Raw genomic sequence first — 225,360 nt, forward strand, 5'->3', positions numbered from 1 at the left:
AATACATATGCATTACAAATGTATTTGGCTTATAAAAAGATATCCTTTTAGGCCATGCTATAGCTAGAATTTTCTAAAAAAGGAAAAAATATACACAAGCATATTCCAGAAAAGCTTAATGCAGCACAGAGACAAAGCATGGGTTGGCTTCAATGGTGCACTTTCTGGGACTAGGCTCTCACTTCAAAACCCACTGAATTTTATCCATTTTGAGTTTGAACTGTCAGCTTAGGAGAAGCCTAGCAACAGTAACCTTGTGAATAGACCAGTTCCTTTGAAAATCTTTACCAGCCATGTTCTTAAGCTTAAAAGCAGCGCTTGCACTGGGAAATGAGACAGGACCCCATAAGCATAAAGCATCGGTTGGGGAACAGTTGCTTGGCTGAAGCGGGTGATCAGGATCTCTCTGTGACAGCAGCTGCAGTAGCAGGACAGTTGCAGCTGTGAGGGAATGAATTTCAACAGGCTAGTCTGCTGCTCTCTCTGCTACTATGTGGGGAAAACCTGGTTAGCATAACCAAGAAGTGACAGAGAGGAACTTAAACAGCAGACACTGGTGTACGACCAAAGGCTTGTTCTTCCAAAGTCCAGAAGGGGTCTCGCTGCACACAGCCGATAAAAGGAATGCTGCCTAAGTACTGGGGAAAATTCCCGAGATCAAGAGAAGTCTTAGAAGATGAGTGCCATTTTGCCTGTTATCTAAAAAAGGAATTTTTAGCGCTAGAAACAATTCAGTTTCAGTTCTGTCAAGAACAAGCTGTATAGGAAGGGGGCAAAAAAAAAAAAAAGCCAAAAAAAAGAAAAAGCAGGGGCATATATTGGAGCTGGCCACTGCTCAGCAGTATAGATTCTTGCTTGCTTTCTTAGAGATGACTGTTCTAAGTAGGCTTTTGCACATTTTTGCATGCAATTGACTTTTCTCTTCATGATTATGCCATGAAGCTGTATCTGAGCAGCAGCAGCAACGTGAAATACTTGCTTGACAAGAAAAGGTATTGTTCTTTTCAAACATCTATACTCTTTTGAACAAGTTAGTTCACATAGGTCTGTAAGACTCATAGTTTTGCTCTCTTCTTTCACCACTAGAAAAAAGAAATATAAGCTGTGTTTGAGCCCTTTTTAAAGGATCGACTTAAGCGTCGCTTCTGTCCCTATTTAGCACTGAGTATCTGTCACCACTGAACTGGGATGGCTTATTCAGTCCTGGCTGAATACTGAACTTTTACAGTTAATGAGTTCTTGTAACTCTTAATTTCAGAGGGTGTGTAATGTTTCCTTTAGGAGCTGGTGAGCCTTAGAAGATTCATTTTCTCTCTCATTCCCTACAGGTAAGTGCTGCTGGCTGTTTCCAGGCCAATGGTTCAATAGTCTAACAGTTGCTCAGGATGTTCAAAACTATGTTAAAAGCTCAACACAGTGGCTGCATTGAAAGATGGAGCAGATGGTACGACATGCGATGAGACTCAAATTGCTGTACCATCAAATACCAAGTACACAAACACCTACAAGGAGCAGCCTCTGATGTGCCTGGGGCAAGGGAATTTGCATTCCCTTTTGAAGTACCAGTCCCAGGCTCCTGCACCTGCTGCCAGGCTACTGTGCCCAGGAGGCAGCCTCCTCCTGCATACCAATCACACTAGCATGTGCTGCCTCTCCTCCATAAAAAAAAAGGTCCCACAAGACAACACACACAGCACACAGTCTAGATGGAGGCTGCTTAATGCTATTTCTGCTTTTATTTACAAAGGCTTCATTCAAACTGCATAAATAACAAATGCATTCCTAAGCCAGGCCAGTAGTCAAACTATGTTACAGTGCAGGAGGGAAGAAGAGAAGTTACTTCCACAGGTAGCTGACCCTTTTTTCCACTTTCTGGCTTCCCCTAGAAATGAAAATGTAGAAAAAAAAAAACGGGGTAATGATAGCAAATATTTTGTCACAGAAACGATTTTCATTTAGGTACCGCCTTCATTTATGTACCTTATGATCATACTATGGTATTCCCAAAAGAAGTGGAGGAGGAAAACATGATGTTCCCCAGCATTTTACAGCATTTTACTTAAGGTCCTGCCTAGAAGCCTTAACAAGGGAGCCATCAAGAGAGGAGGGTTGGAAAGAATTCAGCTGATGAAGGCTGCAAGTTAAAGTCTGTAAACCGCAGAAGCAATCCTCTGAAAGATGGATTTTCTCCTTTGAAAGATTTAGCATCATTTGTCTCCCTCACTTTAACATACTGAATGGGAGAAGAGAGGAATCCTCTTCCACCATCGGGGCTCCTAGTACTTTCATAGCTGAGGTTCATGGAATATCAAATTCAGTGATTTCCAACACCTTGTACCAGCAAACAGGTAGTAGTAGTAAAGGACAAGTATCCCTTTTGACCAAAGGTACTTCAACATGTTCTTACAGAATTCAGAAATTAAATACTTGCCTGAAAAGGGACTGACAGAGCATATACTTAAACACCAGCCTACCTGAAAACTCAGAGATGCAGTGCAACAAATATCTTTATTCTTATTTCTTTTCTTTTTAAAATAACAGTGGCAGGGTAATTGCAAATACCTTTCTTTGCCATGTGCTTTTGCTTTGTGATTTTGCATCCAGGGTGATCTACAGCTACTTCCCCCCTACCCCCATCAGGTTCTTCCTAGAATAGAGTGGCTAAGTATTCAGAGCTACTACAAACTTACTAGATGTTTAACATACTGAACTATTTCACAGTCATAATGCTAATCCATAACATAAATGCAAAAGGGAGACTGCTTTGTTCACAGCTGTAGTTGAGAAGAAGCCTTATCTTTTTTTTTCCTTTTTGGCATCTTGCAATTTCAGTCAGGCTGGATTGTGTTCTCTCCATTGTTACCCTTTCAAAAAAAAGCAATCATAGAAATGACTTAATAAAAACATACCTTCATATTTTAACATAGTTTGTACATCAGTTTCTCAAAGACCATTCTAGAAAAGTCAGCTTGTTCAACCTAATATAAGAAGAAAGTCAAGTATGGAAAATTAGAGTAACAAAACAGTATAGTAAAAATAAGAACATCTGTAGCATGTAGTGGTTAGTTGTAAACAGCTGAAAGAAAGAAAACAACTCCCTACAAGACGTAGAATAGTCCAGGCTACATCGCTACTGTATTTTTCTAGCAGATGTGTTTTCTACCACAGTCTTATTTTTATTACTATATATTTTTAAAATAACTTAGAATAATAATGAGTTTGCCTGCCAGCAGCCAACTCATAAACATAATGGAAAAAGAAAAAAAAAAAGCCACCATTACAGTGGTGGGGAGAAAGTCCCCAGCAGCCTATTGTTGTGTCCAGTCCTTTCCCTTCTTAGCAATCCTGATTCAGGCAAAAGTCCTGGCTATGTTCAGCTTATTCGGAATGGAAGTTCTTTGATGCAGACTTGAGTTTTAGCAAAAGGAATGGTGATTTTTTTTCTCCTCTGCAACCTAGTATCAACCTGCAGAGTCCTAGTAGCAGCAAGCTCCAACAAAAGGAACAGGAAAATATTCTGTCCAGGTGTGAAATGATTCATAGGCGGCATTCTGAGCTCTTCAAAGGATTCTGTCAGCACTGTCCTCAATCAATACTTAAACCGAGTGGCCTGTGATTTAATCTCATTTGTCAGATGCGAGAAGCTGCTTGTTTGTCCTGTTTGTTGACTTGTTTCATCTTTGCTGACACGGTATCTTGACTGACTGCACAGTTCTCAATACTCTGAATGCCACTCGGTGCACAAAAAAAAAAATAAACCAAGCCATGCCCCTTAATAATCCACATAACATAGCAACAGCAGAAACAGCAGCCATCTCATATATTAGACTCTGCCTAGAAGCGTTGACCTGAAAGAGAGAAAAATAAATAAGTAGAGACAATTTTTAGAATGATGCAAATCTTTTCAGATAGGTTCAGAGGGCCTCAGATAAGGATCCTGCGAAACAGAGGTTAGTGTTATTACAGATTTGCAAGCCCAAAGTCTTTCTCTCTCCATCTTGCCTCTGCGTGTTACGAGGAGTGGCTGTATACTGATGTGAAGAGCTCTCCTTTTCCCTCCCCTCCCCAAATGAACTGGGACTAGTCAGATGGAATTGTTACATCTCCCATGATACCCTAGGAAGAAGCAACATGGCCTAAATAGAGAGCAAAGCTCAAAAAATCCCTAAGGTTGTAGTATGCTTGTATGGTTGTCTCTCTGATATTGCAGAGCGGATCAGAACAGTTGGGATATTATGTCCACAGGTGCCTTTAGGTGTTAATGTACCAGCTGCCTGAGCTGAGAATAACTGACTATTGGTCTTGTGTGGCATCCCTGGGATATCAATATTTTGAAGAATACAGTGGAAGTGCGGTTCAGGGGTGAAAATACAGACTATCCATACACCTATATATTTACCCTCTTTGTCTCCATTTATGTGCCTGATTAGTTTTTCCTGCTGCCATGAATTCACTTTTTTTGTACGTTAACTGGCAAAGCAGCAGCTAAAAGGCTATCCTGCTGACTAATATATTTTTCATCATTAACAAAATGAAAGTAGTGACTAGGCTGTGTTCAGCCAGCAGTGGAAGAAGAGTCAAGAGTGGGATTTGCTTAAATTTGTTTTTCCCAGCTGAAACTCTGATTTGTGTTACCCTGTTTCATGAATAGGTTTGCCCTAGAATGCTCTTTGTGCAAAACCCATCCTTGCCTGAAAAGATACATGCAAAAAGGGATGCAATATCTCAGGAAATGTCTGCCTGAAAACTGGAGTGCTCTGTAGTAGTTGTGAGGAAACGGAGACTTCTTTGAAGTTTAGAAAGTGTTTTTCTGATACTGAATGACAGAAGAAATTAATCTCCTACCCCCTGAGGGAGAGGAGGGTTGAAAGGGTTTAAGATCAAGAAGAATCGGCTGTGCTCATTTTTCCAAGAGTCTAGGAGCAAAGGGGAAATTTACACTGATGCTGTGCCCCATCTGTTGAAGCATGTAGCATGCCATTTGGTTTTAACTGTCTGATGCTGGCTCTATATCCTATTCTCTTTATTTATTGATGCGAACAACCTTTGACACAAACCTCAGTGTCTTCCATCTGTCCTTTTCAATGTGATTCTCAGGACTTTCGCTCTCATAGGAAGCCAAGTAAAGTGCTGCAATCAGAAACAAATACAGTATGTTTAGGCCTACCGGCATTTTAAAATTTGCTCTCCCTGTACAGTGGACTGAAGTTTAATGAAGCAGGCCTATATTATCCATCCCTCAGATTAGGGCTCCAGAATCCCGTTCAGAAGTATAGCATTGCTTATAACTACATCCAGACAACGTTAACAAAAAGTACGTGAGAACAAAGAATACCCAAGGGGCAAAAACAGCTAGTCAAAAACTAAGAAGCATGAGAGCGGAAGAAAACCCTCTCAAAGGGAAAAAATGAGCCCAGGGCCATGGTGCTGGCGCTTTGTAAGCAAAGAGCTAAGCCCCAATTTTCTCTTTCTAGCAACACCCTTTAGTGTAAAGCATCCTGCAAGTCCATGTAACTTCAGGTGCACTTCCACACTTCAGAAGATATTTATGGTAACTACATGCTCGTAAAGTTTCTTCATTCCATTTCAGGGAAAAAAAAAAAAAAAAAAAAGAACAGAGTCACTTTTCACAGACCATATGCACACTGAACGAAAGATCTTATTCTCTCCCTTATTTGTAAGGGAGGAGCATTTTGTAATTTCCCAGCCAGAGATGTCCCATGATGAAGTCTTTCTTTATTGGTAAAGAAGTAGCAATAACTTAACATAGATAGAGACTGAGAAACACCAAGTGATACCTGACCTACAGGAAGTCCCAAGCTCCTTACCATCATCACTGAAGACTGAGACAGTAAGCAAGTACTGCAGAATCTTGCGATCCCTTTCAAATGGGCACTCCACTTGCTTCCACGTCATAAATTCACTCACTTGTTTCGCCAACTCCCAAAATTTCTGTCAGATTAGAATAGGAAACAAAAGAAAGGCTATGTAGCAGACAACCGATTTACCAGAACATTAAAAAAAAGAAAAAGCAGGGGGAGAGAGAAAGAGATCAAGGTTTCCGGTCCAAGGCTTGGATCTTCCACAGTTTTTAATCTGGAACTGAATGTGACCGACTGAAGAAATCTGCTTCTAATGTCTGTGTTTCTGTGTCAAACTGGAATGACTTCCCATTCCTCCACCCTCGTAAAATTGTTGTTATTTATGAACATAAATAGATCATCATCTGTACTCAGTTTTCTTTTCAAAGAGCTGATAACACTACTATACCCCACTTCTAAATTTGGCGATGCTGGTATTTGTTTTGCACATTGAGACGTTTAATAATTCTCACTTCAAAAGTCTCTAGATATTTCATGCTGACATTTCTAAATCCAGATGTTCCATTTTAGTTGACTAATCTGAAATGCTCAGTTTTCTTGATGGAAATTTATGCCAAAAATAAACATTCCCCTTGTAGTGGGTTGATACCATTTCTAGGTAAAAATCTTTCAGTTAAACATTTCATTTAACATGCCTCAAGTATACTTGGATTTCTGGAGAAAAAGGACATTCCAGGTCGTTACAAAAAGTAACTTCAGAAACAGGCTACGGAGGCTGATTACAACAAGTGAAAATTACTGTTATTTTGTGCGAGTGATCCAGGCTTCTTTAAAAGTGAAAGTACCTGAAAACAAATCATTGGGTAATCCATACCGTCAGATAACTAGCAGGAAATCAGAGGTAGAGGAAGGCACTCGGAACTCCTGCTCTGATGCCGTATCACACATTTCTTCAGAGAGAATCTGTGACTTACATGCACGAAAATAGCGCCTATATGTTATGACAAAGGACGAACTCACCTTTTACATTTTGAATTCAAGGAAAAGCCCCAAAATATTAATGGGTGTGATTTTTTTTTTTTTTTTTAGCTAAGTCAACATCTGAAGTGAAACATTGAGCACTGTGAAAAAGTTTGAGTTTTTTGCACTAAGTAACTGTCAATATTGCAACAGTTTCTATAAACATTCCAACTTAACAAAACTGTATTTTCCTGTGAGAAATAACAGATACACTCAAATTACGGTCTAATTTTGCTCTTTCAGAATCCAGTGGAAGCTCAGTCATGATCTGCCCTTAAGTCTTCTCTTCAAGGAGATGAGGATATGTATAATACCCAACTCTCAGTGCCACAGTGGTATACTTACTTCAAAATTGACATGACCGTTCGGAAGACGACTGGCACAGCCCTCATTGAGGAAGTAAATATCTTTGATCAAGAGGCTGAAGAAGGGTATCACGATCTAAGGAAAGAGCAAGATTATTCTCAGTTTGATATCAAATCAAAATGCAATGCTCTACAGAGAAAAAATACTAGGAAGTCACATGGTACAAAAGCTACGAAAAACACTGTGAAGGACTACGATCTGTATGATCTCTTTCTCCTTTCTTTCCCCGAATAAAAATGTGGCATTCACTACATTTTATAATAGATAACGTTTGTCTGTAAAGAAAGTCCTCTCTCACGTGGCAAGCTAGTCCCAATAGCTTCATTTCCAGCTTTGTGCTGAACTGCTTCCATACCCTGAACTCTTCTTGGTAATGTCACTCTCTCAGGGTCACAGTTACAACCTCTGTTATCACACCACTACTTGTCAATTATGGGTATGAGGAGTGCTTACAAGGGCAATCTGCCTAACTTGTTTCATTTCTCTGTCATGTCCCTGACACGTTTTGACTTTTCCTCACCCTTCCTTGCAGATTCCAGAGCGCACAACTTGGAGGTGCCTACTTCTTGCTTGTGCTTTATCAGCAGCTACAGAGATGTTAACGGCTGAGCTAAAATGCTGTGGAGAGCTGCAGAAATCATGACCAAAGATAAAGCCCAAAGGCAAGATGACAGCAAGGTGTGCTGTCATCTGCTGGGCTCCTCCTGGAGTCTCCAAGTACATTAATTCCCTTCAAACTGCACTTGTTTCCACCCTTCCCCACGATGCACGTGCCTTCAGAGCTAGCCTCGCCTCAAACTCTGTTCTGCTTCTCAGCACTGCAGGTTCCCAAGTTCAGGTAGCACTGGCTGCATGTGGCAGACCAGAGCGGGAAGCTGAGGGAACAGAAGCATACCACATTGTAATCACAGCAGGCAAAGCAATGCTGTGAAGAGGCAAGGCATCAGCCTCCTTAAAATAAGAGGAGAACTGGAACCAGATAAACACAAAGTCTTCTGATTTTTGTGACCTAATTTCAGTAGGGGCTCAGTAAATAGACCATCATGGAAAATATTTGTTGGAATGGTTATTCATACAAAAATGAAGACAGGAAAATGTGGGATCAATTCAACTCAGACAGGAGAACTTTCACCCAACAAGAGGCGATGCTCTGTTGTCTCCCTGAAAGTCTTTGTTAATCCCCACTTGTGCCCAAGATTCCTGTAGAGTACCTCCAAGAGCACACATCTCCCTCTTGACAGAGATTTGTTTCGTAGATGAGGGGAGATGTACGTTAAAGAACAGCATGGAAAATGTGGGACTAGCGGGCCACTACAGTAAATGGCTTTTGAACTACAATTCCCTGAGCTCATGCGAGAAATTGAACCTTGGCATTGACTGACTCAAAATGAAACATTTCCTGCAAACTGATCAAATCGAAGCATTTGTCTTTGGAGAATGCTGAAACATTCCAACAGTCTTAAAGTGATTGTTTTTTAATATTCATCTTACAAAAATTTTCATAGTCGCACATCCTTTTTGCAACTGAGTTTAAAAACAAAATGCAGTGCATCACCATTTCTATGGAAGACTTTACTGCACCATTTGAATACAGAGAAGTCCTTTGGGGTTTTAAAACTCACTTTTCTCTAAAAAGAATTAAGCATTATATATTTAAACTTCTGCAAACAGATCCTTAGGACTCAGAAAAATCCAGTATTTTATTTTCATGCGCACAGCACCAGTATAAACAAGCAGACTTGCCTACAGATTACCCTCATTCTGCCTGGTAGTTTAAATTGTTCTATAAGCACCAGAATCAGCTTCTTAAACATAGCATAAAGTGCAAATATTACAAGTTGATGAGCTGCTGCTTCTAAATGGATGGAAGCTAGCAAGCTATTTGGCTCCTCTCCACAAGAACTACAACTGAGATTCTGCATTAACGTGTGACCGAATCCAAATTACTTCTCAAAAGCTGGTTTATTTTGAAGAGGTAAATAAAGATACAACCTCCGTTGATGTGTAATTCACAAACCTCTGTTGATGTGTAATTCACAGCGACTCTTGAAATTAGCAAGGGGAGTCTTAACACACTGTATTACACTAAGATCCGATTCATCTTCACCTTTTCCAATAAGAAACTCCAGGAGACTATATTTAAAGCTCATCTAGCAAAGACTGTACAGAAGGGAACTCTACAGAACTGGAAAGCTCTGTCTAGGTTTGAGTTTGTATTCCCTATCTCAGGTTGAGATGGCAAGCGTAAATGCCAGTTTAGACACTCCACAAACGCTTGGGGTTCGCCAAAGGCTGAATCAAATACTGGTATTGGGGGAACCTTTACAGAGTAATGCCCTCCCAACAGGAAGGGATTTCTCTTCTTCCTGTGGTTTAATCCTGTAGATATTAACAAATAAGGAATGATGCTTTCCTGTGTTCTTTCATGACTGGCATTAGTCTAAAATGAAAATGCACAGGTCTTGTTCCGCCACTAGTAACCTTAGTCCTGGCTGTTCTTCAAGACTCCTGTTGGTTCCAGTTTTATTCGTGCCAGCTGTTCTGGCCAGCTGCTTCACACTAGCGAAGCGACTGCTGTAGGGCATAAGGAACTAGGGATGTTGGTGATGCTTCAAAGAGGTCCCCTCTTTCGCATCACACGGGCCACACTGCAGCATCAGGACCTGTTTTAGCAATTCTGTTGCTCCGGATGAGACTATTCACGGAATCATGCATTTCAGAGTGAACGGGGTAGCACACGTGACGTAAATGATGATGACTGGTACTAAGGAAAGATTCAGTTTTCTGACTAGCAGATCCTAGACCCAAGACCAGGTGAGAATTACATTCCGCTCTTCTCTTTAGACAACCCCTTCATTCAAAATTGTCAGTGTCTAGTAATTTGCTGCCCTTTTCACAGTCTTTCTGCCACAGAGAAACTCACAAAATCAATCCTTCTGAAAGGCGGAGGAAAAGGAAGTTTAAAAAGCAACAGCAGTTCTGCCTGCCAGTTGAAGACTTAGGATTAGCAACTTGGGCTTTATTCAAGTTTTAGAATTTATTTTCTGAGTACATTTTAAAGCTTTTCCATCCCAAACTGTTTAAAAAAAAAGCACTTAAAAATGAGAGATGTCCATTGTCCCTCTTTGAAGCCATTCTTCCTGTATTCAGTATACTCTCTAGGATGCTTATCAAGATTTTTCCTTCTTATCCTGCCTATGTCAACAAGAATCTGTCCCTCCTTTGCAAATTCCACATGCAAGTAACATCATCCATAAAAGAATGCACAGAGCCAGAAATGCCCACAAATAACCTTCAGCCACTGAAGAGCTACACTCTTCCCCAGAATTAGCCACCTCTGAACTAACTTTCATTACCCACAGTTAGGCCAGCTGGTCTCCCCTCCCTTTGGGCATAAAAGCACTAGAACGTACACTCCCAGGTTCCCTCTTCTTCCTCGTCTTCCACGTTAATACTGTGAATGGACGAGGTACTGAAGGGAAGAAAGTCAACTCGGGCGCTTTATGCAGTGAATACGCACAAAAGTAGCGTGGATGTGCGATGACAGTCATGAACTCCTCTGAACATAATACCAAGTTACAGAAGAGCATAAACTCAAATAATTTACTATGCTATCCGACCAGAGCTCCTCAGCTCCCACTTACAAGTAGCGGCTATAAGGATGATAAATGACTCTAGCGACAGCTTTTCAATCCTTGGCTTTTCCATCTGTATTACTGACAAAGAAGCCAAATGCTTTTGGTGATGCTTTGGGAGATGAAATTCCCTGTCAGGGAGGAACTGAACTGAGGCAATCTATGTTATTTAAATCATCAAAGCAATCATTTAATATTTGCAGTTTGCGCTCAGTACCAAATTGGACTGGATTTCAACTGGCAGCCTAAGATGAAGGATCCTTTTCACTGAGCCACCTAGTTTGCTGAAATGTTCTATTTACTTTCTTGCTAGTTTACAGGTAATAGTTAGATGTTCTGAGTAAAGAGAGATTCAATTTTGAGGTTTATGATGATGATGATTATTATTATTTAAAGGCCCCCCGGTTACAGTTCCTGAGAATCAGAAATTTGAGACAAAAGCTTACCATGCAACTTAAGTGCATTTCATTTCTGCCCATGTGCCATCTGTAAACATACCTTCTCTCTGTTGCTATGAGCTGTCAAGGACCTTTGAGCAGCACCACGCAGAGCAGTTCGGTAATTATAAAAATTACTAGAAGGGTCCATCTGATGCTACAGGCAAGAAGAAACGTAAATTACAAACTTCAGAGAGCCAGCGTCACCACCCACTCACAGCACTTTTCACTTGAGCAACTATTTTAAAAACCAGGAGGTCTGCTGAACTGTGCCATAAATACAGCCTTTCAGAGAGCAGTGGCATCTGTTCTTTTGATCAGAAGAGAAACTTAAATAAACGTTCACTCAGCACAACCAAGGATCCAATACAAGTCTGGACAGGAAAGCAAAGGCAGGCTTAATGGACCTTCTTCTTTCTCTCCCCTCAAAGAAGTTATCTCTTTTGAAAGCCAAAACCCTAAAGTCAGACATACAATGGGTCTTAGCACTAGTATTCTGCTCCTCCTATGCATGCAGATTTCTCAGAGCTGATTCAGCTGCAATGGCAGGCTAAAATTAGACAGCTAAAGCTGTTAGTGCCTCCAGCTATCCCCCCTCAGTGCTCCAACACCGACTGCTGCACCTCCGTGGCTAGGATAACTGTATGGCTCACGAAGCAAGTCCTTAACCAGCAAAATTCAGCCTGCATAATAAGTTCAAATGGAACGGGGCTGTAATCAAAAGACCTGCTCCCTGAGCTTTGCAGCCAGCCCTAACACAAAGGCAGCTATCTCCCACCCAAGGGTGGGGGCAGAAAGGGCAAGGTGGCTGCAGCTCTCCAGTTTTAATCAGTTGTCATAACACAAATCAAAGCTCCTTATGACGTTAATAAGCATTCCATGCTTGCATCATAAACAACGCAGCAGATCTTCTCTATATTACTAACAAATAGCCTGAATTAACTGACTGCCATTTAGAACAGAATAATTAACTTATTGCTAAAGAATCTGTAAGGTAAATCACAAATTCATGTACTGCTGCACCTACATAATCTTTGACAAAGATTTGAGCTACCTGAAAGTAACTGGCAATCATTTAATTCCAGAAAAATCTCTCTGAACAGACAAAGCAGCTGCCTTATAAGCTTAACGGATCTTTCAAAAGCAAAACTGCATTAGGTCAGTCCATACCATCTCTCTCAACTACATCTACCTTTCAAGAGGTTACTTACACTTATTTAAAATTCTTCTTCCGTTAAAAATAACAATTAATTCAATTTCCTTCTCCCAAATCAAATAAACCTAAGTCAGCTGAAAGACTCTTCTTATTAAACCTTCTGGAACTTCCATTAGGAACACATACATACAGCGCTAAACACGTCTCAGTGAAGCCAAACTTGTACTTTAGAACCAAAAGTGACACACTATTCACAGCCATGTGCCCACACTGGTGGCCAAATTGGCCAAACTTACCTCAAGAATATCAAATTTGGCTGTCTTCACTTTTGCCCAAGTTTTCTTTAATCGAGAGACAGGACTCATGTTCATGCCAGCTTGATTTAAGAGGGAGAAATTGAAGGTTTAAAAGTCTTTAAAGTAACTAAGGCTTGTAAGCATTTCTAAAGCCAAGGAGTTGTTAAAAATATCACATATTTTCAGTAGAGCTATTCAGAAGTCAGACTTTTCATTTGCTTGAAATTCCACTTTCAAAAAGAAATTTTGGAAACATAAAAATCAACATTTCTTACAGAATGAAAGCTCTAAAAAAATGCTTTGACACAATTTCACGTGGTTTCGATAGACATGAATTATACGTAAGAAAGCGCAAACGATTCATCTCAGTATCTATCGTCTCTTACAAATTTCACTGAAAACGAAACATACCCATGAAACTTTCCCATTTCAAAAGGAAGATACATCCCAGCGTTTTTGTATTAGATATAAAAAATGGTGTGGAATTTTTAAACCACTAGGACATTTACGGTGCAGCAGGAATAATGGAATGCATCAATTCTCTATTGCAGAGAAAGTTTCTATTCCAATGTAGGATTAAAGTTTATTTTAAAAAGTGGGGATTTAGATTTCTGAAGAGTTACAGTAAAAACTTACTTTTTACTGCAATTTAAACTACATCAAAAAAATCTTTTCGTACGTATGTAATACTAAAAGATTTAGCAATCCACCATTTCCTCTCCCAACTTCACATTGCTGACTGTACTAAGCAGTAAACAGACTTCTCTATAAAGCATTGCAATTCCTCTACTCAGATTTAAACAGGGTCAAAATTTCTCAGGCCATATACTTACAAATAATAGCCATTAAGGAGTTAAAGTTGCCAATGTTAAAGCATTCCCGGGCCACGTCAATGAAATATTCAATCACTCTTGCTCTGTGTTTCTTCTTCACAGGCTGCAAGAGATGCCATTGTAATGTCACTTTCAGGAGGAAACAGAGCTCTGACAGATCCCCAAAAGAAACAACACGTATGTCAAAACGTATCCCATCCTTACACTGTGATTTACAAATAGATCAAACCACACAATTGTGTCCAAAAACCCTTAGGACAGAAAAGACAAGCTAGAGGCAAGTAGAGGGCAAGAATGAGAGGTAAAGATGCTCTGCAAAGAAGGGCAGGAGGAAAGGAAGAGCAGAGAAAGTAGTCAACAAACAAGGAGAGATGCCTCCATTCAGGGTGGACAACGGGAGATTAGGAAGGGCCAGACAGATGCATTCTTATGCCAGGGAGGGCTACGCAGCAGATGATCGCCACCTCATCACACGAACAGGGCTGAGGCATGAATATGATACTGAAAACAGGGAACATATTTCCTCTTCAGCCCTGTGCCCATTACATCCACACAGGAAAGAGTGCAGAGCTGAGAATGAAAAGGCAAAAGTGCACAGTGAAGGGGACAGCAAAGCTGAAGAGGTTCCACAGCTTTGACAACTAGACAAAACAAAAAGTTTTAGCAGAAAAAGTCTTTGCTCACCATACAGATTTCTGTTGCAACCAAGTAACTGAGCCTGTTAAACCATTCTACATAGGCTTCTAGATTACGGGTCTTCTTTTGATCTCCGTAGCAGGTCTGCAGGCGTATGAAAAATTGCAATTATCAATGTAATCTTCATTTTGTCTCTCCCTGAGAGACATCCTTGGCCTTTACCTTGCCATCCCCAGACACCGTTAACACTGTTAATCAGGGTTAACTCAACTACCCCAAGTGACAAAAAGGTGAGAAGGAAAGCAAGAGTGACAGCATCTGGGCATGCATCACTTCCTCCTGAGATGCCAGCTCAGTAAAGCACTCAAGCAGGCATACAGAATCCAGCAACCGCTGCAAGCCCTGCTGGGATGCTTTGAGGAACAGGGATAGACTAATGCAAATAATCATAGCTAAGTACCTGCTTAAGTGCTTCCTTGAACACGAGCATTGTTTTAGTCCTGACTTCTGCCCTGCCCAGTACTAGCAACAACGTTATACCCTCTGCAGGTGCAAAAGTGCAACCCAGGCCTGTCCACTCCTTTGGCACATTAAAATTCAGTTGCTTATACCAAATTCAGATATTGCATCCTAACTTTGGTACATCAGATCAACAGTTTTGATTAGCAGCTCCTTTTCCTGCCCTATGTTTTAGTGCCTTGGAATGATTCCTATACTACATCTCAGGGTTGCCTGAAAAAAGGCACACAGAAGTTTTAGCAGTCTCTACATATAAAACCATTTCGAGATCCCATCTGACTGAACTACAAATTATAAACGTGAGTCATTCTATTCTGTTTGCCAGTTTTAGGGCGGATAGTAATTCCAGTGTTCACTGCCTGATTTTGGCACAGTTAATTTAAAGAGCGTGAGTCATCTTGAATACAACCCACTCAAAGAGGTAACAGCTCCAACAGTTACTTAAAAACATTGCATCTTTGCCCTTCATCTCACTGAGCTGGAGTTCACTGCCCAGTTTTTGTAATGTGTGCTCTACCTGCAAATTGCCCCACTCAGTTTGCTTGTAAAGACTAAAAGAAAGAATAGATGTTGAAAATGAGTGATGCAAAAGCCAAACTTATAACTTGCTTTTTGAAGCTACAGACCACATAAGTGGCCAGGAGAAATCATTCCCAGGATTAGGTTCTCCTGTAGTTTAAATCAGGAAAAATAACAAGACGCCTTGTCAAATTGACTAAGTCAATTCGATGCCGCTGCAAGCTCAGAACACATGCTAAGCTTTGGAGCTTCTGGAGTTGTCCTCCAGTAAGAAGAAGCATCACAAAAAGCCCAAGGTTTTTAAGAAGTATTAGAGCACTTTACTTTCAAACTCATTTCTACTGATCCTCATTTATTGTTGGAATTCCCTGCTCACAGGTCACCTAAGCTCTAGGATGCTAAATGCTACATTTCAGAGCTGCTCCAGCTTCCGCTCCAATTACCTTGTCATTATCCAAAGGATCCTTTTGTACAAATGCCTGGACAAATTCTTCTGGTCCAATATAATTGAGTCTCTCCTAAATAAAGGACACAAGCAATCAAGTCACATTCTACGCTAGTCTACATTTCAAGAAGAGGAGAAGGACGAAATGGTATTTGAAAAATAAAAACTCACAAGCTCTATGTGCGTTAGCTGCTGAGCTAATGTGTAGGGATCATTGCAGACTGTGATTATGTCCCTCTGTATGGACTGGGGCTTGGTCTTTAGGACCGTGAGTCGATCTGTAGATGTTGCATTGATTTTTGCCAGTACTTCTTCATACTGGCTAACAGTGGCAAGCTTCCGAATCAGGTTCTGGAGGAGTTGCTGTACATTCTTCCGATACATCTGTCATGACATGAAGCAATCAGAAGACATTCCCAAAACATGAGAGGATAGTATTAAAGTCTGAATGACACTGAAATAGACTGATCTAGATAAACATTTGTTGTCAACACTCTACTATGTGAGCCACACGTAGTGTAAGATATGAAGGTGAGATACCCTCTACGACGTGAGTTTTTAATACTGACATTTAATGAAATCAAAAGGAATCCAAATGAGCATTTAAACACTGATCGCCTCAGGGCTTCAACAGTGTCCTGATTAGCCCAAGTTACAACTAGCAAACACTTAAGATCTACCATATGAGAAATGAAGTACTCTGTCTCCTACTGCTTAAGACAGCAAGAAAGAATAAGACATGGTCATTCAACGGTGAAAATAGGACCTACTTCTCTCTAGAGTCAATCAAGATTAGTTTCACTTAAGTCTGTTGTATTACACTTTACAGTAAATTTGAGATAAAGGAGAAGAGAATAAAGCCATCTCACTTTCCTTCACCCTGCAAGGCCTTTCTGCGTGGCCATTTAAATTAACAGGAATGAGATTTCAGTAAGAGCAGGACTGTACTCTTAAGCAGGCGGATCTCTGTCTACCCTATATACTTAACAGACCTGAAGGGAGTTACTTTTGCAAATACCATCCTGGAGCCATTAATGAAAAACCTCAACAGTTGAAAAGCTGACCATCCAAAACCTATCAGCATACAATATAGGGTTATCAGTCCAAGGGATGCATGCTTCCTGTTTTCTAATGAATTTGTCATTCACTCCGCAGCTGCCATTTACATGGATTTCCAAATTTACCCAAACCCAACAGCACTCCTTTGGGTCAAATTCATTCTTGAAGTCAGTGGTCTTCAACGAAAGCTGAATTCGGCTTGTTGCTTAGTAAATAATCGCTTTCTGCTTAGAAGAATTTTGATTTTGCAGACAAACACAGACAACAAAATTTTTTTAGGAGGAGGGAGATACCCGAGAAAGTGAGAGTGCCTGGGAGAGGATCTCAGGCTTTCAAAGATAAGGATCGACATTTTCCTCAGGAAGACACAGAAGTATTACTTAAAGTTCATATCTAGTATATCTGCAGATTCATACACAGGTATACGGTGATACAAACAAAAACATGCTCTGTTGACACGTTCCCTTCTAAATTATTCGAAATTTCATGCAACAGAACTTTATGAAGCGTTTTCTTGCCTAGCTCGTACTCAGCCGAGATCGACAAAGCATCTAACGTACTTGAGGGGAGTTCTGGCTAATCACAGAAACCGTGTAACAATCAATGGATTAATCTTCAAAGCAAAAAGCCCTTGCCTGAATTTGTGGTTCATGTCAACTCAGAACTGAAAACAAAACTGAGGAGAAAAGGAGTGCAGATACCAAGCTGAACCAACTAACACTGGCCATTCTGCTCCTGTAGCTGCAAACCCCCAGAGAAAACGAAAGTTAGCACAGATGTTCCCAAATCAAAATAGGGAAATCAGGGAAATTAGCTCCCATGTTAAATAGGAGCAGTTCAACATAACAAATATCTCTGTATTCACGGATGAGGCAAGATCTCTTAGCACAAAGCCAGAATGAAATGCAAGTTTCCTGTCACACATCACAGATGTACCTGAGTCCACAAAAGCACCATCCCTCTGTTCTTTGGAGACTTGGTCACTTCTTGAGCAAACAGGCACTGATATCAAAGCATTCTGTGTGAGGATAACTACTTACTCTGCTTTGTTCCCATAATAAGATATTTATTGGTGGACCATTACTTATATTATCTTATGCACTTTTATGATGTCTCTCATATATATATATATATATTTTTTTTTTTTTAATAACACACCAATGAACTCGGAGAATATGTCTTTTATCAATTACATATTAATTTGATTGTAATAAGGCCATCAGTGAGTCTAAACAGATGGTCTCCCTGTAGATTAGGCTTACCCTTTCTCAGTTATTCATCACCAGACTCATTTCTGATTCTGTATTCACATCACACATACGCACCCCTTTAGTTTTATATAAATAGCATGATCATACAGAATCAAAGGCATCTCAGACTCTTAGACTGCAGCACCCTGTTCTCAAAACTCCACTTACTTGAACTCTGGAAAACTGCACACACCTCTTTCCTGATATTTACACAAGTTTGTTTTTCAGTTTATTAGAATGCCTTTTGACCTGGTTGTCTATTAGGTCCTCTACCTGTGCAGCACCCTGGACTGTAAAAACAAGATCTACATATTACCCTTAGATCTTTCTCAGATCTGCTATTCTCTCTTTTTAAAAAAAAATTTAACAGGCACTTTAAGTATGCCTCTCTATTTCTCTACCATACCTAGGCAGTTTTGTAGAAGAAACCTCTGAGGATTGGACAGCATGGGAGAAATTAACAGGACACTTTTTAGTTGACGGTCACCCCTTTGTGTCTGTGCTGTATGGACAGTGACTGGAAGTCATTACTACCTACTAGATACTGAACAGCATATTTTAATGAGTTTCCACAATCAATCCCACTACAGGATATGACAGCCAAAAAAAAAAAAAAAAGAGAGAGAGAGACAGAGAGAGATCAGTGTAATGTTGGGATGCATATGAAAAGACATCATGACACAGAGCATGGCTTTTGTGTGACTCTGCATACACTGATCAACTGTTTCACAGAAGAGGAGACTGGCAAATACTTACAGGGAACTAATCAGAAAACGGGAGGCAATGGACAACATGTAAAGATTCAAAAGACATACCTTGAAATACAGGTCAGTTAAGTGATAGAAGGGACCAGAACAATCTAGAAATATCTCATGAGCATAACCTCTGGGGAAACAGGGAGGGAAGAAGTATAAGGAACGGAATGAAAATGAGAGATTTGGGCGAGGGGGTTAGAAATCAAGGCTCAAAGGCTCAACATCCCAAAGACCAGGTTTTGATGGGTTTATCTGCTAAATTGATGAACGCTCTTTACTGGACTCTGACTGATAGCTCTTAACAGCAGTGGAGCACAATCACTCTGAAAGCGCAATAGAAGCTACAAATAAAAGGGCCACAGTGAGTAAGAATAGGAAAATTTGTGCTTTTGTATCCTTCAAGGCAATGACTCACACAAATAAATCCAAGCAATCTGCAGAAAAGTGAGGTCAAGGAAGTTGCCATTTGCTGTTCTAGCGGTTCACCAGCCAGTAACACAAATAATTTTACTGTGGCACTTGCTTTCCCTTTGTTTTCCTAAAGGAAACTTCAAAGTCACTTGGAGGTCTAGCATGGGAGCTACAGCTCGGAAAGATCTGTAATTCCCTGCTAGAGTGAAGCGGCCCCCTGCAGCTCATTTTCCACTAGTTTGTCTATCTTCTACCTTTCCCCTCAATAGATGATAGATTCACTGTTTAGGCTGTATTGTCAGAAACGTCACTGTAGACGATCTTTCCTGGCTGTCATTTCACCCTACTTTTTCTTCCATCAGCCCAACTTTTTCCCGCTCTTAACAATTCCCCTGCTCTTTTCTTGTGCCAGTGGGTATTTTTCAAGTGGATGCGAGTCCTCAGTTCTCCATAAACTGAACTTTAGTTCCTTATCTTCCTATTAAAAGAGAGCCCAGTAACAAAGCAGCATTGTGAGAGCAGGGCAAAGGAAAGGTGCATCCTGGCACCCCCATTGTGAAGGCAAACTTTTTGTCTGTAAAGGGGTGCCCACAGTCAAGAGAGCTCCCTGTAGCTCTCCTTCAGCAATTCCAAGTTTGCCCATTAAATTTGGTATTGTTTTGGTTTATATCCCGTGCCACATCTCACTCCCTTCTCCCCTCTTCTTCTGTTCCTCCCCCCCTTTCCTAGAAATGTATTTCAGCTTCCAAATTCAATTTAGGTTTGTTCTCTTCCACCCTTGTTTACAGTCTCTTAAGGTCTTTTCATGCCCCAGCAGCATTCTCGACTCCTCCCCGCTAAGCTTACCTATTAAAACTTGTTCACGTGCTGTTTGCTGCCTCACCTACATCATTATTCAAAGGCTTATATAAGGAACATCAACCTCTCAGGAACACTAGCTAACATTAAGCCATTTAGCAATTGCTCTTTGCATTGATAGTTCTTCCAAAAGTCACTCCAGCATCTTCTGTAATCTGAGTATGCTAGCTACACATGATCTGCTTGTTGAAATCTTTCAGTTGCCTGTTCACCATGTTAATATAAGCCTTGGTTTTTGGTTGAATTCTCAGTACTTACATAAGGTAGGCAACAATTAGGCATCAGAATATTTCTTAAGACCTCCATGAAACGTGATTTCTATTTGAGAACTGGGACTTGGAAAGATTAAGCCATTCTTTATGTGCTCCCTTCAGAGGAAGAACACAACAGACATCCTCTGAGCTCACTATGAGTGCTTTAAGCTCAAGATAATTCTTCCTGGTCCAGTCTTCCTTTAGAAATGTTTTTCTCAAACCTGCTATGACTCTTCCATAGACTATACAGATAAGAGGCCTGATTTTAACAAACCTTGCTGACACAAATCAAAGCAGTTATCAATACAGATAAGCATTTCTCAGATATGCAATGCTTTCCACTGTCATATCCAGCTTCTTCTAAACAAAAAATCACTACACTGAAAAACATAAGCATCTACAAAGTGGCATTTGTCTGCACAACATGCAATTATTTTATGGGTTTAGAGACAGGGTAAACCCTGTGCTTTCAAGAGGACCTGTTTATGCTATATGTCTTTTTCCTAAGTCTAAGTACTGGACAGAAATTTTTGCTACAAGCACCTTCTTAGTAAGCTAGCTTAATCCCCCAGAGCTGTACCACACTATGAACAACAACAAGCCTGCACTATCAAAGCATTACAGTAATGGCTTTTTATCCAGTAACACTGTGCACAGACAACTGACCTCATCACCAATGGCTATTCGTTGTGCCAACTCCTTTAAATTCCTCATCATTCTTTCGTCTCGGAAATCGTAAGGAAATGTCTCTGTCCATTCAGTCAACAGTTGTAGGATTTTAGGTGCAATTTTTCGTATCCGGTTCTATTTAAAAAATAGGAAGGAGGAACGTTACACGGAGCAGCAACGCAGCATATATTTAACCCAAAGGAAATCTAATTCCCTCCTGTAGGATACTGTGGAGCATAAGGGTATGAAGGTCAGTTAAACTTTTAAACTCAGTTTAATTCTGCACTGGATTACAGGCCACAGTCAATACCCACTGAAGCCAACGAAAGGACTATCATTGGCTTAACGGGGCTAGAAATCAGGCCCCAGGTAATTTGACAATCTTAGAATTATACGCATGTTTTGCCCTTTGTTATCCGGAGCATCACAACGCAAGATATCCGAGTATTTCCATAATCTATGGCTAACTACCAACCACAAAAGCGATACACTTCAGTTCTGTCGATATCGTCTCACTACAGCGAAAAATGAGCGGAATTAGTCACCTATCTTAATTTTATTTACGTTTTTTTTCTCCTGGGGTGGAAGATGTATCTAAACGTCCACATCTTGCTCCCTTTTATTCTAAACGTTACACGAACGAGGTAAAAAAGGCCCTTTCATGCAAAGCTTCCAGCTGTCTAAGCCACTCTGCAAAGACTGAAGCTGACTTATCTCAGCCTACAAGGTAAGTCAGCGTAATTCATATTCATCTGCTTAAGTCAGGCTCAGGTCTTTCCAGCATTTGGCCTTATGCATCAAGACATTTGGATACCCTAAAACACAAGCAACCACTGCAGGGTGAAGGTAGGATATGCTGTTAATAGAAAACACTTTTGTTATTGGCCCTACTCTTAGGACTTTGGTAAAACAAACTGTACGCAGTAGCAACAGCCATCATGCAGGAGGATAGGCTGAGCGTCGTGGAAATGTCCCGCAGATGTCAGTGACGGAAGGGTCAAATTCCAGTTGCTCATATCAGGTTTTCAATCTGTTTAATGCTGCTGAGGACTTTCTTGAGTAGAAATATTTTTCTCTGGGCAGGGTAGAGACATTTGAATGGAAGAGGAGGAGTCCCTCAGAGTGAAAGATCTTACCTTGTCCAGGCCAGGTTCGCTTAGTCTCTGCTGCTCAATGCACAGATGGCAAACTTTGGCCATCAGCTCGGAAGGATGCATGAACAGGCGTGAACTGAGAAGGAAGGTGAAGATATACGTCCTCTGCAAACAAGAACAAGACAGAGAAAGGGATAAATCCCTACCAGTTTCATATTCTCTCAAGACGTATTTCTGACAAATCAGCTCCTAATACTTTATAATCCACAGAACAAAACTGTTCATTTGGCTGTGCAAAGTGCTAATATTACAGCAGTGAGCATTTAATTGTAACACTTGTCATAGCTCCAGAATCAGCGCTACATATTCGTGCTTGAGCCAAGTTATGCAAGATTAAACCAAAACAAGGCAGGGCAGGGCAGGGCAGGTTCAGTTCTCCTTTTGCACACAGTGTTCCAACAAGCTCAGTACCTGAAATTACTCAGAATACAATTTCAACTCATCCTCCCTCGCTCTGTAGTAAACCGTTTTGCAAGAGCAATTACCAGATTACATAACTCTTCCTAGCCCAACAATGGAATATAATTCATGCTACAAGCCCAAGCTAATTATAATATCAATACAGAAACTTGTCTGCTTCCACATTTCTAGTTAAAGTAAACAGGCTTCCGAAGACAAAAGAAAAAAAGATGGCCCAATCCCAGTTTGCCAGGTTGTTGGACTGTCTTGACTTCATCATGCACTCCCCACCTTCTCTGTGCTGTATTTGCCCGTCTGACTTCAGTAAACCACACACTGTGATCTCTTACTTCCTTTGAGAAGCCCCAAATGCTGTTCATCTCTCATAGTATATTGCCTGTCTCCTGGGGGAAAGGGGAGGGAAATGCACGGAGTTTAAATTTAGAGAATAACAATTAGTAACTAATTCTAGAGGTACGAGAAGAGGCTCCTTAATCTGCAATAAGCTTCCATGAATTAAGATTTTAACTCATTGTCAGATGGCTATTCAAAAAACCCATCTGCTCCACTCCCCACTTGATTGCTAGTAATCAAGTATCTGTGGCACCCCCAAAAAAAGAGTCTACAACATTACAGTTCCAACAACTTGAAATAAATCGTCATGTTTGACCAATCAGTGTATAAGCAGCGACAAATTTGAATTTTTTGTGTAAGCACTAACAGATAATAAATAGCTTAAGAACAGTCCTGGGGTGCTGTTAAGTCTGATACGAATGAAAAATGATCCTGCCTTGGAATTGTGAATTGATTTAAGACAAGAACAGAAGCTGCACATAAGCAGAGTTATTTCTTCAGCTGAAGCCTTTCAACAGATAGTGGTGTAGTTTCATCAACCCTCAATCAACCCCTTTCCCCAGGCTCCTTGGTATCATTCTTCTTTTCTGATAAAAACATAAAACATCTCAATATGCAAATGCCTCTAGGCAGGCCAAGAATTCCCAGATGACAAACGCCCCATTCTCGTGCCCAGCTTCCGGCCGAGATTCTGCTGATTCCCAGCTCCGTGGTGCCAATTCAACATTTCAGTTGCTAACGGCAAGATATACGTGGACCTGAGATGCAACTGGGAGAAAACATGTATTAAAACGCAGTTATCTTTAAACTAAATACACCCACCAAGTTATGCTGGCGGTGCTTTCTCCTCAGCCTGCCTTCCGAGGCCCTTCCATTCTTGACAGATTTTTAATGGTCAGTGGTGCAATGCATCACACAGTGAGCCACGCTAGGTACTTACTCTGTAAATGAATCACCAAGGCTGTGCACATAACAGCAGCAGTAATAAAGGATTAGACTGCTTAAGTCAGTTGAGTACTGCAGGCTGAACTCACATGGAGCCCATCTGTTTATACTGCATCGCTGCCGATCAGTCACTTGAACCCCTTTCCTAGCAATTTGATGTGACGCACTCCGTTTTAGCTGCACATCTGAGCATTTCCCTTTATGAGGTGCATCAGGCCTAGCCATCTAGTTTGCGAGGCGTATAGACTTACGTCAGGATAGTAATCTACGTTGGGTACTAAGTGCTGAATCAGAGCTTCCAGAGACCCCGACAGGAGGTTGTTGTCATGGTAAGAGAGTCCTCCGCAGTTGTCCTCTTTTGACTGATACAAGTTCCTGTTGTATCCACTGCTGTCAAACATAGCTGCAAAGGGAGGTGTCTGTGGCATCCTTTCCTGAGGAAACACACGCACACACACAAGAGAAGAGAGATGGCATGATTGTCAGAAGGTGTAACATAAGAGACATTCTAAACTCAAGAGATGTTACCACAGCACCACACGAGAAAAATCAGTCTCCTGCCCTGGGTTGCTTGCACATAGCAGTGAAGACTGTATCATCTTTTAACCTATGCGGATTTCTCAGGAAAGGGCTCTGATCACTGACTGTCTATTGCAATTGCTAGGCACGTCTTTTGCCTCTTGGTGCTTTTTGTTAAATTACGTATAAGAGGATTGAGGTTAAGAGCGAGGAAGTGTGCAAGAACCTTGGCAGAGGTTTTGGGAACTCAAACTTTCAGAAAAGCTTTTGAGGATGTAGCTTAACATTCATTGACGAGTTTGGGCACAATCCTGACAGTAGCTACATGAGAGCAAGACTCTGACATGGAGCTGTTTTCAAGTTGTCACGGCCAGATGCAGCCCCAATCAATGTGAGGGTTAGAAGGTAAAATAAAACCCTGAAGAAAGGTCACGTGTGGTGACGGTGTCCTTGTGTGACAGGAGAGCCATGTAACTGCAGTCGAAAGCTCCTTTTCCCCTACCCTACCCAGGTAAATCACATCTGGGTTTTCCCAATAACACTGTGACAGGTATGACCCAAGCTAAAATTTCACACTTGATGGCATCTATCTTCACCTGTTCTCTGAGCGGCTCCACGTTTTAAAGCCTGCCCAATGGGATTACCAATCAAAGATGCAAGCAGAGCTGGAGCTCTGCTAAACCCTTCCTCTAAATTTTGGGAGAAGGTGAAAAAAACAGCCCTGTGTTTTCCAGCTTCACGTTTACTTAGTATTAAAGAAAAAAATAAAGGAATTACTCATCAATCAGCATCTCGGGGCCTGTAGAATAAAAACACCTTACCAAGGGAAATCTTAGACCAGTCAATGATGTGGGCTGTTCAGTCATCCAAGTTAGCGGGTGGGCGGAGAGGGGGCAATGACCACCCAAGAGCTCTTTTGGCGATGCAGTATGTGAAAAGACCAGAAGATAATGTCTCTGATGAGTTAGGAGGCGAGTTATACTCCCCTTCTCTCTCCGCTGCCTTTTGGTAGTAGCAATTCTTGTCAGCCTGTTAAAGAACCTAGGTTTTACAGCCTTTACCGCAAGCTAGTTTTGTGTCTAATTTTAACCACAAACGTGCTTTTTTTTTTTTCTTTATTCCACTACAGGAGTTACTGACCGTGAGCACTAATGAGGCAGTCGCATTCAGGGAGCATAAAGATCAAATGAAAAAGAAATTGCGCACTGCTTCCACTCCTCTCCAGAATTAGGAGGTAAGGGAGATCAATTTGTGAAGATAACTTCCACAGGCTACTGTGCCTGCGTTGACAGAGCATGTGCGTGTGCCTGAGAAAAGCTTTAATGCCTCTGAGCCATCATTGTAAGTGCAGATGCTTGCTTTTCTCTCCGTTGTATCTAATCCTATTTGGAAAAAGGCTCTTTAAAACCGCAGTCCTTGGCGAACACCAGTCTGTGAAGGTGCACGATTTTGAGAACAACTAGTAACGTGACAGCCTCGAGATAAGTAGCATGCCGCCATCTGCGTGCTCTGCAACTCACAACAAAGCACTTTTCAGAGTGAGCTCAGTCGAGACTAGAAGCTATTAAGTTATTAGCTGGATTCCTGGGGACCTAAAACACTTCATTTAGAGCCAAAGACTCACTGCTGCTGGCAGCATGTCTGGACAATGGAGGCATTCAAACCAGCACAGGACTAAGGGATTCAGAAAGTAAACAATAAGAGAAAGCCAAACTCTGTTGCAAAGATAGAGAGGGACAGTGAACAGAGCCTCCCGGCCTACATGACCTGCACTAATCTGCTTTTCGAGATGCCAAAAGACATTTGCATCAAAATGGGAAAGAGTGAGGAGTCTCCATGCCTGAAAAGTCACATTAGTCACTCTGTGCAGCTGTTCAACCAGGGATTGAACTCCTTCCAGCCCAATGAATTGGGAGGAGAGGAGAGAAGAAAAAAATAAACACACGTGCCACAGCGTAAGAGCACAAGGTGCAGGACTGAACAAAACCAGGTTCCAGGAGAAGAGATGCTGGGCAGGCGAGATGCAACACAACCACTGGCATGCCATGCAACGACAAAGCCTCCTGACAGAGAAAGACTCTGCCTTCCAGACTCTTCACAAGGCTAGTAAAGTTCAAGAAACAAAGTATTAATAAGGAGCAGACAGGGCACTTCTGCAACATTTCCTGGGCCTTCATATGGTGCAAAGGTCACTATGTCTTAATTGCAAAAACAGATTGGAACAAATCCAAAATATTTTAAAGCCCACTGGCGTTGAAATACGTTCTGTTTGTACCAAAACTCAGAAGCCATTTTGGCTACTGTAATGAACTTTCCTCAGCCAGAAGGCAAGTAGTAATGGATATTTTGCAAACGCTGCCACTCACCAAACATTTGTAGCCCTGTGGCCTCCAAAGTAATACTCCAAAAGGAAAGCGAGAAAGACTAGTTTGCTTCTGCAAAGCCACTTGACATCAGTTCTGGCACTGTAAAACAACAAAGAGAGGAGCTGGCTTGAATCTAGATCTCTTATTAATCAAATAGGCCCAATTCAGGGTGAGACTGGAACTTGCAGAGGTCTTACCCAAGCTGACCAACAATCATTGGTTTTAACTTCACATAACCCTCAAAACCCAAAGCAGAGTTAGGTAGTATCTCCCATCATCAAAGTTTGAGGTGATGCAGTGTTTGGGGAAAAACCTCTAGTTTTACGCATCACTAAAATTTAGACTACTAGTGCAGTAAGAACTGAAACAGGTGTGAATCACAGAATGGGTTTCTCCATCTTCTTTCACACGTGCACATTATATGTTACTGTCTCTGTAAAATATGAAGTTTTTACAAAAGGTCTGTAGTCCAGAAATTCTAATTGCTAACTCCCAAAAGGAATGAGATCTCTTCAAGGTCCGCAATTCCCTAGGTCTTAGCACAGCAAACTACCCCCAGAACTGCTCATGTCTTTTTTGAACCAGAACTAAATTTAAGATAGAGAGCCTCATGGTGCCTGAATCAAGAGGGAAGAAAAAAAAAATCAGATCATTCATAGATACAGATTCATAACAATATAATATAACAACAAAATTCAGGTCCTGAAAAGTACTGGTTCATTTGTTTGCTGTCTATTTATGGAAATCACTTGACAGAGACAGTTCAGATATGCTTCAGCGAGACATCAAGCTATACCAGGTAAGAGATGTGCTGTGTGATGCACATTCAAAGAGGATTTCACTCACAAGTAAGTGAGACACAGAACATATTGCCCATGTGATGAAAAGGGCTGATATCAAAGTGTGAGGGAGATAAATAAAGCACAGCCAACAGGATGATTCATATAACACACGTGCTTTTCCAGCAGGGTTCCTCTATCACCTTGACCTCTCTTTTGCTGTATTTCATAAGGAGGCGGAGATAAAAAGCAGCATACTTTGTTCTAATTAGCTCAGGAGCTAATAAATACACGACATCCAGCTCTGCCTTCAAAATAACTTCAGTGAAGTTGAAATGCAGGTCATGGAGCAGAATTTGGTCCACACAGTCTTGAAACATAGAGCAGAGATATCATAGGACCTACAACTATTGATACACCACAGCAATACAACATTCTGAAAAGCAGGAAGTAGAAAAACTGAGACAGGAAAAATGATCCGGGTGAAAAATATTCTGAGAGTTAAAAAACTGGAACTTTTACAATGGGCTCTGGAAACATTTGGCCATGAAGAAAATGCAAGACACTTATTTCCTCCCTCCCCCTTTTTTTTTTTCTTTTTCTTCCTTAAGGAGAAGAGTGGGATTTTTTTGGTTGAAGGGTTGACTTGAAGGAAAGAACACTGAAATCATTTCCTGGCTCTACTACTGATATTTTCTGTGACTGAGAGCAGTTAATAACTCTCCGTTGTGGAAAGAGGAATAAAACATTTTTTCTGTATTTAGTCTCATTATGGAGAATGTGGTGTCTCGGGCATTCAGGTCCACGTTCTGACTTTGAATAGCATCTCGTAAGAAAGAAGTTACAATCTAGCTAGTAACCGTCATGTAAACAGAATGCCAGAGCCAGAGATGATGCGCTCAAAACCCCACCATTTCCTGCAGTATTTGAGTTTCAGTTTGGCAAAACTTAAAGGAATTAGATAAAACTTCCATTCTGCTGAACCCTCATCCAAACCTCAACACTCAGCAACAGGAGAGAACCGGTTTTCTACTCGCAACAGTAGAAGGCTGCATCGGTTTGTTCTCTTTTCACTTACATTTAAGAGCTCAGTCTGCACATCAGACCTATAAAACAAACCCAACAACATGGGTAGCTTGTCTCCTTTATAGAGGTGCCCACTGAGGGATTCAGTAGTAACCACGAAAGGCACCTTTAAAGCCATTACCAAGTTTTTTCATCTTTTCTGACATGTACGGGTTGTTCCCATAACGGACAGGGGAGCTCCTTCAGCCAGGGGAATAGCGACTGAATTTGTTACGAATCCCAAAACACAACTCCTCATAGAAGATACAAACCTGAAGTCTGTGATCATATCCCCTCAGAGTTACTTCACTATGTATGTCAGAAACCCTGAATCACATTTGGAGAACACTTCCCCCTCCCCGGTACGCATGTTTTAGCCGTTCTTAGGGGAGGCTGTTGTAAAACCCAAGTATAGAAAAGCAAAAGACTGCTGGGGAAACGGTAACGGATCTTAACAGTTTGTGCCAAGCCGGGAAAGGGTGAACAAGTCAGAAGGAGCCTTGGCTGTAACATGCAGAAAGGAAGTAAGGACGAGGCGCTTACCAGCAAAGCCCAGCCTTATCTTAAGTGTTTCTGAGGTGTTTATGAAAAGTGTAGAGCATTTTACATCATGATGCAGGCTACCCAGAACAAAAGCATACCAGACACTGAGACCAGCCTTTGCATTCCATCCAGCTGGGAGTGCTAGCTTTGTTTACAAAGCATTTGTTTTTTGTGCTGAAAGGTGAAGCGAAATTCTTCAGATTTCTTATCTTCATAGTAGCTTGATCTGTAAACTCCCAAATCAGTGCTTCATATGTCTTACTTGCAGAAACTAAGATCACGGAACTATCACAGCTTAAGTTTTCCTACCTGCAATTCTTCGGCGATGTAACTTCACTTGCCATATAATTCTGACAGTACGGCTTCAGCATCGATTTTCATTCACAGTTCCTTCCATTATATCATCTTTCCTAGAAACACTTTAGAAAATACTTCTTACTACCTGTCTTTTGTAAGAGGCAGGGGACTACAAATAGTATTTCATACTTGCCCAGGAGCTGGAAAGGGAAGTGACGTGAGCTTTTTCTTGGCTGAAATGGACATCAAGATATGAATAACTTGGAAACAGCCCACCACATAGTAATAAGAGGGCTAAAACTATCTGTGTGTAATACTGCTAGACAGCGACATAGCTGTAGAAGCACATCTCGCACTCAGCAGAGAAAAGTGAGTCTCCATCTGTGGCAGGGCAAGCAAAGATCTGAGGCAAACACAAGTCAGACAGAGCCTTGAGCCGTTTCTTCGTTTTCGCCAAAGCAGCAGAGGATGAACAATTTTGCACAATTCTCAATAAATTACCCAGGCAACAACAGACTGCAAAGGAAAAAGAAAAACCCTAGTAAGCAAAAAACAGATCAAGACTGAATTTCAATGAAAGACTTCTTCCTTGTGAACGTGGAAAGAAACTCTTTCTTCATTCTTGGTATAACTAGATCCAGCTGAAGACAGGGGAAGGTCAGATGCACCACTGCTGACAGCTCACTCACATATGAGAACTTTAGCACAGTAATTAAGCAGATCCTGAATCACGCAGAACTCTGTTTAAATTCCTTGGATGCTGAACTGCAAGAGCAGGTGGACATGTGTGCATATGTGTGAGCGCTAGGAAAAGCGCAAGGGGTTTTAAGAATGCCCTGAACTTCTCTGAGTCCGCCAGGATGGGAAAAAAAGGGGAAAACGCACAGAAGTTCTTGATAGCAATGTGCCTTGTCCCTACGCAGCCTGCCTAAGCGCCAAGAAAAAAACCTCTTTCTACCCTTCCCCCACCTTCTTCCATGGGGCAGGGAGATCAAAGCGAGTCTAATGACACCGAGGATGGCTGTGTCCCAGCAGCACTGCAATGCCACACAAGCAGGCATCATGGCAAAAATCCCAATTGGAGGAAAATCACCAAGGCCAAGAGGGCACGGCATATGTTCCTTCCAATCAAAACAAAGGAAGCAATCTGTCTGCGTTGCTGGGCGCTCAAACGCAGCAGCCTTGAAACAGAGAACATGAAAACAAGACCACATGCGTAACAGGCAAATTAGATTCCTCAATACATACGTATCTTACGGTCACAACGCGGCTGAGGTTATATCTGCAAAGTAAAACCAACGAGGAAAGAACTACAAACGCAAAAGACAATGCAAGGAGCAGATATTGCTGATAAAGAGTAAAGATTTAACAAATCTTTTCAGTTGAAGGTACGTTTTTTAATTTATTGACAATTTCTTCATCTTGACAATGTCCCATTAATTTAGTACTTATTGTTCAATTTTAACTCACAGGTAGAGCTGTTCTCCTGGAACTTGGTTTGTGTTACCTTGTAAATCTCTGATAATCCAACAATGGTGTTTTTTCCCAGTTTTAGAGAAGCGGTTTAGAACATGAGCCATCCAAGATAAGTATTTGTTATCAGTGACATGACGGATTAGCACAGTGGTAATTATATGTCACAGGCCTCCAAAGACACTGGAAAAGTTCAGCCCGTTGCACGTTCCACAGTGACTCCTGTAAAGCTTGAGTGATTTACAGAATGAATTAAATGGAAAAACACGCACAAAGGCCTCAGACCAGCCAAAGCATGCAATGAAATACGATCCGTCTTAAACAGCAGACAAGTGAAGCTGCTCTTTCCTCTCAGGATTTAAGAGAAGACAGCCAGACTGAAAGCAAGACAGTTTCAGAAGACAACTGATACTGGGACTGTGTTAAGAAGTAACTTTTTTTAAACTCCTAGGATGCATTTTCCTTTAGAAAAATTAATAAATGGGCTTTCCTCTAACCACCTTATTTAAAACAAAATTAATGCTCAAGCTGAGTACAAGCTCCTCAGTCCTAAATGTTACATTTAATTCAAAATCAAACATCACTGGAAAAAACATCGTTTATCGCCTGGCCCAACACAAAGCATCAAGAAATCAGCTGGAACTGCTGATAGCAAAATTCAGAGCTTTGAAATAAGATGACAAGAATATTAAATGCAGAGAAAACATAAGCACACTACTAAAACTTTACGCTTTCTCTAACTTACTGAAGCAGGGTGGAGTTTTTAGAATACCACTGCATTCCCCTAATTGCACCGAGAAAAGTACAATGCCGCAACCAGAAAACACGGCGTAGAGAAAAGCGTGCACATTCACCCCACCTCTTCAGCTGCAGACTGCCTCAGCTGGGGCTCCCATCCACCAGCACAGCACAGAGCTTGAAAGTCCACAGAAGGTTACTGCCTGGCCTCCTCCTCCGGTGCGGGGACCGCTGAGCTGCTCATCAGTCAGCTGATAAACTGCTGCAGTTTGCAGTCAGGAGCTTTAAGGCAAACCAAAAGCAGTGATGATTTACTTCAAAACATCACACTGTAAACTGAGTGATTCAGCAGCTGATTCACGGTGGCTCAGCTGCCCAGGAGCGGGGAGTGGGGTGGGGTGGGGTGGACAGCTGGGAGCTGCAATGTCATCCATGCTATGCCATCCTCGCTAGTGAATCAGAGCCCTGACTATCGTTTCCGTAGCACACTTCATACCTCCTGCGTGCTTCAAGCTCGGCCTTTGGTCCATTTTCCATACAAGTGAAGAAATGGAAAATTGATATGGTCAATGGAAGTGGGAGCAGGCTGCCCTACATTACCACCACAAGAGTACCAGTGACCCCAGCACAGCATCAGATTCCTGCTAACCCTAGGGGATGTGAGCCATTTTATGTGACAAGGATGTAAACCTCTGTAATCCTAACCCGCTCACCTCAGGTGACTGAGGCCAAAAGATAAGTTTTCTCTACCTTGCCCGTTCACTATCTAAGAGTGGGTCTGAATGAGTTAACAGTGATAGCCAGCTTCAGAGAGATCTCTTCACATACGCATCCACGGTCAACAGAAAAAGCATCATCACATGCTTAGACCTGGCAGCTAAAAGAGCTTGGTTCTACTTCTGACTCTGCTATGAGCTTCTCACGTGGCTTTAGTCAAGTCACTCAGTTCCTCATTACTGCATTCCTCTCCTTGACAGTACAAAGAGGCATTAGTGTGTGGTTGTTTCCTTTCATTAAGTTCCAAGAAGCTTTTTCAAAAGGGGTAAAGAAGGTATATATCACTATATTAATGCCAGAAGCACAGCAGTAGCCTTAAGCACGAAGCTCTCTTGACATGGTTCCCTCTTCAACCTCATCAAAGCGAGACACCTTTTGAATTCAAAAGCTGTTGCTCTTTGCAGACATTCATACTTTGTCCTTTGGTAATACCTGCAATATGCTTAAGGAGAGCACCATTCCCTTTTATAATCATAATGGACAGCCAGGTTACAATTTGCAACAGCAAGCTACAGTAGTTGTTAATTTTATTTAACTGGTTCTATCTAAAACCTCATTACCAAACTTCTCTTTTCCATTTAGACGATTCAGAAAAACACTGGTTTGAGGCAAAAGGTTCACATAACCCCTGTTTTTGACTTTAGGACTAACTTACATTGCCATCAATGGTACAGCCTAGAACAGCGTTTTCACCGTCTGTGTCAGTAAAACAGCTACTTGAAAGCAATCCGCATTGCGAGTTTTTTCAGTAGAAATATTTCTGGTTAAAGCAAAACAAGAAAGTATATATGAAGAGCACGCAAAAATGTGTTTAGGCTGAAGGTAAATGAGGACAGTCCAATTTGACAGTAAAGAAAGCACATACAGTTCTCTGTCCAGATCAGTAGTTCTTGCATAACATCTATTTATACCTGGGCTGAATTATCAGCTAGTGGCTTCTAGACAAGAGTCAGGCTAGAGGTACGATGGACCTGTAAAACAACTGGCTCCCTTCAGCTAGACTGGCTTCTTGGGAAATCCCAAGGAGAACAGTCTACCTACGCTGACTTAAAAGACCTTTTTCCCTACTCTAGGCAGGGCCACAGCAGAAATCTCTTCCACCGACACACTGCATCTGCTGGTTTCGGTCAGCTTTACGACCTGGCAGCAGTTCCCATGCTCAACAGAAGGTGGACCGGACCCTCGGGTGCCACAATCAATAGGTCGAAGTCTTCTCACCTTTCAAACCATTACATCTGTTAAGTCAACACGCAGCAGGTATGGTATTTAACAAACACATACCAGCTTAGGTTGTAAAAGGATCATCATAAACACAGGTAGCCAAATCTCTGCATGGTGTTTAAGGGGAGGATCAACTCACAGCCCTGATGGACAGGTACTGTCAGGTCAGCATACTGCTCTGGCATAGAAAGCATCTGGCTTGTCCCAATGAAAGCAATTATCTTAGAAAATATCCCACTCCCCAGTATGACTCAAGCGTATTTATCCTCTGCCTTATTAGTTACGAATCTGAATGTCTCGGTACGCTGGCCAATGCAGACTCATAGCTTCCCAGGCTCCTCTCCTTAGTAGCCTATAATCTGGTATTTCTGGCCCTATTTTCAGAAGTGACAAGATATAAGCAGAATACATGACCTCATGGGAGGGGCAGGTAACCTGCGAAACGTTTTAGTCTAGGAAGACGACGCATTTTAATGACTCAAAAGCAAAACAGTCAGAATATGTGAGTCTGAGTCATGCAGTGCTACTCTGGAGCTACCTAGGAAGACAAAGCGCTGTATTACTTCCATGATCCTGCCCATTTTCTAATTAAAAATGCAGGCACACTGAGAGCCATCCTTGTATGTTCCTCACTGCAATAAATTAGTTTTTCTAATGCTACTTCTCATAGCAACTATAACAAAGGAGAAAATAACAGTAGCTTTTGGCTACAGGTAGCCAAAAGCCTCCTGTTTGTTAATTATCTAACACCCCCACTGCGGCTGCAAAATGCATTCTGGAACTGTTGTTTGCAAGCTGATTTTCCAGCAAAGCGCTCATTAGATGATGTGGCTCTGTCCCACAAACCACGCCAAGGAAAAGGCTTTTGTCAGTGCTGGCATGGTACTCTTGCACACCTGCTAACATTTTGAGAAACATACTCAAGTAGGAGCACCTGACCTGAAGTTTTGCCTCCTTACTTCATTCACACACAAATGGTTACCCTATTCCAACTGACAGCTTTTTTCTGTATCGCCCAGCTATCTACTGAAGGGCAGAACAGCGGTCAAATAACTGAAGAAAAGGAAGACGCACTGAGCTGTAACAAAAACAAAAGTGATGTTTTGTTTAGGGAGATTACATAAAGTCATAAGGAAATAAAGTGTTTGGAGCATCTCTATTTCTGCCTTCAGGAGCTGAGGAGTGACCTCTAGAGAATATGCTTTAAAATAAATCTCCTGGGACAGCTACCCTGCTCAAGCTGGAGCTTTGATACTCATCTCCCCAAATGGGAGAGAAGGAACTGCTCCTTGCAGTTAATGCAAGGAGCTCTACAGAAACAACAGGGACAGTTGCAAAGAACACCACACCCAAGTCAGAGATGCACAAGAATTAAGCGAGTACCACAAGCTCTCCTGTTCTCGAGTCTTTTGACAAGAACTCCCACCAGTTTTCTAGGCATAGTAACACTCTGTTAAAATCAGCACTAGCTCAAACACTGTTCCAGCTTCCCAACGTAAGATGACTGCTACCTTACATAGAAAGAAAAGTTGCTAAGCCTTCTGATTTAGAAAGCAAAGCTCTAGCAGGTAAACCATACAACGCTTTCTATACCTCCTCTCCGCTTTGCGACACCTAGCGCTTGATATTCAGAAACGCATTCCTGATACCAAGAGCCTGCAGCGTTCAGTGTTTTTGGCCGCAAACATCAATTAACCCACTCACAGCTGATCATTTCAAACAGAGATGCTTGACAGTACCTGTCCTAATGAGTTTTAAGTATTTGGCTCTAGAGCATACTTTCTAAACACAACATCCATGCCCAAGTAGCCAGGTGTGCAAATGTTGCTAGAAAAGATCCCACCTACAGTGCTGTCAGCTGCAGTACTGTGAGAGCACCAGACCCCCTACAGTAACGTAACATAACCTGCCAATACGACCAGCATACAGCTTCTTCCTACCTTCACTGCAAGACAAACCTCTTTTTTTTTTTTTTAATTACTCCATGATACACAAACAAACTCCTATGTTTGCTTTTTTCTTCTTCTTCAGGTACGTTCCTTCGCTAATGGGACTCGAATCTTAAACTGTGCTCGTTATTTTGAAACGCTGCAACAGTAACTCATCCTCCAGATCACAAAACAGGTATGATATCTTACCGCATTTCCAGGGGAGCATTTAGATAACTCATAAAACTGAAGCACAGGTAAACACACTGTGCCTCCCTACAAAAGCTCAGCAGAAAGAGGCTGTTAAGAACATAAACAAACAAGGATTTGTTGTACAACGTAAAAACATTCTCATCGGGTGCGTGGTGGTGCTGTTGCTGCTAGCTTAAGCCAAGATAAACCAGCACTTTCTTGTCTCTTTTACAAAAGCTTAAGAAAACCCAGAGCAGCTTGTTTCAGTCTTGCCTGTTTAAAGGAGCGATATCCCCATTCACTGGTTCAAAACCACAGCTAGGTCTTAGCTGTTAGTGCTCTCCAGCAGAGCTCACCAGCTATCTGCCTGTCCCAAGTATACTTAGCATTCATTTTTTAGCTGATTTGCAGATTCTCTCCAAGACACCTCATTTAGAAGCTATAGGATAAGGTTGAGAAAGCAAGAATTTCCACACCACCCCCAAAATCACTGGTCTCCGGGTCAGGAATGAAGCTTTTGAAATAGAGACACAGAATAGAAAGACAGCCTTGCTTGCCAGGGTCCCCATTTCCCACAGATGAGCTGGTATCTCAGACCACTCAGGCTTTAATCTCATTCAGAACAACCCTCCCAGCACTCCTTCCTTAGATGGACAGCTGCCTAGGGTACAGAATAACTCTTTGTTCATTGCTCTGTTTTGATTTCCCAGGCCATTCTCCTCCTTTGAGAGTAGCCAGCCCTCTTCCCCTCTCACAGGGGAATTCCTCTTAAAGAGTTTTCTTCACCCCTCAGTGCTATATTTAGCTTTACACGCATGCAGACGGGGAAACGTTGCTTGTTGTCGTGACTGCCTTGGTTTCCAGTCTGGCCTAGGCCCAGCATACTAGACATACCTGACAAGCAACGTGTCAGTGTCGGGCCATTTAACAACCCTTGCTCTCCCTCTGACCCTGAATTGCGATCTCCCCCACTCCCACCCTGCTTAGGGCACAGACCTGAAGTTTTACCTCAGTCATACATAGCAGATACCCAGAAAAAGAAAAGCCCAATTTTGGCTGCACCACACAGACACCTGTCCTGCCCACACACTCGATTTACACAGCCCTACAGTAACAACGTGCCTAATTCATGCTTTTTCATCACTCCCACCCAAAACAGCATACATCAGTTGAGTAGATAGATTTTTAGGAAAACAGGGAAAGCACCTCAAGGCATTATATATCCAAAGGAGAATAAAAAGGATTATGTCCAAGGAAGGATTTAGCTTCGGGACCCCCTTCCATTTTAACACAGGGAAGGGCGCCGAGAGAGGAGCCAACCTCCCACTGCCAAGTGCTTTTTCTGCCGGGTTAGCGTCTCTGCCCTCCCCGGTATCCCCGATCCCCCGGAAGCGAGCAGCTCAAACTACGCAGAATTCGGCAACTAATAAAACTAAAACGAGAAGAAAAAAAGGTCAAGAGAAAAGAAACCACGCGGCCGAGAGGAGGCAGATGGAGGGACCCCCCCCCCCCGCCCCGGCCCGTACCTGGAGGTGCCCGCAGGCGCTCCCAGCAGCAGCTCACCCTCCGCGCACCGGTCCCAGACGCTGCCTATTGCCCGCAGACGCGCATCGCCCCCGGCGCGGCGCGGCGCGGCGCGGCGCGGCTCGGCTCGCCCACTGCCGCCGCGCCGGGACTCCCGGGGCGGCGGGCGGAGCGCCGGGACGCGCCGCTCCCCGCCCCGGCCCGCCCCCGGACCCGGCCCGCCGCCCCTCCGCTCCGCTCGGCCGCGGCGCTGAGCGCTGCAGGGCTGCAGCCCCGGCTCCGCGAAAGGCGCAGCGGCACGGCGGCAGCCTGCCTAAGCGGGCTCCCCGGGCACAGAGTTTCAGCGTGCGTCTGAGGCGCGGCGGGATTTTGTAAGCGTTAATTTCAAACCTGAAAGTGAACAGCGGGGAGATAAGCTCAAGGGAGTGACCGTACGGGTTCAGAGCACAGAGCCGGTCTGCCCTGCCTCTCACCTCTACCGGTGGTTTTAAGTGAGTGCTTAGGGAAGAGCAAGAACAGAAGCATGTATGATACTTCCTCTGACTACTCTCTCAACTTGCATTTTCAGCACCAGAGATTTCCTGAGCCTGTTGCTGTCTGTTTAGTAACCCCCAACAGATCTCTCTTCCAAGTACTTAACCACTTCCCCCCTTCAGTCCATCCACAAAATTCTCAGGCAAAGACTTTCCCAGCTCTATTGCAGCTCCACAGAGAACCACTGTCTTCTACTTATTTGGAACCTAGCGCCTACTAGCTTCATCTCATATCCCCAGCTCTTGTACTGAGAGAGAAAGCGAACATTTTGTTCCTGCGCACCCTCCCCCGAGCATTTAGCCTTTTCTAGATTTCTTCCACAGTGTCCTAATTCACCTCTTTTCCAGGCTGAAGAGCCAGGCTTGACTCTTCCAGGCGTGACTCCGTCAGTCCACGCACAGGATCCAGATGTCTGATAATCCCTGTCATCCTTCTTTGTCCTTTTGCAGTACTTCTAAATCTTTTCAGAGGTGAGGGAAGCTGAACTGCACAGAGTAGTCAAGGTGCATTCAAACCACGGATTCAGGCAGTAGTACACCAACTTCCTCTGTTCTCAGTCCCCATCTAGTAATTCCTCATCAATATTTGCTTTGCCTTTTTGACTGCTACTGGCACTGAGCTGGAACCATCTATCAAGCATGGCCCCAATCTTCCAAACGAGCAGCAAAAGTCAGATTAGAGCCCGTCACGTGAAGCTAGCTACATGTATCAGATGTTTCAGTAATCGAAGAAAAACTCTTCTGAATAGGTAAATGCTTGCAAGACAGGCCTCTGGCAACTATTTCCTCACACAGCCATGAAAGGAGTACATAAACCCAAGTTACTTTGGCCAGGTTGATTTTGGGGACAGTCACACAGCCCTGCCTCTCTGCATTTCAATTCTCTAAATTAAGTTTTTAAAAGGAAATACTTTAAAGGCTCTTTTTGAAGCAATTCAGCAGGCAAGATAACCAACTAGTAAAGGGATCCCAGTGATAAGACCTTTTGCCCACGCAATTCCTTTTTTGGAATTAGGATTTCAATAAACGTGTGTGTGATCTCACTGACGATTCAAGAAGTGGCTTCCAAGTCATCAACAAAGATTCTGAATTCTCATAAAAGCCTGGTCTTCCCCTTTGCACAGTATCAGCAAAGTATAATGACAGGACGTTGGAATGCTATTTCTGAAAGAACATGACACAATGCCAAGTCAGAGGTCACAGCCTTTACGCATGTATTTCAGTCCTTTCCCACTTTGATGAATTATGTCAGAGGACGGTGCTACCTGTTTTCCACAGGCTCTGCTCAGTGACATTTCTAGCTCCATTTCCTGGCTGTAACAGATTTTCCAATTCAATAAACTACTTAAGAACTAACTCTGCATATCGAACCTTGCTTAAGTTTTGCTCCCCCCTCAAATCTCTTCACAAGATAGTTCCTGCTGTCTTCACCTAGACTTCACCTAGCTAGGAAGGATTTCCCCTTTCCCCTTTTGCCCCTCACCCCTTATATATGAACACAAACATTCATTTTTTCCTCACCTCACCTCCTGTATTTTCAGACATGATCTTGTACTTGCAGCAGAAATACTTTACCGAAGTAACTGCACGTACGGACACATAATCCTGGTTGATCTTGGTCCCAGCTGACAAGAGCAAAGCCAGAACGTGGGCTTCCTGGCAGAGAAGACTGCCCACGAGGAGAAACGGGGTGGTACAGTCAACAACACACCGCATATGAATCAGCAGTACTGCACTACTGCGAGCCTGGCAAATGCTACAGCTCACTGGGCTGTAGTGACAGAATTATCACGTTAAGCAATTGAGGTAATTTGAGTGCTGTGCTTGGCATCGCTCAGGACTCATTTTGAGTAGTGCAAGCAGTTATGAATAACTTGGCAAGAGTTCAGAGAAGATCAAAAATTGTAAGGAAGTAACAGAAATACAGTTATGAGTCAACATTTCAAAAGCAGGACGTGCCCAATCTGGACACCTCAGATGCTTTGCTTATTTATTCTTCCCATTTTATTATGGTAGTGGTCACAACAGCAACATCGATGAAGGGAGTTAAGCACAAACAAAAACTAAAACTAAAAAAAAAACACAGATGGGGAGTGATTAATCCAATTAGATTGATGCTCACTAAATAGATTCTATGCAGGTAATGTTATCAGAAAATGCAGACCTGGGTCCCATAGTTGGATTTGCTGGCATAAGAAACAGCATCTAGGCTGAGCTCTAACACAGCACCCTCCACTGCGGTAGAGATAGAGACTAGTGAATTGAATTGCAAATGTATTTTACAGTTTTCACATTCAGACGAATGCTTCACTTCAGAACCAAGTTGTGTTTTAGGAGAGGAAAGATTCTTTCATCTAGTAGACCCTGGAAAACTCTGGGCCAATATATGCCGACAAAATTACAGTTCAAGCTAATTGTAACAAGGCTCCTGGGCTTACAAACCAATTCCAGAAAAAGCAGAGTGAAACGCAAACACCAACTGCCGAAGAAACAGGGGTCTAACTCCCAAAATTTCAATACTGACACACAGTGGATAATTTTGGGTTCTTTTTTTTTTTTTTTTTTAAGATAGTTTGGGTTACTTTTTTTTTGACGATGAGTACCTGAGCCCATAAGCTTTGTATTAGCATATTCATATTATCCAGTCTTTCTCTAAAACGCAGGGATTAGAAGTTAAAGAGAATGAAAGCAAGGTTAAGGATTTCATGTCATCATATCACTTGAGGAAATGAGGCTTTAGAAAAATCAGCAAACTTGGGAATACTGACAACGGACGATTAGAGTTGCTAATTCTATGCAGTTTCTGTTGTGGACTGACTTCCGTTGTGTGGTTGAAAAATCTCTCTACGGATAACACAACCCACTCCCCCTTCCCTGTTTTAAATTTCAACCACTTTTGTCTTACCTATGAGGAATTTGGGTGACACTAAAGCAGGTTTTAAGGATATACATTTTTAAGTTCAAAGAAAAGTTGTCTACAACTCTGTTCACAAGAAGGGAGGTCAGTTCTGAATCTAGTACAAGAGCTAGTGTGAGCTTTAGACCCTAGCTTGACAAGACTGTAAACTAGTAATATTACTAGCCTTTTTCTCCCCTTCTACTTTTAACAGCAAACCTGTTACCTTTATCCTTCCAAGTCCCCAACTACTCATATACCTATTTCCCTCATTACACTGCAGACAATTCTAGCACTGAATTTATACATCCAGCACGTAAGACCTTAAGATCTTTCACTCAATACAAGCCCAGTCAATAGTGTTGCACAGAAACATTTGGCTGGTCCTTCCCGAAGGTAATCATTAACTCAGCTTTGAATTTAGCACCTCCAAGAGGAGCCAAGAACATGGATCTGTTTCATGCTTTCCCTGCTGCTCTTTGCTTGAAAATAGATTTTATCTATATTAGAAAATACCTACTGGCACTGCACTACTCATAGGAGATAACCTGATAATTCATATTCCAAGTGAGTATACGTACACAGTTGATGCTGCATTTGCGCTAATTATTATACAGCGACATACTGGGTTTATCCTGACCCCGCACAGCACTGTTTGTGCTAAGAGCTACAGGCAAACTCTTACAACTTCCAAGTGATAAACTAGAAACCACTTGCCTCAGTTTACCCAGCGATCTTCTACTGGTTAGAGCGCAAAGGTACTGCTAGCAAAACAGTTAAGTGATGCTGAATTATAAGCATTAAGGCAGAATATTCTCTTTTCTTTCAGCAAGTGACTATCTGGACAGTTCTCTGCTAAAGTAATGGGAAACGATCAGCTCAACTAGCTCGTACCTAGCTGCTGTAACTCCGTAGGAACCATCAAAAAAGAAGAATTGAGAGGAAATGATGGATAATTTTTTTTACTGAGTATTTGCTAACGTGTAAATATACAAATTCCTACTCCGTGGTTCATAGCACTTCACTGCCTAAAGCAGGAAGACATCAGGTTTCATTTAAGTCCCACGTTTATTCACATTGAACCTTAACTAGGACCACATTAAAAACAGATTACAAATCATTTAAGAGCTATTAATGCTGCCAAAACTAACCTGTGGTTTTAAACAAGGGGAAGGTCAAAGCAAATGAAAAGTAGCACTTAACTCTCCGTAGAGAAGGCATGTTGAATAGAGCGCGCATAATATATATCTGGCATTTCAGAAAGTACTCAGAAGAATCCCATACACAAAGAATATTCTTGACACAGATGCATGAGAGTGTGAAGTCAAACGTGTCATCCATTCAAAAATAAGGCTTTAATCTGGCAATATTAGCACACCTATTTAACTTTGTACATAGAACTCTTACTGAAATCATTGAGACAGCTGCACAAGTGAAAGCACTGGCAGAATCAAACATCAAAACTCTCAGATTCTTTTGGTTTTCAAAGAATTGCTTCAAATTCAATTTACAACGTAAACAGTTAGACTGGGGGCTCAGCCCAGCAGATCAGTTAAACATGGCCTTAGCTTCAAGCTTGAAATTAAGCACATGCCTCAGTGATTTGCCAAAGGCGGATCCAAGCACACTTTTAAATGTGCATCAGATAGAGCGGTTTAACACTGCAATTGTAGTTGTGCGTGGGATTAAGAGATGTGCAAGTACTCAGACCACTATACTGGTGAGCAGATAGTGCTTCCTGTAATTAAGATGCAGCATTTTTTGTAATAAGACTTCGGTTTTTGCTCTTATCAACTCTGTCAAGATATGAACAATTTGAGCTAAAATTGTCGAGGGCAGATGCCCAAGTACAGGCTGATTGCAAATTTCAGCTAAAAGTGTTCATTCTTTCCTGAAAAAGATGGTGGATAAAAATCCATTATTTGGCTTTTGTTCCTGTGTTTATTACAGCTTTTTCATTTGCTACCGTTACCTTTCAAAGGAAGGTCATCTGTCACAAAGCCTTGGACAGCGACTTGAATTTTGGAAGAACACATTCACTGTAGTTTGCTTTTATGTTTTTATGCAAGTACTGCCCAAATTCATTTCTGAAAGCCCTCTGTTTACTCTACAAGCATATAGGAGTATTTAGCAGCACAAATCCTTAAGATGTTCTCAGGACTGACAATGATCCAGTTCCAGGCTTCAGGGGCTGAGCTGGACTTTCACCAACGTAACCACCCTAAGCCTCCGTACCACTGGGCGTCAGAGCTGAGAAGATGGAGACGGTGGTCTTGTGCTCTCCATGCTAGCACCAAGACAACGTGAAAGAGGGGGAAAAAGATCAACTGAGATGTGAAGGGATCAAATACTACTTGCTGGGCAGAAACCAAATGGGACAAGGAAACTGAGTGTTGGCATAATACAGTTAAGGAGAAACCTCACAGAAGAAAACAAAATTGCAGCTGTTTTTTCTCTAGAGTCTGTCTCCAATGGATCTCAATGCTCATTGAATAGGAGACAACCTACTCAAACATATAAACTTATCTAGCAGGCAAACGAGTAGCGAGTAGCGCATGTACCTCCTGAAGCCCAGCCCATACGCTAATACTTCAGAGGCTACAAAGCAACTGGAATAAAGTAAGAGGGATCCAACTCCTTTTTTTTTTTTTTTTTTTTTAAAAACCTCAGAGCTCGCATGGGTATTCTGTCGTTTAGGTGCGTCACAACAAGATGCCTAACAACGAAGATCAAGTCTTGAAAACCATTCACCTTTGAGCCTAACTGCTGCCCTGGGTGGGGACCAGAGGGGAAAGATCCACATCCGTGAGCAGTGTTATTTTCTCTCCCAAATGACAAGGAAAGCATATCTGAGCTATGGCTCATATAACCTGAGGCTTTCTCATGTGAGGTATCACATAGTCCTGCTCTCTTTTCTGGGAAACCTCTGTGTGAGGCAAACAGTGAAGATGACAGCACCAAATGGCTTGTCACAACACAATTCCAGCCTAAGGAGAACAACCAGCTTCACACACTCTTTCATCATATCTAACTCTTGATCATCTTGACCTTTCCCCAGGAAGGCCAGCACGAGCGTGAGGTATCTGTGAATAAAACCAGATAAGGCTGAAATTATGTGGGAGAAGGAGCCTCAGCTCTCAAGGACATGCAGCAACTCCTTCATTTAAGACAGCTTATAGACCGCTTCTTGAGAGTCTTACTGAATCCTTGCATATTAAAGCCGAGTGCAGCCACTCACCATGATGAAAGATGCCAGGATTTGGCCTATATATTTATACGTTACTATAAGTTGTTATAAATTATAAATGCATAGCATATGCAACAAGGAAACAGCCCTCTGTGCCTTTCCACGTGAACATAACTGACAGAAGTGTTAAAGATGCTTTACAAAGTTTGAAATAAACCAAAGGAGTACAGCTCAATGCATAAGTTTCACTTGTTCCTTATAACCCTCGCACGCAGGCAGATAAAGCGGGTAAAGCTGATATCAATCCAGTATTAAGAGGAAAAGGTCTTCATTCATTGCAAACACTTGCATTCTTGATGACCTCTGCTCAACTGAACTCAAATGAATAAATTCTACAGAGTGGGATAATTAAATTTCCTATTTATTTATATAAAACTTCCCCAAAGTGTCTGATTAATAACTACCTGCAAATTTGACAAATATTCAGCCTTGTCTTAAAGATGCAAAAACTGAGGCATTTTCAAAGGTGCAAAATGTAGTAAGTGAACATCTAACACCAGGAATAGAACTGAATCCCGAGTCACAAGTCGCCTTTGACTGCCAGAACCCGCTGTACTGGGAGGTATTCCTAACTGTAAAGCAGGCTACTCAGAATAAATAAAATACCTTGCACAAGTATTTTTTTAACCTGTGGACAAAAGCTCTATATTTAGGACCTTGTCTGATGGCGTACGCGTGAAGTGGAAATACAGGGGAAACTGGAATACTGCCAAATGTGAGCTGACTTCTGCTGCTACTGGGTAACTGCAGATGGTTCAGACTGAGGCAGTGCCATGTGCCTTCAGCTTTAAAAACCCCAAGCCCCTCCTTTAGTAGTGTTCCAAAGCTGGATGTTGGGATCCTTATTTCTGTTTAGTTACTGATTTATGGTTGCTATTGCTGGAGGCTTCCCCCGCCCCCAGCATAAAGAAACATTTACAACCCCACCTTCTCTTACCTCCCCTCCTCCCCCTTTCTTCTTTCAGCCTGACATGCTCTCAAATGCTACCTGCCAGACTGCAGCAATCACCCTGAGAATGGTAAGTAATTTCCTTATTGACAGCCTCCCATTTACTCTGACATCTGCCAGCACTCCCTGACACTTGAATAAGCATTAAGACATTAACAGTCTGGCACAGGTTTAAGGTTTGAATAATAATGTTCTGTAGATCCACCATGCGCACACACCCACAGACACAGGCAGCCAAGAAGAGGCTTGTGCACTAAACTTGGCCATCCTCGGGGCCCGGAGAGGGCTGCAGTAGGGGTTGTGGCAGCGACAGATTTATCTGCCTGGATGAACTGCCGTCTTTTGTCATTCCAGACAATGAGGCCTGATCCATAACCAGTAAAGCACTGCACGTCTTTCCATTTACTGCACTAGGACTGGGATCTGGGCTATGAAAAACAGACTCTCTCGTTTCGGGAATAACAGGGAAGAGCAAACAGAAACAAAGGAAGTTTTCAGAAAACAAACAAACAAACAAACAAGCCTTCCCCTCCCAAAGCCACAACCAACCCCTTTTTCTGAATTATGCAACATACTTAAACCCTCCCTGGACTGCTGAACTGGAATAGGAGAGCTTTATTGTACTACAAGTATCATAGACAAAATATTCTCAATTTTAAAGGATTATCAAAATGAGAAAGTCATCTGATTATGTTTGATTGAAGTAATCGGTTATACTAACACACGGTTTATTTCTCTCGTAAGCGTGCTTAGCATGTAGCCACTCCTGGATTCCGATACGATGGATGATATATTAGCTTAAAAGATATTCTCTTCTATTGCTTCCAACCATACCAACCACGTCAGACTATTTCAGAGAGGAAATTCGTCCTTTTAACCTGCAGCAGTGATGGCTCTTAGACAAACCTCAAAGCTAGTAAAAAGGCTTCTGCACCAGACGACTTGCCTCGCAGATGTTTAACAAACTTGACAGCGCCCTCTAAAAGTCTTTGGATAGAGTTCAGTCATCTCTACCCACAACCAGTACACAAAGGATTCAAAGGCTTCATAAACCACAACTTTTGTTTTTAAGTATGGATAAAACATGCACATGTATTTCTCCACGCTTCCTGTTCTGTGAAGGCAGCTGGGATATTTTCCCCCATCATGTGCTGCCAGATGGGCTTACAGTTCAGCAGAAAAGACAGGGTAAATGAAGAGAAGTCCCGAAACCCAAGAAAAAAGTGCTTTCAATACATGTAAGGTGGTAATTTAATTGCAGCCCAACAAGGAAAAAGAAAGATTTATTATGTCTGAGAGTAGTTTAATGGCCTATATGAAAGGAATTTGGAGACCTCTGTCTAGTTCCAGGGAAGGCATCCACAGTTTCAAAACTATCATCGCTATCTCCACCAGCTGCATGCAGAATAGCGTTCCTGTTCTGCAAGTATGTTACTGGCAGAAAATGCTGAGAACCCATCCCAAACCAGAACGCAAATTCAAAATTGCACCCAAAATGCGAACCTCCATGAACAATCCCAGACATTTCAGATTGAAATTTCCATTCACAGTGTTTTAAAAAGCTTACTTTCAATTTCAAATGTTTACATCATTTTAAACCTTATTCAGTATAAATTAACCGACATGTGAAAACAAAGCTCAGCTTCAATAAAAGACTGACATTTTTTACATTTAGAAATACTTAAGGAGATATGTGAACAATTTCAAATCTTTTTCCGCTGTTTTTTTTTTCTGGGAGGAGCGTTTTAGTTGTGTGTATGTGTGTGTGTGTGTGTTTTTTTTTTTTTTTCTCCAAAAATAGCTGCCTTTTTTCTTAACAGTTTTGGGTTTTGCAAGTTTGATCAAGAGGGAAAAAAGCATCACAGGAAAATTTCCTACCCTCTCCACTTAATTGAAAGGTTGCCTGCTGAGCACCCAGCTGTCCCCTGCCAGCTTCCAGTGGAGAGGAGCTTTGCAAACCTCTACACAGAGAAATCCTTCTTGAAGCCCTCTCCCCCCCGGAAACACACACACGCACATAACAGAGCGGCTGCTACACCCAAAGCTAGGAAGACACCTGGCTCTTAGCCATCAACCCCTTTTTTAGGGTGATGTACGTCTCCCAGAACGTCTGGAACAAACATTGCCGAGTTCACAGGCTGCAGGAGATATCAGCCACCACACAGGACGCTCAAGGGAAAAAAACAAACCAAACCAAACTATTCTCCAGCTACAGGTACCAGCCCTGGCTATGCATCTGTGCGGGGAGGTATGCATCTCTTCCGCCCAAATCTGCTAAGACTTTCCTTTCCTGGAAAATTGCTAAGGTAGAAAGGATAGAAGCTGATAGCGTTGTCTTTTCTCCTGTTGCTCTCTGCACCTGTAAAGACTGGCCGTTTATTCAGTAGTTTTAACGGGCGGAAAATGAACTCAGCAACATCACAAATGAAATGGCATAGGATTAGTAGCTTACACTGACATGATTTGACTTTTCATTGCTGCATTCTATTAAGTAATACTTGTTTAAAAACTGTTTTAAATGTTACTTTATCCAACAGAAATCCATTCAAAACAGCCTTTTAACAGAACAAATAGCGCATGCTTAAACACTTGTCTAAATACAGTTTTGCAGGCATGTATTTACACTCGTGATAGGCTGCAACTCTTGTCTGCCATGTCACTTCACTAGCTTTCAATGGCAGTTTGCCTTTTTTTTTTGCCTCTTATACTACAATAAAGAGAAAAGACACTCTGCCAGAAACCAGCGTTCAGATTCTGCAAACTGTTATGCACATACTCGACATTAATAGGAGCTGACCCAAGAGAGAAATTAATGTAAATTAATCATTTACACACTTCAGACTGAGCATGAGCACAGGTATGTAGGACAGAGACCTACAGGAAGGACGTTTACACTGAAGAGTATAATTTCTCCCTTGTATTTACAGAAGTGTCCAAATATTATTGCTTTATTGTCATCGTATACTTAGGACAGCTATAGTACTTTATCAGAGCGTGACCGCAACCATGTAAGATGTTTCTCGTCACCTTTCGCTTTCATGTTGGGATGAACACCGCTGTGTGCGAGGCAGTTAGGAGAGATGCATCAGGAGACTAATTTAAAAAAGACAGATGGAGGCTTACGTTCTAATTTTGTTGTTTTAATGAACTCCCACCTCTTCCTTGCACCTAAGCAATGACACAGCCAGTGTGAGAATTCAAAACCACCACAGCGGTTAAGAGCAAAAGCGCTTATAAAAGAATCTGAAAACAAGTCTCTGGAAATAAGTAGTGCCACAGTTTCCGTTCTTCTGGGTTACTGGGGGAAGGTTTGTACTCACCTTTCATACTGCAGCAACAATCAGAATTATCTTCTCATTTTTCAGTAGTTCAGGTCATTTAGCCAACTCCAAAGATATTATCACAAATCTTAGTGTTAGATACCTTCCTCCCTTACATCAAAAGAAATTTTCTAAGTTTAGAAAAAAAAAAAACCCTCAGTTTTCCTTCTTTGTTTGGTTTTACATGAGTTTAATGGCAATTAAGAGCAGCTTATATATATGACCTAAGCGTATTTCTAAGCCTAAAAACCTAGAAGGCAAATAAACGTAATCCCATTTTTATATTATGGTTTTTCAGCTAATCTCTCATTTGTTTGGGAGAAAGAAGAGGTAGAGAGGGAGGCTGGACATACCATCTGTGGCTCTCCTGTATGTCTCACAGTTTACGTAGTCTTTGTTTTCAGGCACAAGAAAGCGTAGATGACAAATACAGCACGCATCTACTCTGGCTTCCCTCGGAGCATGCAGGAAAAATATTTTGTGAAAATTAAAACAATAATTTCTTTTTTACTTCTCAATGTGAATAAAATATTGTCACAAAATAACTTTCCTTTAGCCTTCCAACAGAGAATTTGGATAAAATATCATTTACTACCCATTAGTCAACTAGCTGGTATAAATCAGCACAGTTCTATGTATTTCTCAGGAATCCGTATACATTATTGTACTGTCTTAGGGTCTGGCTTGTACCTTCCATTCTCCAGCACAGGGGACAATTTGGCTCTCAAAGTACAGCTTGCTGAGGATAATCTATGTAAAAAGACTACATCCTACAAAGTTAATAATCGTTGTTTGAGAACAGGATTAGTTTAACAGAAGGCTTAGGCACAACTCACTATGCCAAAGGAGCAGGTGGCATTATGCATAGCCATGCCTAAGTTTCTGCCTCTACTGGTGAACACAAATATTTTTTGTGAACACAAATATTTATTGTGATCACAGCCAAAAGAATCTTTGCTTTTGCTGAACAGTCAAGCACTGGCTCTGACTTCCAAGATCTCCTTCACTTCCCTTATCTGCTTGTGGACAGGGACATATGGGCCTTGTTTCACGTTACTCACTCACACAGATCAGAGGTTACCCTTGTAATCGTTCTGACTTCCGCAGCACAAAGCTCTACGAACCATGTCATAAGAAATTCCTTTTATGTATTATGCACTGGGAGAGGGAAGGAGGGAAGACACTTGAATAAGCGAGGGCAGACTGGGCAAAAAAGCTGAACAACAAAAGCAGGAACAAAACTTCAGGCTGCAGAAGGTAATGGGGGGGGGGGGTTGCGGTTCCTAAGAGAAAAATCAGAGAACTTTATGTTCTTTTTTCACTAAACCATTTGATTACCATGTAAGCGCTATACAGCTGCGCTGTTGTCAAATTGGAAGAACGCTAGCAAGGAACAGTGTAAAATTCATAGGATTGTAAGGCTGCTAGAAGTACCTAAGTACCTTTGGGTCACTCACATATAAAGATCCCAAGCCTGCAACTGGGTGCCTTCAAAAGCAAAGGCAGGTGGATCGCACACTGTTTTTCTAGAGTAAACGTCAGATTGGCGGATTCCAGTTTTAGAAAAACCATAGGCTCTCTCCACCCCTCAAAACAGGATACAAATCAGAGCTGCTGAAATACAAAATTGATAGGTGCATGTCTGTCAAGAAAGACGGACAAAGGAAGAAACTGCTCTGTGAAACCTTGGAGACAACACTGCCAATGGGTATCGACAGCTCTAAGGAACTGAAAGTAAGGAGCAAAGCGGTCTTCTCCTGGTTCCACCACTGTTGTTTCCCACAGCTGTACATGCATCATTTCCTCTCTGTGGCTCTGCTTCTCTTTAAGTGTTCATCTATAGGGTAAGCTCTTCAGTGCAGAAAGGAAAGCTTGGGTGTCTGTGCGCTTGCACAACACAAGAACAGGACAGAAGTACAGGCACATGGTTGCAGAATGAGCTGAAAAATGTAGCCTAGAAAATCAGGATGACAGATTCACATGTGAGAGAATATTTGATTTTCCTGAGCAGCGCTCACTTGAAATCTTTGGACAAATGCAGAACTATAAGTAACGTACCCTTGGCTAAGCCCTCAACTGAAGCCGAGTCACTGCACTGTGCAACACCTTGCAGTACTGCAAGTGCAGATCATTTTGTTCATTGCCTCAGTTTTCACCCAGTAATCAAGTACTGCAGGCATTTTACTCTCTTGCGTGTGGCTTAAAAAGATAACATATCTTCATCTATGCTGATTTCTACGCAACTCTGACTCTAACATGATTTTCCCAATTTATGAACCGGAACGTTTCAATTTAGTCCATTAATTTCCAGTGTGTTAAAAACGTGTCAATGTTTAGCATAACTCACACAAATGTTAACCAGCTGCGTCACACATCTGAGGCACTGTCCTAGACATTTAATGCTTGTTCAATCAAGAAAGATTTTGAAGGCTTCCAATGCCTCAATTCTATTTAGCCTCAAGGAGCTGGTCAGTGAAACTCACCTGCTCCTGATCCGACTCTAGCACGAAAGCTGAAGTGCAGTTTCCGCAAATCAACTCCTCCTAGGGAAACATCTGGAGTGTGTGTGTGTGCGCGCACGCGCGCACGTGCGGGGGGGAACTAATATTTAACTAACCACAGCACATGCCTGAAGAAAAGAAACTTCAAGCAAGGCTTTCAGAAGGCCTCTGAAGCACATAAAAGGAAAGTGCAAGTTCTCAGCCAAAGTAAAAGCTCCAGCTCTCCCCCGAGTCCCTGACCTGCCTTTCTGATGCTCCAACCCTTCATGACTCACCAGCTCTTCTGGCATCTAAACATTCTTTATGGTGAAGGCATACGCCATAGCCACATCTCTGTAGCATCAGCTGGAAATTACAGCAAGGAACCAATACTTAAAAGTGAAGAACTTAATGGAGCAAATACGGAGGCTTTATTATAAAAAGAAAGCATCTTAGAAGGCAGCAACATTCCTACCATCCTGCTGTACAGAATTAAGTTTCATGAAGGAAACAGGAAAGGAAACTGTTAACCAAAAATGTCGTCTTCTCCATCCTGTGTGGGGAAAAAAAAAGGCCTTACGTTCCTCCAGACCTTTGTATCTACCCGTAAAGTAGCTGAGATCATGGCCCAACATCTTATGTGCTGCCCAAGGACCTGGGCCATGCCAGGCCTTACTAGCCATGTGTGACAGTATAATTCTAAACTACCAAAGCTGAAATGGCAAAAATTAACCCCCCTTTTTCACTGTGGACGAAGTGAAGCACAAAGACTTGGCCAAGATCACACAAGAAGGAATTAAACTCAAACATCATACCAGCAACCCTGCTTTTACATTCAGGGACTTTCTGGAAAGAACAGCTGCAAAACGTTAAGGTCACTGCTCACTGTTTTGGCATGAAAGCCATATATTTCAGTTGCTTAAGCATCATGACCCAACCTGGCATGAGAACCTTACATCCTGAAACCAAAAACAAAAGGGAACCTCAAGATTTAGCTGATCTCTGGAAAGGTGCATTTTGGGAAGCTGATGCTCTCCTAACCGAGATTCACTGTGAACTTGGGGGCAGAGGGGTACCTGAAGCAACCCAACACACCTCCTTCGTTACCTAGATAAAGCACACTGGAGACGAACTCCACCCCCCCCCCCCCGCCACAGGCCTTGAATACAACGCCAGTCTTTTTATCCACACACATTATCAATTGGGTATTTTCCAACTCAGCTGCCACAAGCCATCTAAGCTCCGTCTCAAATGCATTTATACATTTTAAAAACAGAGATCAGTATTACAAAACAAAAAGATACAAAAAATTTATTTCCTTCTAATGCTTGAGGTGTGTTCCCTTGTGCTGAAACCAAAAGCTGAACAAATCTAAATTGCTGGTGTGCGCCCCTGACATAGACGTGATGTTTTGTTTCTCTTGACCTATCTGAAGGCAGTTCCACTTCAGGATTTCATTTCTCTCTTCACATCGCTGAGACACTGGCTCTAATACCCACCAGGGGTGATTTTGTCAGTGCACAATTCAGATCCGGATGTCACGGCCTAGCATGGGTTCAGAGAGAGGGCCTCCATCTGGGCTTGGCTTCCTAGCTTTACATTTCTTCCAAGAAAGGTGCAGCGTCAGGAAGCACGCGCTTCAGTTCACAGTTGGCTTTAGAGATGTTGAGTTAGTCCCTGGCAGACTGGACGGACCTCAATTGTCAGTAAGAGGGGTCAGAAAGCTGGGAAAAGGTAGGAAGCTTGAATAACATGGGGCCTATACGTGTCTGTATTTTGGCTCAGAAAGTGAGTACTAAATATCCTGATTGTATTTGTGTTATTTATTATATGCACACCGGAACTACTGCTGTTTGTGGCCCTTGAAATGCGCCAGTCGTAAATGTGACAACCCCTCAGAGTTCAAGACAGAAAGGGACAGGAAAGCAGTTTTATTTACTAACTCTAGATAGGAGAATATTACCAATTCTAGTGGGAGGGATTAGGAAAGTCGGTTGAGAGTGATACCGTGAGAAAGGCTCATAATGGTGTATTTCAAGGTCACACCTGAAAAGATTAACAAGACAAATCAAGCTCTTATCATTCTGAGCATTACAGAAGGGAGATGTAGGACCCCAAGGGCACTAATAGGCCTTAATGGCCCTGACCAGCCTCACCTGGGGCCATTTAGGAAATAATCATTGCAGCAGCACAGATCATTGCAGGATAAACTTCTGATCTATTAGCCCAGGAAGGGTGAACTCTTGGGGACATTCATTTTTAGAGGCCATTTTAGAGAAGCCACAGATGGAAAGAAGTCTGAGAGCTCAGAAGATAGAACCACTACTAAGAAGAGACTCAACTGATGCTATAACTGAGTCCTGGGGGATGAAAGGAAATTCCCTCCCCCTCTCCCTTCCTTAGTTCTTCTATGTGCTAGCATTGCTTTGAGTGAAAGAGAAGCTGCAAATGCAAAAATATCTACAAGTAGAAGAGCCTTTTGCTGTAGGTGCCCACAGCTTTAAATGGCGACCAATGCTGCAACAAATCACTTATCTGCAGAGTTGGTGATATGAAAATTACTTCAGAGAGCCAATATGTGAACCGCAACCATTAATGTGGCTGCCAGAAAGCCTTTGATAAAAATTCATGACTCCAACAGCTGGGCCTAGCTACCATGAGACTTCTTGTGTGTTCTTCTACAGAAAGCAGAAAAACCAAAACATAGTCCATATTTCATCAGAAGAGTCGTGCTTAATTTAACTGAACTGAACAAGGCAAGGCTCCCATCGCCACCTGTTATAGAGCTGGCTTTTCTGTCCCCTATGGCTCAGAAGCAACATTCCTGTCTGCCCTACTCACCTCAGAATCAGGCAGCACTGGGCTTTAAACATGACCATCAGACTCAGCAAAAGCAACCTAGAAAGCCTTGGGGATTTTGTTTCATTTGTCAAGAGCAACAAGACCCTTGAAGAGGCACAGGTACTAGTATCGAGGTCCCTAAAACTGCTGACAATTTTTACTCAATAGTAAGCACAAGTGTTTACTAGGGAAAACAAAAATCCTATCATGTGCTAGTACATAAATGGTGCTTTTCTCTTCAAGGCCTCACACACTTTTTTTTAATAAGACCCCTTTGAAGTTGGCAAATAGCTGTTTTCATCCCCCATTTAAAGCAGACCAGTGTGAAGCAAAAGGACATCATTTCCCCAGTTGCCATACTCGGACAATGGATAATTGGTGATAAAGTTTAGTTCAATTGGGCCCAGACCCAGCACAACATTAACCAGCCCACCTCTGCAAATACTCTCTGGAAATAGCAACTATTATTTTTTATGAATACAGTCATAAACTAATCCATAGGGGGAATGAGCTCCACTGCCCCCACATCATTCTCAAGGGTGGAAGCTCCTGGTTGTAGCAGCAGTCTTTGAGGGTGCCTGCTTGCTTACTGAGAGACATATTGCTCAGCTAAGACACCTCTCAGCTGAGCTGTCCGAACTAGATACCCTTCGAGGAAACCTCTAGCAGTGAATCATTCAAACATTTTAAAGCTCTAGCCTTCTAGCTCGGAGGCCAACTTGCTAATCACAAGGCCACCCTCCCTTCCAGTGACAAACAGGAGGGGGGTCACAGACCTAAAAACCGCTGAACAAGACAGCCTCACTAAGGACAGGGACCATGAGTTTTTATAACACCACCTGAAAATGGGTAACTTACTACCCACAGAAGGCAGACAAAGTTCCAAGCAGTTTTCTCTCTACTTGACACGTGTGCCCATCGAGCCTGACATTTCCAAATCTGGCTTGTGTCCAGTACGTGAGTTTTATCACACTACCCTAGATATAAAAGGATTCTCTCAACATGCTTCTCTCTCCCTCCTTCCCTCATCATCACATGTTATTAATGTACATCTGTGGCTTAGCTACCAGTGCACTTCTGAAAAGTCTCTTTCCTGGTATTCAGTATTTTATTGGAAAGCGCAATTGAGGCAGAAAGGAGAAATGAGGCAACAGTAAGAGGGCTCCTCTTAAATTCATTAGCAGGCAGGCTAAAAAATTTGCTTAGATCAGAAGGGGGTTTCCAAGCTGTGAACTGCCTTCTGCTCTGAAAGCTGCGTTACTAGAGCAAAGCAGGTCTGAAAGACCAGAACAGTTTTGTTTGCTCTCCCACACTGCTCTCTTCCCTCCATGGTTCTCCTATGTCTTCTAAATAGGTGAGATCTGTAACCCATGGAGAACAATTTACTCCCGTTTATGCCAGCATTAAAATTCAAATAGACGCTTTCAGAAAAGGCTTGCTATAACTATGAGATTTCTTTCCCCTTCTCTAGTTTGTGACACTGCTACAACAGTGCCTGTTACTTTTAATACTGAGACACTGAAAAATAGCGGTGGAAGTTTCCCATCTCTCAAAGCGCTTTCAACTGACATAATGCTCTAATTTAAAGAACTTACCGTGCTGGGATTTAGAAAATAACACAGGAAAGGAAAACATCCTTTTAAATGACATTTTATTGCTTCTTACATCTAGAAGAGCTACGCTGATGAGAAGCAGCATAATATTAATGATTATTTTATTGATGGCACAGTGTTTTTTACTTTTAAGACATTGTCATTCAGCTACTGGTTCAGGTGCAAGAAAAATCTTGTTATTCTCCAGAAAATACAGACCTACGTGTAGTGGGCTTCCTATGGAGTCACTTTCATTGAAACGTGACAGCTTGTGCAATGCTCGTTTTAAAAAAATAATCTGCTTGCTGGTATTCTTTCCAAAGATTTCTTTAATTGATTTTATTTGTAAACATTTTCATTTTCAGTAAATTTTTTTGGTGAAAAAGGTAATAAGGGCAACAAAATTTAAAGTTACATTGATGTTTCTGAGTTTTCAAGTCATGCAGAAAATGAAAAAAGAGACTATTTAAATTGTTCAAGTAGAAGTGAAGCAACTTCAAAAGCTGTAATCTCTTCCTATGTGCTACTTTTAACTAGCTCTAAATGAAGGTTACCACTCTGTGACATCTGCAACTATAGAAGGACAGGAATAGGGCTCCTAAAATGAAGCATTCCTTGGGATATATTTGTCGTTAACATCTATTAAAAACAAAATTGGCTGCCATTTCACCGAGTCTTAACAAAGTGATTTAGTTGGTGTTTGTTTGAGAAAGCTCCACGATAAAACGCAAGTCTCGAGCCTTTCCTGCTTCATGCCTTGCAAAATCGTCACTGCCTTTCCATCTTCAAGTATAAAATCCATTATAATCAAGCCATTCTTCACGTATAAGAAATTGGGGAATGTGAGTTCTGAGGTTACAACAGAAATCTAGATTGCCTTATAAAACGACAGGGTAAGCCGCAGCATAACACTGCGCCCCCTTCACGGGGTGCTGCCCCCCTCTCTGAGGCGCAGGAAGGGAACGCTGGAGTTCCTGGCTAACATTCGACCACTGAATCGGAAAGACGATTTCTCTGCTTCTAATGGGTAAACCTCTCTAGCCATTTCCTCAGACCATGTTCAGCCCCACAGGCATAATGAGAAAGGAAAAGGAAGGAAAAGCAACAATAGGAAGGAGCTGAAAGCTGACTAAAAGTCAGGGAGTTACAATCTGCCACAAACAACTGGTTGCCTTTTCCATAGTAAAAGGCTCAGCAGCCTGCAAAACACCTTGGGAAAGGCTTCTCGCTAAGGGATTGTATAAAGGCTTCAGAGCAGATAGAGGGAGCTCCTAGAGAAATGGAGTTGAATTCCCATTTCCGAGGGATGAGGGTCTTTGTGAAAGACATGCTGGGTCTCCCAAAGCAACAGCTGAATCCGCTCAATATTTGAGCTAGTTGCTTCTCTTACACTTTGCTGTGACATGTGGATACAATCAGCATCCTGATCCCTTCTGCATATCACATGTTTCCTTTGCTCGAGTTTTACCACCCCACCACACACTTCCTTTGAAAGCCTCCCTCTCTCTTCATCACTGACATCCTTCAGTTAAGTAATTCCTTAAACTCTGTCTGCGTACTGGGCACAAAGGGAAAGTTTTCTTACTGCAACCCAAATCCAGACTTAACAGCACACTCCCTCTGCCGCTATGACGCCGCAACATCGGCACCCAGGATGCAAGACGTGGTGGGGCTTAACAGCTCTAAGTCCTGTCCTTTATACTTCACAGAACTGCAGCCTTTACATGCAGTCCCAGGCACAAATCCTGTAGTTGAGCTAATGCTAGTTTCTTCAGCAGTGCCAAAGGGGCTTGCCCATGCGGACATGCAGGAGATAGAACACCACCTGGCAGATGAACCTGCTTTGGTAGTAATAACTGCCAGAGACGTGGGCTTTGAGGGGCTCTTCTGCTTAGTCTCAATACCTTCAGCCCTGCTTGGGGTAGGAAATGGCAAACTGCTTTGCTAGTGACAATGCACAAACGTCAAAACTGACCTACGTCAACTGTGCTTTCCCTGCGCTACCAGCTCAGTTTCTCAAGTCTTCAGGCAATGATTGTTTCCAAACGACCCTGGTACCATCCAGGGCCAGCTGCCTTCACCACAAATAACTGTCACTGCTATTCAAAGCAGAAAGGGGAAGTGATGAAATAACACACGGATTACAAAATACGTTTGCCATATAGAAAACAATGGAAAAAACTGCTAGGTGGGGCATAAGCAACTTTCAAATTTCCACCGGGCAAGGAAATACCTCCAAACCTCAACTCCTTCTGCTGGCTTTAAGCAAGCTGTATCTGCCAAAACACACGTTGTCATATTAGACTTAGGTACACTCAGAAACCTTAGTTCTATTTCGGCAGTCTCCCTGTGCGCCTTCTATCACTGGGCTCACCCTGACAGGGGAGGTGCATCTAAGAGCAGCCCAGGCCACTGCTGTGGCAGATGCATGGCTCCCTGGGAATTATGTCGCATGCTTTAGGAAGGTCTCTTCCAGCTAGAGCCGAGGCTTCTTTTAATGCATCCGCAAGTAACATATGGGCTTCAAAGGAAATTCAGTAGGGTCTGCAGACTTCACTCCTGTAGCCATGTCCGATTAGACACTGGGAGGAAACACATCTGTGTCAACTCACAAGTTCCCTTTGTTTTGTGAAGCCTTCAAGTCCTGACTGTAACTACCTCAGAGCAGGCTACACCCCCCATTTTGAAGTCTATCTAGGGCACGCCTGGCAAGATGAAACAAGGCCACCAGGAAGCTCCCGAAACAGAATAGTACTGCTATTGATGGGACAGCAGAGTTGTGATGGGCTGAGGAATTGCCTCTTCTCATGGCTAGTGAGAAATGAATTTTAATGCAATTGCCTTAAGAGACTATTTAAAAAAGCACAGGAGCCAGTCAGAAAAACAGAGGAACCAGATGGAAAAATGAGTACAAAAAGAGCTTCTCTTTTTCTCTCAAGACGCTTACCTCCCTCTCTAGGACTCTGAGGTATAATAAGATTTCCAGAAATGTAAAGAGTAAAATCAGGAGTTAACTGCTTTGCATAGATCCAAAACTGTCCAGTGCTGTTTAGGATTCAAGTACACGTGTCTAAACAGCCTGTTCTCACCCTCTTTACTTCCCACTTCATTTGTCAGAGCTCAACTACGACAGCTAACTGAGACTGAGTAAAAGTGCACCAAAAAAAAAAGTGGAAAAGTGCCTGAGGAGGCTTGAGAAATCTTGGCAGTGATCTATGAGCTGACAGCAGTTGGATTTAGATCCTCACCTTCCAAGGGACGGATTCAAACTGGGAAAATGCACCCAAGAGAACGAAACTCAGACCTCCAGACTGTCCGACCTGCCAGATCCAGCTGGCTTACAGGCATACAAATTTAGTGATCAAATCCAATTAACCCTGTCTAGAAAGTGTATTCTTAGTTCTCATTCCTGCCATGCTTAGTGGTTTCCTAGCAGATCTGCACAGCAGGCAGTCTTCCTGGTACAAATACTAATCCAAAGGCAGGTACCTCTTTTCCCAGAGATGAGATACTTGTTTTTCTTGCCTCCAAGCACAGACCACTGAACAGACTGTAAATAATGCCAAGCTTATTAGAAAATTAAATTAAATCAAAACTAAGTGGTCTAAAATCCCAACCAAACTAAGTTACCTAACTCCAAAAATCACATTCTGCATCGTTACCACAGGAGTATTTTTGTCTTTTTCCCATCAATTCCATTCTGAAATTCATTGCATTAGCACTACTACTACAGAGCTTTTCTATTTACCCAGCCTTGTGCTGTCCATATTTTCCTCCTGGAGTAGAGACCCCTGTCACTTCAGGGGTCATCAGGTTTACTGGAGTGAGTTCCAGGTGCAGAAGTCCTGGAATGCAATCCTCACCAGGAAACTATTCCTCATTTTACACCATCTGTGTTGTACTCAAGTGTTTGGAATAACCACAGAAGAGACACTGAAAAAGATCTATTATATACAAGACTATTAGAATACCTATGTAAGACTAGCGAAAGACCTTTGTGCCTCTGTAGCTCATGTCACCAGTTACAAACTGGGGATAAAACATTTCACAGTTCATTTACCCTAATGAGTTAAGACATGACAAGAACTTCCCAGGAAAAAAACTGATGGCAAACAGAGCCAAGGTGGGCCTGTTTTCTTGTGTTTTGGAGATGTCATGCCATCTCGTCTGCCTAGATTTAGCTGAAGTGGCTGGAACAGCTGTTCAATATTCCAGTACGCAACACAGGACCATATTGACTTCTAACACGGGTTCTTCAAAAGTAATCACCGCTGGCCCATCTTCGTGACAACACAGTCAACGAAAGCCTAACTATAGTAAGGCTAACTAGTTGCTCTCCAAAGTATGAAGCACACCTTATCCATACCCTCTCAAAAACAATCTAAACTGTTATAAAGTCCCCACTGACCTGGCCCTCAGCCATTCAAGCATATGCTTAAGCTAAAGCAACTGACCTGCAATAAGACTGCTCCCGAAAAGCTTGAAAAAGGTTTGGGACAGGAAAAAAAAAGTTTTCAGCCAAATCGAACCTCTGATCTCGTATGGCCATGCACTGCACAAATTATAGTATAATCAAGGGCCACAGCAGGAGCAGGACCAAATGACAGGGAGAGGATGAGAGTGTTGTTTTACAGAAGAGTATTACCTATTATCAAACTGCGGCCTTCGCAAAAGGAAAATAACCCTTTCTTCAACTTTTAAGTATCATGTAATCCATTCCTGTAAATTTTAGGGCATTCTGGAATTTTTTCAGGTTGAATTCCTTTTTCCATCTGGCTGTAAAGTGAAGTAATAGTGCTAAGGGTACCAACCTCCCTACCACTGCAAGGCATGACTGAATATACAGAGAATGGACTTGCTAGCTGTGTAATATGCCTTCCAGAATATTTGTCCTTCACACGCCTTTCAGATTTAAATATATATATTTGGCACCTTATATCAGTGTGAAAATTTAGTCACACAAAATGACAGCAGTGCACACATGAAGAACATGAGATACTAATGTTATGAACACCATATCCATTTGCCTTCAGGGCTCCGATGGAGAATCTTAGACCCTGGTTCTCTGGAGCAAAAAGGATTCATTTTTGATAATACAAGTTCTAAACTTGCATTCAGACAAGTTAGGGTCGCGTGTTTCTGAGTAAATTGCCCATTGTCCCAAGCTTAAATGGACTGAAGAGAGACATTTACCTCTAAGCCTGCTGGGGAGACACGAGCTGGACTGATCACGGTTAAGGATTGCAGGACAAACAAACAGACTTCAACAATGGTAAAACACCGTCTGTTAACTTTGGGGAAGATGCTGACTGCCAGAGAGAGAGAGAGAGAGAGAGAGAGAGAGAGAGAGAGAGGTCATGCGGTATGGCTTGTCTTTCCTTACTCATTGTGCTGGGGAATGTTGTGGACAACTCGGACCCACATACATTGGCAAGAAGTTAAGCTCTAAGAGAAAAGGTAGAGCTGGTTCCTTGAAACAGAGATCAGACCTCACTGTCTCACAGCGTGGAAGTTCATAAAACCCAACCAACACCACTAAGGAGCCATAATTAAAAGGCTATGTGTCAAATAACAGGTTATCAGGATTCACAGAAGATACATGTCTCAGAGGCAAGAAAACAACATGTTTCGGATAACGCTACGTTCCAAACGTATACGTGTAAGGGGCTATTCAGAGACAAAAATATAAACATGCAACCCGAAAGCATCTCTTTGTCCTTCAACACAGCATTAGCTCAAGTCATTCACACCACTAACCTCTCTAGAGTTAGCCCTGCTGGCAGGGTACTCGCTTGGCAAAACAACTACTGAGCAAACTACATTCCCAGGGCACAGATATCCTGAGACACAGCAATGAACAGCCTCCAACTTCAGCCATCAGGAGACCTACTAATTCTGTGTGGATCGAGCAAAGGGTTTTTGTTTGTTTGTGTTTTGCACGGCAAGAGCGGAAATAGAGGCCACACTCAAGCCAGCACTGCAGTAGGGACAAACCCTACACCAGCACATAATTCAGTTCCACAAGATCAATTACACTGCCTTGGAAGTGTCAGGCTGCCCAGTCATTTCACAGCATCCATCACTTCTTCCAGCCTGTGCCCCACTTAGCTGCCCAGCTGTGAGTCACAGCAATGACTTGAACACATGCAAAGGGGAAAAAAGGTTACTATCAGCTTTCACTGTAAATAGGTACGTAGAAATAAAAAAAAACAAAAAACCTCATGTCACTCAAACTCTGCTTTCAGTTCTGTCACTGAAAGGGAGAAAGATATTACAAATTTAGGATGGTGTTAATCGAAAGCTTCCCCCCCCCCTCCCTTTTATGATCATTTTGCATAAATAAGAAGCTGGTCAATCTATCAAGTAGTCTGGGGACATCTGAGAGGTTTGAGAGGCTAGTTTCAGGAAGTCACTGAAAAAGACTGGCATAGGAAAAATATATATTCTTTTCCTTTTCTTCCAGTAAAGTCTGGCATTCAGACTTTGTTTTGTGCCTTCCATCTCACCTAACTCACCTCGTTTCATAACCACCAGATATCATCAGCTGCGATAGCTCAGAGTTGAACATTATTTTAGAATCAAACAACTGGAAACGTTTTGTCAATTATTCACAACTCTGACACTTGGAAATGCAAACAGAAGGCAGCCAGCTGGTTTAATATGATAGCCTTCGCATTTCTGAGCACTACCTGATTTATAATTCTTCACACAAACTCTCAGAATATCCCTTACTAATTCTCTGTAATGAGATTTTAACAGTCCTCTCCAAACATACCTGGAGTTGGCAGGCGTTTCTGCAGTGGATGAAATTAGGGAGAATATTCCAAAACTATCAGTGTTCCCACATAAACTTGCCCCCATGCCTCTTGCGAAACACTGTCGCTAGCTTTTAGGGAACAAAGTCATGACATGAACTTTTCCCTTTGCTTTCCACAGAAATGCTAAAAGCTTACCAGAAAGTTCAAGTATGTTTTAAGTTTTTTTTTCTTTTCTTTTTTTTTTTTTTAAATGACCTAAAGCTGTATTTCAACCAATCGCCAGACTGCTCAGGGCAATGGCTCTGCAGTATGCGTACCTGGGCGGTGGGATGGCGGTGTACCAGCAAGGGAGAGAGCCTGCACGCTTTGCTTGTTATTCTACAGTAACGCTTGTGGACACAAGGTGTTAACAAGGTCACCACTAGCCTCCAAATTTGGGAAATTTTGGAGACCACAACTTAGACACAACAGGCAAGCCTAGCAGTATGTATCCTTTACAGGAAAAATAAGTTCGCAAACCCCTAGAAATACCAAAAGCTAAACCAAGCACACAGAACAAACATGAGCCGGCTTTGTCAAACAAATCCTGAACCTGAGATCCTTCTTTTTTATTTACGCTTCCTTCAGAGCGCTCAGGATCAAATTACTGAAGGCAATCCATTTGCATAGGTATGCTCTGAATACATATGTAAAGAGCCTGAATAATTGAGATATCTCATACAAGGGAAATGATATACTTCGCTGTGAGGCATTTGACAAATAAAATGGAGAGTTTCTCAGGAACAACAAGGCCTTTTTGCAAGGGCACGGAGGTATGCGGAGTGCTGAAGAGCCACAGTAATGCCTGCAGCAAAGCCTTTTGGCATAGGTTTGCCAGAGGAAACAGATTTGATACACTGAGTAGCTTCTAATTTCTCTGAATACATTCTTGAAACACTGCAACCTCTGTTCAGCGGGGTACAACTCATCCTTGACCCAAAAGACATGAGAGATCCCAACCTGGTTGCTGAGTGGCTGAGAGTGGAAGCTGAAACAGCTTTTTCCCTAGTGCAAGTTACTGCCCTTTTGTGCAAGATAGCTGGCGTAACCGTGGTGGTGGGAGAGCAAAGCTGAAGTTCAGTCCATTTCCAGGGGGTGCCAGGAGAGAGCAGTCAGGATCCAGCACAGAAAACTGGGAAAAAGCACCCACCACCTTGGCTGGTACCTGTGCAGACGTGTACAGGCTTGTTCATCGTGTAACTGGGAGAGCTACTGTAGTAGAAGAGTTGAGGGATATATACATACATAGGCACATATGTGCGTATACGTATATTAGTTCTACACAACATCCATTAAATCAAAAAGTTTCTTCCCTCAACACTACTATTCATCAGACCTCTGCAAAGCTGGGAAGAACTGTGTCACCAACAAAATGCATGCGAGTGATAAACAGACTGTGCAGCCGTATGTCAAAGGATAAAACCTGCAGTAGCCAGGAGGAAAAAATGAGAAAGGCAACCACTGAGCCTATTTTCCCCTTTAACTGAAGTTCCCAAAACAGAGTTAAAGGGGAAGAAATTTCTGCTTCTCCAAAACAATACTTGGTTTTTTTGGAAGCTGACGTCTTGGACAAACTGGGTCAGCAAAGGAAAATCTTTATCAGGATAAAACATCTACTGGGAAAAAAAAAGCTCCCCTTTTATTATTCTAGCCAAATGATATGAATGGCAGAACTGAGGCTGGGAGAGATGGACGTAATACAATACGTATATTGTAATGAAGTTTTCTGAGAAAGACTCCTAAGATTGAGTAGATGATACAACAGTCTAGGTTTGCTAACAAACTGTAAACAGTTACTGCACATCTGATTTTCTCTGCCAAAAAACTTGGTAAAATATTTAGCAGATTTGAATACGTACTCAAAACCTATCACCATAAAAAACTTGGCTAGGGCACAGAAGACTTGCTCTGACAGAGACTTGGCATGCAGAGCCCTATTACTAACGGTGGCGACAGGGAAGCAGAAAGGAGTCTATCTGGCATTTCAGAAAGAGTCCACCCTCGAGTTTTGGAGGCCAGTAATTTGAAAGCCAATTGCTTTTGCTTGTCAACTGAGCATATTCTATCAGGCCTTCAGAGGGGGATGATCTACATGGAGACCTGCACCACCAACACGGCAGCCACACAATATACCTCCACTTAAAGTTGCTAACTGAAACGCAACTTGATTTCGCTTCCCTGATGATGGCTTCCAGACAAGAACTGTTTGCCTGCCCAGCCAAGTAGAAGAACAGTGTTAAACTGCAGAGCATGCTGAGAGCAGAGCGTTACATATCATTTGTTTCCTTTTGTGGTCCCAGTCAGACTAAACTTCTGCCTGGAAAGGATTTCAGTGGCCAAAGGCATGTGTCCCCCACCCCCTGCGATTTTGGAACAGATGTTTTTGGTTAGGTGATCTACTATGGAGAACACAAAGCCATTTTGACACTCAGTAGTACTGAGTGCTACTGGTAGCTGAAGTACTGCTACTACTATTACAGCAACAAACGTAAAACTTTGTTTAAAAGTCCGCATGCTTTTAAGGATACAAAGCAAAGAGGAGCTTGCTTCATCTCTGAATCAAACCTCCTTTCCCCAGTCTACTGCATTGGGGTAAGGAAGGTTCCTAGATCATGGGAAAACTGAAATGCTGATCTGAAGCCTTCGATCCCGTTTCATAAGTCCGCCCTAAATTACACAGGAAGAGGGAGCAATGTTTCCATGTTATTTACCGAAAACGATATGACTTGCAACATAAAAATACAAGCGGTAAGCTGCTAAAATGATTTTCATCTACACAGACAAGAATCCTTTTAAGAAATTCATTGACCTGGTTCTGTTCCATTTCTGCAGGTCAGTGCCAGGCACTGACTTCCAGCCAGCCTCCGTGGCTTTACTGCGTTCTTAACACAAAGAGAGAGTCTTCTCTAGGCTGTCATTCAGCCATGGCAGAAGCTCCTTCCTACCTCCTCTAAAATTAATTATCCTGCTTCAAACCTCTCCTCTGCAGTGACGGGTAGAGAAAATTCAGCAACGTTCGGGGGCCGCCTCTCCTGTCTACTGTAGTAACCGGTATTTTTTGCGCTGACTTACGATGCTTACTTGCCAGAGGGTATCAGTTTACTGGGTATTGATTCAGATCCTAAGTTGCCTAGGACAAGAGCTGTCGTCTTGTTATCATGCTTAGTAGAGTACAAACATATAATATCATGGACCATGACACTGACAAATGCAAAAACAGTCTGATTAGCAATAGTAACAACATGAGCTCTATGTAGGGAAGTATGAAGCACTATAAGAAATTCCCAAAGCAGCGAGGGTTTTCAAGGCTGGCAACATAAGCACTATCGACATTCACAACACAAATAGAAATATTTATTCTTACAGCACACTTGTGAAGAAAAGAAACGCCACTCTGGGCCTGAGCTAGATGAGAAACGAAGACTCCCGTGTGGCTCACGTGCTGCCTTTATTTAGCACAGCAGCTAGAACTTTCTAAAAAAGATTTAGTCTAGTTAGGCATTCCTTATACCACAGGCAATTCCATCCTGGCAAAGACAGAATCTAAATTGCTTCTGACAGATCGCCTCTGCTATTGAACTTTCATTGGCTGATTTGTTCTGTGTTTTTACTACAACGCATGCAAACAGCACTGATTTTTTGTTTTACAAGACGGTGAAGTTACAGTTTTACCCCATGTTAAGCAAAGACCTCTTAAGCTGTTGAACTACTGCTTAAATACTTCCTAGATCCTCGAGTGCCCTGTTCACTACGCTGAAGTGCTGCTGCCTGGGCAATGGAGTCATCGTGCATCTTCCTAGCGGAAGACCACCACTGTTTGCCGTATCGATTCTCTTAGGTTTTTCAAAGAAACCCCTTCTGATCGGGCGTCGCTGGTAACTACCGTCACAAGAGGTTGCTCATACTCTCGAATTCTGCAGACACTCAAAAGGCCTCTCCCTTGCTCAAGGACTGCCCAGGCTTAAGAAACAGAGGCAATACTACACTCCACCTAAGCAGCACACTTGGGTCTCCCTTGGTAACTTCATGATGTTGCAGGGCAAGCCAGGAGGCAGCTCAACCAAAGGCAGAGCAGTAGATGCTAACTCGTATGTGGAGCTTGAAGAGCAGAGAAGGATCTTAATTTAGCTTTGCCTAGCTAATACTTCACTACTTAGAGTAACCACTGTAATCTACTGTGCCATTAGGCTCTGATCCTTGAGAATATTCACCTGCCGCATACTCACTGGCTTAAGCATGAACCATCTCCAAGCTGCTATACCTTAAGCTCTAAGTCAAGACCTTGAGGATGAGAGCGCATCATCCTTGTTCCCCTAATCCACAGGGCACAAGCTTGGTCAGGGGCAGGATTTATACCAATCCTAGTATCAACATATGAGTAAGAGAACACTGAAGACATTCCTTACACTGAAAAAACTGCGATTAAATTCATGAAATAACTTAACTGACAAGATTTTCAGCCAAAGAAGGTGTAATGAATTTCACAGGCAATAGGGCTGGAAAGGTTTTCAGGAGATCATGATGTCCATCCTAACCATCAGAATTTGACAACTGAACTTTAGGATACGTATAACTTGAATGAAATCTCTCAGAAGAGCTCAGAGTAAAATAAAGTCAAAGAGCCAATGCAGCAGATCAAAGCACAACAGTCACCTATAGCAGCTGCTTCCAAAAACAAAGAAAAAAAATCACTTCATCTTCCAGCTAAACAAAACTGAATTCTGTCCTCCAGCTGTTAGGCCAAGTCTTCAGCTAGTATAAAGACAATGAACTTTCTGGAAGTCAATGGAAAGGTGCACTGCTTTCTGTAAGAATATGCATAAATCAAAGTATGACTGCATGCATTCCTGTCCCCGAGTTCACATAATGCAAAAACAAAACAAAACATACACAAGCTCCCTGAGAAACGAAACTGCTATTTCCTACAGCGCTCATACTTCTCTTTCAGCATTCCCAAGCTGAAAGTGTACTTTTTTGTGCACTTTCTCATGCCTTTTTCCAAGTTTACACACGAAAACCTTCTAAAAATCTCAAATGCTAGCTCTGCTAAGAGATGACAGTGGGCAAGCATCGGTTTGCAGGTGTTTGTTTTTTTTTTTTTTTTTGGCTCGCTCACCTTCTTTAATCTGAAAAAAGCAGATACTAGAAATCTTTGTTTTCCAAATGCTTATTTTGGGCAAATACAAGTTTAAATTCAATACAAGGACTCATCAAACCAACTCTATCCTGACTAATGTTTCTGGTCATCTGCAAAGAAAAAAAAACAGTTACATGGTTCCCAGTGCTGGCATACACAAGCTGCAACACAAAGTAGTAAGGACTCCCCATTACATACAATGCTACGGATGCTCTATCTGTAATAGAACAAGGTGCTACATTTAAAGGGGACTCGAGGACAGATCTGTGGACTTAAAAGGACATCCCCTCCAAAAAAGATTGTGAGGAGGTCCCTTACCCCAAGATAACTATCAGCCGAAACATATGATCACCATTGTGTTTGACCGCATTCAAGCGCCAGAAGTGAACTGCACGAATTAATCCTGACTAGATGTTTTTATCCAGTCTGACAGCCAATACAAAGTTTGATATGAAACATACAGGTCAAGTCAAGAGACATAACATGCTGTTTCTCTGTTCTCAGGAGTGAAGGACTGCAGTGAAAGGCAGGAGAGACATTTGATCCCTTTGCTGAATCAGAAAGTTCTTAACAAGCCACCTACATACAGAAAGTGGTATACGATTTTTCAAGAGGAATAGCTGCACTGACCAAGAGATGTTACAGTATCACCTGTCAGCAGTAAACAAGGTCGGGGAAAAAGGCATGAAAGTGAACGGGACCTATGGAAGACTTCCAAAAGACAGAAGACCTATAAAGCAGATGGGTTGCACCAGTAAAGAGTTTTCTCTTAAAACAATCTAAGGACTTCAGAGAGGCCATCAGACTCCAGGGATGGGGTCCAGAAAGCATCTACAAAAGTCAGCTGAACACAGCACAGAGACATTTTAGTTGTAACCCCAGTAGAAGCAGAAAACAACTGGGGGGGTGGGGGATTTTTTCCCCAGTGGGCCATGTATTTTGCATGCTGTAAGTTAAGACCTTTATTTGTATTTTTACCTTAATGTAGTTTGAGTCAAGATTCATTGCAAGGTTCACTGGTAGCATCACCACATTCCCTACTCAGAGCTAAGGCCTTGAACTACTCCGAGACCTGGGCTGGCAGGACAGCTCCTCAGTGCAGCCATTCTGAATAGCTGGGGAGGGAGGGGATGCGGCATCATGACAACTGCACAGACCTGGCGGCTAGCTACGATTGCTGGGGACAGGCTGGAAAAGTGCTTCCAGAGGCCAATAATCAGCAGGAGAGATCTCTAGCATGTAACATCATCTTTGGGGTATGCTCCAATCCCGAGGCCCAAAGACGCATTTGGCAGTATAGTCTGCTGTCTGGAGAGCGCCTCTGGAGCAAAATGTCTCCTTGGCTGTGATTCAGTACAAGTTGGGCTGTTCCTGCCTGTCTGCAGGATTTCAGATTTCAAAACATCAGGTGACATCCCTACCTATAGCAGGAGATTAACTTAAAATTCGAACCCCGAGCACACTGGCAGACTTCTGGAAGTTCTCACAGAGATCCAGGCCAAGACCAGAGATCCCCTGGGACCTATTTCTGTAACGGAACAAACTGGAACTCAAAATCTCAGCACCTGTTAAAACACTGTCCACTCCAGCTCTGGGGATGAACTGTCCCCCTTCTCTAGTCATTTCAACATGTCAGGTGCAGTGTGTTCTGAAACCTTGTTACAACCAAATTTAGCGGAAAAAGCCCATTTCGACTGCAAGCCCATTAAATGCTCTACTCCAATGTCGTCTTTTGCAACGTGTTTACTTAGCTCTCCAAGTATCCAATGCCCAACAGTAACCCCTGGCTAATAATAAAACTGACTGATATAGTCAGTACACTGAAGTTTACTGACAAGAAGCTGGAACAGTTTGACACTGTGGAAAAATACAAACCACGCGTCAGCTGTGCCAGTACTTCTGGCTTTAGAACCGCTTGCTGCCGTTATCTTTCCCTCAGCAATCACTGGCGATATTACAAATGCAATTTGTCAGAAAGATCCCAGCTCCTTTTATCCCTTACAGAATTATTTAAAGGCCCATTAGGCTTCAGATCACCAAGTCAGAATTTACAGAGACCTTTCAGACAGAATGACATATGCTAGAAGTCAATTTAAATGGCGTTACCAAAATCTGAAGAGTTAAAAGCCTATCCTGACATTTAATAGTTTTTAAAGCACTCAGGAGACTTGGAAGCTCATTCTGAGTGTGTCGTTAAATACCATCGTTTCTGGAGCTGGCAAACAGTTTCGTAAGCTCAGTCCTCCAGAGTTTTAATTCTGGTCACTTTGCCGCTATTTACTGTAAACCAACCCTCCTTAATGAAAAGTTCTTAGCCAGGTCAATAGATGTAGAGTAACAGCTGTATCACAATAAAGGACCAAATCACCTGCCCCCAAACCTTCTCTCAATAGGTCTAGCCCCAAAATTACTGGGATACCAATCTGTGCTGTGCCATCAGAAGCTCAGAGAGGCTGGGCTGTCCAGGACCCTGGAGTGACAGCGTCAGGGCCACCCAGGGACGTCCCCAGGGCAGCCCCAAAGAGCAGCATGTTTCTCCAGGCCAGCAATGCGCCACTGCTGAGGCAAAGGCTGCAACCTAACAGTCACAACAGTCTGGATGCTTACAAGGTGTACAATAAAAGAACACGGCAAACGAGGGGGAACTTTGACAGCAAAACAGGCATGCTTGCATCTAAGCCAGTCACGTACGCTGTTAGCGCTGGTCTTACTGCTGTTCACATCAAAACTATTTATGCCAGTCTGAGGATGTGGAGTTGGCACTTGCTGATAGTGAGAGGTGTCAGTATCTATGAGAATCAGACCCCTTCAGTTTTGTTTTTTTTTTTTTTGGAAGGTGTTTGCAGAACATACTGTCCCAGGTAAATGCCAAGCTATCTGTCACAGCAGTAAGAAACACTACTTTGCATTAAAAGTAATTTTTAAATACTAAATACTAAAGTAAAAGTGATATACAGAATGATATTTTAGAATGAGAACTTAAAAAGAAGCTAGAGGCTCTGCCTCTGCCTGTTTCTTTTCGTAACACAGCCTGGAGCTATGCCATCGACTTCAGAGGAGCTGAAACTGGATTCTTTGGAAATCCCCTCAAAATCACAGGAATAAGCTTGTAAAAATTATGGGAGGGGGATTTCCACAGAGACAATGAGGGCAGTACCCTGCCTCCAGAAAGGCCCACAAATGGACAAAACGAAAATCCAGAAACTTCCTTCTGCTCAATTCACATGCTCTTCATTGCAATCTTGTGCCACAGACCTCTGGTTCCTGGTAATTTAAGAGCTCCGTTTCTTTTATCAGACTGTTTTGCAGATGTCTACCTCACGCTGTAAATACACAATAGCACACAAGTATAATCATTGTAGTAGCCCATCCCCTCCTCCCCCCAAACTAACAAACCATTCAAACCGAAACCCTTCTTGGCTGGGGGCTTGTGGGGGCTTCATAATCCTAATGCCGGGATAATTTTGACACCATCCTAACTTGACCTAAAAACACACACAAAGAACATATGCGAGTAACCCAAAAAGCTTGCCCAGCTAGCTGACCTAGCATCGATCCTAATTCATCTCTTGTTTCACTCCTAAATCATGGTTTGATGTTTGCCAGCACTCCAAAGGGCAAGGTCATTATCAAAGATTAGCAACACCCCAGGTAGCGCTGGGCTTGTGAGAGAGCAACATCTGCCAATGCTTGGGCAACTACCACATCCCCTCTATCGACAGTCCTGGCGCAATGAAGCCTGGCCACTTTCGCCCTTTCAAAGGGACCGCGCAAAGGGCTTTTTCCAGGTGGGTGCTCAAGGAGCTCATGAGCGCGTTTCTCAAGCAGCTCAATTTCTGTTGGCTACACCACACCTGAAGATACGTAAGATACCAGTAAAGCAAGCAGTGCTGTTGTGGATGAGATGGTATTTGAGAGAGTATGCTAACGTTTCACTGTTTCTGAATTGAAAAGGGGAAAGGGCTCGTTCTCATCTGGTATTAAAACCTGCAGAAGTAGGGTAAGGAGAGCTGGAACAGTGCTTCTGTTACAACTCACTGCTGTAAAGACTCGCAAGAGTAACACTAAGTCCTTCACCCCCAAAAACCCTGCTCAAAATCTGTGTTAACTGGAAAACATAAGAAAGGGCACTAGCTTTATAATTCCTAGCACAGGACAATGGGATGGTAACAAGGACTGAGAGAATAATCATTTTCTCTCGCTCAACAGAATCACCCCTATCAACAGTCACTTTTGACATCAAGACAACTTAAGTTTTCCTGTTCTCTCTTAGAATTTAAGGCAAGTTCATCATAACTGAAGTCAAGTGGCATCTACATATGCATGACCCATGCAGTAACTGAGCCTTATCTGTCTGCAGTAAATTCACAGGAAAGAAATTAGGGCTCAAAATGTAACTAGTGCTAATACAATCTTATTTGAGATCTCTCCTGAAAATTTGAGAATTTTTTCACGTTTTACTTGACTGTTTTTGTTTTTGAGGCAGCTGATCCTATGGGATCTCATCATGTTCTTCCCCCATCCTACAGGAACAGATGCATCAGTAGCACCCTGCTGATGGGATGGAATGAAGCAACTTCTCTGAAGGGTCCTAGTTTTAGGCTACATTTTGGTCCAAGATGGATCTAGACAGCACCCTAGGAAGGATGGTCCTGCAATGACCAATCCACTTGGGAAATCAGAGCACTTAGAGTCAGTTCTCAGCAACCTTTGGGAAGCTACTTAACCCCACTATCTTAGTTCTGATAGATGAAAGAGGAAAAGTAATATGCAGATTCACCCATCCTTTGTCTCATCTGGTCTACTGAAAACACTATTTTGTTGAAGCACACTGTCTTCCCCTCCATCTTGGAATAGCTGTGACCACGACGGGAGTGCTCTGGGCCAGGTGCTCCCACTACAGAAATTCTCAATAACCACCCTGAGTCTATGAAGGACATAGAAGTAAAGAAAGAAGTAAAGCGTATCTAGAAGAGCACAAGGCTACTACTGAGAACAACAAAGAACTTGGAGAGATATCAAACCGAGAAAAAAGAAACATGTAAACTGAACATCAGAAAACTACTACTAATTTGCAAGGGGTCAGCAGCTCAGGTACCTTTTGCTCTTTGAAAAGATCTGGCCTGCAGAGAGCAGGTTGCTAGGTTCCTGCCTTTTCAGGTCAGTTTTCTTAGGTGGAAGAACAGCAACAGCATCGTTACTGATCTGATGGATAAAATACAGCCTGCCAAGCTGAACAAACTCCATCCTTCCTGTTCATTTCCATTTAGACTCCCCTTTGTGCCCAGCAGTCGGAATCCCTCTCATGTGCAGTTCAAGTTTCCAATTTGCATTCCATAAACGGTACCCTCTTTCACCGTTCCTTCTTCTATTACAGTAAGCTAAGCTGTGATCAATCTGTTATGTGAGCTCTCACACACCCCCCGACTCCACATAGAGCACCCCCGGACTTGTTCCATTTTTCAGGCTGCAGAGCCATCAAGTTGAGGAACTTGACTTGCAGCACATGGCAGTAATGCTTTTGCAGCAAGCAAGCCATTCCCACCAAGTGGATGCTTGGTTACCAGATGCTGTGTAGCAGAGAATAAACTCCCTCCTGCTCTCCACAAAATCTTCAGGTTGTCACTAAAATAAGGTGAAAGTGGCCCCACTGGCATCCAGGAGAATTTTATTACCACTTTCCAAAGGATTCACCTAGACTTTTTGTTTGAAGAAAAAAAGAGAGCTGAAACACAGCATGACATGTAAAGTCTCCCTCCCTCTCAGCGTGGGCCTGGAAACTCGAGGAAGGATCGCCTTTGAAGTCATAAATCGGCTCTCTACTCTCAACTGCTCCACTCCCAGGCAGCACAACGTTCCCATAAAAACATTATCTGTACAAAAGCTGACCACAGCCCAGAGGGATGCTTTGGGTATGCCATTTAGTTACAGCAAGGTCATTTCATATCCTAAATGATAGACAATATGCACTTTTGGGGTAGCTTTAACTGTATGAGCTTCACCCCATACATTGCCAAAGATAAAGCAGTACAACTTGACAGCATGAACCCAATTCAAACACACAGTGTTTTTCCCACTTGGATTTTAGGTGAATAAACTTACGCCAATATAAGATACATATATCTTCCTACATAAATCCACCCTCAAAAGTGTAGAGAAATAGCCGCGGGGAAAAGACAATTGCAGAAGTCATTAACCTCCTGGAGAAATTATAGGGAGAGCAAACCTGCTTACTGTTTGACAACCAGGCACGCTTTTACCTAGGAAGATTGCTGTTCATCTACTAAGTGGCATTAGCATAGATTTCTCACAGATGTATCTGGCAGGAATACCTAGATCAGAAAACAAGAGCTTTTAAACTTGCAGATAATGCGACACAAGCTTTTGAAGGGATCCCACGGGACAAAGAATGAACCGTCTCCCCTCCATTACGCTCCTGATCTCGTCTCTTGTCCCTTCCACCTAGACATGAGATGCTGTCAAAGCTTTCAAATCATTCAGTCTGCTCTGCAGCCACGCCCAAGTGTCACAGACACAATCACAGGGAAGCTGTGCAAAGCACACAGGACAGCGACCTTGAAAACTTCTGCTACATAAGGTCATTCTTACCAGTCATCCAGCCCTCACGCTGCCAGCCAGCAAGAGTAACCGCTAGGGAAAAGGGATTCCACCTCCCCGACCGTTCATTTTCCTTGGGTACTGATGATCCACATGTTGTGAGCTATCTCTTTCCAACAGGACATTCATTCCCTTTAGGAAGGGAACTTACTGGGTGTTCTGAGGAAGAGGAAGCATCTGCCATACAACACCTTTCCTTTTTATCACAAGGCAATTAACAACCACTTGCCCAGTTCTCTGCGACCAGCGCATGCTTCCTATTTTTCCTGCAGTAGTTTCTTACTAGCTTCTTCACTTGTGTTTCCAGAGCTTTCAGCGTCAGACAGGGTGGGAGCACTTTCCTGCCAAGAACTTGGACAGGGAGAGAGGGGAGGAAAGCAAAACCTGCAGCTGTAATAATAAAAGCATAGATCGATGTCTCCTCTGAACCATTGTGTTCCGTTATTCAATGCGGAAGATGAAGGAACTTCACAAGGTTGGCTGTTCACAGTTTGCTCAGTTTTTTTTCAAGACTATAGGCAACTTGTACACAAAGTGGGCCAAAATCATTCGTAAAGTAAAAAGACAAGTCCCCTGACTTGAAGGTAAGTTTTGCAGCCACTTATTCCAAAGGGAGTACTTGACTACTGTTTTCCCCATGTCCTGAAGTGCCTCAGCTGGTGATAGACTGTCTTAGGCCACGCCAACAATTTAACCATTTCTGACACAAGATACTAACAGCAACCTGAAACAAAAATGTTAAATCCAGTTGAGACCCATTCAGGACATTGCAAGTGGTTCAAGCTATAGGAAAAGTTACCCTCTCTTACTTCACACTGGCTTTTTTGATCTAAAGCCACTGCATGACAGATGATTCTCATTAAAGAAAGGCAAAGTAACAGCAGTATTTATTATCTCTTTTACCTAGGCACGTTCCTAAAACATTTAGGAGACCTCAGAGGAACCCTCTGAACAGGTCTTACTGGTGAGGAAACCAAGGCACAAACAAGCCTAAGTCATCAACTCCCAGCTCTTAAATCCTCTCCCCTTTCTTTTGTGCAACGTTTTCCTTCACATAGCAGCATATATTCCTCACTGCCAGGTCTGCTCCCAACCTTGCACCCAAACCTGCTCTCCCCACCACTCTCATTATTTGTTGGCACAAACCGCCTCCAGGCCAACCTTCCCAAACAAACTCCGTGCCCTATCCGACTCGGGCCTCTTGTCAGATATTCCCCATCTCCCCTGCGCTCCCAGAAGCGGCAGTGCTTACCTTCTGCTTTCCACCAGGTCCTATGCCTCCCGCAAGGGAGACGAAGGCCAGATGAAATTTTCCTGGCGCTTGTTGCATCTTCTGCCTCCACCTTCAGCTTCCTGCTGAGGTTACCTTCTGTAACCCCCCAACCACTCCTCCCTTTCTCCTTCCCCAGCAACATGACCAACATTGATACATGCTAAGGGACACTCACATGTCTTTGTTAGGCCTTGGGAGCTAAGGGTGACACACCGATTGAAGATCTGGCCTTGCACAGTTTGATCTTGTACAGCACAGACAAGCTCTTAAGTTTGCCCAAGGAAACTAGAATCATTTCAGGTGACGCAAGTCGTACTGCACAAACCTGGTGCACGTGTGTAAAACTGTTCAAGCCACCTTCACATAAAGCTCACTTCAGTATTCATCTAGTTTAAACTGTACCAGTGCATACAGTGTTTTGGGAAGGAGAGCACCTCTACACCGGATTAACAGGTTTCAATATGAATCCATCCGTGGATTTCCCAAAAAAACCAACTCCTAACTCAAGCCTCTAATCTCAAAGCCGGAATCAGCTAAACCTGGCCCAGAGCCAAGCAATCTGCTCCGACTTGAAGGATTAAGTCAGGAACAAGTCAACTTGCAACTAAGCCTTCAGGTCCATAAAGCCAAATTTTTTACACACATTCATTGTTACTCACTGTGTCATTTCTGTTCTGTTCTTCCAGCCTGCACAGCCAGGTGACAATCCATCTCCGCAACCGGGATATTTAAGGAAATAGTCAAGTTCATTTTTGCTCCCAAAAGGAATGCACTTGGTAGATCCCTTGCCCATCACAGCACTTCATTTCTCCTTTTCTTCTCTCACTGCTTTTAAGTTGAATTCTAGCAGGGGCTCTGCTCTGTCTAATAAGCAACATGGGCTGAGAAGAGTATCACACGAGAAGTTTCATCCCTTGCCATTCCCACAGCTTACAACTGCTGCTCATTAGCCAGGCTTAAGAAGTCAAACAGCAGACATATTTCACATAAAACAAGTGTAAGAAAAGGACCATTACATCCCCTGTTTATTTTGGGACCTACAAAGCAGATAGAGATGAGAGAAGGGGGGAGTTGATATTGCTGTTAGTTAACTATTCTCTAGCAACCCACTATGCTGCAGTGCTGCCATCGCTATTGTGCTATTTCATCTCACCTCGACTTCCTATTTAGGAGGAAACAGAGAAAGCAGATTCCACGCTTCTGCCGTGCGGTTAATGGTCTCTCCCTCGACTTCCTTGCTGCTGCCCACGCTTTTCCTTGTATGCACAAGCATCCTTCCTCCCTGTGCAGCCCTCCTCCTGGAACCCGGCGTGTGAGGAAGGGAGCCCGGTCCAGCGGCACACTGAGAGGACAGAGGCAAGCCCGGGTGGCCGTGGAGATTCTTTACCTTGCACCGTAACTGGAGACTCATTTCACAAAACATGAGGCCCTTCACTCCACTACCTTCTTCCTCCCGTTAACATACCTTTGACGAGTTGGCTTTCTGCCAATCTTGTAGCGCTACTCACTGTTTTTCCCATGTTATATCCACTTTAAAAAAAAAAAAACCACAGAAATACCATGAGATAGGTTTTGTTTACATAGGTGACTAGATTGAATCATTCCATACATTAAACTCTTACTAATGAATTGGCTTATTTTAGACAAAGGAAGTTGCCAGCTCTTGCCAAAAGCAACTGCCCCATCTTACACCAGCAGTGAGGTTGGTCTGCACCACAGTCTCTTTCTAAAATGAGGTTTGATCACTTGCTGAGATTCAGAGGAGGACATGACCTATTTTGATTCTTTGAAACCATTCTTTCAAACCAGCACCACAGGAGGTAAAACAGAAATAAGGCAAGACTTATAGTTATGGCTCTCAACAAAAAAGCAGATGGCAGTCACACTCCTTTGTGTAGCCTTATGGAAGAAGTTTCTTACAGACAAGAAATTCTTTAAGCAGCCAACTCCCAGAAGACTTCAGGGGCTGCTTGATGTCAAAACATCTATAAAAAAGCTGGTCTGTAACCTCCCTGCACTTTCCACACCTGTATCTGTCTAGACTGTTCTGCTTTGCTTATTTAGACTTAAGCAGAGAACGCTTTCTTGCTCTGTTTGTACCTTCAGTGGTAAGAGCAGCAGGGCACTGGCTTCCCTCAGGATGTCTAGGCACATCTGTAAGGCAAACCACCACTAGCAATTAGTCTGAATTGCTTTCACTTCTGCCAACTATGTTGCAAACTGATGTAACAAAGCCCAAAACTTCTGAATTGATTTGAACCTGTTTTCATACAGAAAGAGTCTTAGTAAACTGTATTTATACGCCACCCATTATGTGATGTTAATACATACTCTTTTCTCATCCTTTAGCTATGCTGAACAAACCTAAGTGCCATGGTGCTCTCGCACCAAGTATTTGTATTACGCTAGCACAGCATGCCAGCACAGCCACTTCAAATAAGCAGTGGTGATAAACGGCAGGTATTATGCACAGGGCCCTTTCCTCTGTTCACCAATACCTTTCAGAATAGCAATCCTGATCTGCTTAAGTTGCTCAGTAATGTTCAAAAATTTATTAGTGAATACATTTTCAAATGCCCATCTTTTCTGTGCAGGCACATCCTCAAGTCATGCTACACCACTCTACCCTCAAAGTAACAAGGCCAGGATTCCCAGAAGCAAGGTCAGTGTTCAAAAGAAAGGAAAAACACACAAACGAACAAAAAATTAAGGGCTTTTCAAGCTTGCTACATAGGGTTCCAGTGCAGCTGCAGAGGCAACAATTCTCTCCAAGCAACAAACTCTAGCCACAAATGGCCAACATGGTTCCTACCGCCAGCAGAAAACCATGTTCTCTGGAACATGTCCCCTATTTGACCAGCTAACAGTGGTCTTTCAACTACCCATCCCAACATCAGTATCGGCTTTTAATCCCTTCTCAGCCTACAGAGGCCTGCACATTAGAGCCTAGCAGAACAGAAGCAGCGCCTAAGGAGTGAATACACATCCTCTTCAGCCATTCCCACTACAAAAGCAGCCGACAGATGGCTTGTGTGTCAAACTCAAATTTGAAGAACAGTGAAATTGTGACAAAAAGGAAAACCATACACAATACTAGCTTCTTTCCAGTAAATTATACAAAGCTTAAAATGAAGCCAGAAAGAACCACCACCATAGCTTTAGCTCAGTGTGCATTTCCCAGTCCTAGCAACAGAAAATAAGGACAACTTCTTGAAAGCAAGAAGAAAACATGTCATTTTCTTAGGGGATAATTAGCACAAAGGACTAAGCTAGTGCACTGTATATCAGTGCAAGTTACTGAAATATATGGTGAAATACAGGGGAATTAAAACAGCTTGGCTTTAACCTTTGTGTCTTTCTTTGCATTAGAAAGGGTCACTCAACCAGCATGGGGGTGTAGCCAATATACCTGATAGTTCATTACCGTGACCTTCACTGCTGGCAGTACTTTCCGGATCTAGAACCTCAAAAAAAAGAGTCAGTCTATTTTGGCAACAAAATGTCACCAAAAAGAATGGTAGACTTCAAATCACACAGTGTTCATGCAGCAATCACTACATTTGGATCACATGGATAGTTTCTGTGCAACCAGTGGGTAAGGAATGCATCCAATTTTTAACCCCAAACAGATTTAGTGTAAGCACAGCTCTAGCAGCAACACATAAAGACCTTAAAGTCATACCTCTGCCTGGTCATACCTAAAAAATATATTTGGGTTCATACCCAGCATTACTTCCCCCCACTCCAACAATAAGACCTAACCAAAATGAGCTTTACCTGTAAAGTCTAGATCCCCATTAAAAAAAAAAAAACACTCCCCACACGTATGGCTTGTTTTTGTTCATGTTTTGCTATGAGCAACTCGAGCATCTTGAACCCGACTTTTCACCTCCCTATTAATTCAGAAAATTGAACCCATTAGCTTTAGGGACACTGCTGAGAGAGGCAGACACTTTCTGCTGCTGTGGCCAGCGCAAGGTCTGTGCTTGCTTCTTAGCAGAGCAATTTCCAAGGCCTAGGAACAAGACTCATCTCGATGTGGACCTGTGGCTGAAGAAGGATGAAAAGCTAGGTCTGGGTCTAGACAGAGAAACAGAGGCAGCAAAGCTACATGGATTTCTGCAAAGCCATGGAAATGCTTAGCTTCTCTCTTCTTTTTCCTGCATTAGTTTTACAAGCATCCTGGACCGCACTGACATTGCTAATTTACAGTCACAGGAGAATAAGGCTGCAGCGTTTGTAATGCAGGGGCTCACTCCTGCCTGCTCTCCGACTGTCTACATGAAGACAGAAAGCTGAAAACGCTGCTCTTCAAGGCTCCAGCTCTTCTTCTCTGGCAAAAGTCTGGAGAAAGATCCAACACTTCAGTTCCCACTGAAGGGCAAGCAGATTGGCCCCTGCACACCAGAAAGCAATAAGCTGTGTATGGGGTCCTGGCAGTTCCTTTGTGTGAAATGGCTTTCTTCCAAGTACAAAACCTCAGTCATGCACTTATCTACCTTAATTATCTTTCCCATTATCTGCTAATAGGTGAAAACACAAAAAGGCTAAGACACATATCACCAGTGCTGTACGAGTAACAGAAGTTCAGTTGCGTTTCACCTTACTTCAGAGTAATCACAAGCATCCATTAATGAAAAGGCCATTTTAATCTTCTTGTTAATGAAAAAAGATCTTTACAGCCCCTGACAAGCAGGCAGATCCTAAAACGGCTCTCCATACTAAATATACTGACTGCGTAGTGTTCGTTTGTGGGCAGCGCATATTGACACAGTACCAGTCACACACAAATCCTGACTGCCTACTGTTGGAGGCTAGTGCTCAAGGACTATGCAGAGACCACAGCCAGAAAGGGAAAGGAGAGGAGGGCCTGACATTGTAGGATACCTGTTAGGTCCTGGAACATGAAGTGCAGTGTGCACACTGTTTTGAATTTAGCTCTCTGAAGAAAACAGCACACACTGTGGAAAGAGCAGATGAGGTCTGTTATGCAGAGCCAATGCATCTCAACCCTGGCCCACAGTACCTCGGGGATGAACTTTAAGCAGCACAAACACGCTGTACTTCCTCCCTCCTCCCCCCAGGATTCGAGAAGGCCTCAGCTCCAGGAAAGGGAGGCCAATGAAGCAGCCCTCCTAACTTGCATCATCTGTGCTGTGTGGAAAGGGGTCAGCAGCATGGATGTTACACAGCAACAAGGAGGAACTGCCTGGGCACAGGTGCTGCCTGCCTAACTGCTGCACCTGCACAGGCAGGAGAAGCAACATATCTGCACCCATACACACTACTTCTGCATCACCTTCAGGATTTGGCAATAGAAAAGTAAGAGCAAGTCTCACAATGCTGAGGCATTTCCAAAGTTGGTAGATAGTAGACAGAGATAAGATGTCCTTGACCACTCAACTTTACCACCTCCACTTGCTAGACTAGTCTTTCACATAAATTTATGCAGCTTAAACCTGGGTGGGTCCCTTGCTCTTTCATTCTGACTCCTTTTACTTTAGACTGCCAGCATTGATTTGAAATAATTTTAAGAGGCATCCTGACATTTTCTGACAGGCTGTTTGGAAGTTGCGACTGCGAAAGAGTTCGGTGAAGAGGCCAACAAGGAAGCTGCCAGGCACCTATGCCTTTGGAAACGAAGAGGCAGAAGTTGACTAGATATCTGGAAAGCGGGAAGGTCGGGAAGCTAAGAGACACCTCTGTATCCTTCCACTACTACCATACAGAGCTGAATAAGCCATCCATGCCCAGAATTTGGCATAGACTAAAGAAATGCATGAGCCATGAGAACTCGGGTCCTGTAACTTCTCAAGCTCTTTGATTTGCACAGAGAGAGTCTGCATTGTAGCTCTGAGACATTGCAAACTTTCCTCCCTCTCCTGAACAGTTACTCATCTTTTCTGTGTGAGCAGTCCCATTTAAAAAAAAAAAAACAATGGGAACTTGCACAGAGTGACTAAACTCACAAGACCGACAACGCTTAATTGGTACTCATACTGTACACCTCTGCTTACTTTTGCAACGTAAGGTATCCGGGGCAGCATCCTCAAGGTAAACATGTAATTTAGCGCCCACAGCAAAAGCTAAGAACCAAAAAATATTCACCTTATCCCAGGCACTGCGATTTGGACAAATAACTAACATCATTCCTGCTCTACAGAACTACTTCAAGGATTAGACAGTGCTTGGATAATTATTTTTTTTAAATAGTCCCAAAACTGTGTTGCATTGCATGCATAAAGAAAAGCGGATAAAATGACATACTCTGTTCACATAACACCATAAAAAGTGAATAACCTGCTACAATTCAAAACCCAAGAGGAAAATCAGTGAAGACATAAATCACTTCTGTCTTCCCCAGAACAGCCACCTCAGCATCTTCCGTGACATTAATTGTATTTTGGTTCAAAACGTTCAGTAAAAATTCAATAAACAAAATATAAATAAATAGTAACAGACGATCACATTTGTCCCCTTCTAACTCAAATCCATCTATACAACACTTCACCTATTATTTCGGTAATTATGTTTTAAAGGATAGCACATGAAGGAAGATAATTTAAAAGTGAAGTAAAAAGTAAGCATCTGAAAACTGAGTACACATCCACTTAGCTGAAGCATTTTTTTTCCCATGCCTTAAACATTTGCTCTGTAACTTGAAAACGTGCCTGCATTTAAAAGTCCGTAAAATTCAGAACGCGCGTGTGTGTGTGTGTGTGTGTGAGCATATGCGTCCTTAGCCTTTCCTAGTCACTATGCGTTCTCACCATCTTTTTGAAGAGAAATCATTGTGTTGTCGCCTCCTTAAACCTAACCCTCTTTTTGATGTTTCAAGGTGAGCACTCAACGCTTGAAACAAGGAGAAGATCAGATCATTTCTAAATACCTTGGCCATTTAATTTTAGGTCTATCCTTTTGCTGTCTTCAAGGTTTTTGAGCTTCAAAAGCAGTTTACAGAAGAAAGGACCTTCAAAGATAGGTTCTTCTCACTTTAGCCTTAGTATAGCTGTTTACGCCTGAGCCAAGAGGCTGCAAAATGCTACGCAAACGCATGCACTTTGCCTAGAGAAAACCACCATCCCAGACAAAGCAAGAAGAGAATCAGGTCTCTGATTCACTGAGTAAGCTTTGAAAAACTGATTGCCAGCCCAGCACCACCTCTATTAGGCTATTTCTTTTGAACTGACCCAAACACAGACCATGTTCACTCCCAACATCACACGTGGTCATCTCAAGCCCAAAGACAATAGCCACCATTTCCAGCTTATATTTGGCCCCAGAATATCATGTTGAAAACCCAAGTGAATTTTCCATCAGAACATAAGGTATGCAAATGATACAATATCATCAGCAAGCTAAATTACTAATTGTTTGAGAAAACCGCTCCTGAACAGGTTATGTTTATTTCTCAAAGACAGGGTTCGCTAAGTTGTATGTCCTGTATATGTTGATTTAAGTCAAATTCACATGCTAAGAGCATAAAATAGGCTTTTAAAAATTAAAAGAGAACTCTCCTCAGAAATTAATGGTTAATCTGGATGAACTTCCATCCTCAACAGTTGGCTCCGAGATTTACAAAGCAACCTCAGAGGGCTTAGACACCAACAAAATAGAGCTCTTTTAGATGCATAGCTTCCTGACTGACAGTCTTGCTGAGCACCATACCTTGTAAAGAAAGCAGTGCTTTGAAACAGGAAAAACAAACTCTGACATCAGACAGGAAAAATTCTGAAGAGTTAAGAGGCAAAACTGAGGATTCCTAAGACTGTTTTGCTGCTGAAACCAAGTAGAATTCGTCCCACCTAAACACAGACATATGTAGTATGAATGCTGGAGCTGATTTCCCCCTGCTAGTCCCTGGAGAGAAACAGGCACTTCTGAGGCGTGAGTCCCGTGCTTTGAAGGTGGCCTTCTAAAATAGATCAGACCGACTGCATCTTAAAAGCGCCTCTCCCCCTCCACCCAACACAAAGGCCATCTAGACACTACTTAAGGTATAGACCACTTCATTGTAGCCACATAACACAGGTAAAGGGAATGATGAAGGTCTGATTTCCTGCCAAGTCGCACCAGTATAAATCAGGAATAACTGAAGTCACTCATTAATGGAGGAGTGCATTCAGCTCCCTGACACTACTTTGAAAAGCTCATCTCTGATGTTCATGTAACTTAGATTAAAAAACAAGGAAAAGGAAGCTTCCTATCCAGTTTCATAAAGCTGTACTCCAAAAACAAATTCCTTTTCTTAAGGAGACTAAATCCAGGTTTCCAAACAATGCTTTCCTTCTCTAAATTCTCTTTTTCATTTATCCTCTGCCAGGCACTCCCATTCTGCTTATCTGGTTGTTTCTCATCAGCCACTTGCACCCTCCCTTGCGCTAGTCCCAGCACTGGTACTGTAGTTTCCAACATGCATTTCCTAATTTCTGTCCGTTCCCTCTCCTCCGTCTGCTCTCTGGAGAGAGCAGACCCAAATCTCACCTGCTCTGGATTTTTACTGTCAGAGATAACCCACTGAACAGGCAGATGGAACGACATTCATATCCGGAACACATACAGTGAGCTGATGCTAAAAACCCTACAGCATTTAATGCCAGATTTCAGTAGAAAAAGAGGTTCCCTTGTCTCTGCTGCATCTTCTGTATCCTGGCACTGGTGCCCCAGCACAGACTGGTTTATATTTGTAGCTGTGCCAGGGAAAAGGCACAGATTTGCACTCCTACTGAGCAAGCAGCAGTACTACTGCAGGAGGAACAGCCATTAGTTTTGATCAGCAGTTACCGAGAAGACCATACCCTCCAATGTACCTGCAGTAAGTGTAACCCATCTGCTCAGCCTCTTTGCCCACAATGGCTTTGTTTGTATGCTGCATTTTTCCACCCAGTTCATATCCCCATAACATTCACAATTCAGAACAGCTTCAACAGGTATACTTGAGACCATCACCCATGGGAGCGGTTTTGCTTCTCGGAAACATAAATCAAGAGCCAGAGTACAACTCTGGTGGCAAAGACGTTATTTAGCGAAGTGTTGGCTTTAGCTTTCTTTTTGGTAGGTGCAGAAACATGAGTGTTTTGTGTCCCTCCCTCTTAAGTAACAGTTTAAGTGAAATCAAACGGGGGGGGGGGGGGGGGGGGAGGGAAGGCATTTAACACATTTCTCACAGGGCCCTCTGGGTGTAACGCAGCAAACCCATGCCACAGAGGAGTACACAGAGGGGTATCAGTGTAACGACTTCAAAACATTTACATCCCACATTCCCTCCCAGGAGTCAGGAGTATATACTTCACCATAAAGGGACAACTGAAGCAGGGAACATAGCATAAATAACACCTCTTCACATGACTTCAGCAATAGCAACCTTCTTCACTATTAAACCAGTAACTGAATTCAGGCAGTACCACTGCACCCAGCATATCCTAAGAAAAACAGGTTTCAAGAGTCCATTGCGTTCTAACCCTGTAAGGCAGGAATATGCTTATTGTTCATTATCACCAGGAGATGAGATATATTTAGAGTCCTTGGGTAAACAAAACTAGAGATGGGAAAATTATTCTTGCAGCAGCGGTTGCCAGCACATTTTGTGCCCTTTGAAGGGCTCAGTTTCTGACTTGTATCAACTCCAGATGATCCGTTTTTCAACACCGCTCTCCATAAACACTGGAAAGTACAGCCACTCACTGCACAGAGCACGCAAAAAGCAGGCCAAGGCAGCTTCACCATTACCCATGTAAAATATCAGCATCCGTGACAGCAGAGGGCCTGAAGTTTCCTGCTAGCATGCACACACACACGTGCACCTGTGCGTGCGCGCACACGCTCCTACTGTGAAATCCAGGCTCCTTCAGTGCACTTGCCAATGAGTCAAAAAACCACGAATAAGGCTTGTCAAAGGCAGCTACGTGCTTACTAGCTCCAGCCTCTGTTACACATAACATAAGCAGCAAGCCATGCTCCCACAGAAGACCAATGCCCAATTTTATTGTTTTCGGTAACTTCAGTGAGAACGTAAATAAATCCCCAAACATGTATAACGGATACCCTCTACGTTTTCCTCATACCGGGCAACACATCTGGAAGAATGCTAAAAACTCAGAAACCTTAAGAGGGATGCTCAGAAAACATACGCTGGTTCGGATCTGAGCCTTTCCAGGGATGTTGGGACTTCCAGAATCAGTTTTACATCCTTCACCAGAACATATACACTCACAGGGAATAACCATGACAGCTTAGAAAACAAAAACAAGAAAAACCCCACACCCTTAAAACAGATGGACTCTTCATTCTGGTCAACTGTGGGCCACCAAGCCCCCTTCCCGAGACTCACTCTGCAGCCAACAAGCGTCCCCAACACGAGGGGACACAGAAGGTTATGGAGCCACCGCAGCCAGAATCTGCCACAGCAGGGGTGCTTCAGGCCAAGAGAATTCTGTGTATTTTGGAGCATTTGAAGTTGCTCATAGAAGCAACTGGCTTTTCAAAACACTGAAAGCCAAACAAATGCAGACATTTGCATTGGCTTGTTTTGATTGAAATCCAAAGGTGTTACCAGTTTCAGGCCTTCTAAAGACACAGACACTTGTCCCTTTGAGTTCTGATGGAGCAAATCATTTTCATTTATCTACAGTCCCAGCAGCCCAAAATACGTGGCTTAGGATCTAAGTAGTGGTTATAAAGCTAGTTAGATAGCTATCAGTACCATCAAAACAGGCTACTGCTTCAGACCCTCTTGAACCTTGGACAGAGTACTGAGCTGAAGCTGACAAGCTTCGTCTTCTGTACAAACTGCGTGAGCTGGTGCCCAAGTGATAAACACACCACAAGAGACTCTGCTTCGGTTTGAGGAAGCGATAGTGCAGAGAAACTTGTTTCTTTCAACCTGTTTCCAAAAAGCAGCTAAACCTTCCTGAAACAAGGTCCTAAAATCCTGTAAACTGAGTATGTTTAACTCATTTTTGAAGAGAAGAGATTTCTCTTGCTTTCTCCTTTCCCTCCCACCACAAAGTAAACAAAGTTATCAATTGCATTAGGAACTGATATTCTTGGGGGGGGGGGGGGAAGTCAGGTATATCTCCACATTCTAGTTCCTCACAACTAGGATGAAAATCAGAAAAGTAGATCCTTAGCCATGGATTTGGCAGGAGGATAAACAAAATCCTGTGATTTTCATTAAACAAGGTCTTGTTATAGGCTGATGGATTACAGAAAGTTTGCTTTAAAATAATAATCATGCTTGAAATCACTGGGTAACTTCAGGCTAATTAAAACACCCATTTAAGAACATTTGTTTGTTTTTTCTAAACTGTTTACATTCAGGGCAAGAATTATTTCCTGTATCAGCTGGTTAACAGGAGTACGAGCATCACACTGAGCACAAACAACAAGATTCAAAGCTGCTCTTCAAAACAGCACCACCTTTGTCCTTTGCCCAAAGCTTTCCGGGCATCATAGCAAGCTGCAACACCACAAAACTATTGTAACTAACAGACACAACTAACCTTATTAACAGCTCACAAAAGCCAAGAAGTTAAAGGCATTCGTTACGATGAAATAGAACAAGAGCAGCAATATCACTGTTGTCTCAGAACTCTGAAGGAAATACAAATGACTTGAGCTGTTTCGGGAAAGATGCCACAAACTCTGGCATAGATTAAAAATCACAAAGCTACAAATTTTGTAGGAAGTCGCACTCACTTCTATAAACGGAGAAACGCAATACTTCCATACCGCTGCTTGAAATATAACCTGAAACATACCCAATCGCAAAGTAAAATACAAGGTAAATGACAAGACATCGCAACTTTGGATACACGTCACTGAGCCAAATGACATCTCCGAACATATTTGAGGATAAAGTATAGTTTTAAGACATGGTGAGACTCCCACTGATCGCAGTAATTGTCCCTTCAGATTAGAGGCTACATAGCAGTTGACCCTTAGAGAAGGGCTCCTCTGTAGAAATAAAGCAGAAAAGCGACACTGAAGGTATAGTTAAGGAGGGAGCCATTATCTTCCAGAATAAATGTAGCACCTAAGGCAAAGGGCATCTAAATCCAGGTGAGCACACAGGGCAGCTTCAAAGGGAGGCCTGAAGCAGCTGCCAGGGAGGAACATGGGGGAGGAGGCAGCACGCTCAGACCTGGACCTGAGCAGCTGGTTTGCTAACACCCAAGGCAAGCGACACCACTGCCACAAGGCAGGCTCAAGAGAGGCTACCTTCGTGGCCTCAAGGAATGCACTTAAAGCTCAGTGCAACACAACGCGACCCAGCCCGTGATAAATGGAGTTGCAACATATCAAGTCTCCCATGAGGGAAATTTGCTCGCTTTGATTTCATACAGCTCCAGTTTTCACCAGTTCATTTCACAGCAAAAAATTCATCTCGGGGGGGGGGGGGGGGGGGGGGAGTAGCAGGAAAAAAAGTCCATCATGGACTTATACTAACAAACTGATTCAGGCCATCCCAGATTGCTGGAAATGTATGTCAGGCCAGAAGCATCACTACGTGACTGCTCTGTTTCTCGCTGTCTTCCGTAAGCACTGCTACCAGCCATTATCAGAAAAAGCAAAATGGACCTGGTGCGCCCCGGGTCTAACTCACCAAGAGAGTACTCAGTACTGTTCTTTCTTGGGATGCGTTGCACTTGCATTACAACAACAGTCACGTGCACTGGTTACTTAGAAATGATTTTCTTCGTAAAGAACAAAGTGAAGTCCAACAGGCTAACATGGCTAATGAAGAGCCATGTGCTAGGTGACATAAGGAAATACAAAAAGTTTGCTCAAAAGAGGAAAAAATGCTCACCAAGAGCTAGCTACAAAGCATAGCATGCTTTTATATAGCTAAGACTATAACTTGACTCCTCAGAGCTAAAACTCATGCTAAGCTTTGAAGTCAGTAGCAGTCAAAATATTTATGAGTCAGAGGGGATTGTCCTTCAGAGCCACACTTGTTTGTTCACACTGGAACTGAGCAAAGTAAGTACAACAAAAATCAATGACTAAGCAAAACTCAGCTGGGTTTGAATTCCTAACCTCAACCCTGGTCAAGACCACGTCCCCTTCCTTTAACTTCTTACCTACATGCTGAAACTATAAGCTCCTCAGGTCAGGCATACGGCCTTCCCTTGGGACTATCCTACCACTGTATAAGTAACAACGTGCACTGAAGTCAAGCATGTGCTGCATGATCTATGGTCTCAAAGTTTCCATCGATTACACTGGAGTAAAAGTCCTACATCTGCTTCTAAATGTGATCCTACTTGAAGGAAGTGACCAAACTCAGCCTCTCTGAAGTACCTGCATGTTTTTGCAAAGGCCAGCTCTCTCAAATGTCAGGCTGGTTTCACCTTCTGAAAAACAGAAGATCCAAGGGTAAACTACAAGTGCTGGCCTCAGCCTGGATCCAATTCTACAGTTTCTATTTGGATTTTTCTTCATTTCATATATTTTTACCACAAAGCATGGAATACTTGAGGAAAATTCAGTTTCACATGAACCTAGTATCTAAGTAAAACAGATGGCTCAGATCTTTTGTTAGCATAGCAAAATACCGTGTTGCTATGAAAGCCAATGAAATTAAGCCCATCTCCACCAGAAATAGTTTTTCTGTAACTGCAGCTAACATTTTTAGTATTATTACTAAGCACGCCTCCATATTCTCTACTTCAGGGCTGTCCTCTGGGTTGCAGCGCGGGGAAGAGCCGTCTAAACTACAGGACTCTAACATTTGTTTTTTTCTCCTATCAGCAAGTGGCTGAGGAAACACAGAAGGTCATAGAGAGCGCAGAACCCAGGCACTTTCCGTTCCTTGCCACGCAGCAGCCTTGCCGCTGGCGTATTACATCAGAATGCTCCTGGTACTCTGAAAATATGGTGATGAGGTGGGGGAACTGATACTGTCTGGAATAAGCAGACAGCAGGGGTGGAACAGCCATAAGCCGTGAAGGGGTAACAGGGACAACTCAGAGCTAATGATGGCACATCCAAACACAGCAAAGAGCTAAACAGATGCCCGTTAACAAAGCAGCTGCAACTCTCTAGCTAGCCCTGGAGAGTTAAAAAGCCATGCCCCAATGGGGCCTGGAACAGAAAAGAAAGCTTGGCCTGGTGATTGGGAAGACACTGTAAACATTTCTACGGTGGGACACATCAGCTCAGTAGAAAGAACACAGTCCTGTGGGATGGGAACTCCTTATACCCACAATAGCAATGACAGGACAAGAAATACAAAAGCGAGAGGCAACAGGGGCTCAGGGGACAACAGACACTCCCCTAGGTTGGTTGGCTCTTCAAATCAGCACCTGCGCTGACAGTGAGGAAGCGCTCCCATCCCACCCTTTCCAACTAGGGTCAACAGCTCCAAGGGGCAGGCCAAAGGAAGGGAGAGGAAAGTGGCAAGCTGAATGGAAGAAAAGCAAGGCAGGATAGCATGGCACTGAGTCATTCAGCTGTCAAAAGCCATCCCACTGTTTCCACTGTCACACGTGACAGTCAGCCTCTTTGGACTGGAATGCTTGTACAATATAGCTGCTCATAGGACCTCTCCCAGCCCTCCCGGGCAGGCAGGGCACACTCACACATGACGATTGCACTCCAGCTATTTCTCTGCAGAGAGCACTGCGCTCTCACTTAAATCTGTCATCCTTAACCCAACCTCTTTAATGTCCAGGTTTGTTAAGACCTTCAGAGGCACAGTGGCCCCATCTAAACATATCCTTCTAATTCTCCATTTGGGGTTCTTGATTAATTGGTAGCTGCTCGAGTGTTTCACATGCTGGATTTAGTGATTCATGAATATTCTGTCATTTTGCTGTAGCACTTGCAGGAAAAAGATTTATAGTTCCTTATAGCAGTCAGTCTCAGAATAAATCAATAATATTCTTGTGACCAGCAGTGTTTGGGACCGCTAAAGTAAATTACACCCAGCTTACCAATACAATTTCTTAAGGAGACCTGAGTTCTGCAGCTGTTCTGTAACACAAAAGAAAAACCTTTACCCTCCCCACTTCCTTATCCTGCTGCCATTGCTTCAACTTCCTCTTCTTTTTCCTGATCTCATTAAACCAGACAGTTTTTCATCACTGGGGTGCACTGCTTTTATTTTAAGGCCATTTTGTGGAGTAGACATGACTGTATTTGGGCTGGCAATAACCCAACATGCTTGTGGCACTGCCACCAGGGTTCTGCTTTCACTTCTCTGGGGCAGAATCATCACCTGACTTTGCTCAAGTCTGTGCTCCCAAATACTCCATGTAATTAAGAATTAACTAAATTTATCCTTTTCTTCAAAGTTAAATCAGAAAGAGCAAGAAGGCTTCTTAATTTGCACTGCTGCAATTTTCAATCTGTTGATCAATCTCTTGAAATGGAATAAGCAACACAGTCTGCTTGGCTTGATCTCAGATCTTGAAAAGCTCCGTTTACAGCAGTGCTGGAAGTCCCAAGGTTTCGAATGTACCATCAAGACACAGGTTTGATAGGAGAGCAGACGGTTTCAGGAACTTCAGTTTTGTTTGTTTTTGTTTGTTTTCAAAAAAAAAAACACTGTCTGGTGTGACAAGTAATTGCAGCTTGTGCAGAACTGCAGTCAGAGCTACATCTCCCTACTTCTCCCGATTTCCACGGTATTTCAAGTTATGAAGGAAAACTGAACACACTTAACCTGATCTTGGAAAAATAACTCACTCCAAAGACTCCACTGTTATATTTATGTACTGCAAATGGCTCTGTCAGTCATACCTGACTATTAGCATGATTCCCTTCAGAAAACAGACTGTGGATAAATGAACACTACTGTTCATGCACACAAGCTTTCCACCAGTCCTCCCTCCCAGCCCTACAGCATCCTAGCTATGCACTTTCATTGTTTTCTTGCATTGCCCATTTCTGTGCCCAGGTGTCTTTACAGTAACTAATATACTTTTGCTGTCTCTCTTCTCTGTACTCCAGTCTACGCTGCATACGCTGTGTGATAAATTCATCCAAACAGGCAAATGACAGCCCAGAGTACTTCAAAGACATCTTGAATGCAAAAATTGGCTGATATCCTGTGTGTGCTGGGAAACAAGCATTTCAATTAATCTGACTCCACGGCAGCTAAGATGCATTTAATTATTGACTTGCTACATTACATAAGAACATAGACTCTTCATTCAGCCCCACAGACCAAGACACAACACAAATCAAGAGGAAACCAAAGTTCCAAAGAGCCAAGAGACACAAACACAACCTCATCCCTAGCTTTGAGATGCAAAATGGCTTAAGCCCCTGAGGGATGCAGTGACCGTCTCTAGCTGCTGGTTTTTCTCAATTGTGGCTTTGCAGAAACAAACTGTCCCTCAAGACAAGCTGTCCTGCCATGTATTAATATTAAAAAACAAATAACTAAGCAGTAAAAACATGATCGTCTACGAATTTGTTTGAGGCTGCGTTCCTATGTGGATTCTTGGACGTCTAATAAAAGGAGATCTCATATTATAACCTTTCCAAAACACTCGGAAGGAGCAGCAAAGACTAAGAGCAGCAATCACCAGTACTGCTGCTTCATACCTTAGTGTGCCAGTACTATTGTTCACCTTAAAACACGTCAAGTTCGCGTGACATAGGGTAATTCAGAAAACACCAAAGGAACTTCAGTTGAGCAATCAGGAAGAAGTCCTTCAGGAATATTAAGTGCTATAGGTAACATCGCTCTCTTGAAAGATCACTATCCTTAGAGATTTGTGGGGACATGCTTATTACACCAAACATTTCATAGTTCTCTGATGGGTGAAATTGCCAGATATCACTCTCATAACCAGAGCCAGAAATCCTGGTGGAGGCAGGCACCAGGACCTGCAAACTCCACTTGCGTCTCTCACTGAAACAGCATCATCAGCTTGACCTTTCACGACCTCCTTCACACACAGTGTTCAACACATCCCAGTGCCAGAATCAACATGCGTGGGGCAGGGTGAGGACTGCTGCAGTCAGCGATGCCAGAGAAGAGCTACTGGAAGACACCTCCCCACCCATCTGACAAGCTGGAGGATAACTTGCACCACACTGTGCTACCAAGCTAATGCACCCATTGCCAGAGATGGGTGGTGCTTTTGGAATGGAGCAGCTGGGTCTTAACGCCACAGTCCAGGGGAGTTCATCAATGGCAACAGAGTTAAGCCAATGCCAAGATGGATTCAGTATGAATAATCACCCACAAACCATCTTTGTGGCCCCTCTTTAATTCTCTTGCCATCAAAACCCGTGTTTCCACATTTAATCCCACAACGTAGCTCACATACTACTCACAAGATGTTCAGTATTTTCTGAACATCTGTAGACTTTCTAATGCCAACAGTGCACAGAGCATGGGTGTAACCACAGGAAAAGCAATTACAGGCAGAGGAAGTAATCATACTGCATATACTCCCTGCAATTTTATGCATACAGATAAGATCAAATAGATAGCATTAAGCTAGAAAATATGCCCCCCCACCCCACGGATAGAACTAATACCAGAATTGCAGAGTCCAAGCCATGAATCAACATGCATGGATCACAGATCCTAATTTTAGGTAGCACATGGAATAAATGAAAACTGAGGAGTAGATGTAGATGCTTATGAACTGGTTAATGGCTATCTCCTTTCAGTACAGACTCCGTATCAGTCATTCTGAGACAAAAGCAGGTCTGCAGTGTTGCAACTATCTCTCTTGAAACGGCCGTTGATTGTTCTCCTAGGAGCTGCGCCACATGTTGGAGAAGTCTAAGTGAAAGACCTTAACCAGTAAAAGAGCAGCCCCTCAGAGCATTGGCTAAACCACTCCATAAACTCTTCTTTAAAGCCTGTCAGTACCAGGACACATTACCATTTTGCTGTCAATTTAATTTCATTAGGCTAAATCCTGAGCCACTGCAAAGTACAACTGCATTGACCTCAAAGGCAGCTGACAAGCTGTTGTCATCTGAGCATCTATCCCAAGACATTTCGTTTTATTTTTTGCAGCAAAGGCGCATACACTGAGTGATGAATATATTGCTTTGTACTCCTAGCAGGGAATTTCAACAGCCGTGCAGGTATGAAGTCTGGGTAAAAGCACTGATTGAATGCTTAATACATAACGTACCTTACTCTTGAATTATGAGGAGAGCACCAACCAATATTTTTCTGGGGCAGTGGCTCTAGATAAGTCCCTTTTCACTATTGCTGAATCACTTACCTTTGAACACACAAAGCTTCACTGCGCTCTGTTTATAGGAATGCTTTCTCTGAATAGTGTGGCGAGTGACCAACGCGAGAGCGTTGTAAACCCACAAAGCAGTGAACAAAGCTCTTCAAAGCATATTCAGCCCACCGTATGTCAGTCAAACCTGTCTCCTGCTGTTCATTAAAGGCCAGATACTAAGACCTGCTGAGCACCTTCTGTTGAGTTTAGCACAAGATTTGGATTTTGGTCAGCTTTCAATATTTAGCTCTGAGCTGAACTGTTTTCAAATCCTCATTAGCACAGGAACTTTCTATCTTTCATATCAGCAATGCTTTTCATAAGGATAAGCACAGAGATACTAACACAAGCATTTGTACAAGCACTTCCTGCTGAAAAACGGAGTTGTGCCAGAAAGTGACTTCTCTGAGGGAAGTGATCTATTCAAGTAGACTTGACCATTTGGAAAATCACACAGGGTTTTCAGCGAGCAAAGGTCAGTGTTGGAGTTTGCGCCTACCCGAGTCAACCACTGTTTCATGGAAAGCTCACGCTATCTCCTGTGGACCCTGTTTCCTGCACGGAGGACCTGTAACTGCACAGTGTCTCCCAGCTTTACTGCTACGGGGCATCACTGAAGAGTGCAGTAGGTGTTACTCTATAAACTGAACGTACTAAGTGCTTTATAATCAGCTCCTTTATTCCAGCATGAGATAGTCTGTAGGGCTACTGCTTTTTCTAAGCTAAAAGGGGAAGAACATAGATTATATCTCACAGGTTAATTATAGGTAATGCTTCTAAGTATTTTTGCCCCTGTGAGACAGATTGGATAAATCAAGGGTAACAGGCCACAGTTCCGTAGAACAGCATTCATGCATAACCAGGCTACTAACGGACTCCAGTTCCTACTCCCAAGAGCATTTCTGAACACTGTCTCTTAATTACCATGTTAAAATTGTACTAAACACACCTAAACAATGACCCAGGCTAAGATATGAGAGTTCACCTTCAGATTACTGGTCCACAGTAGTCAACAGGAGCCTTCCCACTGACCGCAATGGGATTTGGATGACCAGAAGTATCCCACGTGAACCTGGAGAACGAAGGAAACCAACTAACAGCAAGTAACATGCAGACTTTCTTCTATTCTTTTATAACCACAAACATTACACCGTCTGGCATAGAATGTATGTCACTTAAAGATGATCATCCATGTGCTTTGTCATCATTTGCATTTTGCCATTGACATTTGTGAAGGGTGGAAGGAGGAAGAACTGATGACTGTGCAGTGCGACACACAGGCCGACGTTCACAACTACAGTTATACTCTCTGGTACAACGCTATTGTTTCTCTTATTAGAGAACTCTGCTCCCCTCCCACTAATGGTAGATACTGCTCCCTCTGAAATCAATGGCCAAGTTCCCTTCTTTTCTGTTATACTGGGGACTATCATCAGATGCTGACTCATACCAGAAATACTTGCCATTCCAGCCTCAACTACTGTTACACAGGTGATTAGTGGCTTCCAGCAAAGTCATTAAGCCTGTCTAAAAACCAAGAAAAATCAACAGAATCTGGGCCATTCATTCATATCTGGTGCTAGCTTTAAGTCTCTGCATCTAGGGTTTCCGTTATGTTCATTTCCAATCAGGTATGCCAGATGCCTCTAACAACATGAGTGGGCCTTTCAGAAAGTAAGCTTCACAAAAATTGCAAGTATTATTTAACAGAAAATACCATACAATTCAAACAAACTGATCTTTAAAAAAAACAAAACCGCAAAACAATCCCCCAAAACCATTCTCAACGGAAATGAGACCAAGCAAAGCCCGCCAGGTACTACTTACAACCTCAAATCTAGATCCTGACTTTGTAGACTCAAACTATTCTAGCAAACCTAAACTGGGATTTTAGAGCTGTGGGTCAAATCATGATTTTTGAATAGGATTTTGGATAGGATTTTGTCTATGACTAGAGAGAGGAGGGGAAAAAAATCCCCCCATACCTACAAGCAACATTTGGGAATTCAGGTTGTTTCACTTCCCCAGCCTGAAGTCCAAGCCCCCACAGAAGAGCCGACAGATGCAAACCCCAACATACTGAAGCCATTCTTCAATCCTGGACAAAAAATAAGTCACACACGCCAAAAAAGTTTCCTCCAGAACAAAAGTCCCATGAGAAAGAAAAAAAAAAAATACTTGGAACTACTTCAAAATTGTGTTCAGGTAACACTGAAGTGTATTAAAAATAGTAACACTAAAATCAAATTTTAATATGCAAAACTACAACGCAATGAACTACATCAGCATTACCCAGCTGAGATCACAGCTTGCCAGACGAGAGCACTTAGGAAAGGCTTTACAGAGCAATGTTCTAGCATTTAAAGAATAGCCACATGAGCTCCCACTTACTCTCCGCTGTTCCATATTTTCCTACTATTGTGATTTTTACTGCATAAGGTAGTAGCTGCCATAAAAGACCCTTCACCTAAACCAGTGGTTTCCATTGAATCAGCAAACTGGAGCCAAAAGGAAAAGGCTATATTTTGAGATGAATGACAAGGTGCAAGAAACCCTCTTCCCAAACTTTGGGCAACTCCAGGCTCAGCCAGCTGCGATCGATGTTGAGCTAAGGCTGAGGGGAGCTCATCAGACTCAGCACTGGCAGAACAAGAGCGAGCAACTTCGTCTGAGACAGGAATAGGACAAGGAGCCAGCCAGAAGTCTGGAAAAAGAGCAACCAGCTATAGGATAGGGACTGGTACCAAGTAGACTTTTCATTCCCTCCTGGGGATTGTGGTGTACGTATACAGGATAGGAGAGACAGAATTGATCTTGGAGTGAGGCATGATGGAAAAGAGGGGACAGAGAAGAGCAGGGGTCCAAGAAAAGAACGAGTGCTAGATCCACTATTGAAGACAAAACAGAAGGACAGTCTCAGATCTGAAGACCTCTCAATCTAGAAATCAGACAATATGCCAAAGTGAAAAAAGAAAGTAACAGACAAGGAAAGGAGGCCAAGACAATTGGAAGAAAGTCTCTTTAGGAAAAGGGAAAAAAGGCACATTTAAGTTTCAGCAACTAGCAAAAAGCAGCAGGAAGATAAAATTGCCAAGGGAGACCCTAAACGGCAGCTGTCCCTTCCCACAGCCCGAGGGCAAGACAGCATGGGGTGGACAAAGCCAGCATCAAAAAACTCGTGCTTCCACCCTGACTGCAACCTCAGTCCCATCCAAAACAGAGTATTCTCTCTGACCCTGTTGTTACACACATCTCCTTCAGAGTCATCCCTCTTTTTGACTGCAGATACACACAGGACTTGACCTCTCTCCTGAGGGCCCCTGGGAACAGGAAAGCAAGGCCAGGCAGCACGCTCGAGGAAGCGGAACAGCTCCCCTCCTCTTTTATCTTATTAGGAGGGAGGTGCTGTGGAACCAATTCCGCCTCCACCCTTCAACTACTCAGCCTTAACTGTACAACGCACACACTGCCATGTGTTGCACAGCCCATAAACTAACTCATAGTTCCCAAATTTATTTTTGCAAAAACCCCGGGGGGGGGAGGGGGAGAAGGAAAAGCTTCAGCGGCAGCCAACTACGACAGAGGGAACTTGAGCCTCTTTCCAGATGACCCACCCCACCCACTCCTACTCACTCACATTTAAGCAGCAGTATATCAATTACAGCACAAATTAGCTGTCAGAGTAGGTCAGCAGATTAAGCAATGAGATGCAGCCCAGCCCTTAAAGCTGTGAGAGACAGAAACAGAGAAAAAGAGCATCTGGGAAGGCAGCTGCCCTCTAACCCCCGTGCCTGATGAAGGGCCACCTTCCTGCCTGGGACCTACCAGGAAGTTGAGCCCCACTGAGCTGTGGCCTACAGACATCATTGGGGTGCGGTAAGGACACAGACGTGTTCAAGTCACCAGGAAAACAGCCGCCTCAGCTTTATTCAGTGAAAAAAAATTCAAGTTCTCTGTTGGTGGACTCCTGGACTCAACTTAGAGTCACCGTCAAGCTGAAGGAATGGATGCTTTTAACTCTTCATTCTGGTTACTGCATCTAGACACAGTTCTATTTTACACTTAAATTTATATTCAAATACTTCTGTCACAATGGTAATTATAAAGTGTTAATTTCCTCTTTAATGGTTAAAAAAGAATCTACGAAGTTAAGTTCTGCATGCCACACCAAAATCAACTAAAAAGGGTGTGAGATGGTTTAACTGGTTTAGTTAAGATATTTTAACTTTATAACAAACGCTTGCATTGCCTTCACTTGGCCTGTATCATAACTGACATTTCTACAGCATACGTCAACATGGCTGAACTTGAACCGTTCCCAAACTTCTGAGGATAACTGTCTTGAATATTATGCTAAACTTTGGTGGACGAAGACACACTTGAAGTAAAAAAACAAAATCCAATGACAAGGTATTTTTCCCATGTTTATACTTGAAGTTACTATTAAAGTGGTAACAGATTAACATCAGTGCAATGTTCTCACCTGACAAACACTCACGTATGCCAAAAAATATGCCTGAGTTACAAAAATACATCTTTGACACAGAATGCTATGTCACAGGACGCTTGACTTGCAGTAGATTTGAAACTATTATGTTGCTCTAAGTCCCTTTAAGTTTGGGGATTTGGCTGAAAGGATTTGTTCAGATCAAACCAAACAAAAAGGATGAATGGCCATTGAAAAAACGCTGAAGGGGAAAAAAAAACCTTTGGTGTTGTTTGGAAGACAGCAACCTAAAATCATATTAGAAAACCTCAGTTTCTGAATTCAATTCCCCAAATTCCTGGGGAGCCTAGAAGTTGAAGACTAAACTGGAGAAAGTTTATCATAGTCATAGATCTCCAAAACTTGCACAAAAGCATGAGCGCATCCTTGAACACATTACACGCAGGCTTTTATGTGCATCCTCAGAGAAAGGTGGGAGTAGAATTGGGACTTAGACCAGTATTCAACCAAGGAAACGTAAATTTAGCAGCCCTTCAGTCATTGATTCCTTCCTGTTGTAACCTCTGCTCCTGGTCTCTGACACACTCAGAAACAATCAAGTAGAGACATAGCTTAAGAAGCAGTCTCATAAACAGGAGCAGGAAACCTTCTACCCAGTCAATAAATGGAGCTCCTATGGAAAAGTTTCAGAAAATTGTTCAGCTCAGAGCATCCAGGAGCACTGAGGTATATTCATGTCGCTTGACTGTATTCCATTCACAATTTCACTTTTATTCCACAACACATAATCTGCAACACTGGCATTAGCCCCGCATGTGTCAAAGAGCATGCATTTCCTCCCCACCTCTCAATAAAACAATGAAGGCGCATGTGGCAACACGTGGTTACTTCAGTGTATACCATTCACTTGGGCAAGACTGCTAGCACCATGCACCCAGGAGTCTGGAACGTGGCACAGAAGACACATCGACAGAGGAAAAGGAGATGAGATTGTCAGTCATGTCTTTTCCAACCACTGTAAAGGAGCAGAAGAAAGCTAAAACAGAAAGGAAGACAGAGCAAAGGTGTGAGGCTGTTTGGTGAAAGGGCCTGGGAAATAACACAGATAGGAAAAACAGCAATCTGAGCAAAAAGACAGAAAAAACATGAAAAGTCACTTGAGAAACGCACAGGGTCCAATTCTGACAAGCTCTGACTTGTGTTCCTTCTCGGGCAGCCCATCTATTTCAAGAACAGCTTTGCTTTTTTTTTTTTTTTTTTTCCCTCAGCAGGAGCCATCGCAAGCCAGAGGCACAAGTCCAAAGTATGAAATTCCCTATCTGCATTTGTACACCAATAAGGTTTGGGTGAATTTGAATTTTGATCGCTGTCTCAAGCCTACATGCCCAACTTCCGTGGGACAATTTACCACAGAGGAAGGAGCACTTTCCCAAACAAGTGTCTTTGACTCTGCTTACTAAGTATACCAAAGGAAATCTACTTACCAATAGTCCTTATGCAATTTCCAGCTGTTGAATTCTAACCGTCCTTGTTCCTGATCGGACAAATCATTCTCCCCCTCTTCTTGTAAGACCTCAGTCTCATCAGGTTATAAAAAAAATCCTTGGCAACATCCTGCTAATTCTTAGCTGAACCCAAAAAACTAAGCCTATGACTCAAAATCATGTGCACGTATCTCCGTCTGGATAACACCTGATTATTCTGTACTTGAGAATTCTCCACTTCCAGGAAACTGCTTGCACTAGATATCCCCATGAACCCTCAACTCAGCGTAGGACACAATCCCACAGAACTCCATTCAGAAATATAATTCATTCACCAACCTTGTGAGAACCTCCCCCCTCCCTTCCCAAATTCCAATATTCTCTTTATCAATACTTTGCTTTTTACACCTTGAGATGTTCAGGTGAAATTCAAGGCACAGGCAATGTGCCTTTTCACCTTAAAAAAAAGGTGAAAGTCACACAGAAAATAAAACAGCAAATAGTGTCTTAGCAGCCATGACCGTCTCTGAGAACTGCAAGGTTCAGACACTTGAAATAGCCTATTAAGAAGTTGCTCTCCTGAAAAGACTGGTATTTACACAGCCTATTAGTTGAAGGGATCGGAGCGCCAGGCAGTTTCCTTTGATGTAAAGGACAGCTGCCAGATGCAGTGCACTTCTAAAAAACAAATCACTGATCTGTTGACCTCTGGCGACCTTCTGAAGTTGCCTGTTTTGTTAAAAAATGTCATTGCAGACACGGAGTACCATGGCTGAGTGACTTATATTTTTAGCAGGAACTCTCACACTAGGAGACTATTGGCCATGAAAGGAAAAAATATACCATTTCACTTGTCAGGAGTTACCGAGGCTAAAACAAGAGAAGTAATACTACAGTAGAGTAGCAGATGATAGACTTATTTGAGCAACAGGGGCTCTTCTGCTTTCAACACGTAATTACACATTTCATGGCACTGGTCATAATGATAGGTTAAGAGAACTGAATCTTCTGAGCGATTATTTCTTCAAGTACTTCACGCAGCCATGCGGCGTTGTCCTACCTTTCTTCTCCCTCTTCCAGAAGTTTCTGTAACTAAAATGCTAAAATTTGGGATTAGTGGATTTCTTAGTTGCATTAAAGAGGTTATGCACGCAGTCAAGCATCAGAGATCTGATCCAAAGGCAATGCATTGACTTCAGTGGGTTTGTTAACTTTAGGTAACAAGTGCCAGAAAGCAGACAGGCCAGACTGTGCTCTCACAGTCCTGCCAAGCAAACACCAAGTACTACACCTCAATACAGAACTAAGTGATCAAAGGAGTACATCGGTACAGCTTTATAGAAACATTTTTTAGAAGGAAGTTGCCAAAATTATGCTGCAACACTATAAACTCATTATCATATTTGGGGAGTGGGAATTGTATCCAAAGCAGGTTCGGATCGTTTAATTATTTTTTATTTGTAAATGGGAAATGCTGATCATGAAGTAAACTCAGCAACTTGAAATGAACCAAAGAGAAGCAGAAGTATATTTAGAGGCTAATCCTGCACACAAACCCAGCTGACTGGGTTCTTCCATCACTGCCTGTAGCCTTTAAATCACTAGGGTTTTTTTCCCCAATCCTAAGAGATTACCCATGCAGATTTTCAGCTCTGGGGCCTGAAAGAGAAAACTGGAATGTGAGACAGAACAGATCTACAAAATCACGTGTGTTACAGTGGGACTGTTCATTGCCTCTTCAAAAACAAGAGAGAGAAGGCATCGAATGAAACCATCAGGACTCAAGTTGAAAAGCAACAGCAGAAGACAATACATCTGTGGAATGCACTGCCAAGCAACACCATGGGTCCTAAGAGCTGACATAGCTTGAAAGGGCACTGAACAAGCTGGTGGGGGAGAAATTCACCCCCAGCTGAGGAAAAACCATTAATTAAAAGTAGTTGGAAGACAAGGAAGTAGTTCAGGTACATCTCACCTAAGCACGCCCGGTTCTTACTACTCTCTAGGTATTTACATATGGCCACCCACTGGAGACAGGTTAGATCAGACCCACCTTGGGTCCACTCTCATAGTTGCTGTTATATTCTTAACACGCCTGTGAAGAGAAAAATCATCTTGAAAAGACACTACTTCTGGCTTTGACCTATAATCCGTACACATAGCATGCGTTCTTATCATAGCTGTTATTGCCTGGACATGCTGTTCTTTCCTACACCTCCTGACAGCCAGCAAAGATGCATATAAAACAAAAGATGGTTTTGGGGCTTAAGCAAACACTCTGAATTATTCACAGAAAAAAGGGCTGTGGCAAGGCTTGCCACGTCACCACGCAGACTTGTGGTGACTTTAAATAAGGGAAAAGGCGCATTTACATGTTGGTGAGTAACGTGGTTTTCAAACATCATAAAGCCAAACTTCAGTGCACATTTTCCTACTGTTCCTGAGCACACAGAGATATCAACTTGAAAGGCAATTTTCACAGCTCATGAATTCCCTGGTGGGCAGGCTTCAGCAGCCCCACCATCAGGACAGCTGTTATTTTGCTCACACGGAAAGCATGTAGGTGTGCAATAGCTTTGCTACCAAAAACCGTTCAGAAAGGAGCTAGTGAAAGGAACAAGATTCAATTTCTTTTCACAGTCTACACACAAGACAGGGAAAACAAACCAATTTTACTGCCATAAAAGCAGCACATACAGTTTGGAAGCAGTTTGCCTCGAGTTTGTGTACAATAGGCCTGCTAGTAAAGTGTCAAATGAAATCACCCCAAAAACCTATCTACATGTAAACACATACTCAAAAAATCTAGAAGGGGGGGAGAGGAGAAGGGAGGGGATCAGACCAACTGAGGAATAAGATTTCCATGAATGTAAGACGGAAGGACATTGAACCTCGGAGTACCACAGCACTCAAACCCTCCCCTAAAAATCTGCTGCATTCACATGAATCTAGCAAGTCAATTGGACATTTCAAAGTAAGAACAGTAGCCTGAGCATTGACATAAAAGTTTATGAACAGTACCGTTCTTCAAGTTAGGTTCTCCTCCCCTTCCTGGGAACTAAAACTGCTATGGAAAAAGATAACATCTAAAGTGCCAAGATGGCCCTAATTCCAGCCGCCTTTGCTGATGCAGCTACATGCTAGAAGACAGCTCATAAGCTTATCCAGAATGCAAAGAGTGGAAACCTGAATTGCATCAGTATACCTCTGAGAGCAAAACTTCAATATTTTGCTTTGAAACTTTGCAATTGAAAACTAATCCTGGCAGTAACTGATGTATCAGCTCAGACAAACGTAGGAGGAAAAGATTACCAATTACAGTAACAGCTCCAGCTGGACAGCTATAAGATCTGGTAAACAGCAGCTGAAATCAAAGTGAGAATTTAGAGTTAATGAACTGGGCTGGATCTGGAGCTGATGTCCTGCTCCACCTACTTCCATTAGATGGTGATCTGGTGCAGTACCCCTTTCTAACCGAAGGGCCAGAAACGTCTTTTCCTTTCTCTTATTAGGAAAAAAATATATATATATATTTTAAATCAATTTCAAGTTCAAATGGTAATGTTACACATACAACAATTATCACTCTTTAGCAGCAGGCATTTACTTCCCTGCTCAGAGCTGAGTTAGCTGTTAACCTGCCAGAGAACGTGCCACCCTTGCTTGGCTTTGACCTTAAAAGCCTGTGTCTGAAGGGGGTTGGAGGAGAAATCAAACTGCCCTTCTCAAGAGCCCTTCCTCAACCCCTTGCGAGCTCTGGGGCATTTGCAGGTTAACCAGAGCTGCACCAGCAATCGCAATCGGCAGCTGCTCCAAGGAAGCACAACAGACAATGAGAACACCACAGGACCAGTAACACAGCAAAAGAAAAAGACAATTTCCAAGCAAGCTGGGACTGCTCTTTAACTAATCTGCCCTTAGGGTGGGGAGATGCATCAGGAGGGCAAGATAAATCAGCAAACACCTGCCACTTAGTTTGAGAGATCAGAAAGCCTCATTTAGACATCAAAGTTGACTGTCTCTCTAGGTATCCGCCAATTTAATAAAGTCAGGACTTGAATGGTGGCCCAGGACCCTGCTGAAGTCTGACTGAAGACATTGCTTAGTAACGGCCACCTGAGAACACCTATCAAAGGGATTCTTTTGTTGTAACCCATGTCTTGTTTCACCTGGTCAAATTCATCTCAGGAGCAAGACCATTCCTGAATTTTCCCAATCATGAGCTCCTACATGTCCAGGATACAGACCATGATTTTTCAGATGCCCCCTTAAAAGACTGTAGGAGGTCGAGTCAACAGAGGGGAAATACACTTGGAAAGGAAGGCTGCCCAAGAGAGTTCAAGGATTCATGCCAAACCCAGGGCCTGAGGAAACGAGCCACAGCAAAATGGGTGAGTGGGAGACATGAGCCGGGGTCAGGCTAAGCAGCAGGAAAAAACCACTGTAGAAGGGCCTGGATGGTGACACATGCTGGGGTCAGAGATCAAACAGATGCGCACAGAGCTAGGCTGGGAGGGAAAAGAGCTGCGAGAGCAGGGCAGAGCAAGGCAGGGCTAGACAGCAAGGGGTCAGGGCAAAAAGCTCTAACAGCTCTTCCTCCATATCAGCCCTACAGCAGGAAGGGCCAGCATTCAGTGTTCCACCCCCGCCGCCCCCCCCCACCTCAATAGCCTCTCTCCGTGAAGAGGGACACAGCAAAAGCCTCCAGACGAGAGAGTAAATTCACGCTACTTGTCATATTCCTATTTTACTTTTCACACTCCTTACATGCTGCACTTGACCATTTTTCCTTTCCCTCCCCAGCCAGCTGCCTCTCTCCCTGACTTCCCCCACCTCCAGTTAGATCAGCTTAAACAAACCCAAAAGAGAGCCAACAATAACACTCCCCCCCCCCCCCCAAGCCCTCTGACTAAGAGGCTGGACAGAGAAGCCAGGATTCTGTATTACCACAAGTGTGCTGTGAAGTCACACAGAAGGGAGGGGGGCAGCTATTTATTCTTTGGGGGCAGGGAGCAATTTCACTGTTTGCAAAAACAAAACTAGTAGCTCATATAACAAAACACCCTACAGTTGTGGTGCTCTGTAGTTCAGTCGTACCTTCCAGGAATTCCACTTCCTGAGCAGTTCAGCAACAACTTCTCGCATTACAACAGAGCATCACGGATGAGTTGCAGACATTTTAGAAGAGCTGTTATTATGAATCAAAAGCAGTAGAGGATGAGAGCCAATTTGCCATTAAAGAATTGGCTGGAACTTCCCAACCAGCAAAGCAAGACAGGAAGTCAGATACCAACACAGACTTTTGTTGCCCACACAGTGTTTTTTTCCTACTGATTTAGAAGTATTCTGCTAGTGGCAATAGAAGAAAAATAATGTCACCCACTACAGAAGTTACTTATGTTGTTCCTCCAGAAATAGGCCCAAGCCACAATCCTACCCTGTACATGGCACCATATACCAAAAAAGAAACAAAGAACTGCCAAAATAAGTTTATCTTTAAATGACTGAAGTACCTACTATATAGATGGTATTATACTGTCACTACTAGTAGGAACCATCCAAAAATAATAGTCAATTGCAAAATTCAGAATTTCTTCCTCCTTTCCCTTAAGCTCAGCCATGCTCAGATCTCAGCTTGTTTACATGCTGCTGCTCTGAAGGAACATTTTAATAATACGCTCTTCACCCTTCTGCATTCAGAAACTAAAGCTTTTCTTGCAGCAACTTAGAGCATTGTCACAGCCACTAGGGCAGCACATCAGGCTATTTCAGATGAAGTAGTAGGATTTGTCATCTTTACATAAGACTGATGATTCTTCTAATCTGATGACCCTGTCCCTCTTATCAGGTGCTTCAGAGACATAACCTGTCCAAGTTGAGAATGCACATCTGGATTCCTAAGAGTGACCTCTTGGTTGCCAGAAGCCTGAACACATACAACCTTCATTCATTTGTATCCCATCTAATCCTTTTGAACTGGGGCGAGTCTCCTTAACTGTATAAATAATCAATCCTTTTAAACGTCTACTATGCAGTAAACATATGTTTTCATTGAACTGTCAACATTAAAACTTGGCTCCTCTTCCTGTTGCTCACAATAAAGCAAACCACATCAGTGTTCAAATTCTTATTTCCAGCATGCGCTATCCGGCACTGGTTTGCATTTAATCTAATCTGCTATGACTCTCCAAATGTTTGCAGCTCTGTGAGGTCCTGCCAATGCACTGCAAACTCTTCTCCAGCTTTGGCTAATTAAGTTGTATGCCACTCGCAAACTTTGCCCCCTTGCTGTCGACCGCTTGTGAATTCATCAATGCATTAGCAAAAGAAAAACAGTTGTTTAACTTCTGATACCAATTGTGACTGCTTATGTCAAAGAAAAGATGCTTTGAATTCAGATTTGCTCCCCAGAACACGGAGTAGAGAAACAGGAAATCCATAACACGCAGAAAGGCAAACTGGACATGTGAAAAAGCATTGCTTACAAGCAGGATATCAATAACCAGTCAGAACTGTCTTCTCTCACTCAAAAGAGCAGAGAGCAGACTCCTATCCCAGAACATACCAGGCAATAAAGAAAAAATTATTTAAGTGATTAAGTGTTCCATTTTCAAGTAGCTTTAGCACTATACTTCTCTTACCTTACATTTAGAAAAAACCTCAAAACATATCCCTTTTGTCCAATAAAAAAAATTGTCAAATCCGAGCTAGGGATCTCACACCACTCCCACAGGAAGTGCTCCAGACTTCGTAACTGACATCAACCAATATATCGGTGTCAGTGCTTTCAGAGCCAGACTTTCTCAATATAAGCAGTCAGAATCGTGTGTTCTTTGCCTATTCCTTACTACTCACCCAGCAATAGCTCTCCAGAGCACTTCCTTTCAAAACATTAGTTGTCCATCCTCCAGCATAAACCAGTGAGACAAAGTCACTTGAGTTCTTTGGATTTGTGTCATCAATGCAATATACACAGACCCATGCAGCATATGGAAAAAGGGAGCAGAAGCCTCATCTCAACAGTAGCAGCTTTTGTGTGTTTCTTTTTGGCTAGAAAGATAACACCACAGAAGGCAATGGACTTGAGAAGAGAGCTTGAGTTAAGACTAGGTAAAAGCTCAGCCAGAGTAAAAGCTTCACGAAGAGGACTTCCGGTGCGGTGATGTTTTCAGAAGTGACATTCACAGATATTTGCACAAATACCATTTCAAAGAATAAACCCACAAACTTCACATAACATTACCTTGACTTGACAGGGCTACCCCTCTTTTCTCAGATATTTTAGTACATCCTGGTGTAAGCAATGGTAGCTGTTTTGGCTTGGTAAAAGCCCCAGACGACAAGTGTAAAGGAGCGTGACTTGAAAGCAGTAAACAGTCATCTTGCAAAACCTTACATGAGGCCTCAGGAATCCGAGTATGTTATTCTGAGAGCCATTTAACGTTGGTATTTTCAGTATGCGTGCAGTTATCTACCACTGCAATTACTTGGCTGCTTTCTGTTTTGCACAGAAAACCAGAAAGTTCAGTTGCTTTGAGAAGACAGAGCCTGGCCGTCCCTGGCCCATACTCAGCACCAGAGTCTCAGGGAGGCTCTTGTCTACGAAAATTCCTTACTGCTACCAGCGATACTTATATTGCACTGCAGTTGAGTGCTGTCATTCCTCTCTTGAGGAAGGGAGGAAACGGTCACAAACTCCCCTACAGAGGCCTTTAGAGATGACTAGGGATATCAAGAACAGCAAGCTGTAATCAACAACATTGGATCCTCGACATCCTGGCAAAGGGACTGACTGTCCAACACACAACCCAGCTCTGAGCACGCCCACCTCAGATGTAGTCCAGCTATGCATGTCCAGTCCTAACATCTGATGGCTCCCACTGAAGGCTACACAGATGGGCTGTGCAATTAGCAGTTAGCATAGATCCTGTTCTGAAGACAAAGGCATTGCATACATTACAAAGCCTATCTAGGAAACTAATCAACCTGAAGAATGCAGCAGTAACAATAAACCTGTTTCATAATCGGATTCTACTGGTTTGACCTTCCATACTAGACACTCAAGTACTTATTAAAAATGTTCACAAATATTCTACTGTACTATCCTGTGCCAAAACTTAAAAAGTTTTGCAGTAACCCTAACCATGGCTTTACAACAGCACAGCCAAAAGAATATATTCTATTTTCATGCACTTAAACTTGGTACTTCCATCATCATATTTCCAGTCCTCTTTAGTGCTGCTGGAAAAGAGGCAGGTCTGCTACCCAGAGTAGTGTGACCACTGCGTGCCCTTCCCTTACAGGCTGCACCTGCCTGCAGTCCTCCTCCACGTCAGGCTCTAACGGGCCGTCCTGTACCTGGTCACCATGAACCAAAACCAACTCGGCTAAAATTCCCCAGGTTCTTCATGTCTGTACCACACAAAGACAAAAAGCAAACAAAAAACCCACCACACAAAGCACTCCAACCTTCAAGGCATGCGGAATATCTACCAGATAACAGGACCCCCCGTAAGTGACCAGTCTGGCAGTGACTACAACTAGGGACCTGTGGAACAAAATCATAGAAAACATACCTGAAAACTTAAGTTACTACAGTTCCTTTGTGGCCTCCTAATCCAGTTGTACATCTTCCTCATTCTTTGAGACAGCAGGAGTAACTACTGTACTTCAGCAAAGTATGTTCCTTTTCCATCCACTCCAATGCTATCGTCTAAACATCACGCATGTTTCCACAAAACACGCAATTGCCATTATGATTGTTTCTTCATGTTAGATTTTACTTTTAAGTAGTCTTTCTTGCCTATCTGCTTGTAGAACCCTTACAGAGGATGCTCTCTAACCATTTTTTTTCCTTCCTTCTGTGGACATATATTTTTTTTCTGCAGTGGTTTTGATAGAAGTTATCCAGAAATGAAAACAGGTACCCTGCTGTACAGAGCTACATACAATATTTAGGCTGGTCGCCAATACCTCTTCCAAATCTGATTCAGTCAGGATGCACATATAAACTTTAAGGGCACGATAAAAAGTCTGGTGATGAGTTGGCCATGGTCAAATTACCATGCTGGATGCCATTTCACAAGTCCACGCTTGTCAACATCTCTCTGCTTCTGCTAGGTTAGCCAAGCTACACCGAAATAATCACAGGCTTGGCTCCCAAGTCTGGTTAAGAAAACAAAATCCACCAAGTTTGACAGCAACATTTTAAAGAGCTCCAGCCCATTCAAAAACCAAGCACTATTCCCATATCTGTTACAGTATGTACTTGCTGTGCAGTCAATGAGATGAGGGTCTTGATTTTTTGATGCCTTCATTCTCAAACTTCTATGACCCCCCCCTCCCCAACCCAGTTTTCCAGTATACCATATGTCCCTTAGAAAGGATTTCTTTCTGTCACACAGGATAAATGACATGTGACAAAACAAATCCTGTGAGCAATAAGGTTCATACACAATGCACACACAAACACAGGTAACAATTTCAGTAAGACACACTATTTTTTCCTCCTAAATTAGAGAACCTCACCCATAAGACTTATGACAACAGCACACCACCCTTGCTAGCTAAAACAAATCCTAACGTACACTCATCAGACTTTCAAAAGGTTTAAGTAGAATTTTCTTCAGCACAGGAAAGACATTCAAAAATACGCTTTTAAATCATGTAAATGCTTGCCCTGTGAAAAGATTGCTGTAGAAGTCCATCTAACATATCACTCCTCCGTTAGCATACTGCACATGGGTAACAGACAGCAAAAAGCAGATGTTTTTCTATTATGATCCTTCCAGGCACATCACAGCCAAAAACTTTTCCAGTGAGTCATATTTTCGCAAACATCACATTCCTTGTGTTGTGTTTGGGAATAAAGTCAAAACACTGATGACCCCTGGCAGACTTCTGTCCCTCCCACCCACGCCCTTTCAGCAGTCCAGGGAGATGAAGCTAATCCAGGAGCCAGATGTAGAATGTAAAAGCTCCTCTGCAGAGGAGAACTGTTGATCTACATGTCACACAGCTGTGCTTCATGCCTCACCTTCCGCTTACAACACAAGCCTTAACATTCCTGCAAAGGTAAAGATCCTCTCCTCCATCTCCACTTTCCTGCTGTGAAACGGCAAAATAATTCATATCTGCAGGCCTGAAGGTAATTAAAGGCATCTAGGACACTCTTCTTATGCACTGCTATGTAATTACTGGAACTACTTTGATCTGGTGAGGAGCAGCTTCACCGAAAGTGGAGATCTCGATTCGCTGTCTGACTGCAGTGAGCCTCACATCCACTGAAGTGCCCCAGCATACTGGACCAAGATCCCTTCTAGTTTTAATATTTTACTTCCAGTGACAGCCAGCAAGGCTGTTACAGAGGAAAGCAAGAGTTTAAAACTACTTAGAGAATCATCTGTCCACAAGCATGCTTTGCTCAAAACTAAAGCCTTGAAATTCACAGAAACTGCATCCTGCCTCAAATTAACTGCTTATGTATAATACTCGGTACATTAATACTGGGTAGCCATCTCATCCATTAATATCACAGCAATTGATGAATCCTGCCTGTGACAGCTAAGTTGAGTATCGTCTGGGAACGAGTTTTGCATATTTTTCATCTACTTGAGACGAGAAGTCAGAACCCTGAAAGTTAACCACACTTGCCCAGGCAGTAGTATTGGAACCTGAACAGGGTTAATCACATGTTTTCAATTCAAAAAGTGTCTTGTACTGATTTAAAATATAAGTTAACCACTTTTTGACTGAGACTGTTTATTGTCTGCAATATTTTCCTAAGGATTTTTTCAAAAAAGGTCAGGTTCGGAGATTTTCTGCAACTTCCCCTTTCCATGAAGAGTTACAGTTTAGACTTGAAAGATGATTATAACAAACTTAGCTCATGGAACTAATTCAACCAGACATAACTGAGCTTTCCTAAGTGTGGATGCAGAGCACTTATTTCCTGTTATCCATCTGGAATAGGCCTCTCGATTTTTAAGAGAGCCTCATCAGAATTCCTGCTCACTTCAAAGAAATTAGTGAGAAGAAATAAGAGTGAGGTTTATAGAGACCTCAGGATCTGATATTGTAATTCCTCCAAAAGGAAGAAAAATTATTCCTATACAATTCTTTAAAAGTACCTTCATAACAGCAACTGAACTTGAAAGCACAGTAACTTAGCTGATGCTCAGCTGCTAATATGCTGGGGGGGGGGGGGGGGGCAGGCAGGGAAAGGAAAATGAAGTGAAATTGTTCCTTGCTCCCCCAGGAAGATGAAACCCATCTCTTTCCATTCCAGAAAATTTAGAGTCAGTGCTTCCAGCTGGGGGGGGGGAGGACAACCTCTTGCCAGAAAAATGACAGAAGCAGAGTGTGGGAACATCTCCTCCTGCGCTGTACAGGATTGTTATTTACAGTACGTTTTGGAGTTCTTAGTCCAGTCCAGGTTCAAATGACTCAGAGCACTGAGGCTTCCACTATTTTCCTTATGGATTTATTCCACACTTCCACTTTTCCTTGTTACAGGTTTATATCCTGCCACATGCACATCTTGCCTTTCTCAATTTCATCTCCATTTTAACACTTGACACAGCAAGTTCACCAGCTCAACCATTTGCTGTTCCTGCTCTTTGAGGACCATTCCACATGCTCCCCTACCCATGTACGTTATTTGTTTTACTTTCTCCTCATCAATTTTTAAGCTCTTTCCAGTCTTCTTAATCTTATGGAGGATATGAAGTGAGTATCAGAAAGGGCCAGCAACCTGCTACTATGTGCATCAGCTCTTCTGCATACCTCCTTGGTAATTTTGAAAAGCATGCTTCTTCTGATTCCCTTCATTGTTTCCCTTGGGGGTTTTGGTACTCTGTTGTTTACAGAACACTTTCAGCTTTGATGTGATAACTCACTAGAAGCACTGCTGCATTTCTTGCATTAGTTGGACTCTTTTTTTTTTTTTAGCCTTACAGAAGTTTTCTAGTAAGCTGAAATTGTACAAGTGCAGTTGCCCCCAGAATATAACAGGGCAGAAAGCTGTTCAGCAGGTGCTCAGCACTCACAGAATATGCCCCTTCAGCCACTGCCAGGAATAACATAGGAGTTGTCCTGGGGCAGACCAAAGCTCTCTAGGCCTGTATTTCATCTCCAGCAATGGTCATAACCCAAAGCCTAGAGAACAGGAAGACTGAGGCAAACCTATTTGACACTCCCTCCCGTACACTCCCAGCTTCCAATATCTGGAGCGCAGAGTTGCACAGGGTTTGATGTAGCTTCTGTGTATTCAGGAACACTCAATGGATCTTTTTGGTGAACTTGTCCAGTCACCCTCTCCCGGAACTTCAGTAATACTTCAGTAACCAAACAGAGAAGGAAAGCAAGCCAGAAAACTTCTACCAGAAAAGCACTAGACAGCACTCAGCTGGATATTTTCAACCCCTTTTTATCGTAGGCGCTCATCGCTAACAACTGCTTATCCCTCCATACCTCTCAGTTCACCACAGCTGTATGTCTCAGATTCCACCTCAACGCAACAAGGCTCATATGGCCAGCTGTGGTGGGGAAAGCTCCGGGGAACATCAGCCATCTCCTGTGGTCAAGGTGTCCCATCCAGCCCAGGAGCTCCGACTCAGCTCTGCGCCCTCCCAGAGACAGGTAAAAAACCTAAAACTGAAGCTTACTAACAAACAAGCTCTGCGCTCCACCGGGACAAAAAAGGCACTGCGAAACCTTGAGAAATTTGCGCAAGCTTGTTCCCTTAACTTTAGGGTCTGAAGTCAGGTAAGTCCCATTTGAAAAACGCATCAAATAAAGGAAGTGTGATCTGTGTGAAGGTTTAGGAAGCTATGTTGATTTTCGTCCCAATGAGAAATTCAGCAACGAACACTGAAGTCACCCAAAACAAGGCTCTGTTACAAGTGATATCAGACAACTAACTTGGGAGGAATACATTCACTCACCACCATATTTAGTAGCATCAGCCTCTTATTCATCCCACCAGCTGAATTAATTTGTCTTGCATTTCTCTATCAGGAGCTTTTTTAGATCTCCACTAGCCATAGAAGTGCAACAGCTATGGACTAGAATATACCAAATCAATAGGAGACAGGGGCTCTCACACCCCGTCTCTTCTCCTTCAAACCAGCCTTAGTACATAGCCCTATATCCACCACACGCGTAAAGGCGTTAGAGAACATTCCTTGTTCACTTATGCTATTTCCTCATTCACGAGATGAAAAGTCACCAACTGGATGAGGTAGCACTCAGTGACTAGAAGCTTGAAGGTAGGAAAAGATGATCTAGGAGAAAAATACATGAGCTTATCATCTAACTGAGAGCTTTTGCTTTTCTCCATTGGCCAGCAGCATAGTTAGATGCAGAGCCGGGTTTTTTTTTCAAGTGACCCACCAACATGGACACAGTTTAAAGCTGCTCGGCTCCTACTAAGGCTACACAATGAACATTTGAATTCCCACAGGACACAGCCTACTGTAACGTCTTTTGAAAATACGGCCTTAGCTTTTGACGCAAGAGCTCTGATACGTCTCCCAGAGCTTTTCATACAAGCTAGCTCTCAGGAAAGGAATATGACCAAGCACCCTGGCTTAGAATTAGTCAGAGGAATTGTGAAGGTCTCAGTGCTGTATATCTTGTGCAGTATTTTTCAAAACCTCCTAACATTGTGGAATATACTGCACTTAGTGTCAAGGCAGGCATCGACTGCCCTTTCACGGAACACATCCACTTTTAGGGAAGTTCCAAAAAGCGTAGCAGGTTTTAGAGCAGGTTCCTTTCAGGCCTTCCATATGCAGAAAAACAGGACACAGTTAACAGGAAAGCTCCAGTACCTTCCTCAGAAACAAGCCAGGAACAACAATGGTCCTTCATTGGAGAGGCACAAATTTACAGTGAAGAGGCATCTCTTAATCCATTTATGTAACGAAAATAAGTTGTGTTAACCTAGGAAACCAAAGCTAAGTGTGGAGACATGCTAAACCACAAAAGGATCTGGTGAAAACCGTTTCCTCCTCCCCTCCAACCAATAATGCCATTGCTAGCATCTACATACAGGCCATCTACAGCAATTTAAAAGGCCATTTGGTTTGATACATCTTGCCTTGGGGACTTGGAATTCACAGTACAGCCCTAAAAAGGAATATACTAAAGAGACGCCATGAAGATCCTTATTTATCAGCTCTCTGGTTTCCAAGTCAGCTTGGCCCACTTTCCACATCAAAAGGCAGAAATACAATCCAGTACTCAGGAGTGCAAACTCCAACTGATTTTGGAAGCAGAGTACAGCCTGGTTCCTTCCCATTCCTGTATCAATTTTCCACATATTTAACACTCCCTTTCTGCCATTTAAACAACATGGACAAACTTCTTCCTCCATCCCTCCCCTTCTATCCTTGCATCATCTAACTAGCATAGGGCTACATATGAATTAGTTTAGACTTGGGAACGGGCCAGTAAGCCCACGACCTAAAGTGGATTCAAGCAGAACTTGAAAATTCATTTTTAGCATGCACTTGCCCTCAATGCTGTACCTTCAATGTTACTGTGAAGTGGGTTCAGGTCTGACGACACGCTACAATCACAGATCCACTTTTCAAACCTAACTTTAGAGCTATGCCACACAGCCAAGAAACCAGAAAGGGATTCAAGGAGGCAAGACGACGCTTAATCCCAGGTAGTTTCCAAGCAAAGACAATGACACAGCTCCGCATAATCAGGACTTCCATTTGGAAATATATTCACAAAAATCAGATTGGGTACATATCAAAGCAAGCCATGAGTTAAGCTTCTCTGAAGCAAGGAAAAGAGGGATGTGAAAGCAGATGGCTTCAAAACGGGACGTATCCCAACTCAAATGCAGTAAAAAAAAAATCAAAACACTTAACACTGCCATTAAAGAAATACAGTAGTCAACTTGCCACTGCCATACCCCACTTTTACACTGGTGTAATATCCTCTGACAGTGAATTAAGTTGCTGTAAAGCTACTAACCCAAACCAGACTTCAGCAGAACGTCAATAAAACAAGTAACTGAGGTGCACTATGACATGTTGATATTTTTGCGCCCACAAACTAGTCCTTTTCTTTTAAGGAGGTACCATGTCTTTTAATGGATACCATCCATTCACTTTTTGGTATATGGCAATGCAGTAATTTTAACCAGGTCTGCCCTATCCTTGAGGATACATTAGCTAAGACTGAACTGTTTCACTTGGATTATTTGACTAGTTTCGGTCCAAATCATTTCTCTAGGCAAGTCAAGTCTAATATTTCCTTGGCTCTTCTACATAATGAAGTTCTCAGCTACACTTCTCCAGTGCTGACAGCATCAAATACAGATTAGCATTCGGGGACAGATGCAATAAGTTCCAGAAATAAAACAGTCATCGTTTCTCATCAGCTAGAAAGACAAGAGGTGGGCTGCTGGAATATGTGAAAGCACAAAGCTGCAACCTTTTTCCTTTCCTTGTTTTCCTGTTTTTTTCCAGATATATCAGAACAGGACCTTTTTTCCCTGTTCATGCTCTTTTTGCAGTTGCAGTTCATGCCTGCTCCATGCTCTTTTTGCAGTTGTCCTGACCACAGAATCACTGGGTGTTTAACAGCAATCTGTTCTGCACATTATGCATAGTCAAAGTATATTTGCACCTGCTCAAGCCAGATGGGCTGTTAACTGTTTAACCTTTCCATTACTGCTGTACAACAGGTGGCATCCTGTTAAAATTTCAGTAGCTGAAAAACACTCTCTCAACATACCCTAGGGCAAATTGGAAACACATCCAGTGAAGTCTGCAGTTACCAAGTCTTACAGACAAAGCATCTGAAGCGCCTCTCTCATCTTGCAGTGCTATTCCTACCACAGATTCCAAGCGACAAGAGAGAAACAGCCTTTTCCCTCCACTAGACTATCAGAATTGGGCAGTAAGCGTTCTGGGAGAGAAAAAAGAAAAGCCTTTTCGCATGTGCCTTCCACAGGATCAGTGGGATGCTACTGTATCTGACCTGAATCTGAATTCAGAACTAAAATAAAAGCCCCAAATGCAATGGCAAACGACCTTAATAAGGCTTGGAAGCACAGGGGCCTTCATATGAGCGACTTGGAGGCACTAAATTCCAAGTAAAAGGGCAGAAAGTCCAAGGACAGACACTGGCCATGGGGAACAGGGGCAGAAAAGCTGGCCCAGAGTCATCTCGCCGCAGAACGGTGAGCTGAAAAGCAGCTGCCCCATTTGACAGGCTGGGAAGCTTACCATGCAGCTCCCGCAGTCAAGCTGCACGTCTCCTGCCAGAACTCCACACTGAAAATACATATCCTTTCTATAGAAAGGAAGCACCAATTTCAGGAAGAACCTGATTATGTTCTTCATTTGTTGTTCTGATGCTATCAGCATCACATATCAGAGAACAAGCTGTTATACTTTAGATAGGTCTTCTCCCTACATCTCCCAAAGAGCACTTCTGCAGAAATTTATGCAAAAGATGACAAGCAAGTGCCAGCTGGTTGAATTCAGTTACCCATTTCCTCAGGAAGACAACCAGGAGCTGCTTTCACTGCCCTTATCGCACAGTGCAGTGGCTTATTCCAGGAGTCACCCCACCAACACCTGTCCAGGACAAGCCAGAGAAGCACCTTCTGTCCCTCAGGATTCAAATAGTACCTGAGGGAGGCACAAGCCCAAATAAAGCCCAGACTATTTAGCTGGGTCCTAACAATGAGCTCCTTTGTCTGGTCTCCTGCAACTCCCTGTAGCAAAACTGGCAACACTGTTTTCAACCATGTGGCAACCCCATCTCTTCACTTCCCAGCTCAGTTTTTGTCCACACAGACTCACTTCATGTTTCTGAACAGGTTCAGCACTGGAGTCTGATTTTTCACCTTACAGGACTCTATGCTGAGGTTCATCTGAAGAAGTCATTAAGACCTCAGTACGCACACTTGCCAGAAGCTTCAAAAGTAAGCCTAGGGTAAAGCCCAGGTCATGGAGATGAAACCATCTTCTCTCTCCAGGCTTTCAGAGGTGCTTTACTTCAAGCTCTACACCTCCACTATGTCAACAGCATTTTGAGGACTGACAGCTTCATGCTCCCTTCCTTCATAAAGGCTCTGGTCCAAGAAGCTCTGGTCCAAGCAGCTCAGGCTTAAATTAAAATCACATCAAGAGTGCCACTGAGACTAGTAAGAAAACACAGCCTACAGACTTCAGCACTTAGCACCAAAACAATTTTAACCACAAGAGAGACAGAAATCAGAGCGCCTCAAGCTTTTAGTCTTTAGCATTATATCATATTACAAACTTTCCCGTTTCTCAATCCTTTCTTCCTAAGCTGGAGCCAAAAAGCACATATAGGCTTGCCCAAAAAATGGCAAAATTCAACTTGTCCAGGGCTTTCCCGTGTCTTGGGCCATTTCACATCATCTTCCCTTTTGTTTATTTGATATTCTGACATCTAAAGCCCAGCCCCACTTCCTTAACGGAAAAAGTAGGAAACCAACGCCCTGGTGCCAGCAGCAGTAACTCCCTCCACAGCAAAATATCCACGTCAAGTCAACTATAAATGTTTTCTCATGTTTTTCAGAGAAGCATTAGCCCATGACATAAGTAACCAATTACTGTTTCCTGGCACAGCATGTCACCTGCTTATCCTGACAACTTGCACCATATAAATCTACAGTGCATACTAAAAAGGATCTGATGATTGAAACAGGATTTCCAAATCTGAGCTCACCAGCATAAAGAATTAAACACTCCACAAAGTTTGTACAGTGATCATTAAAATGGTATGGATTTTTTTTTTAAAGTACTCTAGAAGTACAAGATTCCTATTCCACTCTTGAACCTGCAGGATTTTCAAGCAAGCTGAAATAACCACACGGACAGCTGCAGTTCTTACAACACTACTAAGTAGTCTGATTTGGTCAACACCGTTTAGGAGGGGGCTGTTGTATGTTGAACTTCTCAGCTTTAGGCTCTTATTAAATAAGCAAGCTACTCAGGTCAACGTCTCCATTGAAAAAACACTACCCAAGATAATTCTTGTCCTATTTTCAATGCTCTAATGAGCGTTAATAGAAGCAGGGCTTCAGCAAAAATTGCGGTGGAAAGGACTCCTGCCCTAAGCAGCCTTCCAGAGGAATACCAAATGATAGCAAATATATCTGAGCTTTTCCATCATCTGCTGCTGGCATCAAAAACCAGGCCAAGACCATCAATAAGAAAGACCACTACCTGCTGAAGCCTGCATGAACATTGAGAAGATGCACAGGTGTAGGGAAATAACCCAGAGCCCTCTTCAGCAGTAAGAACAAGGTGCAGCACTGCAACAGACAGCTCAGACCACCAGATAACTGTTTCTAACATTCTTGGTTCTTGTTTCAGGAACTCACATAAGCACGTGCTTAATCCTAACAGGGCTGTCTGTATGCTTCCAGGTCAGCAAGAACCTAAAGCACTGAGCTTTGCACAGTCAGAATTCCCACCACCACCAAAACAGTGATGTGATCAGGCTCCACGGTTAGATTTTTCTTCAACTGTATTAAGACTAACTTTGCATTTCTGCACCTTTTCACTCGAGTGGAGAAATACCAGATCTTTTTGGAACAAGGTAAGCAAGCTCTCCATGCACCCACCTCTTCACACAAGCTGCTTTATTACATATATTCATCTTGCCTGAATGTGGAAACACAGCTTGATGCCTAACCTGGATCAAGTGTTTTGGTACAATGGTTCTGTTACCTGAAACACTGCCTAGCTGAGCCCTCAGGAGCTAATCAGTGACACATTGCTGTCTACCATCCCAGAGACAAAACTCAAAGGAGACAAGTTAGAATGGGGAAAAACTAGACACACAGATGACAACTACAGGCAGAGAACAGAACAGTATAAGCCCCTTCAAGAACTGAATACGTGGCCCCATTCCTGCTCATCAACAGGCAGGCTGCAGAACAGGGTTAGTCGAAGAAAACAGCGCATGCCTACATGCCTCCTGCAAGCCCTTCCCAGCCAAGCTAAGATCCTGGCATCTCTCATTACACAGAGCAGCAGCTCGCTCCACAGATGCTCCCACTGCCTTGCAAATGATAGGGTTTACATTCAAGTCTGAGAGCAATGAGCCCTCTATACTACACATCTGTATTTTCACAGAGCACTTGGTTCAAAACAAGCATGCCAATTCAAAACTCTCTTTCCAGCAACAGCCACCACCACACAAGAAAGTGAACACGCTCTGTATACATCTTGGAATTATAGACTACACTTGCAGTTGAGGGAAAAAAACAGGCACAGCTCAGGCCATTTCAAAGGTAAAAACACATAATATTCAGAAACACTACAGTGTGTTCTTTACTTCGGTAGGAATGACACAGAAGTCCGAGCAGTGCAGTGTTTGTCAGAAGCACAGAAATCAAACCCGATTCCCTTTCCACCTCGCCGCACAGTTTAACAGATGACTTTCGGGAACCCCCTGCAACACCCCACTGTAAACTAATGGGTACCTAAGGAGAGCTTGCTTTGTTATTTGAGACAAAGGTTCAGGTAAAGTCTTCCATAGAATCATAGTGCCTTCTAGATTTCAGGTAATAAATGAGGTTTAAATAATGGACCCTCTCCTCCAGGGAAGAAATGCCTCTCCAATGCCTTCACTGTTTGTTCATTTATTAAGTAGCACATGCTTTATAGAAACTCATTTGTGTAAAGAGAAATTGGAGCAATTTCAATCAACTCAAAGAGCTCATCTTTGTGCAGCACTTTCAGAACAGAAAGCTCTATGAACAGCCGCATAGGAAATCCATCCCTAGGAGTTTATAATGATTCTCTAGGATTTTAGAACCTAGACATCTAACATGCATGTTTCAGTGTACTGATTTTTAAACTGCTGAAAAGAATATTTAAGAGTTGCGAGCTGCTTGTATCACTCAGCTTACTGGAAAATCCAAGCCCTCTTTTATTACTATAAGCCACGGTTCATTTCCCCACTATTTCTCGAAGGACATGTCTGTAATCATTAAGCAGCTACAGTAGACTGTCATTTAAGTACCTAAGATATGATGGAGCATCTGATACAGGCATAAAGATACCTCTCATGGGCTACATAGAAGAAATGCTTCCAAAATACAACAAATCAAGATGTAAAGTTCTATGCTCAGAGTTAGCAAATGCAGAGATTAAGACAACCTGGACATTTAACGAGGAAAATTTTGGCCTCAAACCAAGTCTGCCAAGTTAAAAAGCAACTTAAAAAAAACGCTCTTCATCCAGACTGAGGACTCATCTTGCATCGTATGTTTGGACAGTATGCCTGATCTCAATTAGGGTTAATATAGAGCTACTCTAGTACTAAATGCAAAACAACATTAATAGAACAACAGTGACTGCTGATAATAGTGATATTGCCTGAACAGTCTGGAAAACAAACACGTTTTTGCTTCAGAGCCCCGTAGGGTAACACTTCAGGGACTCAGGAGACCAATCTCTAATATGAATCCAAACAATTTTGACTGTACACACGGCACAGTAGCAAAAGGAATGGAAAGTAACATGCAAAGATTTTCTCTTCCTTCTTCCCTAAGTTATTCAGTCAGCAAAGAAAGAGGGTAATATCATAAACAAAATACTTGCCATGGAGTACTACTATGGAGCTTGTACAAATTCATGAACTAGTGTTTCACCTAAGAGGAGGGCAAACAAATCTAGACCCTCGTTACCACCCAATTTATGATTGTCCAACATCAAGATTTAGACTCACTTCCGAGTCTCAGGACCAATTCTTTTTATTTCCCCTTTTTGCCACCAGTGCCATCTCTCATCTCCGTTTCATCAAATAACAGGTATTCATTAAAAGAAGTGGCTGTCCCTAAGCATCACTGTTACTTGCTTACTAACATTAGACTACCGACCTCACACAAGTAAGGAAGTTTTGCATTCCTTGACAATTTACTCCCCCTACTGTAAGAAAGGGCTTTATGTCCGAACTCCTTCAAACTCCTTTGAAACCCCCAGAGAACAGTTGAAACCCCTTTGAAAACAGTTGAAACTCCTTTGAAACCCCCAGAGCACGAGGGCAGACTTCCCATTTGGAAGCCAGTGAACTTCCAGGTAAGGGCAAACGATACAAATAAAAAGATACTGTACAGGGACCATGGAGGGGAAATAGGCCTGAGTGACACTAAATTTGAGCTTCAAGGCCTGACGCTTTGAAGCCGCAAATAGAAACCAAAACACATTTCTGTCTTCTTCAAACTGAGCAAAAACACACTGCTCAGGTATTCCTACATTTAATAAACTTGACCATGTTGTTCAGTTGAATTCCAATACGGCCAGTACAGCCAGCAGCGTTTCACTGCAAACAGATCTAAAACTCCCAGCGCTTGCAACTGAGATGCGTTGAAGACAGATGGCTAGAAAAAAGGGAAAAAAGCCAAGAACTCCTCTATTCCCCACAGTTTGCATCACTTCACCTGCTGTTAAGCAAGCCCTGGCTTTACGCTGTCCCCCTTCTCCCCCCCCCCCTTTTTTTTTTTTTTTAAATAAAACCTCTTTCAACACCTTCCCCCCATACAGTCCAAGGGCTAAGGGAAAGCAGGAGATAAATGCCTATCAGTTGCTGGCTGAGCCCATAGTATTCTTTCTTACCACTAGTCCCTGACATGGCTCTCAACCCATGACCAAAGCCATAAGCTGGGGAGCCTTTTACTACTGGAGGAATCATCTCCCAGGCCAATCCACAGTTCTGATGGGCTATGGCTCTTTCAGATCCTCGCATATTTAACCACACCCCTCTTCTCATAACTGCATCCTGATAGTCACTGTCCTACTAGCCATACAATCCCCTCTGTATCCGTAGCAGCTACCCCTTGGACCTCACCTCCGTAAGCTTGAACGAAATTAAGAGCTCCTCTGGAGCACAGCCATTGCAAGCACTTACCTACCTCTGCCAGGCAACGCATTTAAGATCCACACACAAAATATCCCTTATAGCCCTACCACAGCATGAGGGACATCCACACTGCCCTTCCTCATGCATACTGCCAACAGGTGGCCCCAACCACCCAGCAACAGACTTGCAACACTTACATAACAAGCAAGCCTACGTAACAGCGCACAGAACATAGGTTGTTTCCCTAATTTTGCCACCTTCATAACGCTCCCTTCATATGCCAGGAGGACATTTCGTTGCCATGATGATTATGTTCATGTCAGAAGTACACACACCTAACCATAAATGCCACAATAATCACCCTCAATTCATAGGGACAACAAATTTCTGGACACAGAGGAAGAAAAAGAAAAGCTCTTAAGGCATTTCAATTTTACTTTCCATGTTCACGTTCACAGTAAAACAAGGGTCTAGGGCTTTTAATGCACTTAAAGACAAAAAACATGAGAAATAACATTGCCTAGAGCCCCCAAAAAGGCAGAGAGGCACTGGGCAAATCTCCTTATGCAATATTGGTTGCCTGTTTTGGAAAAAACTATCACCCTTTTCGGTAAACCGTGCTTTTGTTTTGTAGAGAGACATAGCAGTAACAGTAGTGGGGTCGTTAACAAGAAAATCACATCTGCCTTTGTGGGTCGGAGCGCCCAACCCCTGTACTTAAGCCAGGAGATAGAAACTGATGTCTCGGTCAAAGCTACCTGCGTTCAAGTCTTCCACCACCAATTCCCTTTCTGGGTTATGCAACTAAAACATGCAAACGCACTTCGCTGGAAATAAAATGAGCCTAACTTCAAAGCCAGGGAAATTAGCTTGAACCAGGCTGAGGGCCTGGTCCACCGTTTTTTCATTACTTCCAACACTGAAGGGATGAATTTTTCTTTCTGCTAACAGTGCCCTGCGTGCACACCCAAAATTAGCACTGGACTAAGCAGCCCATAGCAGGCTGGCTGATTTCACTTCTCAAAAGCATTTCGTGTTTCCTGCACTTGTGCAGCTTGACTTCAGCCTTCTACATCGAAGACCAACTTCTAACAGTATGCCAAAAATATTTCTTGTCAAGGAACAGAAAGGACAATTCTGAACACTCCGGAAACACAAAAATGAGCTGGTGTGGCATCACTAAGAGCTTGAAGACAACACCAAATGTGAAAGACAGCAAGAAAATATTCTGGTTTGTCACCAGTTATCTGGAAACATGACTTACTGAAGCGCTCGGCCTACGCATGGTTATGGTACAGTGCGGTCTATCCTGAATTGATTATCATCTCCTAGGGAAAAAGGCCTTTCGTCCTCTATGTCCTTAGGTTAACTCTCGGCAAGGGAGCAAGGGTCTTGGTCCTCATGATAAAATCTTTGCGAGTGCAATATCACCATACCTTTCAGGCTTTTAGTCTTTTTGTCCAAGCGAGCAGATAACACATCTGCTCTCCGGTGTTATGAGGAGTCTTGAAACCAGGCAAGCTGAGCATTTTCTTTAAAGAAAGAAAACTGTTTCTTTTTGTCCTCTGAGTTCCAATTTTTCTGCTTCATTTTCTAAGCTTGCAAATGTCCTGGGTACTTCAGAGATCATTTACTACCCGAGACTAATTTTTTGCCTGGAAACTGGTAGGTCTAGTTTAGGAGCTGGATGTACAAGTAGTCAAGTTTGCCCCATAATTAGCTTTACATAAAGCTCCCGTCAACAGGGAATTAAACACCAGGACTGTTGAACAACGGCTAATACAGCAGTCATGGCTTTCACTCCTTTGCCTCCAACAGGAAGAAAAGAGCTTTCCTGCAAAGCAAGGAGGACTGTACAGCACTACAAGAATGAGTACTGAAAGAGGCTCTCTTTGTTCTCTCACGGAGGAGAGTTAAGAGTGGCATGATGCATTTCCTCAGAAATCAATTGTTCCCAAGCAGGAACACTGCATCAGTTCCCTGCAATCACCACCACAGACCAGAGAAAGCCATTAGCAACCTAACCACATGACAAAGCCCGAGGCATCTACAGACCCTACACAGAAACGATTGCCTTCGGAATTAATCAAGGGGCCAGATGTCGCTGCTGGCTGAACACTGCTCATCCTGGCGCCAGAGGTTTGTCTGCCCTCTACGCACGCACTGTGGAACAGAGCATTACCACAGGCTAAACAAGAGAGTGGTGACATGGGTTTGACTGGCTTAGATCCTGCCAAGACTCATGCCTTTGCTCGACTCTGGTTGTATGACACCAGGCAGGAGAGGCACGACACTCCAGAAGCTTGGCAGAGCTGTCTTCCACTTGCTTTTCTGTCACACCCAAACTTTTATCTCCAGACAAGAGAGCTGTGGAGCAAAACATTTAGATAGCAAGGGAAGCAGCAGGTTGAGTGTATTGTTCCAAGCAAGTCCTCCAGTGGAGATGGGCAGCAGCAGGCACTACTCTACTCCTACGAGGACAGCCAGGAGCTGCACCCCTCACCCAGGAGGGTGAACCCACCGTTCCATGTCCAGCACCAACTCTGTCTCCGCACCTCTGCTATCCAGGCTTATGATAGGGATATGAATACCGGATACTTCAGCTTCTGATTTCCACAAGAAGCTGAAACAACACATTCTGATTTTCCCCCCCTTACTTTCCCATTTCTGCTGAGTCATTGAAACACATGGGAAGATTTCATTCATTTACCAGAGTGTTAAGAGCATTCAGTGAGTTTTTGAGAGAAGGGCTTTTAAAACATTTACATCACAGGACCTGAGGATAGTAAAAGTTTCTAGAGGCAGGTTGTCATTCCAGTGTTTACAACAAGAATTTTCATGTAAGGAAAAGTTTTACTGCTTTCAGCTAAATGTTAGCTGGTTTGCTGCCTCTCATCTATCCCTTAAGGCTGCAACCAAGTAACAAACACACTGAACCCTCATGTCTTCATTTCTTTGTGTATTGAGCTTTACAGGAGCAGCTGTGTCATTTTTTCCTGATTTAAAAAAAAAAACTGAGTTTCATTACAGTTTCCTCATAGCCGAAAAATTTTTTGAGCCGCTACCAAGTCACTGCCTATTGCAAAAACTGCTCTGGGATAAAGCTGAGGATTAAGAGAACACCTCTAGTTGCCTAATGAAAAGATAAATGCCCAGGTCAGACCACCTACTCTTCTCTCACTATGGAGAGACCTTTGGAGAAATAATGCCTCATCACTTCTTGAACGTGACATTCTCAGCTAAGACGACAGATGCTTGACATGAAATGGCTGCAGTGCTACTGTCCACTCAACACCCTTTGCAAGCCATATGGCTACCAGAAGTAAAATTCAGAACACGTTACAAAGTAATAACCAAAATTAGAAGAACCAAAACTTGCACTGGGGCCCCTTTCCTGTAATCTTCTATAAATAAGCTGGATGGAGTTCCTGGCTCCTTTTTCTAAGAAAAAGGATCTGATTAGGATTTCAGTGGTGTGAGAAAAACAGGGGAGCAGATAACAGATGGAGCCAAAGACTTGCTGAGGTTTAACCCTGTTACCTGCAAGCAGGATTACAGTTGAAAAGGGAGTACTCTTCTCCTTCCCTCCTAGATATACTCAAGCACACAATCAGAAATCAGGCCTTGGCCTATATTTTGTAAAAACACCCCAAAAATCCGAAGAAAACAAAACAGTTACTAACCAAGTTTGCAAACAAGACAAGAACAGTGTGGAATCCCATCACTGGAAAAAAATTTGATAAGATTAGATCTTTTTCCACACAAAAAGGGCAACTGTAAGAACAAATTTGCAGATATCCTACAGCACCCACACAACACAGGCTAGATGACGACTGTCTTTCTAGCGGTATAATGCATAAAGAACTGACAGTGCAGCTCTCATCTCCTCTCCAAAATCTTTCAGTGTGGCAACTACCTTGACCTGCTCCTGTAATGACCTTCTAGTAGAGTTTCTTTCCATCTGCATTCCTCACCTGTCCCAGCACATCCTGTGTACTCCAGCGAGTTCTCATATTGGCTATTCCCACAGCACAGCACTCAGCAATTTTTCTTCCCACTCCTTCCTTTAGGAAGCTGCACAGACCCTCTCACACCTCATCTTCTTGGTCACCTAACAGGCTGGATAAAAGAACACTTGGAAGGTTTGGACTGCTAAACATAACAAGCAGACTGCTGTGCTGCCTGGTCTGAAGGATGTGTTAAACTCATCTCCTTCTGCATTTACACTGCCCTATACAACAGGACCCCTTCCAAGTCTCTCCGTGCTGCCTCAACTTTCTACCTGTTCCCGAGTTGCCTATACTCTAGTTAAGCCCATGGTTAGTTATGTACCTGCCACTTGTACAGAAGGCAAACATATTCCTCAGAAAAATACTGTCTTTGTTACCTTCTGCAGTGAATGTAAGAGTTGCCTGCAGTTACTGGTCAATCTCAGGAGCTGCGCACCAGAAAGCCAGAGAACTACTAGCACATCATCTGTACCTGAACACAGTCTACTCCATCTATTTTGGAAGCACATTTATCCCATGACAAACAGGCGCGCATAAGCATCCCTTTCACAGCAAGGGCTAGGCAGCAGTCCTGTTCTCTGTCAGTCTCCGATGCTGCTGTGCAGAGGGTTGTTCATCTGTGTCCTAGTCTGTGCTGCTTGAGGGTGACATTGTCACTTAATGGCTGAGGCTGTCCCCTATCATCCTGTGCAATCACACACCTGGGTGTCAGCTCCCCCACTATTCAACAATCAAGCCATTCATCCCCCTCTGGCTTGCATGTCCAAATAGGAGCAATGAATTCTAAAGGACATTCCACGGTGCCAACACAGCAAGACCCAACCAGACAGTAAATCAAATCAGAGAAGGCCATCTTGGCTGAAAAATGATAGAGAAAGTTCATGTACTGCAGAAAAATAAACTCTATCAACCTGAATTGATTCAGTACTCCAAACATTTATTACATCTCTCACCCAAATTTCAGCTTTGGACTCATCTGTTTTGGAGACGGACTTCAACCTCTCTACCACATGACACAAGGCACTTAAATCCACCTAGGGACCTGAGGGCATCATACCTGCATTTCATTTTGTATTACCTCGCCATTAGCAGAGGCTAGCCACTTTTCAACTGTAAATTAGCTTTCCAGCAAGTATGCTTACAGCATGAGGCAAACTGCAGAACACTTCTAAAGCAAGATGGCCTTATAAACAGAATTTGCACCTGACAGACATCAGCATTTACCTAGACGTTAAGCTCTTCAGAACTTGTTTTAACAGAGCCAGTAAAATAGGCCTCAACATCTTCATGAAATGTAGACACTAAAAACTCATTTAAAGCTTGGACTCCTCAGTTTGCCCCAGCAATAGAAATGACAAAGGCAATAATTAAAATGGCAACTGCTCTCTCTTGAGTCTCCCTGACAAACAAATCCCTTATTCTCTTCATTCACTTACTTTTCTTAACACTTCTTAGGAAAAGCCACGAACAAATGTACTTCACTTATGTTAGAAGAGCGCACACTGTTTGATGACAGCAGGCATCCTAAAGAAAGGTTACATTTTCCAATGTCAAACACTTCATACAGTGAGATGATTTCATTACCCACATTTTGTGCATGGACCTTCAAGAAATACTTTAACTCTAGGAGTCCTTTTATGCTTTGTGCAGGGCATCGGAACTTGAGTCTTAACAGTTCCCAAGAGTCAGGGAGGAGGGGGAATATCCAGCAAAGCCTTCTGTTTTTGTCTGGCAGATAAAAAATCCAGTCAATTCCACTTGCAGCCGATTTGTTTGGCAAAAAAAAAAGTCAGTACTGCCATGGCTCGGGGGACAGGGTTTCACTGGAAAGGCAATCACTCATCCAGAGATTCCCCCTTCAGGCAACAGGGAGAGAAGGTAGTAGTTAATAAATACCCCGAGGCTGCTGCCAGCCTGTTAGGAGGTTGTTGCAGTGGGCCTTCTTTCTGCAAGGTAAGTTACACTGCAGCATGATTGAGCTATTACCTTTAAGGGTATTTATTTTCCATTTAGACAAAACACACACACTGCCTCTTCTTCCGGCCAGGGGCCTGGAGCACAAAAAGAAATCGCAAGACTGACTTACGGAATATTAAGGTAGCGTGCTGTTTGTGTCACGGTAGGGGCTGAGTCAAGTCAGCAAACAAGTTTCAGGGAGAACAACTAAGAAAGTTCCAGCAGTAAGTGTAATACAACATGTCTCGCTTAGCCCTAAGGATGGGCTTTTAAGGTATGTCAAAAGGTTAAAAAAAATTATTGTATTCAGCCTTCCAAAGTTAGAACCTGAAGTACAGAGCAGTTTTAACTCAGCTGAGGTCCTACAGCAGGGGAGCAGCTGAAAGCACTCCATGCCAAGCCGCTATGCTGCGGCCATTCCAACAAGTTCCTATACATGTTTTTCAGACCTCACTAGCAATACTTCTCTGCTCCGCTCTCTGCCACCATGGTCAACTCTGAATTGCCTGCTCCACAGTGATCAAAAGGCTGTTCGAACCAAAAAAAAAGGGTCAGGACTTAACTGCAAGTCTCATTATTTCCTACTTATCTTTCTTTCTGGTTACTTCCCTCCCTCTCTCCTTTTCTGCTCCCCTCCATCTGCCTTGTCTCTTCCTAATGTTTTAGTTAGTTACAATAATGAGATGAGGCTAAAACCATGAAATATGCTTTAGGCAAGCACAAACAGCACTGAAACCCAGGGTCTCAAGATCTTTTATACAGAGAAGAACAGGATTCAGAAAGTTTTTTTCCTCAGGATAGTTCAGCCCTAGAAAACTTCACACAACTACATGATGCTTGCTACATGAAGTGCTGTGATGTGAGTAACTCGCACCAGAACGAGTTAAGTGTCAAACTCTTGTCTTTCTCACCTCTCCATGTTAGAGCCTCTTCATGCTCATAGGGAATACATGATACTGTTCTGTGTATTCAGCTTTGACCTAGGTCCACATATAGAGTTACACGACTTGCCATATTAAGGTTAGCTCTAAATTGTATACAAATAGCTCATGCTGCTCAGGAAAAAGATCAGCAGAAACTGTTTCCCATCAGCTAGGCATTTTTACAAAACACCTTTAGTTAAAAAAAAATTTCTGAGATGTGGATGTGTCATTTTTCTTTTCGAGACATCTTTTTCCATTAGCTGGAAATTCTGCCCACCAGGATTTTTTTCAAGGTTACTATTTCTGACAGTTTGTTAATCATAATACAGTGCTCCTGTTTTCAGTGTTTCACACTTGAGCAGACGGACTTCATTCAGCCTAAAGGAGACGGTCAGATTTTTCACAGCAAAACAGCTAGAGTAATTAAGAAAAATAGCACCTTCAGCCCTCTTCACGAAATGTTCTTTTCTGGAGAAAGATGACCTACGTCCCATTTCTCCTGTGGTCCCCAGAGCTATTAGTTTTCCCGTTCTCCAATAAACAAGGCTCCCGGACAGATTCATTAGCAGTATTAGGTTTCTCTCCGACCTCAGCTACAGGACTCCTCTTGTCAAGAGGATGGCTAAGGTTTGTACCAGTAAGCAAGCAACAGCTTATCACGGCCTAAGCCATTTCCTCCAAGAGGATCTTGCTGGTTCAGCTATGTCAGTAGCTAGCATCACTGGAAATGTCCAGTCTGAGAAGGCCAGGTGGGAGAAACTGTACTACAGGTCAAATTCTGACCTGGGGCCCCGTTTCCCATTTAAGCAACAGGCTTGATGTTAGAGAACAAGGAACGTCAGCTAGGCATCCCTATTGCCTCAGACCTAGGATACCGCTCTAATAGATGCGATTGCAATCTAACAGCTGGAGTAGCTTCTGTTGCCCCTCATATCCTCTTCTTGCTTTACCTGCTCACATAAGCACGTGACCCTGTTCCTTGTGTGCCAGACAACCATTGTGAAGCTCCGCAATCATCAGCTCTCTTCTTTCCCGCTTCTCATCTTCTTAGATCACAATGGGCAGAGGACCCAAAACTACAGATTGCACACAGCACAATGCCACCAAGAAAACTTCCAAGTCATCCTTGGAGCCATCAACCGCTATAGCACCTCCATGATATTAGTTGTTACGCACAACAGTAAGATGCATTGTCATTGCCAGGAACTGGCATCCACCAGGTAGTCCGGAAAGCTACACAACACTGGACTTTTTTTGTCCAGAGACCACCCTACAGGTCATACTGGTACAGTAGTACAGCTTCTGCTGTTAGTGCTGTACCTGCATGCATGCCTGAAGCTGGGGGCTGGAAAGAGAGGGAGAGAGCAAGACAAACTTTCAGTATGACATAACTCTGACGCAAGGTCTCCAGCGAGTTGAAAAATGGGCACATGTTACCAAAACACTCACTGTGTCCACGGCACAAATCATATCGTTGTGGAGGCTTGATGCAGGCATGATACTACAACCCCTCTCCAACTGTTCCTTGTATTGCAACAGAAAGGAGGAGGGGGAAGAAATCAATCATAGCTCCTTCGAAGAAACCTTCAAAGCCTTTTCTGGCACACAATCATCATCCCTCTGCCTGGAGAGGGAAAGGAACTCACTGGTGATCCTGCAGAAGCCATATGTCCCCACGTTCAGTGACTGCAAACAGATAAACCATTGTCAGCCAATAGAGCTGCTCTTTCAAAACATACTGTTTTGTGTCATCTCACAAACATAGGCTTGGCGCCACCTAGTTTTACTCAGTGAGCAGCAATCATCCTTGAAAAGACAGAAAAGGAACCCCTTAACCTAACTACTTTGTGTTATGAATTTCCCATTCCACTTCCCTCCCTGGCAATCCTAGATCCTCTCACATGGGAGGAGGCGATCCAGATGAGCGCCCAGTGCGAAGTTTTCTAAAAACATATGGTTTGAACAGCTTCTACTATAACAAAAGGGACTCTAAGAGCAAACTTGCTAAGGAATTCCGATTAAGTGCAATTTCACTTACTTCTCATCGCTCCGGATTTAAGACACTGCTTGAAAGCCAGAGGGGCCAAAAAAGGCCAAATCGAACAACGAAACCATATCCATCTATATTTGTTACTCGCATCTAACTACAGTTTTGTAGCTTCCCCGAAGAAAAAGCTGGAGAAAAAAAACTATTTAATATATTACTCTCAACTTGATTGCATGGACTTCGAGTGAGATCAAAGGTCATGAATATTTAGATTTACAAGTAGAGTTTAGAGGGGAATCTTAACTCATGTTACGGTACTTTGCATAACCTTTTCTTTTAAAAAGAACTGACAGCAAGAAGCAAACTGGAAAAGTAACATCTACTAATCAGTTGAGCTTTCCTATATCAGATCAACTGCAAATCACTACAGAACCTCAATATTGTAGTTCTCCAAGAAGAATTTCACCCCCTTACGACAACATGCAGTAAGACTACCAAAGCAACGAGAAAGGTGCAAGGAATTCAAGCAGCACACTGGACACCTGCACAGCTGAACTCCTCCTCCAACAGAAGCTATTAGTAAAGTTCCCATTTGCTTCGACAACAGCATTCGGCACTCTGGAAGCTGCAAGGCCTCTGGGTTACGTTCTTTGCTCAGCACATCCTTGTGACTTTAGAAGAGTGGGGAGAGGATTTTTAATAGAATTACATACCTTTTCAGCTCTTTTAGTAACATGTAACCTTCGTCCACGTATCAGGAATATCAATGTTTAAGTCATGACAAAACTGCCTCTCATTTTAAGGGGGTCAGGATTTTTCTCACAAGTTCCCAAATACATAGCTGCATGCATGCATGCATCATTCGACCTAGTCAGGGATGCCTATCTTCTGTACCTTGTAAAGTTAAAAATGTATTTCCACACTGTGAAAAAGGGTAACAAAGTCACAGGAGACACTGGCAGCAAAGAGATGGGAATAAGTGAACCTACAAAAGCATTCCTTCCATGCAAACGCAGAACATAACAGCACAAGTTGTTTTATTCTCCACAAAGAGCAGTATCTCCAGAAGACACTTGACTTGCTTTCCCACCTTACACATCCCCTCTGTTTTTTGGCTTTGACACTCCTTAGGAACATTTATTTAGTCTGTAAAAGGCAAATTAAAAAAGGATTGCAGAGAGCATTCCACAATTCACTCTACCATCAGGCAACCCATCATCTGCCATTAATCTCTGTCATCAACACAAGAGAAAGGAGCAAGTGCAGCAGCACTGGGACATCTTTCTCTGACTGACAGCTGGTGCTGTCAGGATAAATTACTGCCAAGGGTGTGCAGACCTTCTGGCAAACCCCTATAAACCAAGAACTGCATTATCACTGCCCACCTGTCAGCCTTCATCCACGGATGGAGAAACCTGACCCCCCCCCCCCTTTGGTCATTCTCTTCCCTCCCCAACTAAATCTCTCTGTTCCCAGCAGGAGACAATGTGACAACACTATTTTGCAGCAGCTACCTGGGAGTTCACACAAAACCTCTGAAAAGCCTTTTACTTTACTCCACCAAAACAGCTGTTCTTCAGGATTTCTCAGTACACTCGCCTGTTTATCACACAAAGTCAGAAAAACAGCTACTAAAAAAGAGGCAATGCTTTCAGTGGCCATTTTCATGATCTGTATATCCAGGTTCCTTGACCTAAGAAGTTGATTTATGAAAACTTCCCACTAACACTGTTATTCAATACAAGCTGCCTGTTCATACATCAAAAAACATTGCTTATACTAAATAGCCCTAGGTGTCATCTCTGCTGTCTCCTCATCTGATCGTACACAAGCAGGGCTGTGCGTCGCTGCAAGTCCTATCTTAGGAGTCCCCTCTTGTGCTGAAGGACCCAGTCCTGCAAATTCAGTGCTGAAAAGTTGAAGGCTGTTTTTCCACGTGAAGGATGCACTTCACTGTAGCAGCTTAGCCCAGCAGATTCATTGCCTTACACAGCTGTACTTGCATGTACTTGTCCATGCAAGTACACCAGTTACCACCACTTCACTCTTACCCATTAGTTTAAACTGTCATGCATTTTAAATCACAACATTTGCCTTTATTTCAATTCCAGATTTATTCATCAAGAGATAGAGGATAACGCAAAGGACAAGACAGATTTGGGAGGCTCAAGCTGGAGTCCCCATATCTTCTCTACATCCACAGGCCTACCCTGTGACAAGGGACAAACTGTTAGCAGTTTCTGTGCCTTGGAGATCTAAATCAAGAGCTCTGAAGGATTTAGCTGAGGTGCTTAAGATTTACCTTAAGGTATTACCATCTGTGCCACTCCAACACAAGACAGACAGCCAGCCATGGTAGCCAAATGGTAGTGATTTGCTCTAACTCCAGCATGCATCTCAGCATAAACCGAAGTGGGTGGGGAGACAGACTAAAGGCACAAGTTGTTCCCTGCAGCAAGCAAGAACTGGCCACACGTCATGTTGAGCTGCTGCTGCTGCTGCTACAAAAACAGTAACCTCTGGCAAGAGCAGAGAACTGGGGACAGTACTGCACAGCCCCAACTACTTCTGCAAGTGTCCGAGTCAAGCCCTCGGCTTCTCCTTTGCGAAAATATGCACCAGAATTATAAATTAGGAGTGATGTTGCCCCCCCCCCACACTCCTTTGCAAACAGGTCTGCATACAATAAAACAAGGGCAGCCATCTTCAAGTCCCCAGAAAATATATCATTTTAAAGTACAGAGAAGAGTATTTCCCAAAGCAGTGTGACAGTCAGTCCTTACTGAAAGGCAGTAAAAGTCGAGACCTAAACGTCATCCTTGTTAACATCTCCCCCTACACACTACTGAGCTTGTCTATCTGGAGAAGTAGATTGGAATAGCAATGGAACAGTGTTATTCCTAAATAAAGCTAAAGGAAAAGGAAGTCTAGTATTCAAGGATACAAGTCCTTAATTAAGGGAGGTGTTCTGGGAGGTCCGTTTCCCTGAAATAGCTATAGGGATCAGTCTCCCAGACTCAGGGCCAGCGTAAGCAGGGTCACCCTTAGCAGGTGCCCACCTTCCTCTTGCTTCACAGACTTCCAAGGCATATTCTGCATGCGAAGGTACTTCCTTTTTCAGTGTGACCGTCTACATTTCTCTGAGTTGAAGCCAATTAAGTCCACAGAAGTATTTTAATCATGGAGAGAAGGAAATTCAAGACTGAGCACCTGAAAGATGAGGACCGAGCAAGCGTACCAAGTTTTTCGTAAGAGTGCAAAGTCAAGCATTAAGGCCAAGTCCAAAGCACAAAAAGGTATGCAAAGAGCACCGCTGACCCTACTGCATTGTCAAAGTCCTCCATTCCCCTGAGAAAAACTGGCACGACTGCCGTGGGAACGTTAAAGAAAATCTTGGAAAGGGACATTTAGACAAGCTGTCAGCACACCAAATGCCAGCTCTGTTTCTAGTAAATAAAATAGAAACATACATATTCTAAACTGCCATCTTCCCAAGGAAAACTTGGCAGATGCTTCCTAATTTCTAGTCCCCTTGCGGTAACATTGCCCAAATGAACTGGCCACTAACCAAGTTACAAGCTGAGCCCAACCAAAATAGCTGTAGCATTTCCAAGCTAGGTCTGTGCTGACTGCAAGCACATGCTGTTCTCTGCCCCAGGAGCTCTAACAGGCCACCGCTTCAGCTCCACTTTTTACCAATGCATTTCCATACAATTTTTTTCCAAGTCAGACGAACAAGAAAAGCAACTGATGAAACCCAAGGAAACGTTGCTTCTGTATTTTTGAAAACTGTTAAACAACATACATAACTAACTACCAAGGCAGCAAAACGCTCACGGGCGCAAATTCCTCATGCGTGCAATTTCTTTTCCTACAAAAGGTCCTGTGTTTCTACAGAAGCAGCTAAAACTACAGCTTTCAGAAAGGACATTTGCCCCTAATATGTCTCTCTGCATTACAGTAAAACAAGATTATAAAGACCATCCTTGACCTTGAAACACACTAAACAGCTGAAGACAGAGATGCACTTATGGGAATACACAATTTCAGTACTTCAGCAATTAATGGAAAAATGGCTAGTGAGAGCATATAACAACATTAAGGGACTGTATAGACTGACTCAAGTTGCACCCTATCACAAACAACTCTTCTACAGCTGAAAAAGAATCGAGATCGCTTTCCCAGCTATCTGGCAAACTAAGTTATCCCTGCCATCTTCTACCTACCTCCAGGGGCTGCATTTTAACAAAATAAATTGTAGACACATACCTTGTTTTCACAGATTCTGGGGAATAAAGGAGTTCCTTAAAGATAAACCTAAGTACACAAAAAGGTTAGAGAAAGGCTCCGTCAGCCAACACAAGCTTACTACATTTTGCTGGGCAAGTCCTGACGCTGCATTTTCATTAAAGGAATCGTGTGTGCATCACAGCTCATTTGCAGAGTGAGAATTCATTGAAGTCGGAAACCACATCTGTAGTTTTATTTCACATTGCTGAAGCGATGACTGACCTCACACTGAGACAAAGGTTACTTACCCTGCTTGTAAAGAAAACATTGGCATACTAGTGGATATACTGATTATCTGAAATGTACCAATATGATACACTTACATAGTGGGTGAAGCAAGCTAGAGAAGGAAGTTCTCTACAAAGGATAGACAAGCAGCAGTAACAGCAGAATTGCATTGTGCACAGGCATTTAAGTCTTAAAAGATTTCTTACCATCCTGGAGTACAAAGGTGGAAGGAAAAGAACTGGAAATATCAACAATCGGGACATGAATTCCATAACATCTGCAACCAGCCTGAAGCAAAGATGAGACAGTGTAGTGTTAGAGAGCTCTTCAGCTACGCACCTTTGGCCCTCTGTCCCAAAGAGCACCATCAGGAAGGCTCTCAGGGAAGACTAACTGAAGTCTCCGTTCCGTTGAGTTTTGTTTGCCACGCCATGTGTCAACGGGGGCTTACCTGTAAACTTGAATTCAACTCATCTGTATTTCTCTCAGGTTGAGGCAGAACAATCCTGTAGCCCTTTCTCCAGTAAAAATCCCCCTGTAGGACATTGCCATCTTGTGGGTCCTGCTGGTATGAAACAGGAAGCCAGAAATCAAGCCTCTAATTGGAATACCCACAAATTTTGAAAAAAGCTTGATTCAGAACCTTCAGGTGCTGGGCCAGCTTCCTAGGAAAAAATGCAATTCATCTAAAGCAGATGTGCACCACAGACACCTAGTAAATAGCCATACTGGTGCTTTGCACGACCTTCCCTCCTCTCTGAAGCTAGTGTTTCTGGACAAGTACCTGCAAATCGGTAGTTAACTGGGGGCCTGATCATTTCCGAGTGGAAGAAATAGCATTTCACTTGCTGAATAGCGTTAACTAAGTGAATCTAACAGGATAATTGCCTTTCTCTGAATGCTTCAGCATTCAGCAGCAATAGCACCTATTTTGATGGCCAAGACAAACATTCTTTTCTAAATTCCATGGAACTTACAGATTTATGTTGCTTGTCCTCAGTGGATTTGATTCTTTCCTGGATAATTAAACTGCATTTGCGTCAATAAAACTTGCAGGTGTGACTGAAACACTATTTTCATAAATAGATTCTTGCCCTTACTTACTACTTTCACTGCAAACTGAAAAAAAAAAAAGACATATTTAAAGCTGTGCTCTCGCTTTCTTTTCATCACAGCATACTGGAAACAACCAATCTGTTCTTTTTTTTTGTTAATGTATCCTGTAGAGGAAAAGCTGATAGCGTGATAACAGTTTGAGTGTCAGATGCACATCAAAGACATCTCTTCTCCCACCCTCCCTCGCCCTGGGATCAGTGGTTATTCCAAACACACAGGTTAATAAAATGTTCAAGAACCCAACAACTTCTAAACACAGGCTAATATTCTCCCTGCCTCATTTGTGTTGTTCAGCTTTCAGTCCCATCATTATAAAGCTATGTTGTCATTTTCACTTGTCTGCTTGCCACTAGGCACCCTTCCAGAGAGTACAAGACTCAGTTCACTCACTGATAAAGCCCTTCATCCTACAGAAACAACATTTTACTTCAATTTCCTCTTGCAGGTCATTTCCAAATGTACTTGGAGCTCAAAAAAATGCCAAAGAACATCAACATTTCATTGTTTTAAAGCATCAGTCCTATCAGCTAAAAAAAAAAATTAGAAGCAGGACCTACTCCCGTTCTATTGCCACAGGAAATCACTTCTGTCTCAAGTTTTGCACTTCAGTACAACACTCGCCTGCCTTTTGTACCAACCATGAAAAGGAACAGGTAGTAACATGGAAAACCTTGACATCCTTACCCAGTTTTTCACTTGTATAACTCACCTAGCGAGAACAGGAGTGTTGCCTGCGTCAGAGATTTTGAGAAAAATGCTTTGAGCTGGCTAAATTATTCTTCAAGTATATTCCCATTACTAACACATTTGTGTGCATCCTCTGTGCAAGCGTATCCCAAACTACGTTTTCTTTCAGAGGACCATTTTTCAAATGGAACTCCATTTTCTTAACACAGAGCGTCACCACTTGGTCAAAGGGCAGACTACGTAAAGACCTTATAAAACCCATTTCCCACCCGAAAAGAAATTGGAGTTGGAAAACACTTCCACTGCAACTGCCTGATTTTGCATTTTCAAGTCATTAAGCAGAGATGATGAGAAACAGCATTCTTCCCCTCTCTACACATTTCAGCCCCAACATAAACATTGACTTCCTTACCTTAGACTGAGGCAGAGCAATTGCTCTATTGCTTAGAGCTTCCACCAGCAGATCCTGTATCACCAAATAGTAACAGTACCAAGCTGCTCTCCGTACTGAGCAGCAATCATGCTAAAAAAACTGCCAACAAGATTTTGTACAATAGTACCATCTGGATATTCCTATTGGAAACATGTTTGCTAAACAGATACATCATGTGATAAGTAACAAGGATGGTTTGCACGCTCATCATCGCTCTGAATAATCACTATGAGCTACGAATTACAAACTATGTCACACGGACCCAAATCACAAGGCAGATGATCGACCAATTCCTCCTGCCTCAGCATCTCACTGGGAAACATCAAAGCCATTTGGATCACTTACTTCACCCCCTATCCCCAGGGCAGGGCATCTTCCACTTTCCTCCACTCCCTCCAATCAATCCACAGACACAGGAACAGCAACACAGGAAGGAAAAAGGAAGCCTACTAGTACGTCCATTCAAATCTACAAGCCTACTTGTTTCAGCTAGATACTGAGACTCTGCCAACCTGGTTACATCGCCAATTGGAACCCTATTCCTAGGCCACCACGGGTGTATTTTTCCACATCAGCAGCTAGCCTGTATCACTCACCACTGGGGCAAGGCAAATGAAGTGATAATGCCTCAACTCCCAAGCTCACCTGCACAACTGCAGCAAGCACAATCACATCTGTAAGTCGCTGAAAATGAGGGCTCTGGACAACGCTGGTTTGCACCTTTGTAAGGTATTCCTCCACATACTTTGCAGTTCATGACAGAAGCCACATAGACGAGCTGCGGGAATCCATACAGTGCTGGTAAAGCTATTTCACTCTTAAGCTGCCCTATACGACTGTACGTTTTAAAAAAAGCTTCGGTCTTTCAATACCTTAATGAGCTACCATTACAAATCACTGAGGACAAGTCCTACAAGAGATTTAACTGGATCAGAATATTCGCGTGCCTCCCTGTATGTTACCAGTTATTCTTTACATTGTCACCACAGCAGCAGCTGCAGTATTTGTCTTCACTTACCTCTCCAACACTTCAAAGCATCAAGCAGATCATCAGTCAAGGGCTGGCACAGTAAAAAGGAACCAGACAAAAATATTAACGTGGCTTTGCAGCAGTCCGAGTGGCAGCCACTTCCACAACACTAGCAGCAGGTTGTGCTGCAACGATAACTTGCTATTTCCCCAGCCTCTCCAAAGCCTGCCAACACTGCTTTAAGTCACAGGGGAAAGGTGAGGAAAAGGCCAGAAAAAGGAAGGGGTGGGGGAAACCTGTGATGATAATTCCCGCCAAATGGTTTTAGTCTGGAGAGCTCCCCAGCATGTTTAGTGTATTAATCAGGTTTTCTCAAAAGTTTGTGTATATACTGTTAACTAAGCTGTACACAGAAACATCAGACCTAGGCAGACACACAGATGGGATGCCTCCCAAGCCTGCTAGCTTGGAAGTAATCTACAAACCTCTCCCCTTCAGGCTGCTATACCGTATCAGGTAACATCATTCATAGCGAAATAAGTGTAATCTCTTCCTATTTAAATTGACCATGAGACTTTCTCCACAGCGAGAGAGAAGCAGCTGAGAGTAGACTGCGAGACCACAGACAACAGGCAAAGCCTCACAGAGTCCAACTCTTCTAAGTCACTGGTCCAAATTCACAGCAGATTAGAAGGGCACAGAAAGTGTTACCATCTGCTGTCTCTCTCTGGCACACTGTATCAAGTGAGCTTTGTGATCTTTGGCCAGATCCCAGCAGACAAGCATTCACAACACAAAAAACACTGGCATTAATTACATACGGTCTACTGCATGTCGTAATTCTTACGAGTTGCTGCCAAATCCCACTTAAGCAGCCACAGCAGGTGGCACCGACTCCTGGTGCCCACCTCTCTTGCCAGCCACGGCCAGAGCTAAGTGTGAGCCCAGCAAGAAGAGACACCTAACCGACATACTTGCAACGGACAGTGTCACGTCTTTAATGGTATCAGCTCTCATGCAGTTTTTGTGACTCAGCTTAAAATGGGGTAATGAGAGATTCTATCTAGGACAGTACAAGCAACACAACAAGTTAAGTATTTTCATCCTTGTCAGTTCTTGATAAGGCAACTTTCTCTGTATCCATCAGTGTACCTCCCCTGCCTCGCCCACCTTCCCCATTTCATAAAGATATGACAAGACATCTTACCTGCTACTCTCTCCTACTTAAAAACCTTTGCTTTCTTCTCCATTAGCACCTGCCTCAAACCCACGGTCAGCATCTCACATGCACTCTAACTGCAGCAAGGATCCCATATCCCAACACCATCTTTACAAATACTTGCCCTCAAAACTTTAGGACAGGGCAGACTCATGAGATGGCCTTACCATGAGCCCAAGCTCTGCTATACTAAGCCTGGCTGCCAAAGCACATTCACTTCAGCTGAGACACACAGATCCATCTGCTTTTGAAGATCAAGCAGGAATCATGAACTACAACTGAGTCGTCTTCAAACAATACCATCAGCTCTAATGAACTATTTCAGATAAAATAACAAAAAAATCTTATGGGCCCACCTGTGAACCTGCTGACTTAGCTGGCAACCATCTTCTGCAAGGGAACTCTGAAAGCACCAGCTTTCTGCGAGGTTATTTCACACTCAAACATTAAGAGCAATACTTGGTCTCCCAAGCCAACACTCTCCCACTGCAAAAAAGTCTAACTTCTTTAAAGACCCTTTCAATTTAGTGACACCCTCCACCCCCCTCATTTTGGAGCAAACAAAACATCAGGACTTCTCTCCTACTGTTTCATCTGAGTGCTTGTCTGAGAAGTCATTATACTACCATTTCCAAAACGCTTCAAATCAAACCATTTAAAATTTATTATACCGTGGATTATCCCACATAAAAATTAACACAAGCACACTGGAAATGCTCACAAATCTATACTCATACAGATGCTTCTCAGTGAGAAGGTCCAAGTCACCACATTTTGGCGGGCGTCGCTACTGTGTGTGAGCTCCGTTTCCACCACCAGTGGCAGAAAGAATACGTAAACCACACATAAGGACATTTAAGAAGTCAATCTATACTGTATAACATTCTGAAATGCTAGTTATTACGTGTCCCAGGAAACCAAGTGCATTCTTTGACTAATGCCTGGTAAAATCCATAAAAACATTTTCTACTGACTAGAACAGCTTTCAAATAAGGTCTCAACTGTAGTGAGAAACCATGTGGTGCAGGTAGCCTTTACTAGCATTTCCAACAGGCTGTTATCATCTGTCACACACACATGCATGACAGTCACTAACACAGAAGTAAACGTGGAGAAGCAGCTAACCGGGTGCCAGCTGTCACCAGCACACTGCAGTCAAAAGGCACACGATGCATCCTGACACAGACAAGGAATAGCTATCTTGGGCTTCCTCGCCAAACATATGTCAATTAGGAATCACTTCCAAAGTTAGCTGCCTCTTGCTTAGGAGGAGCTCGTTGCCATGGGATACCATCTCCCCTAATGCATTTCTATCCCTGGAGAAACAGGAAAGGATACAGCGAAAAGAAACCACTCTTGACTACAAATAGTAACTGCAACAGTAAGATTCCAGTAAGGAAGTCATTGTTAATCAAAATGAAACTTCTACCTGTAGTTCCATTTCACCTTGAGGACAGAGTTATTTCTATTGTCATTATTCTTTCAGCTTGTTTCCACAAGATGAATGTCACTGAATGTTTGATAATATTGTAGCTTCCAGTTAAGTCGTTATCATCTGCCCCAAAGGGACAGGACAAAAGGCAAGGGCAAAAAGAGCCAACCAAAATGAATCACCCATACAAATTATTTCCGGATTCAATGGTCAATTAAATTTCCTTGATGTTACATGGAAACTCAGAAGTTAAAAAAACATTCCAAGTGAGAAGAAACATGCTTTATCAATTTTCACAGCAAATTTCATTTTCAAAATTACCTAATGCTCACAATACATCAGCTGTCACTCCAGAAAAAGCAGATGGGCCACTAAAAACAAAAAACATGGGTTAGACCACCCAGAGCACGGCAGCATACCAATCTAAACAATCACTGATACCAAAACCTTCGGTTATTCTGTTGCCACTAATATTCAAATATGATTAATACGAAGGGCAGGAGAGAAACAGAAATAGGCCAACTCCGCATTTGGCTGTAGCTCTGCACCAGCCGCGTTGTTACAGTGCTAAGGCAGACAAGACAGAGCCCCTCACCAGCCTGACTCCACCTCCAAAACAATGTTTTTTCAACTACTGTTCTTAAGAAAGCACTGACCAGATATTTTACTTATGTGTTGCCCTACAAGTACTTCTATTTTTATCCACGAGACAGAAACACATAATCAGGAGGAAGCAGCCCAGGTCCAAGCACTGACAACTCCATGCAACTTAGTGGCACCAGTTTGGTCAAACACTTTATATGCCTCCCTAAGCTACAATCATTGAAATAGCATTTAAAAATCAGTGATTATCTGCTTGGTATATGGGCCCCAGTGCAGCACCACATGACTAACATGAACATTAATGTCATCGCACCCTAGTGACCAAGAGAGCAAGCCTTACATTCTTTGAGAGTAACTCTTAAATGAATTTCAGATGGCCCCAGAAAACTAAACACTCCTGCTACACAACAAGAAAATTCTGTGCTCTAACTATGGAGTATTCTTTACATTTTCAGTTTCATCTCATTTAAGTCTAAAGTGATATAAAGATATAAGTAATTTTTGGAAACTGTATTACGTTAAAAATGTTTTGCTTCACGGATTCTTCATAATTCCCTAAAAGATATTAAAAACAATATTCAACGTGATCAACATATCTTCTGCTACTCTGCAAATTTCATTCCAATCATGCTATCCCTGCTCTACTGAAAGTTTAATTGTATCCATCAGCTCCATTTTTTCCCCTCAGTATCATTACAGACTCAATTGCAGGTCACTAGATAATTGTATCAGAGCTCTAGGAAAAGAGCTCAGTAGGGGCTGGTGCCCCTCCGTTACCTGTTTGATTCCAAAACGGAAAAAACACTTAATACATTAATAGCACATGATTTCACAACATCATTTTAAAACAGAGATCATGAACAGATCATTGCTTTACAGTCTCCAGCAATATTAGATAAGTTAAGCATTAGCCTGAAATTCTTAGACAGTGTTTCCGTTGTATTCATTTCAAAGCAATCCCTGTTCTGCTTCGGTGGATTTAAATTTGAATTGTACCTTTCTTGAAAATACTGTGACACAGCAGAATCACCAACTTCAATGATGTAAACCCAGTAGGAAATGAATCCAATAAAAGCAGGTTCTCTTTATCTTACCAAAGCTTTGAGAACAGGACAATCAGCAACATACCTTAACAAATATTACTACTTAGACCAGTTGGTATAAACACATACATCCCACCACTGCAATACCTTTTGAGAATTGCTTTCTTCGAATGAAATACACTATTTGATGTTCACCTCATCTGAACAAGTGCACAAGTGCAGGTCTCATCTTTAGTTTTTCTAGTTACCTAAAGAAAGGATCTAAATACTGCTCTAAAACTGTGCAGTTGCAAATAAATTACTGCCTGCATTAAGAGAAGCACTGAACAGCACCAGGAATCTGCAGTAAATATGTGATACTTCCACTGCTCAGAGCGGGAACCAAAAAATTATCAGTGTTCCAAACATCTTCCGAAGTTGCCATTCAGTCTCTGAGCCTAGGCACCAACTTGGACACTTGTGCATGTGTGGGGCAGAAGTATAGGAGGCCCTGCTATTCCTCCAGCTGGGAAAAGCCACTTGCAGGAGGCTCCAAAGGTGAGTAAGGAGCAAAAAGATCTCTGCCTCAGTTAACCTTCATTTAAGGTAGTTTTGGAGAAGGAAGAAAAAAAGGTGTAAGGTACTTAGCTTACCCCCATAAGGGAAAGAGACAAGAGATCAGATCCTACTTTTAAGTCCTTTTTCAGGAAGCACCATGCGCTGTGTAGCATGAAGCACAGCGTTGCCCTTCCTCCCAGCAAAGCCCACGTGAACTGCCACTTCTCAGCCAGCATTCATTATTTACTGGTACCTACATGCTAAGCCCTTTCGGGCCATACAATTAGGTCCGTTCCTTCACCCAATGCAGCATTAGAGGCATACTAAACAACCATTACACTTCAAGCAGCTGAAGAAAACACCAAAGCACACTGCGGAAATCGATGTCACAGTTCCCTCTGCGTGAAGCCAGCGAGCCAGCACCTGAAGCTCTGCAAGCAACTCAAAGCACTCCACGAGATCAGCCCCATTTGTGCCCTGGGTGTCATCAGTGCAACACTAGTTCTTCCTCTCTGCAAGAGCCTTACACAGTTTAGGAAACTGGAGACCTCACACTTAAACAGAGGCTAATTACCTCTGACAATTTAAAACCAGGGTCATCTGTGCACAACACGCAGGATCACTGTTAATGAAGATGAGGTAGATATTCATGAACTCCATCCCCTTATTCACCTACCTACCTGTGGTGATGCCAAGGCACAGCTGAGACTAAACAATTTCACAGATGCAGTAAAACCAGCACAAGAGGCTCTTGAGCTACAACTAGGACCTGGAACAAATCTCAGTGGCATTCAGGGACATCTTTGTCTCCGTTGCAGGGAAGGTAAGCTCTTAATACAAGGAAAAAACCAAATCAGTAGCAGTGAGTTCTTCACAGTAAGAGCTTGCAAAGGGCAGATGTGATATATACTGCATCTTGCTCCCATAAGGTTCCCAAAGTGGAATCATGCCAGTGGAACATCAGATCACTGCTGTCACAGAAGAAAAGTTGGATCTCCAAGATCAAAATAGGTGATAAGCAGTGAACTAATACCATACATCACTGATTCAGCTTTAACCCACAGATCTAAAACAGGTAAAGTATTTTATACCATGGTACAATAGGAGACAATAATACCAAAGAGCCAACAACATTGGTGCAGGTACATTAATATGAAGTTCCTGCGCCTGGGCAGACCCCCTCAGGTCTTCCTACAAGGCAGAGCTCAACACTAGCTTGATATGTAACTGCATAATGCCACAGGCAGAGGCCTGAGCAACCTAGGGCTCCAGAGTCTCCTGAGGCCTGCAAGCAGTCCTGTCCACAGTTTGCACCAGAAAGCACAGCCACAAATGGCCTGGCTGATTGAGCTCCATCCTGGCTGCAGGATAGCACCAACAGGTCACCTTCAGGCATAGCGGCACACCCACTTCTGCCCTAGCCTGCAAAAGACTTCCTAGAAAACCGTCATCATTTGCTTGTGAAATGCTTCCTGAGCACTGCTCCCCTCAGTTCTCAGACACTCTTTGCCCACAGGAAATATTTCAGCACAAAACGTGCTTTCTAGGATCAGGAAGACTGACCATGTCGGCCAAAAAGCACAAAGTTAAACATTTAGGCAAGTGTTTCTTTAAGTAACTTTCAGACTTAATTCAACTTAAATCACTCCACTAGGAATGCTTGCAGCACCCTCCACTGCTCTGGACTAGCTAGCTGTCTGCAGCGCCCTCTACTGCTCTGAACGATCACAAGAGGGAAGTCACCACTTGTCATAGTGATAACACAGCATTTGTGCCTCCGTAAAAGCACTAGTAATAAAGCCCAGAGCCACACCACTGCTATGTTTGTACAGTAGCAGCACAACGGGGCTAAAATTTCCATTTTAAATGCTCCATAAAAGGAAAATTGCAGTGCGTAAGGGTAAGATTGGAACAGAAATTGAATTCCAAAAGGACTTCTAAGCTGTTGCAGAGAAACAATATTGACAAACAACATTAAAGAAACCAAGCCATTATAACAGCAAACAAAGCATTTCCCTCTATAGATTTCCAAAGCATGTTAAGCTTAAACAGTAATTAAGGCCTGATGGCAGAGGCTATACCTCTGCAGCATATATCAGAACTTCATAAAAAGCAAGAACAGTGACCTCAGTATGTAACTCTCCTGCCACAGAATGTGGGACTTCAGATTTTTTGCTTCAGAGTTGAACATATTCTTTAAACTAAATACTCCATTGCTCTTCAGGAAATATTACTAACCATGAACTGCAATAAACTCAAAGTTATCCTCTGGAGTCTGCAGGCAGCCCAAAGTGACAGCTCAAGAGATATGAATAGCACTCTATCCTACAGTAGTAGGATTGCTATCACCACGAACGAGTCAAGGAGTCAAGAGATAACACTTAGCAGACAATCATTAGGAGAAACAAGCAACTATGGTGCTCAGGCTTTGTATTAGCACTAAAGTCTGACAATTGTTACTCATGAAGTCCACAGGTGGGTTGGGTTTTTTTGGTTGTTTGGTTTGTTTTTTAGCATCATGACTACATTTTGGGATACATATATTTTCTGCCTCCACTGATAACAGGGACCAAAATGAATTATTATTTGTTATTTATGTTACAACTCCTGTGTTCCCGTGTCATCGTCAGCAGTAGAAGTTGGCTTTAAAGTACAATATTAAACCTGCAGATTAAAACACGCTGCCAGAGAAGCAGCAGTAGTTGCAGTAAAAGCCAGGAAGAGCAGCAGCAAAGCAGCTTTCTGGAAGTAACCCAGGTAAGAGGTTCCTCCTTTTTTGCTTTCCACCAACTAAACAGAAAATGAACAATTAAAAATAAGCAAGAAAAAATTTAAAGGCAGAGAAACAAGAACAAATATTTGCAACTGTGACAGAACCGCTTATTTAGCCCTCACACACTCCTAGTGCTTTTCTTAATGAGAAAATACAGGAAACTGATAAACACGTTTGGTCCTGCTGACTTTGGGAGCTCATGTCAACAGGAGCTAAGCAAGAAATGCAGCATTCAGAGTCCATGCTCTTATCCCCCTAACAGAAGGCTCAGCCGCTGTATAATGACACTAATTATAACACAATTCATCACAGACAGCAGATAATCCTCTGGGGTTCTGTTCATCAAGCTACACAGCACTAAGATGAACTCCTATACTGCAGGGTTCTTCAAAAACAATCACAACTTACGGAGTGGTTATCTGAGAAAGCAAACCACTTTTAACTGTCTTAATTGAATTAACCCACACAAATCAATACACTGTGGCTCCCAAGTGCAACATGAGCATGCCATTTTTCCCCGCTACGCACATATTCTGTGTCGAAAGGGTACTCATTAATAGGTACTCATTAAACAGGAAAATGGATGCTTTTTTCCCTTTGGCCATCCTCTCCATGTGAATACATTTTAGTGCATATCATACAAATGTGATTTATAAATACTCGTGAACTACAGCTCCCTCTACTGGGCAAAACATGAGGTGGGGGAACACACACCCTTCCAGGTGACAAGACTTGCACTTCCCCATTGTTCCCTTTCCCTGCCCTTCTCCCTTGTTCTCACATTAAACTGCCTCCCACTCAGGCTCAACAATCATGTTCAGCTCTGACTGAAGCAGTCTTCTCAACCTTCTCCCCCAATTCTCAGGCACAGAAGAGAGGTTTACTGTGCAAGTGGAGGATTGTTTGAAAGAAAAATTGCAAGCAGCATTCTCAGCATGCATCATTAAGTATGAGCAGGTGAGTATATGACTACAAACCCCACACATTTTGCACATCTGTAAAGGAAAACGGTTTTATCCCAGCTCAACCTCTATCTCCTGCTTTCACAAGGCTGTATTTTTCCTAAGACACAACACAGCGGCTAGAAATAAAGCCTTGAGCAATTGCCACTTGGTACTGCCAAAGGTAGCCCAAGAAACTCTACTTACTGATGGATACACTATGTTTCTGGTTCACACTGCAAATGGGTTTACCTCAAGTTTTTTTTTTTTTCCTCCTCTCCTTCAAAGCCCCTGAGCATCATTTGTTGACTTTTCTTTCATGTTGTTTCTTCCTCCTTTTTCTGGGTGGGGTATGGGGATGAACTGATACCTGGGGAACATCTTGTTTGACCCATTGATCACTTTTGCCCTAACACCTTCCATCTTCCTCAGAACCAATGGAGGAGTCCTTGATAAGAGTATTTCATCGGAACCCCTCCGTTTCCAAAGACAGAAATTCAGACCTTCCCCACATGGGAAGGAAATAGAGTGACTCATTACATCTTTGACCTCTGCTTTTTCGCTTCGTTACTCAGACCAAACAGGCAACTACAACACCATCATTTGATCATTCTTCTACTTCAAGACATCCTTTGGCTAAAGCCGTTAAAAAAATTTGCCATTTAATTACTTTTAATAGAGAATAGCGTTTACAGACGAGCAGATTTTTTTTGGTATAGTTAACATTCAGAGTTCCTTTTTTTAAATCAAGACTATGGCCTTCACGTCCTCATCAGCAGTTGGTGACATTGCTAAACCAAGGATTAGAAAAATCACAAGCCTCATTTCAGAAGGTAAGACTTGCTTTCTTTTCTTAATAGAATGTTTTAATCAGTTTTCATATGCTGTGTTTGCATGCGAGTGCATTTCCTTCACAAAGCAAGATCTACACCCCATCACTAGAGCCTTGGACATCTTTCTTCCATGATGACACTGGCTGTTCCAAGTTCCTTGATAAATTTGCGAGTTACTCAACCTACAGAAGTTTCCACATTTTTCTAGACCTGACAGACTTGGCTAACCTTGTCACTCCCATAGCAAAGACATTTGCACAAGAACTACGTTACACCTGTGATGAAATCGTGCTTTCCAATAGCACTGGAACATATCACAAGGGTGACAGTTCTCAATTATTTTTTCAGTATTGTGCTGTGAAAATAGAAGCTCTAGGCCCCGGGCAGAAGAAATAAGCTGATGTTTCCCTTTGCAAATAGGAGTTTTCTAATCCTCATGGCTATAGCGAAAAACCCACATGTGACTAAAGGACATAAAAAAACAATCTTAAAATGAACCCAGAAGGTAAGGCAAAGGAATTCAGAAATTCTAACTGCTTACAACCTCTCAACTGGGGAGGATTCAGAAGGGTAGGTCTGATGCATAGAATTCAAACATTTGGGGATGCTATACAACTTCAATTAAACTTCCAAGGAGCACAAAAGGAACATCCCACAAAACCACTGAAAAGCAGCACCTACAAACTAGCAGTAGTCCGAAGCAAACAGGTGCTAAACACCAAGCCTTCCGGTGGCAATCCTATCTGCACAACAGGCCACCGTCTGCTCAGCTACAGACCTTCCTCTTGGTGCGTCAGCATGACTACAGCCTTTCCCAGAACAACCGAACCCCTACCCACAGGATCCCTCTCCGCCCTGAGCCTCCCCAGCAGTTTTCTGTGGCAGGCTATGAAGTTTGGTTCTCACATAGTTCAGGACAGATTTGCCGCTGCCTACCATAACCTAAGGTAAAAGGCTTCTCGTTCTAAGAAACATGGTCTGCTGTACAGCACACAGGTCACTGGAGCAGGGAAGGAGCTCTAGAAGTCACTTCATCCGGCCTTTTTCACTTGCTTTTATGTTTCAACCTTTTGAAGAAGCACTAACAGAAACTTAGGCCAAACTCACAGCTAACTGTAAGCTGATATTGGTCTTCTGTTTCAAGTCCTCAAGACAGTCATTTAAGGTTAGCTCATATGCCACCTTGCAATTTATTCTTGGTTCCAGTTTACCCTGACTCCAGGATGCATTCTCAGCCTTTAAAATAACCTCATGTAGATAAGCAATATTGATACACAGTTTTAGCCTAGTTTGACTTAAAAGCTACTTTTTGTCCCATTAGAAACTCATATTGGTGTTTGACTCTGGCTCACATGTTATTTCACTGAAAATTTCAGTGCCTTTTTGGCTAGTGCTGTATCATACTACTATTTAGTGGGTTCCTGATAGGCATGTAAGTCCTCATCAGGACTCACTTGCTTCCATTCGAGCTCACATTTCCATTGCCCCCAGGACCCATGAGCCACTTGCATTTGAGTGGGAACAGATATAAAATACAAAGAATGACAAAGACTATGATCTGAAATTAAGACAACATTGTCACTAGCACCTGAAAATTAGCATTTAAAACTCTGTTAACATAGCCAAATAATTAAATGCATGCAGTAGAACAGAAGCGCTTTTCCTCTTGTGTCCTAAGCAATAGTTAAGATACTGATCTAAGATACCAAGAATCTGATTCCAATTACTTGTTCTGTATAAACGTCCTCTGTGACCTTGGCTGGGTCTCACACCCTCGTCTGTTCCCCAAATACATGATAGCATTTTCTTACTTCACCAAGAACTTGGAAAGATATGTATGAACAACGTGAGGGACTCATATCATGGGAATGGAGCCACATCAGGACACATGACAGACTATTTCACATGGAAAAACTAACTTTATTATTCCAACACTTACAAGACCACGCTTACTTTTCTCATTCATCATGTCTGTAAATCCACCATCAGCTAAAATCTGCCATCCTAATTAGGAACTATATCACTGCTTGCTTTGATATCACTCCAGTACAGTTACTGTTCAAAAATTTGAACTTACCTATAAATAATGTTAGGTCTTGCACTTCTTTAGCACTGCTTTTAATATCAAAATATTTGTTTCTAATTGGTCTAATGTTTCAACCAACTGGCATTGCAGAACCACCACCTGGACACAAAACATGAATGGCTGTTTGTTTCATCAACGGAAAGGCTGGGTACAGATGGGCACTGGCTCCAGTTTGTCTCAAGTTTTCCATTTTTGATTGGGATGGCATTTCATTTAAGTTTTTCAGACACCTTTTTTTCAGAAACTGTTTCTCACAGTGCTAAATGAAAGCTAAACTACATGCTGAAAAACAGATGTTTTCCATTAGTATCAAAAAAGCAGAGCCACAACCTTTGCAAGACCTGGATTCACTCTCACAAAAGTGATGAGCCATTGACAGTCTCTGATGTTGGCAGGTACTTCGTTTCCAGTACATAGTAAAACGTAACTTGAGTTAATGCGGACTCCAAACCCACGGATTTCTTGCCTTGAAAATGACCCATGAGATCCGGTGATATCAAATACTTCCAGGACTTGGCCCATTCTGGCTTTCAGCTTTCACAGATGCAAGGAAAACATCTACAGTAACTACAAAAACCTCAATCTCGCAGGCATTCTTACAAACAGATGTAGAGATGGGGAGACTTAAAAGCAGAACGAGAGTTTTAGAGATGCAAGTGGCATGTTCCTGGAGTGACCGGTCTAGACAATCAAATCCACATGGCTTTCTCCCACATTTGAAGCTGAAGCAGCAGAAAAATTCCTTCCTTCTCACACGTGCATGTCCATCACCTTTCAGGGCTTCAAATACTAGGAAGGCAAGTCACTTCTCCCAAGTTACATGACACAAGATGACCAAAGGAAAGGTAAGAGAGCACTGAATCAGCTTCTGTTTTTACTTCAGCCTTCTGGCTTTCCCTCAAGTAGTTTTGATGAAGCAGAACACAGTCCAAAGACTCCGGAAAAAAGTCTCATTTCCAAAGGTGGCTTATCCTGGACTTGTGCTTTGCCTCCCTGAGGCCAAACACTGCTCATGCTCTCCAGTGGCTTGCTATGCTTTTGTACGTACATGAAGAATTCTAAACAACAAGGTCTAGGTGCCCCATTGTACAACTGTTGCTTAAGCAAATTCAGTCGCTTCCAATGAGAGAAAAGGCTGCTATCATTTGTGGTAGGTTCATTTATTATGTCAAAATTTAACAAGATCTAAATCAAAGAAAAAACTGTATAGGAAGTATAAGCATTTTTACTGTACCCTTGCACTTTACCAAATAAGAACATGTTACTAAAAACAGGATGGGAAGAGAAGCCCGTCATCTAACTTACTATCATCTCTTCAATTACTTTTTCCTCTGGCTCTCATTACTGTACGCTGTCATTGAAATTCGCTTAAGGTCCTTTATCACCAGGCAATGTAATATAACTTAGCAAGATTAATGTGATGGCAAAATACTGTAACCAACTCAAAGACTGAGTAAGATAAAAAGGCAGAATATAATTATCCACATTAGCAGGTAATTACCAGCTCTTTTGCCTGGTGTTTTAAAGGAGAAGAGCAACTATTTAGACCTTTTTGTGCAAACAGGCACATCCCTGAAAGTCAAGAGCTGCATTGACTCAAGCTAGAGAGGCTGGCATACAGACTCCGAATGATCCTCCCATACACAGAGACGGTTTCCCAAGATGAAACTATATTCGAGTACATCAGCTCAGTTGACACAAAGCTTCTTAGGTCGCCACTACCCATGCTGTCATGTCTAGGGCACTCAAGAATTAATGATGCCAGCTCCTTCACTCTTTTCCCTCTAACTGCAGTCCTTATATATGTGAAAAGCTTCTATCATATTTTAGAAGTAGAGAACATACAAAATCCCTTTTAGCATTTCGTATTCACTTGAAAAGGACTGCAGCAATAACTTATACCTTCGCTTATTTAATCTGAGAACTACAGGGATGGTATAATGGTATTAGCAAAAAATCATGCCTCCATAATGCCAGGTTACCAATAAGCTCAAAGTTCAGTGAGCTTTCAAAGTCAACATGCAACTTCGACAAGCAGATCAACTCCCTAATGCCTGGTTTTATTTATTCACCTGTCCTGGGGCTCTTGGGAGTATATTTGTGTATTTTCTTTGCCTCTAAACAGCTAGTTAAACCTAAATCAAGTGCCAGATCAAAGATCAAGCTAGCCCACTAAGATACTCAGTGAACAAAGACATGGCGTCAGAAACAAGTACATCAACTTTTCTCCATAGAACACTACGCTAAAAAGGGTTACTGTGCTATAGATAAGGTGATACATGCTCACAATGGCTATAGTGAATCACAACCCAATTTCTGCACACAGGGGTTCATAATCCATGCCTGTAATCCACTACTGTTTTCCCTGCCATTTTTAGTAAAATCATTCCCTAGAATTAAGTATCAAAAACCTCATTGAAAGGAATATTAAGCTACATATGCACTTTCAAACTCCTTGTCAATGGCATTTCCTCGAATCCCCTACACCAGTAGTCAAAATGATGAGAAATAAAGGAAAAATTTTGTCACACAAAGCAAAGGCAAAAGAGAGAGGCATTTACCTTGGATTCCATCTGTCAAGTTCCCCTTGCTGTGTAAAATAGTTCGAACCACTGCCTAGTCTCAGGAACAGTGGCATCTCTTTGCTGGATGCTCTAAAGCCTCAATATATTTTCCAGAGAGGCTGCACAAGGGGGAAGATTAGCTTACCCCTCTGCAGGCAGGTAAGGGCTTTGCACTGGCCAAGGTGCTGAAATTTATCATCTGGAAAATCAAGGAGGAAAAAAAAAAATCAGTCCAAACTAATACTAAGCATCATTCGCAGGAGGACAAAGAAAATGCCTCTTTTTCTCTACAGAGCTGGCTGCCAACATGGCACCTCCTCTTTCCACTGCGCACCTACCACAGCTATTAGAGTGCTAAACTCTCCCCCAGCCCCAAAACACATATAGAGTAGCTCTTGGGAAAGAGAGTAATGCTGTTGAACACATATAGAGTAGCTCTTGGGAAAGCGAGTAATGCTGTTGAACTGCTCCCGAAGTAATGAAGCTACTCCGCCTCCTTAAGAACTACAGAACTGAACTCAGTGACAAAACATATCGCAAGCAGAACACATCTTTGAAGTTTCAAAGCAGAAGACCAGCCCCTGGTCAAACACCTCTAGCTTAGGAGCAAAAGAATCTGAGAAATCCAAGATCAAGTTGGTTGCTGGCAGTTTTTTCTCCTTCCAAAACTGTCAGTTTGGGCTCTGCCCTTCTGCTTAACTGACACACTTGACAGGCCCTTCAACATCAGCTTTAAACACATCTCCCTTTGTCAGTAACACTGAAGTGACCTCCATCAAACATGAGCCACATAGCAACTCTCCAGGAATTTGAGGACAGCATCTCCCATGCAGCTTAATTTTGAGAGCACATGACTAGCTCTCCTTAACTCCCACCGGGCTTGATCTTCAGTCACAGGATCCACATGCTTTGTAAGGTCAGATAGTTATGAGGAGACAAACTGCATCCTAAAAGGAAGAGCTACCGCTGTAACAGGAAATCAATTAAAAGAAAACCTGTAATCCTATGTAGCAATGCGTTTTTCACCACAGGAAACAGACTTGTCTGAAAGCTATTCTCAAAGAGCAGCCATCGCACAAAAAAATTCAGTTGGCAAGCATGGACAACTCTACAAACTGTAAGGCACATCACAAGGCAAATAAACTCTTTTGAAGCCCTTGCTGCTCTTCGTTTTGCATATAGTGCTCTGGTGACATTCACTGTCAGGGAGCTTGCAGTTCAGACTTTGAATACCACTTCAAAACGTTTAGAGCATACCATTAGATTTCAAAAAAGATTCGCACCATTCAGCAACTTATAAGCAACATCTGACATGTGAACAAAACGGCTCTGACCTACCATTAAACCAAGTACATCTCATCTAAGAGCAATCCATCTTGGCATCTAGATACAGAGATTACCCTTAAGTTTTTTATTCCCTCAGGTAGGTTAGATGGAACGAAAATATTTTTCTAGGGAGACATGCAACATGTACTCTTAGGATGATATTGCTGGCTTGCGTGATAAAATATCTGACCAAGTAAGAATATAGTTACAAATGAGGGAGCTACTCCGTAATATGCAAAGTCTAACTGCGTATTTCACTTTTGAGATAGCCATCCTATAGATTTATTTGATGCTGACACTGAAAAGACTCAACTCAAAATCTTCTGTCATTACAATATGTAAGGGCACAAAAACCAACCAAAAAGAGAAAAAGAAAATCCTTCCCCTGAAAAGCAACATCTCATCAGCAAAACAAAGGATCAGAAATGGATATAACCACCAAGGCCAGCACAAGGAAAACGAGTCAAAGACTGAACAGCTCGTGCAAGAACAGCACAGGAAGACTATAGTGAGATCCCTGTTAAACAGCTACGGTATTCGTAGAAAATCATCTCTTCTGGTACCCATTACTGTAACTAGAAAAATAAGAGAAGCTTTCTGATGCACACATCCTTTTCCTAGATCTGAAAGAGCATACCGAAAGTCTAAATAGAAGTTCATAACGACTGCAAACTACTCAAGGAGTTGACATCACAATTGCAGTATGTAGGCATACAAGTAGTTTACATGCGGTCCTGCAACACATTTAGAAGAAATCAAGTGCAAATCCAGCCCCTCAAGCTGGCTCTCTGCAAGGGTCAATTTCAGCTGTTCGTTCAAGTTCGCAGTCAGGCTGTAGCACACAGTACTCACATGCAGCAGCAACTCAAGAGGGGCTGAGTCAGAAAGGGTACTTAAAGTGAGAAGCAGTGCAAGATGGCCATGCCCTAAGCCCTTAACACTGCCTGGAGAACAGCCAATAGATTTCCGTGAACACTAAGTCCTCCTGACAGCTTTCTGTCAAGCTGGTCCTCACTTCCTGTATCTCCTTTCAAAGTTCCAGTCAGTTTCTGTGCATTACAGTACAGCCACAGCCAGCAACCTGGATTTGAAGAACATGGCTATTTTCAGGCAGCACTTGGATCTTTTAAAAGGGGGATTACTAAGAATTAACAACAGCCCCCGCCGAAAGTGTATTGCTCCTTTCCATAGTCATCACATCTGCTCAAGCCACATACCACTTTCCATAATCATTACATCTGCTCAAGCCACATACCAGTTTCATTTCCATACCAAATGGGATAAACTGGAACTCTGCAAAAAACACAAAATCCATCAGCTGAAACCCCACCCCATGTTCAGCTGATAATTTCATTTTTCAGGTTCTGCGAATATTGGAAATTTCAATTAGTCACATGAAAGGCTTTTAAATATGCCAGCAGGATCCATATTCCAGACTAATGAGTATCATCTGCATCCTATTTAGATATCCAAGGTTTGCAGCACAGTCAGATAATTAAGGGAAAAGCTGATGGGATGATATGCAAAACAGGGAAAAGAAAACTGTTTGTCCCTTTATAATTTCCCTGTACCATATTAATTTCAGAAAAGCAGTCAGATGACTCAGGTCATGTGGAAACCATTACAGGTGTGCTACCCTTGACACTTGGAGATATCCAATCAACTCCAAAAAAAATTCAGTCTACCAATGAAGGGTCCAGTAATAAACCTTCACCCACTGCCTGAGACAGCGACTCAATTCTACTGAAAATTCCACAGAAAAAAACTTGAGTTTGACTGTCCTCAATTAACCCATCAGAAAGCTCAAAGACTTACTTTCGTTTGTCAACTTCTGTCACCTATTAGAAAAACAGCTGAAGGCAACAGGAACTGTAGGTATCAGCACTGACCTTCCACCCAAAAATAAAGCCATTTTTATAGTAAAAAGACAGTGCCTCTTGCCCCCAGATTGCCTGGACCTACCCAGAAATCCCCAGCCACAGCCAGTTTACTAGCCTAGACACAAATCCCCAAAAGCTAGCTTTACCTACCTGCTTCATATTGATATCCACTGAGATTGAGGAGGGCAATTCCTCTCCAGCAACGTTTTCACTAGTGACAAGATGAGCAGACAACACAGAAGGGCTCAAGAACTACCGGCCTCTGAGCAGGGCTCTGGAAAGCCCACCGCAGACAAACGGGACTTCAGCTTTTAATGTCACAATTAACATCAGTGGCCAGGGAACACAGCAGGGCTGAAACCACAGACCTAAGCAGACCTAAGCAGACCTCAGCAGAAGGAGAGGCAGGAAGAGTTTCAGGAAAAAAAAGGAGATGATTCTGCCAACATAACCTTTTTCTATAACAAACTCCCTAAATAGCATGCTCCATTTGATTACTAAATGTTAGCTCATTTTAGGACAACTGTTTGGGCTGCTATCACAACCTGCAATTACACTAAACAAATAAAGGGTGCCCACTCAGGTCTCTGCTGAAGATCCACGTTCAGAAAAAGATGCTGAGGCCTCAGTGGTGCATCTTCTCTTCCACTAAAAACAGCAGCAATTAAGAGCTCCCACCAAGAAGAGGTGTCATGCACAGCTAGATTGTCTCCCGCACAGTCTGTGCCCCCTTCATAAAAAGCTCATGTTCTTTACTTTTTCTTCTGTCCTTTCTATCTTTTAGACTAGAGGTCACCAGTATCAGCTTCTCTCCACAGAGATATAGTCATTGTAAGTTTTAAGTACAAACATCTGGCTTACTGCCCGTCAGCAATCTGCACATTTTCCACATGGTTTGGAAAACAGCATTCTAGAAGCACCTATCTATTTTGCTTTCTTATTGGCAAAACTGCACATGAGAAACTACAAATACATTTCTCTAGGCAAGTTGCATCCAGCAGATGCACACGTTTCAGCAGTTTCATCACTAACCACAAAAACCAGCCCTGTGCTGGGCTTCAGTTTTATAATGTTGACATAAAGCACATAGCAGTGCTTGCCTCTCAGCTACACAAGTAGAAGAACCAGACATTTTTGGCTTATTTTTCTTGACTATATCCAAGTGATACATAATGTACAGCTCACGCTGAAAACACTTACAAACAGAAGGCCCAAACATCAGCCTAAAACAAGGTATGGAGATGTTTAAAAAGTAGTGCTGATTTGTAAAGAACAACTGGACAGAGGGAGAAAATTATGAAAAAACCTGAAAAAGAACTAGAGACATCTCAGCCCATTCAGAAAGCTTTTCTTAATTAGTCTTATGGCATCAGCAGCTTAAAAATCTCCTCAGCCTTTCTGCCTGGCATTTCATTATTACCACGAAGAAAATCTCAACAGAAGCGCAAAAAACATGACCTTTGGAATTTTGTCCTCCTGTAAAGCTATGCTCTCCGATTACACTCACACTTTCATTATGCTTGACACTTTGGATTATAGCTCACTTCCAGGGCTTAGAGCTGAGAGACTTATTGGTTTTTACCATAACTGAGAGCAGGAACTTGGCTACTACTGAAGGAAGAAGGAGATGTAAACAGGCAAGTTCTACCTCAGGCTACTGTGGGTATGGAAAGTATATTCCACAAGCGAGTCTGTGCAGCACATGCTGCTCTTCCGCTGGTCTAGATATAGAGTAGGTTCAGTCAGGTATCTTCCGCGGCTGAGCCTGGAGGAGCACCGTCAAACCTCTTCACACGAGCTGTTTATGCAGTAATGCTGTACTCCCTCTGTTATGGCCAGGAAGATCTCTTGAAAGAGCAGAATAATTTCATTACTGACATGGAAGTCCACCAAAGATGCCTTGACAAGTTCTATTTCTCCCCCATCTACGGTGAACTTGTACCTTCCCCAATTCTGCCCTTATCACAAGGAAAGGGCACAGGGAGACTCTCCAGGAAGGACAATCAGTATCAGGAACTGCTACAGGCAACTCTGAACTACAGCAGCACTCCCGACATGGCTTCACACACAAGTTTTAACAGCAAAAAAAACAGCCCCGGGTTCCATATTCTTTAAATACCAAAGATAGTGATTAAGAGAGCAAAGCACATGCCATTTACTACTCCATAGGAGGAGGACGCCAGATAACATAGAACAAAGTTGACTATTTACGTTTGTTGTATTCCTATATAGCAATATCCATATGCATTGAAGTATCACAAAAGAAACAGTGCAAAACATCCATTCTGACGGCAGACGGGTCTGCCATCAGGAAAAAGGAGACAACCACGTACTGCCAATTCCTTCTTGCCCTCTCATTCCCTACATCTTATCCGCGTCAAGGTTGTTTAGACAACGCATGAGACTCCTGCCATCTTTTCAAAAAGAAAGCTTAATCTAGAGCAAAATCAGCAGGGAGACCCTTAAATCACATATGCAGCCTAACCAAAGTTTAGTGACCTAGCCTAACCATAGTCTAACCTAGCAACCTGACCAGTGATGCTGAAAACAAGTTTTCATTTATCCAGATCATAGGAGCACAAGGACAATCACTGAGGAAGAAACCCAACTCCCTAGTTTTCCCCCAGCTTTGCAGACACCAGCATCCACATTTAAGTCATCTTCCTGTGTGTTTTTCTTTCCCTCCTTCCATTAGCCTGTTCCCAATAAGTTTTCTCCACATTTTCATCCTCTCCAGACACAGAGGAGATATAAACCTACCCTCCAGAGACTGGACTTATGGATACAACCCTTGGATGAGGGAGTGAAGACTGAACAAGTCAAACCACCAGAACTTAACTTCATATTCACACGTACATCTATGCACATAAAAAGGATATTTGTGAGTGTGTGCAGGTACATACTTGGGGTGTTTTCAGTTTGACTGGAGTTTTAAGAGCTTTCTTTTCCTGTGTTCCAACTCATCAATCCCTTTTACTTCCTACAGGAGCTTCCGACTCATCATAAGGGAACGCTACAAAGCGAGCATCCTGAGTTGGTGTTAGATGGTTAGCGGATTTTCTAACAAGTCTCTGCAGACAAGTTAGGGACATGGAGGCACTCTTAGCCAAAGACAGACAGTAAGAGGCCCCACTCAACCTCATCATTAGTTATCAGAGAGACTCTGACAATCACATTCCTTTGAACCCTTTGACAAAGCTGTAATTCTCAGATGCACCCTGATTTCCGTTCCAGAAAAAGGGGGGAAAATAGTCCCGAATCCTTCTTGAATTTTAAAACACTGATCTGTTGCAGTTTGAAGCCAAATTTCCCTCAATTATTTTGCAGCATCAAATACAGAAGTTAAACTAATGAAAAAGCAGCACAGTTCCCATACTAAAATGCCCTTTCCTAGAGAATTCTTCCCCTGCAATTCAGAACGAAGCCATGATTTGAAAGCCTCAAGTCCTTTGCTATACAGGACTTCGGTCCCTTACATAGCTCTGACTATACTAAAGCATTCAGAAACTCACTCTTAAGCTACCAAACGCCTATAGAAAAGGAGGATCTCAACTTAAGACATCGACCAGGTTTCTAGGACTTCGCATAACACCTAATCAAGTAGCCCAAGCACAAGTGCAGACAGCAAGATCACACCACTGATCTCTATTTCCAGCTCCAACAGACCTGTGACCTCAGGCAAAGCCCTTGAGCAAGCCCATTTGTATTAGTGTCATCCTTCACACAACAGAGGTAGAAATAGTCCTTCAGGACTTCATTTTATAGCTTATGTTGCCCACACAAGCAGGCACAATCTAAAGGCAAGGGGTTTTAACATCTCAAACTCAACAGCACTTCGCAGTACTATGACTGCATAGCTGTTTCTGGACAAGGGCTTTGCTATTGGGAGAAACAAGATACAAGCTCATTACAACTATGAAATACTACCACCATTACAACTCAACATACTGTATATAACGAGATACATAATGGCTGGTATCAACAGCCTCAGAAATTAAACCATCTATCTAGTAATATATCTGCTAGAGAGCTACTGGGGAAAGAGAATCATGTCGGGGCTCCAGAATTAGGCAAACAAAGCAAGCTGGGATGTTGCTCACTGGAGTTCGGCTTCCCCTACACCAATTACCACAACCACCTCCGTATTAGTAAATATACATACTTACAGGGGAACAGTCGTCAGAACTCAACCAACTCGCTCTTCCTCCAGACTGCACTCCTCCGAGAACACAAACTTAACATTCCCTCTCCAGCCCTCAGAGAAAGATCAGAATGACCTTGTGTGGTGTAGCCACATGCCACTGATGAGAAGCAGTATTCTGACCCAAAGCCTGTTCCCACTGATGGGAGTAAGCATTTTGTTTTCAACTTAACCAGTACCCTAGTTGCACTCTGCACCAATTCCTCACTGCCCACAGCTCTTCCAAAATTTACCATTCCCTGCAGTAATGCATTCTTTTCTTCACTACTCCCTTAGCAGGCAAAAGGTCAGCCACATCAAAACATTTAATACATCCGCAATGCCGCAACATCCCTAAAAAACAGGAGCAGGGCTGGGAAAGCATTGCACCTGGGCTGAAATCAGAGCAACCTTCAACAACTCACACTTGCAGCCAGAACACAGCCCTCTGAATTCAGCAGAGGGTTCTCAGTACTCACCACTCTCCATATTTCATTTCAGTCATACTTATCAGTTAGATGCAGCTACACTAACTCTACATTCTCCTTTCCTCCCATGTCTCACTTCGGCCTCTTCTCCTGCCATTTCAGCATGCAGGGAAAATAATTGAAGCAGGCCAGCCGAGTGATCACTTGGAAACACAACTTCTATAAAACCTACAGTCAGGCCTCATAAGCCTCCCTCTGCAAAACACAGCCATCCCCTACCACAACTTGAGGGAAATAAGCACTAACAATCATCACAGCAGAGTTATGGTCCAACCGGCAGCGCAGGCGTTGCTCACAATAATCCCACTCCTATTGGGCAGGAAAATTCATGCAAAAAGACAGAGCCTTCTAAAAGAACTAGAGCACAACAATAGCATAACGCTATCCAAAAATGACTGCTAGGCCAGGAGGCAGTCAATTCAGTCCTTTGGAGTATGCTATAGGAACAACAAAAATCTGTTGAAGTGCTCTGCACCAAAAACAACCTGACAGGTTTGTTTACTCCACCAGCCTCAGTAACCCAGAATCACAGAATCACAGAATCGTTTAGGTTGGAAGGGACCTCTGGAGATCATCTAGTCCAACCTCCCTGCTCAAGCAGGGACCTCTAGAGCATATTGCCCAGGATCACGTCCAGACGGCTTTTGAATATCTCCAGCGAAGGAGACTCCACCACCTCTCTGGGCAACCTGTTCCAATGCTCTGTCACCCTCACAGTGAAGAAGTTTTTTCTCAGATTCAGATGGAACTTCCTGTGGTTCAGTTTCTGCCCATTGCCTCTTGTCCTGTTGCTGGGCACCACAGAGAAGACACTGGCCTCATCCTCTTGACACTCCCCCTTCAGATACTTGTACACGTTGATGAGATCCCCTCTCAATCTTCTCTTCTCCAGGCTGAACAGGCCCAGCTCTTGCAGTCTTTCTTCATAGGAGAGATGCTCCAGCCCTCTAATCATCTTGGTAGCCCTCTGCTGGACTCTCTCCAGGAGTGCCATGTCTCTCTTGTACTGGGGAGCCCAGAACTGGACACAGTACTCCAGGTGAGGCCTCACCAGGGCTGAATAGAGGGGCAGGATCACCTCCCTCGACCTGCTGGCAACACTCTGCCTAATGCACCCTAGGATCCCATTGGCCTTCTTGGCCACCAGGGCACACTGCTGGCTCATGTTTAACTTGTTGTCCACCAGCACTCCCAGGTCCTTCTCGGCAGAGCTACTTTCCAACAGGTCAGTCCCCAGCCTGTACTGGTGCATGAGATTATTTCTCCCTAGGTGCAGGACCTTGCACTTGCCTTTGTTGAACTTCAGGAGGTTCCTCTCCGCCCACCTCTCCAGCCTGTCCAGGTCCCTCTGAATGGCAGCACAGTCTTCTGGTGCGTTAGCCTCTCCCCCCAGTTTAGTATCATCAGCAAACTTGCTGAGGGTGCACTCTGTCCCTTCCTCCAGGTCATTGAGGAATATATTGAACAAGACTGGGCCCAGGACTGACCCCTGGGGGACACCACTAGCCACAGGCCTCCAACTTGACTCTGCGCCATTCAGCACAACCCTCTGAGCTCGGCCATCCAGCCAGTTCTCAATCCACCTCACTGTCCACTCGTCTAGCCCACACTTCCTGAGCTTACCTAGGAGGAAGTGATGGGAGACAGTGTCCAAAGCCTTGCTGAAGTCCAGAAAGACAACATCCACTGCTCTGCCCTCATCTACCCAGCCAGTCATTCCGTCATAGAAGGCTATCAGATTGGTCAAGCATGATTTCCCTTTGGTGAAGCCATGCTGACTACTCCTGATCACCTTCTTGTCCTCCAGATGCTTAGTGATGACCTTCAAGAGGAGCTGTTCCATCACCTTTCCCGGGATGGAGGTGAGGCTGACAGGCCTGTAGTTTCCTGGCTCCTCCTTCTTGCCCTTTTTGAAGACTGGCGTGACATTGGCTTTCTTCCAGTCCTCAGGCACCTCTCCTGATCTCCAGGACCTTTCAAAGATGATGGAGAGTGGCCTAGCGATAACATCTGCCAGCTCCCTCAGCACTCGTGGATGCATCCCATCGGGGCCCATGGATTTGTGTGATGTCAGATTTGCCCAAATGATCTCTAACCTGATCCTCCTCCACCAAGGGAGAGTCTTCCTTTCTCCAGCCTTCCTCTCTTTTCTCCAAGGTCTGGAATTCCTCAGGACTGGCCTTAGCAGTGAAGACGGAAGCAAAGAAGGCATTCAATAACTCTGCCTTCTCTGTATCCTTTGTCACCAGGGCACCCGCCCCATTCAGCAGCGGGCCCACGTTTTCCCTAGTCTTCCTTTTGCTATTGATGTATTTGAAGAACCCCTTCTTGTTGTCCTTGACATCCCTTGCCAGATTTAATTCCAACTGGGCCTTAGCCTTCCTTGTCGCATCCCTGCACACTCTGACAACATCCCTGTATTCCTCCCAAGTGGCCTGTCCCCTTTTCCACATTCTGTACACTTCCTTCTTCTGCTGGAGTTTTGCCAGCAGTTCCTTGCTCATCCATGCAGGTCTCCTGCCCGCTTTGCTGGACTTCTTCCTCAGAGGGATGCACTGATCCTGAGCCTGGAGGAAGTGACGCTTGAATATTAACCAGCTTTCTTGGACCCCTCTTCCTTCTAGGGCCCTACCCCAGGAGATTCCCCTAAGTAGGTCCCTGAAGAGGCCAAAGTCAGCTCTCCTGAAGTCCAGGGTTGCAACCCTACTCATTGCCCTGCTCCCTCCTCGGAGGATCCTGAACTCCACCATCTCATGGTCACTGCAGCCAAGGCTGCCCCCAACCTTCACATCTCCAACTAGACCTTCTTTGTTTGTTAGTACAAGGTCTAGCATTGCACCTCTCCTTGTCGGCGTCTCCACCACCTGGGTCAAGAAATTATCATCAATGCTCTGCAGGAACCTCTTTGACTGTTTGTGCCTAGCTGTGCTGTCTTCCCAACAGATGTCAGGGTGGTTGAAGTCTCCCATGAGAACCAGGGCCTGTGATCGTGAGGCTTCTTCCAGCTGTCGGTAGAAGGCCTCATCGATGACTTCCTCCTGATCAGGTGGCCTGTAGTAGACCCCCACAACAGTGTCACCCATGTTAGCCTGCCCTTTAATCCTTACCCATAGGCTCTCAACTTGCTCTTCATCCACCCCGAGGCAGAGCTCCATACATTCTAGTTGCTCCCTCACATAAAGGGCAACTCCACCACCTCGCCTTCCTGGCCTGTCTTCTCAGGAACCCACTTCTCAGTTCTGCATAACCTCATCCTCTTCCTCAGGTCTTATTTTATCTTATCTTGTCTTGTCTTATTTTGTCTTATTTTATCTCTAGCTTACAACACAAACCAGAGGTCTCCCACCACTGCAACACAGCTGACAGGACAGTCAGAGGAACATTGCCCATACCTTTGCCCTTTAAGAACTTGTCTTAAAAAGCCATGATATGAAGACAAGTATTCAGCAGTCCTCTGCTGCAGTGAGGCACAACAAAGTGCAGAGACAGGGAAGAGCAAGGTAACAAGCCAGCCACGTGCATTCAGAGAAACTATGTGCTGAAAAATAAGAAAGGTTTTCCACCAACAGACAGCAAGCGCTCCCTGAAGCCCACGTCCTTCCCTGGGAGGAAGGCCTGCCACATGCAACCTGCACCCACCTCCCTCTTGGATATGCCTCTCCTCCAAGGAAACAGAGACACACAGGTGCCCCACCTGCCACAGAAACCATCAGCTTCCCACAGCCATCAAAGTATGGAGCAAGACATTTCTCCTAGCTTGCAGCTTTCTCCTCTTGCTGCCCTGACTCACTAAGCTTCTGCTTTCTATCCTTCTCATTTCTCAAGCAGCAAATGCCTGTTTCCAAGCAGAGCCAAGACAGCTCCACTCCAGGAGCCAGGCTCCCACAGAACAAAGGCCAGAACATAACACACCTATCCACAGAACTGATTTTTCACGGCCAGATCTGGAGCAACAGACAAGCAACAAGTGAACTTCATTCAGGGTGCATTTCGCCGCACATATTCAACATTTACATGTCTCAGACAAGTCATGCTCTCGACTTATAATTGTTTCACTTCCCTACGTTAAAAATATTCTACAGACACTCCTAGCACAACATTAACCCCACTCAAACTATTTCATCTGCTAACACTGTCTCTGAAAGAACTTGCTCCTGCCTACTAAATCTGAATCCACTCAGGCCTATCAACAGCAGCAAGTGAGGAGCACCCCCGCAGAACGGACAGACTATTTTTAGCCCCTCAGATCGGTCTCTCTAAAAATCAAGGAGAAGTACCATTCTCTGTTCAACTAAACCAGAGTCTCAAGAAAGCCTTCTTCCTCCCACTTTTCACAATAACTGGCCCAAAACGAATATTTCCCCTTCTAGCAGGATTCCCATTCCCAAACTGATTCAAGAGATATTACCACGGTTTCAATTCACACTTTTATACATCGCTATCAGTTTGTCCACTGACCAACATGACAACGCAGCCACCCCACTCCAAATGCCTCGGGTTCAATAGCAAGCAGACTTTCCAAGTCAGCTTGGATGTGATAAAACATTTTCTACTGTATTCTCTTCTGCCTGAAGTATTTCTCCACTCCCACCCCCAGCACTCTCATAACAGTTAATTTCTGAACACTTAAACTTCAGTTTTGTCTGTTACATCTCTACCACTCCAAAAGCCTGCTGGGTTAATTGCTCAGAGCTACATTTAGTGACAAGCCAAGTTTCTCTTCTGTGGTGCAAAGAAGACCATGACAAACTTGGGCTCAGATGCATTGCCATCTGCACACACTGAAACAAGTTTTAAGACCACATCTTAAAACGGCACAGTACACACTCAATGAGAAAACACATCACCACACCAGGTACACACAAAGCCTGAGTCAGGCATAACTACGTAATCTAGGTGCTTTCAAGCTAGCCAATCCACACTCAGCCCTCAAATGGTCTTTCAACAACTAAGAGCTGGAAAAGATACTTTGGGATGTTTCTCTCCCTGCTAGCAGGCGTCTAACACCCACAGAAAAGAGCTTTCCTTCCCGAGAAGACTGCCCTTTTGATGAGCCACTCCAAATACACTGCTGAACTCAGTATGACAGTCCTGCTCCCCCTGGCTTTGTTGGCATACAGATGAAACCTAACACCCTCCCTCCCCACGTGCACGCACACACAGGAAAAACACATTTGACTTCTAACTTCTCTCCTTAAGGGAAAGGCAAGGCTGCATGAAGTTAGGAGAATCAGTTCAGTAAATGCCAAGGGAGACAGCTACTTGAAACCAATGGAGAAGAGCAGGAAAAGAGAAGGTAAAGAACACCCACAGGGACTTGCAGACATTCTCCATTACTGGGCCCATGAAGCTCAAGACGCAAGTCCATCTTAGAAGGGCAAAGCTTCCAGTACAGATGGCAAACAATGCTTCCACTAGCTTCTCCAGCAGGCAGCATTTTCACAGCAGGGAATGTGTTAGGGATATATTATGCAATACTAAGGCAGGGAAGAAACCAGTTTAGGCTGTATGGGAAAGTCAGCAACTATCCAAGAGGAAGAAAACAGCAAGCAAAGGCCAGAAAGTAACAGGTATTTCTAAACCCTGTGAAACACTTCAATGCCAATTAAAACCACTAGCAGCTAATCAAACAGTAATATAGCTAAAGAAATCAGTCATGTCAACTGATTAACTGTTTGAAACCTGTAAGGCCAGTCAGGTAGAATCCAACTCCAAGCAAGACCAGAAAGGCTGGAAAGCTGGGATCCAATTCCACTGCTAAAGACAGAAACCCTATCCCCTGAGACTAAGAGCTGGGTCTGAAGACAAAGATACAACTGTGAGTTCACTTACCAAAGCCACTGCTGGTGCCCAGAACAAGTCCAGTTTTGTCAGCTCTTGCAAAGCTGGACATTTGTTCTAAAAACATCAGTTGGGTTCCATGCTAAAAACATACTTTAGGAACAGCAATGAAAAATAACGTGTCTATCCCTAAGGACTACAGGACAAGTATGGCAACTGCAGGCCCCCCCCCCCCTTGCCCCCTAACTAACTCAAATACGATGTTAGGGACAGGCAAAGATAATACTGTCACTGCTCTTTGTCTGCTTTAAACACATGATGCTCTGAGTTAGACATAGCAGGTTTGTGTTTCCTTGAAAAGGTGTTGGCCTGAAAAACGTAGTTTTTGATTGGATACCCAATAGCATTGCTAGTGGAAGTTAAGTGTTTCCTTACTGATCAGCAGAAGGACCCTTGATACAAAAATTGACCCAATTGCAAATATACTAGCTGATTAAGGCACAGTTTCCTAACAAGTGGACAGGAAACAGGCCTGATCACAGAAGCCATGAACACAACTGCCTGCTGCTCTCTCATTATTCATTTAGTGCATGTTCCAGAAGGCATGACGGCATTTTGTAACCCCCTTGCTCTAGCACAAGCAGATATTTATACAGGCAGATGACAGAGCACTCACTTCCCCTTTTGATCAAAGGCTGACTAGTAGCGTTCTGCAGTGCCACAACTCCCAAGACTCAAGTACTTCCTGCTTTGTAACATGCCTCCATGCAATCACATGACAATTTAGGTACCTACTGAGGCAGAAGGCTCCATGCTCTCTCCATTACTGTCATGCCCAGCTGACTCTCACTTCTATGCCCTCTTTAAAGGCTAGCCCTATCAGCTGCTATAAACATGACCTGGCTTTTGTCATGAATGGCATCGCCTATTGACCTAACTGCCTACTAATGAAGTGTCTGCCACAATTACTGCTTGCCTCTTTCTTTTTTAAACCAACAAAGCGATTAAAAGCCCTTGGAACTTCAACACAAATAAATCAGAGCTTATTGTTGCTTCCCATTTGCCCCAAGTTTGAGCTTCTGACTAGTCTACTGCCTGCCAGCTTTGTTCCTTAGTTGATCTAGGCAGGGAAGGGATTGTTCACCCTGCAGATTTAGGCATCCAATTAGTTTTTCTCTCTCAACTCATGCCAGACACATGATATCATGTTTCATTTCACTATGGGCAAGTTGTCTTCTGCACTGTGGCTTTGGCAAGCAGCATTCCAGCAAGTAGCACACAACCTGGGGGAATCCAACTGCTGTTTTGGGCAAGACATAATTTCACACAATTCAGGCAGCCGAAAACACACACTTGGACTACCATCAGCAGGTCCAAAGAGCCTAGTTCCTTCCTTCAGCTCTCACCTTCACCTTCCCTCACTATTCTAATGAAGACCTGGGGTGGTAGGAAACTCCCTTTCCATGCAGTCATATCCAAACTGCAGCTAAGTGACCCATTAACCCACTCCTGGATACATTACTCTAACCTCAGGCTACAACTCTCAACATGCCTAAATAGAGCCATAAGTGAAAGTAGCCACCAGAGCTAGTAAAAGACCAGTTGACTAATACAGCTCTTCAGGTTCCCTAGGTTCCTTAACTTATTCCTTGACATAAAGTATAAGGGGAAACAGACCTGCAGTTCACTCTCTGCAGGAAAGGAAGCAGCTTTCTGAATGAAGACTCTTACCAGAAGCATTCAACCCAAGTTACAGGGGAAAATTTGCTTGTACTTGTGAATTGTTCTAAAGGGTGCACAGCACATCAATTCACAGACAAGAAGCACACAAGTGTCAGTCAAGTCATCCAGTGAACCATAAGTTGTACTCTTTATGAAGAGGCAGCAGATAAGGTCTGAAACTTAAGTGTTAGTACTTCATTAGGGTGAAGAAACACTGTGGCTGGAAAAATACAGAGACCTTAGTTCCCAGGAAGGGGGGGGGGGGGGAAGCTTCCGCATGATTGATACTAGATAATACTCAAGCTCCTCAAGCTCCAAGCCATCCAGCTTGCCTCTCCAGCCATACCTTCCTTGTCCAAAAAAGCTGCTTTTCAACTACAGATCCAAGCAGTCCCCAAACCCCCTCCCCTAGCAGTCAGAAGGATTTCTTTTAGGTCAACAGTTCACCAGCTGTAGTAGGGAGGCCACCTCAGACCTGACAGCTCCCTATTAGGGTGCAACACTTCCACTCTTTATTTAATTCTGTGAAGTTAGCATGCTAGTACTCCAAGGATTTTCATACCCTCAATTAATAAAGCCCCATCTGCTACTTCTTCCTTGTAGTGCTCTTTATAGTTTTCAATCAAAATATACATGCAGTAGTTCGTGCCCTGCATTCAAATTACAGTTAAACTGGGGGAGCAGCAAGCTAAGCTCGTTACAGTTGCGCTCACCAAATGAAGAGAGTCCTCTCCAATCAGCCTTTTAAGAGTCATTCAGGGCTTTTAACAGTCATTCAACTACTCCATGTACATGGAGGTCTCAAGAGGACCTTCCATTTGTCTAAAGGCAAGGTATTTATGCATGAGAAGCTACAGCTTTCTCTTGTGGGTACACTTCCCCATCACACGGGCATATAGTTACAGGACAAATCACATCCTCCTGGGATAGCTGTGTAAACCAGTTCTGTTACAAATGAGGCAGAAAGCAATGGCAGCAGGCAAAACCCTTGCCATAGCTAAACCACTACCAGTTTCAGACAACTGCTCCTATGCAACCAGTTTCACCATTTAGCATAACAACATGGAGAGGCTTCTGTTGAAGCTAGAGGACCTAGGGCCACCTAGTGACCTGCCTTGCAATTTCCCACAGGTCTACTGGCTTTACCACAGAAAAGCAAGCTGCAAAACTCATTGCCTTCAGAAACTCAGGCTAAGATCAAGTACTTGAACAAGAAACCACTGGGAGGTCCCCAGTATCAACCTTGGCTCTTGGCCAATCCAATTAGACATTTCACCACCATCAAGACCTCTAATTTCATTCAGTTCTCAATAGTCTGTCAGATTTCTCCATCCAGGAGGTCTATTAATCACAGTTACTTTGTCAAGTGTCCTTGGAATGGCTCAAGGAAGTTTTCATGCCAAATTTCCTTCATTTTCTCATCACAAGTGAGGTTAAAAATTAAGCAAGGTTTTATTTACTCCAACACTACACATTTGGCACTTCTAAGACTACTCCATCCAAAAAGCACAGAAATTAATCTCTACACTTCTGGTCAACTCCAGCAGAAATTCAAGGAGTCCAAGTCAAAAACAGCAACCAGGGAGGACATTACTAGTGATGGAGAAGCTTTTTTAAACAAAACCATAGAGGGACACCCAAGGGAAGAGGGCTTAAGCCCTCTAGCTCCATCTTTGCGCTCAATAGCCAACAGCCCAGGGAACAAGCACTGCTAAGGCCTCAGCGGTAAGAACTAGAATCTGCTTTGACAACATGAAGGTTTTTCATCTCTCAGCAGTAAAACAAGAGCCAGATCAAGCTATGCTATTCTGGGTACATTTCAACATAAAACATGGGCTGACAGCAGCCTTGCAGGCACTGAAGGCTCTTAAAGTGCAGAAGGAGCAATGACACTTGGACACTTCAGCTCTGATACTACTCCATTTAACACCCAGGACCACACAGAAACACAGCAAAGCAGCACTACACAGAGAAAACACAGACTAGTCCCTTGCTTGCACACCCAAGGATCACAGAGCACTGGAGATCAAGATGACTCTCCTCTTACCTCCGAGGACTAAACATTTGGTCAGCTAAGCAGATTCCATCACAGAACATGGAATCATACACTGTGACCTACCATTCAATCATGATTGCACCTCAACTTGAGCACATCACTACAAGGTACATTAGAAGACTAGAACAAAGGTTCCTGCTAGCAATGGGTTCTCAACGAGCCCATGCAGTTCTTGGCTGAAAAACTGGTTGACCTACAGCTCTATTTCTTCTGTCACCTTCACTTACACAAAAGCTGCATGCCGTGCTGACTTCCAGAAAACTTGATATTTCATCAGTTGTTACCTGGGTCAATCAGTCTTATTCTCTTAAAAAAGCACCAAGTCATTTCAACATAGACTACTTGGCCTACATCTAGGCTGACTGCCTTTTATCACCTCCATCACTCTCCTTCAGATGTGTTAGGCTAAATCATTGGTATAACATGAGCTTCCTCCAGCTGCCTGCACTTCCCCAAGTCTTCCAAGACACACCAAAAAAAGGAGTGGCCCAGAGATCACTTCGGACAACCCCAAGAATATTTGGCTACACGTCAGAGCCACCAGGTCAGCAAGACTGGGTATCTGCTATTTAACACCATTTCCCATGCCTGTCTGACAGGGAGAGCTCGCCTCATCTTCCCATGCATTTAGCAAATACAAAGCAGAAGGGCTTACTGGACACAATCCTTTCTGCAGAGTAAGCCTTGGTCCAAAATTACAGCACAAGCCTCCAAGTCAAGTGCTAAGCCTCAGAACCTGACTCAATTTGGGGGTGCAGGTTTGACAAGTCATTCCAGCCAAAATGGCTGAAAGGCTGTGCCAGAAAAGCCCATCCATGTCGTCTAAGCCCAGCCAGACACATTTCCCTGGAAGATAACATGGTTAAACAGCATCCATGAGTTTTGTGGTAGTTAGAAGCCTGGGAGAGTCATCTGTCTCTGCTTTCCTTTCCCCACTGAGTCCAGTTACCACCTCACAACCTTAGAAAAAACAACCCATTGTATACACAACTGGAGAGTTTACAACTCACCTCTCCCCATCCCCATATAATATCTAGTTCCTTCTACAAGCTATCATAGAAAGGGAAGGGGAAAGGCAACAATCCCCTAAAGCTGGCTTCAGCCTAGAAGGGGCAGCATGCCACATCTCACTGTAGGGACAGTAAGGAGTAAGAGAGGGATACCTCTTTGCAGAGGACTCGGGTACTGACCTGCAAAGACCCTGCTTCTCTTCCCCTCATCTATACATGCAGGTTTGGGAGACAGGTCAAAGAACACTCAAGCTAACCTGCAGCAGCATCTCCCTGTACATCATTGACCTGCATAAGGTTACAACCGCTGAGTACAAAGCATGCAGTTCTCGCAGCAGTAGGATTTAAGATCACATGTCATTAAAATGCTGGCTACTAAAACTGAAGGGATGAAACTGGGAGTGCTGTATCAAAATGGAAGTGACACTTCCATGATACCCATCGCATACCAGCAACAGCTGTGACCCCAGGCACTGTGGCCTCAACAGCACCAAGGCTTACACTAACACCACATTTGACCAACACTCAAGTAGAAGACTAGTCAGATTCTGTTAGTCACCACCAGCTTCAAGAAAACTTGGCAGATCACACTGAGCCTCAATTTCAAGTCAAACAGGAACAGGACTGCAAATGGCCAGGTTTAGAGCAACAGGTGCTTTCCTTCACCATTTACACAAACAAGGCCTCTGGCTATGTTCCTGGTAGCCTTTAAGACACAAAAAGCCCTTACAATCTTGCCTTCTTGCAATCCCTAAGCTTTCTCTAGTTCCTAGCAATACAATGTTTAGATCATCTTTATGCCAATACCAATAAATACCTGAAGATACTTTAATTAACTGAAAGAGCTTTGAATCCACAGCTAGGTTACATCTGCAAGGAACAGCAAAGATTCTTGAAGTAGACTGTTACAAAAAAAACTGCCTAGGTCTGGATTATTAAGAATTGGCCTCCTCCAGCTCCACAGAAAACACTGTAATAGTTTGAGAAATACCATTGCAATGAAAGGTATAATCCCCACATCTGAACACATGGACACACATCAGCACCAGCTCAGACCAAAACAGCCGAGAGACAGCCTCTGAGAACAGTAGGACTCCTGACCACTACACAAAGCTCTTCCTCAGTACCGCAAGCCCCCCCATAAGTGAAACTGCCTTGTTCTACCGGCTGCAGCTGCATTTTAAAAAGAGCTGAACATTTAAGCATGTTTGTAATGTATCCTCCATATTCTTATAGTTGAATAATATGGCATACTCCAGTTGGCCCTTCTGAAATATTCCAGCCAAGAGGTCAAACACTATACAAGCACAGGCCTGGACTCACCTGTGACACCAAAGCAGCAGCCCACTGTTACACAGTAGAGAAAACAGTATTCCACACATGCCACATCTTATCCAGCTTATATATGCACCTGTTTTACACATGCAGGTGCATATATAAAGCACAGGTTTCAGCTTGCATACATGGTTTACCCCCAAGTCAGAGCTACTCATTTCAATTGCTGCCTAGCAAAAATACTCACTATAGGCCTGTTAAACTTTTAACAGCATACAGGAGTGTCTGGCAACCCTTATAGACACATGAGATAATCAACAGTCAACCTCTATAAGCATCTGCCAGTCAAAGTATTCTGGGGAACTATTCTATCTGCTAAGCCAAACTTACCATTCACAACCACATATACACACATCCCTCAAAACCTTCTGGGCCCTTAATCATCATACAGGTTTCACACTGAGCTGATTTCACATGATCTTGTGCTAGAGCCTTCAGGCTCTTTCTCAAATCCTAAGGTGATCTTTCCCCAACACGCACCTGAACACAAGCATGCCAAACCTAAGATGCTACTTCTCTACAGCCCACCTGCTGTGGATGGATTGGGCATTAACAAGTTCGGTCTCAAGTACAAGACCACAACAGGTTTTTGTTGGTTTTTTTTTTTAAACCTTCTTGCTGCTGTACTGACAGATGCTGCCTGAAGCTCTCCAAGTCACCTCACAAGTCCTGCTATTGATGGGATGCTTCATTGCTTTTGATTACCACCAAGCAGCAAGAAGGCCTATGTATCAGCTTCATCCAGCTTCAGCTGAAGATATCTAACAGCAGGTATGCACATTTAAGGAAGGCTCCCCAACTCCTGGGAGAGTCAATGGCTATCTAGTCACTCAAGTAAGCAGCATCCAAGAGTTTCATACCTGAACAGTAATTAGGTGTCTGCTTCCAGGTGAACTCAACCACTAAGCTTCATGAACTGAAGCAACCAGGCACTCAAATGACCTGCCTAGATAAGTGTCTAGGGTACCACTTCATCTGCTACAAGGCATGCCAGTCGGCCCGCAGCTGGTGCTCCACAACTTGGTCTTCCATCACTGCCAGATGCTGTACCTGCACATTCCTAGACTTCTGTTACACTACAAGACTGTAGCAGATGGCAGGGGGAGAGATCATGCAACAGGAAAGTGACAACATTCAGAGCCAAGTACCATAAGAAATTGCTGCCTGCATGCTTTACACATTATACCAGACCCCAACCTGGTAAGACTCAGTTTTCGACATGGAGGAGCCCCTTCGAATTTAGTAGTACCTGGAATCCTTGGGATTATTTAAACACTGCTATTGAAGCACACAACCCTCCTTTAATCAGGATGGAGGACAAAGCCTTTTGCCCTTCCTAATTCAGCTCTCTCCACTAGTTCAAGGTCACTTTCTCAAAAAATAAACTAACACTAGGTCCTTTGCCTTCAAAGGCAGATGCAGTTAACAAACATGACGGTTAGAGACCTATCTACTTCCCCAGCAACATTACTCCTCTGCTACACTATTAACCCTCATTAGTTTCCAAGAAGGATATTTGTGCACACTCTGGAGCACAGAGCTCAATTTGGTCCTAGTTCATCAAGAAAAGGCCAAGGTCAAAAAGTGACTAGAGTTCTCACCTTGCACCAACTCCATCTCCCTAGCCAGCCATCACCAGCAACAAGGACCAACTGAATGCTTGCAGTAACCACCTGCCAGTTAGAGCCTATTGATCTAGACCCAAACAACATATTACCTCCAAACCAATCCTGCAGATTTCAATCAAGAAAAGCCTGTTGGTCTTAGACCTATCAAGTGAAAAGGCCATCCCAGCTCTGATGTCACACAACAGCTCCAAAAAGGAGGGATTACTCAGTTGTCCAGGCCAGAATAATAATATAGTATAATTCCCATATAACAACTACGCTTCAGTAAATCCTTTTTAGGATGCTAGTAGAAACAGAAACCTAAAACATGTCTTCTGTTAAGCCATCCTACAACTTGAAACAGTTCTCCCAGCCTGGACATGAATCACTCTCAACCTGCACCAACAGCAATCAGGAATAAAAAAGCCTCAAGAGTAACTGGCAGGACTTTCTGCTTCCAGGACTAACTTCCATCTACCATTCAGCACACCTGCTGCCAGGAAGGCTCCACAAGGAGTGCTGGAGGTGGGAACAAATTAAACCCAGTTTGCAAAAGCTGGTAAATAATTCCCAGGTCTAAAGGAGACTTTTTCAACAACCTTCAGAAGTCTTTTCCTACTCTTTTCCTCTTGGCAATACTTGCCATTCCACAACACCTAGCCTCCAGGACATTCATTTACCTTTTACTAAGAGTTACGAGGAGGTTGCTATAATCCCTGGCAGCTTAAACAGGAGCACTGGATGCTTCACATAAGCAGCAACCTCATGAAGTCTCTACCCCCAACCTCCTGCTCCAAAAGCAGGCTCAGCCATGAGATCAGACCAGGTTAACAAAAGATGAAAGCTATCTCCGTTATGCCACTGCACAACCCACTAAGGCACCTGTCAATACCTTTTTCCTTATCCTAATACAGGAATTCTCCCCAAAACATTTAAGGGGCTGTCAGGACCTGTCAGCAAGGACTGCCAACACCAGAAAAAAGCAGTTCAGCACTGATGCCAACTTCATTTCTTCCTTTCACTTCAGTTGACTAGAACCTCTGGAGCAAACTTCAGAGGGATTATGGACACGGCTGATCACTCCAACCATACCCAGCCAGGCAGATTTTCAAGTTAGCACATGAGCAAGCACACGACCTCAGTGTTTGAATTAAACTCTTATTAGAGGTGAATATTGATAAACAACATCAATCCTCTGCATTCTCACCACTGTGACAGAGCTATCACTCTCGACTAGTGTGCAATAGAGAGGCTTCACACCTAGATGGGAAAGTCTCAACACAGCAGCTGTACAAGTCCTCAACTTCACCATTTGAGTCTACTTAGAGGGGCCACCTGAAGTCCAAGAGCACTATGACCATACCTACACAGGGCTAAGAGCCTCTGGTAGCAAATTTTTTTGTAGCAGGCAGTCTGGTATCCTGCACTACCATTCCTTGTGCTCCCATCAGCAACAGCCTTTCCCCAGCTATCTTAGGTACTCCCGCATGAAAGGCTTCCACAGTTGGACCTGAGAGAAAGTCCAATTGCCTGGGTCCACCTCAGTCTCGTTTCAAGCAGCAGAAGCAACTCAGATTCAGCTGTGAAACCGCCTGCTTCATCTATAGGCTAAGGCCAAGGATGGGGCCTTATATCCTTACAGCCCCATGAAGGAGCCAAGCACCCAGCAGAACAACCTGAAACTATTTCAGAGGAAGGAATAAAACTAGAAAGATACCGCTGCATTGCATAAGGTAAGTAAAAGCGACCCACAGACAATCCTTCCTCACCCAAGAGGTGCTGCACCTCTTTTATAGGAACACCTATGACGACAAGGCTCAGAGAATTTCTTTCTAATCAACTAGTTGAGCCACTCCATTACATCCCCTTGCTCACTTTGTCACCCCCAGGGCAAGGCTCTTCATTTGTCCTGCACCTGCTCCCAAAAAGTCACTGCTAAAACTTGTCCCGAAGCCACCAGTAACCAAAGCCTCCCAGCTCATAATCCTTCCACATTGGGGAAAAAAGGCTTACCCCTTCAATGCCAACCCCCTTCACCGTAACACAAGCAGGAAGCAGCCTAGACTCAAGCCCCTTCTGCAGCCCACTCTGCTGATGCAACAATAGGAACCATTGGGACTTGAAAGGAGCTGAAGGCAGGCTTGAGAAACCAACCTAGACACCGAGGTCAAAGATTGACGAGACCCTTCTAGTCTTCTCAGCAGAAGAGCAAGCCTCAGCCAGTATTAAGCTGGCTCTAGAAGGTAAATTCTAGAGAGTTCACTCTGGTCACTGACAGCAAAGGCAGATTTCAGTCCATCACAAGTGCTTCTCCATCTCCACCTGCCAGCCATGACCACCTTACCACCTGCAGGGCCTTTCCCTTCTCAACCACCCTGCAATGCAGGCTACTAACCCCCTCACAGAGAAGGGCAGATGGGCCTCAGCTACGCCCTCTGAAACCCACAAGGCTGCCCTCTTGACCAGACTCACTTCCACCTCAGAAACAGGGCCTCAGTCAAGTCTGCAGAGCCTTCCCTGAAGCAAGCACACCTGCATGCCCATCCACACTCGGCATAATCGCCATCTGCCAACTAGCTGCAGGCAAGTCAAGGACTCAGGGCAGCCAGACCTTGAGGCCAATCACCACCACACTCCACAAGCCATTCCATCCCTGCAACATTAGACACAGAAGCTAAGCAACAGCAAAAAAGACTGCCAAGCAGCATATCCATGGTGTCAGAATTCAGGCTGTCTTCACCACCGGAACCAAGCTGCTGGACCAAGACCACCACTTCAATTTTGGTTTAATCACTACAGTAGCCCTCACAGGGGCATCTCTGTACTCCATACAACCACCACATGCCAAAACACCCTCTTCTGAAACAACCACAAACTTCCCAGCAGAAGCTGTAGCCAAGTACTTGCAATCAACTGCTACACAAAGCAGCAGACACTAGCATCAAGACTTCTTCTCCCTCAGCCTCAAACACACAAGCTGCAACCCAGCACACCAAGAACCAGGCCCAACCTTCTGCCTGTTCTGCTAGCAAGTGGCAAGCAAGTACATTCATCAGGACTAGCATAACCTTCATCATCTCACCAGGCAAACCAAGGAAACTCATTACACAACTCGGTAGACCTCCAGTAATGTTATCCTTCGTGTCAACTACGGCAGCTTCCCCACAGGCCTCAGAGCTAAGGTGACAGAAGACAGAAGAGGAAGCTACAGCTGCTACCTGACCGGCATCCAGACACAGCAGGTACTCCCCTACTTCTTCACAGCAACCACCCCATTGCCTATTCTGTCCTAGGGAAATAGTGTTGCTCTCACACATAGAACTCCAACTCTTGTCAAACTCTGTCCGCCTCAACTTTGGGCGAGTCACAAGAGGCTCAGTATATCCCTAGGCTCAGTCCTGCCCTCAGAAAAGGGACACCGCTGTTTCTTTGCTTCTGCTGATGCCACCTCCCTCGCACTACCTACTCCGCTGCCTTGCTCCCCCTCAAACTCAGTATTTCAGGGCCTGCAAGATGCCTTCAGTTCTGCCCTCAAAACACAGGTGTCTCCGTGCCTCCAGACGGCACTGACCTCTGAGCCAGGCAAAGCAGTTCTGTGGGACTAAGGCTACTCACTCACAATGGGCCCTTTCACCAGGAAAGAGACAATCGGTGGCTCGCAGCGCTTCTGCTCCTGCACCTTAGGGCACCCGACAGGGACCCCAAGCCCCACCACCACTGCAGGAAAGCCCCTTCAAGCTTAAGGACAAGGACAGGGGCACCTCAACCGACCTACCCCTCTCAAGGAGTCCAGAGGAGCCTCTCAGGCAGGCCTCACCTGCCTGAAGCATCACTACCTGCACAAAAGGCACTGCAGACAGCTGCCTGCTGCAGTAAGCTCCACTACAGCCCTTGGAGCTCCTCCCTGCACCTGGAGCTGATCCTGAGCCTCTGGCTGGCTGTGGAAGAGACCCAGAACTCCTCTGTCCTGCCAAGCTAAGGAAGCCAGCCCACACAGCTGCAGGTCCCACTGGCCCTCTGCAGCCAGCCCCCAGGCCAAGAAGCCCACATCCTTCTCCATGTCAGCACAGCACTCTGCAGATGACCAAAGGCCCAGTTACACACCCTGGAAAAAACCTGCTGGATAAACACAGAAAAAGGTCAGCTTGCTGCTGACTTCAACCAGGAGAAGTAGACTTTCCCCACAAGGAACACAACGCTGACCCTGGAAATTAAGACAACCAGGAGCCCCCACCAACTTCACTCTCAACTGCATCAGTCAATATCCAGTTCCTTTGAACACCCTGGCCTGAGCTCAAGGTGTCCTTGCCTTGCCTGATTTAAGTTAATCACAAAAGGCACAAGGGAAGGCAAGGCACCCCAATAGTCCAAGGCACCCTCGATGCAATGCTCTGAGCTGGTACTCCATCTGCTTTAAAAAGCACAGCACAAAGGCAGCAGGGGCCTGCAAAGGACAACCATATTAACCCAGGACAAAATCCACTCCAGCATTTGGAATGGAACTGGGGGGGGGAGGGGGGGGGTGGGAAATCAAGTGCTTTTAATTCATGGGGTGGAGTCTGTGCATTTTTACTAGTGCATTCCCTACAGAGCACCACAGGGGGGGGAACTCGCCTGATGAGAACACTCTACTCTTTGTAGGCTCAACCAGGTCTGCAGTATCATTCTACTGCTACATGTTGCTCCCAAGGGAGCAACAAGCTTCCACTTCTCCCAAACACAACCCCACGTACATTATTATGGCCTTGACATTCCCTCCCATGGATGGATTTTCATCCATCACTACCTCAAACCTTAGAGGGTTTTGTTTTTTTGAGGTTCCCCTCTCATTCACTATTAGGCAAATCAGGGGGAAAAATGCACTTCTCTAGTTTCTTGGGTTATTGCATACTTCCCAGTCCCCAAGTTAGGGTAAAAGAAGACACAAGGAAGCACGCTCCGGAGGTTTTGTGCTTCCCTCTGAAGCTGCTATTCAAGCAACACTAACCCCTCATTTGAGGCAGTTGGGCAAGTTCCCCGCCCACGGTTTCGGGCCATGCCTGGATTATTTGGGGCATTAGCTGAGGGCTTCAGCTTATGTACTGTTCGAAGACACACCGCTCAGCAGCACTAAGCAGCTTAAATAGGGCCTCGCCTGCTGATGCTGCCTTTCGACTGCTGCTCCTTCTCACTGGCCACACAACTCATTCATCCCTTTTGAAATTACCCACAAACTGGTCTCGCTCTCCTTTCAAACCTGCATTCCAACTCTTACACAAGACAGCAAGTGCCAAGTGCCACATCCTACAACTCACTTCTCCCCAGGTGCCCCCTGGCCCCACTACATCCAAAACACAGGGTTTCTCAAGGGCCCTCGCACAGGATTAACTTTGAAACACACCATGCCAAGCTCCAAAGGGTCCCCGTGCCCTGGTAAGCAACACAGTTTCACATGCCGCCCCAAGTTCCTACACACATCATACACTGCACAGGCGGTCACGGGACCTACTTGAAGATGCAATAGCCTCAGGTGGTCTCTGAAGCAATCCTTTGACTCGTCCTCTACATAGACATCCCAAGCAACACGAGGCAGACAAAGCAACGACGACGTTTTTCACCTTCTCGTGGGAGCCTTCAGGTTCCAGGGATGCCTGCCTTGCAAGACCACCCCACCTTCTCCTCTTTGGGGGCTGAAGCATTTTCCCAAGGCCTGCAATGAAGAGGCACAGCAGACACAGTTGTACCTTGTGATTGCCTACAGTACTTGACACGACCCATCCTTCCACACAGGGCCAGCCAGCACCTGTCACACCTCCAGGTAAAGCTTGTTCAGGGGGTTATTTCAGCCCAGTCCAGCTGATCAACACTGATGTCAATGGACTAGCCAGAGAGTGCAAGGTCACAACATACAGCAACTCACCTCACCGGATGGCTCCTCTGGCAATTCACTAGCATCTCAAGCCTACCGAGCTCCACAGCTTGTCCACGGCAAAGACCCAGAAGTGTCCTTCAACAAGCACACAGCCTGGAAAGAAGCCCACAACAAGCAACGAGTGGGCCACAACAGCAAGTCCAACAGGAAAACAGGTGACTGCCACCTGCTAAAAGCAGCCCCCACACACTATCACCTGCTGCTTCCCCTCAGGGCATTTACAGCCACAAGGGGCAAAAGGTGCCCCAGCCCCCGCCACCCCCCCCCCCGGGCCAGCTGGGTTTTCAAGGGTCCCTCACCAGGGCTTGTGGCCCTGGTCGGCCACTGGCTCAGGGCCCTGCCTAGACCCTCCGCCCAGCGGGCACAAGGAGCCCCCCTGCAGCCCCCCAGAGGGGCCAGCTCAGGTGCCTCCCCCGCCCCCGGTTGTCCCCAGCGTCCCTCCTGCCTCGCCCCGGGGCTCCGGCACTCACCTCCAGCAGGTCTCTCGAGGGCCGGGGGTCTCCGCCTCCCCCTCCGCGGGGCCGGGCAGCCCCGCCGCCGCCTCCTCCTCCTCCCCCGCCGCGGCGAGCGGCTGCCTCGGGCCGAGCAGGGCTCCCGCCGCCGCCAGAGGCGCCAGACCCGGGAAAAGACCCCGCTCCCGGGGCCGCTTCTGTCACGGCCAACGGCCGCCTCGCGCCGGCCGCCCCCCCCCCCACCCCCCCGCCCCCAACGGCCGCCTCGCCCCGGCCGCCCCCCCCCACCCCGGGGCCAACGGCCGCCTCGCGCCGGCCGCGGCCGCCCCCCCCACCCCGGGCCAACGGCCGCCTCGCGCCGGCCGCCCCCCCCACCCCACCCCGGGCCAACGGCCGCCTCGCGCCGGCCGCCCCCCCCCACCCCACCCCGGGCCAACGGCCGCCTCGCGCCGGCCGCCCCCCCCCACCCCACCCCGGGCCAACGGCCGCCTCGCGCCGGCCGCCCCCCCCCACCCCACCCCGGGCCAACGGCCGCCTCGCGCCGGCCGCCCCCCCCCACCCCACCCCGGGCCAACGGCCGCCTCGCGCCGGCCGCCCCCCCCACCCCACGCCAACGGCCGCCTCGCGCCGGCCGCCCCCCCCACCCCACCCCACCCCGGGCCAACGGCCGCCTCGCGCCGGCCGCCCCCCCCACCCCACCCCACCCCGGGCCAACGGCCGCCTCGCGCCGGCCGCCCCCCCCACCCCACCCCGGGCCGGGCCAACGGCCGCCCACCACAGGACACGGGGGGGGACACACTGCCGAGCAGCTCACAGCCCCTGCTCGGAGACACCGAGCCCTCCAGCAGCCTGCAGGAAGCAGCTGCCCCTCAAACACAGCCCAGGAGCAGGGGGCAGCACCCACCACCCCAAAACCGAGGCAGAGGAGAGCACACAGCCTGCTCAGACCACCACAGCCTGCCCCACACCAGCAGCACCCCTCAGCCCCAGCTCAGAGCAGACCAGCACCCAGGTAAGCACCCCCCACCTGCCCCCTCCCAGCCAGCCCCCACAGCTCAGGGGCAGTGGGGGGGGGGGGGGCTCCCCAGGCCTGCTGGGCCCAACACACCCCACAGCTCTGGCCTCTCCAGCAGCAGAAAGGGGGCCAGCAGCTCTTCCCCCCCCCCATAATGGGGGGGGGGTCACACTCATTTCCTTCTGTCCAGATCCTTCAGGCAGCTTTGTAGCTGTTAATGCACTGCAGAGCAGACCTGCTGCTTTGGGGCAGTCCAGAAACCCTGCTTTCCCCAGGGACAGCTCTGAGTGCTCATGCCAAGAGCTGCCCTCCTTGCTTTCCTGCCTGCCCCAGCCCCTCCATGCCAGGGGACAGCTTGAGGCAGGAGCTGGCTGGGCTGCAGCTGGCAGGAGCTCCCCCAAGCAAGCAGGCCCCCAGCACCCTGACTTGCAGGCCTTCCTCACCCCCCCCCCCCCCACTCTCCAGGCAGGGACCCAGGTCCTTGCCAGGCTGGGTTCCTGCTTGAGGGCCTGAACCCATTCAGTTGGCTGGTGAAAGAACAAGAAACCCACAGAGACCTGAGGCATGAGAACAGCTCTTCCCTCCCTGAGGGCTGTTGCTGCTTCCTTGCACTTGACTTGTTCAGCTGAGAAGCCCTTGCCTGAAGTCACCCTGCTCTTCTCATGTTAACAGACAACTACAAAAGCACATCCTAGTAGAGCTACTCCACAGTTTTGGCTCACTTCCTCAGAAGCTACATGCTCTCTTTCATGTCACTGTTCCCTTCCCTACCTAAAGGCCTTAGCAGCAAGGTTAGTTTAGATGTTTTGCTTCTTCTAAGGGAGAAAGCAGCCCTGTGCCACAGGCAGCTCTACCCACCCCTTGTTACTCTGACCCAGTCCCTGCTCCCCTTCTGCCTCTCCCACTCCAGGGGGCACCAGCAGCACCAGGCATTGTAGCAAGCCTTCCTTGGAAAAGGTAAAAACCACCCCAGCATCTCTCCTCAAGTGCTCCTTTTAACTAGAGGAGGACCTTGGCCCAGGACACCCCAAACAGAACAAGGAGCTGTACTTGTTCTCAGGGTGGAAGCCACATGCTGCCTTGTCTCAAGAGCACTTGAGTCTCAAGAGCATTCAGGCTGCTCTACACAGCCAACACCCCCCACACCTTCTCAAGTTAAATCCAGGTGGCTTTCCTTTTTTTCATGCAACCCCTGAGAGAGACCTTTTCTTTTTAGTGCTACCCTTAAAACACACAGAAAAATCCTGGAGGGACTCAGAAGCCACAGAAGTTAACAGTGCTGACCTCCCCTGGTTTGGAAGAAACCCAGGCTGCCTGGCTTGAAGCATCCCTCTCCCAGCTCTTGAGGAAGCCCATGAAGCAGGCAAGTCAACAGTGCAAGCAGGAGAAGAGAGCATGGGAAAGCTGTCTGGTTTGCCCTCTCAGTGGTAGTGGTGCAATCCCATATCGGACACCTGAGCACCCATGCACAGTAACCAAGCTCAACCAAGGCTGCCACACTGTCTTACATGCACATGTGAGCAGTGACTTCTCCCAAATGCCTGGGGGGGGGGGTTTAATCAGGCCTGAGTACATTTCCCCAGAGCCTTGAAACTCTTTCAGGGAGAGGGGAACTCAGGGAGGGATTTAAAAAAAATCCTCTGAAACCCTGACAACTGCTAGCCTTGCTTTGAGCATTCAAGCCCTAGGAGAGGGACAAGAAGGGTTAAGTCCTCACAGCTCAGTTGACTAACCAGGGGGGGGTGTTACCCCACACCTGAGGAAAAGCCTCCCTGACTAAGCTACAGCCCCCATTAGGGGCCTGCAGAAAGCTTAACAAGGCCCTCAGAAAAGCTTCCCTGCTGTGAACACACTGCAGGGCACCCAGCCCCCCAAACCCAGCAGTCATGAATGACTGGGTCAGGAGCAGTCATGAGTGACTGGGTCACCCATGAGGGTCTGGGGACAGAAACAGGCTTTGACTCACTTGCTGCTCCCTCCTCCACTCAGGGGGGCCTTAAGCATTCAGCACAAGGATTAACACTGACCCAAACACTCTGGGAAGCATAACACAGAAAGCCTGGCTTGAGAACAACCTGGTGCTGGCCAGCCCTTCCTCCCTGTTCTGGGGACACATCCTGCAGCAACTGCAGTAAGTCAGCCCCACCACAACAAGCATCCACAACCCAAGGCTAGCCACCCACCAGGGAACTACCTCACTGAGCACAACACAGCCCCTTAACATCTCCAGGTGCAACAGGCAGAGCTACATAACAACAGAGCCCACTCCCAGCCCTGGGAAAAAATAACACAGCCAGTCCATCCAGAAAACTGCTTAAGGAAACACCCCACCCCCCCCACCCCCCTCAAGAAGCAGGGCTCAAGCTAGAGCCACAACACCCTTGTAAACCCCCCCACCCCCCCAAGAGCAGGAATGACACCACAACACAGCTCTGAGACTCATATGCAGAAACCAAAACCACAAACAAAGCCACATCACAACTAGAAGGCTTACCTAAGGGGGGGTGGGGAGGGGAAACACACTAAAAACAAACCCCACAACTTGCCACAGAAACATAAAGACCCAACACAACACAACCCTAAAGACACCCCCCAACCCCCACTAAACAAAGCCTCCAGCCCCAAGGCTCAGCTTAAATACAGCCCTCAAGCCAATGGGCAAAGGGTGCGTGGGCGGAGGTGCCAGGTGAGGCTGCTGGAGGCAGTTAAGACCTCTTAGTGCATTCAGGGTCTGGACAGGGCAGGCAATCGTTACAGGGCCAGGCCTCTTAACTGTCAGCAGAGTGATTCAGGAGGCTCAGAGTTTTCTGAGGGAGCACCAAAGCATTCTGGAAAAGAAGACAGCTGTTGCTTTCTACCTCTTGCGTTGCAAGGACCAATGCAAAAAAGCCCCTAGGCAGTGCTAGCCAAGGCCAGGCCCAAAGCGTTCGAGAGGTATTTCTTTGCCTAATGCATAGTTAAGCTCTGGACTTCCTGGCTGGATGTGAACAGTTTGCATGGGTTCCAAAAACGCCTGGACAAACTCTCCGAAAAGACAAATCTGTGAGGGCTGCTGCTAAATCCAAAGCCAACACCTCTGGCGCTGGGAGCGCTTGAGCCATAGCTAGCAAGGTACAGAACAGCTGCAGGAGACGGATGACTGTGCGCTCGTGCTGCGCATCTAGGCGGGTACAGCTCCTTGGAAACGTTGGGAAGGTTCTCAACATCCAGCGCTAGCCGGTGTTCAAAGAAGCCTTTGGCTACCATTCTGCCGAAGGCCTTTGGGGGCAGGTGACAGCAGCTGCTGGGAAGATCTGTGCACCTGATGAGCTCAGTGTGACTCAGCCCTGTTTCTCTAGGTGGTGCTCTAAGGGAAGATGCCTTTTGGCACAGCAAAACTTGTTTGCTCTCCCGCCAGGGTCCTGAGGGTACCAGTAGGCCTTAATTGCCCTGACCAGACTCAGCTGGGGCTTCCCTGACCAGAGTCACCTGGGGGCTTCCACCCACATCTCCTCTCCCCACTGGCCAGAGGGCTGCATTTAAGCCCTGGCCCCAGGGGTGGCTGTTTCCTGGCAGGGAGTTGTGGTGGAGTGGGTGTTTGGTTTTTGAGGGGGCTGTTGCAGGGGGGGTGGTTGGGCTGTTTTTTGAGAGCAGTGTGTTTGGTGTTCTCTGAAGGGTTAGGGGGAGTTCTGAGCTGTGTGTTGCTGTGTGTGTGTGTGTCCTGATGCTCTCTGCTTCTGAGCTTGTGGTGTTCTCTGGAGTGGTTTTGTGGTTTCTGTTGCTCAGTGGGTGAGTGTTTAATGGCGGTTGAGTGCTTGCTGCTAGGGTTTGCTTTGTCACTTGAGCTGAGAACAGGTTGTTGAACCCCCCAACTCATCAATAGATCCAAACCATGTTTTGTTTTTTTTAACCTGCAGTGGGGTTGTGTTCTGGGCTGTTGTGTTAAAACAAAAGGATCAAGCTCTACAGCACCAGCTGAGCTGCCAGTGTGAGTACCTGAAAAGCAGAGAAGCGAAGCCAGCAAGACTGGTCAGGCATAGGCTCCTTGTCCTTCCAGAGGCTTTCTAAGTAACTCTTCCCAGAGTGTGCTCTGTTGCCTGTCTGTATGCCATGACAAAGGCTGCCCTATGGGGGGAGGGGGTTCAGTAGAAGGTGGCTAAGCTCTCAGGTCTGAAGGGAGCTCTGGAAGAGCACTGTTCTCTGCTTGCAGCACCCGATTGCTCTTGAAGAGCTAGGTGACTTCCAGTGCCTGAAGGTGACTGTGCTTGCCAACAGGGAGGCTGAGGTGTTTCAAGTGTGTAAGTAGGGAGTGAGTCAGGTCTCCTCAGAGCACCTGGGTTCTCATAAGTGTAGAAGAAGCTGTCTCTCTTCTAAGTAAGCCTAGCAGGGGAAAACAGGGCAGGCAGGCAAGCAAGCAAGCATCAAGTGTTTGAAGAAGTCTCCAGTTCAGTTGGAGAGCTTGATGGCTGGGTCTGGCAGAACTTTAGCAGTACTATGTTTTCAAGGGCAGTGGTAGGCCTTGTTGGCTTGAGGTGGCTTTGAAATAGGCCAGTATTTCTCTGGGGAGCTTTAGGGAAGTATGTGTAGGACTGCAGCTGGGGAAAAGCTAGCAGCTGTGGGGAAGTTCTCTTAACCATCTCTGGGCCTTAAGAGCATGAGCTTCTGCTGCTTTAACAAAGCACTTGGCTCTTCCATCTTGAGCATGCCAAGGAGCCTCCCTGGGTGGCCTCTCCCTAGCTGACCTGCAGAAGGGGGTGAGTCATCCCTGTTTTGCATGGAACAGCATGATGTGCTGTTCCCAGTGTGGAGAGTTTTGCTTTTCAATGACCAGCTGAAATCACAAAGCATTGGCTCTCTGCGGACTTGTCTTAGGAAACAGTGGGGGCTGTTCAGCTCCTTTATCACTAGAGGTTCCTGTTCTGCTGAGTTAGACTGACTTTCTTTTTCAGTGGGGGTTTGCTTGTGGGCTCTGTACTACTACAAAGAGGTTTTTCCTGTGGGGGGTGGTGCTCCTGCAACTTGTGTGGGGAATGCTGTAGCCCTAAGAAAAAGCTTGACTGCTACTAATTGCCAGTAGTCATAGCACCCCCTCAATGTCCCAGCTGCAAAGGGAGCTGGGTGGGTTAGCTGACTGACATGAGCTGCCATGTACAAATGAGGTGCACCTGTAAGAACCTCAGTAAGGTGAGTTGGGGAGGAGTTCTGGCACTGGTTTGTAGGTGGGGGTAGCATTCTACAGGCTCCTAACCCACTACTTTTCAGATGCTTGTGGGGAAGGGAGACCAACATAAAAGAGAGATGGCTTTGAGGGGGGTGTGAGGAGGGCAGCATTTCTTTCCCAGAAGAAACCTGGAGTCAAATATAAAGGGTTGGAACTAGAAAGTATTAAATGGGGTTAAGTGTTCATGGAGTGCTGCCTTGACCAAGGTAACCTGGGATAAGCATGAGTTACCCATAATTGTTAAGAGCTATTGTTGAAGTGTTTGCCCAGCTCAAAATCACAGTACCTATCTGCTTTTGGGCTCGGGTTTTCTGAAGGCCTCCTGGGGCTTGGTGCCCCTGGCTCCTCTCAAACTGGACATGTGCTTTCCAGATCTGTTGCAAGGGTCCTTGTTCACATTGTTTTATGGCTCTTCTAGCCTTTCAGTCAGCTGGACACAAAATGAAGCAGCAAGAAGAATGGGGTGTGCTGAGCCTGCTAGGCCTAAAGCCTCCTGCTGGGAGCCTGTGCAGAGAGGAAGCAAGGTGAAGGGGAGCTCATGGAAATGGCTTGTAGGAGGTCACTGTCACCCTGGAAGAGCCCCGAAGCTGGACGAGCCCCTTCTCCTCTTAGCTCTCTTCTGTGCTGTGATGCAGGCCATGCTCTTTCCTCTTGAGCTGTCTCAAATAGTCCCAGCCCATCAGGAATTCAGAGGCTTTCACCTGTGGTCTGCTCAGAGTGGGCTCCCTTCCTCAGAATAAAGGAGAGCCAAAGAGTGGCTTCGGTGCCTGTGAAAAGGCAGCAAATCCATCCTAAGTCTCCTTTCCTGAACATCTGGTAGGATAAAAAAAAGATGCTGAGCTCATGCCTTCTGCAGGCCTCAGTGTCAGCACTTGCTGGTGGTGACACAGGGGCGTGCAGTTCTTCTCTTCCCCTTTCCCCTGCTCAGCTCAGGCAGAGAGATTCAGTGCCTTGGTTCCAAAAAGCATATGAATGGCTTGATGTGTTGTCTTTCCTTATGACTCTGTAAGAGCTGGTGTGGTGGTGGTGGCCCCTTTCCCCTTCCCCTGGGCAATAGGAGCTGAGGGACTGCTGAGGAGCAGTGTTTTTCAGGGGAAGCCTCAGGGATGGCAGTGTTGGTCTGAATGTGTCATCAGGGGGTGCCCTAGTGGCAGGAGTGGTCCACATGAGAAAGGCAACCCAAGGATCACAACTGAATTGCCTGCTGAAGGCAGGAGAGACTAGGCTGAAAGCTGGAGCAGGGCAGATGCAAGTGGCTTCTGTGCAGAAGTGCAACACACCTGGGCTTGTTGGACTTGAGGTTTTTGCACCTTGCCCCGCCCCTGTGCTCTCACAAGTCTTGTTCTCGTGATCCTGCAGGCACCCATGGGAAGCTCAGTGTGCTCGTCAGGGGCTGGAGGGGGAGGTAGAGCTTGAGTGAGGAGGGGAGCCAGCTCACACTGCTGCAGCTGGTGGTTCCTGCAGCAGGGGCAGGCAGGCCCAGGCTTGGCATCCTCCCAGGGGTTTTGAGCCCTGCAGCCTGAGCATGTGAAGGCACTGCTGCAGGTCAGTCATAGGCACAGCTAGGTCTCGTGCTTACAGCTGTGCAGTTACTTGCCTCCCTGTGCTCTAGAAGGGAAAAAGAGCAGGTGTAAAGCAGGAGAAGAGGCCTGTCCTTCTCCTGCAAGTGCTTCCAGAGCCCTTGACCTTAGAGGGTCCCTTGTGAAAGTCAGTGTGCAGGAGCCTAGTGCTGCACTTGCAGCCCCGCCTGCCTGCCAGCGTGGCAGTTGTGCTGCTCACAACAGGGCTTATGTATTGTGTGAGCTCTGTCCCTTAGGCTTCCTCGTTCTCCTCTTCCAAGCAACTTGACTAGTGCTTTCTTGACCCTAAATGTCTCCCAGGCTGCCTGCTCTGTTAAGCTGGTAACAGAGCTGCAGCAGAGTGCTTAGGACTTGGTCGCTGTTGCTTTGGAGTCAGAAGGCATGGAGAGACCCTTAGCTGTCTGACTTGAGCCCTGCCTCTGCTTTGGCATGGAGGCTGCTGAAGACAGGCCTCTGTTTTGACAAGACACCTGGCATGGTTTTGCACAGGGATCTGCAGTCACTTGTGGCTGAGAAGGTGGCTTTCCTAGTAAAGCCATGAGGTGGATCCCTGGAGCAGAGCAACTGGGAATGCAAGAGCTTCCTTGTCTTTGCCTGCCTCAGGCTGCTGAAGAACATCAGGGGAGTGTGACTCGGATGTGGCAACCTGGCATGATCCCGGCTCCCTGCCCTTGAAGAGGGGGCTGTCTGTGGCTGTCTGCTGCCCAAGGGAGAAACAAATGAGCTGGCCCAAGTCTCTCTGGGCTAATGGAGCCCAGGGCTGAGTGCCTGACCTTGACAGCCTCTACCTAGGGTGGTGCTGACAACCTGATGGCAAGTCACAGGGAGCAGCGGTTTCTGGGACCGCTGTGCTGCCTAATGTAGCCGGGCAGCGCAGAGAGGCAGGAGAAAGGGACTTCATATATGCCTTGAAGCAGAGTTACTGTGGTTTGTGCAGTGTCTGTTTTCCCCTTTTGTCTTTGGCAGAGCTGCTTCCCAGAGGCTGGGGAACAGGGATGTTTGCAGAACAGGATTGCCGCTGTTAACCAAGCGAGGAAGACAGCAGATTGATTTTTCCGAGCCGCGGAGCAGAAGTGGAAATGTGTTCCTCGGCTTATTCTGGTCAGCCTCTGTGGCTGAGTCTTGCACCCTTCAAGGCTGGGTATGAGTGAGGCAAGCCCTGGGAGCAGATGCTCTCACAGCATTGCTTGGCCTTGGCATGTTCTGCCTCCTCCATGTGGCTATGTCCATGGTGTGATCTGAGGAGCCTGCTGGGCACGGGGGTTGAGTGGCTTGTCCTTGAAGGCCTGCAGATAACTGCTGTGTGTTAGCTGCTGGCAACCCAAATGCAATGCTTCCAAAGCAGGACTCCTGGTATTTGGTGGTCAACATGCAAAGCATCCTCGGAGCTCCCCTGGTGTCTATGGAAAGAGGAAAATACCCTTTCAGGCCAGATCTGTGGGTTGCTCTTCTGTGTGTGTGTGCTGTGTGTTTTCTTTTTTTCCATGCACATCAAACCAGTAATTTAACTGGGCTTCAGGTGAGACAGTCTAATGGCTGTTCTTCCAGGAAAATTGAAGGCATTCTCTACCTCACCGAATCCTTTAGGTCGGAAGGGACCTCTGGAGATCATCTAGTCCAACCTCCCTGCTCAAGCAGGGGCCTCTAGAGCATATTGCCCAGGATCACATCCAGACGGGTTTTGAATACCTCCTCTAAAGACAGCTTGTGGAGCGGCAGCAGTGTCTCTTCAGCAGAGAAGCCTCCACCTAGGGATTGTTTCCCTAGCCTTTCAGACACAAGTCATGCTGCTCTCTGAGGCAACTGGACTTCATGGAGCAGTGCTTACTGCCTCTTGTGAGGAGTTGCTGTTGCTGATAATCCTGTTTCATTAAAAACTGACAAGCCAAAGCTTGAACCCAAGGGGAAAGGGTGCATAAGCAAGTGATAGGTTTTCAGAAACCCTAATGTGTTTCTTCTGTCAGTGTGGGGAGAGGTCCCTTGCTCCCTGCTTCTCTCCTCCTCCCCCCCCCCCCCAGGGGTGCAGCCATGTCCTGCTCTGGAGGTGTGAGGTCTGCCAGTGTGCAAGCCCTGAGTTTCCTGGAGGCTGGACAGAGTGGGGAAGCACACAGCTGCTCTGTTCTGGGGGGGGGGAGGGGGAGGCTGCATGTGGAGCATCCTGTGTTGCCTCCTGTGGTTAACCAGTTAGATGTGGTGGAGGGTGCAGAAAAGGTCTCTGGTGCCTGCCCCTGTGTCCTGACCTATTGCAGAAAACTCAGCCTGGCAGCAGTTTCCCCAGCTTTCAATCTCACTGTGTGCCCAGAGGGGCACGAGTCCACCTGTATCCTGCACGTGAGGCCCAGAAATGACCCTCCTGTTCCCTACAGAGCTCTGCATTGGGTCCCCCCACCCACCCTCCAGTCTTCCTCCTTGCTGTTCCTCTTCTGTTGCCCAGTGCCAGGGCAAAGTCCTGTATAAAGCAATGCATTTGTTGAGTGTGGTGGAGCTTCATGCTGGGGTGTGCCTGAGCACTGCAATCCTCCGAGTCACCCTCAGGGTGAGGAGATGAGGGGGGAGAAAAGGAGGCCTTAGCTGCTTTTTGCTTCACATCCGGGGTCAGGGCTTTCCAGAAGACTGCAGAAAAGACTATGGGCAGAGGATTTTCTGTGAGCTCCACATGCCATCTATTCCCTGCTTGCAGTCTAAGCCTGAGTCTTTGCACTGGCAGTGCACTGAGCAGGTGTAGGTGGGCAGGAGGTCTAGGGAGGTGTATCCCAGCTGGTTGCAGTAATTACACTCATCATGATGACTAAGACCTCAAAAAAAAAAAAAAAAAGCATTGCATGCTGACTTGATCCAGGTAGATGACCCACAGGTCTTGTTTCTATTGCTGCTGTTTCTTCCTCAGTTCATTGAAATGTATAGGAAAGGGCATTTTTGGAACAGAAGTCCTTAGATTCGGCAGGTGAGGCTGGGTTTTCTGTCTGTCTTAGGTGTTATGAGCAGCAGGCGTGTGACATCCCATCATGAAGCGATGGGATGTACCAGGGGTTGTATTTAATGAACTTGTCCACATTTCTTTATTTCAAATGTAAAAAAGCTTACCAAAAACGTTGCTGGAAAGGGAAACTTTCCTTTACCTGCCTCAGCCTCCAGGGCGTTTGTGTTCAGCGTATCACCTCTTTGTCGAGCGTTCCAGTATCTAATTTTTTGGACTACCGAAGGATAAGGAACTTTGCCCAACCCAGCTGGCCGCAAAGACGGAGTGTGCTTTGCAGTTGTGTTCTGTGCTCTGTTTCCTTTAAAACAACAAAGTTGTGTTTTATGGAGCAGCGATAGCTGTGCTCGACAACATTATAACGTAGTTCTTCTTTCCAGCAGAACCCCAGTAAGGAGGAACAGCACGTTCCTTTCGAGAAGGACGAGGAAAAGGCTACCTGAAACAGACTCAAAGGCCGTACTGACAGGATGCGTGGGATGGCCCTGGCAGAGGTTGGCCCTGGCATTTGGAGTTTTCACTCCCTGCTCGTCAGCTCGGAGCCGGCCCAGCCGAGGTGTCCGCCTCGGATCCGGGATGCTCTCAGGAAGGTACTGTGGCATGTGAGAAATGAATTGTAGGACTTGAATCTAGATTGCGCTAGACAGGGGCCCATATCGAAGGACTGCCAGCCTTTCTGGTTGGTCCAGTTGATGTGGAGAGTGGATTAACCTCACGTGGAAAGTCTTGCTCTGGAAAGATGAGGTATGTTTGCACAAAACGCCTCTGAGTCCTTGTCTCCAAAACTACCAGAACTTACCTGGAACAGCTGTCAAAAGTGTTCTTAAGGAAACAGACCTGCCCTGAAAGAAGCAGGGAGGGCTGCAAACTTTCCACTGTCCTTGTATGTGCTTCTCCGCTCTCTAGGCCGGTGAGACGCCCGTCCGGACTGCGGCTTCCCCGAGGTTCCCGTGAAACAAAAAAGAAAGATTTTGGTGTTAGGCTGCGGACCGGAGAGACGCAGGCCCCCTTGCGGTGACCCTCTCCTCTCTGAAGTGCTGCTGTACGGGGAAGAATGGTCAGGCTCACGCAGTACATGGTTTTATCCCAGTTTCTTCCCTTTCTCCATGCAAATCTGTGTTCTAGGAAAATCTCCTTGGAGGAGGAGAGAGAGCTAATAATCTTTGTATTTGGAAATAATTACTGTTGAAAGTAGGACAACTACAACTAGTTTTTAATTGAACAAACTGCAACCTACTGTAAAGACCGTCTTGCCAGATGAGATGCTTGCGCTAGAGCTTTAAAGACCAAGGCACCCGTGCTGATGGGAAAAATTACCAGGTTTTCCCATCAGGTGGAAATGTAGTTTAGGCTTGGGAAAGTGTGTATATATATACATAGGTATCAAAGAGCCACAGAAATTAACACCTACGGGAACTTAGTGTACTGAATAAACCCCCTCCCCCCTTTCTTTTTTAAAAAGCACTTTCATTAGCTCAGAAGTCAGAAAGTGAAGATCGGGTTGACTGATGGTTCTGTTTGTGTGTTGCACACCAGATGATGTAGTCCACGTTCTTGTGGTAAGCTTTCAGACTTTTCCTGAGAGACGCTGTCACCCTCTCTGGATGCTCTGTTGCGCAGAACCAGCACATCCCCTTCTCAAAGCACTCTCCCCTTGTCTTGACTGGCAAGGGGTGCTCGTGCTACCAGTCCTAGAGATAAGCAGTCTCTGTAAAGATCTGTTGCGCGATAAACTTCTGAGATGACCTCTTTTTCAGACTAATGCATTGTACTGGAAGCTAAGCTTTTCAACTCCTCTTTGAAAAAACAGATGCCTAAGACTTGGAAACGCTTTGGCAAGCACTTAGGAGCACGGCTTAAAGCTACGCTATCATGTGGGGGGGGTGGTGGGGAGAAATATGGGTCTTCCTCTTTCTTCTGTGGAAGAGAAAGGGGACCTACTGAGGTGATGCAATTAGTCTTTTTCCTCTCTATTTTATGCTTCTGAAAGAAAACACCAGGTACGTTGCAAGTGAGTACTCACAGCATCCAACAAAAGATAAAAACCTTTTCTGGCAAGCAGCCTCAGCTCCTGGAGATGTAGCTGAGAATGGGTGTCAGCCGCGAGCCAGAGCGGCGCTGCCAAGGAAAGGGACTCCCTTCAGTAGCCAAAGTACAAAAGAAAGAAAGGATAATAGCGAAGCAGCTTGCCAAAGAAAGAGTCGCTGCTTTCATTACTTCTAGTTCTCCCAAGCTGAATCATTTTTTTTTATCCTAACAGAACGCAGCCAAAACGAGCAGAAGAAACTAATCCAGGCAGTGCAGGAAGGAGGGATCAGATGACAAGGGGATTCCAGTACGTCTGCCCCGGAGGGGAGCAGAAGAGTCCCTGCAGCAGGTTCAGTGACCCCAAATTAAATGACCCTCCTTCCGTCCCCCACTTCCTCGTAGAGCTGTTCATCTTTCTTGATTGCGGGATTTTGTAACGTACAATCCATCGCTGCCTTCCCAAAGAGCCTGTGCTTCAGTTCCTCCGGAAAGGCTGGACTTGCAGCATTTGCAGTGTCATGTTAAAACGTTGCAAGCGTTGCAGTTGACAAAAAAGCATTGCCCCAAGAGGCAGAGCACCGTCTCCCAGGTACCAGAGAAGGGGAAAGAACTGTAACCTTTAAACAATCGAAATGAACTTTGGTACCAAAAAAAGAGGGCTTTTTGTAAGGCGCTGGAGTACTTGGTTGAGAAATGTAATTTTTCTTTTCAGATAAAATACAGTAACTCGATCCAGCATCCCTGTGGGTATGCCACATCAGCAGGCACGGACGTACTGGGTACTCCCAGGTTAACGTGTTTGTGGAAGGCAACTGATGTATATAGCGAAAAGACCAGGCAATATGTCTGGTTAGATGAAAGACCCAAGCAGTAGGCATGGAAATCGTATCCCACTGACGTGGCACCATTTCTCACTAGGTGCTGCTTTGCAGAGAGGTCTGTGTGTGTGTGTGTGTGTGTGTGTATATATATATATATATATTTTTTTTTTTTTTTAAATTGCCAGAATCCAAGTATTTTCCTTTGGGAGTCTTTTACAGATCAAGGCCTCTATGTAACTGCGTCCTCTCCCAATGGCGGAACGTTGTTGCTCTTAGCTTTCAAAGACTCCAAGTCCTCTGGTTTGGCCTCAACCTTCTCTTCAATGAATTAACATCGTTGTTACCCCCGAGCATGCACCCAGTGCAGCCTCAGCATTAGCTCTGTGAAGCCTCCTTCTTTCTAAGTTGTGAGAGATGTGCTCTCTTTCTTACAGGCTCTGCAAAAGGAATGAAGGTAGGTTTACAGATAGGCAGAAAAGGCATCTAATTCTTGGAGGTGATGGTATGCCTCAGGTACAAGCTGTCAAACAGAAGCCAGTCCTGACTTTGGCCTTATTTTTAAATGGTCGGAAGCCAGACGGTGGCGGTCTGGGTGTTTTAGTGACCTTGCAAACGTGCGCTGCAGCTGCGGGCCTTTGTATGATACCGCTGGTGCCGTGCAGTACAGGAACACTTAACCCTAAAGAAGCTGCCTAACAGGCAGCTGCTAACTTGGCATAAATGGAAGTTCATTGCTTTCCCTGAAAGGGAGACATTAGTAACTGATATCAGAGGACCAATTCAGGAACAAGGCATGCTCTGTTAACTGCAATTTTTCGTCGGCCGTTCTGCACGGGCAGCAAATTCTATTTTTCTGTGGGTGTGATGTGGAATATCTCCAGTGTCCTTGAGGTCAGGGACGTTTCCCTCCCCCCCCCCCCCCATTGCATGGGATAACCTCAGCAGCATGTGGAATAATCCACGCAGGATTTTCTTCACGTGATGCAGGTGAAGCTGACAGAGGAAAAGCCAAAAGAGGGGTATGTTTCTCCCCCAGCTGCGTGAGCTGTCTCCCCAAATACCAAGTTTTGCTTCTGACAACCAGCCAGTGATGAAAAGAGGCGGCAGGAGGCTGAAGCAGCGTAAAAGCATGGTTGTACTCTAGGTGAAATACCTTGTGGGCTGCGACCAGAGGACAAAGCCTTCAGCCAGCTCGGCGGGGCCCAGCGGTGAGTACCCGTGCGCTGGTGTGTGCCAGCCCGTGTCCGCCAGGCTCGGCTTTGGGCGGGAGCGCGGGCGGCCCTGTGCAGCCTCACCGTTCCCGGCCAGAACCGCTGGGGCTGGCCCAGGGGTAAAAGCGGGGCAGAGTCAGTGCGTACAAGACTGTGTCCCCCGAACCCACCCCTGCTGGGTCAGAGACAGGACTCGTGACCCAGGTGCGCTTCACAGGCTTGCTAGCGAGAGCTGCAGGGAGGGTGCTGCTCTCTGAATGGCAGTTGTTCAGCTGCGCTGCCGAACCTGGGCGAAGCTTTTCTGCTGCTTTCCCCACAGAGAGAGCAGGGTTTCTCCTCTCTGGGGTCAGAGATGCTCCTCGTTCCTCCGAGGGCCTTGAGACTCGGGGAAGAGCCGTTCGCACCGGGTGCTCCTGCACTGGGGGGTTGGGGAGGGGGCAGCTCTGGGCTCTGAGCCCAGCAAAATGCTTGTGCTTGTTAGCTCTGTTTCAGTGGTGCTGCGCGTCCGGCTGTACTGCTGTGTCGGACGGGGGGGAGCCTCGTGGGGTGCCGCCATGATCCCTGGCTGCTCCGTCCCAGCGAGGTCCAGGGTTACAGCCCGGCATTTGCTCTGAGCGTGCGCAGGCTGGGTGCCGGGGCCGGGAGCTCCTGCTCGAGCGAGAGCTGCGTCGTCCTCGCTGCGATTCTGCGGCCGGTCCCTCGCGAGGGCCTTTGCCAGCGCAGGTGACGCTGTGTGGGAGCAGCCGAGTCGGAAAGGCTCAGCCTGAGCCTCGTCGAGGAGCAGGGCGCCGGCACGAAGATGCAGGAGGCGCTGTGCGGTGAGTGTCCCAGTGCGGCGCCTGGGCAGGTCTGCGCTGCGCCCCTGCTCCGCGGGGGCTGAGCTTTTTTTGTTGTTGTTATTTTTTGTCATGTCTGCGGGGCAGTTGGGAGGGAGGAGAGCAGGCTCTGTGTCTCCACAGGGCCTGTGCAGGCCGTGGGGGTCAGTGCTGGTCTGTCTGTGCCAGCTTGGGCTGCTGGGGCTGCGCAGAGCTGCTGCGAGCGTTGTGCACCGAAGCCCTGGCGGGGCAGGATTGCGCCTCGTGTTTCGCAGGACGGGGCGCTGCCCGGGGAGTTCAGGAAAGCTCCGGTGACCAGCGCTGCCCTGGGGGCTGCTGCTGCTGGCACTGCCAGCAACTGTCCCGACCCACGCCTGCGGCCATTTGCCGCAGTGCTGGGCCTCTCCTGAAATGCCCTCTCCTTTTTTTTTCTCTCCTACAGGGATGGAGGAGCCCCAGCCGGGCCGTCAGGGGCAGTCAGAGCAAACGCTGAAGTGTCATCCTGCCACGGGCTCGCTGCTGCTGCTGCTGCCTGCGCACAGAGCCTGGGACAGCGCGTCCGGCAGCAGGGGCCGCGTCCCAGCCCCTCACCCGCACGGGGACCTCGGGGGCGCTTCCTGAAGAGCCTGGGGGCATCTCCTGGGGGCTTCTCCCTGCATCGCCTGGAGGGGCTGCGTCACTGGTGAGTAACAGCTGCAGCCTCGCTGCCTGTCTCTGTGTCAGGTGCAGGTGGTGCCGACCCCGCACGACGGCCTCGCACCTCCTTTCTGCGCTCGGAGACGGAAGCGGGAGAGCGGCGCCGCAGAGAGGGAGGCTTCCTCCACCCCTGACGCAAGGCGCCCGGCTCCCTGCTCGCAGCAGGACGACTGCGCTCGCCTCGCCTCGCCTCCCTCCTGCCCTGCGCGCGCCCCGCTCCGGGCTGGGGCCGAGCTGCCTGCGCCCGCCGGGCTCTGGGCCTCCTTGGGAGCCGAGCTGGGAGCGCAGTGCCCGCTCGTGCCAGCGCAGCTCCGGCTCCTTGCAGCTTGGGCGACTGACAAGGTCGTAAATCCATCACTGTCATAACTTGCATATGAGTATCATGTTCCATATTGCATCCATAGAGCATAATTAGTTCATTAATAGTATGTACATCTTGAGAACATAGTTAAATTACTATATATAAATGTATAGATGTTGAATACAAATGTATAAATGTGGCAGTGCAGCAGCCTTGGTGACTGCCCAGGTCGTAAATCAATCACTGTCATAACTTGCATCTGAATATCATGTTCCATATTGTATACATAGTGCACAGTATACAGGGCATTGTATACATAATTAGTTTATTAACAGTATGTACATATTGAATACATGGCTGTTTATATATAAAAACATTATAAAGGGTGAATAAAGAGTGGAACTGGAAGACGGCGTCTGCTCGCGTTTCCTCCCCAAAAGTGCCTTTCGCGCCAGAAACTATCTCAGACGCGAAGTTCGGCCTGGTGCATGCCGGCCTCCCTGCCTCCGGGGTGCGCGCGGACAGACCCCCACCTCCGGTGAGGGTCCGCGGGCCCTGCCTACCCCCCCCCCCCACCTGGCCCAACCACCCTCCCACCCCTCTCTCCCTCCCACCACCCACAAAAGGGTCCCCAGGGCCTCTGGGTTGGGGGCTGAAAACGGATGACTTAGTAGTCTCTGTTTCCAAGCCTCCAAAACGCAGCACTTAGCCTCCGTTTCTGAGCTCAAAAACGCAGGACTTGGGCTCATTCGGCTGTTTGGGGCTCTGAAACAGAAGCTGTTTTCAAGCACCAGGAATGCAGCACTTAGCTTCTGTTTCTGAGCTCTGACCCCAGCCCAATGAACCTGTTTACAAGCACCAGAAACACAGGACTGAAACACAGCCTCTGTTTCTGAGCTCTGAAACAGCTCAGACCAACCTGGTTTTGAGCACCAGAAACTCAGGACTCTGCCTCCCTTTCAGAGCCCCCAAACTGCCCAGGGAACATGCTGTCTGAGGCCCAGGAATGCCCACCTCCCTTTGGAAAGCCTGCATTTCTGGGGCTCACAGCCAGGTCCAGGGGGCTGCTTTGGGGGCGCTCAGAAATGGACACCGAGCCCCCAAAGCAGCCCACTGGACCTGGCTGAGAGCCCCAAAAACACAGCAGCGCTTGGCCTCCCTTTCTGAGCTCTGAAACCAGTCCATTGAACCTGTCTTCCAAAGCCCCCAAATGCAGGATGCCATTTTGAAATCCTGCATTTCTGGGGTTCAAAAACAGGTCCAGTGGGCTGTTTTGGGGGGCTCAGAAATAGACACTGGGCCCCCCCCCACAGCAGCCCACTGAACTTGTCTTTGAACCCCCAAACGCAGGACTTAACCTCCATTTCTGAGCCCCTAAACAGCCCAGTGAGCCTGTTTCCCAGCATCAAAAACACAGCACTTGGCCTCTGTTTCTGAGCTCTGAAACAACTCCATTGAACCTGTTTTTGAGCACCAGAAACGCAGGACTCGGCCTCCCTTTCCGAGCCCCCCAAACCACCCAATGAACCTGTTTTCTGAGGCCCAGGAATGCCCAACTCCCCTCTGGAAAGCCTGCGTTTCTGGGGCTCAAGGCCAGGTCCAGGGGGCTGCTTTGGGGGCTCACAAATGGACACCGAGCCCCCAACGCAGCCCACTGGACCTGGCTGTGAGTCCCAGAAATGCAGGATTTAGTCTCCCCTCTTAAGCCCCAGCCAGCCCCCTCAGCCTCCCCTTTTCAAGCCCCACAACAGCCCCAGGGACATGTTTCTGGAGGCCCCAGAAGGCAGGGCTGAACAACCGAGGCTAAACCCTGCATTTCTGGGGCTCCGCAGCAGGCTCGGGGGCTGTTCGCGGGCTCGGAAACGCACTCCGAGCCCCCCCGCAGCCGCTGAACCCGTCCTCGGGCCCCCAAACCGCAGCCCTTGGCCTTCCCGCTCCCCCGACCGGCCCCCTCCGCCCCCCTTCGGGGCCCCGGGCCGGTGCCGGCGCAGCGGCCGGGCAGGACTCGGCCCCGCGCCCGAGCCCCGGCCGCCCCGGACCCCCCTGCGGCGCCCCGCGCCCCGGCAGCCCCCTCCCCTCCCCTGCCGGCCCCGGGCTCGGGCCGCGCCGGGCAGCGCGGCTGGGGGACCCTCCCCGCCGGCAGCCCCGGCCGGGCGGCACCGGGCTCCGGCCCCTCGGGCTTTGCGGCTCCTCCTCGCCCCGCGGCTCCCGGCTCCGGCTCCGGGCACCGGGCACCGGCCGCCTCCCGCCCCGGCCGGTCCCGGTCCCTCCCCGCCCCGCTTACCTGGGCCCCGCGGCACCGGCACCGGCCCCGGCCCGGCCGGGAGCCCCGGACACCGAGCGCCGCCGCCGCCGCCGCTTCCCGCGGCTCCGGGGGCCGCGGGGGCCGCGCAGGCGCCGCCAAGGGGCCGCAGCCCCGCCCACACCGACGCCCCGCCCCGCCCCAGGCCCCGCCCCGCAGACGCCCCGCCCCGCCCGAGGCCCCGCCCCCGGCGCACACAGCAGCCCGGCCCGGCCCGGCTCGGCCCGGCTTTATTGCGGCTCGGCGGCGCCCGCCGCTCCCTCGAGGCCGCTGTCGCGGAGGAGCCGAGCGGCCGCCTGCTGCACCCGCGCGTCCCCGTCGCCCCGCAGCGCCCGCAGAGCTGCAACGGCACCGGCGTCAGCGCCCCTGCTGCCGGTGGGGCCGCCCGCAGCCCCCCGGCCCCCGGCCCGTCGCCTACCTGCGGCCAGCAGCGTCGCCTCCGGCCCCGGCAGCCACTCGGTGCCCGCGTGCTCCACGAGGACGCCTGCGGCACAGGGCACCGCGCGGCGTCACGCGCTGCCCGCCGCCCCGGCCCGGAGCGCGCGGCGGGGAGGCGCCGGCCCCGGCTGCCCGGGGGGCCGCGGCCCTCGAGGCGCCCCCCGGGCACCAGCACCCGCCACCCCACGGCCCCGTGGGCGCCGCCGCCCCGGCGCACCTCCCGCCCCTCCGGCCCGCACCCCACGCCGCCCCGGCTCACCGGCCACGTCGAGGGCCGCGGCCCGCAGCTCCGCGCAGCCCTCCAGGAAGCAGCGCCTGGCGGCGACGTACAGCCTCTGTTGGTGCTCGCGGCTCTCCTGGGCCTGGGGGACGCGGGCACACGCGTGTCCTCCTCTGCTCGCCCGAAAACGCCCCCGCGGCGCCCACGGCCCGGGCACCGCGGGCGGGTGCATCGCCCGCCCCCTCCCTCCCGCCCTCCCTCCGTCCCTGCCCGCGGCCCCCACGGCCCCCGGGGCGCGCAGCTCCTCACCAGCAGGCTGCAGACGGCGTCCTGCAGCTCGGCCGCGCTCAGCCTGGTGCCGACGGCGATGCCCTGCCGCACCCTCCTCAGCTCCAGGAGCGGCGCGCACAGCCGCAGGGCGCCCTGGCACGCCTGGCAGAGAGAGCCCAGCCCTGTCGCGGCCGCCCCGGACGCGGGGCCGGCAGCAGGGAGCCTGCCCCGGCCCCCTCCGCGGCCCCCTGCGCGCGGCACCGCTGCCGGCAGGGAGGGCGGAAACGTCCGCGCGGCGCCGCGCGGCTTTGCCGGCTGCTTCGCGCGCCAGCTCCCGGGCTCTCACCGTGGCGGCTCCCGCGTCCGGGTCGCGCAGGTGGAGCACCAGGCTGGCCCACGTGCTCCCCAGCTCCCGGGCGAAGAAGGGCCTCCACCGCCTCGTGGCCGCGGCGGCCAGCACCCCGTACAGGGTGAAGGCCGCCGAGCGCAGCGACGCCTGCTCCTGCAACCCAGCGCCCCCGGCCGTCAGGCGGGCGGCGGGGACCCCTCGGACGACTGCTCTGTAACCCCCGAGCGCTGCCGGTCGAGCGCAACGCCCTCAGAAAGGACCCCCGGGGGAGGGGAGGGGAGGGGAGGGGAGGGGGGCCACAAACAGCGCCGCCTCCGTCTCGCCCAGACATCGGTGTCTTGCCCGAACCCTCCCGCTGCGGAGCTGCCCTGGCCCGCGCCGCCCCGCGCCCAGCCCGCCAGGGACCCTTCGAGCGGGCGCCAGGCGACGCCGCTCGCTTACAGCATCAAAGAACGCCCTCGTGGCCCTGGTGATGTCCTTGAAGGCGGAGCCCACGGCCTTCCCCCGGAGCTCGTCGACCACCTTCGCCAGCGCCAGCAGGCTCTCGGCCACCACCTCCGCCGAGGCGTCCTCCAGGCCCCTCCGCAGCGCCGCCAGGACGGCTCCCTTGCGCTTCCGCAGCTGTAACGCGCGCACCAGCCTCTCGCTGTCCTGCCTCCGACCGCCCGCCTCTCCCGTTGCCCCGGGGCCCAAGCTTCCGGCATCGGCCCCGAGCAGGGGGCAGCCCGAGACTCCCGGCGGCACCTCCGCCCCCTCTGCAGCCCGGCTGACGCCCGAGGACGCAGCGCGCCCGGGGGAAAGGCCCCCGGTTGCCTCTGCTGCTCTGCCCAGGCTCCTCGCCAACCCCTCCGCCGCTCTCCGCCTGCACCTCTCCGGCCAGGGGCCGCGTTTCCTGCGGGGCAAAGCCCCTCTCACCTTCTCCGGCGCGCCGCTGACCGCGTTGCCCAGCCCGCGCGCTGCCATCTGCCGCACCGTGCTGCTCGGGTCCCGCGCTTTCTCCACCAAGGCCCCCAGGACGGGCTGAAGGCACCTCCTGGCCTGGGCCGCTGGGTCCTTCATCAGCTGCAGCACAGCGACCCGGCCGTCAGCAGCCGGGGACGGAGGCGGACCAGGCCCGGCCACAGCGCCCGCCCGGGGCGCCGCGCGAGGAAGCCCCACGAGCCCGGCCTGACGCCCCCGGCCCCCGGCCCCCGGCCGCCTCCCTTTGCGCCCGGCCCAGGCCGAGGGCAGCGCTGCCCCGGGCCCCAGGGCGCCCACGTTGGGGCGGTCGGCCTCCGGAGAGGATTTCTCATTGGGTCCCGGGGCCGCTCAGCAGAGCTGCGGAGCTCCAGGCAACCTGGCAGCCCGTCCCGGCTGGGGTCGGGGACGCCCTGGAAAGGGGTCGCTGACAGAACGCCCGCCCGTCCGTCCTCTGCCCCGGCAGCAGCGACGGGGACCCGGAGCGAGCGGTTTGCAGGGCCAAGAACATCCCTGGCCGCGGCGCGGGGGAGCGACGCGGCAGGGGCCGGGGAAGGGCAGCTCCCGGGAAGCCTCCTACGGGGGGATCCGCTCCCGCCTCGACTGCGACACTTGCTGCCGGCACCTCCCCAAAGAGCAGCGTCATGAGAAAACCCCTCCTAAACCTGCCTCTCCCTCCTCCTCTCTCACCTCCGCAAAGAAAGCCGCCGCCATGACGCGCAGGTTGGACGACGGGGCCTCCAGCCACTGCGTCAGGACCAGCACGACGGGCAGCGAGACGGTCCCGGCGCGGAGCAGCACGCTGCGCGCAGAGCACAGGCAGGCGGCACGCGGTTACGCAGGCAGGCACCCGGCCTCAAGCCCCAAAATTCACCCGCTCCCCCGCAGGCTCCGCTCGGCAACTCGGAGACGGCCAGGCCAGGGGAAGGGTCCCACCAGCCCCCCCAGGGCAGCGAGGCGCCTCCGCGGGCCCTCACCCGGTCAGGAGACAGACGCCGTCGTGGTGAGCCCGCGGGTCTTCCAGGGCGGCCCAGGCTCCCTGCTTCCGGAGCAGCCGCAGCCACTTCTCCTCGAGGCTCGTGCGCAGCACCACCTCCAGGGTCTCCAGGGAAAGCCTGGGGGGAAGAGCAGCGAGTCCTGCATCACCGCAACAGGCTCCTTGGGCAGAGCTAAGGAGACGCCGCCGCCTGCGAGGCGATCCTTCCCTCGAGCTCAGCCTCCCCCGGGGAGACGCAACGCGCCCCAAAATGACATCTCACCACCCTGGCGTCTGCCCAGCTGTGAGAAAACTGGCCTTTTCATCCTTCCTGGCACCCCGAACTCACCGATCGCACTAGAAACCCCCAGGCTCTAGACTTCGCGCCAGAGGCCCCGTTCCCAGGGCCCCGGGCTGCCCCGGTCACCCGGCCCCAAAGGCAGGCCACGGCCACCTCCCTTTCGCGGGCAGCCTGGCCTGGCCGGCGCCACGCCGGGTTTTATCCCGCTCGTTCCCGTCCCTTCTCCAAGGGGCAGCAGGGCAGAGGGAAAGGCACGACACCCCGCAGGCAGGAGACGCGGCAGGCAAGGCCCGAGCCCTCGGCGGTACCGGCCGCGTAGGAGACGGGGCAGGCCAAAGCGCTGCCTCGGGGCCGTGAGCGAACGTGGCCCGGTTACGGGGACCAAAGCCCAGCCCCTGCGTCTGTCCCGCTGGCTCCTACCTGCAAGGATTGTCATCACTCGTGTGTCCCTTGAGGAACAGCTTTCCCCGGGTGCTGACTTGGGAAAAGGGCATCTCCTTCCCCAGCGTGGCGCTGATCTGCTTCAGCAGCACCGGCAGCAGCTCCGGCAGCAAGCGCTGCACAGCCTCCGGGGTCTGCTGCGTCGACACCACCTCGCCGATGGCACGTGTGATCTGCAGAGAAATTCAACCAGCAACGGCCTGTGAAAACAAGGCCTTTTCCCACCCTCCCCTCCCGCCTCGGGGACCTTTGCTGTCCGCAGTTCGGCTTTCCGCAGCAGCCCCGCAGGCTGGCAGCAGCAAACGGTCTCGGCTGCCCCCGCTGCCAGCGCTGCGAAGGGCCCAGCACGGCACCCCGGGGGCTCGGGGGGGTCGCAACGTGCACAAAACTCCCTCAGCCTGAAGGGTTGTTAGGACGTCCGATGCGAAGCTGCAGAAACGCGTCTGCCAGCGCACGCACCTTGAGCGGCTCCAGCGCAGCCTGACCGTCGTCTGCCTCAGCCTCCGCAGAGCTGCTCCTGGGCTGGTCGTTTCCCGAGCGCTCCAGTTTTTCCATTAAAGCCCTCAGGAGCTGCTGCACAAAGAACTTCCTCCCCAGGACCCGCCACAGCTCCACGGTGCCGCTGCAAGGCAGCACAAGTTCCCCCGTGAGCCCGCGGGCTCTGCGACCTGCGATGCCACCTCGGCGGCGGCCAAACGCTCTCCTGGCCTCCAAGGGGCTGGCGCGGGCCGGGCTCTGGCCGTCGGCTCTTGCCGCGCTCAGGCTTTCTCCCCCCGGAGCAGCAGGACCGGCTTCTCCGCTGGCTCCTGCTCGCCCCGTCGGCGGTGGGTCCTGCCTGCCCGCGGGGCCGGGGCACTGCGCGTACCTGTCCATGGGCAGCTGCTTCTGCAGCAGGCTGTCGATGACGGCCCCGGGGTGGTAGAGGGCCAGCACGGACACCGCCTCCAAGAGGACGCGTCGGAGGGTGTCCTGCTGCATGGTCGGCATCCGGATGTAAATGATGCTCAGGATTTCCGGCACCTGAACGAAGACCAAAAGAGCCGTCCTGCCCATCCTTTCCTCGTCCTCCCGCACAGCCCAGCACCCCACTCGGCCGATGAGCAATTCCTGCTCCCCGACCGTTTCTCAAGATCCAGCCCTAAAGCCCGAAGGCTCTGGGCCGCGGCGGGGGGACGCTGGACCGCCACGGGGACACATCTCTGCTGCCGACCAAGGGCGACACTGAGGAGCCGCCCTGGGCCGAGGGACCTGCCTGTGGCCCCAGACCCAAACCCCAGCGCAGCAGAGCCCGAGCGGAGGAGGGCAGCAGAGGCTGTGACCGTGCAGGCACCGGATGGGACCGGGCCCCAGGGCCACAGGCACGAATCACCAACAAAGGGGCCATGACTGCTCCCGAGAGCAACGCCGCCCCGGGGCTGGCACAGCCAGGCTCAGGCAGAACGACGAGGACCCACAACAGCCACCCAACATCAGAAAAGGCACCATGCACAGAGCAAAACGCGGGCAGTGCGTGGAGCTGGGCACCAAGGACCAACGAGCAAGGAAGGGGACTGTGCTAGCGAGCGTGTAAGAAACCCCAAGCAGCACCAGGAGTCAGGAGGAAGAAACCCCCAGCGTCAACGTCCTGTTCCTCCCGGGGCAGGGCCTGGGACACCAACAGTTTGCCACAACCCCCCTTCTTCTGGAGGCAGATGGGTGCCGTCCCCCTTCGGGCCCGGGGCAGGGAGGGCTGAGGGCACAAGGGGCAGGGCAACGGCCGAGGCGGGAAGGCCAAAGCCCCAGGGAAAAGGTGTCTCTCTCACCTTCGTGGAGAGCTGCCCCCCGCATTTCTCCAGGAAGGTGACCAGCCACTCGCCAGCTGCCTGAGCGCACGCGGACCTGACCGACAGCATCCCGTCCAGGGCGGCAGAAATGAAATCCGTAGCCTGCGCTTCGGGGATGTATTTGCAGATGATCTGGGGAGAAATCAGAAACAGGAGAGACCACGTCACACGTCTGCTCCGGCTCTTCAGAAAGGAGAGGAGACTCGGGCGCTGGGGGGCGGCGGGCCAGTTCGCTAGGCCTGGCGGGTGCGACCGCCTCCCAGGGCAGCCGGGCAGGCAGGGCTGGCTGAGCGCTGTGCGGCCCAGAGGCCTGGAAGTGTCTCCCCGGGCGCTGCTTGCTCACACGCAAAGCCTGCACCCTGCCCGCCCCCGGGGCCAGGCCCTCAGGATGCCAGAGCTGCTGAGAGCCCGCGCAGGCGCTGCGCACGCCGACCCCCCGCAAACGCACGGCTCGATACACGGGACGCCCAAACAAGTACGTGTTAAACCCAGCAAAGGGAGAACGGGCAGGAGACCAGAAAGAGAAGGCAGAGCAGCTTCCCGGCTTCCCTCCAGCACCTCTTTTCCCACAGACGGGTGGGTATGTGTGCTTCCGTGCGGTGTGTGACGGTCCCACACGTGTGCACACCCCCCCCCCGTGGCCTCTCCTCCTTCCCCAGCGCGCCTGAAGGACGGACACGCTCGACAGCCGCTTGCTGCTCGCTAACCCCCGGCGCCCAGTGCCACAGCTCTCCCAAAACGGAGCGGGGCCCCGGCCGGGAAGCAGGCAGCTGCCCGGGAGCCCAGGCACCGGCTCCCCCCGCGCTGTCGGGGCCAGGTACCTTCGCCAGTCTGGAGGAAGCCTGGAGCTGAGCCTCGGCGTCTGGGGCGCTCAGCCGCTGGCACAAGGGCTGCACCTCGTCCTCCTCGGCCCCCGAGTCCAGAGTCTTGCCTGCAGCGAGCACCAGGAGAAAAGGGCCGTGATGGCGACGCAGACCCCACCTCTGGCCCGCGGGCCGGGACGAAGGAGGAACGGAGCCCGGCCCCGCGCGATCGTCGGGCCCCCGGGGGCACAGGGGCCCGGCTGGCCGAGCCTGGCCGGGGGCTGCCCTCACCTCGGATGCGGAGCAGGTGGCCCAGGCAGGCCCCTGCCCGCTGGCGGGACGCGGCCGGCGAGTCACAGACGAAAGGCGCCAGCAGTCCCACCATGGAGCCAAAGAGCTCGAAAGACTTTTCTCCCTGGGGAAACAGAAGGCCGACAAGAAGGTCGCGGGCGGCCCCGATGGCCGATCTCCCTCTCCCGGCTGTGCTGGCGTCCGAGCCGGGGCAGGGCAGCGGGGCAGCCAGCGGGGCAGCCCCACAGCCCAGGAGACCCGAAACCCAGCACCTGGCCCGGGGCAGAGCTCCCTGCCGGGGCCGCAGCCCGCGGGGAGTGGGGACACGGCGCACGGGGGTCCCTTCTCACCGTGCGCTCGAATCGCTCCTCGTAAGCGCCCAGCAGCTGGGCGCAGGCCTGCAGGGCCCTCTCGCGCTCCCACTCCTTGGCCGAGGTGAGCCAGTACTCCAGCACCTGGGCAAGAGCAGACCTGTCTCCCAACGGGCCTCCCCGGCCTGCCCGCCGCCACCCCAAGCGTCTCCCTCCCACGCAGAGTCCCGCCGAGGAGCTGGGACTCGGCAGCCGGGGGCGCCGGCCCCTTGCCACCCCGTCAGCCGCTCGCGGGGGGCACCAGCGCAGACGCGCTGACCCTGCCGACTGCACAGCCCAGCTCTCCCCGTGCACCCTCCACCCGACGCCGGGGACGCCTCCCCCGACGCCCCCCGGATACTCACGTGCAGCATCTCTGCGCACCAGCCGGAGGTGAGGTCTTCCTCTAGCAGGGCTGTCACCAGCTCGCCGAGGGCTGCCATGGTCTGCTGAGAGCGGGAGAGAAGGACGGGCGTTGGGCCGCACACGGAGACGCCCAGCGCAGCCGGAGGGGGCAGCGCGCAGCGCCTGCTGCTGGGGGATCCCCCGGAGAGGCCGGGACAGAAGGGCCAAAAGGTACCTGCACGCGCAGAGCGTCCGCCGCTGCCGCCCCTTCCTCTTCCGCCTGCTCCGGGGCAGGCAGGGGCATCGCGCTCTGCAAACACTGATCCAGGAGGTCGCGGTTTTCCTCCCGGCTCAGCGACGGCTTCAGTTTGCTGGCAGAGAAAAAGGAAGACAGGAAAGAGGCTTCCTACCCCTCCCCAGAGCGGGTCAAACCACAGCCCCCCCAGCCCTGGCGGGAAGAGCCTACCTCAAGTGCCCCAGGGCCAGAAACGCCTCCTGGCGCAGCGGGGACGCCAGGCAATCCCGGGGCTCCTCCTTCACCAAGCCCTGCAGGTCACAGAGACACGCGCACCGTGGGCAGCGGGCAGCGACCCAGAGCCCTCCCGCCGGGAACAGGCTCTTCTGCTCGCCCTGCCCCGGCGCACGCCCTCGGCACCCGCACGGCTCCCACAGCGGCACCGGGGCCGGCCAGCCGCCCCACCGGGGACAGACCCACTGCTCTCCCCAGCGACAGCCACCGGGCGCCAGCACCCACAGGCCCCGAGCCTCAGGGCGCTCAAGGGGCCGCGCACAGCCAAGGGAGAGCATCACGCCTCGGGGCAACCGGTCTCGGGGCTCAGCCCCAAACTCCCTGGCGGGACAGTCCCGGCCCCAGCACTCACCAGCAGGATGCCCAGCAGCTCCCGTTTGGAGGAGAGCTCCACGCGGTGCGAGCCCCCTGCCCCCTGCATGGCGCGGCTGACCTCGGCGACGCTCTGGACCAGGGTCAGCTTCAGCTGCACGTCCTGCGGCCCAGGAGAGAGAAACACAGCGGCACCGATGAGCAACGCCTCACCGGGCCAAAGGCTGGCAGGGGAACACGGCGGGGCGGCCAGCCCCAAAGCACAGCGCACGACCACTGCATCTTCCAGGAGCCGCAGGCACATGGGCTCGGCGCGCGGGTCGGAGGAAGGAAACCTCCTCTCCCCTCCTTGGAGGAAGCTCCCCCCGGGAAGGCACAAGCTTTCCCGGCAACCGACTGCAAGGAGACCCCGGACCCTGGCCCGGCGAGCGGGAGAGCGAGCCCGGCACGCCGGCGATGGGAAAGGTGCGCGGCCAGGGCAGGAAGCAAGGCCCCATCGGGCAGCACTTACCTTGGTGGAGATGGTGAAGCCCAGCACCTGCAAGGCGAAGGGGGACATGGTGAGAGGCAACGAACGGTCGCAGCGCACGCAGCCACGCGGACACAGGGACACGCAGAGGGACACGGGCTGCGTTTGGGACTTGGCCTTCAGCACAGACCCCTCCTCGGGGCTCTTTGCTACGAGACGGCCCGTCGTGGCGAGCTCCAGCTCGGAGCCGAGCTGGGGCAGGCGGCGCCTCGGCGTGGCCGGCCCTGCACCCGCGCACCCACCTGGCAGCTGGCGCGGTAGTGCTGCAGGATGCCCCTCACGATGTCACTCTCCACGCGGGCCAGGAGCTGCTCCCGCGGGGCGCAGAGCGCGATCCGGCTGTAGGCCAGCATGAGCGCCATGTGTGTCCCTGCTCTCTTCCCCTGGTGGTATTCCTGGGCCGTGGGAGAAGCCACGAGACGTCAGCCCAGCACCTCCGTGGACCCCAGCTCCCGCTGCCTCCCAACGAAGGAGCTGCCCCGCTTTCCATGCAGCAGCCACCACTGGGCTGCTACTGCTTTACAAGTGAAAAAAAGGCAGAGGAAAAAGAAGCCAAGACACCCGCGATCCTCTACCTTCAGGCGCTTGAAAACCCCCGACACTGGTCTTTCTTCCATGGAAGAGCCAAACTCCTGCACCAAGTCCAAGGCAAGGTGGAAGTGGCTCTCGGCAGAGCCGCCTACAACGCAAATCATCCCCTGCAACACAAGAGAAAGGGACACTCAGCCACAGCAAGCTCCGAGCGACACCTGCCATATCATCCCACGGAAAGAGCAGCGACACGGAAATCGGAAGAGCCTGGAGCGCTCTGCTGGGAGAGATCACCGCTCCCCTGGGAACACGGAGGGGCTCGGCGGAAAGCAAGGGGAGAAGAGGAAACCCACCTCTCTCTCAGACGCCTCCAAGTAATTTGTTCTCAGTAGATGTTTCTTCACTTCCGCGCGGACGTAGGGGACGTGCGGACACACTGCCAGGGACACCCCGATAGCCTTGTACAGGAAGGCCTGGAAGAGAAGAGGCCACCCCAGACGAGGTCACGCACAACCTGGCGGGACGGAGCGGGGCCGCGACGCCCGAGCCCGCGCCAGGCATGAGGAGCCGGCTGCGGCGCCCGGCCGTTCAGCCCAGCCCCGCTGCCCGCCGGCGCGGAGACAAAAGCCTGCGTGGGGAAGGGACGGGAGCCAGGGAGCCCGGCCCTCCCGCAGAGGGCAATATCTGCAGGCGCAGCCCAGGGAACGTCCCGGGCTCTTGCGCCAGCGCCCGCGGGGAACGGGAGCAGAAACGAGGCCTCGGCAGGGACCCACCTGCTCCCGGGACAGCCGGGGGTAGCTGCCCTTCTGCTGGCTCAGCTCGAAGCTCAGGCCCATGGTCCAGGCCTGGCTCTCGATCGTCTCCAGCGACGTCCTCAGGAACTAGGGGAAGCACAAGCTGAAGCAAACCCTCCCCGGCCCCTGGGCGAGGGCTGCTCGCCAGGCGCCCGCTGCTCCTGCTCTCTCCCTCCCTCCGCGCAGGGAGCCCCAGCGACCGGCCCGGTGGCGCACACGTATCCCGCAGCCATCGCTCGGGTTCAGTGAATCCTGCCTTTCTGCCCAGGGGCGGCGGCTTTCCACAAGAGACAGCCCAAAACATCTCGTCCTCTTTTCCCTTCCCTGTTTCATACAGAGGATTTTCTATTTCTCTGGGCGCTGGGAGATCATTCTTCTTGAGGGACTTCAAGGCACGCCTGGCGCTAGCCTGCACGTGGCAGCTCCCTGGCTATGCCGGTCACGGCCCGCGTCCCGCAGAGCCGCTCACAAAGCGGAATGATGTGACACGGCAGAACAGGAAACGACCCTCTGTGACCCAGAGCCCTTTGCAAAACAAAATCCTCTGGGCGTTTTCAGGGCGTCTTGTGGGCGTTTCCTCTTTTCTAAACTAAACTGGCATTCTCCTCCTTAGGCTCCCTCTGCTCCTGGGGAAGTTCCCACCCACACCTTCCCCCTCTTTCCCAGCGTCATTTGCTGCCCTCGCAGCAGCGCTCCACCTTAAGCAGAAGGCGCTCCCACTCGGCAGAGTCCAGGCAGCTCTCGCTTTTCCCTACAAAGCCAGAGCAAGACACGCTCAGCGTCACTTAGCACCAGAGGAGCCCAGGGGTCTCCTTGGCACTGCAACACCCCCCGGCTCCCACGCCAGAAGGGGCCCGAGCCGGGAGGCTCAAGCCCCGGCGCCAAACTCTTTGCCAGGCCCCAGACGCCCGGCGGACCCTGGGGCCGGGGGCCGGGGTCACTCACAGACCCGCCGGGCCCAATCCCCCTCGCTCCACTGCGGCTCCCAGGGCAAACCAGGCCGTCACACGAGGGCACGGACCACACTCACGCGTTCTCGCCCCGACACGTCTCCCCCACCCCCAGGAGCGCCGAGCCCGGCCCTCCCAAACACCCACCCAGCAAGGACGCCGGGGGGCTGCACAACCTGCTCGTGGCCCTGACGGGCAAGAAAGGCCCCGGCCCCCGCACGCACCGCTCCTGGGCGTTACTGCCCTCGGCGTCAGCGCGCGCTCCCTGGCAGACGAGCGGCCGCAGAGCAAGCGCTGAGAAACCCAGGGCCGATTCCCCTCCCTCACGCCTGGACGCTGCCTTTTCCTGCCTCCCCTTCGGCCTCCCCAGCCCCTTCCTCCCCGACGGCACTTTACCTTCCAGGTACTGCAGCAGGAAGGGGATCTTCACGGCCCACACCATCCCCACGGCGCCGTGGATCGCTCCCGGCAGGGCCTGCAGCAGCCGCAGGGCAGCGACGCCGCAGCCGCCGCCGGCGTGAGGAGCCGCCGCCAGCACCTGGGAGAGGGCAGGCGAGACCTGGGCTCGGGGCGGCCGCCAGAGCCGCGGCTTCTCCCCGGAGGGAGGGCGGTCGCTCCGCCCCGGCTGGGAGCCGCCGGCGTTGGCTTCTCCACGCCCAGCAGCAGGGTCCCCGCGGGGCAGGGGTGGCTCCGACTCGCTCTCGCACGCCTCTTCCTCCCCGGAGGCTGCCGGCCCCGGCCCCGGCCCGTGAAGCGGCTCTGCCTCGACCTCTCCCGTCGCCTCGAGGCCACGAAAGCCCTTTCCCCGGGCCCCTACTCACCAGCAGGCGAGCCAGCAGGGCCTGCGGCGTCGGCAGCTTGGCTGCGAGGAGGAAGAAAGGCCGGTGAGAGCGGCGCGACTGCCATACCCGGCCCCTCTCAGCTCGGGCAGCCCCCGCGCGGCCCACGGGCTGCTGACCGGCTGCGCTGCCGCAGCCCTGTGCCGGGGCTTCCCCAGGGCTGAGCAGACGGAGGTGCAGGCAGCTCCAGCGCGGCTGGGATATGCTCCCGGGCCGCAAGCAGAAAGCTGCCAGCAGTCGAGCGAGGCGTCTCTGCCGGGCACGAGGAAACGCGGCACAGAGCTCCCTCGCCCCGGCCAGAGGGGCACGGCTCTGCCCGTCCTCGCTCCCGCCTCCCGCCTGCGTCTGGCAGGGCGTCCCCGGCCCCTGCACGGCCCGGCAGAGCACATGGCAATGGTTTTGGCTTCCTACCTCGCTCCCGGGAGGCCACGACATCGGCCTCCTCCTCTCCCTCCTCGTCCCCTGCTCTCTGCCGGCGCTCGGCCAGCTCTCGGAGGCACTGGGACAGGGGCACCAGCGTGCCCGTGTACTGGGCTGGCACCACGTACTGCAGGAGCCGCGGCCACAAGAGCTGCAGACGAGAACGAGGCAATTCAGCACTTTGGGGCTCCCGCCCCACCGCCAGCTCAAGAGCTCGTTTTAGCTCTGAGGGGGAAACGACGGGCTGCGTTTCCGCTCGCCCTGTGCACATAGGGGCCTGTTTGGGGAGCAGTTGGGGGAGAGCGGGGCAGGGAGGCAGCAGCAGGGCGCAGGACGACTTACTTTGGTCATCCCCCTGACGGAGACGTCCACAGAGCCCAGGATGTCCAAGCACAGGGCTTGAAGGTCTGTTGCTTCCTGTGCTTCTGCCCGAGAAAGGTTTCCCTGCACCTGCAAGACACGGTTTGGACAACGCCAGCGTCACTCCCTGTCCCTGAGACGGGAGGTGAAGCGGGAACCACCCAGCGCTGCTGTGATGTCCCCTGGGAGCACCCGTCTCCCGTCTCCCGAGGCAGGAGAGAGCACAGAGGCCCAGAGGAGGGGCCAGGTCCCCGGCCAAGGAAGGACTAGACAGGCTGCAACCAGGGAGACCCGCTGCCCGTCGGGGCGCTCGCCAGCGTCCTTAGTCGGGGCCAGCGGCAGCCCGAGAGCAAAGCTGCGAACAAGGATCCCCTCGCCGGGACGGGCTCCAGCCACAGAGTCGGTGAGCACCGCTCATCTCTCGGGGCGAACAGTCAGCGCCGCAGTGGGATTTGCTACGCGCTGGTGGGAGGCCAAAGCGCTCCCCCGGCACCCTCCGAGATCCCCCCCAGGAACGGCGATGGGGACGCCGCTCAGCCCTCTGCACCGCTGACTGCAGCCCTGCTGAGGGGGGTTCCCCATTTCCAGGGCGCCCGCAGGGGCTCCCAGGACACCCCGGCACAGAGCGAAGCCGAAGCGTCACGCTCTGCCCTCACCAGTCTGCCGGAGGCCTGGCTGAACGTGGCGAAGACGTGGGCCACCAGATCCCAGGCCGAGCAGCTCTGGACGCTGCAGCTGAGCAGCTCCTTGGTGAAGCGCAGAACTGCCCTCGCCACCTGCCAGGGAGGAGATTGCAGTTATCCCCCGATAAGATAAGATATTCCCCCCTCCCCCCTCAAGCTCGAAAGCCGAGGGGCAGACGCCTTCGCACCCACCCAGCCCATCTGCCCCATGGGGAGACTACACGGGCGCAGGAGACCCCTCTGCTCCCACGGTCACTGCCCTGCAGGGAAATTTCCACAGGGAAACGCTCGTCTAGGCTTGACCCCGACCCGCTGGGGCTGGCCAGGCTCTGCCCCGGGGGAAAGCTTTCTCTGACGCCCACCCACCGCGGTGCCGCCCCTCGCCAACCAGCTCACCTTCCTGCTGGGGTCTCTCAGCACAGACCGCACCGCCTGCACAAGCAGGGGCAGGCGCTGTCCTCCCTCCGCTGCTGGAAAAGACGGGGAGAGGTGGGCGCTGAGGCAGAGCCCTCGGTTCAGCAGGGAGCTGGCAAAGCTCCCAGCTCTTTCACACCCGAGCGGCACAGAAAACCGGGCACGAGACTGTGACGGCCGAGGAAGCAGCAGAGTCCCCGAGTGACTCCCTTTACAGACACAACTGTGTGACGCGACAGACTGCTATAACAACACGGAGCACTGCAGAAACGCGATGGGGACACGTAGCTCGTGCCCCTGCCCCGTCACCCAGCGTCGGGCGCCATCACTGGTGTGTCACCGTTTACAGCTGCCCTGTCAGATCCCTGTCCCTGCAGCCACGTAGCAGCTTGGCTGGGGACAAGCCCATTGCAGCTCGTTTTGGGTGTTTGCAGCCGTGTCTGCCCCCAGCCCGGCAGCCCAAACCCCTGGCCGGCCTCACTGCGCCTCGCAGCACTGACCTGCAGAGCGCACCAGGGCTCTGAGCAGCTCCAAGGACACCACGCGAGCGGCCTCGCTCCCGCTGCCCAGCTGCGAGTGCAGAAAAGCCACCGTGTCCTCAGGGCAAACTCGGGCTGCCAGGGAAAATTCGTGCTCTGTGTTAGCTGCCCGTGTCTTCCCCCCATTTCAGAGGTTTGGGAGAGAGCGGCAAGGGCACAGCGGTGTCACGCGGAGTCTCCTCCCCTCACCCAGCAGCAGGACGCAGTAGGTCAGCTCCGACCGGTGGTCCCCGCTGTGCTGCTTGCTTTCATCACTGAGCTGTGGGAACAAGGTGCGTTTCAGAGAAAAGAGCATCAGGACTGAGCGGACGGAAAAGAAACTGCTCCCTCCGCTCTCGGCTCCCCGGGAGCTTTGGACAGCTGCAAAGCGGCTGCCTGAGTCGGAGCGAGTCGCCCCGGGCCGGCCGCAGACTCCCTGGAGAGAGAGATGCGTCCCCGAGGGACGTTTCGCCCCGCGACCGCAGCTCCTCGCCTCATGCAGTGGATCACCCTTGCTTCGCTCCGGAGCTCCAGAGGGAGCCCAGAGGGAAGTGCCGGGGCTTTGGTGGCCAACTCGGGATGCCGAACTTCGAGGAGATGAACCCTTTCCCCAACCTTTCGCTTTCCCCCTCCCTCACTCCCAAGGCAGGCCTAGCCCCGGGACGCGACCCACAGCCAAAGCCCAGCCCACCCCACCGAGGCGCTGGGCACATCCAGAGGTCTGGGGCGGCCGGGCTGCCCAGGGCTGAGCGGGTGCAAACGCTGCGCTGCGCTCGGGGTCTCTGGGCTCCAGAGAGCTGTGACGGGGCTGGGAGGGAAACTGCTGGGTGAGCTGGGCTCTCCCCTGAGCCTGCGCGCAGCAGCCACAACCAGCTCTACAACAGCCTCCAGACACCGGAACGGGAGGCGACTCCCTACAGTCTGCATGGACCCAGCCTTCAGGTAGGTCCTCCTGGAAGGACGCTCTGCCCGGCCGTCCAGCAGGACCTTCCTGGCCACGCGAATCAGGTCTGCTGCACCCAGCGCAAGCGGCACAAGGTCACGCTGCCCTTACCTGGCTGTGCACAGCAGTGCCGATGGCCTGAAGCTTGTCCTTGGGGATGAGGATCTTCGCTTCCCCCAAAGTCTCAAGAAAATAACTCAGACCCTGCAAGGGAACGGGGGAGGAAGACAGGCGCTGTCACCTAAAGCAACGTCTTAAGAAAGGAAATCCAGCCTCTTTGTGATGAACTCCTCAACTCCAGCCCCCAGGAGAAAAACCCAAACCCTCCTGCACGGGGCTTCTCGTGTGTCCTTCCCTCCCAGCAGCAGCCTTAGAGGGCTTCTCCTCTGCGCAGAGCCCATCGGACGACGTTCACACCCCTCAGACCTCCCCTCCCCGCCAGACGCGGCTGGATGGTGCCCAGGCGTTACAGCAGAGCCCCTCGCGCCCACGGTGCTCTCGGGACACGGCTCGAGGCCTCCCTTCCCAAGGAGGTTGGGCCCCGAGGACGCTCAGCTCCCTCTCGGCCCCACCTGCGCTGCTCTGGTGCTGCCCGAGAAGCCCAGGAGGCCTCAAGCCTCCCCTGCCCTCTCCATTTCTTCTCAAGGGGCCCCGGCTCCTCCAGGCACCCCACAGCCCCCTGAAACCTTGCAGCACGTGCACAGACCCCATGGCCATACCGAGCCCCACTGTGACACCTCACCTTGGTCACCCGGAAAGTGTCCTGGACCTGCTGATACTGGCCCAGGAGCCAGGGGAGCTGCGCCCACACCTGCTCCCGGTGCTCCTCCTCGTGCAGGAGGAGGCCCATCATGGCAGCCATCGCCCCCAGGACCGCCTGCTTGACCTGCACGGAGGGCAGTGAGACGCTCTTCATCAGGGCTGAAGGTCCTTCCGCCCCGACACGGTCTGCCCTCCCCACAGACAGGCGTTTCCCTGCTTCCCCTGGAGGACGAGGGCTTGCTCCACAGCAGAGGGCACGTCCCCAGCCCCGGGCCCCCCCGGCCCTGCCCAAAGGCCCCGGATTCGGCTGGGTCCCAGCAGGGCGGCCCCCGGCCCCGTGCTCCTGGGCGCGGGCAGCGGCTGAAGATGCAGTCCCGCACGCTGCCTGTCGCCTGCCACCAGCATCGGCAGGGCCCGGCTTTGGGTGCTGCATCAGACACCCTGCTCCCTCCCCGGGCGCCTCTCCTCCCACACGGCCCTCATGCTGACAGACAGACGGACCCCAATGTTGCTGCTGCCGCCGCGGGGCTGCCACGGCAGCCGTTCTCACCTCCTCCTCCTCGCAGCCCAGCCAGCTCCCCACCACGTGGCAGAAGAGCGGGTGAACATTGCTGCAGAACTGGGCCTGCCCCATGCGCGGGAAGGGGCATTTCTCCCAGTCGCGCAGGTAGGTGTTTACGGCCTTCGACCACTGCTCCAGGACTGCAGCGAGACAAGGCAGAAGGATCACGTCAGAGTCTGCCGCGCGGAGGAGACTGGAGGAGACCGGGTCTGGCTCCAAGGACAAGCCGTGCAACGCTTTGACATGCCGGGACTGAAACGCTGCATTCTTGCTCGCCTCCTCCCCATCACTCCCGTTCCTCCTCCTCACAGCCTTGGTCCCCCCTGCACTTCTCACTGCCTCCCTGCCCAAACCTTCCCCAATACTCGCCCGCTCTCTTTGAACCCCACAAAACCAGCCTGCCCTGCAGGGAGAAGGCGCGAGTGAGCCTGGGCAGAGCTCCAACGATGGGAGGTCGCACCAGGAGGAAAGCGCAGCAGCAGGGGCAGCGGCAAGGGCCCAGGAGGGCCTCTGCACCGTTGCGCTGAGCGCCCCCACCTCCCGCCCACAGAAACCTCCTGGGCTTCAGATCCTGCTTCGCCCCGTTGATGCTGGTGGGGATGGCAGAGGCCTGACCTCGCCGCAGGCTCGGCCCTGCCGTGGCCCAGCAACAGCCCCGGGCGCCGAGGGCTGCTCCGGCCCTTCCCCTCCCCGCGGGGCCGACACTCACCGCCACAGACAGCGCGCAGGGTCCGGCTGCTCCCCACCTGGCTCAGCATCGTGAGCACGGCGAAGAGCGTCATTCCCACGAAGGGGACGCACCGCAGGGCTGCACAGAGGGCAGGGGCAGGGGCACAGAGAGCGGCCGTCGTCAGAGGAAGCTGGGGCAGCGCACGGGGGAAACCCCGGGGCAGCGCGGCAGGGCGAGCCCGCGGGCTGCCGGGCCCCCGGGGACGCGCTGGAGGGCCAGCGGGGCACCAAGCTGCCCGAGGGGCCGGGGCAGGCCTCAGCACGGGGAGGGACTCGACAGGGCACCAGGGTGCTGGGGCCTGCCCCGAAGCGGAGAGCGGGGCAGCCCTTCGGGGGCCTGCCAGGGCGGCGGGGGCAGAGCCCGCCACGTTGCCTCTCCCGCCCATCCCGTCCGTAGCACTCCAGTTCAGCACGGAGCATTTGGGGGACGGGGAGGATCCCTTCTCCCGGTTACCGCAGACCGTAGCCCCGAGCCGGAGGCCGAGGGGCCCTACCGTAGCTGCTGGCCAGCTTGCCCAAGGTGACAAACACAAAGTCCTCGGAGATCTCTCCCAGGGCCCTCAGGTGGCACTGCAGCTCATACATGACGCTGTCGAAGTGGGAGCGGGCCAGAGCCACCAGGACGTCGCTGGCGGCCGTCCGCACGTCCTCCGTCACACCCTGGCGAGAGCAACGAATTCCCCCTCAGCAGGAGAAAGGCCGAGGCAGCCGGACAGGCTGAGCGCGCCGGCGGCCACCGCCTGCCTCCAGCCCTCGGTTCCTGCCTCGGCCACCTCCCTGCGCAGCTCCCGGTATCGCCCCCAAATCCACTGCAGCCACGAGCCCCCAAGGCCTCTCCCTCCGGGAAACACTTGCTGGTGCACAAATCGTGGCCCTGCACGTCCCAGCTCCGCCACCAGCCCTGGGCGCAGGCGCTGCTGGCTCAGGGAGCTGCTCCCACTCCCCGCTCCCTCTGCAGCTCTCGCGGAGGCAGATCCGCGGGGAAGGAGCTGCCCCAGGGCGGCTGGCAACCTCTGACGGGTCTTAGCGCTCGAGACGTGTCGGCAGAGCCCTCCTGCGGTTTACAGAGCCCGGCTCCAGCCGGGCGCCCCTGGCTGCCTTCAGAGAGGAGCAGCTCACCTGCGCCGCTCTCATGTCCCTCGAAGCCGCTGCGATCGCTCTGCCCAGGACAGCGCTCTGCAAGCGGCCATCCTCGGCCTGCAAGACTCTCTCCAGCTCTCGGTAAGTCTCCGCCCTGTCGCCCTGGGGACACAGCCCAGAAGGGAACAGGTCGGCCCTGCTGTCCCTGACCGCCAGGGAGCCCCACAGCTGCGGACACGGGGCCCGCCAGCGGCAGCGTTTGCAGCACGCCCCGTTCGCGGGAGGGCAGCGGCCCCCTTGGGAAACCAGGGGCCCTGCCGGGCGCCTGCGAACCCACGCGCAGCCCAGCGCGACACCCCCGCCTCACCTCCTCGTCTTGCAGGCGGTTGCACAGAGAAATCACGAGGTCAGCAGAGGTGGGGACGGCTGCAGGGACGGACTCTGCCGCCCTGCCTCCATCCTCGGCCACGCGAGGTCGGGACCAGCAACCTCCGCAAGTGAAGAGACCTGAAAGGCGAGACCAGAGGACGAGCGTCAGCTCTGCTGGCCTCAGCCGTCCGCACCAGCCCGGGGAAAACGCCTCCCCCGCCGGGAGAGAAACCCCTCCGCTCCCCGCTAACGCGGCAGCCCAGGCTGCGCTCGCGGCAGGGCGACGGCAGCGACTCTTCCCCTCTGCTTGGCCCTCGTGAGACCACCCCCGCCCGCTGGTCCCCTCTCAGCTCCCACTACGAGACAGACAAGGAAACGCTGGGCCGAGTCCAGCAAAGAGCCACCGCTGCAAAGGGCTGGTGCCCGGAGCACAGTAAACACGAGGAGAGGCCGCGAGGGCCAGCTTTGGCCAGCCTGGAGAAGGCCGGGGGAAGCGCGCTGCTGCCAGCAGCTCCCAAGCAGAGGGTGCAGAGGGGACGGAGCGACGCTCTGCTCAGAAACGCCTGGTGATGGGGCGAGAGGCAGCAGGGACAAACGGGGAGACGGGAAATTCCCGTTAAACGTTAGGAAACAATTGTTCCCCGGAGGGTGGCCGAGCAGGGAAGCAGGTGCTCATGGAGGCTGTGGGACCTCCATCCTCGGAGATACCTGGAGATCCTCCCACCCTGATGGGCCATGGCCCGCACAGCCCTGCTCCGAGAGGCCCTGCTTGGAGCCGAAGGTCGGCCCCCACCCCACAGGCTCCTGGCCCCCCTCAGCCACGCTGTGCACATAACACCCGCAGCCTGGCGGGTTTGGAGCCACGGCCTCTGCTGCCCGAACAGGCCAGTGGTGCTGGAGCCACTAGGCCCATCAGGCCCGACTCCTCGTGAGCCAGCACTGAGGTCCCCTGCAGTGCTGGGGGAGAGCCCGAGGCCGGGTGACGGCCCTGCACACTTTGCTCCGGTCCCCTCTCCCTTGCGGTTGGGGCGGGAAAGTCCGTCAAACGAGGGCCCGGCGGAGCCGTGCGGGAGCGAGGAGGAGGCGTTCCCCGAGGAGCCGTCGCCAGGCTCAGGGGAGCTCCCGCAGCGGCAGGAACAGCCGGCCCGGCCCCAGCCGGTGGCGCTGAGCGCCGGGGGGTCTCCCGCGGGCCCCGGCCCCTCACCTCGGAGCGCCTGGAGTCTCCACATGGCGCCGGGCCAGGGACAGCGCTGCTGCGCCAGCCCCACGTGGATGCAGAGCGGGACCGCAGGGACCCACTCCTACACACCACCCTCACCGCCGCAGAGCGCTGCGGCCAATGAGGGCCTGGCCCGGCACGCCCGCCTACATCACAGACGGCTGCGACCAATGAGGGCCGGCTTTGGGGCACACCCCTGCGCATCACAAAGGCACACCCCTGCACATCACAAAGGCCTGCCAGCCAATAAGGGCAGGCTCCAAGGCCCCACCCACCCAGGGCAGGGCAGGGCAGGGCACCCCGAGGTGCCCCAGCACCCCACCTCCCTCTGTCACTGCCCTCCACCTGCTTCCCTCGCAGGGGTCTGGTCACCAACGTGGCCGGAGCAGCGGCTCCCAGCCCCTCCCTGCTCCCGGAGCCAGAGGGCACGGGGCTCAAGGCGGCTGGCTTGGCCTTCTCTTGCCTCTGCCTTTTTGCCTGACTTCCTCCAAAAAGGAGCCTTCTGCAGACTCCTCACCTCTGTACGTGCTCGTCTGTGCCTTCCCCTCTGCTCCCTCCACAAAGTCCTTTTGGCACTCCTTCTCCAAGCACAACAAAGCTGGACCAAAAACTGCAGACCTCAAACCTGCTCCAGTCTTAAGCGTGCCATAAGAACAGGTGGTCAGGTGAAGGGGAGACACCCGGTTCATATCTTAAAGGAACATTTCAGCTCCCCTCTACTGGGCAGGAGAAAATTTCAACAGAAGACAGACCCTGGAAATCAGGCGTTATTAGAGTCTGGGCAGGTAGGGACTAACACAGAGAGTCACTTTATTGAGCTGACTGTAAAATCCACGCTGGCACGGCCTAACTGCATCCAGTCATCAGCTTTTACTTAACATAGAGTACAAATTTTTACTCCCTTTCCAGAGCCAGCCAAGAACATCAACATCTTCTCAAACGTAGCAGCACCCATTTGTTCAGACGTAGTGGAACAAATGCTAGTGTGGGATGCTGTGCAACATCCTCGTGCGCTGGATTTATTTAGTTGCATTTCTATAGTCTGGGGGCTCTTCTGGCAGAACAGGGGATCGCTGTGCTTGTTGCTGAACAAATGCAAAACAAGGAGACGGTCCCCGTGCAAATGGGTCATGCTCACAGGAACATGGTCACAAGGGAATCCCAGCTCCAGGCGCAGAGGAGCCGCCCGGGGCAGCAGCTCCTGGCAGATGAGGGACAGCCTGAGGCAGCCCGGGAGGGCTGCAGTCTTGGCCCAAATAATTTTGCCAGAAGCAATGAGGACAGAGGCTGACTGATCCTTCAGTCCAGGCAAGCAACGCTGGAGACCAGGGCCACCTCCCGCTGCATTGCGGAGAGGCCCCCACTCACAGCAGAGCAGCCTCACCAGCAGGCTCTGACCAGCCAGAAGCTCAAGCTGCTCCAGGAAAACCAGGAAAACACCTGACCTGTCCTGGATTTGCTCTGGGCCAATTCTTGCAGGAACTACTGCTCGGTCCTTGCTTGCCAGCCATAACTCGAGACAGGAGACACGTGAATGGAGACACTCGCGCGTCCCCGACTGGCAGCTAGCAGAAAGCAGTGCTCTGCCTAACAGTGTGACTTCCTGTGCTGGGCATAAGCTGCAGGGCTCACTGCATTCACGCCTGAGCGTGCCACCAGCTGGTGCATGCGTGCCCAAACAACTTAGGCATGAGCACCCAATTATTTCATGCATAAACACCCAAGCAAATTATGCAGGAGCATCCAGTTATTTCACACAAGAGTCCCCAGGAAATTTATGCACAAGCGCCTCAATAGCTCGCACATGAGCATCCAACTCATTTACATTTGAGGGCCCAAATACCTCCTGCACGAGCACCCGGTTCATTTATGCATGAGCGCCCTGGCGTTTCACACGCGCCCCATCAGTTCATGCAGGAGCACCTAGTTAGTACACCCACGAGTGCTGCGTTGGGTAGAAACTGCAGGGTTCAGGCAGCAGGGGGCGGCAGTGGTGACCTGTTCGGGAAGAGGCTATGAATTGCCCAGGTCCAGTCGCACCCAGTCGCAGCCAGCTCTGACACCAGCATAAGTCATCACGCGCCAACATGTCAGCCAGGGAGAGGAACCTGCGGGCCCCTGCTCAGACAGATTTAACCAAGAGCAGGAGCCACCAAGGGAGGAGACGCATCAGGAGATACATGAGGAGACCTGCAGAGACAAACTTCAGGAGACAGGTGGCAGGAGAGACTGCTGAGGAGAGGTGCGGCTGGAGACAAGCTCCTGGAAGGAGGTGCTCCATACGCCAGAGGGGTGCACTTCCGAGGGGCCCGTGGCCCGTAGGCAACCCACACCGGAGCAGGGTCACCTCTGAGCGACTGCAGCCTCTGGGTGACCCACCCCAGCACAGGTACACCCCTGAGGGACCGCAGTCTACGGGTGACATGCACTGGGGCGGGGACAGCACTGAAAGGAGCACAACCCACGGGCCACCCACACCGTGAGCTGCCCCTCAAAGGACTGCGGCCTGTGGGTGACCCACGCTGGAGCAGATAACCCTGTAAGCGACTTGGGCCTGTGGAGGACCCATGCTGGGGCACGGACACCCCTGAAGGGATCGCAGCCCATGGAGCACCCATGCTGCAGCAAGTACACCACCAGAGACACAAAGCACGGAGAAGTGGCTGACAGTAACCTTTACGCACACAGCCCCAACCTCCTGCAGTGCCCATCACCTCACTGAAGGAACAGGGACGGACTGAGGGTAACTGAGACACAGCAGCAGGGAGGAGAGCTGTTGGCCTTAAGTTTCCTCCCCCTTTCCTAGGCTCAAAGTTTTTACTGGAGTGTTTGTTGAATTGTTTACCCTTTCTTTTTTCTCAGGACCCAAGTCAGTGATTGGAAGTTTGTGTTAATTAGCAATCAAGTCTACTAAGTAAAAATTCCACAAGTTGAGACTGTTTTGCCCACGACATTGCTTGGGCTGGGCCTGAACATCACGTCCCTTCCTCACGCCTTGGCTCCCCTAAAGCCACGGGGCATGACAGACATTCCCCTAAGGGCACCATCTTTGACCAAGAAGGACAAAATCGGAGCCCCTCTCCCCACAGGGGGCTGAACACCTGCCCCTCACAGCCCCTCGGAGCTGCACAGCACCGACCGGCCCCAGCACCGTTTCAGGGCCCAGGCAAACCCCCAGGCACGGGGGGTGGCCTGGAGCAGATGGCACTTTTGGGGCTCTCTGAACCTGCTGCTTCAGACTATTTCCTCTACTGCCAGGACCATCGTGGACTGCTTTTCAGTGCCCCAAGAGCAAACCTGCTCAGAGGAGGGGAACGGACAGCAGCACAGCACCGGGAGAAGGCACGTCCGCTGGGCTGCTGAACGGAGCAACCAAGCCAACGTTCCTGAAGCACAGAGATCATAACGCTGTCGGGGATTTTCCTCGTCCCTGCTAAGAGACTCTCTGGTTTCCTATTCTAATTGTTCGAACACTATCAGAAGGAGAGAATGAAATAAGATGGTATAAATGGATTTGTCTCTCTTTTTTCTCCCCCCCTCCCCCCAAGAATATTTGCCAAGGAGTGGCCAGTTTTTTTCTCCTGCTTGTTCACTAACACTGCCTTACAGCAAAACTCCAGAGGGAAGAACTGCACTCCTTTCCCAGCTGATCAGAGGACTAACAGCTGGGCCAGAGAAGGAGCACGAACGCCAGGAAGATACAGGAACCTAAACCTCTGGTTAAAAGGGAGTTTCCAAAACAAAAGAGGAGTTCCTGGCAGACTTCGGCTTCAAACCAGTCTGCTTCATCACTACAGCAGGAAGAGCAAGCTACTAAGTTTAAGCGGATACGAAAGAGAAATCCATCTCAAAATAAGACAGACATCTGACTTGGTTTAGAGGAAAAGTTACTACCATCTGCTCCAAGCAGCTCAGAGGACCAACACCGAGAGCGTTTGCTAGACACAGGGAAACACGGTAATTCTTTTCCCCTACGCTTGGGAAAACTGAAGTACAGATGTCAGAGGCAGATTTGCTGGCTAAAGAGGCGCGCCGCAAAACTCACCACTTGGCAAACACACAGGAAAAAAAAGTAAGATCTAAAAAAAACCTCGAGGATCATATCCTTCAGTAGTCCCAGGCGAGCACCAGAGTTGCTATGTAATTACTATCTGCAGCCCCCCCAACAATTTTTTTGTTGGCCTGTGCTCTGCTTAGCAGTAGTTAAACCCTTCTGATTTCCAGTAATTCTATTCTGAAGAAATTAAGAGGCTAAACAGGCACTATTTTTCCTGAGTTTTACCAAAAAATGCAAAGCCACGTACAGATCCTCCTGGCACTAGCGGAACGTTTCCATCCCTAACAAGAGCTGTGCAGGTTGCACTGCAGGCACAGAGAGTAACCAAAACATAAAACCCAAGGGGAAAACCAAACTGTTTCTCTTCTCCATCTACTCCTTAGTTCATATTGCAGCTCCACATGCAATCGCTTTGGTGTTTGGGAGCAAACAGTTCCCGAAGGGGAAGCAGAAACACCAGCTGGCAGCGCACAGGGACCTCCTGAACCAGACCGGTCACCAAGAGGGAAAGCTGGTTTTCCGTGATCACCACTCGGGAGCTCCTGGTTGTTTCTTCCATCCCTACAGCCCTGCCTCCCAAGGACCAAGGCTCACGCGCGCACGTTTCCAGTCCTCTGGCTGCCCCACCACCACCCCTCACACCAACTCCTGCAGCGACAGTCCTTGGCACTAAGGGCACAAGGGCAACAGGAACGGGTATGAGCACCTCAGCCCCTTAACGAAAAGCGGCACGGCCATTCCCTGGCCGTCACAGAACAGCCAAGCTGGGCAGGGACCTCTGGAGATCCTCTAGTCCAACCCTCCGCTCCCGCTCCGGCAGGGCCACCTAGAGCGCATTGCCCAGGATCGCATCCAGGCGGGTTTTGAATATCTCCAGAGAAGGAGACTCCTCAACCTCTCTGGGCAACCCGGTCCGGTGCTCTGTCACCCGGTCGCTCCGCGGTGACTTGACAGCCGAGGAGCAGGGCTGAGCAGGCTGGTGAGGGGAACACCAGCCAGCCGCTGCCTTCCTGCTGGCTCCCCCTGGGGCTGGGGAAAGCCACCCCGGGGCTGGGCGCGGGCCAGCCCCTACTTGCTCCTCGCTACGGGCAGAGGGGCAGAGAGAGGCCTGAGGGGGGGCTCTTAAATTAACAAAATACCCGTAGGCAAACCCATTCATCGCCCGCCCTTCCGAAAAACAAGCCCTTCCAGAAAGCAAGCTATTTAGCAGAACGGGAGGAAAGAAGAAAAGGAAGAAACACACTGCCTGCCCCTTTGTGCCCTTTGGCAAGCGAGGCGGGGGGAGATCAGAAAAACGAGCTGAACCCGCGCGTTGGCCTTCGGGGCAGGGCACTGACCTGCCGCCGCTCCCGCCTGCCCGCACTCACGCTCACACACTCACTCACACTCACCCCCCACCCCCCCCTTCCCCTCAGCGCGGGCAGCGGCTCTGCCCCGGGCGGCGCGAGCCGGCGCCAACGGCCCGCGCGAGCCGCCCCAACGGTCGCGAGCGGCCGTTACTCGGCGGGGGGAGGGGCGGGGCCGCCCGCCCGCCCGCCAGCACCACCCAGCCCCTCGCCGCGCCCCCGCCGCCTTCCCGCCCCCACACGCGGACCAGCCCCCCCAGTTGGCACAACTATAAACCAAGCTGGTCTGGGCAGGGCGTGTAATGGGGGTTGTTCATACTAACATTTTTGACAGAAGCAATGAGGTGTGTTAGGAGGCCTTTCGTGTCTCCACTTTTACTGGGTGCATTTAAAAGCTTAAAGTGCTGTCCTGAGACCCCCTGTGTGCAGAGATTGAATGCTTGCGTTTCAACATCGTTAGTCTGGATCTGTTTAGCTAGCACGCACGGACAACTAGTTGCCCTTTGCCAGATGGCAGCAAAGTCGATAGTCTTGCCACTGCTGTATTTCTCTGCCAAAGGAACCGACTTAAAAGAAGAAACCCAAGCGTGATTGTTTTCTTTCTTTCCCTTCTGCCAGAAGGCACAGCAGGGCATCAGTAACGCCAGTGGACAGAGAGAAAGCTCACAGATCTTCCCCCCTATCACAGTCGACCAAGAAAGCATTCAGATATGCATTCTGGGAAGACTCCAACACTAAACTCCATTCTTCTTGCAAGAGAAGCTAACAAATTCAATATTGACATCTGATTCACCTTCCTTGTTTTCTCAGTTCATAGTGTTACAGAAGCAACAGGCTGGACCGCGATCCTTGCACTGTCTTCTTTACAGCAGAACCTCCAACAGGTTCCACCTGGGCTCACACTGCATCGACACCTGGTGTTGTACAGCCTCCCTGCCACCTCCAAATAAGAAAGCCCAGCACAGCCTTTACTGTGTTAGCTAACTGCAGCATAAGAAAAAAGCGGTCCAGGGAAGGGTCTTTAATACATCACTTTATGCCTACGTAGAATTGTTAAGCTTTCTTCCATAACGAGCTTATTCCATTAATCCTGCACAGGCCCAGGCTCCTCAGGGACACATTAAGTAACAAACGGCACAAGTACACTTTCATTGACCACATGTTTCTGGTAGCTCTGTGTACCAAGTTTGCAACAGGTACGGGAGATGCTGAGCATGGAAGGGAAACTGGCCAAAATACCAGCTTCACAAACTTTGTAGGTGCAAGAACAGAGGCTAGGGGCAAAAATGACTTTCCTAGGCTCCAGTACAGTTGAGAACTAGGCAAAGACTGAAAAATGGGAGGACTTAAGACATTAGCTCGTAACCATTAGTATATACTGTAGAATATGCTACAGGTTTTCAGATACACATTGAACTTCCTGGCCAAGCATTACAAAGCACAGGTCAACATTAGAGTTTAAACGGCAGCTAGCTGAAGTAGCAGGCTCGCTGCCTCTCCTGCCGTTTAACTGTCTGAGCGCATCAGTCCCCCTCATGCTTCTCGGATCAAGCCAGGTGCAGTCCCTATTTAAGGGTTGCAAGGACCAAGCTCAAGGATTGCAGAAAGGTCCTGA

General features: G+C 47.1%; 2 protein-coding genes and 2 long non-coding RNA genes across 18 annotated transcripts; 2 read left to right on the forward strand and 2 right to left on the reverse strand.

Moving 5' to 3' along the window:
- Positions 1–1,703: 1,703 nt before the first annotated feature.
- RASGEF1B (RasGEF domain family member 1B) lies at positions 1,704–134,582 on the reverse strand. 12 transcript variants are annotated; one of them, XM_009669282.2, is made up of 16 exons: positions 39,269–39,289; positions 31,694–31,854; positions 26,678–26,776; positions 24,044–24,226; positions 22,077–22,199; positions 20,938–21,075; positions 15,856–16,068; positions 15,683–15,757; positions 14,250–14,345; positions 13,566–13,668; positions 12,733–12,812; positions 11,342–11,437; positions 7,188–7,283; positions 5,829–5,952; positions 5,058–5,130; positions 1,704–3,848 (listed from the first exon to the last, which is right to left on the reverse strand). In XM_009669282.2, exons 4-16 carry the CDS (start codon positions 24,218–24,220, stop codon positions 3,824–3,826), a joined length of 1,419 nt encoding a protein of 472 aa, XP_009667577.1. In that variant the 5' UTR covers positions 24,221–24,226; positions 26,678–26,776; positions 31,694–31,854; positions 39,269–39,289; the 3' UTR covers positions 1,704–3,823. The 12 variants fall into 12 exon arrangements, with proteins under 12 accessions (XP_009667577.1, XP_068797442.1, XP_068797440.1 ...); XM_068941341.1 differs by lacking the exon at positions 39,269–39,289 and adding an exon at positions 37,605–37,673; XM_068941339.1 differs by lacking the exon at positions 39,269–39,289 and adding an exon at positions 37,217–37,368.
- A 45,491-nt stretch (positions 134,583–180,073) lies between these two features.
- Positions 180,074–193,017, forward strand: LOC104152308 (uncharacterized). 4 transcript variants are annotated; one of them, XR_011140794.1, is made up of 5 exons: positions 180,074–180,301; positions 181,521–181,667; positions 190,445–192,438; positions 192,555–192,678; positions 192,802–193,017. It is a non-coding gene; the product is annotated as an uncharacterized lncRNA (long non-coding RNA). The 4 variants fall into 4 exon arrangements; XR_011140793.1 differs by having other exon boundaries at positions 192,555–193,017; XR_011140795.1 differs by lacking the exon at positions 192,555–192,678.
- A 1,586-nt stretch (positions 193,018–194,603) lies between these two features.
- LOC138067126 (uncharacterized) lies at positions 194,604–196,341 on the forward strand. The gene is made up of 2 exons (XR_011140796.1): positions 194,604–194,939; positions 195,379–196,341. It is a non-coding gene; the product is annotated as an uncharacterized lncRNA (long non-coding RNA).
- Positions 196,342–198,448: 2,107 nt separating this feature from the next.
- LOC138067064 (maestro heat-like repeat-containing protein family member 2B) lies at positions 198,449–217,141 on the reverse strand. The gene is made up of 41 exons (XM_068941022.1): positions 217,122–217,141; positions 216,794–216,916; positions 216,169–216,334; positions 215,655–215,753; positions 214,934–215,085; positions 214,364–214,507; positions 213,733–213,825; positions 212,889–212,958; positions 212,661–212,774; positions 212,143–212,216; positions 211,720–211,839; positions 211,046–211,153; positions 210,695–210,854; positions 210,266–210,306; positions 209,841–209,982; positions 209,193–209,245; positions 208,474–208,581; positions 208,054–208,173; positions 207,745–207,867; positions 207,412–207,564; positions 207,152–207,178; positions 206,681–206,803; positions 206,266–206,345; positions 206,035–206,170; positions 205,820–205,903; positions 205,455–205,559; positions 205,105–205,228; positions 204,832–204,941; positions 203,990–204,142; positions 203,053–203,207; positions 202,647–202,809; positions 202,167–202,360; positions 201,447–201,584; positions 201,160–201,271; positions 200,428–200,574; positions 199,950–200,133; positions 199,510–199,760; positions 199,203–199,325; positions 198,933–199,035; positions 198,654–198,719; positions 198,449–198,575 (listed from the first exon to the last, which is right to left on the reverse strand). Exons 2-41 carry the CDS (start codon positions 216,806–216,808, stop codon positions 198,466–198,468), a joined length of 4,743 nt encoding a protein of 1,580 aa, XP_068797123.1. The 5' UTR covers positions 216,809–216,916; positions 217,122–217,141; the 3' UTR covers positions 198,449–198,465.
- Positions 217,142–225,360: the final 8,219 nt, after the last annotated feature.

Source organism: Struthio camelus, chromosome 4 (genome assembly GCF_040807025.1).
Source record: "Struthio camelus isolate bStrCam1 chromosome 4, bStrCam1.hap1, whole genome shotgun sequence".
Lineage (NCBI taxonomy): Eukaryota > Metazoa > Chordata > Aves > Struthioniformes > Struthionidae > Struthio > Struthio camelus.

Excerpts from the sequence above, each read along its gene's own strand:
- RASGEF1B (XM_068941336.1), bottom strand. The coding sequence starts at position 134,576 with ATGGAATTCATGTCCCGATTGTTGATATTTCCAGTTCTTTTCCTTCCA. Across the intron at positions 22,200-24,043 it reads ACGTAGATTACTATCCTGAC|AGGACGTATATCTTCACCTT; the intron begins GTAAGTCTATAC and ends TCTTGTTTGCAG. Across the intron at positions 21,076-22,076 it reads GCGAACCTGGCCTGGACAAG|AACCGGATACGAAAAATTGC; the intron begins GTAAGATCTTTC and ends TTTTTTAAATAG.
- LOC138067064 (XM_068941022.1), bottom strand. Across the intron at positions 209,246-209,840 it reads CCTGCTGCAGTACCTGGAAG|GGAAAAGCGAGAGCTGCCTG; the intron begins GTAAAGTGCCGT and ends CTGGCTTTGTAG. Across the intron at positions 202,810-203,052 it reads AAGCAGCTGCCCATGGACAG|CGGCACCGTGGAGCTGTGGC; the intron begins GTACGCGCAGTG and ends GCTGCCTTGCAG.